At 38.3% G+C, this 288,358-nt stretch overlaps 1 protein-coding gene and 1 long non-coding RNA gene across 14 annotated transcripts; one reads left to right on the top strand and one right to left on the bottom strand.

The window, feature by feature from the left end:
• Positions 1-20,476: 20,476 nt before the first annotated feature.
• Positions 20,477-185,202, bottom strand: Mef2c (myocyte enhancer factor 2C). 13 transcript variants are annotated; one of them, XM_041663529.1, is made up of 12 exons: positions 184,902-185,202; positions 168,713-168,809; positions 113,518-113,710; positions 97,320-97,523; positions 63,028-63,171; positions 54,581-54,767; positions 52,387-52,434; positions 33,967-34,139; positions 32,459-32,482; positions 31,440-31,569; positions 30,724-30,859; positions 20,477-24,496 (listed from the first exon to the last, which is right to left on the bottom strand). In XM_041663529.1, the coding sequence occupies exons 3-12, from the start codon at positions 113,569-113,571 to the stop codon at positions 24,175-24,177; spliced, it is 1,422 nt and encodes a 473-aa protein (XP_041519463.1). In that variant the 5' UTR covers positions 113,572-113,710; positions 168,713-168,809; positions 184,902-185,202; the 3' UTR covers positions 20,477-24,174. The 13 variants fall into 13 exon arrangements, with proteins under 13 accessions (XP_041519463.1, XP_041519462.1, XP_041519461.1 ...); XM_041663528.1 differs by lacking the exon at positions 184,902-185,202 and adding an exon at positions 170,265-170,318; XM_041663527.1 differs by lacking the exons at positions 168,713-168,809; positions 184,902-185,202 and adding exons at positions 123,614-123,744; positions 164,032-164,249.
• LOC121455826 lies at positions 88,423-128,535 on the top strand. The gene is made up of 3 exons (XR_005975549.1): positions 88,423-88,488; positions 88,646-88,706; positions 128,513-128,535. It is a non-coding gene; the product is annotated as an uncharacterized LOC121455826 (long non-coding RNA).
• Positions 185,203-288,358: the final 103,156 nt, after the last annotated feature.

A 288,358-nucleotide genomic window follows, 5' to 3' on the forward strand; every position in this document is an offset into this window, starting at 1 on the left:
TGTTGCATTGCTACCTGATATTTATTTGGATGCTTGGGGGTCTGAGTTTAAGTCCTTATCATGTACAGAAAGCACTTTACTCACTGAGCCATCTCTCTGCAACCATGCCATTTTTTTTTTATTGTATGGGTGTTTTGCCTGCATGTTTGTCTGGGCATCAATTCATGCCTGGTGGCCACTAAAGCCAGAAAGAAAGGGGTCAGATGGCCTGGAATTGGAGTTATAGACAGTTGTGGACCCTTTGTGTTTACTGGGAATTGAACCTAGGTTCTTTGGAAGAGCAGCCAGTTCTTACTGCTGAGGTAGCTCTCGAGCCCCTCTGGCAATCACCTTTAATCCAAGCAAAACACAATCTAATAATATGCAATCGACAATGACATACAATTATAAAGCACACACAAAGAAAATATAATGTAATTTTAAACAGGAACATACAACTGTTTTGTTATCTCATATTCTATTGTAGTATGGCAACATCTATTTCTATGTGAAAATACACCAGAAAGACTATTTAAGATGGTCACACTTAGGCTGGGCATGGTGGTACATGCCTTTAATCTCAGCACTTAGGAGACAAAGGCAGGTAGATCTACCAGTTTGAGGCCAGCCTGGTCTACATAGTGAGTTCCAGGACAGTCAGGTTATGTATAGAGACTACATTTCAAACAAACAAACAATGAAAGGTGGTCAGACACTTAGGAATAAAAGTAAAATTAGCTTATAAATTAGTGGGGTTTCAAAAAGCTTCCTTACACACCTTTAGTTACGGTTAACAAAGTCCTACCTCTCCTTCCCCACATTCCACTGATTTCCATTTCTGCTTAAACCTTTAGTTCCTAGCATCCCTACCCCTTCTTTCTTATCACATGTGTTCTACTGTCTCCTCTTCTTTCACCTTTGTACTTAGATCACAAGATCATATGTCACTCTAGCTCCTTCATACACACTTCATTTTGGTTAACCCTTCCCTAGCCCCTTTGTATTCCCATCCCTACTACTCCATTACCTATTTGAATCTTTCTGCCCCCAATATTCTCCCTCTTCACCTTTTCCTGTATTCTTGTCATCTCTTCTCCCTAGTGCCTCCTTCCAATGACCTCTTTCTAGTTTCCTGGCTTCCACACTCCATATTAAGCACACAAAAGTTTCACGCAGTGTGTGCATCTATAGACTTGTGCTGCTTCATTAATAGTGAGGGAAACTTCTTATTGTATGGGTAGAGGTTAATAGAGAGACTCTTAACTGTTCAAATTGCTGAAAATAAGCAACTGTGAGCTCTTTGCCCTACATGGGACATCTATATCAAACACACCTCCCAAGGCTCAGAGATTGTCAAAAAATAATTTAAAATCTTCTGCATTTAGGGAAAATTAACTGTAGAACATTTAGTCCTTTCTATGTTTCCGTCCGTCCATCCATCCATCCATCCATCCATCCGTCTCTCTATTTTTATCTCTTTTTTTCTTTTCTCTATTTTTTTTTGTTGTTGTTTTGTTTTTAAGACAGGGTTTCTTTGTAGCTTTGGAGCCTCTCCCGAAGCTCACTCTGTAGATCAGACAGGCATTGAATTTACAGAGATCTGTCTCCCTGTTCCCCAAGTGGGATTAAAAGTGTGTGCCACCACCACCCAGCTTCTCTATTTCTTTTAACTTTCTTCTCATTTCTTAAGCCTTCTTGTGTCTGGGTTTTCTTGATTCTTCAGTATTGTGAAGAAAAGTATATGACCTGGCAGAGACTATGGCTTAGTGGTGAGGTACATCTTTAGCATGGAAAAAACCCTGTATTCAACCCTCAATACTCAGTGTTTATTTGACATAGCATCAAACTAAAGATAAAAGATTTATTTTGTCTGTTTTCTAGAGAAATTTGCCAAATGGTCAAGCAAAGGGAAGGTTTCCTATTGTATTGCCAGACCAAATAGAGAAGATGAAATTACTTTTGAAGTCACCCAGAGAGACGGCTCAGAGGTGAAGAGTACTTCACGCCCTTGCAGAGGGCCCACGCTCAGGTCCAGCGTGGCAGTTCACAACCTCTGTAACTCTAGTTCTAATAATCTGACCTCTTCTGACCTCTCTAAGCTACTGTACACGTGAACTGCATATATATATATATATATATATATATATATATATATACACACACTCAGGCAAAAACACATACATTAAATTTAAACTTAAATCATTATTATTTCTGAAGTCAATGTTCCTTTAATCACATTGTCTAAGTACTGCTTAATTTGCTCATTTATTTCACAAACTTTAAGGAGTTAACAATAAGCAACTAAAAGGATTTTATTTTTTTATTTTTTTTATTTTTTATTGCTTTATAAATAATACCATTCAAAATTTCTACTTCCTCCCTTCCTCCCATTTCCCTCCCACTCACATTCCTCTCTCCTCCCCCTCCAGTCCTAAGAGAGAGCAGCATACCCTGCCCTGTGGGAAGTCTAAGGCCCTTAGTCCTCCATCCAGGTCTAGGAAGGTCAGCATCCAAACAGACTAGGATCTCAAAAAGCCAGTACATACAGTAGAGACAAATCCCAGTGCCATTATTATTGGCTTCTCAGTCAGCCCCCACTTTCAACCACATTTAGAAAATCTGATTTGATCACATGCTTATTCAGTCCTAGTCCAGCTGGGTTTGGTGAGCTTCCATTAGCTCAGGTACACTGTCTCAGTGGGTGGACCAACCTTTCGGGATCCTGACTTGCTTGCTCATCTTCTCCCTCCTTCTGCTCTTCAACTGGACCTTGGGAGCTCAGTCCAGTGCTCCAATGTGGGTTTCGCCGGACAAAGGTTCTATGGTGATATTCAAGATATTCATCAGTGTGACTATAGGACAAGGCCAGTTCAGGCACCCTCTCCTCTACTGCCCAAGGACCTATCTGGGGACATCCCCATGGACATCTGGGAACCCTTCTAGAGCCAATAAAAGGATTTTCTTTATGTTCTAATTAGTGAGACTCCTTAGCCACTTCTAAAATTGAGTAAAAATTTCTTTAGGACATTCAACATCTGGAGAGGGGCCACTTTCTCACCTGTCGATCTCTCTTATTTTTTTTCCCCCCTTTCACATCCCTTTCTTCTTATCCTGATCCTCCTCCTTTTACTTGTTCATTCTTACAGTTTCTTGTGTTGCTGGAAATCAAGCAGCTATCAAGAAGTGCAAGCATAAGGAAGAGAAGGAAAGCTGGTTTCAGGTCTCAGTATGACACTGAAGAAATAGCTTGTAGGGGACAGATCAGTTTGGAGTCTGTCCAGTTGCTAATCTTTCTCTTTATTCTTACTTGAGAAATAGTGACAACAGGGTTGGCCCAAAGGTTGTGAATTTGAATTATTCATTAGTCACTAGAACTAAATTATCATTCATAGGCAAGTGACACACATGTTTTCTTGAACAATTATTATCACTAATCATCATTTTCTGCAGTAATTTGTGTGCTCTCATTATTAACCATTGATTTCCATATAGAATCTTTTCATAAAACTGCCACAAGATGGGAGTTTTGAAAATTGAATCCCTTTACCTCTTGCTGTGTTTCTTGGCATTTTGGGGCTCTTCATCTGGCACTTGATGGTTAGGTTTTCAGATTAGACTGACTGTGGCATGCCCACACGGAATATCCTCTCACCAAGCACATTGTATTTGCAGGAGAGGTTGTCACTTTCTCCCACCTTCTGCCATATTGAATCCATATTTTTATATCAATTGTCCAAACCTTGACTCTCACACTTTCCTTTTTTTAATTTTTGTCAAAATACTATTGAACTATGACACTTTGGTCAGGAACTGTAATGATAGTTGTCCCAAGTCTTCAATAAGCAAGAAAAGCAGGTTCAGGATTAATCTTTATCAAGACAATAAGAAAAGGACTCATCTGTTTCTGTGTCATCATTTGTGCCAATGTGCACATACAATGACTTCAGAAAGAATAGTAGAGAAAAAATACAGGGCATCATTCTACATTGTTATGAACTCCAGAAACCACAAGCCAAGGAATTTGCTATTGGGTCACTAGAGAGCGAGTGCCAGTAGACACCTCCCTCTCTTCCTTTTGACATTTTTCCTTGAAAGAAGGAAACCCTGGTATTTACTTTGAGCAGAAAGAATACAGCAGGTGTCCCTAGTGGTTCCAGACTGCAAGCTGCATTTTAAATAACCTTTAGATCTCCACTTGGTAAATTCCTGTTGTCAGGTTAAGTGTGATAGTGTAGGCCCTAAATCCCAGCACTGGGAGGCAGAGGCAGAGGAAGGCAGGTCTCTGAGTTCAAAGCCAATCTGGTCTACATAGCAAGCTCCAGGACAACCAGGGTAACATGGAGAGACCCTGTCTCAAAGAAACAACAACAAAAAAGTTCCCAGGGTAAACACCGCATTCCATTTCAGGAATATATTGCTTTATTAATGTCTAAGTCAATACTGCTGCAATTTAAAATGCATTTATTAATGCTAAATTAAAAAGAAACCAATTAAATGAGAATCTAAACATAAAATCTAAAATGTAAAAAACCAACAATCACATAGCCATTAGCAAATAGTAGGTAATATTTCCTTGGACTTATATCATTTTCTCAAAAAACCACTCCACATTTAATTGTGATAAGCAACATGGTCTTTAGAAGTTTATATAAAATCCCTCAGTTCTTCTGGCTTTGATCTGTTTTTTTCGTTTTTGGTAGTATATTTCTTTTTTAAAAAGCATACCACTTTTATGGTATTATTTATGACAATATTGCTAATATTGTCACCACACTGATTGCTGGGTTCAGATAGCAGAAGATTGGAGTGGGCCAGCAGTGATGTCTGGTTGAATTTGTACTATGGGAACTGGCAACTTGGTTATTTACCACACCAGATGGTATTTGTATGTCTTCATGACATTTTAATTTGAAAATGCCTTGACAACAATGGCTACACTTTAGAAAAAATTATTTTATTTTCTAAAGCACAAAATATACTGTTGTGCTTTTAGGGCTTAAAAAGTATCTGTTTAGTACAGAGACACAGGCTGTGCCAGCTAGCCTTCAGTCATGGCTTTTGGTCCCAGTGACTGAAAACACCATTTTCTACAGTTCAGTTATCATCTTCTTCAGTGAAGAAACACATACAATCAAAGTATAAAGACATTTACATACCCAGTTACCTGAAAAAGTTGCAAAAGCTTTCTTGACATTTTGCATTAGTTTGGCCCTCTATCTTGAATAAATACATTTTGTGGTGAAAAATAAGAAACTTATTAGACCATTATTTAAAATCCTTGAAATTCTCCATTGGAGGATATTGATCTAGAAATAGAAAACTACAAATAAACACACAAGGAAACACATTTACAGTTTCCTGTTCTTAGTCCTTAGATGTATGTTCATAGCCAGCTAGTACCTGGCCTTCCATTTCAGACACTTGAACATGTTAGCTATTTTTAAAAGCCAACTTAAGAACTCTGGCTGCATTTTGCTTGTATATGTGAGTTCTTACAGCCATGGTAGACAAGCATTATTAGAACAGCCAAGACTCCCTCAGAGAAGTCACAGAGGGAACTAGATGAAATAAGATGTATACAAGAACTTGGATTGGCAAATAAATTAGAATCCCTGATACCTAAATCATTTGAGTTATGTGCAAAGCAGTAGAGAAGGATCATGGCTGTGGAAGATTTAATTTATTGTGCCAAGAGTAAGAGATAGAGACCTGGGGAGATGTCTCAGCAGCTCAGAGCACTTGTTCCTGCAGAAGACCTAGGTACACTTCCCAGCACCCACAGTGTCTCACAACCATCTATAGCTGCAGTTTCTGGATCGTCATTCTCTTCTGGCCTCCAATGGTAGCAGCATTCATACACTCCGTGCATGTACATGCCACCCAAAGATAAATAAATCTAAACATAAATAAAAAAATCCCTGAAATGTAAGTAAATCCTTATGTAGGTTAACCATCAGTACATTTGTATATATAAGATTATTTAGAAATATTATACAGATTAATAGAGGTGGGCCATTATTTGCCTGTCAAAGAATAGAGATGAGAAATTCTAACCTTATATCCTGTTGCTTGCAGTACAACTAGAAGAATAGCAAAATTTGATCATTTCAATTTCATTTTATTTCAGCACATATAAACATGAATACTATAACATTTGAAATGACTGAACTTGAATATAAATGAAAGCATAATACTAGTCTGTTAATTAGGCAGATCTGAAGTTTTAGTTTCCAGTAAAAGTCAAGGAGCTTGTTCAAATCCAGATGATATTTCCATAATTTAAAATTAGTTTTCAGTTTTGCATATAAAACTTTAAATTATGCAAGGAAGTAAAGAAAATAACAGAAATCTTTACAACCACCATTCATATTCAAAATATATTACTTGCTTCTCTTTTGGAAATAAAATTGTTAAAAATTATCTCTCTTTTTAGAAGTTATAACCTTTCAAAGGTATAGAGCTGTTTATTTTGGAACTATTTTACTATATTGTGGAGGCCCAAAAATGTGAGCCTATTTTCACCTTGTCTGATGCTCAGAGAGTTTGAGCTTGCTCAAAATTGTTGACAACAACCAGAACTACACATCTTGATCGAGGATGTGATGACTTGATTTTCTTGACATTAAGATGGCCCGAAGAGGTAGATCCACTCAACCCTGAGGGATGATCAGGATATGCAAGCATACTTCTGCTCCTTCTTTTGTAATTGGAAGTTTAATCTGGGCAGTGGTTGCCTGCAGAAGACTTGGTCTAGGGTGGCTTTACTGCCTAAACAACAGAATGCTAATGACTTGATGTCTCAGTATTGAAGCAATTAACTCTTCGAGTTGTTCTTTGTATCATGTTAAAGAAGTCTTTTGTTGCCTTCTCCCCTTTGTATTGGGGTGTAAAAGTGTATAGAAAATTAAATATGGAATTTTCAATATTCACTGGAACTCCCTCCCAATACTACCCTATGTTTCTATTTTATTATTTTTATTTGTGTCTTCTTATTCTTTACTACATTTCTGATCCCCATGCCCCTACCCTGGTAAGTGGTATTTTTGTCGAAACTAATCTCCAACACTATATTTTTACGAATTTACAGCATATATATTTATCTAGGTACTTTCACTTGATATATTTGTTTACTATTTAGAATTAAAATTTATTCATTTGTGTGAGGAAAAAAGAGAGAGGAGTGAGAGGCAGGCAGAGGGGAGAGTGAGGGAATGAATTGGGCTTGCTTGTGCAGATCCTTGTGTCTGTGCAGAGGTCAACTCCAGGCATTGTTTCTTGTCTTCCCCTTGTTTCTGGGTTGTGTTGCCTCTAGGATACTTGAACTATGTATGTGCTTCTAGTGGATTTGCCTGGCTTTGCCTTCCAACTTATTGTGGATGTGCTCTCCATGAAGATTCTTGCTCCTTTGTTTGTTTTTCAAAATAGGGTTTCTCTATGTAGCCTGGCTGTCCTGGAGTTCATTCTGTAAACAAAGCTGGACTCAGATTCACAGAGATCCACCTCCCTCTGCCTTCTGAGTGCTGGGATTAAAGATGTGTGGCACCACCATGAGGGAATTTTTCCATGCTGTCACATAAAAAGTGACAATCGTTGCAGATGAAATGAAAGCATATTTGCTTCTTTGAGGAGTCATCTCAGGTATTAATGTAAATGAATAGATGGAAGCACAGAAGCATATTTTAAAACCATTCAACGGCTACAGTGCATTCTAGTTCACTCCTGTCGCTGGCTGACTAATTGAAGGCATTACTTGGTGAAAATTTATTCTGTTCCATTCTAGCAGTGTTGGATGCAGCAGGAAACAAAACAGAGAAAGCTTGGTTTTGGGTAGTTTCTCTGGGGCCTGCGCCCATGAGGGCAGGGCATAGGTGTTGTTAACTCAAGGAATGGAGAGCCTTACTCAGGAGAGGGGGCAGATTCTGAAGTTATAGAATAGGCATGTATGATCTCTCATCTGTTCTTTATCACTAACCAAGATGACAGGGACCAACTTTTGTCAGTAACTATGGCATCAGCATCAATCCTGCGTTACCCCAGTACATGCTGGTGGGTGTGGTCCCCTCCCAGGTACCATCTCTCTGCAGGTGTGGACTATCTTACCAGTAATCAATTTCTTTTTTCTTTTTCAGTTTGCTGTCCCCAAATAGTACTATCTTTATTCTTGACAGCCTGTTGTTGAGAAGGCCAGATGCTTAGGCTATTGACTTAAAATGAAGAATCAGTAAAAACACATCTCACCTGGTCTTTAGAACTGTGGACTGAAGGAAGGACAATGCCTTCCAGCACAGATCATGGTGGTGATGGGTCCTAAACAGGCTCTGCCAGTCTTTCATTGACTGTAAACAGCTGCTACTTCCCAGTGTGTGTATTACAACTGTGAAGATGGCTATCTCACCAGCGAGCTCGGTCCATACATTTAGGAGAGGCTGTGTGAAGAAGGTTCTGTTGACTTATTAATTTTGCTTTGTGTAGCAGAATCCAAGATAGCAAGCTGTCCAAAACGTGGTTGTTACATTTCTCATGTGAAGTCAAAAGAGACTTTATTCTTTGAAAGTTTAATACATTTATGTAATGTTTAATGATCATGTTCATCTACCAATACGTCCCTCTTCGTAGTGCTCCTGTCCCATTTCCTCATCAACTTCCTCTTTATTTTATTTTATTTTTTTTGACGTAGGATCTCACTATGTGGCTCTTACTAGCCTGAGACTTATTTTGTACACCAGGTTGGCCTTGAAATAATAGAAATCCACCTGCCTCTGTATCCTAAGTGATAGGATTAAGTTTTTTGTTTGTTTGTTTGTTTTTGTTTTTTTTCGAGACAGGGTTTCTCTGTAGTTTTGGAGCCTGTCCTTGAACTAGCTCTCGTAGCCCAGGCTGGTCTCGAACTCACAGAGATCCGCCTGTCTCTGCCTCCCGAGTGCTGGGATTAAAGGTGTGCGCCACCACTACCCGGCTTCACATCCTCTTTTAAAGAACTTTTTATTAATAACACCAAGTCCAGTTAATGATGTGGGCATGAGTGACCTGTTGCCATGTTCCAAAGGAGAGTGACCCCTTCCCCATGCTCTAGTGACCCACAGCTCCTTGTAGACTCATTCTGGAGTTTGGACTGGTTTTATCTTGTTCAGGTAAGAAGCATGTCATGTCCAGTTCTCTTCTCCTTTGCTGACTCTCATGTTCCTTCTGTTCCTCTTTTCACATGTGAGGCATGTATTCTCCTAACTGAGTAATATCCCCAGTACACAGATTTCAAATGCTAATCTTTTGATGGTATTGCATTTTTATTTTACTATTGTTCACATCTTGTAAATGACAGTATAAAAATTTAAGACATTTTTCTAAAATATTTATTTATTTGTTTATTATGTATAAAATATTCTGTCTGTGTGCATACCTGCAGACTGGAAGAGGGCACCAGACCCTATTACAGAAGGTTGTGAGCCACCATGTGGTTGCTGGGAATTGAACTCAGGACCTTTGGAAGAGCAGGCAATGCTCTTAACCTCTGAGCCATCTCTCCAGCCCAAGACATTTCTTTTAAAAAAGACCTGGATAGAGGTGGGCAGTCCTTGGGCTTCCCACAGGTCAGGGAACCCTGATTGCTCTTCGAGCAGATGAGGGGGGGGGACTTGATCGGGGGAGGGGGAGGGAAATGGGAAACGGTTGTGGGGACGAGGCAGAAATCCTTAATAAATAAATAAATTTAAAAAATAAAAAAAAATAAAAATAATTTCTTATTCATTGAATCTGGTATTGGGCAACTTCCCACGTGTATGTAATGGTGACAGACCACTCCTTCTCCCTACTTTTCTAGCTCCTTCCTACTTTTATCTAATGCCCCTCCTCCCTACAATTTCCTTTCCCTCACTCTTGTCTGTTTGTTTTGTTTGTGACTCACTGAGTTTAAGTGGGGTTATCTAAGTAACCATTGGTTCAGAGTTATCTGTTGGTGTGTGGTGAGATGAGGAGAGGGTATATAACTGGATCAAGATTCCCCTGCTTGCAGAAATCATCAATAAGCAATAGTTATCAATAAGGAGTAATGCTCTGTGACCCTCTGTCCCTTCCAAAGCTAGATGTTGCCAGTGATCTGCCCAGAGCAGATAACCACAATCGTTGTAGTTCATGGTTGCAATGATGGTTATCCAGTTAAGCCATTTTCTTTTCTTTTTTTCCCTTCTCTCTTTTTTTTTCCCTTCTCTTTTTTGAGACAGGGTCTCTTTACATAACCCTGGCTGTCCAGGAGCTTGTCATGCAGACCATGCTGGCCTCACACTCAGATTTTGCTTTCCTCTGCCTACTGAGTGCTGGGATTAAAGTCTTGCACCACTATGCCTGGCAAGTTAAGATCTTCTTAATGAACAATTAAGAATCATTACTTACTAAGGATTTGAGACCTTGCTACAGGATACAAGCAGAAGCACAAGACTAGAGACTACTGTAATCTATATAACACTTTGGAATAAAGTGAATAGGCTGTCTCTTTCTGTGTGTGCTAGAAATAGAGGCAGGAGAGAGAGGGGGGTATTCCAGGGGGTAGAAGTGGGCTAGTGAGCTGTGAGAAGGTAGCCTGAATAAAAAGATCTTTATGAGACCCGTTGCATGCCTTTCCTACACACACACACACACACACACACACACACACACACACACACCTTTTCCCTCTCTTTTAAGCATTAAAAAGCACTGGGAGCCATATGAGTCATTTTTTGATGCTGCTAAAAAATAAAATATTAATCTGAGGATCTTATAATTTAGGCTCCAATACTTATTTGCAGAATGAAGATTTCTTCAGATCTTCTGTCTGGCGTCACATACTACTAGCTTGCTTGGGTATACAGAGCCACGAGGTGGTGATAGACTGCAGAGGAGCGAAATTCAAGGTAGGAAATCTTTTGCTCATAGTTTGCTTTCTGAGACAGGGAAACCCGTTGACCTAAACCAATGGATCTTTCCTACTGTTTCTGTATCATTCTGACTCATGAACATGAGATACACATATTATGTGTGTGTGAACACTTAGTATTAGTTAGCACTCACTATGCATGCACTTATTTAAATGCTTAAGAAGACAGATGTAGATAGTTTCTAAAAATACTGCATGTCATAATTACCAAATTATTTAAAATATTTAAATGTTGACTTTTCTTTAACTCGAGAATATTAGTCTCAATTGATCGTGTGTACTTGCCCCCTAAGATTTATACCTTCGTGAAACTCTACTGGAGTTCAGAGTACTTAAGCAGAGAACTCTTGTATCTAATTTCACTAAGTGAAATTTTACTCACTACGCACCTGAGCCCTTTAGTTTTATTTGTGCTGTCCTACATTTAACCATCATGGAGAGATGGATGGATGGCCAATTTTGTAAGAAAGTGTACCTGTCTGCAATAATTGTCACTTTTGGTATTGCATAATTTGAAGCTTTACTTAATTTCCCCAGGAAGAAAAATAAGATATTTATTTATTTGGGAATCTATAGGCAAAAGATAAGAATTCTCATTTTCTCATTCTCTTTTATATTTTGAAGTAAAACATAATGTTGCATAGAATTATAAGAATGTGGTCTAAGAGCTTCAATTGTACAATATTCAAAACTCATTGAGTGTCCTGGAGTAATAATCGTCCTTGAAATTGTTGATTTATTTCATGTACGTCATTATATGACACCATCAGTTTCAATGTAATTGTATTAATTTACCTGTACTGTTTTAGTGTTTCTGATAATTTGACTGGGAATGAACTGAAATACTTTTCATTTATGGAAAAAAATAAATAAAAAGAACACAATGTATTATGGGAGTATTTCCAAAGCATTTAAGAGAACTCATGCTTTTACAAGAATCTTCTCTTTATTGATGCATGGGAATTGTGTAAAGAGTTTCATTACATTTCTATACATTTATATAATGTATTATGATCACAAGCATCTTGTTTATTACTCTTTCTTATATTCCTCTTTCTATGCTCTTTGTAATTTCCCCTTTAATATTTCATCATTCTTCTTTCTTTCTGCTTACCTTAAAGACATGCTGGAGAACATGTGTTGCTTGGGGTGGGGAGGAGGCTTGGGTGGATTATTTGGGGGTGTGGAGGAGGCTTAAGTGGATTATTTGGGGGTGTGGAGGAGGCTTGGGTGGATTATATGGGGGTGTGGAGGAGGCTTGGATGGATTATTTGGGGGGTGTGGAGGAGGCTTGGGTCGATTATTTGGGGGTGTGGAGGAGGCTGAAGTGGATTATTTGGGGGTGTGGAGGAGGCTTGGGTGGATTATATGGGGGTGTGGAGGAGGCTTGGATGGATTATTTGTTGGGTGTGCAGGAGGCTTAAGTGGATTATTTGGGGGTGTGGAGGAGGCTTGGATGGATTATTCGAGGGGTGTGGAGGAAGCTTGGGTGGATTATATGGGGGTGTGGAGGAGGCTTGGATGGATTATTTGAGGGATGTGGAGGAGGCTTGGGTGATTTATTTGGGGGTGTGAAGGATGCTTGGATGGATTATTTGAGGGGTGTGGAGGAGGCTTGGGTGGATTATTTGGGGGTGTGGAGGATGCTTGGATGGATTATTTGGGGGTGTGGAGGAGGCTTGGGTGGATTATTTGGGGGTGTGGAGGATGCTTGGATGGATTATTTGAGGGGTGTGGAGGAGGCTTGGGTGGATTATTTGGGGGTGTGGAGGAGGCTTGGGTGGATTATTTGGGGGTGTGGAGGATGCTTGGATGGATTATTTGAGGGGTGTGGAGGAGGCTTGGGTGGATTATTTGGGGGTGTGGAGGAGGCTTGGGTGATTTATTCTACTTTGCATGTTAGTCTCCATTTATCCATTTGCTACCAAGTTGTATAATTCCTAATTTTAATTTTATGAGCGTTATTATTAAAAACTTGCAAATAAACAGAACCTTCACACATCCAAATTAACCAAACTCAAAGTTGATACAACTCAGTAAACTTCCATACAGTTCTAGAATTGGTGCTAGAAATGAATGCTGTAGAGTCTCACAGTAAGATTTATATCTTCAGTATTGAACATGTTTTATGCACGTATCCATTACTTCTTCATATATGATTTAAAATTATTTTCTAAATTTTGTTCTTTATGTGAATGGGTATTTTGTCAGCATGTATATCTCTCACCATATGTGTGGCTGGTGCCCACAGAGGCCAGAAGAAGCAAAGCCTCCTCTTTCAATCATAGAGTTACATGATTGCAAGTCATCATGTGGGTGCTGGGACTCAAACCCAGGTCCTCTGAAAAAAGCAGCCAGTGCTCTTAACTACTGAGTCATCTATCCAGCCTGTGTGTGTGTGTGTGTGTGTGTGTGTGTGTGTGTGTGTGTGTGTTTGGCTCTTTGAGACAGGGTTTCTGTGTAACCACCTGGCTGTCCTGGAACTCGCCCTTGTAGACCAGGCTGCCTCGAACTCACAGAGATCATCCTGTCTCTGTTTCCCAAGTGCTGAGATTAAAGGCTTGTGCTACCTCCACCTAGCTCATATGTTATTAACTACAAAAAAATCATAGAGACAAATGTAGAGATCTTAAATGCTCAATTAAGTTAATAGGAAATTTTTTTTGTGCTTCTTCTGCTAGATCCCCACTCCACAGGCATCCATGCTCTGATGTCTGTGAATATAGACTAGTTTTGTGTGTTCTTGAGTTCATACACATTGAACCATGAAGTAGATTCTCATAGTATCTGACTCCCATTCACTAACTCAGCATAGCTCTTATGTGAACTAAGTGGGTGGGTGACTTAATAATTATAATCACAATTAGCACCCTAGTAGTTACATTTTGACATATGCAACTAGTCACATATAGATTTTAAATTCTAGATTCTATTTTTGCATATAAAGTTATAATTTTGTGAAATGATAAAGCTGAAACACAATAAAACATGTCTCTCATCTTTTAAATCTACGTTTCACAGTAACAACTTCTTTTACGTGTGCATAAAATGTGTTACTGAAGACAAGAAAAATCTGGGTTTTATTAAATTAGATGAAGTCTCAGGTTTGTTGCGTATATCAAAGTAGACCCTGTAGAGGACATACTATTAAAAAGATGAAATCATTTTCATGAGTCATTTGTTAATGATCACACTCAAAGCAAATGCCATCACCAGTTGATGATTTCAGGGAAGGGAAGGCAGATATATTGTTTATTTTTTGCCGAATTCTGATGAAAATAAAATATCTTTTGATTTGGTCAAGTAAGTTCATTAATGTGTTTTAAAGGTCAAAATTTGGGGCTGGAGAGATGGCTCAGAGGTTAAGAGCACTGGCTGTTCTTCCAGAGGTCCTGAGTTCAATTCCAAGCAACCACATGGTGGCTCACAACCATCTGTAATGAGATCTGGTGCCCTCGTCTGGCCTGCAGGTGCACATGCAGACAGAACACTGTATATATAATAAATGAATAAATAATTAAATAAATAATTTTTAAAAAAAGGTCAAAATTTGTACACACAAAGTGCAAAATCCAGAATGGACCATGTGGAGGACGGGACAGTGAGTAAGAATGAAACACAACTTTGAGCCTTCTAAACTTTGGAAACGTGAAGGGTGAACCGAGAAGTGTCAGACAGCAACATCATCTCCCTATTATTTTAGCCAATGATAGAGATACAGAAGTTGGAGAAGATGATATGTTTTTTTTTTTTTAGATGATAAGTTTTTAATGTTCAATTAGGAAAGCTGAATCCGTTGCCGACAGGAACAAGTTGCAGTGGTAATAAAAATGGCAGCTGTAAGTTCCAAGAGACTTAACTCAGGCCTTATGTTTTAAATTCTTAATATTATGTATCTAGATAGGATGAATAGATTCTTGTGTAGTCGGAGTAATTAAACCTCACAAGATAAGTTCTGAATCCAGGTTTTAAAACTGCAGATAGGTAATTGGGAAATGTCAGAGAAAACATTTGTGCATTAACCAGGAGGCAGATTAGCAGAGGTTCTTGAGCCAGTTAGTATAGTTAGTAAAGAGTCAAACTCCCAGTCTTGAGGGCGGGATGCCGTCCACCTCAGATGACAGCTGAAGACTTCTGAGATTTCAGAAGGCAAACAAGCTACCACTAGAGAGCTTTGCTGAAAGCAAGGCAATTAATAAAAACCCTTTCCGGTGTGAGGGCTTTTACTGGATTGGGTAGTTTGTGGATTTGGGGATGGTTTTTTTCTTTTTTCTCACTCAAAATAAGTAGTTAAAAAAATAAAAGCTATACTTAACAGTATACATCATCAATCTTACTCCCCAATCAATCTTTCCCCCACCCCACCCTTCCACTTTGGTAAATACTATATGGTTTTGTGTGTGTGTGTGTGTGTGTGTGTGTGTAGCTTTTTTTCTTCTTTATTCAGTAGCTTCCTCTTTCCCTTCTTGTCTAAAATGCAGCATACTCTATATGCTGTTTCATTGTTGAAAAAAAAAAATAAAACCTGCCAGGCATGGCGGCATGCTACTTTAATTCCACCACTCAAGAGGCAGAAGAGAGAGAATCTCTGAGTTTGAGGTCAGTCTGATCCACAAGGCAAATTCCAGGACAAAAAGAAAAACAAAAGAAAAAAGATCTAGTAAAATGTTTGGTAATTTTGCATATCAACAACTAGAGGTTTTATCTCCCTGCCTCAAACTGCAGATTACTCCATCATATAGCTATATCACAATTTACTTCAACATCCTTTACAGACGGGCCCCTTCCCTATACTCTAAACAAAATTAGTACATATTCAAACTTTAAGAAACAAAGTAGTTTGTATATGAAGCAGAAATTTTATTCATAAACAGAGAAACTCAGAATACTTCTAGGAATGATTGTGTGTGTAATGCATTTAGAACCATCCACAGGGAGCTTTGACACCTATACAACATGACTTTCTCCATGAGCAGAAGAATTAGGTTTTGAACATCAATATAGCAGGGGCATACCGAATGATTTTTGGAGAATAAATGCAGTATCCCCAAGGAAATAAAAAAGAGCAGACTGTAGTCACTGTAGGAAAAGTCGGGCTACTTTCACCAGTGTTCTATCGGGTGGGATGAGTGGTGTATGAGAAGAGTAGAGCTCCTGATCTTTTTAGTGATTAGCTCCCAAAATGCTATTACTTGAGCTTCAGAGTTATTTATGGGAGTCAATGACAGACCCCCGTGAGTCACAGAAAACCAGGATAAAGAGAAGAAGTAACTTAAAGTATTACTACCCCCAGCATCTCTTCTGTTTTCCCAGGCTGCCCCTGCCACTGCAACTCCAGGGATGAACTTGATTTCCTTTTGTGAAAGGGAGGGCCAGACATGGGATCTGATGATGGCCCTGTGCTTTGTAGTGCGTGAGCAAGGGCTCTCCTAGTCACCCTCTGTTTAGCTTGGGATTGTCCCACTGCTCCTCAGTGTTACCCAACTTTCAGTCTGGTATTTGCAGTAACGGTTATTATCATTTCTATCTGGCCAAGAAAAAAAGTCATCTACCAGGAATGGGCCATATCAGGGCTGTGGATTCTTCTCTAGTCTGCTAGTCAAGGGCGGGGTGATGCTGACCTGGCATCAAGGCTGCATCAAACCCAGAAACTGCACGTGAGGGCCCCAAATTATGAACCTCACGCATTTTCTTATATGCTTTCTTAGCCCTTGCTTCTTAATCAAAAATGCCTAAGAAGAGCCTGGAATGGGAAGGTTAAAGAGTAGACCCAATTTTGGGGAGGAAGATATTTACTTCAGGAAGTAGAGACAATTAGAAGTCTGTGGGAGATACAGAATAAGGAAGGGAAGTTGCCTTCCTTCTTTTATCACTGCACCTTGATTAGAAGTCAGTCTGTAAGGGTAACCATAAGAAAATGACAGAGTAATATTCAAGTGAAATTGGAAAAAGGATGTTTTAAATTTTAAAAAATAAAGATTCAGATATTCTGTGCCAGATAGGTTTCCACGGCCAATACAAGTAATGATATTTAACCAAGGTACCCCAAAATCATTGGCATAGAGAAACTACATCCTGTTTGGGCTTTGGGGGCACACAGTACTTTAGTTTCTAGCCATTGGTAAAGATGGCTCCTGTGTCCTCTCTCTTCTGTCTTCTGTCCTGTACATTACGTAGACATCTGCTGTGCTAAAGGCCTACCTTTGGTCTTTGACTTTGCTAGCCACTCGACCTATCTTTTCTTTTTCTTTGCTTTTGAGATAGGGTTTCACTATGCAATAGTGACCTGGAATTTGTTATATAGACCAGGTCGGTATGGAACTCACATAGACCCACCTGCTTCTGTCTTGTGAGTGCTGGGATTAAATGTGTGTGCAGTCATGTCTGGCATTCAAGCTAGCTTTTATTTTAGTTACCAAAACTTTTTGAGTTTAGTTCATATTTGCTGCCTGAAATTTGGTAATACCTACCAGCTAATCCCTTTTGGCCTCTATTGCCTCCCACAACAGCTTGTAGAAAAGGCAGTCTAAGTTATTTCTCACAGCAAGCAAGATGTTTTTTTCTGTCCTCTTGCTCAGTGACCCTAGTGCAGTCCTTGACATAGCTGTGTGTGTATTATTACTTGGATCCTCTCTGACCATGACAGCTTCAGTTTCCATTTTGTCTGACTGCTCATTCTTGAGTTCTTCACTGTTGATTTTCATTTCTGCAGGTCTCCTCTCTGCTACTTCCTCTTCTAAGCTACTCCATTCTTCTCCATTCTCCTCAAGAAGCTTACTTACTGGTGTGGCTTCACTTTATCTCTTCTGGAACAACCCAAATTCTCTTTTGCACTAACTGATACCCTGAGGTTAAGCTCATATTTATAATATTCTCATGGATATAAGTCTAACTCAACCTATTGAACACTACTGTGCCACAGAGAGATGGCTCCTCTGTTTGTGATTATCAGGATCTTAATAATTTAAGTTCAATAAGTAAACTTTTATGATTCTTAGTGCAATGTTGAGCCAACCATTAATCTAACATTTTTTTTGAATTCTGATAACTCTCTTTTATATATTAATCAACTTTTTTATTTTCTTTTTAGAGACATGGTCTTACTATGTATCCCTGACTGGTCTGGAAATAACCAAGTAGAACAGGCTAACCTCAGACTGACAGTGATCTCGTCTTGCTTCTGCCCCTTGGAGTGCTGAAATTTAGAGGCACAGGGATCTACATCCATAGTTAACTTTTTTTTGAGACAGGGATTCTCTGTGCAGCCCTGGCTGTCTTGGAAGTCACTATGTAGACCAGGCTGGTCTCAAGATTCACCTGCCTTTCTCTTCCTCCTAAGTGCTGGGATCAAACGCATGTGCCACTATCACCCAGTGTTAATTGAGTCCTTAAACCCAGACATGATCCAATCAAGCCCTTAGCTAATTCTCCCCCTCTTATTTCTCGTTCTTTTTTTCTTTTTTACTCATGGTTTCCGTTAGTCGAAATAGAAAGGTCTACAATTCTTGTGCAGCTGTACTCTGCTCCCTCAGCTGAGTGTTTTCTCATTTACTGCTCCTTTGTTGAACATCCTTACCTGGGGCTGGAATCAGGCTGTGAACCCAGAGGGAAGTGACAAAGTGGGGTTCCTTGTCACAGAAGCAGGAAATGCTATCTTCTGTTAAAGGGATCAGTGCGAAGCCTTTCCCCTTTTCCTGTGTGTGTCTTCAGTTTACACACACAGTCTACTGTCCCACTGTACTTTGCCTACAGAACACAAGTTCACAGGTAACATTAGTATATTCCAAGATAGTGAGAAGAGAGCACTACTGTCAACACAGGGCAGGATCATGGGCCATGAAGTCAGCCTGCTTGATCTTTCTGAGCCTTTCTTAATCCTGCCCACCTTTCAAAAGGAAAGGCAAGGCTTTGCTAGCTAACCAGATTTTAAAGCTTCTACACTCTGGGCCTGTCTCTGCCTTCCTAGATGGTCAAAGCTTTCCTCTCCAAGGCTCCTCTGAAAACACTTTCTGTCTCCCATTAGTTTCTGAAAGCAGGGAACCCATCTTCCTGCATCATGGAAGCTACCACAAGAGCCACAGACGATTATTGCTGAATAAATGTTTGCTGAAATCAATTAAAGAGAGCAATGCTCATTTTGAAGTCATGTGCAGAATGTCCACGAGGCATCTTTCTTTCATTTTTCAGATCAAGAATCACTGTTAATGCAAAAGTCCAAAGTGTCTAATTGCTGGCAGCGAGCCCCTTTCCCCCTTTCAGTTGCTACATGGACTCATATTGATCTTCTAAGAACACTCATATTAGAATTATGATTGGATTATGGTAATGCATATAATTTGTGGTTTCAAGAAGATATGATTTCACTGGTTTACTCAAATACTTAGATATAAGCTTATATTTCCAACTTTTAGAAAAGCTCTTTTGATTAAAAAAGGAAGGCTTCTGAAAAATACTTTCTATACATTTTAGTTAAAATGATAATTTATTTCCTGGTAATGCCTTTCATAAGGACCCTGGGAAATCCTGTCACCAGACAAATCAAGATCTCTTTGGAGCCGCTTGGAGAAAGAAGTTGCCCCAGTCAGTAAAAAGCTTCGACTTCCCACACTGACTGAATACTCCCTTATCTTAAGAGCTGTTACCCAGTTCACACCTTCCCACACATATCCATCTTTTCATATATTTTGAGCTCAAAACTGAGAAAGCTCATTTGTGCTTGGGGATAAGTTGCTTTAAAAAAACATAATAAAGTGGAATAAATTTGAACAGCAAAACATTAATTAAAAGAACGCACCACAGAGACTTCATCACTAAGAAAGCCAGTAACTTTACTGAATTGTCTGCAAAATACAAATTATACCTTATTTCCAGCAGGAGAAACTTTTGAAAATTCCCCACTTTAATTCACTACAGACAGCTGAATTTAAGTCCTTTGAGATACACAGATGTGGTTGAACTCGGTATAACATCTTGTCATCTAGTGGCGACAAAGTCCAGCTTATGCCGCTGTGAGCCTCTATTTGGATACTTGTTGCAAATGCTTGTACGCCCTCACTTACAAGCCATTGTAATTACTCTCGTTGAATGGAAACAAGTCCTCAGAAAAGGAAAAAGAAAGAAACTGATACAGCAAACCATCTGAAGCAATCCAAGTCCTGTGCCTACCGTGACCCGGGTCTGTCTGCTCCGAGTCGGCTGCTGCATGCAAACCACAGCAGGATCTATCCCTTAGCCAACCTCCTTGGATTAAACTGAGGTATGAATCAATTTGAGGTATGAACAGAGAAGGCAAAATGCAATACCCGATTATGAAAATAACCAAAATGGACAAATTTAATGGCGAAGATATGTGGCTTGGATCGCTCCACATCTTTGGTTAAAACATAGTGAGAAAAGCCTTTAATTACATCTGTAGTCTGGAGCATTCTAACAAACACCAGTAGTCAAGCAATCTTCAAAGATCTGTAGTGGCAGGAAATTAACGCCATACAAGTGACGACAGCAGAGCAGATGGCACAAATGAGGACAGATGAAGTGTGCCATGCTTAGGCAACAGCCTTTATTAAGGCTCAAGTGGCTTCTTCTTCAAAAAAAAAAAAAATTAAAAAAAAAAGAAATACAAAGCATTTACTCTCTGGGGAGAAAACAAGCGAAGGGGATCGAGGGAGCAAATGGTATCTCTAAGATAAAGAGTATGTGTGTCAAAAAACAGAGGTGAGAGAGGGCAGACATGCTTTTCAAAAGTGTATTGGGATTTGTTTTGCAATTCTCACTTTAGTTAACCTTTAAATGATCTAAAGATGACAGGCATTTTTATATTCATCATTACAAAACGTTAAACTCCACCTTTGGGAAAAAATAAGCCATCTTACTAAAAAACACAATTTTAAAAAAGGTTGAAACAAACAGCCTCCACACGTCAGTGCGAACAGTCTACAGGTGCGCAGCTTGCATGCGCTGCGACACCGCTACCGGTTTTCAGCTTACTGTTACCAAAATTCTTTTCAAATAGGATTAGGTATAACAATACTTGCAGCCATGTAAAATGCCACTTACAGTTCTCCTACTTGCAAGGATGAATGTTGTCTAAAATGCCACTCTAGGCCAGGTAATGTAAAATAATAGACCCTCAGAGCTCTGCCCCGGACTCCTGGATACAAAGGACTTTCTGTGATTAAAAACCATACTTGGTTTTCCAATACAGCAAGCTGTGAGTTACAGAAGAGCAGGAGGGTAAAGACAGACAGGTGTGACTGTTCAGAGAATGTTACCGGTCACAATAAAGATTGTGCTTCTCATAAAATCATCTTTAAGAATCCTTAGATTATCCCTTCGCTATCTGCTACTGCTTTGAATTCAGTAGTGGGAAGTAGGTGACTGGAGTCCGTTTTCAAGTGAGTCTGTTCTTGAGTTTGTAAAAACCTATTGTCAGAGCTGCTATAAATAGCAGATGCCCCTGCTGGTGCATTAGCTTATTCTATCTTTAGCATTAGAAACTCAAGTTTGCTTTGTTGCGGAGGCAAATGGCAGGTAAAAATTTAATATGGCTATTTCTTCGTATTTTTATATGACCCTTTCCCACCCACTGGCAAGATTCTATTGATACTGATAAACAAATGCATTTTGAAATGACAGAGAATATTTGTGATATGCTTGCATATTTAATACATATTAAGTTATAAACATGAATCGTCAGGATGGAATTAAGTCTAGTGTGAAATAATGGACTGATTTTCTTTTTCACTTCAACTGCATGTTTGTGTACATACGCGAACATGCAAACAGGTGTATAGATAACGGTATTTGTAGGGGTTAATTTCCTGTTTTTCTTCTGCATAAATACTAGTCTTCATGTTCCATGGATACCTTTAGTAGTGGGATATATATGAAATGATTGATATCTTTATTTTGTTTTTAATATATAAAACATTAGTACAAGGCAGGCTAGCATCCTATATAGATACAACCAAAGGTGCATCGTGGTCTAATTATGGATTGCAGATCAAGTTAAGAAAAATATAGCCTCGTTAAAGGTCTTTTGGCTTCTGCCACCCAGCGGCAGCCTTTTACAGTGAGAAACACATAGTAACTATGCAGGTAAAAGGAAATAAAAAACTGGATGAACATGTTCTACATATGATCTAGCAGACTGAGATCACCGTATTCTTGGCTCCTCATGTCAGGACTGGTGACTGGAGATGAACTAATCGTCTGCCCTTTCCAGAGAAGGAAACCATTTCCTAGCCTGAAATATCACTTCAACACTATATACTGATTCTTAATGGCCCTCACTTTTAAAGGGTCTAATAATTAATCCCTTACACATGAATATTAGACAAGATTTAAATTATTTAAAATAAAAAAGGGACATAGAGAAAGTATTTTTTTAAATGGGATTTCTTGAAATGGCTATTAAATCTCTTTATTGAAGGAAAAATAGATGACATACATGCTTTATGCAGAAGTGACATTGGGGGTACTGTAGACCAGGTTGTCCAACAGTCCTACACTGCTGACAAGATTGTTACGAGTCAGTTAAAATCATGAGGGTGGACGACAAGCAACTGTTCTTCCACCGTTACGCTCCTTTCTAGCACCCACTCTTCCACATTTTTTCTTCTACAGAGATCTGTAACTTATCCACCAAAAAAAAAAAACAAAAAACAAAAAACAAAAAACAAAACAAAAAAAGCAAAACAAAAACAAAAAAACAAAACAAAACAAAAGCCCTCACGTCTCTTATTCCTAGGGCCCAACTTGCAGGACATGTAACCCCACACAGCTTCTTACTCTGGGAATACGTCTAAGAAACATCAAATTCAAGGCTGAACATGAACTATGTAAATTTAAAATATGGGCAAGTTAGGATATGAACTTACTGAATTCCAAGATGCGTGGTGAAATGGAGAGATCTTAAAGGGGCCCTGCTTTTGATAAAATGCAAAGAAACAAAACAAGATAGTTTGAAAGAAACCAATTAGTATATACAATGGATGTCAGTTGACCCAATAATTTGTTGATGTTTTAAAAATGATTTAGGATGTTGCAATGTATTATGTTCTAACCCCACAGGTTATCCTTTTGACAGCTGACCTTGAACTTATAAAATGTATGCAGAGTAAAAGAAATCAGAAAGAAAATAGTTACTCAAGTGTGCAACTGCACAAATATACCCCCCTCCCGCTATTAAGAAAACAAAACTTCTGCCATTACCATAATATTATATATATTAGAAAGCTATACACAAGCATGTTAATTTCACAGATTTTTAAAAGATTCTTAATATTTTATATAATTAGAAATACACATTTCAAAAACAAAACTTCTACAAAGAGAAAACAGTTATCTTGGTTAGCAAAGCATGGAGTTCCTCATGGCTTAAGGTAGTGCTTTCTATACAAAAAGTCCTCTGTGGGTTTTTACAGGACTGTTTAAAATATTAGCGAAGCTATTGAGGGGAAAAAACACATTTTGGCTTAAGTAAACTACAAAAAGCCACAAATGCTTTGCAAACTCTTTCTTACCTTTTATATGAAAATAAGCAAAATGTAATGTACATATTTTTATATTTTTTTATTTAATAAGAGATGCAGACCCAGATTTATTTATTTAATTAAATACGTTAGCTCTCAAACGCCACACTTTTTTGTTTTTATTATTTTTTTTTCTGTTTTTGCTTTTTTTTCTTTTCTTTTCTTTTAAAGTAGGTATGGTCCTCTTTGAATGGTTTCTGATCCTTTTGAATGAGTGCCATACGCCAATGATTTGCCTGCAGGTTTGTGAGCGTGCTCGGGACATTAGGTGACCGGGCATGTTCCTAACATTTACCAATGGCCACCCCTTTCCGGGTCTGTCCAAACTTCTATACATTTTTCTATATGTTGCATAACAGCTGCTCTCTTTCAGTAAAGATCTGCCGCTTTTGGCAAATGTTTCCTTTTGTCTATTTACATGTAAATAACGTTGAACCTGCAACATGACACTATCTATTGTAACATACATTTTGCAAAGGAGCACAACAGTGAAGAGAAGTTAGCCTTAAAATCTATTTTGTACAAGTGTTCTGTTGTACAACTCGAGTGCTAAGCTTATCTCAGCATTTCTGTTTATCTTTATACTGTATCACTGAGGCAATTTAAAAGTACTTTTACAAAACAGAGTACCTGACGGTTTTTTTTTTTTCCACACACGGCACATATAATGCATATCGACCCCCCTTCCCCATTAAGGTATAGCACACACACACACACACTGCAAGAAAAAAAAACTATTAAGTAATAATGTGATCATGTTGCCCATCCTTCAGAGAGTCGCATGCGCTTGACTGAGGGACTTTCCCTTTCGTCCGGCGAAGGTCTGGTGAGTCCAATGGGGGAGTGGAATTCGTTCCGGTGATCCTCTCGGTCGCTCCCATCGTAGGAACTGCTACAGCTGCTCAAGCTATCAACAGGAGACCTCCCCGCCTCGTGGCGCGTGTGTTGTGGGTATCTCGAAGGGGTGGTGGTACGGTCTCTAGGAGGAGAAACAGGTTCTGACTTGATGTTGAGGCTTTGAGTAGAAGGCAGGGAGAGATTTGAACTCTGAGATAAATGAGTGCTAGTGCAAGCTCTGTAGGAGGAAAGGAAACCCAGTTACAGATGGAGGAGGCCTGCAGGCCCCAGGAACTCACATTACAAACATATCAGCGTAACGACTTGCATAGACTCTAGTGCACGCCCAGAGAGAAGCGCATCTCAGCACCGAGGGGTGTCGCTGCCTAGTGAGGTTGGTTGAGAATACCTCTGCCTGGTGGGAAACGCTCTACTGAACAGGCCCAGGATTCCTGGATGATCTATAGGCCCCAAGAGACTCCAAAACCATATTGATTACCTTTTCATAAAGGTTTAAGACATGATACAAAAGTCATTCTATGTTCACGGAATTTTCCCTGTACGATTCCAATCTTTCATTTTCTAAACCTTGGGGAATGGTGTTTGGATTTGGGCCAGCCTCTCTTGGTTTACTAATTCCTGCACTGAAAATTATTTTAAGCTTTCTCTCCTTTCATTTCATATGCCCATACAAGTAGAGTTAGTGAATAAGGGGAAGTGAACAGTTTGAATTTCAAATGAACAGAACATTTCAAGTGTATATATATATATATGTATATATATATACATATATATATATATATCTCCGATGCAAAGCTTGGGAGGGGAAGGAGGGGAAGAGGACTTAACAGTGTCTGCAGAAAATTTAAATATCGATTTAAAAACATCTCACTAAAACTGATGCATAACTGAACATTATCTTCTGTAGGTGTGTGGGGTGAAAGCCTTATCTGCAGTTCCTGATTCTGCTAGCCACACTCTGGCTAAGCAGTAGTGATGACAGGGGACTTAGGACCACAGTCCTCTTTTAATAGAGTTATAAATTAACTCATATTATTTGGTGAATCTAGTGATTCCTAAGAAAATGACGTGGCAAAGAACGAGGGAGTATTCTATTACTATACTTCTAATCCTCACTGATTTCAAGAGTGTGTTCTGGGAGACTTTAGACATGATATTCTGGAGAGAGAGACACATTAAGTCTTCAAGTGTAGCTTGGCAATCAGTGACTTTGAGCAGGGCAAACTGTGGTCACCTTGCATCAACTTTAAGACATTTTTGTTGTTGTTCCTGTATTCTGATTGCATTGACATCCACCTCCAGAGCCTAGCTGACCCAACTACACTGTCAAGAAAGTACAGGAGTCGCTTTAACTGAGGGATTCTCACAGAAAATAATCATCTATACAGACACACGAATTTAACCACAAGTTAGCCTACCTATTCATGTGTGTAAGCTTGCTGCTTCCTAATGGGGAGAACCACATGTGCCTTTCTAAGCAGGGAAACAATATGAGTATATTTCAGAGAAAACTGGACTAACTTGGGGCTGGCCTTTTGGGAGATGTGGTAGAGGAGTAGGGTGCACAGAGATATAAAATTAGTCGGGAATGAGTTTATCTTTGAGTAATGTTTTATACAAAAGCACCACCTACTGGCAAGGAATTACTTTCCTTTTATTAATAGATGAGCTAACATGGAGGACAATATAAAGGGAATTCTTTGCTCCTTTAATGAGCCCTTCATTCTTTGGCAGTCTGAGCACGCAGACAATCCCAGTGCACACAGGTTTTATCTCTGTTTATTTGTGCAACTATTTTACCTGAAACTTGTTATTTTAGTTTATTTAGTTCTCTAATTTCCTAAGACATTTAGTTATTTTAAATCATGAATATATTGAGGTAGGGGCAGGAAAACACCTGAATTTCAAAGGCACCATAATGGTGGATTATTTTATACTGGTTCGAAGTTACTTAATGATTCATTTTGATGTTCGAGGAAATCCTCTTTTGATTTCTGGAAGAAAGAGTTTTCCTGGCTCTGGGTAAGAAAAATCTTTTCACTAACATTTAATTAAATGCTTCTGCTGTGAATCATACAAGTGCTTAATAAGGAATGTCAATTAGGAGCCTAGAAATGACACAGCACATCAATAGATACCTTTCTTCACTCATTGACATTTAACTTGCTTTTCTCTAAGCATAGTAGATTGGGAAATTTCTAAAAAAAATTGGTAAGCTGGTCACATAGTTTATATATATATATATATACACATATACATACACATATATGTGTGTATATATAAATTAAGAGAAGTATGAGCAAAATGATGTTTTCTAATGACATCTGAAAGCTGAACTACCCTTTTATTTGCTTCAGTTCCCATTATAAATGGCTGTGTGGACATCAAGCTGCATCTTGCAGGTAAAGTAACTTTTGGCAATTCTTTTCTTTAACTAGAACCATTTATCCGGTAGTGGGATTTCATTTGCCACTAAACATATATACAAGTTTATTCTGAGCTGTGTCATTGTGAGGACTAAATCTACAGTAAAGAGATATCAATGGTCTCTTCATCTCCACATCATTTCCCTGTAGTGCAGGATGCAGCATAGAGTGGCTAACCTCTGCTGTCAAAGAAGTACTTTCTCAACAAGAAAACGCAGTATCCACCTCATTTAAGTGTATATAGACTAGTCTTTTCTTGAGAGCAAAATATAGCCATAGACAGCTGTGAGTGCTACAGGTGTAAGAGGGTAAAGAAAGAGGTAGGAGGAGGGGTGGGCGGGGACCAGGTGTGTAGGGTACCTTGTGAGGTCCTCTGCACTAGTTCCGACTTTAAGCAAAGCAAACTTCCCTTCCTCCAAATCATTCAGAAATAAAATATGGATTTTTTTCGTAAGTTCATCTCACTCTACCACCTAGAGAAAATTAGGTTTACCTAATACATTTATCTTTTCCCCCTCTCCATGAGACAGTCTCATTGGAGGCTGGCCTGAAACTTCTAGTCCTCCTGTCTCGGTCTCCTAGGTGCTGGGACTATCGGTGTGCACATCAGACTCAGCTGAGCCTAGTTGTTTTTAAAGATTGATTTATTTTTATTTATGTATGTATGTGTATGTCTCTGTGTGAGTCTGTGCATATGTGTGCAGGTATGGAGAAGCCAGAGGAGGATGTTGGATAATGTCTGGAGCTAGACTTACAGGTAGCTGTAAATCACATGCCATGGGTGTCCTGGGTCTTCTGCAAGACCAGTAAAAGCTATCAGCTCCCGAACCACCATCTCTCCACTCCCCGAGCCTCAGTTTTTCATTTTCTTTGCTTTTTTCTCTTTCTTTTTTTTTGGGGGGGGGGGCTGGGTTTCACTATGTAGCCCTGATTGACAGGGACTTACTATGTAGACCAGACCAAGACTAGAACCACGCGGCCATAAAGCCTAACTTTTAAAAGTAATCTCTATTCACTCTCCCTTTCTCCCTCTCTCAGTATGTACTGAGTATTCTCATAACAAAGACATTGAGTGGACCGACTTCCAGAAAACAGGTTGTCATTTTCTAGACAGCAATCAAAAGAGTACCTAAAAGTCAAGGGTCGGGCTCTAAAGTGGTGAATCCCCTCACCAGGAATGTCTCTTCCTACATAAAATTGGTGCATGCTTTTTGTCTAACTTCATTATATAAAATAGATACTACTCAGTTTCTCAAGCCTAGCCTTGCGGACAATGCTGTAAAGGACAAAGCAGACATTTTTGTTTTCTTGGACAAATAGGGAGAATTCTATTATACTTGGCAATTTTGTCAGAGAATTACAGTAGCCATTTTAGGATTCACTTTGTTGCAGCTAAAATCTGTTCCAATCTTTGCTTAAAATACAGTACCCACCTAAAAAGGGAGCCCTAAGCACAAATCTGTGAGACCCTTTCATTTGAAAACATATCAGTCCTTTTAGCTGTTTCATTTGCTAAGGCTGTGATTTTCAACCCTCCTGCTGCTGACTCTTTAATACAGTTCCTCATGATGTGGTGACCCCCAACCATAAAATATTTTTGTTGTTATTTTATAATTGCAATTTTTCTCCTGTTATGAATCATAATATAACTATCTGATATACAGGATGTCTGACACATGACCCCACAAAGGAGTTTTGACCCACAGGTTGAGAGTCGCTGCTCTAACAAATTATATACCTTATTTTACATAAGCAATAAAAGTTGGGGTTTTCTACAAAACAGTGTGTAAGAGTGAGTCAGCTTATCTGAAGATAGCTTATGAATAACTACTATGAAATAGGATGAGCGAGAAGGTATATGGTGATGGAGGAGGAGGAGAGAGGCGGGAGGTGGTGCTGACTAGAAAGTTGTAATGATTGGTTGTTCTCCCAGTTTGAGGTAGAAGGGCAGCAATTAAGGGCAACTGTACCTCATAGACAAAATTCAAATTATGCACAAGAAGACTTATTTTTGAAAGAAAAGGGGGATGGACCGTTGGTTGCTGGAACTGAGTTTTCCTTTAGTCTTGGGGTAACACTAATTCCCTTCTCACTTAAACGTAGTAGAGAATTATGTTTTCCCATGTAATAGGTTTTCCAATTCTGTGTATGGTCAAAGTAACAAATATGTGTATGCCCTCATAATTAATAATGATCTGGTATTATCCACAATCAAAGAAAAGTGGCATTCAAATGAAATGGCATGGCTTCAAACTGTATTCTGTACTTACTCTGTGACTGTGGGTGCATCTACACCTTGGTTCTCTTTCCACCTGTGGGTCCCAGTAATCAAAGTCAGGTTGTCAAGGTTGTTAACGAGCCTTTGTCACAAGGACCTTTAGGCACTGAGCCATCTGGCTGATCATTACAAGGCTTTTTGACATGAATAATATATTGTGTGTGGGGGGTTGAATTTGGTGCCATGATGGATGACTTTTGTGAAAAATCAGAAACGAATAGTTCCCCTTATTGAGAAGTAGGTCAGTGCAATGCTGTGCAGATATACGCAAAAGTGTCTGGATAGTATTCTGTACTTAGTGATGATTTCTAGAAAAAAATCATTGTAATTAGAATCTACTTGCATAATTAGCACTGGACTGAAAATTTAAATATCTGAAAAAGAACATTGTTGATCAACATTTCATACATCTTCAATGGCAGCGCTCTTTGAAGAAAGCACAGCTAATGCCATGGTAATTTGCTTTATTGTGCACATGGAAGGCTAGATTTCCAACGAGAGTGATTTCTCAGTGGAGTAGCCATAGCAAAAGACTCTTGAATGGTGTATTAGAACCCTGACCTATGTTACATCAGTACCCAATGAATGGTGTGTTAGAACCCTGACCTATGTTACATCAGTACCCATTGAATGGTGTGTTAGAACTCTGGTCTATGTTACATCGGTACCCATTGAAGGGTGTGTTAGAACTCTGGTCTATGTTACATCAGTACCCATTGAGGGGTGTGTTAGAACTCTGACCTATGTTACATCAGTACCCATTGAAGTTCAGTGGGGGAGTGGAGAGGAGAAGGCAAGAACAATGAAGCTATAGTACCAATTAGCGACTTTCACTTGAATCAATAGACTTTCCTAGGCACAAAACTTGTTAACTAATATTACTATCTTGTAACTAAAATGGCTCAATAGAAAACTGAAAGAGGGGTGGGGATGTAGGATGTTTCTAAAATCATCTTTAAGTAGTTGTGTCCTATTTGTTTTTTAAGATTAACTGAATTCTGCAATTATTATTTCAGATTAAAGTGAGGTGTCTGATTTAGTTATTATAAGATAGAGTGTGAATTGTAGATTCAGGGCATTTTATAGTTCGGGTTTCTTCATAGACATAAGGCATTTCCATGACAAAGATGCATCTCAAAGCAACCACAAGGGGGCAGAAAGATACATACTTTGACCAGAGAACAACAAAAGTTATTTTATACTCAAATTCAGTAATTAGTATTGCATGTGTAATTGGTATTTGTGCATATATTTTAATACAATGGATATAACTAGGCAACTATACTATGAATGAATACTATACATATTTAAAGTCTGTATAGAAATTCAACAGTTGATTTTATAAGCATTAGGTTCATATTAGAGGAAATTACGTAGTTTGTGTTAAGTGAGAACCTCAGCTCAAAAATGTAAAGAATAATAACTATAAATACTTTCAAAGTGTTCAAAAAAGTAACCTTAAAGAAATCTAACCCGAAGCTTCATCCCTGGCAACATTAGAAGGAAAGAGAGTCTCTCACATTGAGGAAAGACTGTACCTATTAGTGCTCCCCATTCACATAAAAAACACACGAGAGAAGTTGAAACTAAACTGCTTGAAACGTGTGATCTGAAAGTGTCTTTCACAGAAATCAGATTTTATGTCCTTTCATGGATATGAAAGCACAAAGTTAAGGACAGGCCTTTATCATTTAAAAACACAGTCTCCGGTTACGATTGGAAGACATAAATATTGCTTACCCCAATTGACTGAGGGCAGATGGTGGCATGTTATGGAGGTGCTGCTGTTGCCAGCCAGTGACTGAGCCAAGGTGAAGCGCACTGGCAGTGTTGAAGCCAGACAGAGATGACAGGTCAGCGCTACTCAGAGAGTACTCTAGAGGAAGAAATGAGGGTAGCAGCAAGGAAAACACTTAATTTGGAAACTGTCAAATAGTAAACAAAATTAAACAGTTTCAATTTCTAAAACATGCTTGAGTCAAAGGTTTTGATTTGAGAAGAGAAGAAAATAAAACACCAGGGATAATTTTAATTTAGAAAGAAAAATATTATTCACCCAAGTAAGGATTTCACAAACGATTAAAAGGAATAGATCCTGCAATTATAGCTTATTATACTCACTTTGTTTAAAGTATAAAGTATGCACATGTTTTATGGTTTAGAATTTTTTTTTCATTTAAAAATCTCCATAAAGTGAGCTTTCTATTACACTAAAAAAAATAGTAGCTCAGTTTCCTTGACATTTGAATTCACTTTGGGCGAATAAAACTTCCAGAGACTTAAAGAAAGAGTACGTCTAGACAATCACTTTGCCTTAGCAGAGCCTACGTAATGGTGCAGTGCACTGTGGACACGGGCACCACATGAGCTCCCTACAGGGTAGAGAAAACAACTTTTAAAATCTGCTTTTTAAAGAAGTGTTTACTGTAATATTTGCACATAGCAAAGCTACTCACCAGTACCATATGTTGTTGAAATGGCTGATGGATATCCTCCCATTCCTTGTCCTGGTAAAGTAGGTGTTGCTACGGAAACCACTGGGGTAGCCAATGACTGAGCCGACTGGGAGTTATTTATCCTTTGATTCTTTTAAAGTAAATAAAAGGACATTATTGATGGCAAATTTTAAAAAGTTAAAAATATTAGGTCTCAGTATTAGTTTTTCACATAAAGAAATAAGTTGGTACAATGCTCATGAAATTAATCATTTAACATGTGTCTCTATGAACTCTGCCAACCCTATCATTTACAATCCTTCAAGAGACCAGCTGTTGCCATAGTAACCCATTACATCAGTATCTCCTAGGCAACTGAACTAGTAACAAGTACCAAAGCTTTATTACGGGTAAAAACAGACTATGTTGAGAACTGATGAAATATGTATACTGTACTGCTATTGTTTCAGTTTTTATTCAAATGCAAATTAAAAAATTAAAATCAACCGTGATGGGTTTTATGATCAGTTAGTTCTATATACAGCTGAGCTGACAGATATGGGTTCATGCTATATTCTGACCAGCAGGTGGTGCTCTGACCACTTTCTTCAGCTTCTAAACTTCCTTGTATAGATGGCAAAGTAGCTAATGCCTGTAATTAACTCCTTAGAACAAGGAGGTAAAAGATGCATTTGCTTAGAATAATGGTATTTTAAATCTTGAAAAGTAAGCATTTTACGCTTTAATACCTAAAGAAATAATTTTTGTGTTTGGATTTTAGAGAAAGTTCAGTCTTAAAATACTGAGAATATGGCCTCTAGTTAAAAGGTGGGGACATGGGAAAAGACCCACAAAAATCAGGTGTTCTTTTCCACCTGTCAGTGACCCTAAAAACTCAGGATGCTTAAGCTAATCATTATCCTCATTCAGCAAGGTCAGTTTTAAAGTCTTTCCATTTGATCACAGCTAGCACCTTACACTAAATTAGTTTTTCTTTCTTCCTGAACATGCCCTCCAAGAGAAACATTCTTACCACTTACCAACAGCAGGTCCACATCCTCAGACTGAGAGCATGGGGAAGGAGTTTATTAATTAGTGTCTGTAAATATTTATCACTGTGAAAATCTTTTCAGCAAAAGGAGAAGCACCCCCTGATAGACACAACAATTTAAGCAGTTTTATACAGCAGATTCCAAAGGCAACCCTTAACAAAGGCATCCTTTGTTTCCCTAGCGAGGTGCTGGTTCCGAATGCGAAGGCAGTATTTCTTTATAGCTGGGTTTCAGCACACATCGGTGTCTCCATGGTCATTATTTCATCACCATATTTTGATAAAAAAAATATAAGGATTGTATCTTAAACCCTACTTGCTAGGGGAAGAGGGTGTCACACCTGACAACCAGAGAGAGACACGGCCTGCCACTTGCAGAATCCATGGGATTGCATCAGTTTTAAGGGATGTGGAATAAATTTACTGAGAGTCACTGTTTGCCATGCCTGGCCCACACCGACTGCATCACCGTGGGAGGTTTTATTTATTAGACCCAGTCTTTTCTAAAGGTAATGTCACATATTATTTGATTTTGCCTAGATACTCAAAATGAATATAATAATAAACCAATTGGTTCACAGGACTATTTTACTCCTAAGCATGCCACAGAGTAGAGAATTCTAAAGAACAGAAAGAAAGAAATATTTGTAGAATAATTTAAATCTGCCTACTAAATCTTTGCTATAAATTTCTCATTGGTAAGTGCTGCTGAGTTGAAGAACACTTTATTTAATCTCTCTCTCTCTTTCTATCATCTTTGTCTTGAGCTTGATAGCACAATATTTTTTACATCTTAAGCATGAATCTTATGAACAAGAAAATGATACAACATGAGAATTTTATGTATGTTTAAGACTATATTTTATAATTCTATATTTTCTCTTAAAATTATGTCACAACCTTTTTGATATAAAATGTAATGTTGACTCTCAAATGTTTGTGGTTTAATACAGTTTGCTTTTGAGAGTTAGTAATTTTCATAAGGAACGTATTGTCAAAGATGAACTGAGGCCATGCAAAGCATATGGTCTATTAGATATTAAAGAAGTGATATATAAGAAAGGAATTTCCAATTAATATAAGAAATTTCATTTAGGAATCAGGGAAAGTATTTTTCCCTGTCAGCATTCTGAGAATATAAATAGCTCGACAATGTGAAGATACTTTTATGAAGCACTTCGTAATTACTCATCCTATGGGATATGATTTGATCGGTGGTAGAACTGTTTTTCTAACTATAAATGGAGAGCCTTAGGAAGAATGGTTTTTCTTCTTCCAGAAAAATAATCCTGAAAAAGAGTTTATTATGATTCTTTTAATATAGAACATGAAAATGCAAAATCACTTACTACAGTCCCATCAATAGTAATAAAAAATTAGTCAACAGAGTTAATTTTCTGGGACGACATAAATTCATATGTAGAAAAATACTAAAATAGAAAAACACATCTGGATAAGCTATCATCAACACGTATTAAAGACAGAGTTGAGCATTACCACTGATGGCATCGTGTTCTTGCTGCCTGGTGGAATAAGAACTCGGAGATCTGGTTTACGGTTGTTCATCCCTAGATTCATAGGGGGAGGAGATTTGGCTTGAATGTTCTTGTTCAAGTTACCAGGTGAGACCAGCAGACCTGGTGAGTTTCGGGGGTTGCCATATCCGTTCCCTGTTAATACAAAGCAGTGACAGAACTCAGGGAGAAATCTAGAATTGAGCACAGCCTGTAGGAGAATAAAAGGGAAAGTTTAACTGTGAGACATCTCTATACGAACATATAAGAGCTCAAAGGCTGACTGACTTAACCTCTGCATGAAAGGCAGCAACCCAGTTAATTGTTTCATATATCTCTGAAGGAATATTAAAAACTTTTTCTGTGAGAAGAGAACGAATCTTTGTTAGCTTGATCAGAAATCTGCATATCGTATGCTTTTTTTTTTCTTTTAAGTTCCCACCTCCCACCCCCGGAAGAAAGTCAGACAGCCAGTTCAGGATCTAAGAAAAGCACAGAATTGGTCCTGCACTTTAATTGATGAGTTTGGCGGAGGCGGGGCCGGAGTGACTCACTCTTTCGGTTGGTTTGGGTTTTCTTCTGTGTGACTGTGTATCCTTCGATGAAGAAGGGACAAGGCTGCAAGCTGTAATTTCTAGGGCAGGCGGGAGGAGGGGAAGCTGCATACACATCTTGCTGTTCACTCTCCCTCAGCTCTAAGGGAAAGCTCTCCATAGCCTTTCTTGCATCTGGTTTACCCTTCTCCCCAAGTTCAGCACACAGCCTGAAGCCTCGCACTCTTTCCTGCTCAGGAAAATCTTCAAAAGTGACATTCCTCAGGCACTGAAGCTATGATGCCTGAGTGCTGAGTCATCCAGACACAGGAAAAGACACTAATTGTGAAGACATTGGGTTCATTTAGGACCTGATATTTCGCTTCCTACTAACAAAGTGGGCATTTCAAAGCTTCTTTTTCCCTCAGTTAAAACACACTACCCGTGATAGAAACAGCTAAGGACATGGGTGGAAAGGCAGCCTGAAGTGAAGTAAGAGCTAACTCAAACAGCTATTTGCAGCTTTCTTGATGGAGAAGAGAATCCCACTGCCGGATTCAACAATACGCTCTAGAAAACCAGTCGTTTTCTGAGGGTGGCTTTCAGGAGGCAGTTAAACTTTGGTTATTGTCATCTTCACAAAAGACAAGTATCTATTACACTTCGAAGGAGGAGACCAAGTGTTACTCTGTGAGAATGCAAAGACAAGGCTACAGCCTTGGAAGGCTCTGAAATTCCTTTCTAGTAAAGCAATCCACACTTGTGTACTAACAAAACTACCTAGGGCAAGATGCCTGGAGAATAATATAAGAATAATATAGATTATACTTTAGTCAACTTTGTTTTTTTTTTTTTTTTGCCTAATGTAGATTCAGAGACTAATTTGCTTTTCAACAAAAGAGAAGAAGTAGTTAAGTCTGTGTCTTTGCGTGACTGGGTAGGGGGAGGGCTGAGAATGGATTTTACCATCCTTAGGAAAACTCAGAGGAATCTGCTTACAAAGGAGCCAATGAAAAGGGAATGTTCCATGGAGGATCTGGAAGTTGGTCTGTGGTAGTCTCAAACTCTGTTAATGTGGTAGAAATGGAGACCACCCAAGTTTGAGTACAGAGATAAAACTGGCCCCTGAGTGGTCAGAGTCCAGGCACTGTAAAGCCTGGACATGGGAAAGCCCTGGTGTGTGGATCTTTCTTGACACTGCTGTAATGGATTCAGGGAGAGACAAGACGTTGCAAAGGGAAAGACAGGACTATTTCAAGAAGAGACAAAGACCCACACATGAGCACTGGACTGAACTCCCAAGGTCCCAATGAGGAGCAGAAGGAGGGAGAACATGAGCAAAGAAGTCGGGACCACGAGGCGTGCACCCACCCACTGAGACAGTGGAGCTGATCTACTGGGAGCTCACCAAGGCCAGCTGGACTGTGACCGAAAAACCATGGGATAAAACCGGACTCTCTGAACATGGCGAACAATGAGGGCTGATGAGACGCCAAGGACAATGGCACGGGGTTTTGATCCTACTTCATGTGCTGGCTTTGTGGAAGCCTAGCCAGTTTGGATGTTCACCTTCCTAGATATGGACGGAGGGGGGAGGACCTAGGACTTACCACAGGGCAGGGAACCCGGACTGCTCTGTGGACTGGAGAGGGAGGGGGAGAGGAGTGGGGGGAGGGGGAGAAGGGTGGGAGGAGGGGGAGAAGGGTGGGAGGAGGGGGAGGGAAATGGGAGGCTGGGAGGAGGTGGAAACTTGCTTTTTGTTTATGTTTTTTTTTCTTCTTTTCTTAATAAAAAAAAGAAGACTCTTACGAGAACTTTCACTAAGTGAATATTAATTGTACAAAGTAATGGTTTCATTTGACATGCTCAAACATGTATACAATATACCTTGATATATTCACTGTCTCTTGTCCCTTCCACCCCATATTGGCTCCTTTCTTCTCAAATTATCCCCCTGGCAATACTTTCTGGATAAAAATCTAGTTGGAACATATGATCCAAAAATACATTTGTTCTTGATATACAATTCATTTACCTGTTTTGTTTCATGAATAAATGAAAAGGCTGAATATATGAAAACTTCAAGATTAAATATTGCAATTGGATTATGGATAAAAATTAACAAATTACTTGAGGCAAAACTAAAATAAAACAAATGAAACACCCCCAGCGCATTTGCCAACTACCAAGCAGTTCCTTAAGTAATTTGCACTGAATCTGAATATAGATTAATCTTCTATAATAAAACATCAAGAAAAGTTGCTAAATTATAGCTGGTTAAAAATATCAAAACCCAATTATCTGTATGGTTAATTTTGACAGCATTTGGTAGTAAAATTTCTTATATGAAATAATACATTTACCTTTTCTCACTAGGAGAAAAATAAACAAATTATATTCCTAAGAAAAAATATGCATAAGTGAGGATACTCGGAGAAATTTTGTATTTAATGTGTCTCCTGAATCATTATTCTGTATAGGGCCTTAGATGGAACTGTACAATCTCCTGGATTATTCTGCATAGGGCTTTAGACTGAACTGTACAATCTCCTGGATCATTATTCTCTATAGGGTCTTAGACTGAACTGTACAAGGGATGAAAAGAAAATGTGAAAACCAAGACATTTCAGCATGCATTCCCATTCACTGAAGTTGAGACAGAAACACCGAGTTACATGTGCCACGTCCATGCTAACCCTGAGTGAGATCTGCTTTAAATAAACAAGCAAATGGAAAATTAGCCTAGTAATTTCAAAAGAAGAAGAAGAACTGTCAGTTAAGCAGTGCAGCGAAGCCTGAACAGATGAGAAGAAACTAAAACCCTGCCTGGGTAGAAGGCGATGCTGGTTTGCATGGAGGAGTAATTCTGCTAAAAGGAAGTAAAACCGCCTCGCGCAATGTGCTGTCCTGAGATACAACAAACACGGGGCTGTGTGAGAAAATGGAGCGGCTTCACAGAGGCCCCAAAACGTCTCTTCAGAAACATTTCCTATGGTGAACTCAGAGACATTCCAAAAAAACCTACGTCTCTCTGCCCACATTTTAAAACAGCAACTTGAGGTAGCAGTGGGGAGGGAAGAAGAGAACACACATCCATGGGTCTTCACTCAGTAAACACCTCAGAAGTCAAACACTGAATTGAAAAGTGCTCTACGTCTCTCTCTTGAAATGTCTCCTGTTATTTGGAAATTACACCACTTTAGAAGATTAGTTACATATTCTTTAAGGTGTTTACACACGGAATGCAAAATATTTTCGGCTATGATGACATTTTTTACATTTATATTTTTAGGGCATTAAGTTATTTTTATGAACAAATAAATTCTATTTTTTTATGAGTGAGTTTCTGCTATTTTTAGCATATTGTGCCAGCTAGCATTTTGGAGCCGTATAATAACCATTTCTGTTTCCAGCCACCAAATTGTTATTCTTTTGGCATAATATAGATTCAGGAATGTGAGACTGTGGACCCTAGACCAGTGATACTGAAACCTATCATTTGGAAATCAATGATGAATACATGTGTGTGGTTTATGGCTAGGAAGAGCCTGCATTTAAGTTGGCTGGGAAACCACAGCCTCCTCCTCACTCAGAATGCTTTAGCCTGTGTGGAAGCTGTTGTCCCACCTTAAGAGAAATTCCCCAGAGAGCATGGTCACATTTAAATTCAGGGGCCCAGGAGGTGGGAAACACCACCTCTCAACAACCTTCTAATATACAGATTCAACTTTCTTGATGCTATGTTTTAAAATTATACTCCGCTCGAACGATTATCAATTTAGACGTGACTGTATGCAGATGTCACATTCTTCTGACCACTTAAAAGGACAAAAATTATAAAGTATGGCAAATGGATTTCCTGATTATAGATTAGAGGAAAATGAGGTACAGACCAACTTTAGAGTCCAGTGAAGTTTTTATAGTTTCATTTGATGAAAATATTGTTTCTTATAAAACAATTTAAGTTTTCATGATGTAACTTAAGTTAAGAATAACAGATCTCCCTCCATTGCTGCAAGTATATAAATAAATCAAGATTTGAAATACGGTGTTAAGTTTTCCCCACAGTTAACTTAAAAACATTGTTCTGCGTTTTCTACTTCCTTTCTTTTTACTTGCTCCTATTTTAGGAAGTTGTAAATTCAGAGGGCACACTCCTAGCTGGACAGTTATGAGGCAGGCACTTGGCCATGCGCACAGAGCCCAACTGAGCATGCACTCTTGGAGTCCACAGCTCCACAACTTTCTTTTATTTGGACATTTAGGTATTACGAGTCTCTCATTTGTTTTTTCTTTAATCTTTCATTTATAAATAAAAGCACATAACATTAAGCACAAAGCTGAAATCCATTGTAGGATCTGGGGCTAATTATTGTAAGACAGTCTTATCTTCCAAATTTTCAACTTTGACCTTTTGGTCCCTCTATCTCTATCTCTATTTTATACAAGAAACCAAATTGTTTCCAATTTTCTCAAAAAAAATTGCCTATATGCATTTGTTTATTGCCATCATTCTTATACAGGCTTCAATTCCCATTTGACTTAGTCTTCAAAATCCTCCACGTATTCTTTTACTCTCTAGCTGAAGGATTCCTCTCCATGTCCTAAATTGAGTTTCAGAAAGGTTTGGGCTGTATGCAAACTTCTGTGTAAATGTGTGATGTTGGCCAGCACACCTGGGGACATCATTCGGAGCTGCCCTTTCTGTCCTATTCTTTTTTCCCATATACTGTTTAACACAGTTGGGTCCATGCCCTGCCTGTCTCCCAGGACTGTGTAGAGTTGACCCCCCCACTGTTTAACCTAATCCCAATGGCCACAGAAGGCTCACATGCTCTGAATATGCCTGAGTCCTTGCTCTGTTAGTTCAGTAACTGCCGGTGTTCATTCTTCTCTTTAATTCTAATTTGTCTTTTAAGAATCAGCTACAGTGGTGACTCTTTCATGACGCCTTTCAGATGACTTCTGTCCATACTGAACTGACTCTTCTCAAAATTGTCACTGCAATTAGGGGCAGCAACACTCCGTGACTGCTCGCTCGTATCGTGCTTCACACATTAAAAAAAACAGAGTAAGCCAGAGGACTAGGAATTAGTCAGAAATGGCACTACGAGACGAGTTGCTGGGGAACACGAGGTGATGACTGAAAATGGAAGGGATAACTTGAAATAACACCAAGAGTCTCTCCTCTTTATACTACCTACAAAGCTCTTATATTTGGTTCAACATTATATTTTGAAGGCCAAGTATACCAATAAAATAAATTGTATCAGCCCAGAAACCATGTAGCTGCCCATCTATTAAATTTGTTTATAGGAGTTAACGGAACCCACTTTTTAGCTTCTCTTACCTGTCAAGCATTTTACAGCACATAGCAATGTGCTACTCTTGAGAGGATCAAATAGGTGGACATATCCCCCAGTGAGACAAAACTCCAGTACTCTCATACTGACAAATGTTTATTGTCAGGGGGTCTGTTAATGTAACTCTCAAAAATGTACTTAAGTGAAATTTAATTTAAAAAAAAATGGTGGGCAGTGCCCACTAAGGTTTTTTCTGAAGGTTAAGAAAGACTTTTCAGAGACAGGGAGTACAAAACAGTGAGGTTTAATGAACCCTGACTATTTGAGAACGAAAGTGTTCCATGAAGGTAAAATACTGACTGTTTTATAATATGTAGCATTCAGTATTTGGAAAAGTAGAATTAGCTAACACATAGGGAAGCTCTTGAGTGGTTAGCACTGTTAACCTGGTTTGTCATGAAACAAATACTTGGACTGCTACAATGGAAGCTAGTAAAGGTGCATTCACCACACAGAACATTCTAAATGAGGTCTAGATGACACAGGAGAGATTACACTGGCAGTCAGGAGGTGGGCATAAAGGAGGCCAAAGCAGGTCAATTTAGGTTCTAATGGTGCATTTATCAAAGTTCCTTCACTGGGTAAAGCTGTTGCCTTCTCAGCATAAAACAACAGCACATACCTTGCAGCATTATCTGCCAATCAGGGGACACCAAACACGCACATTTTCTCTGTCTCCGCCTCCCCCCAGCCTCCACAGCAGTGTCAGGTAGGTGATATCGAACATGGACAGAAAAGACATTTAGTCCTCACAAGAATAACCCTGTGAGATACTAAAAGTATCTCATTATGTTGCATGATAACAGGAAAATAACAGGGAGGCCTAGTAACTTGCTTCACATCAAAAAAGCCATCACTTGTAGAGACATAATGTGAACTCAAGCAGCGTGTCCAGGTCCCAAGCGCATGCTGCATTCTTCTCTGAAAACTGTGTTCTAGATTCGAAAGGCCTTAACACACTGTCGCATCCCAAAATCAAAGAGTGTGAAGGCAGAAAACTGTGAGAGTAAAGACAGGCGACTCCCAGCTTCTCTCGAGCTAAAGGTGATGTGGAAATCTGAAGATCACATTACTGGGCATCACAAATAGCAAGAATGACGCTGGGCAGTGTGGCCTAGTTATAGAGCTCTCGCCTGGAACTGGAGAAGCCCTGGGTCCAATCATTTCCACCTCAAACTAAATTAATCAAAATTAAATTAATTAAAATTAAGTAAACTAAAATTAGGCAAAATCAAAATAAGGCAAAGCAAAATTAGGTATACTGAGACTAGTTTGGATGACAGTTTATGTAAGAAGGTACAGAATGGTGGTGTGTCAAGCATATTACTCGTCTCCCGGACAGTGTTTCTGATGACGAGGATATGATGGGTTTAGATGCACGAGGAGCTGGAACAGCCACTGTGGTGCACTATTTAGGGTAAGCGATTAGACGTACTTTAAGATACGATTTTGTAAAATTTAAATCAAGGGTAAAGTTGTTTACTTGTTTACCATCAATTAAAAAGACAAGCTTCTATGAGAGCCCCCCCCCTTTTTTTTTAACACAACAGAAGAGTTTCTAGTATTTTATGGTATCTATTAGTTGTTTGGAAAACAATTTCTATCTTAGAGGTGTATGAGAATTGCTTTGTGTGGGGATTTGTCAGTGTCATCTGATCCTGGACAGTTTGGGGCACATTGCCACAGGAAAACATTAAGATGAAGACCCAGCTAAACGTTTCATGTATTGATTTGTTGCTTTTACTTCAGCTAAGTGTTTTTCCCACTTAGACTTCTTGTAATTTTAATTTTTTTATGCTGATGATTGAACCCAAGATCTTCCAGATGCTAAGCACATGCTTTTCCACTGAGCTATGCCCATAGCTCCTTAATTTTTTCTTTTATTAGAACCGTTTTGAAAATACTTTCCATACATTGCTTTGTTAAATAGGAGCTGCCATATTTATGTAAACACTGTCACCCTCATCAACTAATTTTACATTTGACTTTTAAAAAGTTTTAAGACCGCAAGTTAGTTCTTTAAGCAAAGGTATTATTTCGTGTCTCAAACCTGCATACACCTTTCTAGATTATGTTCTGACTTCCTAGATTGCAGTCTTACATAACCCTGCATCGCATGCCTGAAACACAGTTAAAAATTTAAAAAAAAAAAAAGTGCTTTTTTTTTTTTTTTAATGGATGGCTCTAAGAGAAGAGGCAACCATGTGACATTTTGGTCAGAAGTCTGGCAATGATGACATTTTCAGCATGCCTATTGTAGATGGATTAAATCAGATCTCTGGTTCTTGTTTTACTGGAGACTCCAGATTACAGATTCCTATCCTCAGAATCCAGGGCATCTCAGTGGATGTATAAATCACGCATAACCCTAGACTGTGAGGAAACCCCAGTGAGGCCTTGTTCCCTCTGTAATGTTAGGAGACTAGTCTGGGATGTATCCCCTTGTGGGCAGCGAATATTCCTAACAGACTTGTCTCTGCTTCATTGCATCCACAGATAGGCAGAATCTCAGGTTTCACATCTAGTTGGCTTGATTTTGATGTTTGCCAACTGTTACTTGTTTTCAGGTGTGTGTGGAGAGGGCAGCGGTTGCCTTCCGGTTTCTGTCCTTGTTTCTGTTTGAACCTGTAGGTCACCAGGAATGTCCAGGGATCCTCCCATCTCTGTTTCCCAAACAAACACTGGGGTTACAGGCATGCACTACCAAGCCTGACCTTTACATAGGTTCTGGGGTTCTACCTCAGCTACTCATGAGTGGGTGACAAACATTATTGACTGAGCCTTGTCCCTAGCATGGGACTGTGGGCTACACACCTGTAAAGGTATGGCTTATGAGTCAAGCAGTTACTGGCTTTCAGAAAGCGTGTGCTGTTCACTCCACCGTGAAGCAGAAGCAGAGGGCTTCCACTTATAAAAAGCAGCTTCCCCAAGGCAAGGGCGTCCATGTTGAAGCAGCCTTTGCTCTCTCCTTTGTCCTCATCATCACGGGAGCCACACTTTGTCACCCAATGTTTCAGGAATGAGGAAACTGAAGCTAAGGAGGGCTTCTGCAATCACTCGCGCAGCAAATGTGAGAGCTTTGATACACATCCAAAGACAGGCCTCCATTACATGGCTACAAAGACCAGATGTTTGAAATTTAGCGTGCCTTATGCTCTCCCCCATCTCTGAAAAAGTCCTCATTCACAAGGAAGGAAGAGGAGGACAATCTGACAATCTGATTTTTCCACACACATAGGCTCTTAGAATGTCTGCATGCTTTAGGTACTGACTTACTTAAAGGATAGCTTTTAATGGCACCATAAAAATGGCATCAAACCTTACTATCTTAAAAAAAAAAACTCCATTTAACCGTGAATGATAGATTTATGACTCACTTAATTGTTCACTTCTTGAGACTTTTGGGGCTGTCTCTTTGATAAAAATGAGGGGGTGTCTTCATTATTGACACACTCGCTCATTCTTTCAGTCATTTTTCTAAACAAAAATATTGAGACAGTATAAATTAGGGAGAACGTGACAGAAGAGAAGGAATAATGACTTGTGGTTTTAACATTTACACAACGGCTTTGAACACATACGAAGTTCATAATGTTCAAAGTGAGATGCGTGGCGCGGTGCTTGCTGTGCTCACATGAGGCCGGCGCTTGCTGTGCTCACAGGCTGCCTCAGATTTATGAACACACTTGCCTCCCTCACAGTCTGCAGGGCAGCCCAGATCCGATGTCTGCGAGGACCACCACGTCGCTAGAGCTGTGGAGCGCAGTTAGTTAATAGTACCAGAGCAAAATCAAGCCACACTTTTCTTTTGGTTAGAAAACCAAAGATATAATAACTGCAACACTGACAAAAACTACCATTCATTAAGAAGCACTTACTCTCTAGGGTGCAACTGTGCTAGGTGATCTGTGCCGGCTCTGTCATGCGATTCCTACGCCAATCCTGTACAACAAAACTTCACACCTTTTAAAGACAAGGATGGCAACTCTAAAGGAGCTTGTGTATCAGATGTTTTCTGGGTTATTTTGTTATTTTCAATGCATGTCAATGGCATATTTTGTCAAAGCAAGTAATTCCAAAGGTAAAAACTTTGCTCTATGACTTTATTGCTTTCACTAGACTTAATTCTAGTCTAACAAGAAATTGTTATTTCATGTTTGCTATGTAAATTAGTACTATCATGTTTGAATATGTAAATTAGGCATAGACAGATTCACTTCTATTGCTGTAATAGCTGTGCTAGTCCAGGTTCTCCTTCTCCTAGATCAGAAAAACCAGAATCTGTTCTTTGGCATGATGTGGGTGAGAAACTGTAAAGGAAGGACACGGTGTTGAGGAAGACAGTCAAACACTTCAGTACAGAGTTCAAACAATCGAAGTGGTGCCGTAATAAATAAAGCTTGTGAATCCTTAGCGCTCACGGACACTTCTCTACACAAACTGAAACTCCTGCTCAACATGTTAGTATCCCCAGTCCTTAGTCTTTAAAATAACTACTGTCGGGGGCTAGAGAGATAGCTTAGTGGTTAAGAGTATTGGCTGCTCTTCCAAAGGTCACGAGTTCAATTCCCAGAAACCACATGGTGGCTCACAACCATCTGTAATGAGGCTTGGTGCTCTGTTCTGGCACAGACAGAATATTGTATACATAATAAATAAGTAAATATTAAAAAAATAACTACTGTCTTCCAAACAGGAACTGATACGATAACACACTCACTGAATTGGAATTCAATGAAAATATATTATGTAAGTCTAATTCCAAAATTTAAGTTATTGGCAAAAATTATCTAAAAGTAGAAAAGCACGTTCTTGGCCAGAAGCCCCACAGTCTCAAACGGGAAGGTTCATGGGAGGTAAGCAGTTGATTCAAGGGGGTCCTCCTTCAGCAACTGCTGTCTGCTTATGTGTCACTTCATGTTCCTCATGGTCATCCATTTTTTCCCTGTGCTATCTACAAATAAAGTCTTAAGTGACGGGCTGGTGAGACGGTGTGGAGGATAAAGGTGCCTGCTGCTAAGCTTGCCCACTTAAGTTCAGTCTCTGGGACTGACACTGGGGAAGAAGAGACTCAATGGCTTCACATTGTCCTCTATCACTCAGTCAAGTGTCATGGCATACCCCTAATGCACACAGTAAATAAATAATTGCAGTAAAATTTACAAAAACTAAAGCCAGGGGCTGGAGAGATGACTGCTCTTCCAGAGGACCTGGGTTCAATTCCCAGTATCCACATGGCAGCTCACAACTGTCCGAAAATGCAATTCCACAAGGTCTGACACCTTCATATCAATGCACATAAAATGAAGTTAAATAAATGTTAAAAAATTATTTAAAAAAAAAAACTAAAGACAGGCTATGGCGAGGAAAGAGTTTTAAAAATCTTATGATGATGTCAAAACCAGATGTCCAAGAGAACCAGGGGAAGGGGGTAGGGGTGCAGCAGGAAACTAAAAGGCCCTTAGGACCAATGTGTGTGTGGGGGAGACATATTAACTGTTAAAACTTAAAATTCAAAATTCCCAAGTTTTATTAGCAGTCCCCATTCTTATAGCAAGTTTATAGGATATGAATGAAGATAAAATTTTCACATGGCTTTACTACACATGATTGCTATGCAGTGACTAAAGAAGCGTGAAAGCCCAGTGCAGTGGGACATCCACGCCTGCAGCCCCAGCTACTCAAAAAACACGAAAGCCCAGTGCAGTGGGAGATGTACGCCTGTAGCCCCAGCTACTCAGAAAACACGAAAGCCCAGTGCAGTGGGACATCCACGCCTGCAGCCCCAGCTACTCAGAAAACACGAAAGCCCAGTGCAGTGGGAGATGTACGCCTGTAGCCCCAGCTACTCAGAAAACACGAAAGCCCAGTGCAGTGGGAGATCTACACCCGTAGCCCCAGCTACTCAGAAAACATGAAAGCCCAGTGCAGTGGGACATCCACGCCTGTAGCCCCAGCTACTCAGAAAACATGAAAGCCCAGTGCAGTGGGAGATGTACGCCTGTAGCCCCAGCTACTCAGAAAACACGAAAGCCCAGTGCAGTGGGAGATGTACGCCTGTAGCCCCAGCTACTCAGAAAACACGAAAGCCCAGTGCAGTGGGAGATCTACACCCGTAGCCCCAGCTACTCAGAAAACATGAAAGCCCAGTGCAGTGGGACATCCACGCCTGTAGCCCCAGCTACTCAGAAAACATGAAAGCCCAGTGCAGTGGGAGATGTACGCCTGTAGCCCCAGCTACTCAGAAAACACGAAAGCCCAATGCAGTGGGAGATGTACGCCTGTAGCCCCAGCTACTCAGAAAACACGAAAGCCCAGTGCAGTGGGAGATCTACACCCGTAGCCCCAGCTACTCAGAAAACATGAAAGCCCAGTGCAGTGGGAGATGTACGCCTGTAGCCCCAGCTACTCAGAAAAAAGACCAGCAGTGGCAAACACTTGAGTGCATAGGTTCTAGTCTTTCATGGGCAGCAGTAAAACCATCACAAACAAATAAACAAACACAATTTGAGGAGTCAGAACTAGTGATTAAAGAAAGGCTCCACCAGCGGCTTGAAGACTCTTTAGGACAGCGGTTCTCAACCTGTGGGCTGCAACCCTTCTGGGCGGCAAACAACCCTTTCACAGGGGTTGCCTAAGACCATCTACATGTCAGATATTTACATTATAATCCACAACAGTAGCAAAATTACAGTGATGAAGTAGGAACAAATATAATTTTATGGTTGGGAGTCATCACAACATGAAGAACTCTATTTAAAGGTTGCAGAGATAGAAAGGTTGAGAATCACTGCTCCAGGAAGTTATGCCCTGAGATTTTCCTTTTTTCTCTCTGGAAATCAAAGTCCTTAGGAGTTAAGGCAAAGCCCAGACGCTCAAGGTGGGTCTAGCTTGTGGCATGTCGGCTTAAGTCTTACTTTAGAGCTGCCTTCCCCAGACTACCGTCATCCCCTAGAGAAGTGGGGTGGGGCTCTGCCTTGTCTGTAATCTGCCAGATTTTGTACATGGAAAGGGAAACTGCTTTTTGTGATAGTGATTGTGTACCATGTACTCTACAAGATCCAATTAAAAGACTATCTTTTCCCCCCTTAATAAATCCCGGTAACCTCGGTTTAAGTTAAAAATATCACTGTTGTTTGGTTTCCTAGAAAATAATAAAACAAGGCTACAGGATCTTTATTATGCTTTGGGAACTTCTAAGATAAAACTGAAAATGAATTAGAGTTTCTTTCTCTTCCTTTTTTCTTTCTTTCTTCTGAACAATACTAGACTAATAGAATTATACTTTGATAGCCGGATCCAAGAATTAGCATAGTTGTCCTCATATCTTACTTAATAATGTTTTTAACATAAAAATCTGCCTGGGGACTGAGGTACATCCACCTCAACCATCAAAACAAAGTGACATGCAAATTTTATTTTTCTACTAAAATTAGTTTACTTATTTGAAAGCAATCAACTGGTAATATTTTCTTTCTAAAATGCTGCAATTTGAACTTTTTAAAAGCAAAATGCTAAAATACTAAGTCATCTTCATAAATTGAAACTTTAGTCACTTCACCAATATTTTTTTTTAATTATTGAATAAGAGATGTACAAGCGTTTAAGCAGTGCATTCCTTGCCTCTTCTGACTTGGTTCTGTAGTATGCTGTTTTTCTTTTCACTGCTACTTGAATTTTAAAAAGTGTAGAGTTTTGTGATGATGTGATCACAAAACATTTCCTGCAAATGGATTGTGATGCTAATTGTATCTTATCTGGAGCACAAGGACTCAGCTGAAGGTGCTGAGTCGTGAGCGAAGGTTTGGCGAAGTCTGTCTACGCCTGGAAAGCAAGTCCTCTTATTTGTCTGTTGTGTGCATCCTTGGTAGTACAGAGTGAACCACACGGCTCCACCTATTTAGCTGATGTAAATTAAGCATTCCAGAAGTGGCAATGCTTAACAACCAAATGCATAAAATAGTAAACAATTGACAATCAAAATAAAGAAACAGCTGTTAGCTTCTTTTTATATAAAATGGTATGTAATTTACAATGAATGCCAATTAAAATTATTAACCAATATGCATAAATCCTCCTCTCAAATATGTCTTATACTCAAATAGCTATGCAGATTGTCAAATTTCCTTAATTTTTCAAAATGATTTCTAAAGTTCTCCCCCTTACTGTGATTAAATCTTAACCATGAATCAGTTAAAAAGTGTGCCTTCTGCTCTGTAAAGGTAAGTATATTAACAACAACAACAACAACAACAACAACAACAACAACAACAAAAACCCAGAAGTTAATCTTTTGATAGTGCCTGATCCAGCAGCACAAGGTATTGCTGTGCTAATGGTTATTTCCATTAGATGTAATAATTACAAGAAAACTAAATTGAACTTGATCTTACAATCACCAATAACCATGTAGATTAAGATGTTAAAAGTATTAATGCACAGAGACATGACAAAATGTAATTTTAAAAGCAGTGACGTTTCATTTTGGTTGTGGATGAGAACTGGCTAGAACTGTCACCGTTACTAACGCATTCTAATGACTTGTTGTGTATATCCCCCACAGCAAGCGCCCAAGCCCATTTCATCACTTCTTCCGTACGACTTGCCTTCTTCTTGGTAATCATTTCAATCTAAGTGATGATAAGGGGTTCATTGTTTTAGGCAGGGATTTGTGATGGTGTGAGATACCAGTTCTCATTTTCACTTTCTGCAGTTTAGTTTTTCATAAACTGTATTAAAGAATGTAGTAAAACCCTGCTTTATCAGTCATCAGTACTCAACCATTTTTATCAACTAGACATTTACTCTATACAGTCTGAAATGAATACATTTTCTTTGAAAAGTGCAGAACAAGGGTTTTTGTATTTAAAATTACAGTTTTTAAATATTCTCACTTTCTAGTTTATTAAGGCTTTATTATTACTATTAAAGGCCTCCTATCTCAGAGATGGGTGTTTTATTTGGAGAACAAACACTTACTGAACGTCTGCTGTGTGCTAACTTTTATGTACTGAGCTGAGACACAAACTATGTCTGGTTTGCTCCAAATGGCAGTGTCCAGAAGAGATGTGCCCAGAGACTGTAATCATTGTGCAAAGGGACATTTAATGTCCGTGCAGGCTGTCCTGGGAGCACAGAGGGAAGGTGCAGGACTCTACATGGCTGAACTGGATTCTGAACAAAGACAGACTGCTCCAGAGCAGAAAACGGGTGAGAAAGAAGGGCCAGGAATCTACAGGCAGAAGGAGAGGAGGCCTAGACACTGCCCTAAAAGGGACAGTATAGCGAGACAGTTAGAAGAACAGACTCTGGAGACAGACTTCTTGGGTTCTACTTTAGTTCATTAAATAACTTCTCCATGCCTCAGTTTACCCATATGTAGAGATGGCACAATGGGAGCATTTACTTTCAAAGACAGGTATAAGGTTGGTTGAGTTACCTTTTTTATTTTGTAGAAGATGCCTATTGTAAGCTATCCGAGCGTTTGTTATTGCTAAAGTTGAAGCCCAGGATGCTTTTGAGGGCAATGGCAGGAAGAGTGGAAGCCTAGAGCGCAGGATCGGCCACAGATGAGAGGCTCGTGGTTAACTGGGAAAGAGCTTGGGACTTATTATTGAGTCTTATGTAAATGATGGCATGTAATTAGTGTGAGGCTTGGAGAAAGACTATCAGGGAATGTGATGTGGAACAGAAAGATGGGCAAGGAAGCTCTGGAAACAGTCTGGGGAAAAGCCGTGAGTCTGATTCAAGCTGCTAGGATAGCTGTGGAGGGAGAGAGGTTAGCCTAGGAAGTACCGTGGAGATAGAGCTAGGATAGTTATGGAGGAAGAAAAGTTACCCTAGGAAGTACCGTGGAGGTGGAGACAGAGTCAGTAGGACTAAGTGCTCACCAGATGACCACATGATAGTTCTCGCGCTAGTTGGGAAACCAAGCTGAACTGAGAAAGAGAATGCTTTTCTATTTGATTCTATTTTTAAGTCACACAGTAAGTTACAATAAATGTTACTGCCTCGCCTAGTGAAACTATGTTTTTGCTGTCTTTTTTGTTCTTTTGTTTGTTTGTTTGGTGTGTGTAACTAGCTTGATTTTGAAAAGCAAAGAACAAAGGCTTCAACTATTTAATTTGGGTGCCACCTTGGCATTTGGTGTTAAAGGATCTAATTCTGAGACCCTGAGTTTCAAATGACAATGTTAACTATTTGGAAGATATCTTTTGGTAAGTTTGCTTTAGTTTTCCTCATTGAGAATGCAGAGACTTTCTGGCTGGCCTTGCTTCCCCTTTGGTGCTATGTGACTCTCTGACATCAGCACAGATATATTCAGCCTTGACATGTGATACCAGCTGGCATGAAAAAGAAGGCTAAGATGAGTGAGCTTACAAGCAGTACATGGCTGTGCTCAAGACTAAATGGCATTTACAACAGGTGTTCCTTGGGACCAGGGTCAGAAAGGGCTGCTTCTCTATTTAAAAATAAGGCTAAGCAACTTTAATACAAGTGTAGAAATTATAAAAATTATAGTGTGTGATTCTGACATACATAGAAATTATATTTAGTAATAAGGTACCGCGATAGTTTTCCCTTTTGTTCCTTCTCTTTCCATCTCTGTGTTAGTGTAATGTATATACGTATGGATGCTTAGGCATGGGGTCAGTACCACACTCAATGTGGGGGGAACATCCTGGAGAACTGGGCTGTGCCTTCCACATGTTTGAAACAGGGTTTTCTGCTATTTGCTGTGAATGCTGGGCTAACTGGTCCAGGAGCATTAGGATGATGCTCTCTGTCTGCTTCAGATCCTCCACAGGAACACAGCATGATCACAGAGCCTCCATGCTCAGACTGCTAGGAACCAATGGCAAGCACTTACTCTCTGAGCTGAGTCCCCAGCCTGACAAACACTTGCCCACTGCACCATATTGCCAGCCTAATATCTTCTATTTCTAGATAAAAGGCGTCATGTGCCTGTGGCATACGTTCTGAGGTAGTAGGATGAGTTGGTTTAACTCCTAAGATTTTTTTTTAATGGTTCTATACTCTGTATATGGCAACCTTTTATATTTAGAAGACTGAATATCTCCTTTATTCTTGGAGAATGATTAAATTTAGCAGGCTGTCAGGCAATTAACAATAACAGCAGAACTGAATAATCAAACACTTCTTATTGTCAACATTGGATTCTAAAGCGTCACTGCTATTAAATAGTGGCAAGAGACCATTTGCATCAAAGTTTAGTAACCCAAGGATTTCCCCCCCCACCCACACACATTTACAAAACAAAAACAAAAACGCATTTTTCTTAATATTTACTTCTATGACTGACTGTTTCTTTAATAGTAATCAAGGTGGCGTAGTGAAATACTGGCTAAGTCATAGCATCTGTACTCCTTTCCTTAGGTTATGATTTGGTCCTTGTGACTATCCTATCAGCCCACCACTGACTCTAACCAGTGTGTGATCTTCGATCTAGGAAATACCTGTCTGGACTTTTTCTGGTTTTTGAATTTTGATGTTACTAATTACAAAGTATTTTCTGCAGAAAAAAAAAAACAAGTATGACAAATTCATTTTCTAAAAAAAATACTACTGAATCTACTTACTAGTTTGCCTCCACCTAACCTTTGAAAATTTTAAGGTAGGGAGCTACAGTTATCCCTCCTTTCTATCTACTGTCCATGTGATTCTGATATTTCTGCATCACTCACTGAAGTAATAAAAACTCAGTACCCAGAAGAGACACCACCTCCAATTGATGTATGTATAAAAATGTTTTTGTATGCCAATTTTCCTTATCTTCTTTCTTATAATTAGCAGGCTATTATATTTGACCTGAGCAAACTGTTTTAATTAGGCTGTCCATGCATATTTCAATAAAACTTGATTTTTTTGACACTTCAAATATAACCTTGTGTCATTCATGCCTGCCTCCTATTTTAAATTGATAGCATGTTCCAGCTGTAGAAATTACCAAGGCTACTTTTTACACTGATAGTAAACTAGAGTTGGCACTTAAAAGTTCTGTGCTATATTATTTATCTTCATTGAAAAGTAAAGCAACATCTTCATAATCCCAATATTATAAATTAATTTAGGAACCCGAATAAATGTGATTATGAGACAACTAGTCACTGTTGAGGATATTCTTAAGAGATGAAATATATTTAAAGGTTTTCCATGGCAACATAGTCTATTGATGTCTAAGAGTGGTATCAGGGACTGAGGTGACTGGATCAGCATCTACAGTTGTCTGCAGACCGGATGAAGTTATTTTATTTTTTTTTCTTAGTCTTCCCTAACTGCAGAAATGATATAAGTACATTGTTTTCATTAACAAAGAACACGGCAGTTCAGGTTGATGACTGCTTCGCCTTGGCTAAAGCTGTACCAACGAAGACTGCGGTTAGTCCATAGTTCCTTTGTATAGCGTTCAACCACCCCTCCTTCAAAACCACCCACAGACTGTGGCCAATGCCACATGCTTGCTCCAGAGCTGCTGTCTGTGCTTACCTGCGCTGGTGCCTGCACCGGATGTGAGGTCTCCACCCATTAGACCACCTATGGAGTAAAGAGGAAGATGAAAAGGAGAAAGGCTAAGGGGAAATGGAACCGAGCACAGTGCCTTCAGTACTCAGCCATTGTCCTCTCCTGAGAGACAATCTTAAATAGTTCTACCTATGTTGGAGGGCTGACATTTGTTTTATTGTGACATGCTGTGCTCAAATGTTAAAAATACATTCACTCACTGACATTTCGCAGATTTTTTTCTCTAGGAATGATTACATTAGAAAACTGTTGTCTGTGAATAGTCTCTGCATTATTATTTTCAAGTCTAGTTTTCCCCTAAAGAGGCACCTTACAGTAAATAAAAAGAAAACCCCACTTTATTTCCACTCTCTGCCTTGATATCCATCTGTCTGACGTCTAGTTTCTTCCTAAATATATTTTATAAAATTAGTGTAACACTTATTGACGAGAAATATTATTTTCTCAGAAGTTGACGAATATTTCTAGTTGAATTTTACTTAATGACATGATAAATAAGTTTTCTTTGCCACAGGTTTAAAAACATGCTAATTTGTTGTTAATTTAAGAGACAATATAAAACCTTGGGCTGGCAAGATGGTTCAGTAGGTATGGTAGTTCCTTCACCAAGCATGGTGGCCTGTGTTCCATCTCCTGGACCCACACAATGGAAGAGAATGAATTCCTGCACACTATCATCCTGTGGCCACAGATGGGCAGTGACACTTGCATGCCTCCATCAAAATTAGCAAATAAATGAATGACTATGTTTCTTAATGACAGTTGTGGACTTTCAGTAAGACTGAATATAACGATTCTTTTAAAAATTTTAAAATACAGGATCTAGAAAAATAGTGGCAATAACATTTTATTGAGATTTCTTAGTTGTTCCTTAGTGGTACTTTATTGTAATTACTTGGTTCCAGGTTTCAGAATCAGGAAAGATGTTTACTATATTTTAGAAAATTGTTATTTCCCACCAAGTATAATTTTGACGACAGTGTCAAATTTGAAATAATAAATGAATATGAGTTATCAAATAGGTCATTCAAATACATCTAAATATGATTTGAAAGGAATTTATATGGCTATTAAAATTTATATAAAATTTCAACCATATTCTAAAAGAGAGAATGGCACAGTGAAGTCTTTTGTATACACTTCCCTGGCTCATGATTTATAAAATCTTCTTGAAGAAAAGTTCTTCCATAAATAAGCTCACCTAAGCACAGCTAAATGTGCCTTAGTTATTGAAAGTACCCTGTGGAGTGCTTCCTGAAAACCAGAATAGAAGTACACAATACACTGTTGCACGAGATTAGAAATAAAATTATTTTTGATGCTGCTTCTGGAACTATGAAGGAATGGCTTAGTTATATCAGTACACACTGACTTAGCTCCCACTGTGAGCTTGGGAAATCAAATGGGCATTTTCTTCCTTTCAAGATGCTTCAAGTCCAGTGGAGAAAAGGACACATTCAATACAGTACATCATAACATATTTAGCCTGATTCACATACTAAGAATGGCTCTTTTTTTTTCCTGAGCAGTAATTTCATGTCTCTAGGACATTGTGAATTGAGGATCTTTTATAACACCGAGGCACATCTGTGGTGAGTGTCTGTGAGCATGTGACGTGCTTTTGATGGAATTTCTGACTCAGCTGAGTTCTTATTTCACACCCCTCACAGGTTGTGCCAGTGGACCACACAGTTCTTTCCTACCTTATATTCATTCTGGGATAATTTGTTTCAAAAACCACTTGATCCAGACAATTACATATATGGGCAGATGCAATTGGAGGGCAGAGAATGGTTTCACGTAAGAGGTGACTTTTCCGTAAGCAGAAGAGAGAAGATGATACTTTATGCAGATGAGAGAGGGAACAAAAGTATGCAGACTAGATATTTGACACACTGTTTGAGAAAGAATGTGGTTAAAATATAGCCACTGGAGGAGATACTTGACAGTCAAAAAAATGAAGTATGGGTTACGAAATATTTTGAACGATACTCTGAAGAGCTTAGACTGTGTCACACAGTGAGCCTGGTAAAAGGTGGCTGTTAAGCGATAAAAAGATCTAAATGGGAGACCAAAGTGCATCGCCTAGGTGAGAAAGCTCTGGCTAGAAGAGGGCCCTTCCAACAACTTGTTACATTTTGTCCTGTGAAGGACATACCTGTGTTACCTGCACTTGGAGGTCTATGTGTTACACCAGGAGACATACTATTCCTCTGCAGAGAAGGGTGGGCCAGTGGCAGAAGGTTGGGGTTTCCCAGCGAGCTGACCGGGTTACTGTATACCAAACTGTTATGGCTCGACACTGGGATGGAAACCGGCATTTCAAAGTTGGGAGGTGGAACAGCCTGTGGAGCAGAAACAAGGGAAAAGCCGTGTAAGTACGATGGAAAGGTACTAACAGGGCATTCAAGTAGCAAACAACATTAATTTCTCCAAGAAAAACGTCAGATTCCAAACTGTACAATCTGTAGATTACCATCAAGAAGGGATCTCAGGATGTACAATCATAAATGGATTTCTGCACCGTGCTTAGAACTCTTTCTTTGCGACTCTTAGAAAATATTTCACTTCTGTGCGAAACAAAGCCCCATTTCATTAGACTCCATTGTCTTTGAATTCCATTCTATGAAGCAATAATTATTCATTTGTGATATCTGAATCTGGTGCCAGAAATGACTGTAAGATCAAAGGTACATGACTGTGATGACTTCCCAGAGAAAAGGGGGGATTAAAATGCAAACCAGATCCTTTGGTTTAATTGCTTATTGAAGCATATTTATGCAGAAGTTTAATGATATAAAATCATCTTCAGGCCTGTGAATAGCACATATAGTTTAATTATTATTTTTAAAAGTCTGCCTTTTATTAGCACTCAAAAGATAATAGGCGTTTTAAGGTACAGGTTTCAGAAAAGTGTGTATCATTCACTAGCTCGCATTTTAAAGGGATAGCTCAGAAAATATGGAAACTTTCACATTTTCCTGTATAGGTACTGCCCTTGCCACATGGCAAGATCTATATCTCAAATGAGAGAGTTGGCAAATATTTAGGGAGCTGAAGCTGTGTGGTTGTCTAATTAGAGTGATCTAGGTTCCAATTATTGATTTTTTGCTATTATTTTGGCAATTTAAGCAAAATTCTGTTTCTGTTTCTGCTTGCAGGAACTCATCGTAGTTGTAAACACTCTTGTCTTTCTCCTTTTGTCAGCATTACAAATGAAAATACTGTCCAAATACATGCCAGAGGACTCCTGGTACCAAGGCACACAACATTTAGAATGAAATATTGCTCGTGTGTGTATACACACAAGGATACCTACAAGCCCTCTAAGGTTATCAGTAAGAAGTTGTCCAAGTTTGCACGCATGTTTATTCCTGGCTCAGCTGGTTTGCTGTTATTGCTTTCAGTTTTATTAGTTTTTTTTTCTTTAGAGTTAACATCAACTATCTGTGATTGCTTGACTGGCTGGCCTGCATCTGCTTATGTTGTTGACACCTATAGTGAGTTCTCTGTTGATGTTTATGCTCTCATAGTTTTACAAATACTGATAAAAGCAAAGATTTCACAACTTTCTTTCAAATGATTTTTTTTTTACTGTTTTTAAGGGAAATAAAAATGCTCAAGTGACATCCTAATATATCTGTGTTTTAGGTCATTTGTGGGTTGTACACAAGCTAACAGAAAATGACTTTCGGACAAACTCTATGACAATGGAATATAATGCATGATAACATACCAAAGCATGAACATATACCTAAATATCCAAAGCCCTGTTAAACAAGAAAAAATATTAATGTACTTGTAAGGCATAAGTGTCCGTAGAGTGGTAAACATATCCCTTTCCTGAAATGCCAAATGAAAACAGAAGTCACCTGTGAAGACAGTACAATAATAGTGCTAAGCAGCCACGATCATTCAATCTTTTTCTCTCTGCCCTGGGCTCCAGATAAGTCAACCAGGCTTTTTGGCCACTGGTGTAGGCAGTGGCAGCAGCAACAGCCCAGCGTGGAGTAGAGAGGCCAGTGCATGTTTTGAAGCAGCATCCTTCTCGCTAGGCCGCAGCTGTATTGCAGGGCTGCTTTCATCCACAGGATGACATACCTTTGAGTGGCTCTCTTGCCCTGCTGTCGTCATTTCTTGCTCCACTTCCATTAGGCCTGCAGGTAACAGCTTGTAGGTTCCAAATCCTAACATACCTCAGTTCTCTCTCATGCTTCCTTTAATTCTGTCTGTCTATCTATCTATCTATCTATCTATCTATCTATCTATCTATCTATCTTCAGCTATACTCTTGAGTTTGGTACTTGTTTCTGGCTTTGACCTTAGATCATGATATTAGTTCTACAGATTTGGGGTGAGCACAATTTGGAATTCTGGGTAGACGTGCGAACTCCCTCATTCCCAGCACCACTATGGTGATTCCTGTAGTTGCTTCTTGACATATCTAACGGTGCTGGGCCTCATCTTCCTGCTTTTTACTATTAACACAAAACCATCAGGATTTTGACCCTTTGAAGCACACCTTATATGAAAGCATCCCTCTGCTTGCCCCCAGTATCCCCCTGCTCGCCCCCAGCATCCCTCTGCTTGTCCCCAGGATCCCTCTGCTCAGCCCCCAGAATCCCCTGCTCACCCCCAGCATCTCTCTGCTCACCCCCAGCATCCCTCTGCTCTCTCCCAGCATCCCTCTACTCGCCCCCAGCATCCCTCTGCTCGCCCAGCATCCCCCTGCTCATCTCCAGCATCCCCCTGCTCATCCCCAGCATCCCTCTGCTCAGCCCCAGCACCCCCCTGCTCACCCCTAGCATCCCCCTGTTCGCCTCAGCATCTCTCTGCTCGCTCCCAGGATCCCTCTACTTGCCCCCAGCATCCCTCTGCTCGCCCAAGCATCCTCCTGCTCGCCCAAGCATCCTCCTGCTTGCCCCCAGTATCCTTTTGCTCACCCCCAGCATCCCTCTGCTCACCCATAGCATCCATCCCTTTGCTCGCTCCCAGCATCCCTCTACTCGCCCCCAGCATCCCTCTGTTCGCCCCAGCATCCCCTTGTTCACACCCAGCATCCGCCTGCTTGCCCCCAGCATCTCTCTGCTCGCTCCCAGCATCCCTCTGCTCGCCCCCAGTATCCCCTGCTCGCCCCCAGTATCCCTCTGTTCTCCCCCAGTATCCCCTGCTCGCCCCCAGAATCCCTCTGCTCTATCCCAGCATCCCTCTACTCATCCCCAGCATCCCTCTTCTGGCCCCCAGCATCTCCTGCTTACCCCCAGCATCCCCTGCTCGCCCTCAGCATCCCTCTGCTCGCCCCCAGCATCCCTCTGCTCACCCCCAGCATCCCTCTGCTCGCTCCCAGCATCCCTCTGCTTGCCCCCAGTATCCCTTTGCTTGCCCCCAGCATCCCTTTGCTTCTCCCCAGCATCCTTCTGCTCACCCCCACCAGTGTGCCCATTCTACTTAAAGTAAAAGTTCCACTTCCTCCAAAGGCCTAGATATCCTCCAAATTTGGGCATTTACTAACCTCCACTATCCCATGCTTGTCAGCCCACCCTTGCCCAAATTTCTCATTCTTGACCAAATACCACGATTAATTCCAGTACCACACATAAATTTCTTCTCAAAGACCTGCAATCTCTAAGAAGTCCACCTTAACTATTCTATTTCATCTGTCACCTTGCTTACTCCTTACGCCCATCTTAGATGTATTTCTCGTCTCTTACAATTTAAAAAGATTTTGATGTTGGTTAGAAATGGTCCAGTTCACCAAAGTACTCAAGGTCTGTTACTCTAAGCAATTCAAAATGTACTCTTCTTATTATATGTTTGAATATTTCTCTGCAAAGGAGATTTTTGAATATACTGTATTAATATTAAAAGCATAAGATTTCCAGTTCCTACATATATTCTGTTGATAGGCACTAGGGTGTGTAATTTCCATACTTGATGCAATTTAACCCTGTCATTATTCCTTCATTGTGCATAATGTCTTTCTTTTTCAAAACAGTAAGATTGAGAAAATGGCCCAATGCCATTGAACTAGTGATTGATTCTGGTTTTGATCCTAGATCACTATGCAGTACAGATTAGTATTTTGGAGCAAATAAAATTTTGTAGTCAGAGATCATATTATTTACACATATTGGGTATTAGTAAACTACCATCTGTGGGCCACATGATTAACAAACTTATACAATTGAAGCCTTGGGAAAATGAATTTTAAAGACTCCCTTCTTCAATATTACTCAAAAGTCCATACTTTTAAAACTGCTATTGATTTCAAATCTTTTAATATGTGCTTATTGTTCCTATTTATAAATATTCCATTTTCACTAGGTCCCTAAGCATCACTACAGAGCTCAGTCTCCCCTCATATTGAATAGAATATTGACTTTGACTCACTAGAGGGCCAAGTTTATCTCTCTTCCCCTAAGAGATAGGTACATTCACAATACAGGAGGTAGGCAATGAACTGAGGTATCCTACCAACCAGTTCAGTGAAAGTCACCAAACTCCTTTTCTCTTCTAAGCATCACCCTGAAGAATCACTGAGTTTCTAGCACACTGGACCATAACAACTTGAAGAGGATCACTATACAACCATTTAGGATTGGCTAAGCAGAAGCAGACACATCCCAGTATCAGAGCATACCTAAACAGCTTTGAACTCACAATAGACACCAACATCACTGGTGGACTCTGTTGTTTGTTTCATTGCTTCAAGCCATGTCAGGAACTATCAACAGTAATTTGAAAGTAGATTATAAGCTTAACATGACCACACTGATATGATGTCTTAGCAAATCAAGATTAGCCTTTTCCAAAGACATCTCAGCTGCAGCCCACTTGGATAATGAGTTGCCAACTAACCAGGGAGCCATTTAGTACTCCTTGGCCCTGATTTCCTTATCCGTGTGACGAGATGATTGCACAGATAAAGATAATGAGCATTTCTGAATACTTGGGAAGTAATGTAGAGGGTAATGTAACCCAAATGTTTGGAAGAAATCTGCCTTATTCTTTTCCTTTTTGATTTTCAAAATTAGGAACCTTTAAGAGATTTATATTAAAACTTGTGGGTTCAAAAACAGAAGTCCCCTAAAGGTAATTATATCATTTTAGCAGCCTCTAAAAGTTTAGAATACTCAGTTCTGGAAAGCGGAATTTGGGCGATCAAAGTGCTGTGGATAGGCTTGTCTTTCTAACCCAGAAACTCGAAGAAGAGGGAGCTGAGCTGCTGCTTTAAGAATGTGAAGGACTTAAGAGTGGCAGCAAGCAGGTTGTCCTTGTCCTAGTGATGCAGAGAGGGTGGCTGCTTAGCTTGAGGCTACTGTCTCTGAAGAGTAGACAGGGCTCTTCATGTGTGATATCCCAGGAAAAAGGGCATCTGAACTCTTAATATCCTCAAAAGCTCCACCCAAAAAATTCTGATAAAAATCACATAGTAATCTTTGGTAAGATATTTCTTTTAGTTAATGGACCTTCTTTTATTCATGTGAACAGCTGAACTGAATCCTCTGTTTTGTTGTTGCTTTGCTACTAATTGAATTCTTATTGCCAAGCTTCAGATCTCCTAGTAGAGAAAATAATGTAATTCAAGTCTAATGACCAGTGACTACCAACTGCCCGTATCCCAATTTTTTCATGACTTCCTAGTAGGTACAGCATACACCTGTTCATTCCCTGTATATACTCAGTGTGCAGACTTTCATCACTATCTGAGTATCTGCCCTCACTTGCCCTGGATTCAATTAAGTACGGGTGATACCCGGTCACCCCACCTAACTTCTCTCTATTCACTTCAACCCTGCTATGACTTCATCATCTCTGTTAGTTTTCCATCCTCTTCCTTGAACTTTACCATGCTGTCCCCATCAGACCTATGTGTTCAATCTTTTCCTTTTTTTTTTTTTTTTAAGTATTTTTACTTTGCATGTAAATCATTTCAACCGATTTGCACATTAATTCTGTTGTTGATTCTAGGTACAACATCAAGTCTCTCTCATCAAAGTACATCATTTGGAAGAAAATATGGACATTTCTTTTTATTTTCTCTTTTCTCATTTCCTCTAAAACAAGTTTGCTTCTACATCTCATTCTTTCAGCCATTTTGCTAATCCCCAGGTCCTCTACTGAAGCTGTTTTGCTTGTCATGACTCCCAGCATGAGCTGTAGCAAACCCAGCGGGAGGAAATGCTGGTCGACAAGATTCCAAATCACCCATGAATTATTTTGTGTAATTGAGGGATATGGGCATAAATTATATTACTCCAACAGGTGACTTCAGTATTAAATTTTCTGTTTTAAAAGGGAAATGCTACCCACTGGTTCTTTGAAATAGGGAAACAGTCTTGTAATGTTTTTAAGAGTCCAAGACACTCTACACACAAAGGGCAGAGTGTCCTTGCCTTGCTGTAGATATTTTAGCAGCTGTGAAAATGTTCAACGGTATGGACTTCCAGCCACTGAGAGCAATGTGTGAAAACTGGGCTTTTCATCGCAGAAGCTGAGCCACTCGGTAAGACATGAAGACCATAGCCCAGCTAGAGGCCTGTGGCTTCTCTTTAGTGCTCTGCCCATAGACTCTCATGTGTTTTTTACCTTCTGCAACACATTCTTGTACCTATTAACAAGTTATGTATCTTGATTTTGGGGCTTTTCACATGACAGGGTGAAAGATCTTGGGGAATCTAGGTATTGCATCTTCTTTCCCTTTAAATATAGGGAAACTGATCCCTGAATACCCTCCCTCTAAAACTTTGGGGGTTCATTTTTTCTCCATATTTAGGTTTAGCTTTGCTGAAGATTATCAGCAGTCTGGAAGGTATTTGCCTTTTTCTGATCTATGCAGATGATTCTTTTGACCTCATTACTGAAGGCACTGCCTATAGTCCTACATTTAAACCTTTGTGCACAGAGCATTAAACCAGTCTTTTCTATATATAGCCAAAGAAACTCAGGCTCGAAGAACTGGATGTTGATCCAAAGAAGCTGCTTATTTCACTTTTCTGGGTAAAATAAATTTGGATGGACATTTTATCATTTGAGAATTTTGCATACACTTATCAAGCATATATGGATTTTTTTGATGGGTAAAATACTGTGAACATGTGTGGAGTACTGGAACGAAGCAAGACCTTTAAGACTAGGAGGGCATATGGGAGGCTTTTGAGGAAGAAAAGGGACAGGGGAAATGACATAATTACATTATGATCTCAAACGTAAAGCTTAAAAAACAGCTGTATTGCTGATAATATTTCATTTAGTAAAAGGAAAAGTAAGGCGTCATGAAGACAGAGTTTCTACTAAGCACAATTTTGCAAATAAATTTTAAAGGGTTCATTTAAACCAGCAAAGGCTGTGTCTGTGCTGACTGTGGCAATGAATCAGTTAGTTTGTGAGTATAGTCTGGATATGTTTACAGCTTTTCACCTCAAATATCTGTATGTTATTTAACAAAGCCCACTTTCACTGCAGATCGGTTTTTAATACTCAGGTTTGAGCTGCTTTGCTAACTTACCAGAAATACACTTTTCTGAAAAAAAAATTAATTATGTACTGAGAAGCCTGTATACAAATTAGGATTCAGGTACTAACATTAGTCATATCATGAGAGCCTTGAGTATATCCCTTTTATGCTACAGAATTAATAGTGCTTGATTGATAACCAAATCTAACAATAGTCATTTTCCCCTATACATCTGAACAAACAAAATTATACATGCACAGCTATTTTTCTTAACTATCTGGCAAGGCATTGATTGTTAGAAAATTTCTGAATCGGTTAAGACAAAATTTAGCCAAAAGTTAAAGCATGGAAAACGCTGGTGTGGGCAAAGCAGATATCATTCTAACAAAAGCTTTAAAATCACACAGATGTTGAAGTCTTACCGTTAGGTTTCATGCACTCTGCCTCCTGCAGCTCATTAGCTTTAGCCCTTCAGTGCTGTTGTTGGATTTCATGTGCATGGGGAGGGGCTGATGTGTCACTCAGAAACCAGCCTTTACTAAGGTCAGGACTCTCTGTACATGACGGAAAGAGTTCCACTCATGTATCTGGTCTCTGCATACAAAACTTGTGTGGAAGGCAATTCTTGTGTTGTTTTCCTGTACTGTGATCTGTGTGAGAACTTCTTGCATGTTGCAAAGGCCGTGTAAATTCAGGGCATGTCACATAGATTTCTCTCTTTCTCTTGTGAACTCTTCTACCTCGGAGTGAACTTCTCCATGGCAACTCTTTGAGATAATGTAATTTTAGTATCCCATAGGGGTTGCTTTCTAAACGCATTGCCTGTGGGATGAGATGGCCATTTTATCTGTCTGACTTTGCAGTGCTTCTTAGAGCAAGCCATCACTGAGAGGGTTAAGGTATGTTACTGTAGCGGTTACCAGCACATCAGCCATCTACCTTTGGTACTTACAGGAATTTTATGACTCTTGATCATATTATCAAATTCTTCATTAATTTTTTTGTATTTTTCTTCAGTGCGTGGGGTGAGGGCATAAGAGGAGTCAGGATCGGGGCTTTCAGAGCCTTTGTTTTCCTTCTTGTTCAATGCCTGCCAGGTTCAGAGAAATCAAGAGTAAACAAAAATGAAGGGTGCTTTGAGTACTTACACACAATCTTTGCCTGCTGATCATTAGATCAATATCTTCGTTAATTTTCCTGTACTTGTCCTCAGACTCAGGGCTGTGACCTACTGAATCGTCCGCATCGGGATCTGGGCTGTCACAGCCATTAAGGCCCTTCTTTCTCAAAGTCTGAAATACATAATGTGGAAAGTTCAAACCTCGACAAAGGCTGTAAGAGACATTTAGGGATATTATATAAAGTCAATCTGTCTAGCATTTAAGATTATTATATATGTTATACAATATTTATGAAAAGAAATCACAAGGAGAGATTGAATCATTTCAACAGAGTGTTCATTAATAGTTTAAAAAAGGAACAAGAAACCATCTTGTTTGTGGCTAAATTCAGTTAATGAACAAAGAAGGTGAAATCTGTTGATACGGAGTTAAGACAGACATATATAATGAAAAACAATTACAACCCAATACAATGTGCGAGGTGCAATGCACTACAATAATCTTTTCCCACAGAAATATAAGCAGTCAGGATGTTGCACAGTGAATTCAGATTTTGAGATGAAAAAAGCAGAAAGGTTGCAAACACTGTTTCTGGATTTAGCGTTGTGGTTGACATCATTTTTCCTTTCCACCCCTGGCACTCTACAGCAAAAGGGCATAAGGAAAGCCAGCTAATCATGAAGCACTTACAAGGAAGAAGCTCATTTGGAAGAATTATTTTTGCTTGTTAGAGTTCTGTGTAAGTGTGAGATTCTGTATTGAAATTTCTAATATTGAGAAATTATCTTTCCAAACAGGAGCTAGAAGCAACATTTGGATGGCTGAGCAACTTAGGACTTCATTATCCTGGGCTGAGTAAGGAAGACAGGATTATATAGGCAACCAAGTCTAGTTATCAAACAGCAAAGACGTCTGGTTTCAGCTGACTAGGGATCAGCCTGAGAGTCTTCCGACACGTGAGAGTGAAGCTAGTGGCTTAGTGCCAGCCTCCTGTCTCCTGATGTCGTCTGCTCTAGTTTCAGCTGTCACTAAGGAATAAATACTAATAAAACAGCAGAACCATTTGGAAAAGTATGAGTCAGGAGTTCTGAATTTTATTCTTTTTTAAAAAAACATGGTTTTCCATGAAACTATGTACAATCCTGTAGACAGAAATATTATTGTGGTTTTGAAGATCACAAAACTTTTGATTAATCACATACCCTGACATGTTAATAATTAAGAATATTACACATGCTATTTCTTATTTTTCTTGGTAATACAAGGGTTGGTTACAAAGAGATGCACAGTTATCTGTCTTTCACTAATGGGAAGTTCTGCAGCACTGATCCGTGTTAAATACAGAACTCAGATATAAAAAAAGCAAAAACTGAAGCACCTAGTCAAAGGTCTGAAAACCAAGATAATAATCCTTCTCTAATTGATGCATTTGGGGAAAATAAATGATGCCATTTTCCAAGGGAATGTCCAGCTTAAAAATTCAAATGCATTGATTTTGATCAGTGTTCAACAATGTTACTTAAAATTAATTCTTGAGGCATCGAAGGCTTGTACTTAAAATGGAACTGAGAGCTATCATGTCTCATACATCTAGGGTATAATGCATATCTGTAAATATTTATTAATGTTATAGTGGTATAATATAACAAACATATGGTTACAGTTTATTATGTGGTAAGATGTTTGAATATTAAAATGAATACTTTGACATAAGATGGTAAAATATACATTTTAATCTTGGGGAATTTTTAATTGGTGGGGCCACCTGCCCCCCTCTCATGAGTTTATAACCATAGATTTTGGTCTAGAACAAGAACTCATCAAGAATTCCCACAATAACACTAGAGAGAATATCATAAAACACGGGGATGAAAATTCATTTACTAACTTCTTACATTTAAAACTCTTTTGTTAGTATTATATTAACCAAACAAACACTCTACTTGTGGTATGAATTATTGTGTGTTTTTGCTTTGACCTCTATGGATTCTTGAGCTCTTAAGGAAACAGAGTGTCCTGCATTACATTCTGTGTGTGTGTGTGTGTGTGTGTGTTGTTGTTGTTGTTGTTGTTGTTGTTGTTCATAATTCACTTACAGGATTGGAGAAATATCTCATTGCCACATAAGCAGGAGGACAAAGTTGTTCTAAGCCAAACTAATGTAAAAGAGCTGGGCTTGATGGTGTGTACCCACAAATCCTCACCCTGAGACAGAGGGTGGAGAAGGCAGATCCCTGGAGCAAATTGGCCAGTTAATCTATCTTGAATAAGTAAGCTTCAGCTTCAGTGAGAGGCCATGCCTCCATTATTAAAGGTGGGGTGTTGTCCAGAAAGGAGATCAGACCTGTGGCTTTCACGTGCTCATGTACACACATTCATCCACGCCCACATGTACACCTTCACATACCCACACTTACAATCATTTAACATTAGACACACATAGAACATACACAACAACTCACATATACAGTTTTAAAAAATAATTCACATTATGGAGAAAAGTAGATAAGATCAAGAAAATATTTAGTAGCTTTCAAAAGCTAATTATTTATATTGTATTAGGCATGTTAAGATATTCTTATGAAAACCTTTAGCTTAAAGCCTCGTGTGATGTTAATTTAGAGTCTTAATAGACAGTAGATTTTTTCAATGTGTGGTTTATACAATAAATCTTATTCTAAAAAATATCGTTGTTTTGATATGCAGATTTCTGACAACAGAACGCAAGGGTTAGAAGAGGCCTATCAACTGTCATTACAATCCATCTGGCACATACGTGTGTGCTAAATATTCTCCCAAAGCTTGGGGTGGGTAGATACTGTGGTTTATAAAAATTCAAACATTGCTTATATTTTAGCAAAATACCTCTACAAATATTAACTCATTCTGTCTCACAAGTGCTTCATGACGAACTTAGGAAACATATGACAGATCTCAAACTAGTACTGCCAACCATAGTAGCTAAAGTTTTGGTCACTGCTTGGGGACAAAGAGGAGTGACTGACTTCTCCCTGTTGAAGTTTTCTGCTTTTAAGAAATGAGAAACATGACCTTCTCTGTTTGACTCAAGTTCAACTTCAGCAGTTCACTCAACACTCGTAAATATTAGGTTGAAAATTTAATGAATTATGTTTGGGGAAAAATTTAAGGATGACAACAATTCCTAGACATCATTTTTTTTTTCAGACGAGGTTTTAAGTAGTCCGGGCTGACATTGAAATTGCTCTATAGCTGAAATGACCTTGGACTTCTGATTCTTCTGCCTCTACCTTCCAGGTGCTAGGATTACAGGCATGTGTTATCATTTTTGGTCTATATTGCGTTGTGGATAAAACCCAGACCTCTTTCCTTGGGAGGCAAGACCTCTACCAACTAAGCTATGCTATCAACTTTTAGTCAAGAGCTGAAGTGTCTGATGGTCAACCAAACACTTAATTTATGGATTAAGGAACCAAAAGAATCCCTAGTCACTTCCTACCTGAAGCATGATGTGAATTAGTAAGGCAGACAAAGTTTGCAGCATGGAAATGCAATGAACAGGGGGAAACCAGCAGCTGATTTTCTCCCAATAAATTCTTCTTGCAATAAACATGACTGGTATGGAAGTAATGATTTAAGCTAAATTGTGTGATTTTCAAAAAAAGAGCTTTTTGAGACCTAGAAACACAAAATCTGAGAGTAAATTAATATCGAGCTCTAAATGCCCATAATCACATAACCAGAACACTGGAAAAATTGTTCAAAAATATTATCCTCAGCTGAGTGCTTGCATAACATATTTCTGCCAAGAACAAATGATTATGGTGGAATTATAAAGCTTGGAAAATGGAAGTGGTGGCACAAACTTGAATACCATAGTGTGAATGCAGAACTAGAGGAACGGTTTTATCTTTATTATATTAAAATCTACAGCTGTTTAATGATGACAAAGGAGCTACTGTTAGCCCCAGCCAAGTCTGTCTATTCACAGTAATGAATAGTCAATATGAACGAAAGGGCTTACTAAATGGATTCAAAGCGTATTCCTATAGGACTTTTCCAGCAAAATCAAACTCCCTACTGTTGGCCTCGAGAGTGTCTCTGATCTTTTTATAAGTGTCTCTGGTCAGGTAATGTAGGCATTCCGACAGCCATTCTTTAACAGAGATAGAAGCCATAGATGGGACTTGTATTATGTATGGTGTTCTTCAAATAATATTATGAAGAAATCTTTCCCTGTGTGCCAAGAGAAGGCAAGGTATCTAGTCAAACCACCAACTCCAACTCCTTACTGCATCTAAAGAGACTCTGCCCCCTCCCCCCGAGAGACTCTGCAAGTCTTCAGGGAGCCTGTATACCGAAGCCAGCTTGCCACAAAAGAGTGACACTTTTGGGCTAGATGAATTGACTGCAGAGGCTTCTGGGGTGTATTCACAAAGTCGTGATTGTCACACAGTGAGCAGAGAGCAGCCGCTTCTAGAGAAGTAATTAGACTGACAGAAGGTGACATCCCCAAACAATACATGGGAGAAGTCCAGGCAGGTAATCCAACAATTATGTGGTATCTCTACGCCCAGATATGTGGACATATGGACCTGCATCATTGCATGTGTTCACCAGGAAAACCTGAAATATGTATAAACCGATGATAGCTGACAGGTGCTTCAAAAATTCTAATGAAATAGATGTAGGGTAACAGATTCTATTTCATTACTGAAAGGAATATAAATGAAAAAGAAAGCCACATGGAGCCTTATTTCTTGTCTTATGCATTATGTTATCAACGTGACAATCTCTTCCCTATGCAATGATTTAAACTGACTTTTCCTTTTTAGCTATGCATTGTTTTAAATTCTTAGTTTTCTTTTAAAAAAAATCTCTTTTTAGTACAAAAGAGGTACCTAAATTATTGGCCCTTTTCAATTGTATGAAGCTATAGATCTCATCTTAAGGCTATTTAAGTAGGATTCAACATTTCTTTCAAATAACTACTATCTCATAGAAAGAGCTCAATCCAGCCAACTTCCTCCCTGTCTGCAGTTTCAGTTCTGAATAACGTATGTTTGCATTGTCTTCTAATTTTTATCTGCTCCTAACTATACAGCTGAAATTTAAAACCCTTTTGTGAAAACCCCCAAATTACTCTCATTAACCTTTGTTAAAATCCAAGTAATCATGCTTACTTCCATAATGGTTGCTTCCCCGACTTTAGGGTGTTCATGTATCAGGAACACATGCAGGCAATATTACTGATAGTTGCATGGATATCGCGTTCACACAAAAGCAAGGAAGAAAACCCATTGACTTAGGAAAGGCAGAATTCTTCTGATTTTAAGGCTTCTGGGCCTGGTGAGGACAAGCTCAGCAGGCTTACGCACAGGAAGTCATGTAGTTGTAAATGAAATGAAGGCTGGGTGAAGGGACTCCAGGCTCAGGACACGTTGCCGTCTGGAAGGGGCCACCCTAAGATGCTCCTTGAAACCTGGAGTTAGGTCTATAAAGTCAAAGTAACAATGTCCAAATGGGGACACACTAATATGCAACATATAATTATGTTATGATTTCTAACAGAGCTCTTGGGCAGGGGATGACTAAGTGCCAAGAAATTTCTCTACAAGTTTTAATAATCAAAACTGTAAGCATCGTCTGTGTCACATTTATGTATTCCACAATTCTCTTTTGTTCTTACTCCAGGAATAAAAGACACGTCAATATACTGTGAATTTAGTATAATCAGCACTTCAGTCTTAATCAGAGGAGTGAACCAAATACATGAAAAATTAAATCATAACAAATTATTTGTGACGAAAATCTGAAAAAGTTGAAAATATAAAACTATCACACTGTTTATCTCTAGATTAATATTAATTCTAAACATATCTTTTCTTCTTCTGATGAAAGGTGTGTGTGTGTGTGTGTGTGTGTGTGTGCGCGCGCGCGCATGTGCAAGGGACTACAAATTACAGTGTTTTTTGTTTGTTTTGTTTTAAGATTTTATTTTTTCTGTTATTTTAATTTTTAAGTAAATTTTTAATTAAAACAGAGGTACACTTTCCCCTTTTTTCCTTCTTCTGTGCTCTTCCTCCCACCCTTCCCATGTATCCTTCTCGAATTGATAGCTTTTTTTCTTTGATTATTTTTACACACACACACACACACACACACACACACACACCTCAAAGGAAGTTATGCCCTTTGGGCTGACAATGCTTCTCATAACAGTCATAGGCTAACAAAAACCCCAGTACCGTATGTGAAAAACTTCCTTTCATATGGTTGGTCAAGGTTGTCCATTATAGACTACTGATGTAGCCCTTGGTTGCCTCCCATAGACTGAAAGCAAGCCGCTATTACTAAAGACAGCACACACTTAGAACAAAGCACTCGGTAATTCAAGGCAGACCTAACCTAAAAGCCTGTTTTCTAGGATTTAACTTCTGTGGTTTCAGAAAATACTGAGCAAACTGCCAAGGGAGGAAGCACTCTAGTCCTCTACAGCTGTAACGTCCACGAAGCATGACAGAGACCATCATGGTAAGACGTGAATAAAGGTGCAATAAGTGGCACTTACATGTTTGTGGCAACCAGAACTGTCTCTTAAGGTCCGCTTAATAGCAGGGAAGTCATACCTGGTAATAGAAACCTAAATTCCGGGGGCTAGTGACCTTGGTAAAGAATCTACTAACAACACTTTGCTAGATAGCCTAATTCCTTACTCCGTTCTAAATCTTACCCTTATACCTTCAGGTAAGTGCAGCTACCGCCCCTCATTAAAGATATCTCTCTTAATAAAAATGCAGAGTTGTGGGGTTCAGTACCACTGGATAATTTACAAAACAACCCCTTCACCTAAGTCTCAGGAAACATTTGAGAAAATGGGACCTAAAGATGATAAGGTCCAGAGGATCAAGGAATTTTCTAGGCAATTGTGACTCCTAGAAATGTCAGAAGTTATACCTATAAAGTCTCACCAACATGAGCTGATAAGGGCACAAACAAGAGACCTGTCAGAGTGGATGGGCAAATGTCCATGGGGCCTCAACGCTACACTAAGAAACACAGGCAACTAAAGACCGGGAGAGGGAGGAAGAGCCTTCCACAGGGAAGAGCTCACCAAGTGGTCATCCAATACCAAATGGTCAGCTCTGAAAACACACATACAAGCAACAGTACACAGAGCAAACAACTTATATTTAGAAAAGCATAGTACATTTATATACATAGATACGCAGTGATGACATTAGAAAAATAAGGAGGGGCTTAGAAGGAGGAAAGGAAAGAGGGAAAGGATGCATTACAATCTCAAAAATAAAGAAAAACAATAAAAACAGCTTATTTTTTATAACAAAAGGAGACCATTGTGGATTTTATTTTTGATTATGTTGACAGCTATATTTCTGTATGTGGGTCTGAGTATGGGGATGCAGTGCCCACAGAGTCAGAAGAGGATGTTGGCTCTCTGGGAGCTGAACTTAGACATATTAAGGGACCAAACTTTCTTTAACAGGTTGATTAGAAGGACTAGAGAGATGACTCAGAAGGCAGGAATGTATACAGCTTTTCCATAGGACCTGGGTTTGGTTCTCAGCACCAGAGTTGGGTGACTTACAACCTTCTATAACTCTAGATCCCCAGGATCTGAGCCACTGGCCTCTGCTAAAACATGCACTCAAATGCTTGTCTCTCCTGTCTCCTAATACATACAAATAAATAAAGTAAAGCTTAAAAAATAGTGTAGTTGAAGGATTTTTCCAGTAAATTGTTTTGTAGTAATGTAGAAGATATTATTTAAGGATTTGAATAGTTTTTAATTTACCAAATATCATCCCATGCTTTCTAACGGTCACAGAAAGCATTTAGATATGACATTTCATGCAAGCATTTAGATATGACAACTCCTGAAGTCACTTGGACTGCAGTGAGCATGAGCCCAGGGTCTTGTGGCTCGCCTCCTCTCTCCCAGAAGGTAAAGAATCATAGTGCACAAGCATGGCAGAGCCGCTCCTCCAGCTGGGCCCTAGGAGTAAATCAAGCAGTCACTAGTCCTCCTCTGAAGTGAGCTGCCATGCCACCATGTCATCGTTGAACTGCTCGCATCACACCGACTTCACACATTTTCTCTTATAGCCTCAGTCACCCATTATTCGTCATTTGTGTGTCTGCCCCCTTGGATGCATTACGAGGCCCTTTAACAAAAGCTTTCCCTGTATTTTCTTTGGAATTCTGCATGCAACAGTCTGACATCCTTTAGGTGCTCAACTCAGCAAATGCTGTGGAGATGAAAGGGACACACATTTCCTCTTCCGTGGTAACGTTTGCTGAGCTTTCCCAACTGGACTGAAGCTGCCAGCTATGAGGCGGAGACAGCAGTGGGATCCAGACCACTTAATGTACACTTGCCAACTGCTACTCTGTCTTGGGTGTTGCCTCTGGTCCTCCAGATGTGAATCGGTTTTCTGACTATATGGTTCAAATTACTACATGTTTCTTGCTGCTCTTGGGAGCCTCTTATAGCACAGGGCTGTTTACTTGTCATGCTGGATTGCCAGGACGTAGCATGAAACCTGGGACGTGGCAAGAGCTTATTAGACGTTTGGAGCATAAAGAACAGACTTAAATGGAAAAAAAAAAAACAGAGCAGAAAAGAACATCCAAGTGACAGGAGGAAGAAAATCAGCCTCAGTGCAATGGTTTCTTTATGGGAATTTCCCTATTTTTACTCTTTTATTTACTGTTTCATATTATTTTTAACACTTAGCATCTCATTATTTTAAAGTAATCATTACAAATTTACTATTTTTGAAGTGTATAGTTTTTAAGGCAGAAAACAATACAAAATTGTTCAAAATTCATAATTTATACTTTCTTGCAACTCAGGCATTTCATCCTTTATCCCATTGCTTAAAAATTAGTGGTTTGATTGACATTTAAACCTCAGGAGAGGTGACGATGCTTGGAAGACTGTGGAAGAAGTTGTGAGGCGCTAGTTTCTCTTAAGGCAGAAGGAAAAGGAAAATGAAATTCATTGTAGAAAAGGGGGAAAGGGAGAGGCACTTAAAGCAGAATGTAAATCGTAAACAAAGCTAAACAAACACATCATAGGAAAGAGCATGGGAGAAGGTCTGTGAATGCGTGAATGCACACATGCTCAGTTAGCATGCTTCTGCAGTCCTGGGCACAGCTCGCCTTTGCTTCCCCAGAAGTGTTGGGAGCTGTTCTGCACCACCCCACTCTTCTAGGCTCAGGAGAAGCACCTCAACCTGGGGGAGAATTTGCAAATGTGAGTGAATCCAGAATCAATAAGACAATACAGACTTCCTTAGGGCAGGGGAGCAGCTTAGAGTCCTCAAGGGTCTTCTGGTGTCCAGGTATCACTGGCTTGGTGTAGAATAGCACTGAGCTGGGAAGTCTGACACACTTCAGCCATGAAACACTCCCTGACATCCTGACTCGAGGATCAACCTAAAGCTGAATATTTAACAGCAAGTATGATGTGGGCCTGATATGTTCATAAAGTCAGTCAAATTCAAGATGAATCTGAAAAATAGCTGATGTTGATGATTTCTCGAAAAGGGAAGAAAAAAAAAAGCAAGCCAGCATGAATTCAACAACACCGAGAAAGAGAGGAAAGGAATAAATTAACAAAGATCAGGAAGCAGGTTTTGTGAGCGCATGAAACGTGAATGTGACTCCATATCTGAATCTTCTCGACTGTGGCACTTCCGCTGCAAATCTGTTACAGGGGAAAGTCTGAATCCAGAGGCACTGGAGCTTTAAAAATAATTCCTCAGTGCGTCGTCTCTTATAAACCTATTAACAAAAGTCGCTGCATATGCTCGCTTCAGTAATCACACTAAGGAAGAAATGTGACTTTTGTTTCCGTGTAGTTTCTTGTCTACTCTTTCATTCATAAGCATGGTCAACGCATGACATCATTTGAAAGGAGAGTGGCCTGTCTCCCACACTCTCTTCCGTGGCACTGCAAAGCTGTCACCGTCACGATGTGCCCCAATTTCTACAGGGGTCAGAAGGATCTCTGTTTATTTCTATTCTCATTTTGTTCCTTGATTCCAGTTTACCCCTTATTCTAGCCCTCTGTCAGAAAATATTGTAACTTATTGTAGCCAGAAGCCCAGCAATCATCCTCATTTTCATCCCCTCCTTCCAGCTGTCCTCCACTTTGCTCTTCTGCCTCCAGTTCTCAGTCTCTAAGGTTTCTGAGCCCACTTTCGACACCAGCCTCCTTTATGCATCTGGCAGGGTTGAATTAAAATGAAAATCTAATTGCATCATTGTTCTCTTTACTAACCATGTTGGCTGCCAACAGTCATGTCACACACAAGCTTGTAGAGCAGATTCTCCACCTGCTTTTCTGGCCTGTTTCCCCTTCTCTTCCAGAGTACCGTGCTTTGACCAAGGGGAAGTCTTCCTGTAATTTCCCAAGTCTGTAGCAAGTTGTCAGACAGTCTTGACCTGTGCTATTCATCCCTGTCTGGGATGTCCTTGATTTCCCTCTCTGCTTTGGAGACCATAGCCATCCATCTCAGAAGTGCTACCCTTAGTGCTTGTATCTTTCTTGTTCCTGAGATTTTGGGGGCTACTGCTACCTGGAATTACAACAAGGAGAACAAAAATATTTTTGAAGAACCAAAGTATTGCAACAGGTATCTTTGTGTCCTTATTTTAGGTTTCCCCGGGAACAAAGTGCTGTCCTTGATGTATATAGGAAGCACTCCGTTGGTTGGATCTCTACTCTACCACTGGCTTTTCAAAAGGTAGAGGATACACAGTTTTATTTATTTATTTTTTTTTTATGAAGCAACAACAACAAAGATTTGAGGCTAGCAATGGATTGGATTCACTTGTTACTACATCAGAAGGAGACTTATAAAACTCTATTTCTAAGGCAATCAGAGACTCCCAAAATTTAGAAGCTCCATTATATCATTGCCAAAAATGCTCTTCCACTGGGCCCTCTGAAGGCTAAAGAGAATTAAGAAGCCCTAATGGACTTGACCTTGGCACATTTTTCCTACCAATGGGAAATTCCTCTCTTTGCCCTTCATCCAAAATATAGTTTTATGTCTCCAGTTACAGGCCCAACATGAGCCAGTAACTGAAACAGAAATGACTTATTCCCCAAGTTCTTTCCCATTTTTTGAGTTCTTAACTGGCAGACACAGAGGAGTCTAAGGCCAACTCTAGATTCTGAAGACAGACTTCACTTACGGTGTCTTCACCCTCTTCCTCCTACCACTTGATCACTTCCACTTCATAAACCAGCCCATTGCCATCCACTGGTCACAATCCAGTCTCTACTAAATTTTGTTTTCTGTTTGGTTATTCTGCAGTGATTTGATGGCAAAGGTGGAAAATGGCCTCTTATGCACCACCTCTCCAGTGAGTACAGCCTGAAAACTCTCTACGTCCTAATTCTGAGTCTGAATTATAGCATCCCCGAGACTAGTATTAACAACTCTAAGCACAGACTAGCAGTGCTCACCACCCTTTTTCCTGACATGTTAGAAAGGAACATGTAGTCTGAGGAATAGAATATGTAGTATCACAAGGATGGTGTCAGGATAGCCTGTGAGCTAGTTTCTATGGATACCCAAGGAAGGAAGTCAACATGTGTGAGAACAAGTCACAGTATCTGTGCAATGTGATTGTGTCCAATACATGGATACCATTCAGCAAATAGTGTTAATGAAAGAATAATGGGATCTAAGGCTTCAGTAACAATGGTACTTATTTAAAGTGAGTTACGATGGGACCTGAAAACACACAGAGAAACTTATTAGATTTGAATGCAGGCTATTTATTCCTTTTACCTCTAGCAATGGCCACCTCATAACTCCAGGATCTCCTATTTATTCTCATGCCAAATTTAAAATTTAGAAAGGGAAAAGGAAGAACAGAGTAGCCTGGAGTTAATGGAGGGCAAGGAATAGAGCTTGATTAGCTTTAGAAATACCCTGGAAAAATAGTTAATATTTTTTATGTTTCTCTACAGTTGTATAATTAACATTTATTTCATATCTGTATGCTATCTCCATTATTGCTCTTACTTACTTTTTGTGTTGTTTTTAGATTGTAAGATTAATGCAGACAGGAAGTCTCTAGAGGGCTGTCTGTTCTTGGCAATTAGCTGAGGATCTGACAGTAGGATGTTGCAAGAGATCGGCTAACTCTTCTGGACAGGCGTTCTATAGACAAAAACTGCTAATGACAGCCTGACAACATACAGCGAGGAGTCTCAGACAGGCTAAGAAGAAGCTGGTGGCTAGAAGCCCAGCGTTGTTCCTCAATACAACAAAGAACTTTCCTTTCAGAGGAGGTCATGCTATGTGTCAAAAGTCAGCAGACTCAATCTTCTGCCTTATCACCACCATTACCACCACCATCATCACTATCATCATTATTTTCAACATAAGACATCTCCTAGGACTCTGTTAATATAGCATTAGCTTGCTCATCATATTGCCTAGTGCACTCTCTAACTTTTTGTAACAGCCGCTGCTGGTTGGTTAGCCCGGCCGTTAATTAGGTAGACAGAGCATGTTGGACTCCAGCAGACTGGTCTATGAGCTGGAAACCACAGCAATGTTTCTCCGTGATCAAAAACAAAAACAACAAAAAACAAAACAACAACCAAAAAAACCTGGAGAGGCTAGTTAGAACTCAGATCTGAGGAAAAGGCCATTCACAGATTTAGGCTCAGAGTATTGACCTGGAAATAGTGACCTAGGTTTCTAGGGTTGTTGTCAGTAGGTGAATGAACAGAACTCCATTTATCCACTCCCATATTAGGCAACAGGGATTTCCACCGCAGGCCTCTGAAAATCAAGCAGGAGAGATAGAACGCCCCTTCTTTCTTTTCTGCATAAGTTAGACTGGCTTCCACCTTGTGTCTGTCTAAGCACATTGTAAACCACAGGATCTGAACTCAGGAAACTCAGAGTCAAGCCTGCACCCTACGGCTTTATCTCATTACCACAAATCTATTATGTGGATCAAGAATAAGTGCTGGATTTTATGTTCAGTGGTCTCGAGTAGGTCTCTAGTAGAAGGACACATTATAGGGCTCTATTATTTAGTGATCAAGGGGCATCGAGTACATAAAAGGTGCTTAAAAATGAATATGCTCCAAATCCCCAGACAGAGGCTCAAGTCTCAGCCTCCCTCTTAGAGCGTGAGCTGTGCTTACTAAGTGCATCGGCACTGTCGCCCTCATTGCCTCCACCTTCTCCCTGTGACACTACCACGGCTTTTCCACCCGGACTGCCAGCAAACTCCTGCCTCAGTTTACATTCCAAACCCAGCTTCCCGAGGGCACAGCTGCACCTTTTCACTGAGTATTCCTAGTATCTGGGAAAGACTTGGTCCCTTAGATTTTTATGAATTAATGCAGATTTTAAGAGTTCATTAATAAAGGTCACTACTTGCTTTCATAACAACACAATGACTTCCATCTGGTATGAGTTAAATAGCTGTGCAGTGCTTCTAGGGCCAGCATCAAAAGCGCCAGCAGCATTTCTCAGTTAGGACCCTCAGCGCAGATTCCCACAGGGACTAGCCCTGAGGTTGGCTGGCTCATTTGTTATTTGGTGGCTCCTGTCTCTAAGATTCATTCTCTAGTTCCTGTTATTTTAACAGTATTAATGTAGAGAGCCAGGTTTTATTAGCACAGACAATTGTAAATTGCGTATAAGGATTAGCATAAATATGATGAAATTATAGAACAAAAGAGTCTGAAAACATCTAATGCATTTCTTGTAGAAACTGGAAACTTCTCTTTTAGATGAAATACTTACAAATAGAAACACATTTTATTAAAAGGTGTTTTACAAAGCCTGGTGGTATTACTAATATATCCTGAACAAGACCTAAATAGACTAATGACTGCTATTAATTAGTGAACAAGTTTAAATTTTAAATTTTTATAACATTTTATTTTCAAATTAATTAGTTAATAATTGAAATAAAATTATTTCAATTTATTTACTTTAGCTAAAGATTATTCTCTCTCTCTTTCTCTCTCTCTCTCTCTCTCTATATATATATATATATATATATATATATATATATATCATCTCCAAAGGTTTCAAAATTTTAGACAAGTCACAGTTCACAAAGTTGTACTTCCATAATTCATACTTTCACACAGACAGTAAAACTAAGTTTCCATTCAGTTACCTTCATCTTAAAACAATGCTACAAAATTTAGAAAGAATGCTGGGGAATTTATAGGAGAAAGGTACAGAGAGACAACTCTGAAAAAGTGAAATAGCAACAATGGAGATTACAGAGAAGATGACAGTTGATGCACAGTAGACAGATACTGGGGTGGAGAAGAGAAAAGAATGGATGATCGTGCCGAGGGAGAAGTTTAAGCAAGCCCACTAAGTGCTGCTTAGTCTGTCAGCTGGCTTGTGTGGGGTTGGCTTTGCGCTGTCCAATCTACCACAGCTCTGTCACAAGCCATCCAGTGCCGCTCGTCCTGACCTTCACTCGCATCTGTTCTCTAACTCAGAGCAAGAAAAGTGGGCTGTGAGCCCCACGGAGCTCCACAGAGCCCCATGGAGCACTCTGTTCTCTGGCCCTAGAAGGGCCTTCTCTGACAAGTCTCTGAGAATCAGGTTTCTGTCCCTGCAGGCTTTGATTGTCTGTTTTAGACACGATGGCTTTGGGAATCTTAGGCATCATCCATGGAAATACTCTGCAATCTGACTTTTAAGATGGACATTACAATTTTCATAACTTATGAAATTTTAGTGACTTTTATAAGTTTATTGGTGAATCTAGACATTTTCATTTGCATAATCATTTCTTCCACTTACTTTACCAGGTAATTATAAAACTATATCTGCTTCTATGGCATAAAGAGGACATTAAACCAGTCTTCCTTCACTATCAAAATATTAATTTTCTTAATATTTTATCTAAATATTATCAATAAAACATACCATTTATGGAGCATGTATCTGTGTCAAGACTAAACCTTGAATGGATTTTTTTTTAAATCTATACAACCATACATCTATTATGATTGCTATGCCATGGATGCCAATAAAGAGGCACAGTTTGGTTGAGGAAATCCCTCAAATTTTGGATTGGTTAGCACATAATCAAGCTTATGAACTACATGTGAGCTACACTAGAATTGAGTGGTTATTATTATTAAATTTCAGAACTCTGCTGTTTATGCGAGCTTGTCTGATAATAAAGATTACCTAGGGGCTGGGAATGGAGCTCAAAGGTAGAGTGTAACTCTTTGAAGTGCAAGGACCTAGATTGAATCCGTCCACCAAACACACAAAAAATGTGAATTTTCTGTGTATATACCTTTTGACCAATTTGTCTGATAATTTTTTCCACAGAGGGAAATGTCTATAATGAAATTTATTTTCTGACAATTACTCGTACGTAGGATACTTCCTGTCAATACTACCATGACCAGTGGATATATGACAGCCTCTTCTATTGCATCTCTGTAACATGGTTCTCATTAAAATGAAGTGGGAAAGGAAGGGAAAGAAAGACAGTTGCATTTCTCTCACCTCCAAAGGCTGGTGGGATTCTGTTTTATGACACAGGCTGAACCTCTGGGTACATCCAAGCGCAGGTCTACTGTAATAATTATGACACTCCTAGGAAGAACCCCAAGTCTCAGTTGCCAAGAAAAACAGGTTTTAATGATTTATTTTGGGAGAAAGTGTACTGAACTGATTAATCTAACTGCTTAGTTCTCTGCTTCAGTTGGCCTGGACAGGTGATTTTAAATTTGCCCCTTTTCTAGGTTTGAGAGAATTGGTGGAGAGAAGAGAAAATTGTATACTTTTATGAACAAACAATTATTGATCTCTGTGCTGTGCTGTGTGTCTCGGAGAAATCTTGCATGCATCCTAACAGTTCATTTCCTAGTCATAGTGACATAAGCTGTTCCTTTTCCTCATTTTCACACAAATGCAGATAATACTGCTTTACCTTCTAGGCCGGGTGATAGGAAAAGTAAAGGAATTCGGTGGAAAACTTCTCAGTTTTCTTTTAACAGTTAAGAGGAAGAGAGGACAAAAAAAAAAAAATACACGATCTTAAGTCAAAATTTCCCAAAGTTGCTAGGGAAAGGGGAAAATTACAGAAGAGCTTCAAGAAGCACAGACAGACTTGGGCTTTTGCATCTTGTCAGAGAATCTGCACTGTTGGTAAAGCCTGGGGACCTGACTCAGCAGAGAAATGCCACCCACAGTCACCGACTGTCTCACAGTTGTGAGCTCCCCTCTTTTCTCTGGAGGCCTCCACAGCAAGGAATACTCAAGCCTCTCCGACGGGAAACCGGATTTTGTGAAAACTGAAAGGAAGCCGTGCTGTATAATAGTTAAAGGAGTTTAAAGTGAGCATGCTTGGAGTTCTGCACGGGTTTAACAGCACTATTCTGGTGGATAAATAATATTAACCACTTAACGGTTTCGAAATGCCTCAGCCTGCCATCGCTGTTGCTTTGAATAGCATCTCACTTCTTTTTAAAGATCACTGCTGAAAGATGAGGGGAAACAGCACCATTAAAAGAGGAAGTAGAACAGGGTTCAAAGCCCGTTTCCATGAGGTAATGCGCATTATTGACTAATCATCAAAGAGGTCCTGTCTATACTGAAAGGCGGCATGAGGTTACGGCAGGTGGCTGGGGGCAGTCAGAAACCTTTCTCCAGCCTTGCATTATTTTATTGCTGAAGCCAAAGGGTTAGACAAAGATCAATGCAAGTTTGTTGATCTGATGCAGGAACTCGTGCTTAGTGAAATGGAAGCTGTGTACCTGAGTTCAATTGCTTAGAGCTGCAGGTTTCATCCATTTATGAAAGCAGCAGAAGCTGTGTGTGTGTGTGTGTGTGTGTGTGTGTATGTGTGTCTGTGTGTGTGTCTCTGTGTGTGTGTGTGTGTATGTGTGTCTGTGTGTGTGTCTCTGTGTGTGTGTCTCTGTGTGCCTGTGTGTGTTTGTGCCTGTGTGTGTGCACGGGCGTTTAGGTGCACACATGTATGGATGCAGCAGGAAGATAAAACTTAATAATCTCCTAAATGATTTCTCTGTAGATGTATTTCCTATGCCCCCAGAGTGCTGGGATTAAAGGCATGCACCACCATCACCCGGCGTATCTCCATATAGCTATTATTGCCCTTTTTTCCTCTAAAAGGAAATAGTTCAATTTAGTAATTAGAACCCCAGGAAAGCCAGGTTGTTTCATGTTAGGTTGTTTGCAAACTGAATGGTGGATTCTAATGACACACAGATTTCTTCCCCTAATCACAACCTACCGATTTATTATCAGACAATTTACTACTGTTTTTTCTAATATAAGGAGAATTTCTCCTATTTGCAGGAACTCGGTTATGGAAAGTGTTGAACTGTTTCTTTGGGTTTCAAGAATTTGTTTTCTGATGATTGAATAACCAATGCCTGGATCTGGGAGCCAGTGGTCAAGTGTAGACTTCAGAACTGCTTGTTTGCTGCACCTCCAGTCAGAGAAAGGCCCTTCCCCCACCGCCATCTATCTATGCTGTCCGTATGGCACAAGATAGGCTTGGTTCAGAACTAACATCAGTGATTTAAAAAAACTACTTTTCCTCTAGTGGTAATATATATTGTGAGTGTGTGACTGGAATATTTAAGACACCTGCTGTCCTGGAACTGAGCCAAATGTATAATACATTAGCACATGCTTGGTTCATTTCCAGCAGTATGTATCATACTTCCATCAAAATATGGAGGGAGCTGGCATAGAGATACTTGAAAGTTTCACCAGAAGCAATCAGGGTACACATGTATTTTTATCACTAGCAGGATCACCACACTAAGCACCATTGCCTGGATAGGATTTGAATGAGATTAATTATTTTTGAAACAGAAAAGAATCGACAGCATAGGAGGGGTACTATGTCTCAGCTTTGCCGATTACTTTCAGTCTTTTTGCCTTCCACCCCCTCTTTCTCACTCCAGTATGACTCTTCCTTGGATGCACATAATTAGAAAGGCAAAGCAGGGCTTGGATGGTAACTTTAACAAAGTTTCCTAACAGAAACTGGTTTAGGTATTCTGTTTGTGAGAGTTCTACTTACTTCTTTTTCAACATTTTGATGGTCTTTAACAGAATTAGCTTTTCTTTTGTATGTATTATCCCAGTTTAAATGTCAGTAAACTATCTGCCTGAGGGATTTTATTACATAACATTTATTCATCTATAGTACTTCTCAAAATGACTTCATTTCCTATGCCGAGAATTCAGCTCAGGTCCTGAACACAGTAGGGTGGGTAGGCTACCACTGAACTACATTCGTTCACAAGAGGACAACTTTAGGATATAAAAACAAAATATACTGTAGATTTCAGTGCGTGTGTGTGTGTGTGTGAGAGAGAGAGAGAGGGAGAGAGAGAGAGAGAGGGAGAGAGAGAGAGAGGGGGGGGGGAGGGAGAGAGAGAGAGAGAGAGAGAGGGAGAGAGAGAGAGAGAGAGAGAGATTTTAAAAGTTGCCTAAGTTGACATGACTAAGGAGGAGCAGCAGGAAAAGAAACGGTACACATGTCTGACGATCATGGACCTGCATATGCTAATGACCATGTATATTACTTGCTAATTACACAGAAAGACCGAATATGAGGTGATGAGTTAGAAAGCAGAATATCCGTGGAGAATTTGAAACATGCCAAGGTCACAGTTTATGCAAGTAGAGAAGCACGGTTTGTGTGACTCGCCTCTCATCTTACACCAACCAGTGTAGTAGTGAGAACACTGGGCTTTCACACTGCAGATTTCCCATAATTCAGAAAGCTTAAGGCTTCTCATTTCTGACAGGATGTATGGGGTCCGGATCTGTTTGTGTTGTCATTAAAAGTGCACAGCCTTTCCTAGGAAATTCCAATATCTCCAATTTAATGTATGGTGCTTAAAGAACTTAAAAATATATGACCTGTAGTCTCTATAATTTTTCTCTACTAAATGTGATAAATAGACTTCAGAGAAATGCATTGTACATTATCATTGTAAATTGAAGTCATGTGCATTAAATGTATTATGTACAGTCATAGATCTTTACAGGGTGACTGAAATAGCTTGCAATATACATATACAGGAAAAGGCCTTAGATTTTCTAACATGCCTACACATATTATTTATACAGATTAAACTAGTTTAGCATTTTTAAAAATAATTCTACCATTTCTATTTTTAAGATAGTTGATTTTAGTCAAACCTTCCTTAAGTTTTTTTTTTTTTATGCTATTCTCTTGTTTGAGTCCACAGTGTCTTTTCCAGACCTGTTTGCATCACTTCTAACTCCACATGAAACACTTTGTGTTCCTTGTGTCTGACTGCTCTCCCTTACAACCATTTTTCGGTCTCTTCCTCTATGTGAATACTGCACGCATTGCATGCTAAACCTTTGTCTGACTTCCCCCCTTCCCATGATGCACTAGACCACCCATCTTTTGAAAAGTCTTCCTTACAACTTCCTCATCAGCTCATAGCTCCTTTCTGAATTCTACTTTTCTTGGGCTTACAATTAAAATCCATGACATTTTTAGGTCTGAATATTCTGCTTCCTACTAGATACTGGTTTATCACATATATCATCGACATTACTGTCATCTCTATTATAAACTTTACTATGAGCCAGACACCTGTTCCAAGTACTAAAAATGCTCATCACAATAGTCATCGCGTGAATTGTCATTATGAATCCCATTTGCAAACAATGACTTTGGGACACAGGACTTTACCAGTCTTCTCAGGGACAAACAGCAGCAGAGAGAAGCTAAGAACAAAGGCTGGTTTCAGAACTTGTGCTCTCACGCAGGCTATGCTGCCCTCCCAATATTCCACAGCTCTTTCTCTAGTGTTTGTCCATTGATTCCTGTGTATATTTTCAGTATTAGCAAGATGGTTTTGTGGAGTCACGGACTAGGCTGCATAAATGTCTCTCTCCTTGTGTTGCTGATTTCTGAGCTTGCTCTGTGTCTAATAATTACTGCTTGAATAAAAACATCTACAGTCAAAAGTAAAAATTTAAACATATACACCAAAAGGTCATTTTTAGATTAGATAGTAAAATGTAATTAAAATTACCAATACATTAATTATCCACAAAATAAACCAAATTTAATGATTATCCCTAATAAAAATGGTCATATTGCTTTATTTATTACTGTAGTTAACAGTACTCTATTGTCTTTATAAGTATCTGCACACAAAAGTGGAATTTCTGTTGTGTAAACCAACCTGCTTGCTTTATTTTAACTTCTGTTATAAATATAGTTCTAAAGTTGTTTCAAGTCCCTACAGATTAGGAGGCAGTCAAATCAATAACACCTACATAATACATAAAGGATGGATGCAAATTTTATAGCAAAGAAATTAATAATTAATTCAAATCTGTTTACTGTAACAAAAATTTGTTGTCAGCTCTTTCTGGTTTAACAATGCTTGAGTCAAGATTGATAAATTATATATGAAAATACGACTGTTTAAGGGCAAAATGCAGCTAACAATTATATTTTATGATGTCTATGAATGTCACATAAGCTACTGTGCATAGAAGCTCAGGCACTCTAGTGTAGTGAATACAGCTAATATCATTATAGTATCTAGCAATATTAAAGCTTTTATGCCAACAATTAAAAAGAGAATATTTTCCACATTGCAAAGACTTTGTCGAATAATGAAAAAAATGAATACTATAATGTCAAAGATAATCACTGCTAAAGCTGAGTTTGCCCTGCGTAGCACAATGACTAACAATGACAATTTTGTTTTAAAGTATCTGTGGAAAAGCTTTGTCCCTAGGATACAGCTCTGAGTGGCTCACTATCTAGGTTGAAAACGGCTGTGCAGGATTGTATGTCCTATTTTTCCATGCCTGCAGTAAAGATACAATATGGGAATTCAGCTTGGTAATTACTAATACACCACACAGACACAATTACACCCTGTATGCTGCATAAAGGAATCACTTGTGGTCTGCATCCATTACAAAGAGCGGTAGGGGGCCAACATGCAAAACGGCAAAATGCTCTACGAGACGGAAGGAGACCAGAAGAGTGGATGTACACAGATACAAGGACCCTGGTTCTTCTAGCAGTGACTTAAGCCTCATCCCATCAGTTGGCGTCGGGTGTCTCAGGAGTCTTAGCAGCATTACAGGAACAGAAAACAACAATGCTCGGAGCCACAGCACCCCTGACCTGTGCTGACATTTCCACACCCTGTTGCTATGTTTGCCCTGGTTATTCAGATTACTTAAGCAAAAGAAAATGGTGTGTGTGTGTGTGTGTGTGTGTGTGTGTGTGTGTGTGTAGGCACCACCATAGCAAAAACAGTCTGTATATTTGTTTTAAAAAACAGCTTACTCAGAATGCCGTTCACTTAAGGCAGAAAGCCATCCTCTAAAGATGTTATTTATTTATTTATTTTTTTAGGTGGTTCTATTCCATTTTAAAAACGAAAAGAAAAAGAAATCTGCTTGGGTTAAGCTAACTCTAAGAAAGTGATTAAATAGGCTCTGTCGGGGGATATGGTCCTCCAAGAGTGTCCTACACCAGGGGCTAAAGCAAAGTGCATGAGCTGCTCTCCAGCTCCAGTGAATCACAGAAGCAATTGCTTTCCGTGAAACTTTTCAAGTTTGGAGTTTAATTGCAAGCCGTAAGTAGGGTTTTTATTATAACAGAGTTTCCTGTTAATTATTACATGATGTACATTATTTTACAACATTTTCCTTTAAGAATCATTTTTCTTTTTAAAAAACTTACAATTATGAATTTTTTAAGACCTTAAAAAAGTTACTTCTGGCAGCTTGTCAGGTTCTGTGAAACAAAGCCTTGTCTTTTAGAAAATGTTTACAATCTATGAAGGGGGAAAAAAAGTATCCCCGGGCTAAACTGTTTACTGGCACCTCAGAGTCCGAAGAGAGAGCTGGCCTGTGGTTTCTGGAGGGCACTTTAGCATGGCCTGTGTTCCCAAAGGTTGCTCTGAATGAATAGAACTGGATTACTCAGCCTTCTATTCCACGCCTATTCCTCTCCATTTTCTTTGGCACGACAGAGAGCCAGGCTATTTTTAGTTAAGCAGTTTTCTATTTTTAGGCAACTGGCAGTTAGAAGACATTTGTTAGGGAAAAAAATTTAAACACACACACAGACACACACACACACACAGACACACACACAGACACACAGACACACACACACACACACACACACACACACGGAGGAGGGAACGGAGCCTCACCCCACATATTGTGAAGCAGCCTTCAACCTGCAACTCTAGGCATTTCAGCTGCTTTCAATCTGGGAAAATAAAGAGAAATTCAGAGTTCAGGGTTTTAAAAATAAACCTACCCTCTGGCTAACAGACCATAATACAACAAGCTGTTACTATGTGGAGCAGTGACTATAGAAACAAAGAACATTCTCCAATGATTAAACTAAGAGAAAAAGTTGAGGAGCGATTAAGGTATAGGAATGCTACACAAGTCTGCAACAGTTTTCCAGCCCCTCGGCCAAAGCATCCTATTTTAAAATTAGGGGTGGCGACTCCTCTGTCAAGTTAAAACAAGGGTGTGGGATACAATATAAAGCTGAACTTCTTAATCCGACTTAAGACAGATACACACTGCAGTTTGCTAATGTACTCTATGATACTTTTCTAAAATGGTAACCACCTGTTTACAGAGAAATTCCATATTGAAATTGCTAACCAAAATGGGAAATCAGACCCTTATATATCCATACCATGGATTAACGTGATGTACAAATACATTTTATGCCTCTGTGTCATAGCATTTATGTATTCACTTAATAGTTAAACATGTATCTAATGTCTGTAAATTATTAGTCGCATGTTTACTTTAAATGGGAATAAATGACTTACAGCCGTGTTTAGCACATCAACTTATCATTCTACTTATCACTCAAGGTCCCACTTTCATCTAAAATCTACCGCGAGGGGCTGGAAAGATAGCTCAACCAGCAGTTAAGCTGCTGCTTTGCGGGGACTCATGTTTGGTTTCCAGCAGCCACATCTGGTGGCTCAGAACATCCTGTAACTCCAGTTCCAGGGAATTCATCACACACACACATCACCACTCCAGAAACACACAATTGAAAAACAAAAACCTCTATCATTCACTTTTTAAAAGCATAAACTTTTAATAATATCCACTCTAACACACTTTCAGGTGCTCACAGTCGTAATTTCTTCGCCCTCAGCTAGCCCACCCTGTTTGTAGTAATGCTTCCCTAAGCTCAGGTCACTGGGCTTCACCGTAGTCACAATTGCATCTCCAGTAGCCAGCCACATGCTTGGCAAGTAGACTTCAGCTTCACTATTACCTGCTGAGTGAAACAGCAAGCACTTGTGTGTGTTTTGTTCAACTAGGCTATCAGTTCTGGGTGGGACAGCGAACATGTCACAATCACTTTATTTCCCACAATCATTTTATTGCACCATGTCTTGCATATTTATTTTTAAATATTTGCAAAAAATAAACAATACGTTGAGTTCTGTTTAAATGTCTGATTTTTTTATGAAATAGCTCTTTATGCTAGATGTATTATTAGCATAAAATATTATGTTTCTTCAAGCTAAGAACTTGTTTATTATTGTTTTTTTTATTCCCTAAACTTTCTCCTTGACTCTCAAAGAACAACCAAGTTTTATAACTGAACAGTTTACAATGTGCTCTGACATTTTTTACAACCCACAATCCAACTGACAGGCACAGGGAGAACACAGTGGGACGAATACTAACTCAAGGGAGGTGCCTGCAGCCTAGAGGTTACATTATTTGTCTCCAGTCAGACAATGAGTGTGTTAGCTTTCTCTAACAGTGTTTTTGGGTGCTGGGGATCAAACCCACTACCTCATCACCTCATCCATGGTAGACATATAGTCTAACACTGAACTACATCCCCTTGAAATTAGTTTTAAACTTTTATCTTTATTCCCAATTTGTCGGGCTTTAGAATTTCTACTTCTGAAAATTAAAATCAAAAGATGCAATTTTTAAAAATGCTCCAGAATAAAAAAGTGACCATCCAGCTTCTGTTTTTTTATATGACATGAACTCAGAGCAACCATAATTAAGGAGAAGCCTCTGGTGTCTTTGTGTCCTGTCACCATAATCCCAGCTATCTCAATGGACAAGTGCTAGCCCACTAGTACACTTCCTACTGTCCATAGGAAGTCTTGATGATGCATGGCTATGTATGAGGTCACTAATTACATTTGATTTGTGAGTACTTGGAAATACATCCAGACAATGAGATAGAAGATCTGAGCTTTTATTTAATGTCAATGTATATAAGTATATAAGGTTAGTGGCTTCATTTAATATTGATTGCTGACCTATTTCAGCTTATCTAAAATCTGGTTCTATCTAGGACAATTCACATTAATGACAGAAATGACTTCATTTATCATCATATCATAGATGCTAAATGCAGAGTTTATTTAAAAGTGTATACATTAGAACAAAGGTTGTAACTCAATTAGAGAGTGAAAATGAATGAAAATTTTGCCTTGGTAATGCAGAAGCATGCATGGGCAGCTCGTATATGGCAACTCAGTTGAACTTGTCCATATTGCGTCTCATCACCTTTAAGTTGATGAAGACAACTGACCAGGTCTCTTCCTCAAGAGGGCACCAGATCTCATTACAGATAATGGTGAACCACCATGTTGTTTCTGGGAATTGAACTCAGGACCTTTGGAAGAGCAGGCAGTGTTCTTTGCCACTGAGCCATCTCTCCAGGCCCATCTGCCTCCAGTAGGAGGGTACTTTACCAGAAAGAACAAGATTCTGGAATTGGACTCTTTCATCATCATCATCATCATCAACAACAACAACACACACACACACACACACACACACACAAAACAAAAAAACAAAAACCACATATAACAAGTTTGAGAAACATTGTGTTTCAGAAACTAAAAGAATAACATGGATTGGTTTTCAGTTAGTAGCTATTCCTAGGGTCACTATAACCTCAGTTTTCCTCTCCATGAAATGGTCTTCTTGCTATTATAGACATGACATTTGTTTCCAAATAAGGGGAGATTTGCACATTGTTTTGACAAATATGGCACATAATTCAGAAACTGAGGAGTTACCATTATTAACTCATATAGCCAGTCTTTGGTAGTAATTTTTTTATGAGAATAAACAAACACTCATTTATAGTTACTGTTTATAATGCTTCCTCCCTTAGAGCAGTAGCCCCAAGTAGTCACCAAGTCTATTTACTAAAACATAAAGATAAGAGATTTAATTGATATGAAGAGGCTTTCAGAATCTAATTAACCTCCCAGTTAGTCATTAACTCTATGACCTTTAGAGATAATTGACAGAAAGTTTCTTTTCCTTCTTCAGTCCCTCTGAAGTGGCTGAATTTCAGTGTAACATGAAACATGCTGGGAACACCAGTGAGGTGTAACTGAAAAATGTGGCAAATAGGAAGCTACTGGTAAGATACAGTGTTTCTGATAGCATAGGCTGCCCATCTCTCTGTGGTGTGTGCATGCGCCACCAATGTAATTACGGTTCTTTTTTAACATGATTTTTATTGATTCTTTGGGAAAACTACAGTTCTTTTAATGATTGGGTTTCATTATCTTTTCCAGACTGTCCTAAGGATTCTTACAACCACGAGGACCATGAAAGCAGTGGGAGAGGTGGAGAGATGTAACCTGCACTCCTAAAACACCCCAACCAGTCACATTACATTTCCCCAACTAGTTTGAGCTTGGACCAAGGAACCTCTTCATCTGCTCTAAGAAGCCACAACCAAATGACTACTCAGTGAGGAAGGGGACATAGGGCAATACCTAAATGCCTTGCTTGTCCTAAGTGTGGTTTTTCTGCTGAGGCATAATGGGCGTCTACAATGGCACTGCCTAGAAAAGTCAACTCTCTTGCTTGAAGAATTAGTTTTGTTGACTATCAGTTTAAAGAAATATTACTGACACTCTGCTGAGATTCTTTGGTATAGCATGACCCTGACCACTCAAACTACAAAGAAGAAATGATGCACAGTTAAAATTCAGAAGCCAGTGTTCACAAAGATCAGCATCAACGGGAAGCATGTTAAAAATACACAGTCCAGTGTCACACGCAGACCTATTCCAAACACTGAAACCAACATTTTTGAAAGGCACTGCCAGTTATGCAAGACTGAGCCAGAGGCAAATTGAACCATTGATCCTTCTTGCTAAAGCCAGATAAAGTCCCTGAAATTTATTCTTCTCTAGTAATCAGTGGACCTGGGCCTAGAGGCCATTTTGGTTTTCTTGCCAGAGCTAGAAACAGTATTTCTCCCAGGTCTTCTATATCTTTTAAGTATCAGTATGCATCTAAGTGGATGTATGTTTTGTCATTGTCTGTGTGTAGGGCACACATGCACAATGTACATGTGAAGAATACAAATAAAATTTGACTGCTATTTCCCAAGTTTCAGCTTGTTTTGGGAAGAAGGTTTTACGCTGAGATTTGGGTTTGTTCGCAAGGAAGCTCTAGGGATCCTCTCCTAAGTGGGTGCTAGAAATCGAACTCAGGTATGCGTTCTTGCACAACAAACATTCTGGGGTCATCTTCCCAGCCCACATTTGGTTCTCTGATGGAACAACAACTTTTATTCTCTCTAGCTCACTTGAAGAAGTCACTTTTATTATTAGAGCAGGTCAAATACAAACAGAAAGTCTTTATACACTTTAATTATACTACAATGATCATCAGAAGTTGATGTACACAGAACTCCTATGGTGTGCTATTGTCATAACCCTCAGTCAGAGGAAATCTAGTTGTAATTTTAAAAAACAAATAAAAACAAAACACCAAAACACTCCAGTGACATAATCCATGTATTAGAATAACAAACTTTTCCGTTATGAGAGGAGCCATTGTCTTTTTTCCTGATTTTAGTCAGAATGAGAATTATTTCAAATACTTCACTTTTGATTGGGTAACAAATTTGTTCCACCTTTTGTTATTTTATTTGACACTTTTATAACTTATAAAGTAATGAGCATTATTTGCCTGTTACCAACAGCTAGCACACTCTCCTTGATTCAAAGAGGTCACAACTATCAGATCCTACATGCTATAAACTGTGAATATCACCAAAAATGGGTGATCCTGATCTAGGCTAAGTGTCCACCCACCTTGATTATAGATATTAAGAGAAAAAAAAAGATATTAGGGTTTTGCTTTGTCACAGTTTAAGGAAGTTCAGTTGAAAGAGTCCCAATGACAAAATAGTACTGATTAATACTGATGAAGTTCGTCTTGGCAAAGGCTGTGCTTTCAAACGCACCATGCTTTCTGCGCTGACTATTCTTGATTCTCTGATGGCTGCCAGTACTGAGGCTGTAAAGCCAGCAGAGCTGTGAAGTAAGAGAGCAGAGGAAACTCAGTCTTGCTGCTTCGTGCACAGAAGTGAAACAATCTAGCATGCACACTTCTGTTCAAAAATTATTTTCTTAATAAATGAGATGCAAAGCAGATTTTTATGTTCATAAAACATATGCAAATGAAACAAAAGCAATGTTTTCGAAAAGGAGTGGCTTTTCAGAAAAAAATCATTGTAGTCAGCCATGGGATGGCGGTGCACACCTTTAATCCCAGCACTCGGGAGGAAGAGACAGGAGGATCTCTGTCCGTTTAAAGCCAGCCTGGTCTACAGAGTGAGTTCTAGGAGAGCCAGGGATACATAGAGAAACCCTGTCTTGAAAAACCAACCAACCAACCAACCAACCAGCCAGCCAGCCAGCCAGCCAACCAACCAACCAACCAACCAACTGGCTAACTAACCAACTAACAAGCCAACCAACCAACCAGCCAAACAAACAAACAGAAACCATTGTAGTATACTTATGAGAAATGAGAGTCCATCTGAAATTGTAGTCTCTCTTATTAGGTAGGACAAACACAGATATAATTTTCAGGTCTTAGTAAAGTCTTTAAAGATACACACACACAAGTTAAAATACAATAAAAATTCTTAAAAAATTCAGTTTACCTCTGTGTCCTTGGGAAGTTCAACATAAAATGTTTAAATATTTATGGGATATGCTAATATTTTGTTAATTCAAGTAATCTATTGAAAACAAGTCTACACTTGATTTTCCACACTGCAGCAGAGGTTTCTTGAGTCATTAGCTACGTGAACTATTTCAAATATATTTTGTCATAAATCTAGGAAATATTTGTAATGTAAATAAAGAATAGTTCTTTGTATTTATTCATAAAGAGGACTTATTCGATGGAAATTGCTAAGTACAAAGTTAAGCAGTAGTCAAATGTTGCTTGAAGCAAATTTAAAATGGTAACATAAAATATCTCCCACCTCCCCATTAAGCATCTTCAAGCTAAAGCTAAAGAATAACCCCGCACCACAACCCCAACCACATGGTTGGCGCTCCCCTACAGTCTAGACCACTCTCGGGTATTTCCTAATCAAACTAATCAGTGAGGTTACTGATTGACTGTGGTTACTGGCCTGAGGTAAGATGTGTGTCTAGTATTACCAAGTACTGAGCTCCAGACCGGTGTCTTGTAGAAGAATGCTTGCACTCTGCATTCTAAAGCTATAACGCTGGGACTTGACATCACTTGCACTCCTGAAATGCACCCCTCACGCTTCATGTTGAAGGATAAGATTATGAGAAACTGAAGAATCCATCCTGGTGTTAGTTTGAGGGTACAGCAAGTTAAAAGAGTCCATCTTTATATTTCACTACAGACCAGTGTGGTCTCACGGACCTTTTGTGATAACCAATGGGTCAGGATCTTCCCTGTCAATGCAGTAGCCACTGGCCCACAGATGGCCACAGAGCACAGAGATGTGGCTACTGCTGTTGAGGAAATGAATCATAAAATTCAGTGAGCTTTGTTTCACTTAACGTGAAGAGCCCCATGTGGCTAGTGGTCGACAGAGTGGGGTGACGGAGCTAGATAGTGGTTTTTTAAAAAAGACTTAGAAATATTTGAGTATTGTATGTATATTATTCTTTTCCTCCCCCCAACTCATCCTATGTCACTCCCCTTATAAAATTTATGGCATCTCTTCCTTCAATTATTGTCACATACACATACACACATATATGAATAAACACAGAAATACAGCCTACTGAGCTCATCTCTTGTGACTTGTATGTATACATTTTTAGAGTTGACCATTTCATATTGAATAACACACTTGAGGGCTAATTCTTCAGGAGGACCGATTCTCCCTCTTTCAAAAGTCATTAATTGTGGATTGCTCTTCACCTACGGGCTGAGCTTTGTGCCATTTCCCTCATTTCTTTTGACATGTCAATCACTGACACTCTTCAGGTCTTATTTAAGCAACTGTAGTATTGCGATTTCATGGGGTCAGCTTCCCTGTCACATATAGAGGACAGAAGCTCATAGGAGATGTCTTGGTCTTCTGACTCTAACCATCTTCGTCTTCTGTGATGTCCCCTAAGGGGTTGGTTTTATTGTAGATGTTATCAGTTGGGGCTTGGTACTCTATGGTCAGTTGTTCCCTGCATTTGTGACTAATTGTGACTAATTCTCTCTGTCTTAAGCCATTTCACTGGGATATGAAAATATTGTTTTTAAAATTTAAGTGAGTAATATTATTCTCTGGCAATGACTGGGTAATGTGTGTTTATTTCCTGTCTGCTTATTCCATTAAACGCATTCTGAGCACCTACTGCTCTTCAAACCTTATGAACGCTGGTGCTGATGCTCAGTCCCTGTCCCTCAACAAGTTTCAAATCTAGTGTGTAAGCATTAAGTAGGTAATCATCCCAATAGCTCTCTGAGGTGGAGGTGGAAGACAGAGCACAAGATGACTAGGCTATGAGGAAAGCACTTAATACAAGGGTAACCTCTAATGGCTCACAATTTGGGACTTTACTTAATGTAAGGATAAGTAAAAGTCAAAGACCTAGTACTAAACCATGATGAAGAAGCAAATAAGAGTATAGAGAGGTTGTGTGGGGGGAATATGTGTTGTGTGTCTGAAGCACAGGATGCAACGTGTCAGGACAAGGTCAGCTGGGCGACAAGCAAAGGCAAAAGGGCAATGGCAGGGCCACATGGCTTTGTGAGCTACTTTAAGAATGAGTTCTCAAGTTGCTTTGGTTATATTTGCACTTCAAGCATTCCCTGGCATGTGGTACACAGCAGGAATTTGGCAAATCTTTGCTGGGTAAATGATTGAAGAAATGGTAATCCAGAAACTACCGAACAAGTCCGTGAGTGTGCTTTCTGCTAAGTGTTCGTGTGTAATATAAGTTAGGGTACATGGAAGCTAATAGATCTATATTCTGTAATTATGAATTATATTGGTTTGGCTATAGTAGAGGGTCAAGTAAACAGGTAGTTTTCATATCTTGCACCCAACTTCCAATTCTGTAATACTGATCTGTAAAGAGTTTCAGTTCTACCTTTTCCTACAATTGTTCTTCAACAGAAATTGAACTCAGCAATATCTAGCCAACTCTGCAAGAGCAGTTAAAGACTGGGTATAACCTTCCAGCAGTACTGAGAGGCAGCAAAGGTTAAAAGCTATTTTAAGGCCTTGTAAGTCCTAATTTAGGCCTTAGCCATTACTGCACTTAGTGGGCAAAGAAAGACTTTAATGCAACAATGTCTTTAAAGCCAAGCAGGACTCAGGTGACAGAAAATAAACCTTTAGCTAAGTTCTCCTCCCTACTTCCATCTGTCTGTCTGTCTCTGTCTGTCTGTCTGTCTGTCTGTCTCTCTCTCACACACACATACACACACACACACACACACACACACACAGAGAGAGAGAGAGAGAGAGAGAGAGAGAGAGAGAGAGAGAAGGGGAGACTCATTGATCAGTCTTGCAACTAAAAATAAAAGCCAATATCTTCTACTGACACAGCTGTGGTACTAGGGTTTCTTATCTAATAGGTGTTGTATTCATTTCTGTATTTCCAAGGGAACAGTGAAGGACCTTGCATTTTTCTCCTCTTTAAACATAACAGTTGGGCATTTGACCCAGACAGGATCACCCTTCCACAGAATAGCAGAATGACAGGAGGTCCTTTGTTGGCTAACTACAGGGGCTAACTACACTCACATTTGGGCTTCATGTTATGTTTAGTAGTCCTGAAATGGGTATGGCGGTTCCCATTAGTCCAATTACCACTTGCAATATTCCTGCAGGATGCATGTGCTGTCATGTAGTGCTGTTGTACTGTGAGTACACACTTTCCTTTCAGCAGTTTATGTGGTATTTCTGGGGCATTGCTCCTTTGCCTTCTAATTGTTCCCAAGGCAGTTTCTGCATATAGGTTTTCCATCTTTAACAAGAACGCCTACTTGATTCTGTTCAGAATGCAGACATCACCTTGCTGGGCACTAATCCTGTAGGATCTGTATTCTTCAGGTCATTCTCAGGTATTTAACAAATACTTCTTCAGGAATGCAGCCCGAGAGAAACTTCCAGAGTCTCTTCTATCAGGGGACCAGTGATGACGGGCAGTTGTTCTTCACACTACCTGAACTTTAGAGCCTCGTAAGCCAGCACTTGGGCAAATATTTAGTTTTTGTATTCCAGAGCCAAATAAAATGGACTTTCTTCAAAGGAAGTATTTTAAATACAATAGCTGTTTTTGTTTCCTTTTTAAACAATGGATTACAATTTTTAACACATTTACTAAATCTGGCATATTTATATAGTTTATCTAAACAGATATTCAAGCTGCATTATGATACAATGGGGAAAAAACTATCTCAGTCTATCTGCTAAGCCTTTGTGTGTCTCTGTGCCATTGTAACAGTGGTGCTAATTATCAAGCAAAGACATGGTAATTACACAGAGCTTTTTGCTAAAAGGAGAAATCTCTTTTCAACACCCACGCACTGCACACTTTCCTGTGACCCTCTAACCAACCCTGCTCGAGCGTGGCCCAGGAATCTGCACTTAGGTCCCCATGTTAGACACCGTTCTATTCTCTCTCTCTCTCCAACCTTTCCTGCTTGGGAGTAACTGTTTGTAGAGGGTTAAGGGCGAGAGGCAATGGTCCAAATGGGAAATGCAAAACTAATGACCCTTCATGGAACATATTATTCTCCTCATTAGACTTACCCAGTTAAATGTATTCCATTAAATTAAAATAAATAGGATTCAAAATTTCACCCAGGAGTAGTAAGCTATCTTCACTGTAAACTTTGTGTTAGACCTGTTCTAAGTGTGACTTCTGACGGCAGAGTCTTAGTCTGCAAGACCTGTTCTAAACTTCTTCCGACTGCACTCTAAGTGATGGCTACTACAAAAGTTTGAAATCTGGCATACCTAATTATTTGAGGGGACACGTTATATACACTTTCCACTTGAATGTCTTCTCTCAACTGTTCTGATTTCAAGGCTCTATGTTGTGAAAAGTGGCATATGTGATAATGATATAAAACTTTATCAGTTAGAGACTCTGCCTTAAAATCCTCTCCCTCACCAGTCATTTCTAAAATCCAGGAAGGTCAAATCATGAAGAATGAATGTTATTGAGATAACCCATCAGGATACGCTTATAATGTGTTAGATTTATATTTTGTATTCACCCAAAATACTGAGCCTCGGACTCTTGATTTTGCTGGAGAGTTAGAAGCTTAGAGCAATTCAGAGCTTTATTCTGCTTATATCTCATACAAGGCCATGAAATGAGAGCTTTACTACGGTCTTGAATGGTTCTTTCAGAAATTATATTGTTGCAAAGGATTTTCAAACTATTTCTGGAGCACTGGAAATAAGACCCAGAGTTTCCCATATTCAGGAGATGCTCTACCATTGAATTGAAATCCTTAGCCCCCTTCGTTTTTGTTTTTTTGTTTTTTTTTTTGAGATGAGAAACCTTCAGCAGGAGAAAGAGCCAACTTGCCACATAACGTGATCCTGCAAATCTCAGACTCTTGGCCCAGTGTTCATATCACAGCCTTTATAGAAATCTAACTCTCAGATGTCCCTCCGTACAGCACTATGAAAATATCATATGGGGTGCCAAACTGCAAGTCACCCAAGTCATGCGGCACACTCCTCCGCAAAACTCAGTATATGAATCTTCTAAATTATAAACTCACAAAAGCAGAATTTAAAAGTCAACATATTTTCTCATCTATCCAGTAAAGTTCTATTGCTCCACATTATATGAAGAGCTGTCTAGTCCAAGGACATCAAGTCCATTGTCATATTTTAACTCAGTTTGCTATCTTGGAATATATCATGTTAGAGTTTTGGTATGAGACAGCCTTTTGTGTGTGAAGTTCACATACACAGAAGCCCTTGGAGCTTCACAACTAACCAGTTCTTTTATGTTTGGTTTTCATTTTTCAGTTTATATATAGGTATAAAAAGAACTCTTCTAAAGGGAGGAAATTTTCAGTACCAATCTTAAATCTGAGGATTCAGGAAAGTGTATGGCTCAAATCACTAGTCAATGAAAAGCGACAAGGAGAGAGTATCTTCACATACCAAACATAGGTTTCACTGAACTTTTTCCACTGAAATTGCGTTTGTTATTATCGGGTCAATTTACCAAGTGAAAATAAAACCAATATTTTCAATGCTTTTGAAAACTTCAAATAAAAGCAAAGAAATATTTACAGTTTTCAGTGCTATAATGATATCATTTTGAGGGAAATCTTTTTAGGGGGATTAGAGACAGGATTTTTCTGTGTAAAAATCCTGGTAGTCCTGGAACTCGCTTTGTAGACCAGGCTGGCTTCTAACTCACAGAGATCCACCTGCCTCTGTCTCCCCAGGGCCACCAGACCCAAGGAAAAACAACCTTTTTCTAATAGTTGTTTTTCACTTTCTCAGTGAGAGAGCCTTTAAAAGAGAGAGTTAGAAAGAAGTGACGCGTGGAAAGATTATACGGTTGGAACGCATTCACTTGAAAAAAATACTTTGATTCTGTAGGGAAACTATTACATACTTAAAGTAAATTGTTAGTATGCAAGAGTTTACCATTTGGATGACATATCATCTGATCACAGTTCCCAACTCTGGTGTTCAGACACACCGGTGGAGGATACTGCCTGCTCATGAAACGAGCAGCCCACTCATGTGACCCTGGAACTTGATTTCTAGATCCTACATGGCTCACTCCTCAAGCTGTCACTTTAACTTCATTTTGGGAGGCGTTAACCAGGGTGGTGCAGTCATAGCTGGGAGAAAAATTCTGAGACTCTGTACAGGAGTAGGAAGATAGGAAAAGAAGCTCCTGGGCCAGGCCCACACCACGAGGCTCTGCTGAATCGCAGGCTCACGGCGTGCATGCTCACCTCCACAATGTCTGAGTTCGTCCGGCTCTCGTGCGGCTCGTTGTACTCCGTGTACTTGAGCAGCACCTTGTCCATGTCGGTGCTGGCGTACTGGAACAGCTTGTTGGTGCTGTTGAAGATGATCAGCGCGATCTCACAGTCACACAGCACGCTCAGCTCGTAAGCCTTCTTCATCAGTCCAAATTTCCTCTTTGTAAATGTCACCTGGAAGAAGAAAGTATTTTTTAAAAGCAAAACACTTATGCATGTGTGCTGTATGTTTTCACACCACTTTTTTTTTCTTTTTTAAAACAATGGTGTGGAATTGCCAGATCCTTGGGTGCTAACCACGTTCCAAGACAAAGCAAATAATCTAAAAGTAATTTCTGCCTAGAATTCAAAAAGCTGTGATCTCTAGCTAGTGGGAGAACGGTAAACTGTAGATACAAGATTTAACTCAGGGCGTTGAAATGAAGATGATGGGAGAAACAATTGTGTTTCTTTGAGTATCTTAAGATTGTAATGTCAGCATGGTTAACAATTTTCCCAATTATAAATCAAGAAGTTGATTTGTTTTTTAATCATTTGAAAACTGTGCGTGACATTATAAACTTGGAATTTTAGATTTATGTGAAAACAACACACACATAAAATTGTTTAGTCTTGTGCCACTTAATTGAGAGCACTTGGAGGCTGGTGGGTGTGACTTCTAGGCAGAAGCCTCACTCTCCAGCACCTCAGCCGGCCAGGGGAATACACAGAGTATCAGTGTCATTCCTTCTTCTGCTTCCTAGTTTTTTCTCTCAAGTCGGTAGCTTTGCCTTTGACCTTGTCTTCTTCTAGTCTAATCTATGAACAAGTCCATAATTCCTTCCCTACAAATGTTTGTCAAGTTAAGGCTTGCCTGTTTCCCAGACGGCTCTATCACTCACGTTCTCATCACGTCACCTGGTGGCTTCCTGCCCTGCTGATGTGTCCCCATTTAAAATCACTGCCTCCTCAATTCATCCCATTCTGCAGAACCTCACCGACACTCCTTTCCCTCGGGAACTGTTTCCAACAGCTCCTGTTTCCAGTTGTCTATGTTATTTTACTTGCCAATCCCATCGGATCTGAAAGCATGTATTTCACTCTGACATTTCAGTGTTCTTTAAACTTCAGCTTGTCCTGCCTACTAACCCACCCAAAGGCATAAATATCATATATCATAAACCCATATATGGTCCAGTGTTTCCAAGCAAGTGTATACCATATCATTCCCAGAAAAGACTTCCAAGAAAAGCTGTACAGTTTGAGGTGAAAGCAGGTAGGGTAGAGTATCAAAGACCGAGGAAACTTTAAGCAACAAGTTACTTCCAGTTCTATGGCCGACAGTGCCATGTGCTCGTTTTCTTATTTATTTATTTGACAAGCAGATATTATTTTTTGGAACTAGGTTTTTCATACTTTGGGAGTCTCTGACAGTTTATTTGGCTTTTCTTTTCTTAATGCAATGGGTCTTGCACAAGTCAGTTCACTTTTGATTTCCATTTGTTCGCAACTCCCAAATCTAGGTTCCAATCCCTACTTTGATGCTATCTACATTTTAACTTGGGCAAGTTTGCTCCACAGTAACTATCAATGCCTTACCATCTATTTCTTTGTTTTATCATTTTTCTAATGTGCATCTTATAGAATAACCTAGCATTCTATTTTCATATCTGATTGTTTTATTATGGTTTTTTTTGTTGTTGTTTTTTCAAGACAAGATTTCTCTGTAGTTTTGGTGCCTGTCTTGAAATGAGCTCTTGTAGACCAGGCTAACCTCGAACTCAGAAATCTGTCTGCTCTGCCTCCTGAGTGCTGGCATTGAAAGCGTGTGTCACCACTGCCCAGCATGATTATTATATTACTTAAGGAAATTTTATTCTGGTTCATTTGGATGAGTTATGACTGACATTAGGATGGGCAGGAGACTTTTCCACTGAAATTGATAAGTAAGTATAATCATTAATTATAGTGATCTATTAAAATATATTTTAACATTTATTTGAGATGCAATTTTAGGCATGGATTTAACTCCATATTTGTGTTTTATTCAATGAAATAGGCTAAAATGTATTAAATATAGAAGCATGATATAAAACAGTTTCACATATATGGAACCGCTTTTATTGATCACTCAGTATAGGTAGAATGTCTCAACATGGTATGGTTTCTGTTGTACTCAAATCTCAGAATTTGGCATATTATAAAAATCATCACCATAGTATATTCAGGACAGAATATCATTAAAACTACTATTTGTGTTTACTCTCAGATGCTTCTCAACTTTTGTGTAGCAAAATAGGTGCTGGATAATGCATACTAATTTAATAATACCTGTCAAAAAAAGTTAGTGCATGCAGCTTCTTTTCATTGAAAGTGCAATTTGAAATGATGACTGTATTAAAGTAGTTAAGAAAACATCTTCAAAATCTACTCTTAGTTGCTCTAAATTTAATTCTGTATTATGTTCATATTCTTCATGCATACTCAAAATGTATTTTATAATGCCTTTCCCCATTGTTCATAGCTAGATAAAATTGTTTTTAAGCATTAAGCTTTCCAAAGAGATCTGAGATATTACTCTTCATTTAAAATATGCCACTCAATGACAAAGATTGCAATTCAGAGCTTTTATACTTAAATATAATAATGCATTGTAATGATTACATTTTTCATAACCTGACAATAGTTTGTAATGGGGACAAGTCCATATTTCTATTTCAATAGCATATTTTGACCTTAGGTGATACAGAATGCTGATTTTACAGCAGTTAAGAAAAGATGCTCTTTCCAAGTGTTTCCATCATTCAGGATGCATCGGAAAGAATAAAGGCAATATTATCTAAGTGGGCACGGTCATTCAACATCTAGTTTTCAGAATTAAGGAGATTTAATAAATACATTTGCATGACAAGAAGAACTACACTGTAAGCTTTGGCAATTTTATTTTCCCATTGAATCTTTCAATAGCCCCACATTCAATGATCATGATTTATGAAGATATTTCAACACTAGATTTTATAATAACCCTAAGTTTTAAGTCCTAGCATATGTATAGATGTCACTTTTTTTTTTTATTTTCAAGACAGGGTTTCTCTGTAGCTTTTGGTTCCTGTTCTGGAACTAGCTCTTGTAGACCAGGCTGGCCTCGAACTCACAGAGATCCGCCTGACTCTTCCTCCCTAGTGCTGGGATTAAAGGCGTGCGCCACCACTGCCTGGCAGATATCATATATTTTAAGTCAACTTTATTAAGGGGAAATGAGAATTTGAAATTGGAATCTGAAATAAAGCAGTAATATATACTGCAGTATATATATTGTAATATATCTGCAATATATTGCCGCTTTATATAATCCACTTGTAAAGAAATTTTGAAAATTTTGTCAGAGACAGTTTTTGCTGAGAACTTTTCTACATGTCCAATTTATGAGGTACAATAACTATTGAATATTAGTTATTCTTCTTCATGTCATACATTTGTGCTGGATCTTATAATTTCTATTACAGAAAACAGTATTCTTTTAGTTCATGCCATTTCTATGGCTGGAGGAGAAAATCACCAAATGCTTCAATGTTTAAGGGAATTTTTTTTTTCCTTAAGAACAACATACATCATTTGGACAATAAATTTCTATTTCTTCTCATGCCTGATGATTTGGAGTAGCATTATTATCTAGCTGTTTACCTTTAGCTTTTGTTTTTAGGCCAAATTTCTCCAGAGTGAAAAAGCAAACTGACAGATATTAAACCAATTGAGATAATTACAAAATAAGGTTTACTCTCCTGAAATTATTTCTCATGTTGTAATTGGTTAAAACTGCTAGCGGTGCTGTGACATCTCCCTTTGCTTATGGCCACTGGCAGCCTCCGAGCACACTGCAAAGTTTAGCTGAAATCATCATGTCTAAGCTGCTTTCAATGCCATATTCAGATAAAAAAATCTTTCTTTCCTCAGTTGAGTTTTCCAGTGTTATATGATTTATCAGTTGATTGATGAGGCATGGTCTCTCTGTGTTGGCACTGGCCCTTCTTATTCCAGCCTTCCAATTTTTGTGATTACTCCAATAATGCATACGAGTTTTTGTTTTCCAAAGCATTCTAACATCATAGAGCTGATTGCTTATGGGTTTGTCCTTCTTGCTGGCTTTTCTGCTCCCAAGACCCTGAGCTGCCTCCACACAACTAACTTGTGGCTACCGTGTGTGGTTGCTGAATAATAAATTACAGAATAGAAATACCCTATTTTAAATAGTGTTGACTGCCTCAGTATAATTTTCCGTTAAAAGTAGATACTTCCTTTACTTGGCTTTTGGCAATTTAACCTCTTAGAGATAAGATGATTCTGGACTTATAAATATGTAAATATTCTAACAAGTTACTGTCACGAATCTTGAGAGAAAGCAATTATGACTTTTTTTCCATTTTGAAATTTATATTATGGAAAGCAGAGAATTCCCATAACAGAATACATATGCATAGATTCTCCATACTTTAAGAAAAGTTCAATGAAAAGTGTTTTTGACTCTGTGCCTTGATGATGCATCATGAAGGGTAAAAAATGTATGAAGATAGATGTTTATATTTATGGTCATAGACACAGAAAAAAAATGATTGAAAGATGGGGAAAGATGACTCAGTCCATAAACTGCCCATTGAGCAAATGTAAGGACCCAAGTGTGGGTTCCCAGCACCCACATAAGGGCAGATGTGGTACTCATTTGTGGCCAGGGATAGGGGTGTAGAGTCAGGTGGGTTCCTGGAGCTTACTGGTCAGAGAGCCTAACCAATCAGTGAGCTTACTGGCCAGAGAGCCTAAACAATCAGTGAGCTACAGGTTCAGTGGGAAACTTGGTATTAAGAAATGTGGTGGGGAGGACTAAGGAAGACACAGAAAACAGACTTAGAGCCTTCCCATGCGTGAGCATGTGCCCACACATACATGCATACACAGAAATATTTATTTCCTCCTATCCACACATGCAGAGAAAGATCTAGGGTTTTGAGCGACTATATTTGTCAAGCAAACATTCATTGCACCTTCTGATGAGTTCTGGCTTTTAATAAATATGTATTTGTGCATTTGAGAATTGCTGTCTAGCTGAAGAATTTTACTGAAAAGATTAATTAAATAATGAACAGTAAGCATGAAGGAGTCACTAGAAAGAGTTGTGGAATTCAGTCACTTTCTTATCCTAGGAACCATGTTTAATAAGGCTTTAAGTGAAAATTGAAGACGTGATTATTAGATCTGCATGTAACATAGATGCAGAAGGCAGAGATAACTCTATACATGGCAGAGCTTCTACAGACTTTAAGAAGTTGAGTTACAAATGAACTGAATCAAACAGGTGATTCTGAAATTTTCATTCATAGATTTTTTTTTTAAATGATCACTTTGAGAAACATGATAGATGGGTTTTGGGAAAGGATCTAAGTTTATAACTTCCCACAGTGGGAATAAATTATCTTTACTGACCTGTTAGAGTAATCTTTGGTGACTATATCATGTGCTATAAGTTATACTTTAGCAGATGTTGACAAAAATCAGGCCATTGATAGAATGAGGAAAAGGTTGATGTGAGGGCCTGCAACTAATTCTGGGGGAAAAGCCATTGAAGATTTTTGCTACAGATATTTCAGAATGCCAGAAGCCAAATACTGAACATTTTCCCAGGCCAGAAGTTCCGTGCCCAGATGATGAAGCAGGTGCATCTTGTCTGGTTCTAGGAAGGAAAGTACTGCTGGATATCACCCACTCAAGAGAATGAGAAGTAATGAGAGAGAAAGTGGCACTCAACTTAATGCCTTCATTCTTGGTCTTGTTCTAGTACAGCTTGATGTTGATGTTCAAACAACGTGTTTCCAGGCTGACCAAGAACCTGGTCTACAACCCTTCTGCAGATTTCACGCCTAAGAGGTGCCGAATTTTGTGTAGAGAACAATATGAGTGATTTGTAATAATGTTCAAAACAAGTTCCCTCTGTTGTAGTTTCACCTCTGTAGCACTTACGCTTTAGAAACTTAAGCTTATCAGTTCATCACAATCATCACTTATAACTTCCATATACCAAGAAGTAAAATGTCATTGGGATTTTGTCGTTAGGATCCATCCACTTTTGCTACCTCTATTCACTTTTGTTTAGAGTGTCTCAACTATTTCATGGTTTCCTTGAAAGATGGAGACATCTTCCATTCATCATTGTAATTTAAAGAACAAAAATAATAACTAAGGGCTGGAGAGATAGCTCAGGGGTTAAGAGCATTGCCTGCTCTTCCAAAGGTCCTGAGTTCAATTCCCGGCAACCACATGGTGGCTCACAACCATCTGTAATGAGGTCTGGTGTCCTCTTCTGGCCTGCAAACATACACACAGACAGAATATTGTATGCATAATAAATAAATAAATAAATATTTTTTTAAAAAAATAATAACTAATATTTATTGGATGAATGGCAAGATGCATGGGAACTGTTCATGTATTCTTTATAAGATGGAGTTTTTAAAATTAACTTTCATATACACTCAGAGTAAATGAAAAGTAAGCTTACCACCAACAGGGGACACGTTCACATAGTTCTATGCTTTTGTCATTCTAACTTACAGTAAAAATATACATTCCCTGAAATTGAGCCAAATAGAAAACCCGAATGGCGTCATATTCTGTTTCAGTTTGTTGATGAAATCGGAGCATATTCTATAACATGTAATTGTTTTAGACAAGAACATTGGTATTGCTGAATTTTTTTAAAAAATGGTCAAAGGCTGTTTGACAACATTAAATAGCATCTCCAGTAGGCTGTAGTAGGCAGCTTATTACCTCCCTTTCTCAGGTGGATTCTGTACATACAGTGGCCTTATGTAAAGCGATACACCTAAGTCCCCGGATAAGCTAGCAATGATGCCTTTCCATACACAGTGTGTGTTTCTCATCATCTTTCCCTCTTCTAGGCAGGAGCTCCCATGGCCTAGACTCAGCTGAGTGTCAGCAGAATGTGTAAACGCACAATTTTTATTGTCTTTAATGATCGTCAGACACTCTCCTGAGAACTCTCACAAAGAGCATATGCATATAAAGGTAGTTTCCTAAGTTAAATAAAACAATGCTACCAATATTAAACTGAAAATCAGTGGCTTCTGGTTCCGCCAATAAACCAGATATGCCTTTGTGTGGTCCTGTAGCCATGGCTGCTCTTAGACACTCAAGCCATTCCCACGAAAGCTGGTGAGAACCACATACAAGCATGAGTAGGCACATACTATTTCTATATTTATAGATGTTTCAGTTTCCCAAAATGGGAAGTACTTTGGCTGGCAGCAAATATATCTCTGCTCACAGCTAAAATAAAAATAATGGAACTCTGGTTTCCACATAGACATTGCTACACAGGCAGTTTAAATACCAAGTTTTAAAAGCAGAGGACTGGTCTATGTATTTTCCCCCATGGCAGGGAAATGAGCTTGGTAGATGGTACCTTGGAAAGCATACCGTGTGATCTTTGCCTTCCATGCACTTGTCCCTCTTCCCTTCACATTCTGAGACATCTCCGAAGAACTCAGCTCTGTGTTAACAAAGGGAATCCTTGTACCTTATTGGAAAAAGTTCTGAAGGAATGAAGGAGACAGAACTTTGCAAACAATAACTACCACACACCTAAGAATTTTGGAGGCCCAAACCTTGAGTTTAAGACTATCTCAAAGGGATGCAACACTAACGTACAGATTCTGAAATCACAGTACCTGAAGCCTAATCCTGATGAAACTATTTTTTATTCAATGAATGAAGTCAATTTTAACCCATCCACCCTCCTTCCCACCCACCCTCCTCCATTCCTTCCCTCTCCCAAACTTTTTTTCACCCCTCCATTCTTTCTTTCCTTCTTTCCTTCCTTTCTTCCATTCTTTTTTCTTCTTTTCTCCCTTCCTCCTCTCTTCCCTCCTTCCCTCCTCCCTCCCTCCCTTCCTTCCTTCCTTCCTTCTTTCTTTCCTCCCTTCCTTTCTTCCTGCCTTCCTTCCTTCCTTCTTTCTTTCCTCCATTCCTTCCTGCCTTCTTTTTCCCCGTGCTTGTATCAAAACGAGAGCTTTCTTTAAATGGGTAAGCATTCTACCACTGCACAAATCAATCCTGCAATCAGATTTTTAACTCATAAAGTAATAAAGTAATTGTTTATTTTAGAATACATTAGGAAATACCCGATTAACTCTATTTTTAATGTTTTTACATTTTCCCATATTCCAAATTATTAATATAACTTCTTTATATGGAAGTATATCATCCCTCGTCTGTACCAAGATAGTCTCCACTTTCCTAAGTTGAGGGAGATGAATGAGTAATGAGTGACAAGAGGAGCAGTTCATAGAGACAATGTAGTCTGTAATAATCCATGAGCCACTGGGTCTTCCCATGTGTTTAACGGGTTAGGGATGGAGTCGAGAGTCTGTAACGACAATCTCTAATTGAAAAAAGGGAAACGGCCTTCTAAATGCTCCATTTTGCCCTCCCTTGCTCCTGTCAGTAAGTAATGGCACAACTGTTCTGAGTATTCCTCTTTAGTTTTATTTTGTTTAATTCAGTCTGTCATTAGAAGGGCTCCGAGCTCTAGGCCTGATGATTACTCTCAGTGGGAGGAAGCAATGCCATAGCAGACTTGTGCTCTAGACAAGCGCTCCTTTATACAATGCCCGGGCCTGCCATCCTAATGAAAGGCTCTTTAAAGAGCAGCGAGGGCTTCTTTTAAGCAGACTGCTACCATGTGCTTCCAACCCTCCAGCACCACTTGCAATGATGAGACAGCAGTGTGTTCTGTTGCAAAGGAGACCATTGTCCTCCTTAGCCTCCAGCAAACTGAGCCTGTTTCAGTGAAAGACACCAGCATTTCCACAGGATTTTTAGCAGTGGTCCCTAACCTCCCCAACACAATAAACCAATTAAAATACAGGGCTCAGTGTACAGAATAGAGGACTCTACCAGCTCCTTATCCTAAGTCAACACCCACGATCTCAAGATAAAAATTTAAATCGTTTGCATTGGTATTTTGTGGGTGGATAATAAATAGGAGTTTATATCACAAATAACCATGTGCCCATTGAAGACCGTAGGCTTTAAAAGTTGTTTCTGTGGCCTTCTGATACATTTGTTTATTTAAGGAAAGGGAAGGCAGTATCAATCATTCAATTTGTCAGGGCTTAAAAGAGTGGCCAATTGCAAGGTATAGCAATGTTCTACATTGTAGAAAAGAATACTATCATTCAATACTTTAGACATGTGCTGTCCAGGTCCGAACATTTCTTAAAGAGCTGACCTTTAGTAAGTACCTCTCCAGCAGCAGTTACAGGCTTTCGTCTTTCGAAGAGACATAATTTGAAGTGGAGAAGAATCAAATAATCCCGATTAATATTGGGGGAAGGAGCACAAAAGCATGTTTACTAGTTCTACAGAGCCAAAATGTGCGTAAGTTAAAGGTCACAGACTCCTTCATTCCCTGCTGAGCAAACTCAGGAAGCACATTTGTCTATGCTTTCCTGTCATAACAGGAAGAGAGTAACTTCTTCCTTCCCACAATGGCTTCAGTTTTACCTCCCAAGTCCAATATTTTCTCCCTGAGGGCCTTCCAAACCAATCCCTGCAACACAGAAGGCAGGAGGCTGCCTCAGCTCTAGTTTCCAAACACTTACAGTTGTTGAAATGTTATTTAAATGTTAGTGATTTCTTATGCTAAAGTGTTCCAAATTAAAATTAAAAGTTGAATTTCCAAACATCTAAATTGGTTTCTCTTATTCTCATTAGATGGTCTAACATATTTCAAGAGCAACACAAATACACACTACAAATGGGGAATTTTTAATCTTCCGTTTAATTTTGTTATTTATTTTATTTTTTGCTGTAGCCATTACTTTTGGAAAAAAACAATAGCTTATAAATATTTTTCAAAAAGTACAATGGGTTATAAACTTTAGAATAATGCTCTTACCAAAAGGCTGAAAGAATTGCATTTTAAATGAATAAATTATGCAGCTAAACCGAGTTTTGTCTGCAAAGGACATGGCTTTTAAAATTTTTACCAATGTTTCTTTGTAATTCACAGGTCAGAAGAGCTTCCTTAGTTTATGGGGTCTATTTGCAATGTCCGTTTTTTTTAGTGTTAGTTTCTCAGTAAAACTATGTCGCATTTGGTGTGTGCATGCGCAAAGCACGGGGTGACTTGAAAAAGAAACTGTGTGAGCACGTGTTCGCAGAGACCAACAGGCCACTCATTGCCGCTTTCTACAAAAACCTTGGAATATCTGAGGTGCACTAAATTAGCCTTACAACTTTTAAGATGTTTCCCTCTGAAGAGAAATGATGTCAGATACAGAAACTAGAAATGAGACAATGAACAAGGAACAACCCTGGCAGGTAGAGAAAGCACTTATTTCTCACATGGAGATCATTTTCCAGTTGAGAATTTAGCCTCTCTTGGATTTTCTACAAAATTTAAGAAAGATGGAAAACAGTTGGGACAATCTAATAGAAGATTTGTTTCCTTCATTATTCTGAGATTAACTAGCGAAAGAATAAGGATGTATAGGGGAATTATCCCGTAGATAATTCCAGTCTGCCTCAGTGTAGCCTAAACTCAGATCTGATCAATACCTTTCTTACCATAGCCATGATGTGCCCTCATTTCTTTTACACAGAGTGACCTCATCATAATTTTTATACAAGTTCAGGGAAGATTATGATCTGCTAAAATATTTTATAAGGAAAAAAGGAAAATAATCATTTTTATGAGACATATACAAACTTACTCGGCCTGAGACAGAAAAAAAATCAAGTTTTTCTTTTCATTGACCCTCCTATTCACAAGCTCTGAGCAGGGTGAGGAGTCCTCATTGAAGAAGAGGATCTCAGTTGCGCAGTCTCAGCTAACACTGGCAAGGATGAAAATGCTGTTTCTGGTGACATGGGAGGAAATGGGTTTCCAACAGGACTCTACTCTCCAAGACAGACTAGAGAAGTCACTAAGAAACTTTGCCAAAGCAATCAGTTTACATTTCTCAACTATGTGTTTCTCTACATTTGAAAAGTGAATCTATCACGATTTCAGCAAGCTTTATTTAGGAAAATAAATCTAATCTCCAAATTTCGAATTGTAGCCAGCCCTTTTTCTTTTTCTTTTTTGTTGTTGTTCATATTCTGAATACCATCTCAAAGTGAAGTCACACTAAAAGTTCCTGTGAAACTTGAGCTAAATTTTTAAGAACAGAAAATAGGTAAAGGCGAATTTTATCTTTTTTGTTTTATTTTCTTTCTTCCTTCTTTCCTTTTTTATCACCTGAGGGAATTGTTATAATTTTTATTGCTCAGTTCAGTGCAAAATATACCAAATTCAGCTGGAAAAATTAAAAAAAAGTCATTTTGTACACATGACCAGAGGCAGTATCCACACTGAGTACACTTCTGCAGGCCTTCCCCAACTCACTGCATGTAGCATGGGTCAGGAAAGAAACAGCTAGAAGTCCAAAAAAGGGATGCTAGAAAATTTAAGAACCCCGAGCCATTTTACTTTGTAGGATTCTCCTTTCTTATTAAAGGGGAATGATACTAACTGTCTTTACCATGGATTCAAGTTGTTGCACTGATAATTATGTGGAATGTTCTTCGGTGACAAAAAACAGAGCACCAGATCCAAAGGAAGCATTTGAAAGTTGAGGCATTTAAATATATATACAGACTTATTATTTTAGGCCCTAGATGTGCTATATGCAAATATTTCCCTCTTGTAGTTATTCATGTATTTAGATGTCTTTTAATAACAAGTTGCATAAAAATATTGGAATTTATTTATTTTAACCCTTTCAAAGTAGGAAATCTAAAAAATTCAGTACAAAAATATGAACAAATGCTTACTTAGCATTCAGCATTTCTATACATGGTTCTTCCTGATGGGACAGATTTCTAAGTATATTTTTTGTAAAAGTGAGTCATATAAAAACTAATTAAAATTCCAATTGTTTCAAGCACTAAATTCAAAATGTGTAACATATGAAAAAGACCAAGACTATATGGCTGCCTAATCAGTGAGAATCAAAGGCTCAAAAGAGGAAAAACGAAGAGGGAGAGACTGAAAACGAGGTTACCATAAGCTTGAAGGAAGAAGTGATAAAAATGGTGAAAAGTGTTTTAAAAACTATTCAGCCAGCAGCATACACTTGAAAATTGTGTTATCACATGCACAGGGGTTAGGAAACGACTTCCACCCACCCTGGTCATAAGACCTGAATTGTACGCGGCTTGTGTGCTCTTCCTTCCCTGCCCACAGAGCATACTGTCTGCAGCCACATTGCTCTGGATGGCTGGCTAGCAGCTCTCAGCAGGGGAGCCCATTCTTTTATGGTGGAGCTCCCTTGGAGTGACGACCCAGCAACTTTTCTTTCATACGACAGGAGCTCTTTACATGGGAATCACGATGGCTGTGAGAAAGAGAGGCTTAGAGGACATGAGTCCTAATGGGAAGAGCAAACGTGTGCATTTACTGATCACTTTGTATCCTAGGACCCTCAGATACATTGCTTCATATCTTAGCACCGGGACATGCTGGCTACCATTAGTTCATCCTCGCTCTGCTCATTAAGTTCAGAGAGGCTGCATAATCTGCCCAGGAGTTATCCTATTGTAGTGTGTGTAATATACTATCATATCTATTAAGCTACTGGAACTGGAAAGTAATATTACTAAGTGTAAGGCTGCGACTAGAAACAGGTTTGTATATTGCTAAACGTTGGGCTCCTGTCTATTATATGTTATAGGATGCAATATGATATGACTACAAAAAGACATGAAGTAAAGTCTTGCTCTTTTAACAATTTAGTTATGATAGATATTTAGTTTCCTAATATCATTGAACGATGTATGTTTTGTTTTGAATATGAGGAATTTGAGACTGGATCTTGTGCATTTTCTGCTCTTTACTGTAGAATCTTGGCCAGTTATCCTGAACTGAAGAGGATTCTCTAAGCTGTTCGGGATGTCCTACAGTGTGGAGCCCCTCATGACTATAAAGTCACACACCAGGCTCAGGTCCTGCTAACTGTGTTCTAAATCCTCAGCCAAGTCTTTTCATATCTCAAGCCTTAGAAATTCTGGTCTTTCTAGAATGGTATAGCTCCCACCTGTTTGGAGAAGCCATATTCCAAGCCTGAGAGGTAAATAAAGTACCCGAGCTGCTCTTTCATAATACCCTGCTGCGTTCATTCTCAGCCCATAAGTGACATGTGCGTTTTATATTTCCATAGTTCATGTCCATTTTAGTCTACCAAAGAAGAGCGCCAAGGCTGAATCAGAGATGGCATAGGCTCATAACACAAACAACCAGGTAGTATTTGCAGCCTGGTTGTTTACAGTACATGTTGCCCATCCCTGGATGAGACTGCTATTCTCAAGTGAATATTTTCTTTTGGGAAGGGTGCAGTTCAATAAAACTTGTTGACTTAATAAATAAATAAATAACATCCAGCTATAAAATAGGATTACTAAGGACTAAATGGAATAATTTACATTCCATCCTTGGAAACTAATTGGTTATGACTTTCACCAAGCTGTCTGAATGTATCTGTAAGATCAATTGGCAACTCATGAGTTTGTTGTACGTATTAACTTGAGAAACTTAAGAAATTGACTTTATAAAATTAGAAACTGAAAAATGTAAAGTACAAAAAGATTTTGAATTTTTGTCCTTTTTCAATTTCTAGCCTTATTACACTATTTTATGTTTCTAAGTTGGGTTTGGAGTTTTAGTCTTTGTCTACTTGTAAAGGAGACAGGAAAGGCAGAACTCAGTGTAAATGGCCTCTGTCTTAAGACAGCTTCATCTTTCTGAAGCACAGTGTACTAATAAGTTCTGTGGTATTTCAGGGCTCACGTTGGGTTAGCATTTCTTTTCCTGCAGAAGCCCACACTATTCTGTATGTGGTCAAATACACAAACGCAAAGGCAGAAAGAACAGTGCTCACTGCTTTCAAGAAGAAACAGCAGTGAGCCTCCGTGCGAGGTCCTACCAGGCCACCTCAGTGGGGCAGCTTCAGAAAGAGCAAAGCTGCTGACATTTTTCTTTTCAACATGTGAACACACAATTTAAAGAGAGCACAGGTTAGGGGTCCCTCCGCACATTTGCTGGTTTTCATTATCAGAAGTGACCTACATACTTTATGCCCTTTTCCAAGTCGCTCTTTTGACCACTCTCACAAAAATGAGAGATGAGCAGGACCAACATTACCATGAATGACAGCTCTTTAACACCATCAATAGTCATCTTACGCAACCACTGAGACATAGCTTAGAACACAGCAATGTCATTTTTATTAATTTATTTCAACAGTGTTGAATTAAAAGGTCTGTTGTACACACAGATTGAGGAAAATAATATGTCGACTCCAAATTTTACAGAAGAAAATGAGGAAATCAATCCGCAATACTTTCTAAAAAAAATCAAACTAAGCTGAATTTAAATACTTTTTCCCTTTCTAAAAATATTATGACTTCTATTATAGGTAAGAGTATCTATAAGTATAGATCAGTGCAACTCTATGGAAATATTTAAACTTGTTCTCTCAGGAATAGAATGTGATAATTCTTGTATCTCTATGGATGTTTTTTCCCTTAAGAAGAATAGTAAAAGCCCACACAAGTAAACCCCACAGTTGTTCTTCTTTGTATGTAAAAAGAAGATAGAATGAAGCTCACAAAGCTAAAAAATAGGTCATTTTCTTAATAAACTACAAATACTAATTCATGGATTTTTTTTTTCCTCTAACCAAAACAGATTGTAGTCCAAATGACAAGGCCCTCACTGTCAATGGTATGAGATGTTCAATACTGCAGCTTTAATTTCAGTTTCAAGCTATAAACAAATACAAAATTGGGGTTTAATTCTAACATGGATATTGCTTTTTGTCTTGGCCTACAACAATAGACAATCTATATGAAAACATTGATAGATTCCTTCGTGAATTGTATATTTTTCATCATTTAATTCAATGTTAAGTTCAAAGCGATTCAAGTCCTGTGAACCTTAGAAGACAGAATTCTAGTTTAGGAAAAAGTATAATTTAAAAAAAATAGAAAAATCTTCCTAGTTCTTGGAAGCCCATTGGCTTTTTTATAAAGAGGCCATCTATACAGATGACATAATAAAAAATAATAATTTCTATTCATTATAATCTGTAAGTGCGTGCAATATTGTGTTTTAAAATTGAATTTACTCTCGTGTTACAGGAGGTAACAGGGACCTAACAGAAAGTGAGTGTCATTATTCGGTAGCATGTTGAACCTATTCCGGACCATAAACAGGCAGCATGGGAGTGGGGTGTGTGTGTTGAGGGACTGATCTCTCCTCTCTTAAGGCCATGGAATAGGTTCCATTGTGTGAATGCTACTGTGGGTGCCAGGACCACTATAATTCCTCTCAAGGACTGTCACCTGATTGTCAACAAAGCATTGTGTCCAAACTGGCTGGCTACCCTCCCAAAGCCCCAGCCCACTTTCCAGCATAAGGAAAAAGTCAGACTGCAGGCACTCATGATGCACATATAGGAAGTCTTTAGAACAGACTGTGCCTTACAGACATTATCACTGGAGTTGTAGGAAAAAACGAGAGTACCATGTTATAAAATTCGGAATTTAGAGAAAATACGAGTTAACAAGATGTTCTTGTCTATATGCTTTGTGCAGCTAATATCTCATGTAGGTGTTTTTTGTTGTTGTTGTCAGAAGTGTCTGGAAATGTTTGAAGTTGACTTCAGTCTCTCCTTTGTGATGAACAGAAAGCAAGCCACTTTGCAGAGAGGATATTTAGGTAATACTACGAACTGTAAAGCAGATGATCACAAAAGGACTAGTTCCCATGAGTGTAAGAATATCTTTGTTTGATGACGTGTGCAGTGTAGCAATTCTACACTTATTAAGCTGTTCTTGTCATACAATTACAACTTTCATTTACATCTTGAGGCAGTGCAAAGTGAACAATCACAAATCTATACTTCTAATGGTTAATGTGATTTTTCTTTTCTCTGCTGTTGGCAAGAGATGAAAATCTCAACACTTAAACTGGATTCATTGAGCTCACAGAGCTTCTGTTGATGGATGTTGATAAGTTCAAGATCTTTCTAGCACCTTGAACACTAGGAAAGGACACAAAGGGCCGCCTCTCACTCACCTGTCTGTTACGCTCATCCATAATCCTCGTGATCTGAATCTTTTTTCTCCCCATAGTCCCCGTGTTTCTTCTCTCTCTCGTCCCTGAAATTATGTATTTTTTCCTTCCTTTTCTTTCTCTTTCCTGTTTCCTTCAAACACGTTTCCTTCTTCAGCACGTGCACAGCTCAGTTCCCAAATCCTTGCATTCGTTCCTGCTGAACAAAATGAAAGCCAGTAAACAGTAGTTCCACGCAAGCCACTAAACAGTAGTTCCACGCAAGCCACTGAACAGAAGTTCCACGCAAGCCACTGAACAGTAGTTCCACGCAAGCCACTAAACAGTAGTTCAGCACAAACCACTGAACAGAAGTTCCACGCAAGCCACTAAACAGTAGTTCGGCACAAGCCACTGAACAGAAGTTCCACGCAAGCCACTAAACAGTAGTTCCACGCAGCCTACTCAACAGTAGTTCCGCGCAGGCCACTAAACAGTTCCACAGCAAGTCAGTGTCATAAGAACTAACATGGTCTTCCAACTTCAGCAAGGAAATAGGCTGCAATGAAGCAAAGCAATAAAAGAAATGAAAAATAACTGTTTGTTAAAAGCATATGGCACATCACATACAGGAGCATATACACAGGGGTGAATTGCTTTTATAATTAAAACAAGCTCATAAGTAATTTAAGAAGTCATTTAAATGATGAAAACCGTGTTTTAAAACCCAACACTTGAAATGAACTGTATTTTTTGTAAAGAGCTTCTTAATATTTTTAATGAAATTAGGTGACAATTTTCACCCCTCTGTTATGAAAAATTACCTAAATCAGAGAGTTAATGAACCTTTATATACCTGTGTATGCTAAGTAGGGCATCTAATTCATTTCTGAATGGAAAACAATCTCGTGTTTTGACAGCAGAGGTGATAACGTCCCTAGTTATGCAAATAGGATGGACAATTATGAAAGTGCTCTTTGATATATGTAAATGTCAACTAATTTAAAACTAAATCCTTTAATCTTATTTTACAAAGATCACTACAGAGAACACAGGAAAAGTAATATGGGATGTTTCGTCTTATGTTCAAGCATCGCTTAGCAGTGAGAGCATTTCCTCTGGGAAACCTTTACACTGTCCATTAAAACAATACTCAAAAATGATGGTTACTGATAAAAAAAATAAGTGGTGCAAAAATTAAGATTATTATTTCATTTGTAACTATATACTTTTTAATAATAGACCATCAGCCCTCTAAATTTAAATGTTTAAAAGAGACATATCATATCTCCTTAGGGAGTCAGACAAAAATTACAGAAGCTTGATATTATATACCAGAGAGCTCTAGGTCATGAATTAAAATTAAAATAATGATTATCAATTACATGGCAAACCCAAAGAGCACAGAATATTAAAAGTCTATATTTTACTCTGTTTAAAATGACGTCTAAAAATATTTGCACATAATGAAAGTGAATTGCTCTGAAATGGAAGTTGACTAGGGAGCATCCCACAATGCCTCCTTCATTTGCAAGCGGCAGCTTCAGTTATTTTGTCTCCTCTCATGGCAGTGGCTACAACTACTTTACACACTGCTCTGAACTTCTCTGTTGACGCTGGTTAGTCTGTGACAGCGGACCTGAAAAAAATCCCACATGTATTATGTAACGCTAAACCACTGTCCTGGCTACTTATTAGGTTATTTGGCTTGAGTTCAAGGTTCTTGGGACAGAAAAGGCTGTTAGATACTTGGTCTGATTCTTAGCTGCCTTTAAATTTCTTTATTCCTCGTCACCTTAAGTACATTTTTTAAAAATATAAGTTTAGGTAATTATCTAATTGCGGAGGCTATTATGATATAATTAGTTCTGCTGGATTAAGCACTGCTTAATCACTGAGACTACCCACTCTCCTTTGCCCAGTGTCTTTGTACTGAACGGCAGGCAGCTCACTTCAGCCTCTTGGCATACACATGTGAGCAGCTCCACGATCAGCCTGTGCTTCTCACAGATGATAACTCCAGCCAGTTTTCAACGTCAGCAGCAGTTCTAAAGTTTTGAACTTCATATAAACACATACTGACTGTATGAAACGCTCACAACCTGAAGACACTGCTGTAAGACACCAAGATCACATCCACGAAGAACCTACAGAGCACAATACATCAGACTTTCAACAGCGCTGAACAGTCTACCCATTTAGTCCTAGAAATGGCCCTAAAGATCACACAGCTGGGAACCTTTTCTGCATTCCCTATTGTCTTACCCAAGAAGAAGGCAGCAGTCCAAAATGCTATTTCCCATGCATGTGCAAGACACCAAAGAGACAATCAGGCTTTCTCCATCACAGAAAAAAACTATCCATCAACCCCAGTTAAAGCCCTATGGGCACATCCCCCTTCCCTTCTCTTAGCAGAGGCCAGTGTTGCTATCGGCTTACTGGGCTGTGCCTGCCTAAGCGCTTACTCACATTAGGTGGAAGGTCAGGGCAAACAGATTAGAGTGCAGAGGCGCGGGGGAGAGGAGGTCAGCGGCTACAGACCTTGATTCAAAACACTTATAACCAAGCATGTGGGGAGACACTCCTGACAAAGACTCTCCTTAGAGCCAGGCTGTGTTCCTGACCACCAAATGCAAAAACCACCCCTCCACATCACCACCCAGCATTTTTACTTAGAAGACACTGTTTAGAAGGAGCCAAGTGACATGTTGGTTTGTTTGTTTGCTTTTATTCTTAAAACACAATGGGGAATATTCTTTTAGAAATACATCTATAAATGTACTAACATGCTTACATGTGCATGCTTACACACATATATGAAATGATTGGGGAACATGCCACTGAAAATAGGCCCCTTGTTGAAATATGCCTGGTATGGAGAAAGATGGAAATTTAAAGCTAACTCAACTTTTATTTTGCTTGCTGTAAAGGGCAATATTCAACTTACTAACTGCAGTGTTGCTTTCTGAGCATTCTTAAAATGTAGCACTGTATAAAGTCCACATGCAGAATAGCAAGACAGCGATGCTGTAGCACTCTGTGGAAGACGTCTCCACATTTCCAGGCTATCAGTTAGAATCCAAAGAACTAGGAAGGTCAGCACCAGCACACAACTTTTGTAATTTTTATTCTTTAGCATAACTATTTATTAACCTGATTTTTACATAAAAAACACACTGCATGGTTGTTTCTAGTATTAATTTTAGGAGGGCTAGAGAAAAAAAGATGATTATTACCACAGTAACCTGTTTGGTTGTCTCACAGAAATGTGAAAAAAAAATATTAATAATTTAACTACATATAGCAGCATTTCAGTCTCAGCAAGAACTTTCACTATATATTATCAATCTCAGGCTTATTCTGGACACTACAGTTTTCATATGAAGGAACCGCTCTTGGAAAATGATAGTTACGGAGAAACAGTCAAAACTTTGAACAAGAAGGAAAGAAAAAGAACCCTCTATGGAGTTACAGGTTGTACTTTCTCCTCTTTTGCCAGCTTAAATAAAAAGGTAAAATCCATCTGCTTACTAAAAAGGGGAACTTCGGTTCGGCAGGCTTCTGCTCAATTGGAGATTGCCATAAGCAGACAGATGAAGGCAGAGTGGTTTGAGACCCTCGCAGAGAGTACTTCTCTTGCAGGCCCCCTCATTTTCAAACAAGCCGGCTTGATTGACATGCACCTCCCCCTTCTTCCTTCTCCCACTCTGTCTTGCCCTCTTCCCTTCCTCCCTCCTTCCCTTCAGCAAATCCCTCCCAGTAACAGAAGAATCTTGACAGAATGGCAGGAAACACGCACAGACTGGGCAGGGAAGGATGTGATGTCAGCGACCGCAAACAATAAAAGGTGCAAAGGTGCTTCCTTCCCTAAACTGCTCCTCAAGTGTAAAATGGGAACCAAAACTCTCCACTTCCTTCTCCGAGCAGAGCAGGCTGGTATGCAGCACACCCCACATTCGGGCTTTGGGGTGGCTCAGATAAAGGACAGCAGGGAAAGGCAGAGCAGAGGTACAAAGTGTCTAATTTCTGTCTTTCCAACACCTGAGAAAAAGGCATTCCAGTTCTAGGTCAATGTTTTGTTGTGACTGACTTAAGAAATCAATATGAGAAAATAAATAGACTAAGTCGACATGGGGAAAGCAGATACACACCCAGTGCCATCGACCACATCTTACCCAAATCACATTAGCTAGTAAATGTCGCCACAGACTTTGAATTTACACTTTGAAGCAAATGAAGATTTCTACACAAGGAAAAAAACAAAACACAAGAATTACGACTTTGGGGAACTAAATGAATCAGGATGGCAGTAAACAATGTTTGTTGGTAATACGCATTGATAATTTATTTAGGCCCACACCTAAAAAGAAAGATCAGGGTGTAAGAAAATAGTTCCTGTTACTGAGACTCAGGGTACCTTAAAAAAGATCCAATTAGCAATCAAAGAAACTAACACGAACTTTCAGTCTATGGTGAAACTATTTTAATCTCATCACTGCTTGGCTCCTTCTAACATAGAAATGGCAGTCTACCCTAAAGTTTCTGTAGGAAGAAAACCACATAGCAACTGGATCTGAGTCATCATCAAATTTCAATCGCCTTCCCACAACACTTTGATTTAGAAATTAAACATAACCTTCAGTTACGTGTTTTGATCATAGAGTGAGGCTCCCATGCCACATTAAAATATGTGGGAAGAAATTAATTCTCTGCTGCTAAAATTACCTTTGCAAAGCATGTATTTTTGTTCCAATAAGTACAGTGCACTCACTTAACCAAAACAGCCTATGGACAAGGCTAAAACATTAGAATATGCAAGGTCAATCTGCAAGGAAAGAATTCTGGATTTCTTTTATTCAGATTGGCAAGTACCATTTCCACTGACTCACATTTGCCTCTCCATCTGAAGACCTTGTTTTGTAAAACTTAAGGCTGTAAATTAGGCATGCTGTGTTATACAAGAAATAGCATTGTTAAGTCAACGAAAGGCCCATGTACAGCAAGAGGCGAGAGTAATGCATGCCCTGTCTCTGCAAGCCTGTGTTTGTAACTGACTCAAGTGATTCAGTGATCCACTACCATTTCAAGTGGGAAGCTTCGCTCATTCCTTGCGTTTAGATACATTAAACTTTCTACTTTATGATTTGTTTGAAAGACATATGAGGCGTGCAATTATACTTTGGTTAAAAAGAACTAGCAGAACGTACCTATTTTCCCTTAAGAGCTTCAAATGAAATAACCCAATTATTATTCTTAGCAATGCTTGACTGTGTGATGAGAAGTATTTCTTTGGTCCTGAAAATTACTCTATTTTTCTCTAAGTTCCCCATATATTTTAAAGAACAGAGTGCAGTTAATTTTAAAGCCACATAGCTGAAGCACATCTTCCTGAGAGTATAGAAGGGCTGTTTTTTTTTTCTCTAGATAAATACCACTGTGCCAGACATTCATTTCTCACCTGATCGAATTTAGTATCAATATGATAAATTCTGAATCGTCTTCAAGAGTCACTGTCAGTATTACACATGTAAATAGCAAATACAGTTGGCTTAAAACAAAACAAGTTCTTACTTCTCTGTCCTTCCTACCACAGGGTATTTGCAATTCCTTCTGTCTGGAATGCTCCCTCCCTTCCGTGTATACTCAACTCTTCTTCTGTCTCAGGTCTCAGTTCCAGCATCCTAAGTGTTTCCTTTGGATAAACTCTCAAAGCACCAAGTCACTCTCCTTGCCATTAGGGGAAGGAGGGAGGAATCAAATGTTAATTTTGTAGTCCCAGGCTCTATCTTAGCATCAGGTAAACATTAGGAACTAATCATTACCACTTACTTAACTGAACTCTCTTTATCAACATCTGTACTCTCATCTGAGGTATTTACTAGCTATTTTTAATAACTAGTACTGAGAACTTTTTCCTCTTATTTTGCATATGTATAAAAAACAACTGGCAACCCTGGTTAAACCTTGGTAACCTTCATCATGCTGTACAGTATCTCATAGATAGAATAAGAATACATTACACAACAGTGAAAGCTGAATTAATCTGTGAGTTAGGAAACTGGGGGCACTTAGACACCAGGTAACTGCGGCATGATGATCAAATCCTGCACCTAAGAGTTTTCATGTCCTACCTCAAACTGGGAAAACACGTTTTTATTTGCAAAATGGTTTTAGCCACATTAAATACGACACTCTAAAAGTGTAGGGTGTGTAGTGGTGCCAGGAACGTGGATCGCCTACACTTGTAAATTGGTTTTCATGCACATGTTTGGATTAAGGTTAGTAGAGATGTCATCTCCATACACACGGCATGGAGATCTCACTTCCCATTTACATTGCTAACAGCAAGTGTTCAATGAAGGAAAATAAACATACAGTGTCGTGCAGACCTGAGACGTTCTCTTAAGGATCTGCCCTGGAAGAGCTTCAGGCTGCAAGTGTAGAACTAACTAGGGAAATACATCAATTTCCCAGTGACCACAGCGGCTGGAGACTCCATGTGAGAGCTTCTAGTCCTACTTCAGTATCTATCCCCAAGGACGAAAGGAGATGAAATGTATGTCAGAAATATAATAAGGCTAAAACGGAGCTCGCTTTGAAAACCCCTGCAATTAATTTAATATGGGGGGCCTAACCTGCTGTTCGCCCTTACGCAAATCAGCATATTTACACAACGTCAGAATCTAGGAGCAACATACCTCCAGACAACTGCACAGCGTTACAAACAATTTAACAAACATAAGGAAACACAGCTTCCCTGTCACAATTATCCATGCCATATTCTGCCTTGGACATTTTCCCCTACTGTAGTTAAAATGGCATCCTGCATTCTCCAAGCCAAAATAAATTCCGAATGGTCTAAATATGTCAAAAACCTCATACTCTTCAACGACGTGACAGCTTTTAGTATTTCCATATCAGACAGATTATGTAATTAACGCAGCAGGCTTCTACCATGTCTTTGTTTTCCTAAACTCCGAAAGCCACTTAGGGCTCTGGCAAGGTTTTGCAGGAAGGTAGAGCTGTGTGAGCTACCATGCAGCATCACACACTGGGGTCTCTGCTCCAGCGCTACCCAGCACATGCAGCTGGATAGCTTTGCTGGTGTTACTGAACAAAGCAAGAGAAGCACCATCCTCCACCAGCAGTGAAACTAAGTTGTCCGTCTCCAAAGTCAGTTCTGCCTGAAGTGCTACATGTCGCTAACATACATTTCCATCTTATTAGGGTAAAATTCAAATTCCAAAGCATCTTATGTTCTCTTAGGAAAAAATGTTATTTTTCTCAATCTTTATTGTATTGTATTTAATGATTAAAATGGAAATATGCTATAAATGTTTTCCTCTTGGAAGCTTGTATGTGTTGAGCACATTTTTCAGAATTATTAGTGTGTATGTGTGTGCACACATGCATGCACAGTATGTGGAAGAACACAAGTTAGAATTTTAAAAACAGATAAAACAGTGTGTTTTAAGATACCTGAGTAATCTTGCCAGTAAAAAACCAGCAATTGTAACATGAATGAAACATGACAGTCTAAGTGAAGATCGTGGTCCACTCCTTAGCCACATATTACATTAAATAATCAAAATTGTGTCCTTGAAAAATAAGTTGCTACTGCTATTACTTTCTCAAACAATTCAACTCTTAAAGATGCCTTTACAATGGGAAGATATATTACTCTCCAGATGACGTTCATCTTGAATTTTAAGTAAAAAATACTTAATAAATCATCTGGTATTTAAACTGATTGTCTCCTATTTTTAATTTGTAATTAAACTCTAGATAATTATTAAAATTTACAGGTGAATATGTGTGGTTTTCAAACTGCCATAAAGGTCCCTTAAAATATAGATGATACTTGTGACAATATTATATATGGCTCAATATGGAATTCAGTGATTCATCAATTTTTCTCTGTCGCTTCATGTCCTTTACAGCATCCTAATCAACCTAATTAAGGTTTTGTTCATCTGAAACGCCTGATGACAATTTGTTTAACTCTACCCCACTGTGGTCTTCTATTACATCTGATCTTCTGACAGCAATCATTAAATGATCCCAACTGGCCCCAATTAAGCCACATGGCTCGCGGGCTTCCTTACAGCCAAGTGCCAAGCTCTCTGTTTCATTTACACATTGTTCTTTACCTTGGCTTATTTTCTTAAAGCCAATTAAGTATGTGTCTTATCAAGTGGAACTAAATTTCCTTGTGTAAGCTGGCTCAAGACAGAGTGTGTAGACTGACTTCACAGTCCCACTGTAGGACTACACAGGGCTCGCGAAGCCAACCTCTCTAGATGTGATAGATAGCACAGGCCACAGCGACACTTTGAGATTACTTACTTGTGCTGTAGATGACTCCCAATGCCCACTCTCAAAGTAACACACACCCTTATACAGGTCTGGCTAACATTAGCCAATAGTAGCTTTTTATTTGTATCTGTATTTGCAAGTAGGGGCTGACTCTCTATTTTTAAACATTTAAAATTATCTTTTTTATTTCTGTCCTTTTTTTTTAAGCAACAGTGAAGTAACATTTACGAAGTTAACCTTTCTTACCCTTAATTTCTGCTCTAATTTTTTCACATATGCTCAGTTGTAAGCCCTGTAATGATGTTCCCAGTCCTTCCTGTGAACGCAGGTAGCCTCAGGATTTAGAGCTCATTGGCTGTGCATTACCCCAGGGAAATAGCTGATTAAAAACAGCCTCCCAAGGAGAAAAGAGCAGTGCCTACTCACATCTGGCTCTGTTAACATCTGGCTCATCTTATCTAAACTCCTATATGGCTAATATGGAAATCGACCTCTGGCTTTGGGTTTGGAGAACTGCAGTTTCTCGAGAGCTCTTTATGTGAGATGTTGAGGCCGAAACAGTTAAATTAATCCCATCAGTGGTTGATGTTTGACGCAGGCACCGAAGACCTTAATCAATTACCTTGACTAATTTCAAGACAAAGGCACTGCATTTTTGTATCTGTTCTAATTATAGCTATCACTGATCATCTGTTGGTATTTGATACAAGCTATCTGTCACAGTTCTCCGAGCAGATGGATGAGAACAGTTCTGCCCATCCAAATCGTACATTCAACGTTGACAGTAGGAAAGAGAACTGTTATGGCTGTTATACATCTCATAGGACGTTAACCTTGATGAATATGTCATTTTTATTACTTCACCCATAGAAATTATGCTGAAGAAAAAAGGAAAGCTAACAAACAACACAATTTTCAACATTTCAGTATAGTTATCAACACCGAGAAGGGCACATAAGCACAATTTCTTCATAAACAGCCAAATAGCTATCTCATCGTCCCTTATATAACTTACTTTCCTCAAAAGAGGAACATCCAAAATGTCTGTTACAAAATGCTGATGATGTAGAAAATACCAGTCACATTTACAACTGTCTGACTTAAAACGTGTAATAAACGTTCTGAAATTTCAGTGAAGCAAAACAGACTCTGGAGAGCAGTACTATGAAATATTCCTCACTCTATTACAGTAATCTCCAATAAGATTTGATGTTAATTTTAGAGCATGTGTCTGCTAAAAAGGGCAAACCCTGCAACAGATTTAGTACAAAGAAGCTGAAAATATCCTGTGGAAAAAAAAAAAAATCTGTAGCAAAATCAGCCAGCCTCAATCCTGCCATTACTCAGCAAGGCAGTGACGCGCGGATGTTTGTAGTGGTTTGAGGAGCCAGCAGGGGTGGGAACTTGACGTACTCGACTCCAACATGATTGCAATTGAACCTCATCAAAGTAAGAGCTCATAATTTGTCACAGAAAACAGCCAATTAACATATGTTAGAAAAAGGCTTCATAAAGATAATATATGATTAAAGACCCAGTGCAGCTGTTGAAAATCAAAACTATGCATTTAAAAAAGAAATCTCAGCCCAAGCTTCCGTATGGTTAAACTGATAATGGCTACTATGATTTTTTTTTCAAAGTAGAGAAATATAATTACAGTACTTCTTCTAAGTTTGGGGTTATGGCGAGGGAGAGCTGGGTACCCTGGCAGTATTTACCACGCCTTACTCAGTTCTATAAATAGTTGGAGCTCTTGCCAAAACTCTGTAGTTACTTTGTTATAGAGCTATTTTAAAACACAGACCTTCATTGTGAGCTCAATGGCCTTCAGGATGTACTTTGTAGTTACTGCATTCCTCACAGAGCTGTATCCTTCCTTTATCTGTGCAAAGCTCCAGGACGACCAGATTCTCGGCACTGCAGAACACGGCGGGGCTGTGTAACACACACATTTAACACTTCAGAGCTTTTGTCAGGTTTGGTGGTCCGCAAGGGCATCAGCAGACTTTAGGAGTGAGCTTAAGGAGCAGCAGGCAGTAGAAACCTTACAGGAAGATGCAGTTCCAGCCCTCAGCCAGAGATCTGGAGAAGGCTGACTGCCGTAACACATTTGGTCCATTCTGATAGCACATTGTAAACTAGACTTTTAGCTTGGACCGCATGAAAAAATTAAATTCTAGTTTAATTGTTATTATGCATGGGATAGATGGGTCAAAATCATAGTGCTTAAGAATACATGCAAATGTCTGGTTGTTAGTCACAGAGTGTTGGAGACCAGCTTTGACAAGGATACCACTTGCCAGAGTAAGGGCTTGGGGACTAGAAAAACAAGTAAAGAGAATGAAGACGCGAGTATCAGGATAGTATCAGTAGAGAGTTCCTGTGAATACTGAAATCATCCATGTTTAATTTCCATTTGCTTAAAATACTCCAAACCCAAAGGTAGGAGTAAGATACAAACTGCATTAACACGACACAAGGAAATAAGCAGACTAACACAAGGACTGACTGCAGGCTACATTCGTAGTTAAACATTCTGTTGCCAGAACAAGACAAGTAATGCTCACACCCTAGACCAAAACATTCTGTAGGCAAACCACTCCCTGGGTGAAATCCATTGTTATCTCCCAAAGGGAGTAGGAATTTAGTTGGGTCCTTAGACTCCTGTTTGAGGTAGAAACAGATCTACTTCTTAATACCTGAAATACCAGGTCTGGATATTAGCCACACCTGTTGACAATAACCTTGAGCAAGCAAAACTCTGTAACCTAAATCAAAGTAGGACCTTCCTTTGAGGTAGAAACAGACAATAACCTTGAAGGAACAAACTAAGGTCCAGCTCTCTGACCTTAGTCAAGATAGAATGGACCCATACCTGTGGGCCCTGTCAACAGAGACCAATAGGCATAAATCATGATAGCTCAATGCCTGGGATATCACTGGGAATACAGCAAAGAGCTTATGGGCTCCTTGAGGCTTATACTTACATCTACAGGTGCAAGCATCAATGCACAAACCCAACAATCATGATGACTTAGGTAGAGAGCTCCTCTGGAGGAAGTATTAGTACAGTACAGTACCATACAGTAGGCTGGGGTGAGTTGCTGCAGAGGCTGCTAGGACGCTGTTACTTTAGAAGACGCAGGAAGATGTGCACCACTTGGAGTGAGGTGTACGTGACGAGGATCACACCCGTCCTTTCCTGTCACAGGTGTTGCAAACTCTATCAAATTAGTCTCCTGAACTTTGGTATCTCATCTAAATGGTGGAAACAATAATTTATTCATTCTATCACATAAAATAGAGCCATACTCACTTATAAAATTCATTTTAATGAAATTAAGTAGAATAACTTCTTTGTGTAAACTTTTTTATGACTGTGAAATGTCATTTTAAGAAACATATACTACTTTAAAGCAACAAGAAAACTGTGAAGTCATGGACTCTAAATTGATATCAGTGACTTCAAAGACACTTCTTTTTCCTCAGTATGCAGTTGTTTTACGAGAACACTGCCAACTGGTTGAAACCGTTCCGGGGAACATCCCGTTATTTTCTAGTGGTAAGTATGGAAAGCACCATGAACAGTATGACAATATGCTCCAGGTTTCTGCAAATGCATATCACAGCACTGAATAAAATTGTTTCCTTTGTGAGTAAACAGGCTTAAAAATTACCTGTATAACTTAGTCATTTGCTGAGTTGATTCATTTTTCTTTCAAAAGACCTACCATGGATGCAATCAGCAGAGTTTTGATTAAGTTCTCAGTAATATCTTAAAATCCTAGAGTCTCCTGCACTGAAAATACTCATGTAGCTTTGGGTCGCCCCTCTAATGAGAGATGTTATATAGCCTAAAGCCAAACAGATTAATTTCCAACTACAAATGAAAAGACAAATTGAATTTCCACTACTTTTTAAATCAAAGCATTTTAATGGGAAGGAAAAAGAACAAATTAAAGGATTATGACTAGCTTGGTAAGTATGGAGTTAGAGTGAAGGGAAATGATTCCCTTTCATGAAAGAACAGTGACACAGAGATGCCCAAGAAAGAACTACATTATTGTAGCAGATGAATACAAATTTTTCCTGTGTACTGTGACTTTACTGCCCTCCACCTCAATTTTTGGAGGTAGTTGCACAAACTTGATGCTTTATTGAAGACCACTTTCTTATCTCAAGAACATGATGAGTTTCAATCAAAGTTATACACCTTGCCATAGAGCCTAAATTAACACTCATTGTAAGGTCAAGGGCCTAAGAAGAATCACAAACTTAGAGAAGTTCTTAAGTAACAAAAACTGTATTTTTTTTCTCCCCCATCATAAAATAATGTTTTTTTTATAGGAAAAACTTAAAACATTTAACTTTATGCTTAATGCTAAGCACTATTTATACTGCGTTTTTCTCTTCTCCTCCCTGTCTACTAAAATGACCTTTGCTGTACATTTACAGTGTGCTCAAAACCCGCTCACAACTTCATACAAAACAGGCATGCAAAAGAGTTTTGTCTCGGACTTGATGCACTCCCGCTCCAGGTTTCCATTTCATCACCTTTCGTTATCTCCTTTTCCACATGTTTAGAACTGAGGGGATGCGGCCAGTGAAACTGTCAAAGAGCTAGGAATAGAGGTGTCCTCAGACAAGCAAAATGCTTCCTGTATAATACGCAGGCAGGGATAGTGCAAGCACACTGGGAAGGAAGGGCGCCTGGGCCAGAACTGAGAGGAGACAGCCCCTGGAGTCCAAGGCCTGGCAGGAGGCTCCTTATCTCTGCATGTCTACACATTCTGTCCCAGGCTGTTTTCAAGGATAGCTCAAGCCATCCTTGGCAGATAACAGTAACTGGAAAGTATTACAGTACTTCTCCTGAAGAAAAAAAATCTGTTAGTAGATATCAGAAATTACTAAATTGAGCCGTTATTTCAGCCTGATGATTCTTTTTAACTTGGAATTCAGAATAAAATACTCACAGGTATAGGCAAGTTCATGACTCTCCCTAGAGATCTCAACAAATTTACACACTCTTCCTAAAATGAACTCCTAAGACAACTGTCCAGTCGCTCTATGCCCTGCCTAATTTCTCTGTCTTGAATCTCAGAATATGGAGCATTTCCCAGTTTGTTTGGGTGAGCTTCTGGTAACACTGTCTCTACATAAAGGCAAGCTTCCTCCCTCTGAAGGAGAGTAGCTCACACTGAAAAATGATACTGAGCTGGAGGCCAGCATAGGAGTCTTCATCATAATGAAGAAATGCAAAAAGAATGGAGAATCATTCTTCTAGGTTTTTTTTTAAAGCACATTTTTGAGATACATACAGGAAATAGCTGATTATTTAAACCAAATATATAAATGGATATTGAGCAATCAAAGATTGTAATTAGTTTCTAAACCCTGACGAACTCAACACAAAGCTGCAGTTTTTTTGGGGAAGGAAAGGCTATGTAGCATTCACTAGGCTTCTACTACCCACTAGCGTCATGCCTCTTCTGCCGGCGGCAACTTCAAGTATCATTTTCTACAGGCACACAAGACAACAAGCTCAATTTCTAAGATGCCTTTCAAGTTCCCAAATGGCACAAATTAAAAAAACAGTGTAAGACATGAGGCTGGGATGACCTCTTAAAAGGGCAGAAAACAATAGATTGCCAGTAAGGTTAATTTCTGGACAAATCTCTATTTTCTTACTTTTTTTTTCTACTAAATGTTCGTACACTTCTGTCGCAAGTATCAATAGTAGTTCAGACCAAGGTTGCAGCCTGCACTTGAGGCAACTAATCACCCTTTAAAGTTTTAATAAGTAGGCAACAGCTGAGGAACTTCCAAATGCTAAGGCACTAAGGCTTACCTGAACTCTGATGCTCACAGCGGCCTACAGAGTAGGCACTATTTGCATTCTACAGTCAAAAAGCAGGAGGGCAGAGAGGCTGAGCATTTTGTAGATTTCCACACAGCATTTGAAGTTTAATTTCAGCTTATATATAAAATCTAGTCTCGGAGTCAATGCTTGAGCGACACTCCACTTCATCATGTTGCAAAAGCAATTTTCTTTCTTTTGAATTTTTTTTAATTTTTATTATTTTTTTTTGTAAAAAAAAATACCAATCCAAATTCCCACTCCCTCCTCTCCTCCCATTCCCTACACACACCCTCCCACCCCACGCCCCTCCAATCCTAAGAGAGGGTAAGGCACTTTGCTTTGTGGAAGGTCCAAGGCCCTCCCTATTATCTAGGCTGAGCAAGGTATCTATCCAAAGAGAATAGGATCCCCAAAAGCCAATACATGCAGTAGAGACAAATCCTAGTGCCACTGCCAGTGGCCCCTCAGTCAGCCCCAGCCAAACAACTGTCAACCATATTCAGAGGGATTAGTTTGGTCCTATGCTTATTCCTTCCCAGTCCAGCTGGCAAAGCAATTTTCAAGGTAGTTATGGATGAACTGAAACTCTCTATGTGGACCAGACTGGCCTCCATCTCATAGAGACCCACCTGCATCTGCCTCTCAAATGCTGGGATTAAAGACACATGCTTCCATGCCCAGTGGTCAAGAGTATTTATAAAGTTAAAGTCAGCACAGACGGTGTGATGTTCTTAAATTCAACTAATATTCTTTTTTTCTTGATAAAAAAAAAAATGAGGTTACTCACTATACCAGCAGGGAAACAGAATGACATTTGAGTTCGATATTTTCTTTCATTATTAGGAATCACAAGGTCAGCAGCATTGGATGTTTCCACTTTGGCAAATGAAGGAGGTTGCTCACCACGAAAGACAAGTAAAGATACGCAAATGAGCAAGCATTTGGCACAGAAGAAAATCTAGAATGATGAGACATACTGACAATGGAATGATAGAGTTTTTTGACTTCTGATGATGACGAGAATTCCAAGGATTATGAGAAACATCATGTCTCCAAGGCTTGAGCAGGTATCTGGTTCTCTTATAGAGCACCTTGAGTGGACTTCTAAACCAGATCTGATTTAATCAACTCTCACATTCCTCCGCCTCACGCCTGACCCCTTAATGCTTATCTCGCTTTTCCCTCAGCTGTCTCTGTGTTTCCTTTGTCTTTATCTCTTCCAATCACTGCTAAAATACTCCTCCTCTTTGCATTGGAGTTACTACCTCAGAATTTATACATTCGTCCATTTCTTCAATTCTACGGGTTTGAGAACTCTGAATCTAGTTAGGTATTTCTAGCACATTTACAATAATGTTATTTTAGATGTAATTTTACAGCTCTCAGCTTTATGCTACACATACTTGTTATAAAAATTAACTGACACCAGTTGGTATATTTGGCACTCTGATCTTACATTATTGTAAACTCACACTTTGGTGAGTTACAAGTGTGCTTCCTATAGTATATTATGCAGTCTTGTGTTTTCAATGTGAAGCAAGAGTCTTTATATTTTCAGCATGTGTCAGCCTTTTCGCTATTTTAACAGGTAGGTGATAGGACGACTTTTTATTTTTCCATTCATATATTTACATGTGTTATTGTAAAAATTAAAGGCAACAATGTGTCAAGGCCATTGGAAAACTCTATAGGTGATACTAGTATATTACATCCAAGGCTGAACTTAATGTAGCTGTTAACTTAAAGATCAAAATGGTGGCTCTTTATTCCGTGTGATTTAGGAGAACTTTCAGTAAACAAGATATCTTTATATTTCTAGGTCCAGCTGGCAGACATTGCCTTTCAAAGTGAAGGAAACCCTGTAATAATTTTACATCAACGCCCTGGCCTATGGGGACATCTAAGTAACAGAAGTGTTTCAGAAGGGGAAACACTGACAAGTGTTAATTACCTTAGACATGAGGAAAATGTACATTATCATTAAGTAACTAGTTGACATAATCGCTAATTGTCTACATCCTTGAGGATTCTAAAATTCAAGATTATATAAAGGGGTTATCTTTTTTGTGTCATAAACTAGAGAAACAACAAATATTGTAACACTTATCAATTCCTTTGTAAAATTAGTTGATAATAATATTCCCTAAATTACCAGGGAGAATTTGAAGACAGGCTCTAGTTTTTCTCTTTTCTTAAAATGGATCTTTACAAAAAAGAAAAATTTGCCTAGCAAGACAAAGAATTAGGGAAGGGTGTCTTTTCTTCCTAGTGGAAATACAATTATATATTTGTGCTTCCTAGCCAAGGTGAGAGACATACACACTGGGTATTAAAATTGACTGCTGCCGGACTCAGTCAGATCATCTTCCCCGCCTTCAGATGATGCCATACAGCAATTATTTCACAAAGATTCTACCTCTCCTATTTTTAAGACTTTCCGGAAAAGGAGCAACACAACCTTCCTTAGCAAACTATTTTGATATTTCACAGCTCTGACCCAGGAAATTCTTCCCCTCAGTTAATCCCTCAAAGAATACTTGGCCTTCGTTCCTCTTTTCTATCCCCCTGTGCAGAGAACAATATCTGGCAGACATGTCCTTCTTTCCTACACTTGAAGACTGGAATAAATTTCACCTATTCTCTTAATCCTTTCCTTACTTCGCTTTCTTTTCCCCCATTGTCAAAGTTCTTCCTTTCAAATTATGTACTTGCCTTTAGTCTGAGAATCCAAAAATATACATAGTCATAAAAGAAAGATGTTCAGGCTGGGTGTGGTGGTGCATGCCTGTAATTCCAGCATGTCAGGGGGTGGAGGCATGAAGTCTCAGGCCAGCTGAGGCTACACAGCAAGGCACTGCCTCAAAACCCTTCCCCGACTACTTAAGCACTATTGATTATCTCACCCATTTTAATTTTGTCTTGCTACCCTTGCCAGGCTTGTCTTCAGCCAACTTCTCCCTTCCCTCTTTCAAGACACTCTAATTGCATAGGATTCTTTAGCCATTTAAAGTTATCCCTTAAAGTACTGATTTCACTATTTCTGTAACTCCCGCTAAAATTTGGGTGTTTGGGACGTCTTTTCCCCACTGATGAATGAGGTTGTCATCCAGAACAAAATCTTGAAAAACTGAGATTATATCTATTACTTTTCCTCTATATTATTAATAAAGAAAATCTTCCCACCTAGCAATTATTATTATCAAATGATTCTGTATTCATTTTGTGCTCATGCTCTGAGTTCTTAGGATGGAAATCACAAACTGGATTTAGTTTTAGAAAGAAGAGACCTACTGACTGGGTCATCTTTTATTTTATTGAAAAAAAAAGATACGATACGCTATGATAGTTAATTACTAAACTTCTTTAGCCGGTAGCTTGTAGACTTGCAATAGCTGTAATAGCAAAAATTTCAGCAACTAGATAACCTTAACCTAAGCTGCCCAGGAGGAATTCCATGAGCTCATCATTTCTTAGTGCCACTAGCTTCTCAATACTGGTCACACATTAGATTTCATGTCACCACGAACACAAGTTCGTGTTACTGAGGAATAAAGGTTAAAAAAAAATCAAAGCAACACTTTATTCATTCCATAATTCAGTGATATATTTAGAGTAATTATTGTTCTTTATGATGCATGAACGATTGAACGGGCAGAGGTTTATGCTCTCATGGAATTCACAGTTCTTGTGCTCCCTATGCTTATTTCCCGTCCATGATAAAGAGGAAAACACTTTACGTTGTTGGTGCGTTGGGTAAAACTAAGTACATTTATAAAAAGTATTTTCATTTTCCCGTTTCTACCTGAATTCAAGCCTTTACTATGTCTTAGAATATGCACCTCCCGCATGTTAATTCTTCCCTTTCTCGCAATTCTATTTTATTTCCGCTTCCATTCAGTTCTAACCCCAGAAACCCAACAGCTCCTTTCTTTGCAAATTCTGATCTAATCTATAGTTTCCTCAGGCCTCTCTGACAGTTTTTACTCTCCGCACTAAGTTTTCTAAGGGCATCCTGTAATACACTGAAATCCCGAAGTCTATTCTCTTAAAGTGCATCTTTTGTGCAGCCCGGGTCTTCACAGCTCTAACTGTGCCTGGACTCGGAACCTAGAATATTGGGAAACCTTGGCTAACCACCAGGTTTGATGAAAACTTATTAATGCAAACTATTTGTCTCAGCTTCATTGAGAGGGAGACAGAAAGAGAGAGAGAGGGAGAGAGAGAGAGATACATGAAGAAGGACTATGTGACTTCATGTTTCCTGATGTTGTGTAACTGAGTGATCTGTGACAATAATATTTAAATATTTCTATTATATTCAGATGAGAGCTAGTGATCAATCACTATCATATAATAAGAGATAGTGGATTGCAATTGAGTGCAATTTCAGACATCAATCACATAAAAATAAGGTAAAAGATACACAATGAGAAAAATCCTTTCTGAGAATTTATGAATACAGAATAAGCTGTGAAATTACAGTAAATAAAGAAGTGGGAAATACAGTGATGATTTCTTTGTCAGAATTTTAGTTTTTATTAAATGTGTTGGGAAAACTCTCAGGAGGATGAAACAGTGAGATAAAACAGAAAATATCTGTGGAGCTGGGTGTTTATCAGAGTGTCATGTGTCTAGATAAAGTTTTCATATTGTATATGGGAGTCTAAATAATAATAATCGTTTTAGAAAAAAGTGATATTCCAAGTTACAATCTCCATTGAATCTAATAAGTCAAGTTTACTTGACTTTCTTTTCACCTTTTAAGGCAGTGAAATGACCTCATACTATGGCTACATCATGGCACAGTATAATTGTGTGAACTGCATGGAATTATGGGACAAAATGCCTTGAATTTTTAAAGAGAATAGCATGAAAATAAGTGAAAAAAATTCCCGCATTATTAGAGATTCTTTTCCCAGAAGTACTGAAATTACTGGTGTGTAGAATTCTGACAGTGAGGCATCTGGACTGGACTGTACACATGACGATGCTCACTGTGGCCAATGTTCAAAGCAAATGATGTCCTTCACTTGCCCTACCTAGGAGAGGGCATTATGGAGATAGAGCATATACCAGTATTTCACAAGCTCCCAATTCATGTGGTGTTAAGACATCGATCTCAGCTTATTAAAATTTAGACCCTTTATTTTGCAAAAGCTCTCCAGTGTGTTTTCCGTGTGTGTGTGTGTGTGTGTGTGTGTGTGTGTGTGTGTCTTAACAATAAGAAAGGAGTCTCATTTGAATTTCTTGTTTTATCAGCCCTTTGCCATTTCCTAAGCCTCTAAGTCTACTCTTTGCTCACACACCTAAACAGAAACAGGTTCACTATCCCCTAAAAATACGGCAAATGCATATACTATTTAACTTTAAAAACCTTCCCCCCCCGTGAAACCCTATATTTTAGAATTTACCTAAAAAAGAAAGCAAATTCTATTTCTTGAATTCTATTGACACATTCCAAGAGAATCAATTATCTATTAGACAGAAAACTGGTATTCAATTATACTAAAGTTGTGATTTCCTTAATTCCAAAATTCAGTTTGAGAATTTAATGCTTTTCTAGCACTCAATCTCTTTATTATAAGTTGCACGATATTAACTAGGTAATATACAGGTTTCTAAGTAAAGATATCATGATTTATGATCTGTTGCCAAATATCCATGTCTTTCTGCACTAGACTGTTATGTTAAGAAATCCAAGTTCAGATTAAAAGCACAAGCAGGAAAGAAGAATAGGATTTGTCCATTTTTGTCCTAATTTGTGCTTGATGATTTATTTCTCTGAAACAATTCTTCTTCATCCTTGCTGTAGTGTTCACACTGAATGATCATATCCCCAGGACACTTTCTATTATTATAATTAGATATGATATCTGGGTAAATTCGTATGGCCACTTCATACTATTTAGCATTTTCTGTTGAAGAACAAGAAGCATGGAGACAGTATACAACCTGTCCGCCTTTTCACCCCAGAGATACTAAAATCTGGCTCCTGAGGTGAGGAAGCCTAATGAGTTCATGGTTCTTTTTTTCTGCTATGCTGCTCCAAGTCAGGATGTGTGTTCTGATGTTGTACTTAAAATCTACGTGTCAAAGGTCTCAGTCAGTTAAAAGTGACGGATATCAAATTCAAGTGAACCTGTAATCTGTGCTTCTGTCTGAGAGGAAAACTCAAAGCTTGGTTCTCAGTAGATCAGGGGGGTTTTCTATTTAGTTTTAGGTTTCTTTTTAAACATGGTTTTGAAATTGGATTCAGCTCCTGTTTTATTTGTATTTTAAACAGAACATACCAAAATATCCAAGTAAATTCAGCTTTTTCTATGGTTTAAATGGAATTCCTGAATACAATACAGCCTATTCAAGTCAACTCTTTTTTCCTGTGGTACATGGTTTTAAAGTGTTATAGGGAGTGGTGTCTCCTTCCAGGCATCCATTTAAAGGCAGGGTCATGCCTTGTAGTTCAGGCTAGCCTCAAAATCAGTGTGCAAACCAAGCTGGCCTTCTCTTGCTTTCGTCTCCTGGGATTACAGTCATGCATCATCACTCTAGCCATAGGGTTATAGTTATAAGCTATATAGTCATCTTCATTTACTTGGAATTCATATCCAGGGATAAAATATCTCCAACCTTCTATTCAGCGTGTATCGTAGCAATTGAAGCATAGTAAGACTGTTCAGCCTATCTTCACAGAGGACTTTAAACAAGAGCTGTAAGATGCTGAGTCGATCTACTTCTGTCTCTCTCTTAACAAATAATTCTCGAGGGTACTCTGTTAAAATAATTCACATGGTGCACCTGAAATGACCCACTAATTGCAAAACTCACTCTGATACATAAAATACTAAAATATGTCAGTGACCAGTGACTTTGCTTTAATTGTACCAATTGATTAATTTGAAAGCATGCCAAAATTTGGAATGAACAATTATCTTACTCTCCAATGTAGTGGCACCTGTAAATGTTATGTCAACACCTGGCTCAAAATACTAAACAACCCCCATGACTCAGGAAGGAGTAGATTTTAAATGGAACCACACTGGTGGGACAATTCCCCCTTTATAGTCACTGATCATTTCCTGTAATAGAAATAGGACATACAAACAACAGTAAGAAGCCATAAGTTGCTCAGTCTTTTTACTTAAACCATCATTTATGATGCAGGTCTTTCAGCACTGACCTATTACTAACTTGTGTGTTGTGGTATATTTAAAAAGATGACATTATTGTCCGAGTCTTTTGTGCATCACAATGCTAGGCCTATGCGATATATTCATCTGAAACAGAAAATGTATTTAGACATTTTACTGCAAACATCTCAAAAGTTTGAGAAAACATATGTTACATAACTTAAATCCTGGAGTGATAAATTATCAAGATGTGTGTGAGTGTGCATGCATGCGTTATACTCAGAAAAATACGCCCCCCCCCACTTTTCAGAGATGATCTCTACTGGCCTACCTCCCCCCATTAAACTAGTCTGGCTGATCAGCAGGCTCCAGGCTCTGCCTATTTGTGCTTCCCAGTGCTGGGATTACATGCCTGAGTTAGTTTCCATGTGGCCCGTGGCTCAAACTCAGGTTGTCAGGCTTGGGAAGCAAGAACTTCACTGACTGAACCATCTTCCCAGCCCTCAGTGTTAAGAATTTTTATCAGGTAAACGTTAAGCTTATAACAGTAATTGTTTTATTATATTAAATTATTTGTCTATGTCTTTCCCATGTGTGCTCTCTAATCTTTGGAACTTTGATTATGAAGGGCACAAAAATATTTGGTTGTAGATCTATAACTCTCCTCTTTGGAAAGTGTCACCAAATACAAATGACACTTCCCCACAAGACAGAAAAACGAGAGCAGCGGTGTACTCCAGGAAGCTGTCAGACGAGGCAACAAGGAGAGAAGAAAATCAGTATGGGGATAACTTTATAAATGTTTGCGATAGAACTAAAGAAAATTAATCAGTAAAGTTCTAAGAAGACTCCAACATGGGAGAAATATTACAGTTTATTCCTGCAAGGAGACTGCTTGTGCTGCCTCCAAGGTCACTGCCAACTTGTATTAATGGCCACGTTTGGTGTGTGTCAGTCACGTGAGTTAGAGCTGCCTTCCTGTCTTTTCTGCATAATGACCAGCTTCGTAATGCGCACTGACAATCAAGGTGAATGAAGGTGTTTTTTAAAAGTGTGGATGGAAGAATTCCTTACCATTGCTCTTCTATTTTGATTGTAACAAGCATGTGGACTGTATGTAGTCTGGCAGGAAAGAAAATCTTAAATAATGCATTTTAAACATTGAACTATTTTTGAAAAAGGGGTTTTGATTCCTAAGGGGAATTATAAGTGGCTGCATTGTGAACTTTTCCTCAATTTCATATTTGCTTACATTGCTGCAAAGACACAAAATATTTTAAAATATGGGAGTAACTCTTTTTTTAAATCTAGAAAATGTCATTGCAACACGGAGTTAGTAACAGAATGATTCAGTATTCAATAGTTAGGCTCTATTGCAGATTTGTAATTTTCATTTATCAATATTATTCGTCATTTACAGAAGAAATTTGAGCATGTAGGCATATTGGCTTCTGAATTCATTTACTGACTAGAGTATAACAGACATATTTATGTTCTTAGAGGGAAAATAGATGAACACATCTCCTTTTCAGGGCTTATATTTGAATGGAATAAATCGTTCCATCAAAGAATAACTGATATTCTAGTACGTTATAATACGACATGATAGAAAGAGACATCGCTATTAAAAATTCACTGCCCCAGCCCTAAAATACCAGTTTAGTCCTGGCTTGAGATTAGCACTATGTTAAAAAATATTTGGGGGACTGGCAACTTTAACTCCTGATTTGCTATTGGAATACCGTTGCTTGGTACCACACACATTCATTGAAACTGTGGCTGAAATGACTGGGAAGGAAAGGCCCCTGCTGACATCAGCTGGCCTGGACAGCATTTTAAAGCTATATTTAGAAAAAGATCAAAAGCGCGGAGTGCAGCAATAATTCTCCATGCCAACTTCCTCTGTTACTGTTTTTCTTCTTCTCATTTGGCAACTCATTTCTAAAACAAATGTGTTTCAAAAAGAATCTCAGGACCTCTCGTTAGAACTTGAGCAGGCTCTGGAGAAATCTAGTTAGTTAGAAGACGTGATCAGGTGGCATCCGTACCTCACTTCAGATCACTACTTCCGCTCTGCTGGTAAGCTACACTTATACTTTGTTTTGATAATGTTAGCTCGCACAAGCACTCCAAAAGAGTTTCTCAAATCTGGTTTCAATATAAACAAAGGTTGTCTAAATTACAAAAATTTGATTCAAATAAATTGCATACACAACATATATGGTTAAGAACTAATCCTACAAATAAATCCCATTTCATAAATTAAAGCTATTGATTTGTATGAGTCAGAGAGTGAGGCAACTGAAGTCAACCTTGGATTCTTTATGTAAGATTTTTATTCCTTTATTATCAAAACTTTTACAAAGACAGAATAATTTGCCATTAATAAGACATTTTCAAAGAGGTGATTGACATGATCTGTCTGATTTAAAGCTAATGACCTGTGTTTGGAGGCCAAACTTCTGCTTTTAAAGGCAGGATAGAGAAATGTTGCTCAGGCAGGCCACAACCTCATGACTCCCTTCTTTGCCCTCCAGAGAGTACCAAATCTGCCACTCCCTTGTATCATATTGAAAATACTGAGTGTGCCCAGCAAAGACTGTAACAACCCTCCTCAAGATCCAGTAATACCACTTTTGGGAATATATATTTATCAATTGTGCCACAAGGACATGTGCTCAACTATGTTCATAGAAGCATTGTTTGTCATGGCCAGAACCTGGAAACAACCTAAATGTCCCTCAACCAAAGAATGGATAAGGAATATGTGGTACCTTTACACAAAGGAGTACTACACAGCACAAAAAAAATGACATCTTGAATTTTGCAGGTAAATGAATGGAGCTAGAAAACATTATTTTGAGTGAGGTAACTCCAGTTTCGGAGTATCTGATACCTCTTCTCTCTCCCTCCCTCTCTCCCTCCCTCCCTCTCTCCCTCCCTCTCTCTCTCCCTCCCTCTCTCTCTCCCTCCCTCCCTCTTTCTCTCCCTCCCTCTCTTTCTCCCTCCCTCTCTCTCTCTCTCCCTCCCTCTCTCTCTCCCTCTCTCCCTCCCTCCCTCTCTCCCTCCCTCTCTCTCTTTGCTATGAAGTGCCATGGCTTTATTTTATCATCTACTGATGTCCATCGGCTTCATTCGGTACTCCCATAACTTCCCTCTGTGGAACAGCCTATGCTGGATTTTACAGATTCAGTGAATTTTCTTGGTGTAAACATCCATCTCCAGAATTGGTTGAAATTTTCTATTTGTGAACTCTACCTGTTAATCATTATTGTTTAAAAATATGAAGCATTTCTATGAGCCATTATTTTCAAAAACATTTCCATTTAAAGCTGGCAACTTTAAAGCATAAAACATCAATATTTAGAAACATAAACGTTTATATTTCATACATTAAAAAAATTCGAGATATTTACATTATGTGAATAGAATATAATATTTGCCACAAGTACTTGATATTATGAAATCTATTTTAAGTATCTCAAATAGACTAAAGTTTTTATTACGCCCAAATGTACTGAGATGATTATTAATTGAAGCTCTATAATGCAATCAATATAATCAGACACAATCCATAAATGCTTTAAGTATTTTTAATAAAAGCAAGTTATCCAAATACATTTACAGTTTAAGTTGTAACATTCCATAATGACAAGTAGGAATTAAATCACTGAAAGTGAAATATGGGCATTAATATATATGGAATGTTCTACATTCTGAGCATTAAAATATTAAAGATAAAAATAGCTTACATTGTTATCATCTTAGATAGAAAATTATGACTAAAGCAATTTTAGATCTGTATATTAAAGTGTATGTTCAATACTGGTTAACAGTTAAAACTCATGTCCTTTAACCTTATACTTTAATTCTTTTCTATACAGAAGAGTAATTTTAAATCTACTTCTATTAAAAAATACAAGAAAAACACAGGTCTAAAGTATCAGTAGCAGAGATGGAAGTTGACATACAGAACATGAACAGGCTGGTTAAAGAAAGTACTATCCTGCTTTAATGTCTTTTTCTGCACAAGATAGTTTGAGAGAATGTTCAGCTTATGTGAGCACTGGATTTTGGCTGTTATCCATTATCTGAAATAAGTATACTATACAACAAGAAAAAATTTTAAACAAAGACTTTAATCTAATCATTGAATTTCCCAAGTGATAATAAGAGTATGTACGCTGTTCTCAAGTAGCTGACAGCAGTATCTGCTGATAATGTTTCTGAGTTGGACTTGTTCCTGGTGAACAAGAGACACGTACTGAACTCACTTTCATTGATGTGGTAACTAACTTATCTCCCATCAGAACTAATAAGAAGAAATATTCTGTTAGTTACATAATACCTAGATACACAATGCAACACTTTCAAAACAATAGTAAGTTAGTATATAAATGAGAGCAGGTAACTGGAAACTGCCTGAATAAATGAAATTTATGAAAATTACAAGTGATGATAATTTTAGGGAACAACATCTTTAAAACAAATGTGCCATAAAGATTTCTAGTGAAGAGTAAGACTTCAAGATTTAATTATCATTTTGAGCTTTCTTCTCACCATCTGCAGATGCTAACAGTGGAATACACAGAGGGCATGATTTACAAGAGACACAAGCCCTCCTTCTTTGTACTGGAATTCCTTAATTTTGATAATCAACACAAAACATAAAAAGCAACTTACATTAAAAGATTTGACAAAGTTTAAACTCCTGGGGGGGGGGCAACATGTTTTTAAATGACTCTATCTATCTATCTATCTATCTATCTATCTATCTATCATGTATCTATCATCTATAATCTCATGACTTTTATTAGCGACATAAACAAAAGTCATGTTTTTAAGCAGAGGAAATTCTGAGGAAAAAAATGCAAAATCATTATTCAAGATACGTGTAGAAGCAATATCTACCATGTGATTACAAGTGATTTAGCAGCTTTTTGTAATCAGAAAAGAACCACATTTTGTTGTAGTCTATGAGCGATTTTTAAGGGTATGTCATGGTCTTCATTGCTACAAGTTCTCAGAGCAGTTGCGATAAAAATTGTTCAGCCTGCCAGGTGTTTAGAGCTGGTGCAAAAGATAGTTTATTAGCGGAGAGATTATTAACCTACCAGTTTGTATAACCTGAATAAGAAAATGAATATAACCCAACCTCTGTGCTCCAAAGAGCTGATAAAGGCACTTTAAAAACTAATTTTAATACTAGTTATAAGTCAGTAAGCACCATATAATAGGTGTACACAAAATCTTGCCAAAGTTAGATGTGGGAAATCCAACTCCACGGGGAAAAGGCTCATAACAGAAGGATTTCAATTGCTCTTCCAGGCCTCTCTCTTTTGAATTAGGACATTTATTATCCTTCATTCATTTGCTTCAACTTAACTTAACAATTACAGAACAACTATTATGTATAACAGGCTCATTTAGATGGGAGAGAAAACAAAGATGAATAAGGTGTAATCCCCAAGCTGAAAGAGCTGGCAATACAATAGGGGTTAAGAACAATGTTCATTAAACTGCCTTTTCCTTTTGTCGTGCTACAGTATATAGACCATTTCACGCAATCCTTAAGTATCATGGTTACTGAAGCTCCAGAACGTGACATTATTTCTCCTGTGATATGAAAAGGGAGCACAATGAATCACAACTGTCTTCAGGGCTTTGCTTTTGTGCTATAGAAAACTGAGATTGATTCTAATTTTAGTATCCATGTGAACGGACTGAGGCATTCTAGAATAGCTTATGAACCACTCCCCCAAGTGGCTCAAGGAGCAGGAAGGAACTGAGAAGGGTGGGAGGCTCCTGGGGAGAACTGTGGCCTGGCCTTGTCATTGCTGAGGAACCCTGAAGACCACACAAAGTCAAACAAAACCTTTGAACAAACCCTTCCTCAGACTTAGGATCCCATTTTTAACTAATGTTTGAAAATACAATATAGAAGACTTTAAAAGAATTTAAAATATTTCCAGTCTTCAAGTTTAGTAATTGGAAAATATTTTATTTCCTTCAGAAATTACTTCATGTTTCAGATAAACATCATCGCCATTATTAAGGAAGTGGCAGCAGTTATAAAAATTATATATTTCTTTTTATTAATTTTTGGTTTTTCTATTAGCTGTTCATGGATGATTTTTCAATACAAAAGAATAAAATATTTTGGGGTGATGAGTAACTTAAAAGCCAGTAAATAAAAAGGCACTTCCCATCATATGGATTTTTATTCCTTTCTTTCAGATTTCCTGTGAAGTGGTTGAGAGCATGTTCAAATGGTTCAAGCAATATAGTGCAAAGAAAAAAGTCTTAAAGATCCATTAAAAATAAGTTAATCAAACACTAATAAGAGCGTTTTGGTTAAGCTCACGAAGTGCTGCTTTTAGACTCATAACCTATTCAACAAAATACTGTTTTCCTATTTGCTCAATTTCAGCAAATGGAGACATTTCCTGATAATAAAATCCAACACGTGAGCACCGAATATTCAAGTCAACTTAACATTCACATATCGGTCCCTGCAAGTCATGATCTCAGTCTTCCATCCATGGCTCTACTTAAGCAAATCACTCCATCCATACACAAATCACTTTCTAACCCCCTGCAAGCATTTCTAAATCAAAGTTCCTCTTAAGCCTGTTTTTATCTCGTTCAGTTCATTTCACAGTGATATGCCCATGCAGCCACATCACCTTCCTAAAGTGTTCTGGAGACCAGTACGAATAAAAATCCACAGAGCTTAGAAAGAGGGCATTGCAACTTATTTGCTCACTCATTGATTGTGTATCTACCATGTGCATGGCAGAGTTTAAATTTGTGGCCTATGGGCAATGAATCTCAAAATCTACCTGGGACATTTTGGAGGACTGGGTCAGGAAATTATTTGGCACAGATAAGGCAGCAGACTACGGTAGAGAAGGATGCTGAAGTTACCTGAGAGCAGGTAAGTTCCACCCTTCTCAGGCACATGCTCATCCCATCACTGGTCCCCTTTCTTTTCATCATGTGTCTGACAAGTCAACTAAGGATAACCAGTAAACCTTTAGAGTAACGACCACTGTACGTCTGCTCTAAGAAACACAAAAAGCATTATCAACCAAGAGGACTCGAATCCCTTAGCAGCCATAGTCAGACTCCCGGAGGCATTACCTGCGCACCAGGCAGAACGCTCTGGTGGGAATGTCATATTAAGAGATTAGTGCTCCGAAGGAGGAGGAGCTCTCTGAGTTTGGGGTCCACACAGTGCACTTTGGAAATCTAGAAACTGTCCTCTTTCCAGCCACTCACTTGTGTCCGAGATCTCTGACTAAAAGCATCAACGAAAGCAAATCTGAATAATATATTCAGCTATTTATATTAATGAACTAGAATGGCCCCTGTTGTGTTTTGAGCTTTTATTTGAGGTGTACATGAGGTTTCTAGGGTGCACATATAAAATCATATCATCCATTTAAAAATTGTTTCCAAGAAAAATAAATTCCACATATACCACATTAATTATAAAATATTGTATGACACAATGTATTTATCATTTGGGCTGTGACTGTATTGCTTGGTACACAGTGGTCCAGTCCAGTCCATACTTCACACTATTGACATTAAAATGACAACATAAGTCACACAAAGAATCCTAAGACCTGGCTTGGATATGCACTCCTGGGTCCTCATTCAGTACACAACAGGCTTTTAAATTTCTGATTTTCAAGAATTTAGAACTGGCATATAAGAAAACCAGAGGATAACACTGTTTGCACATCCTGTGCTAAGTAACGACAACTTCAGTTTTCTCTCTCGCAAAGTTGCTGCTTACTCTCTTAAGTCCCAGCAAGCAGCAGGTAGATGTTATGCAACCACAGACACCTTATTTCATGAAAAGCCAATAATGGAAACTTTACTGATAATCAGTCATATACATGGGAGAGATGTTCTCTTGAGAGATATGCCGCAGATATGTTAGCTAATGGGTATTTATAAACAAGACCCTAAGCTGTAAAGGAATTTGTTTCTTTAGGAATAAGTCCAATAATAATGTTCTGAAAGGCAATGTTATGATAAAGTTTTTTTAAAAACCATATAGGTCTTAACGTTTTGTTAAATTCCTTCTGCAAGTAGGAAAAAAATAAGAATTTCCTTTATGTAACAGCAATGCACTATGGCCACTGCAAAACTATAACGACGACAAAAATACCAGTGAATGTGTTCTGTAGGTAGGAAACAGGGAAACAGCTTCTTTACATAAATGAGAAACCATGCTTTTTACAGTGGACCCAACATTCTGAGGCTGTGAAGTTCCTCCTGTCTTCCCTATTCTTATAGCTGCAGAAAGAAGCACCCCATCTGATCACATGGCAGGTGAGTACATGACTGAACTGAGTCCCTAGGTGTCTCTGTTTCTTCCTTTGGGGAGAGGAGATGGGTTTTCGCTAGCCTTGCTCTAGAAAGCAATGCTGCCTGTTCATCATTGTGCTACCCGATCTGTTCCCCAGATCCTTTAAAGTGACACCAGCATCAGAACGCAAAGTGAAATGTGCTTTGTTGTTTTGTTCTTAGAAACTGCCAAAACACAGGAAGTTTTGTTTGTATTTTTCACATGCCTTGGTCTACAGCATACCTTCCAGACACAGCCCCGGGCTATGTCTGTGCAGCCAGGCTGGACAGTCAGATGCAGACAGCAGAAGAGGTCTGCACAACAGAGCCAGCAGCCACGGTCTGGAGATGTGAGTCTCACCATGTGCGTGACATCAAGATGATCCAGGGCAACCCTGCACGACTACAATGGAAGTGGACTTTCCAATCTGCTGTGGTAGGGATGATCAAATTTTGGCTCTAAAGGTATAGTTTTTTTTACCCCACCCCGACCCTGCTTCTCAGTTTCACTGACTATTCAATGGAGAGAGAGAGAGAAAAAAATGTTTTTAAAGGGATTCTTACTCTCTTTCTTAAGGAAATTTAGAGAATTTAACAACTGTTGGCCTCTGGCTAATCCCCAAGCTAAAGTCTTTTTCCAGCTTCGCCTACATCTTGACCCCTCATGGCAAATATTTTAGGCAGTCTATTTATAAAGTTCATCACTTCCCCTGTTACTTCATCTTTAGAAATGCCAATAATTTAGAATCTAGATTGGTGCAGCTGGTCTCATAAACTTGGGAAGGGAAAATTCTATGGAACGGCTAATTCTCCTGTTATAAATTAAGAAGTCATTTTATTTTCTTCCAAATTCCACAGTTAAAGGGAAGTAATACTACTGTCCCAAACGTATTTCATTTTATGGTTCAAAGATGCTTCAACATTTTAGAGATCTTGAAAGATCTATTAACAAAGTACTTAACTCTGCCTTTGTATTCTAATTTGTCACTTTAAAAAAAAATAATGATTCATAGACTTATCTGAGATCAATGCATTCAGAATTGTAGTTCCTGATAGTGCTTTATCCTTTTAATGCACACTGGTGTTTAGCCTTCAGGAATGTCTGTATAAGAGAATGAGATCCACTGAACTTGAGTTACAGCCATGTAACTGCCATGCAGGTGCTGGGAATCAAACCTGGGTACTCTGGAAAATTAGCCAGTGCTCTTAACAGCTGAGCTATCTCTCCAGCCCTGGATCTGAAGATTCGTAAGAGCTTTCCCAGGTAGCCAGACATGAAGCTGGCTCTGAAATCTTTAGTATTACCTTGCTTAGGAAGACAGCAGCTGACGGCTGGCATGGTTTTGCAGTATCTCCCCAGAACGGAGAAAGTCATTAGTCTATTCATTTGTGAGCTGATGCACCTGGAAGAGTTTTTCAGCTTTTGTATGTGATGAGAGATACAGTCCACTTGGAGAGTGTCACGGATTCTGAATGGACTTGTAAGTGACAAGGATGGAGAGCCCTGACTTTCTCCGTAGAGTCCTAATGAGTATGCCCCTTGCCGCACAGCCAGCCACAGGACCTTGTCAGTTGCTTCAGAATGAATTGTTTTCAGTTGGATCATATTGAATCTTTGGGGGATTTCCAACAATATTAAAAAATAAATCTTATCTTAGGATATTTACCAACCTGTAAATCGCTAATAATACGGTAATTTGATTTCAGGCTGTATACTTAATTTGTTCAAGGAGATGACTTCCTGATTACATATATGATATTAGTGTATCATCTACCTGAGACCAAATTCACTACCTTTTATGTTCTCCAAAAAAGACATAACATTTTCTCAGTCTTTTAAAAGTAGTTTGATTCTCTACTACAGTCTCAGAAAAATGCAACCATCAGGGGGTGCTACTGAACTCCTCACTTCTCTCCCAGTCGTAAATGGATTTATATAATGGGTATCTTGTATCTTGTGTGTGGTGATGATATTTTGCTCCTCTGTATATGGCAACCAGCCTGTCTTAACTCCAAACAGGTCTGTTTTGTGGTAATATTATAACACAATAAAACATTTCTGTGTAAACTTGTTGTGAAGTATTTTCATTTGACCTACACAACATTATTGTGTTTGTATGTTACATGTATGTGCTTATATACTTTGAATTTATATTTGGTTATATGTATTAAGCAAGTCCAGTTCATCAGATTCGTTGTATATTTTAAGGCCCACAGTTTGCTGTTAAAGATTTATTCCCACCCATGAAGTCTCCTCATTATCCCTGCATAAACCTGTTCTGAACAGGAATGACATCATAGACACGCTAACATTTTAGGGAGAAGCCCACAAGGCCTCAACCCTCTGCAAAGGACCTGAGGCAACTAAGGAATGCTGAGAGCAAGAGAAAAGATCTTCCCTAGGGAGGAGCACACCAACTGATTATCCAATGCCAATGTGCACAGAGTGAGCACAGTGTATTTATATATCTAGGAATATGTAGCAGACTAATAGCAAATATATAATACATCTCAATAGAGAAAGAAAAAGAGGCTAAGAATTTGAAAGATAGCTAGAACATGTACATGAGAGGTTTCAGAGGGAGAAAAGGAAAGGGGAATTAAAAAAATTATACTATAATCTCAAAAAATTAAAAAGAATATCTAACATCAATAAATTGAATTAACTTAAAAAAAAGGACATACTCCCTTCCATCAGCATATTTTCAATAGCTTTCTATTAAATTACACAAGATTCCTTTCCCCAAAGATATCCTTCAAGTACTTTATTTATTTCTTTAGAACAGGAAAGAAAAAGGAAAATGTTGGCTGAAGTTTTTTTTTTTTTAAATTACTTTTGTATGAGATAAAAGTTGCGTTTCTTTCTATAAAGAATCCTTGGGGCATCTCTCTGTTGGTGCTCCTCTCTCTTATTCATAACCTGTTCTATATCCTTTGACGACGCAGGGATTGCAGAGGAGGACCAGGCTCGGCATCCTTCCTTTCAGCTGTGTCTAGGAAATAGGGCATGAGTGGGAGGCGAGGAGCCAGTCCTCCAAGTTAGCTCCAGATCCCCAACAGGGAGGTTTTGTGGCATACCAGAGAATGGAAAGGGATTAGCCTAGCTTGTCCTACTTCTGGTCCTTCTTCACAGTTTCATTAGTTCCCTGAAATTTCAAATGCCCGAGCAGTTTTTTCAAAATGGAAAATCATAATTGAGAATATGGCCTACCATGAAAACCACGAGAAATCCTTTGCTTTCTCAGAGGGCACTAGCTGCCCACACTCCCTTTTCCAGTAAACCGCCAGGGCTTGGTTTCATCTTTTAAATCTGACATTAGGTGTCTCTTTCTCTACGGAAGACTACCCTGAGAGAAAGCATCGAACACTTCATCACATCAGCACTGACTTCACTTTTCATGTAACCTGCACTACAGTGTTGAGCACATCGAATTTATAACTTCACTTGGCATTTTCATTTGCTCATGAGATTGACTTTCTCGGGGGCAGAGTTGTCCTCGGCCACATCTGTATCTCTAATACCCCACTCACCTCTGAATGCACAGACTGACCAAGACGTTCAAAGTTGGCATTTATGAGCAAGTGCTGAAGAATACAATTTTAAGGGCAGAGACCAAATGACCATGTTTATTTTTTTATGTAAATCTCAGGATGGAAAGCGTTGCATGCCTATGCTTAAAATCCACATTTATCCTTTAACTAGGAATTCTTAAGCCAGTCTTTACATGAAAAGCACCCAAGCAGCTTTCCAAACCCACAATGCCCAGATGGCAGCTCAGCTTAATCCAAATCTGGAGGTGGGATCTGAGTATCACATGTTTGAAAAGCTTCTCCTCTAGTCAAGGTTGAAACCCTATTACTTAAATGAACTACACAAGGAAAACTCAATGTTCTGCCTTTGTTACTTAACATACATCCAAGACTAACTCTGTCACACAGATTTTGAATGACTCTGTTTGTGAGAAATTGTTGGTTTTACTCCCTGAATGATTAAACGTTATGAAAATACTTTTAAAAGGTCTTTATTAATGCATATCTCAGTCTGCTTCTGGAAGTATTACTAATAACATAAATTTCTTTTATAAACTTTTCCAACATCATGGCTATCTCCTCAAGGTTTAAATAATGTAAGACATTTATGATAAATACCTATTTTCTATATATTTAGAATTCAAATAAATTATAAAATAGGTTTGATGCTCTATGGCCCCGTAAGAGTGTCTATTATAGTTGGGAAGTTCTAAAAAAGATGAAGTCAAATCCTATACGCCAAATTGTGTTAGGAAACAGAGGCAACTACAGGCCTTATTGGTTTTGCTGTAAAGAGTGAGTGCTGACCAGAGAGGCAGTACCACACAGAAGGCTGAATTCCTCTTGTCAGCAGGCATCGGAGTGATGGAGGAGGCTATTTATTACTGTAGCAAGTTAATCCCAAATAATACACAATAGCCAAAAGACATTTTTAATAAAAGCATCCTAAAATACAAAGGACATAGGTTATTTGGTTATTTAGTGTAATCCAAACAAGCACTTCTTTCTCTTCAATACAGAAACAAAGGAGAATAAAATCTAGTTGCTAATGGGGGATGTGGGAATCTGGCAGGCAACACATGGCATTAAAAGTATGGTAGCTATTAATTATGAGTCCCAAGCTCATACATTTGGTAGTTTCAAGATTTCTGAGTGCCACTTGACCTCTACCAGGCTCTGTCCCCGCTTCCATTCAAAATTATGACAATACTTTGCAAAGAAACTCTGTGAGAGGAAAGAAAATTAATACTGTTCGCTAACAATGAAAAACAAAACAAAACAAAATCTAAACAGGCTCCTTTTCCATTTTTAAAGCTTTTTTATTGAGCCCAGAAATACTTAATTTAAAATCTAAAAGCCACATTTGATGAATAAAGTATATGCATTAGCTTTTATATATTGCAGCGCCTATCTTAAGCCATCACTTTGTCTCACTGGTTTCAGGATTTGAGCTACAAAGAAAAACTTAGAAGGTATGCTTGAACTTTCCAGAATATGCCCCGCAGTAATTAAATTAACTAAATGATTCCTGAAGTTCATTTAAAATCCAGTAAAACTTTGTTTATTAACTCAAATCCCTTAATAAAAACTATATAGATGACAGTAATTCATACAAATGAAGGTTAAAAGGGAAACAGCTCAATGGATGAAAACCAAAATAGAAATCAGCAGACAATGATGAAAAACTGCCTGCTCACACCTTAGTTAGCTTCACACTATGACCGGAAAGTGCACTTTACAAACAGTAATAAGATACTACTTGCCTATCAAATATTCAGTAATTTTCTCCCTTTAGATTACCAATATAGAATGATACATCCAACTAATGCTCGTCTCTGTTCTGTTCAGAAAGAACACAAACATATGTATTATGTTATTCTCAAATTACCAAATACTTTTCCATAACCACGCATGGAAAATTCAGAAGGAATAGTTGAGTCCTTCCTTGTTACCTAACAGATATGGTGTGTGTAAGGTTTTAGCTCAGTGTGGAAGAGAATAGGCTCTGGAGAACATATGGGGTGGAGTTTCATGAGTAGCCCTTATTGGGAAATTTTAGGTAAGTTACTTAAAATGGTTTCGTCCCTATTTCTTCACCTAAGTATGATAAATGTACAATATAATAGAATGTATTAAGTTTTGAGGAATAAATAAACTAATAAACTTACAACGTTTTAAGATCTTATTACAGTTCCTAAGAGTAAGGTCTCCAAAATTGTCAGCGACTATATTTACTACCAACAACAACTGCAATACATGGTTCTCATAAATTAACAATGCAAACTGTTGACACATATCCTGAATGTTATATGAGTTATTAGAGATATGTTGGGTAGGGACAGTGGAGAAAAGTAGAGGCAGAATTCCTAAGTCACAGTTGAAAGTATCAGTTATATTTATAGATCAGTCCTACTTCATACAACCAAGCCAACAAGTATTGAAAACCAACTGGGCAACATATGTCAGTGCAGATGGAAAAAAAATGCAACTGTCTTGACGTTCTTGAAAGAGAGCTGAGTGGAAAGCCTTCTGGTCACTGCTGTCCAGTGCACCATTATCCATGCAGCAAGAGTCTTTGATGCATGTATGCAATGGGAGAGACTTTGATAACTTTCTTACTCTATGAATAATACATATTTTGGGGGCAGTTTCATAAAATGATCTATCTTTGCTCTAAAAAGACACATGACTAAGCAAATGCAAATAAAGAATCACATCCTAACCACAAAGAAAGGTATCCCTATCCCCATTGGGAAGACCATCTTCACATCTTTTTAAAAGGTTGAGGACTCATCCTTGTTGGAACTTGAAGCAACTCACAAAACTCTAAGTGTTTTTAAGATGAAATGCTTCCAAAGCTCATCTCCCCAGTAACCAGAAAGAAATTTACATTGGAAAGTATATTTGCTTTAGTTTTTAAAAATCAAGTAAGATTAGAAATCGGATTACTTCTTTATAAGGAAGGCATTAATTTTTCAAAGGAAGGCTTATCTCTTTTGGAAAATCCAGTATTTCACAAGGCGAAAACTATTTGTGAGTATTCAACTTCTGTGAATCGTGTTAAAAGCAGTAAACTTTTTCTCCTTAATGACATTTAAGATTGTTTCTATGCAGTGAGTGATGTGTAGAAGATTTTAGGATTAACAATTCTGGATGACTTAATTTGCAAATGGAGTTTGGTCTTGAAATAATTTTGTTTTTCAGACTGAACCAAGATGAAAGATTGTGGTTAGCCTGTGTCCACACAACCCCTTCCTTAACACCAACAGTAGGTTGTCAAGCTAGTCTACCCTCAGGTCTCCATCCCACTGTCAACAGGTGTGGAGAAAGGCAGTAGGACTCAGTGCAAGTCGTCTCATCAGCTTCCTGTGATTCTCAGCTCTCTGTGCCAACACAAATACCAGGGCAACCAAAACCCCCCAAACGCAAGTGCCCACAAATTAATTAGAGATTATGTGGTATGTACAACTATGGATAAATTAAAATGTTAGAAGGGAAAAACAAATGACTCACGTGACAGGGTCTTGCTCTGTAGCCCAGGCTGATCTTGAAATTGAGATCCTTTGCCTCACCTCTGAATAGCATGCATGTGTCCCTGTGCCTGGCTTTTATGATTCAGCTCAAATCTATGTGCTTGCTCACCAAAAACATTATACAATCAATTTAGGATAGACTTGTATACATCATCATTTTAAAAATCTTATCCTAGGATTCCTTTTACTTTAAGAATTGAGAAAACGTAACAGTTGTGTAGTTTAATTCTACAGAGATAATTTAGCAATTAATTTATATGCTGCACCAGCAGTGCCAATGAGTTCCAACTATAAGTTATTTTCTTGTTAAAATGTGCAAAACTGTTTTAAAACATTGTAGTTTATACCTCATGAGTTATCTATGGAATGGAATCAGTTTTGTCATACACAAGACTTCTGACACAGTACACCTGAAGTGTACTTTCTAAAATTTCCTGTGCAAGAGACCTAGAGAAAGCTTTTCTAAATATGTATTTTATCAACACATGTCTATATTATCATTCCTTTATACAGTTTTAATCTGTATGTTTAGGTCATGTAAATTTTAAAGTTTGATTTCCCTAAGATTTGAGTTGTTACTCAAGTCAAAAATTATTTTAATAACTTAAAGTTAGCATTCAAGCTACACTGAGTGTTTAATTATGAAATATACTTAGTATCATAAAATCTTTAAAAATGTAAATATGTCTAGAATTATTTGCATATGAATGTATATGTAGCATACACACATAAAACTTAAAGTCCTATTATATAATTAAGTTCATTAATTTAGGAATGTACGCAATGCCCATTACTCAAGTTTTAAGAATTTATATGAAAGTAGAGAAATTATTTTCGGTAAAGACTACATAAACCTGATTTTTTTTTATAAAGGATGAAGGTAAAAATCCTTAATGAACAAGAGTTGTTCTCAGAAAAAGATTGCTTATTATATATTTAAAATGTGAGTGTATATAAAACAAAATATCACAATGGTCTTTGCAAGATGAGTCTCTTTAAAGTTGGGGATTTATTTGATAGTTTAACTACTTGAGATTAATTTAATGATGTTATCTGTTAGATCAAACAGTTGGTATTTATTACTGTCTCTTTATTATTTTATCAAAGAATAATTTAAACAAAGCTATTACTTATTAGAATTGTAGACCCAAGGCTAGTATGTCAGTAGATTTGTATTTAAGTATGCAGGAAATAACATAATTGGAAATTTGATAATTCTGCCAAAATCATCTTTGGTTTATTTGAAACATTCCTATTAATATCTCCTCTTACATTTAATCATTAAAGATATTTGTGGACTTCTAAGATTTTCTTTTTAATAGAAAGTAAATATTTGGTTAAAAAATGTCTGAAAGAAAGCCTTTAGTCTAGTCTAAAAGTTTCTTAGAAATCTTAAGGGATGAGTACAATAAAACTAGGGCAATGCATATATTCTCAGTTACTCTTTAAAAAACCCTGCAAAAGTGACTCTAGTGGCATGTTCTGACACATTCTTCTCATAAAGCGAGCCCTGTGTGTGACAGCGGGACAGATTGTGTGCATCTGCTGGGAGCCAGCCAGATGACAGTGGAAAAACGCACATGGATACCTTGGCACAGCAAATAAAAAATGGAGAAAAAAAGACCTGGAAGAGAAAGTGCTCAACTTTAATTGAAACATTCTTTCCAACATGATGAACATCGTCCAACCACTTCTTGTAGCCTGTCAATTTTACATGTACAAATGTGCTTTAAAAAGGATCCTTTATAAATTAGGGCTATTTTGTCCTTTCGTAGTACTAAATATTGACTCTGGCATTGGATTACTTATTAAAATTATGTTAAATGTAATAAGCACAAGGGTTGCAAAAGACACAGAGTGGTTCGTTACAGGAACATTGAGCTTCAAAAAGCCTTTCAGGTTCAAGTGAAAATTTTAATATCTGAGTTAAGTTTTTAAATTGTGTGCGTATTATACTGTCAAGTGCCAAGTATGCCTGCACTCAAATATTCAGTAAAAGTGACTATTGTAAGTGGTACGGTAATATTCCATCTTACGCTGATCAACCCCAGTATTGTTTGAACAGTTGGCTCAATGGCAGAAGAGAACTCCATACACACAAACAAACGCATCGCTAGCAATAAATCATATCTGGAAGTTCTCTTGGATGCTCTGATTACAATGAAAATTTATTCTATACAGTATACAATGCAAATTTTAAACTGGAGACAAAGTTGTTTAATAGATTAGGAGTCTGACTGAAGCAGCTGCAGTCAAAAAAAAATTCTGGTGATTAACAGCCATTTTCCAGTAATCATAACCCTGGAAAGGGCTACTAAGCAGGGGGAGGGGGTTGCAGATGGGAATAATTCTCTAAGCCCATATGCCTTAGAGGGCTCCATCATCTTCATGCAGACTTATTATTATTATTATTATTTTTAAATTAAAGCTTTTAGAAGCGTCCTTGATTGCAGTGTTGGGAGCTGTCCATGCTGTTTTACCACAGGGAAGTCCACTCTGCAAGCCTTCCTTGCGCTGAGCACTCTTTTATCCAGGCATTAAAACAAGGTTAGGAAAGAAAGCTGAAATGCAAGGTGCACACCAGAGGGTCATTATTCAAAAGCGGGAGAACTGCTTCAAGCAGACGTAACTCCCCTGGCTGTATATATTGGGAAGTCTTTGTCAACAGTACCTACTATCAAATATGATTTTTTTGAGCAAATAAGTGAATACTAAAACAACAAAAGAGAGCAAGCAGTTTCTTGCACCAGAAATATTCAGAGATTTATCAAAATTTCCTAAATGTGTCTTTTATATGTCAAATGCTAAAGTCCTTGGTAAAATTCTGCATTTTCTTGTGCTTTATATCTCTTCTTACATGAGTGAAAATACCTAAATTAAGTTCATTTGTTCATTGCCTTAAAGTAGGTAAGCTGTATTCAGAATTAATAGTCACTCAAGGAAATAATAATATAGAAATGTATTTACTTATCTTTAACTAGTCAAATAAAAGTACATTTCATCTTTATGAGTAAACATTTATTCACCCGGTTCTGTATGATACATACTATATGTAAGCATGCTTGTGAAAGAACATAAAGATGACTTCAATACCACTCGTTTATTCTTCGTAAAGAATTCTATTACCACACACAGCCAAATTATAAAGGAAGGTAAACAAATGCTGATAGAGCCCTAAAGGCAAGTGCTGGCTTAAACAAACGGAAAACTACAAAATTCTTAGAGCACCTTCAACTCTGTGCATCAGCCACTTTTTCTGGATTGAAATCCTTTTGAAACCAGTACTGTTAAGCAATAATCTATCTAAAGTCAAAACTTGCAATAAATGCCTTATAACAGTCAAGGATGGAGTTACTTTTATTCCTGTAGTCCCATTTTACGTTCTGAAAATAATATCTGATATGTGAAGATTCTGGTTTTCCTGGAGGAAGAGGTATATTTTATTTAGTAGTCATTAAATTTGACCCAACATAGAGTCCAGACAAAACATTTGACCTGACAGTAACTCAATGATCTAAAGATATTGCAGGGGGAAAAAAGTAAAAAACAAACAACAACAACAACAACAAAAAAAAACAAACACTATTCGTCCAAACATTTCTGAGAGATTCTCATTAGTCGGATATAAAATTGTTAAAATAGAGTGGTACTGAAGCAATTTAATAATTACTGGGCATTCATTATATGTTTGCATAATGTTTCTATGCACAGGGCCTTCAAAGACCCTTCATGAGCTGTGTGTAATCACTCCCATTTTACAGATGCTGGCCTGGGGTTTTCTGGAGGTGAGATAACCTGCTTTAAACTACAGCCAGTGAACTGTCAGACAGATTTGGAACCCAGTTGGGGCTGTTGCTCTACATCATCATGCTCCACAGTTTATAGGCACACAATGTATGTAATGGCGCGTGTGTAATTACGGAACAGCAAATAAGCATTGCTGTTCTTTAAACGCTTTGTGTTCGCTTAAATAATTTTCTCTTTCTTTCAGATTCATCACCATTCCTCTCATGCTTCGTGCCTCTGATTTAATCTGCTCTCATTCACCTCCACTTTCTACTTCATAAACACATGTGTGCACACATGCACACACACCTGAGATCTGACCAAAGGCTTCATCGAGTCTCACAGAAGCAGTTAAATTGTTTTAGCTCATACATAAATGTAGCCTCTTCTGAGAGCTCAAGAACGTGTTCATTGTTGTTGTGAACGTGCCATCCACTGACTTTAAAACCACAGTAGTTTCTGACAGAGATCCTATCCTGTAGTCCTTACTTTTTCAAGTTCAGTACGTGGAGCTCTTTTGTAACATCATATTGTCCTGTGTTGAACCCACCAGTGTATGAACCACACCAGTGCTTCAAGTGTAAGGAAATAAGTTAACACCTGAACCTATTTTACAGTCACACATGGGTAGTCAAAGCAAGTTCAAAGTGCACGAGCTTCCACAATACCAAAAGATTGATTTTTTTGATAAGGATGATCAGACAAGGTCCAAAAATAATAAATATGTAAAAAGGGGAAAAAAGGGTCAAGCAAGGAATTCTTAAGACTGTTTAAGTTTGTAGATGAAAGAAAAGAAGGAGATGGCTCACAGTGCTCTCTCTTACTCTGGCCAAATCAAGAGACATTGTCCGTCTGTTTGGACCAATGAGCCACAAGCAACCAGCTCTGGGAACTGAGAAACTCAGGCAGGCCCTTGGAAATCGATGCACATCTCTGTGGAAATTGTTCTTAGTTCACAAAAAGAGAGAAAAGTATAAGTGTGAGAGAAAAATGTAGGTAACTATTTCCTTAACCACTAACCTATACAAACTTATTGGGCTTCCAATAAATCCGGTAAGTCAAATCCTGGACACTTTGGCTTTTTCAAACAGCCAGACTTGCTACTTTCGCTTAGGGAAAGAAGATAATCCAGATGAATTTATACATTTCAATTTAGCAAATGTAAGAATTGTAACAAAGGTAACAATTGTAAGAACTGTAGATTGTTTCAGGTGTTAACTTATTTCCTTTGTTAACTTAAACAGTTAACAAAGAAGGGGAGAGGATTACAATGTAGATTGTGTGTCCTTGATCACAGAAACCTTTACAAAAAGACCACCGGCTTAGGAAGTCTCCTCAAATATGGATGGAAATCAGGCACCTTGAAGAAGTTCTTGGTTAATATAACTTAAAATCCCTAAAATGCTTGACCAGACTACTTGATAGAAGCAACTCTAAAGAGGTTCAGGCGTTAAAATCAAGAATAGTTTGCAAAATAGTATACTTTAAAATCTCCATATGTGAAACTTGACAGTGGGTGGACAATGTTTATCAGGGAAGGTGATTTAAACTTTCATACCATTTTGGACTATCCTAAGAAAACAAAGAAATCTATTATATTTTAACTTAAATCGAAGTGAAAGGTTCACACAATTTTCAATGGGATGTCTAATTCTTAACACAATAAATATCATTTTTACTCCTGTTTATAGTCATAATATATGCATCAAAGTTCAACCTATTTTCTCTTTTGTTAGAGGGCTTAGCCCACAAATATTTTCATCAGATTTTTCTTGGTTTTCTGAAAAGATCTATTACATAAATCTTTTAACACTTTGTTTAAAACGTGTGTGTATTGATATTGACAGAAAAACAGTTGCTCTTGATATTTAACTAAAATGAAAATAATCTGATTTATCTATTTTTAAAGGAACATAAAGTTATAGTTCCTTATTGGAATGTTCAGTCAATGTTATTTAGAAAATTAATAATTGGTTTAGTTTGTTACTGACTAAATTAAGATTTATACCCTGTTAGAACATTGTGAAAGCAATAATTTAGTTTAAAAATAAAAGTGGAACAAATATCTATTATGTAGCACCAATTTCTCCTGAAGGGTCCCATTTAATATTTCCAAAGGTGAAGGCTTGTTTTAGAAAGGTGTGCTGGCAATAATCAGACCCCACCTCTCACAAATGAGAATTCACTACTCTGGCAGCTAGAAATTATTTTTAATAGGATTTAAAGAAAAGAAGCCCATTGGTAAGTGTTCAAAGTGTAACTGGCAATTAAAAGCTACTTTTAAACATTTGTTACTTGATGTGCCAAAGAGAAGTAGACGTTTCAGACCAGTTTCAAGGGCAAGGATTAGAAACACAGATATTTAGAAATCCACTTACTTCACATGAGATTAGTAAAATTACCTACACATATGTTCCCTCTTGTACTCTGTATTTTGATCTAATCATTATTTAAAATGTTAATGTTTATCAATAAAAATCACAGCAGCATCACATATTGTGGTGGAGCATTGCTATTTCCTGACATGAGCAGAAATAAAGTCTTTGATCTTAGTTTGAATCACAAAATGATCTGGCCTATCAGTAATCTCAGGCATAAGCTTCACTGAAAAGAAACATTATATTTTTCCTTGTACAACAACAAAAACTCCCACAGGTATCTGATCAGGCCAGCAAACACTACGTAAGCAGGGAGTAAGGAGGCAGTCCCATTTTCTAATGCACACTTATTGTTTTATGCATTCTAAACTGCTAGATGCAAACAAAAAGGAATCATACTGAATCCACATTGCAGTTCACATTGTAGTGATTTTAAGAGGCAGAGTTTGCAAGTTGAAGAAGGGAAAACTTGTGCGTGTCCGCTCCAGAGCCACTGCTCAGGAAGGAGGCCCTCTGCCGTCAGCCTACGCTGGAGGAAAAGGACATGGCTTAGGGCTGAAATCACTCTGAGACAGAGGAGGGGAGCATGTGGTGTGGCGCTGTGCACTGTATCTGGTCCTGCACCCAGAAACTTCTCATTTCTTAGCCTGGTTGCCAGTACCTGCCCTGCGCACACAAGAACAAAAATATACCAGCTCTACCTCAGGAACTGTGTGGATGTTAAAAAGAACTAAAAGAGAGTTTATTTCCCTTTCTTTATCCTGAGTGTAATTACTGTTTTTAAAAAAGAAAGAGCTGAAACTATAGTAACTGGAGGCTTCCATTTTTTTTTCTTTTTAAACTCCTCAAACTACCTTCCCACAAAGGCATTTAAGTCAAATTGTACATTTACAGACTCACCTACACGATGGATATAACTTAAAACATCTGCTCAGACACATATGTTTTGTTCTGATATAAAAAGTGTGGCAATTTAAAGAAATATAGGGCCATTATATTCTGAAAATATGCGTTCTTCTGTGTGTGTTCATTCATTAAAGAGATCTTTGACTGCAATTAGGTAGTCGGTCCTATAAAGCCTTCCTTGTGTGACCATGATTTCTAAAAATAAAATGTTCCACTGAATATTTCAGCTAAATAACCACACCTTTAAAATTATTATTAAGAAATCCCAATCCATCTTGTTGCATTAAAAAAATAACATCTGCTTTCGAGAATAGAAATAGATTGTTATATACCTTACACAAGGTCAACAATTAATTAGGAGATAAGAAATGGAAGTCAAGTTTATTACCTACCAGGAAAATTTCCTTATTTTCTCCTAGTTACTTATATTAACAAATATATTGTCTAATTTCATAAAAACTAAGCATATTTAAGGTAAAGGTACCAATATTTAGGGTTTGAGGAATGGATGCTTTCTATTGTTTCCATTTTAACTTGCTGAAAATACTACAGACACATTTTTTAAAAATGTAGTTTTAGGCTTATTTCTTTTAAGCACTTCACATCCTCTAACAAAGGGCCATGCCTAACACTTAAAATTCAACATGCTAGAAGCCCACAATATACTAAAACAAAGTGCAACGTCTTCGTATGTATGTTATCTATCACAGGATGCAGGAAGACAATCCGTGATGCTCAGGATGCAATCTGGGGAAAGAAGGCTCTCACTAGGGACTGCTTCAAAGGTTGCTTCCTTCAGTCACTAAAACAAGTTAAAGGGACTTTATTTAAATCATCACTGGAGACTCGCACTGTCATTCAGTAGGCAGGATAAACACCACTGCTTCATTCATTTCAAATTTTCTGCATTAAGAATTAATCAAGTCTCTCAAATGTGTACATTATTAAAGAGTACTTATTCCTACAGCTTTTCTTTAAAATAAGTTTATTGCATTTATTTCTTGTCATATCGCTGACTTGCTGTACAATGTGGCCTCAGAAAATTATATTCATGTGTACTCTGAATTTTGTTTACAATGGTTGCATTTTAAAAATAAAATAAAGCCTGAGGTTGGATTTCTGGAATTAAACAGCAATGTATAGCAGATATATAACAGTGACAGCAAATGTCACTTGTTTTGCCAATGAATCTAAACTGTAGATTTATATATCCGGGAGCATAAATTCCTTCCTCACTATGAATGTGCCCTTTTTGCGCAGTGAGAGCAAGTAAGTGTAAAATAATATTATGTCATATTATCTTTCAATTTTCTTACATTTTACTATGGTATTATTTGTCATTAACATTATGTTTCTTAACAGACAGAAAGAATATGGGCACACTGGTGCTATCTATATACTCTCCCAGTGGGGCTCGGGAATATCTGTCTCAGCACCCTTTATCTTTATATCTTCGTACTGCGCACAATATGATAGTTGTCAAAATTATCTAAGTATACTTCAGAGTTGTGAGCATGAACACTGGAAATGTCAGTTTTTTTGTTTCATGGTCCTCTACGCTGAAGCACTGGACATTAAACCAGCAACAGGAGCTGGTTTTCAGGGGAGAAGAATCTTGATGGTTTCCTTTGCTCACTAACTAGAACAAATCATTCCATTTCTCACGTGCCATTCTCTTACATACCGCATGTTCACTTAAATTCTCCAGGGGAAGCAATACGGCTCCTGTGGGAAAGGCCCACCCCTTCCTAGATGTTTGCTTCCCTAAATGAAAGGAGCACACCCCCTTACATTCTTTGAACATTTTCCAACAAGCAAAGAATTGGAATAACACTGTATCACTAACTAAAACAAAATAATCCATAAGCAAAATTTGCTAATATTCTGTGTATTTTTAAAGCAGAACTCCCCCTCCCTTTCCCACCTCCCCCTTCTCTCTCTCTCTCTCTCTCTCTCTCTCTTTCTCTCTCTCGTGTGTGTGTGTGTGTGTGTGTGTGTGTGTGTGTGTGTAACAGAATTAACTAATCTCAGATCTAGCATTTACCCTTTGGTCCTCCGAACAGTGAGTATTAGTGAATATGGTGTGTACACATGCACTGTGACAGCTAAGGAGCAGGCCCATAGATGCTACAAGCTTTTGAACTTGAATTTAGAACTGTAAGGGGAATGTCCCCTTTCTTAATCGTATTAAAGGAAAAAAATATCACAAATTCAAATACCAATTGTCTTAGGTAGAATCAGAGCTGCCAGAAGGCACAGTTATGCAAGAGTATCGCTAGTCTTTGCTCTGATTCTAAGGATGGAAAACTTGCTCTGAAGTTGCTGTCCACTGCTGTCTGTCTCATGAAAGCACTTTGTGAGCCATGAGAAATTATGTCCTAATTAGCCTCCCTTCTATCACACAGAGCCATTTATTCCCTGATCAAGTTTTCCTATTGCTATTTTAAGAGAAATAATACTCCACATTTGTGGAAGTTTGTGTACTAATCTTTACTCTTATTTTTAAAAATCTTTCTGATGCATCATTCACAATAAAAATTCACATGTGAATACATGGAGTTCACAAAAGTTAAGATCTCTTGAGGGAGTTTTTGCTTAAATGAAATGATGAATTCTTTTACCATCCTTTTATCAGCTTTTTGATGATGAACTCAGCTATATAATTTTCAGGTCCACAAAATGGGAGACCTACTATTTTTTCATGTGCAATAATAGTGAATATAAGAAAAGGTTACATGACTTGTAACTGAAGGTATAAACTTACTACACTTAGCAGAATGTTGTTAAAGTCAAAGTAAACCAATATGTGTCACAAGTCCACAGATGAAACATCTCATTCACTACAGCATCCGATCTTATTATAGTAATGCACAGAAAATTAAACACATAAATATTGATTTTATGTATCACAGAATATGTAGGCAATGAAAACACAATGTTTACACTTATGGATGACTCATTAGTGTTTTATTGTGTGAAACACTAGGAGGCATCAGAAGGGTAAAAGGACTTCAATTTTAAAAGAAAGAAGAAATTACTGAAGTGTTGGATGTGTGTGAAGTTTGAGTTCTAAAAATGCTACAGGTAAAACAAAACTATATGCTAACAAAGTCTTAAACCATTATATTTTGTCATAAAGAATGATGTTTATATAACATTTATAAAATAGACATATATAACATATAGATTATTTCACCAATAAACACCCATAGAGATACATTTTGGATGTATTGGTTCATAACTACATAACTATTCATTTTGATTAAGAATATACTTGGTAACAGAACAACAAACATATTGGATATTGGCAATTATGCATTTTCTGATCAATTGTTCAGTAGCATGAGGGTGTTTTATTTCTAGCCAATTCCGCTTTACCTTCTGCACAACTCTTCTGAAATCGCTTAATGCATTTAAGCTTTATGGTAACCTTCACACAACCAAGACGACTTGATGCCTGTTCATAGAGAACTGATGGAAATTAAAATTTAAGCAACAAGAAAGCACGCAAAGGAACGTACTTTCTTTTCCTGCACTATTGAAAGCCTATTACTTAAAAACCGAATTTTCCACTGCTGGAATTGCTCTTTATAACGACGAAGCAACAGGGCTGTGGCATACTTATCTAGCAATAACTTGGAATCAGAGGGTCTCGCCGTTCCTCAGCAGTCGGCTTTTATCTCTGCCCTATGAGAATAGCACGTGAACTGTGTAATCTGCCTTTTGTAAGGTGTACCCTGTTGATGCTTCGGTTTTGTGACTCGCCTCTGTAATCTGATTGGATTTCTCGAAGGTAACAGATCTCAGCGACGAGTTAAGCTTCCCTGAATGAGTCCATGGGATCTAGGGACAGTACTGACAATGAGGTCAGAGTCAGCTCTTCTTCTCCATGTAGCATACTGGCTAAGCACCAGAGACAGGAACGAAAGCCTCTCATTCGGTTCAAACCATTACTCTACGTGTGTAAAAGAAATACGCATGCTGTTCTAAGCTAAACATTCATTAGACAAGCATTTTCTTAAAAGAAGCTATTTAAAAAGTTAAAAATTAATTAGTAATCCTTTTGCAGTCCACTTTGCAAACCTTAACTGCACATTAAATTTCTCCACGTTGCTTTGAATCATGCCGTGAAAACCTTGGTTCTCTGCTTAATAACTATTTTTTGTTATGTAGTACAGTTATTACTGTAAAGCTGTTTCCCCATTTCTGTCACTTTCTGAGATTTCATAGGCTAAAATATATTGCTTAAAGTTGGGAAATAAAAACCACAAAATACACAGAAATAAACAAAAGAAAGTTTTAAAAGATAATGCTAACCTTTACCAAAGAGTGATATAGTATAGTTTTCTATTAAAGAAATGTATATACATGAATAATTTATTAAAAATACATAATTGTATGCCATTCAGCTTATTCACTGAGTAAGGTGAAGGCCAAGGAGAAAACTGAAAAGGTATTTGAAATCTATAGAATATACTGTTTTTCAGGAATCAATTTTCAGGAATCATTGGTTACTTTCTTATAGGGATGAATAAATTTCCCAAAATTTTGTAAAATAAGCCTGAAAAAATGAGACAAGTTACAACAAGCCTTTGTGAGTGAAGTTTCCTCTGGTTATTTAGTATCTGTGTCCCGGAAAGTTAAGGCCCATGATTAACCTTAAAGGGAGGAAAGTTGTTTCTTATTATGATATGGCCATTTGTTAAATCAACAAATATGAAAAAACATTAGGATGAAATAAATGGCATATCTTAGCATTATCCTCCGATACATTCACATGCACCACAACCAGGATGGAAATAGCGTAATTAATGAATGAAGTAAAATACAGTTTTTAATAAAGCATATGAGAACTGCACAACACATTCCAAAGCGATGTAAACCATATTAGTAAGAACAGCAATTTTTTAAAAAAATAAAGTTCAGCACAGCTTGGAGCAAAGATAACTTCCAGCTATTGGCCCTTTTACTTGACTGGGAAATCAAATTTTAAACAAAAAATTATGTGTAAAGTATGTTTTGATGGATAATTTTAGAATCAAGATTGGAATCTGATTCAGGATTAAAGTAGTACAAAGCTCATTGACTTAAGGAATTGTTTCCTAAGACAGGACATAGGGACATCTCATTTTACCAACCATGCACTTGCTTTGGGACTACTTCTAAACTTAATGATTAATTTCATCCTTATACTAGAGGATGATAATGAGGTTTGTTGCTGCATTTTCTATAATTGAATCAATAGGGCACAAAACTCCACTTGTGCCATACTGATACATAGTGAACTGCTTTTTAAGACTAGCCCAAGCTGACATTATTTTAAAAATTAAATGAGATAGTTTAGCCGTAAACTGAAAATTGCTGAGCCACTTCAGGCTAAAATTGGTATGTCTACAAGGTTAAGCTTGGCTCACAGGGGGCCACGTTTCATGTTCTAGCAAGTCTCCAGGGAGGGGAATTATTAATCCCCACATAAATATCTTTACTTTGTAACCACAATTTCATTGCAAGGTGCCACTGACAGAGAGCCTGTTCACTCTTCTGGACTGGCATGGAACGGCAACTGGAGTTTTCTTTACAGCGTGAAGAAAACGTGTGCAGTCATCAAGTATTTCCTTAGAACAGTTACTGTTAGAGTTACTATCAGGTTAGCAATAGTAAAACACACTTTGTGTCAAAGCAATGAATTCTCCACCGAGGACCAGTTACAGAACCGGCAGAGAGCCTGATTCTACTTACAGGGTCAGCATTTACATACAAAGTATTTTTTATAGGACATCCGCTTCAAAAATGTGAGGAAAAGCCTTTCCCCAAAGAATGACTGTAGCATCTAGAATAGTACAAAATGGTTCAGGTATGAAATTTCCCTTAAGAATTAGTGGCCTTGCTCTGGAGAGGAAACAACATTAGCATTGAACTCAAACACTTGCATAATACATAATCATACAATAAACAATGTGCCTGTCTCTACAGACTTCCTTTATGGCTAACTTTGTCACTTAGTTTGGTAACTTTCATCCGAAGTCCAAACAGAAGGCAGGCTAAGGAACTTAGTCCTGTTTGTTTTTAAATAGCTTAATATTTCCCTTGATCTAAACAACAGAGCACATGCTGAAATACAAACACAAACTGTGAAATGCATAGACTACCATGGCCAGGGCACTGCTTCTGGTCCCCACCAATTAAGCTTTCTCAAGCCAGCACTTTGGTAGGCAAGAGGATGCAAAAAGGTGGCCTCTGGCAGACAGCCCTGCTGGAGCTGAAAGCCATCCCGAGAACTAGTGGCTCAGAATCCCAACTCAGAAAAAAATCAATCTTGGGGGCAACTCACAGGACCATCTTTCCACAGAGAACTAACTGCTAAATTTTAAGACATCTACTTCAAGGTCACAGAACAGTCTGTGAAATTCTAAAATCCACCAGGCTCCACGTTCTCCACCCTATCGAGCATACTAATGACGTGAACTAACTTCATGAAACTTTAAACAAACTGATTTGACAGGAACGAGTCAGATGTGATTTCAATAACGGATGGCAAACAGATACTACTATCTAAAAAGTTATTTTCAGCCACACAAGGAAATCATAGAATCTAAAGAAAAGAATGCACAACAAGCCTCAACTTAAGCCTTCCAAAACGGAGTTGGGATAGACCCACTGCCTGGAGGAGGCTGGTGCAGATTTTAGAGACAATACCCCGGCTATTTCTATTCTTTTCGAGAAATGTCAGAGGTACTTACATGAAGGAAGACTCGACCAGATTAGTCCTTGGAATATTTTCCTTTCTTAAAAGAGGAAGAGAGAAAGAGAAAAAAAAATAACGATAATCTTTACTTCATCCAGCCTTGCAGTGCTTCTCCACCTGATTCAAAGCTGCAGGCACGGCGACCCACACAGAACCTTCAAAGTCAATCCAATAGCAGCCCGAAGATGTCTGGGTGTACGCGTGTGCTCAAGTGTCTGTGACTGCGAGCCGAGCGAGCAGAGAGCTGGAGACGAAGTGTGCGTGTATGCGCGCGGAGCGGGGGGGGGGGGGGGCGAGGGGGAGGCGCGCACGGGATCGCGCATTCGCGCGCGCACTGAAGCCGCTGGAAGAGAAGGAGGAGAAAGAGGAGGAGGAAGGTGGAGGAAGCGAAGAAGGAGGAGGAGGAGAAAGTGGCTCTCTGTGGCCGGTGGGATTAAAAGTAGCCAGACTCGTCCAGAAAACTGCATCCAGGAAGGAAGTGACAGAAGACGAATGGAAAAAGGAGAGCAGCACACAGGCTTAGAAACGTCGCGTAAAAGAGCTGGCGGGGGGTGGGTGGAGAGGGAGTGGGGGGGATGTAAGGATACTGGGAGGGGACGCGGGGGTGGCAAGCAACACCGAGCACACGGGGCTGGGGTTCTAAGCAGCACGTACGCGGCAGTGCGCACCCCCCCCCCCATTTCATTTTATTCTTGCCTTTGCCTGCGCTGCCTTTTCCTTTCCGTTTCTCTATCCCTACGAGCCCAAACCGTTGCCTCTCCTCGCGAGCTGGGGAAATCATCAGTTTCACTCTTGCAAAAGGGGGGCGGGACTAGATCTCGCAGCATTTTAATAAAACAAACATACTGCAGCTCCCTCCTCACCCCTCCAGTCTCAACTAGATTGATAAATTACTCCACTACACTACTTTAATTATGTATATGGTATGCAGAATAAATCACTGAACATCAGTACCTCAATCAAGCACTTTTAAATGATAATTGCATCTTGGTGAATCAATCTTTCCATTCCTGACATTTTGCTAATTTTAGTTTTACGGTGGGGTAATGGCACATGCCATACGCAAACCTAATGACAATTCTTTATTGCATGAAAGGGAAGACAACACGGGGAGCGGCGGCTCCCTGCCTCTGTCCCCGACGCTGCGGAGGACGCTTGGAGGGGACGCTCGACTGCCGCGCGCTTGTTCCCCCAGGAGACTGCGAGCCAGCCAGCAGGAAAGTCCTTCTGAAGTCGGGATCTTCCCTCTGACCAATAGGAGCTCGACCCTAAGAGCTGCTCTGGTGACTCCCCCCTCCCCGCTTTGGATTCGCGGTAGCCACTTCATTCTTGCTCCGGTCCGCGCGCGCCTCCGTTACTCACGCGTAAAAGCCACGATCCAGGATGTCTGCTAGTCTTGATCCCAGTGTGCGCTTCCTGCCCTCCCAGAATGTACAAAGCTTTTGGTCTTGAGACCCGGAGAGGTAGGCTAGAAAGTTAGCCGAAAGGATTCTCCGATATTAGTAATAAAATAATTACAAGTATTTAAAATCTCGACTTTATCGCAGGGCCATGAACTTTCGAATCAGTCTGAACATATTTATCGAGGGGGACAGATTCCTCGGACAACCCCCTCCACTTCCCTCAAGCGTCTCCTCCACACCTTACTGGACTTTATCCAGGTCATTAACATGTAAACCAAACCAACTTCCCAAATGCATTAGGCTACCCTGGCTGATAGCGGATGACTTCACTTATCCTGAAGAGTTTCAGCTGCACAGGAAGTAGCAACAGAGACTGATAAGAATACTTGTGTTAAGGGTTAAGGCTGCTCGATATTTTTCCATAGCGAAAACATAGGTTAACAAACAACTGATACTTAGGAAAAAAGGAATTGGGTTCGTCCCTACCCTAGTCAACTACAGCACACTCAAAAAGCTAAAGATGAAATGTATCCTGGTATCACACACACACACACACACACACACACACACACACACGCACACACACACACACACCAAAGCAAACAAACAAGACAAGATTGCATGCCGGGGTAGGGTCGATTTTTTTAAACGTTCAAAACAAATTATTTTTTTTTAATATTATGACTGGAGGAAGAGAAAGCTCACAGAGGACCATAACACAGAAAATACAAGATATACAACGGTAGCACGGTGAAATAGCTAGCTAACTAAAGGTATTTTCTCAAAAAAAAAAAAAACACAAAACAAAAAACAAAAAAACCAACCCAAAACAAAATGAACAACCAAAAACCCTCCTCTCAAAAAACCATCCTTTCAACACTGTGTGTTTAACCCTAGGAGGCTGCATTTCCTGGTAAGTTCTTCAGCAGGCCTACAGAGGACTGTTTTAACTGCAGGAGGACAATGTGGGCTCAAAAGGGCTCCGGTCTCACTGTGCAGGCTGTTTGAAGCCCCTGGTTTCTCTACAAGAGTGGGCTCCAACATCTAGACACCCCCAAAGGCTACACTTGAAAGTTAAGCTACATCTGAACTCTCTTCAAGTGTATGGCTCCTTAGAGTGTGACTATTAATTAGTAGAGCTACTTTTATCCCAGGAAAGCATGACAAACTGTCACAAAGTGGAACATAGTGGCTTTTTGTTTGTTTGTTGTTTTTGCAAATTAGTACCTATACTCTACTGTGCTGGCCATTCATATAGCAAGTGTGTGACTATCGTGAGTATGGCAAAGCCTCTTTAAAGGTACAGCCTCTGATGTTTAAGGATGCTCAATACTGAGGCGGATCTAGACAGGGTGATGTAAATGAAATTTAGATCATTTCTGAGGTTTCCAAAGATGCTCACTGAACAAACCTTGTGAAGGACCATGGGAATGTACTGCCATAGTACTTTAAATTAATGTAATGAACTGAAATGGCCTATGTTACAGGACAAAGCAGATACAGTCAATACATGAATTTCAATTATGATATTATAGTTCATTATAGAGGATATTTCTATTTATCACAGTCTATTTCAGTTTTAGATTTATTTTCCTTCAAAATGAAACTTTTATTTGACCCTTTTACATGCCAATGAGTTATTTAGTAATAAATATTATAACAAATTCATGTTTATCAACAATAGGATAAACATTCAAAAAATGCTAAGCTAAAGTGAGGATGATTTGAAACTTTAGGGCTGGAAGGTATTAAAATAGAAGATTTCCCCTCTCAGTATATTTAGCTTCTTAATTATGTGTGACTTATGTTAATACTAGCATTAGTTACCTTCACATAAGCCTGTGTAACTCAAGGGGAAGGGAAAAAGTTGCATGAAAATAACCAGTAGATGGTTACCTGAGCTTTAAACTTAATGGTAATCCATGAGGTGGTTGATCCAGAGTGCATTTTGTATTTGTCTTTAAATCACCTCAGACTTACACTATTTATTTACATAAATTTTCTCGAACTGGGCTTTCCTGTTTCCGAATGGGACTTGGGGAGGATCAGAATATTTTCTTGAATAGGAAGTAGGTTGGTCTAGGTACTGGGAGACTCACAATTCTCTAATCCAATTTCAAAATTTGTGTAGGTGCTGTGTCTCAGTGGCAGGACACTAACACCCCCAGCACGCACCAGTTCTTTGCTTATGGTTTGATATCCAACAAGAAAATACAAAAACTGTCTTACTAAAAGATAAATCCTTTCTAGACTTCTGTCTGTGTGGTTATACGTGCTCTCCAATTTAGTTCTGTGCTTGAAAAACAAAAGAAAAATATTATATCATTTATATCAGGATGAACATAGGGATTTGTCTAGTTAATAAAAGGCAACTTTCCTTTAGGAAAGAAGAGTGACATGATGGCTGGAATTGGTGTGCTGTTGAATCCCCTCCTCTCTCTTTCCTCTCTCTCTCTCTCTCTCTCTCTCTCTCTCTCTCTCTCTCTCTCTGTGTGTGTGTGTATAATCACCAATTTTCCTTACATTAATTATTATAAGTGCTTTATATTAAATATAAATACACATTAGCTACCTCTCCAAGGACTTATTTAACAATATATTTAAACAACTAAAGTTACATAGAGCATGGCGATTGTTTCAGCTCTAGAAAAAGCTAACATTCCAATTCCTGGTTTGTGCCATCTTACTCCACCCTCTTTTCTTCTGCTTCCCTACATTAAAGCAGCACTCACTCTAGGAGAGCCCTGTGCACTGGGTCTGCCTGCTTTTAAGCCTGGCCCACGCTGGGTGTAGCTCTTGAAGTGAGCTTTAAAAAATTATTTTAAAGTGAGCTGGGGCGGTTGCCACAGCAACCTACCCTGAGATGAAGAAAGGATATAGATTAATCTACCCCTTAAGATCATTCAAGTGTACAGTATTTGTTCTTCAGCCAGAATACTTTCAACACAAATATAATTGAACATGAAAGTTTAGAAAAATCAGAGAAGCATGGTAAGATTTAAATTCTACAACACAAAACATATTTTAACCTCTTTGTAGTTGTCCTGCGATGGTGTGTGTCACTGCCAGGAGGCAGACTAGCTGCGGTAGAGACTTGCAAAGGTGGGCCTCGGATGCTGACGTGCCTTAGGCAGCATGCTGATGCTCCGAGGACAAGAATGGCCTACTGCACCACTGCCACGTGCGCCAAGATTTTAAATACTTTAACATACAGAAACTGGTGCTTTTACTTTTATGGGAAGTGTGTGGTAAAAGATAAACGTGACCACTCACCACCTACACCTTCTTTACTGCCACAGCCATTTGCCGTCCATGCTCCGCTTCATCTCCTCAGAGGTTACTTCACAGTTTTCAGCTCTTTTTTTGGCACCTTAAAAACGTGTAAGTGTAGAAAAAAAAGTTATTTTCTTTAAAGTTGACAATAAAGTAGATTCAGGTAGGTATGGTTTAAAAACTTTTAAAGGAAGGAAACTTATTATTTTAAACTCAAATAATTTGCATTAGCTAGAAAAGACTTTAAATGATCCACTGTGATAGTGCCCATAATTTTTTTTTAAAAATAAAATGATGGCACACCTCTAAATTTTACAAATTCACTAGGACAGCTTTACCCAAGCAGACCATACAGCATGTGCACTGAGTGTCACATAGGATCTGGTTTACCAAACAAGGGTTTGTTATATGCCTCTTCTCATAGACAGTGAGCCTATATTTATCTTCACGTCTGTATCTTTGATTTTATATCTGATGAAGAATCACAAGAACAAAAGTAAAATAAAAACCCACCATTTCTGATGATAACAAAATCTGTCAAATTCGGAGATACTTGTAACAACATCTAAATTGGTGAAAAGGCTCATTCTAGGTATTGCTTCAAGGGCCATGTCAAATGCTTTGAGATTACTGATGTGGGTTCAGGCCTGTGCATGGATTCTACAGCAACACCTTATTCTTCCAAGCTGTGTTTAGCTACATGGTACTCTGTCTCAGACTAGCTTTCCATCACTGTGGTACGCCAATGATTCTTTCCTTGGCTTCAGAACAGGAGCAGTCCCCCCAAAGGACCAACTATGACAAAGCAGATCACAAGGGCCTTTTCCCATGTATCTGAGCGCACAGTGAGGAGTCATTTAGAAAACTATTCTTCTGGGTTGCCATCACATGGTTTATTTTGATCATATCGTGTCGGAGTCAGCCAGAGAAATGAAGAATTCGGACAGGATTTGTTTGAGGGCTGTGCTCATCGAATTTGCGGCCTTCAAACCCAGGCCCACTATGCCTAAATCTCAACTCGTCCGGTTCTCAGACAGTGCCAAGTTCTCTGGCTAGTGGCTCTCTCTCAGCTCTGCTCCACTGTAATGTATATTAAGTGGGGGTCATGATGCACATATCTCCCAGGACCTCGCCACTCTACACTTCATGAAACAAAATCTGAAAGATACGCAGACAAACAAACAAAACACCCGAACTCTCTCTACAAAGTGAGATACATTTCTTTTATCAGTAAGTCCAAATAAGGCTTGCTAGGTAATTTGCTTCTAAGTGTGTGGCTCATCCGAAAGAATCCACAGAGACAGCTAAATTTAATGGGACTTTACGTTTACTCTCGCCATTGTTAGATGCTTATTGAAACACTGGTTCTACTCCATTTCTTGAAATATCACAAGAGACTTGAAATTTAAGGAGTGGGTATACACACTTCCCCTTTTAACTGTTTCTTCTAGAGTTTTCACTAGGTCTGTGCTCTTTCATTTTACGAGATCCTTAATAGGGGATGCGGTGAAAGTTTGGGGTTAAAAATTTCACCCGGCATTTTGGTACCCACTTCTTTGTTTGGGAAGCAGAGGGCTGGGATTCAGTCTGCCGCAGGGCCCCTTAAAGAGCAGACGAGGGACGCCTCTGGTTTCAGCAGCTCACTCGGCCGAGTTATTGATTGCAGGGAGCAGCAATCCCTCTGGCTGATTTGTGTTGAAAGCGGACCCGCTGGCTGGGCGGACTGGAGAGGCGCAACAGCCGCAACGCCACCCAGTTACTGCTTGGTCCTCCCCTCCGACAAGGCTTTCGATCCTATCCGCTCTTTCTCCGCGGGTCGCTATTTCCTCCCACCCACTTTTCTCGTGGTCGATGGAGCTGAGGGGGTGGGGACTCTTTGCCCCGCGAGTTTTCAGAGCAGCCAGGCTGCTAGTGTGTGTGTGTTGGGGGGGTGGGGTGCTCGAGTGTGCCACGTGAGTGCGCCACGGACTGGCCGTAGGAGGCCGGGCCCTCCGACGGACCTGCTGGGCCTGGCTGCACAGGGGGTTGGGCTTACTATCTGTGCCCGGGACAGGAAGGGGTGTGCCGGCCTGCGTTCGGCTGAGAGGAGTTGTCTCGGCTAGGAGGAAAGAGACCGGTGGCTTGCTGATAAAGATGGGGTTTGATGGGTTCCAAGGAATGGAGGAGGGCGCCAAGACAGTGGGTGCGCTTTGGAAACGTGCGGTGGCGGCGCTGGTGGAGTTTCTCTGCTGGTCTGGATTTTAGGATCCCAAGAATATTTCTTCCAAGGAGCTGGAGATGAGCTCTATCCGATCTCCACAGTCACTGGGGTTCAGCAAAAGGAGCCCACCACCCACAAAGAACACAAAGTGCTGGCACGAGGTCGGCGTTTCTGGTTACTCGATGCGCATCTAGCATTTTGCAATCCTGGGAGAGAAATAGGGGCTTTGGGCAGGTCCGGCCTCCCTGTCCTATAGCGTCCCGGATTTTTTTTTTTTTTAAACAAATCTAATAGACCAATAAGAAAGGATCAGGGTCCAGAATTGGATTTAAACCCTAAGCACTCAGGATCTACAGAAGTATAAAAAAACAAAACAAAAACTAAAAGCCAACCACTAACTTCAGCGGTTAAGCTACCTCTGTCTTGGCATAGTAAAGCTCACCAAGTAGAGAGAGAAGTGGGATGCTAAAGAAAATGAACAGTAAACCCAAACAAGAAAACTTCCTTCTCCTTGCACAACTTTCATGTGTTACCACTTGGAATCAGTGTTGGATGTTCTGCAAAAACAGCCGTTGGGAAATGGAGATTCTGGTGATGTTCTTTGTCTGTCTAGGGTGCTGTAAGTGTGGTAGGAAGTGTGGTAAATGTGGTAGGAAGAGCACATCAAAAACTTTGTAGCTCACTGTCTGTATACCTCTAAAGTGTAAACGTGTATGTCCTCTTCTCGAGGACTGCTTTGAATAGGGTAGCTGCTAGACACATGTGGCTTTTCAAGTTAATGAAAACTCAACCTTATCCATATTTTAACTGCTTGATCACCAAGGCCCACGTGCTCAGTGGAAACTTTGAGGTAGGGATATATTTATATTCACCACTACTACATGGAGTCATACTGAGAGTACGGCAGTAAAGTTTTTAACTAGACTACAGGCTTTAAAAAACCTTCTGTTTGCTGGACGGTGGTAGTGCATGCATTTAATCCCCGCACCTGGGAGGCAGAGGCAAGCAAATCTCTGAGCTCGAGGCCAACGGGGTTTACGGAGGGAGTTCCAGAACAGCTAGGGCCACACAGAGAAATCCTGTCTCAAAAACAAATAAACAAAACAAAATATTTTGTGCTTGATACTAGCCAAATTTTAAGACATTCTGCATTTCTGTTACATAGTTGTTGTGCAAAATAGTTTTCAAGTCTGAATTTTAATGTCTTTTATGTTGAGAAAGATTCTGGGAAACACCTAACGTATACGTCGTTTTGTTGTTTTTCAGTAAGGAAGGCAAGTCAACAACAGAGAAGCTAACCAAGTGATCCATATCTGTAAATTTAGAAAGAAGCTTAAGCCTCTGATAGAGCCCAGGATCCTTGCTACTGGCTAGTACACCGTGTCTGGTTTGGTCCGGCAAACTGACTATGTACAAAGGTGTCTTGACAGATTTTAAGCAGAATTATCCTTTTACAAGAGAGAATGCTTCTGAGGATTCATCCCTAAGAAAATTCCATTTAATACAGAATGAGCTGCATGAGGAATAATACTGTCTCCCAAACTTAAACTGTATTACTGATATTATCAAACAAGCACATGATGCTTTTCAAAGAGAGCTATTGGGATTTAATACTCTGCCTACTTGTACTTAAAACTTATGCAGAACTAGCATTATACTTTTAGAATAAGAGATAAGAAGGAATATTGAAGTCCAAGAAAAAGATGTTCTCTGAGGTGAGACTTGCTAACAAAGTATAATCTTCCTCAAATTTGATAAGAAATTGAATTCACTGATTTCACAAGATAGGATTTGCTCAGAAATGTTAATGCCATAAACAGAATGAAATCACAAGTATTGCTACGTAGGGTGAGAAAATGAGCAGCAGGTGCTACGGCATTTTAGGCTGAGCATCACTTGGTGCTTTGGTAAGTAGTGAGGTGATTTATTTTGATGCACTTGCTCCCTACATTTTTTGCTGTTAGTTGAGATTAGTTTTGATATTAATCCTGCCCATTAATGGTAATTAACCTTAATAAAAGTGTTTTTTTGTTTGCATCAGCATATTCACAAATGGGAACTAATTTTAAAATAATAATTTTGAATGTTGGATTGATCCACCATTGAGTCATCATCTGTTTCTCTTGTCTATTTACCATTTGCTCATGTTTGAAAGAATTCTTCTCATGTGACTCGAAATCCAAGGCCCTACAAGAAATATCTCAGTTCATTGTAGACGGAGCAGAAGGCCTCAGCCTCCCTGTATATGGTGAGATCCCGAGGAGAGTGCAGCCCCAAGCCAACTGCCAGTACCATAGGGGAACTGATCACATTTTGAGCTTCCTTATACATAAAATGTTGAGTTTAATGTGATATTCTCCATGTATTCCTGCTAGGAATGAGAATCCTCCATGCAATAAGCACCAGGAATGAGAAACAAATTGTGCAATTCTGTGTGAAAAATTCCTTCTTCCCCAGGATTAAGTTCCCTATTCACCCCCACTGTGGCTGTCATAGAGAAAGAAGTAGGTCATCAGAGACAAGAGGATTGATTCAGGATAAGAACAGGTCTTGAATTTTACCTCTGAAGAAGTGGAAATCTCTTTAGACATAAAATTCTGTTTTACTGGGTCATGTTGACTTTTTCACAGGTGTGTGGTCTCTAGGCTACTTTTAGCCCTCATGTGGACTGCTTTCTGCTTAGTCGCTGCCTGGCTGCTGAAAAGGCACTGGACACTCCAAGTCCATCCTCTCGTCACCTCAGCTGACCTTTGGAATGCAGTTGTCGGCCAAGAAGACATTGATATCCCAGTCTCCTGCTAGCAGAATTCTTTAGGGCAGTGCCTGCTCAGATTGTCTCCTGATGTCATTCCAAATGTCTGATGGCCATCTATGGCAACTGGGCTGGGCTCAGGCCTCCAGGGAAAGGGGAACTCATGGAATGTTTGATCGAGCATTCTGTTCAAGAGGGACCTAGAGTCAGTGTTCTGTTGCATGTGTGGTAGATGTTACTACTGCATTATGGGGCAGGCAATGGAACATGAAAAACAGAAAGATAGTCACTTTGGACTTTTAGTAAAAGCTGGAATAGACTATATTTTTTAGTAATATATATAAAAATTGGCTTTGTATGTGGTGTTCATCATAACATTAGTTATTAAGATCACACAAAGATGTCTAGAGAGGAGGGAATAGTGGTGATAAAATATAGCGTACTCTGTCTTTCTATGTAATTTTCAATCATTGTTGTTCTATTTAAAGGAAAGCTTACATTATTTTAAAATACTTTATTTATAGTCTAAAAATTTAAGTTAAGCAGATTAAAATTATTTGTTAAGTTGGAAAGAAATACACAAAAATATGTTTTCAATATATAATAATTCTATAAAGATTTAAAATAAGTACATCCATAATTATGCTAATATTCTTACTTTCCAAAAAGAAAGAAAATTCACCTTGTGTGGGGTGACAATTTTCTAAATTATTTTGAATAGGGTGAGAATGAAAACTAAAATAGCAACAAAAGGAGGAAAATAAAACTTGAACCAGTGATTAAAAGTAGTCTGCTTGTTGGGTTATTCATTGAGCCAAAGACCCAAACCAATGAACATGATTGCATATTACTTTGCTAAATTTATGTTTGACTCTTTAAAATCAATTGTATTTATAATCTAAGTGTAATACTTGTGATATATGCAAAATATCGGTATTCTTAGAATATATATACAAATAAGCATGTTCAAAGTAGTTCATATTTCTTCGTCACTTGATATTTCAAAACTGATTAGTTTATGAACATTATTCCTTTTATCCAAGCAACAACTTCTTATAGGGCTTTTGTTATTATCTCCATTTTATAGATATTAAAAACGAAAGCTCAGATGAATTTGTCTGTCCAGATAGCCCACAAACATCAAAGGACACAACATCAGACTTAATTCATTCCTAAAACTCTGTTCTTAGCTTTGATACACCTTTATAGTTGGACTCAGCAGGGAGTGATAAAATCATACAACTGGAATAAATTTCAGAGAATTAAGTTTACTTGCCGGTTACCTACTTCACAGAGGTTATGCCAGGGCACTAGCCCCTCACAGATGTTTTTGCTCGAAGTTATTAGATGTTGCCTTGGATATTTGCTTAGTAATTCTAAGAAGCATCTTGGTGTTGGAGAGTCTTTATTGTTAAGTCTGAACATTTTTTGTTAAAGGTAAATCCAAAGAAAACCCACAGAATCAAATAACCCGGGGTTAATTGGGGCTCACAGAGACTGAACTGACAACCAGAGAGCCTGCAGGGCCATGACCTAGCCACGTATGTTACAGTTGTGTGGGGGGCTTCTATCAATGAGAAGAGGGGCTGTCTCTGTCTCTGTTACCTGCAATTGCGACTCTTTCCTCCTACCTGATTGCCTCATCCAGCCTTGATAGGAGACGATATGCCTAGATTTACTGTGACTTGATATGACATGATGAGTTGATATCCACGGGCAGCCTACCCTTTTCTGAAGAGAAACAGAGGAGGAGTGGATGGGGGAGGAAGAAGGGAGGTGGGGGGGGGGACTAGGAAGAGAGGTAGGAAGGGAAACTACGGTTGGGATGTAAAAGTAAACAAACACAGAAAAATATAAAATAGTAGTAAATCCAAACCACAGGTAGTAAACAAGGTGGAAACTAAAATTTGATTATTAAACCTGAAATATTTGATATTTGGACAATAAACAGACATTAACTACAGTCAGAAAATTATAGCTTCATGCACATTCCTGATAGAAATACACAGGCCTTGAAGACAAAGCTTTGATGTGGGGCACCGGCACTGAAAATGTTTACAGGTCGGTGCTGCTGCTTAATGATTGCATATTATGGGAGGTGTGCCAAAGGCAGAGAAAGGTGAGTGGACTGTGGATTAGATCACAGGGTCCCGAGAAGAGGGCCGGACTCCCAACAGGCAGTTTGCTGAGAGAAGGATATGAAGTTATAGTTCTACCTATCCTATAGGAAATCCTCAAGAAAGTACATACTTTTATTATTTCAGTTTCAAGTGTTCCTGTTCCACAAGTCCCTGAAAAGCACATTGCTATCAGTTACTTAATGATATTTTAAAGCAGGTATTCTTTTCTCTCATTTCATACTTCAAAAAAGTTATTTTATAATTAAATATGTGAAGTAAAACATATCCATGCTACTATGTTGAGGAAAATCAACATGTATTATACCAAGATACTTTATACTTTCTGGGTGGTAACATATTTGTCAATGTTCTGGAGAAATTAATTTTCACAGAGAGTTTTCATTTGTATTCATACTGGATTTTTTTAGATATTTGGAAGTGATGGTATTTGTCTAGAGTAAGGATCCATGATTATATACTTTGGTTATCTCAGAAATCTTGTAAATTGCTTATTAACATTTAAACTTATGTGTCTGAGCCTAAGTGCATAGGATGAGTGACTGTTCGTCCGTCAGTCTATGCTTTGGTCTCCCTAGGAGTCAGGGATCACACTTGTGTGCAGGCAGCTTTGTGATGTCACTGAGACTTGTCTTCCCCTAACGTCCTTCCCTTCACCCACCTTCAACTTGCCCTTCTTTCACCTTGGCTCCCCAGCAGCAATTTGAAAATCAATAACAGCTCCTTCGTGAGTGCCTCTATTTCCTCTTGGCCTTCTACTGAAGGGACTTACAAGGTCCTTTCATCCTGCAGCATCCCCTTAAGCCCCAGAATTCTCACAGATTGCCTTTTATGAGAGTCTGCTGCTTCCCCGCCTTATCCACAACATCCCCTCGATGTATGCTACCTCTTTAAGTGAATATTTTTAAACTTTTAAGAGGAAAAAAAATGTTTCGTTCTTTTTTTTTCTTTTTAATGTAAAAGAGTCTCTAGCAGAGTCCATAAGTTTCCTGCTGTGTTTCTAGAGGTGTTTTTAGGGCAAGCTTTGTGTGTGCCTCAAGTCCCACCCACTCCCAGCCACTTAATTGTACACACAGAAGTAAGGGAAAGTGCATGGGAAGGCTGGCTCTGACTTGAAGAAATTTTATTGCTTCTGAAAATGTTGGGTTGGAAGACGAGTTCGTTGTCAGTTCTTTGAAAATTCATGGGTTTCCCCCCAGATTCTGCAAATTCCCCTACCTGTTGCTTTGGCCTCATTTTATTTTTGTGTGTGAGTTTGACACCAACTGAACAAATATTCGTGCCTCTTGGGCCTTAGTGTCTATGTTGCCATTCAGCTTTCTTCATGTGCATTCCCTTATATTAAAAGCCACCAGAAGTAAAATTACAATTTGCTCAGTAATATCTTGGAGGGATTTTAAGAACTCCCTTTAAGATAGTATGTATTTCTTCTTGAATGAAGGACATGGCATTTGGGAGTGTTTTCGGATTAGAGGACAAAGTTTGTGCTACCTTTTCTCTATCTCCTCTATAAAAATCACAGATAACTTTCTATATCAGAAGAGGAAGCAAGAACATATACTTTGCAACCTTGTATGCTCACACACCTGTAACTAAACAGAGTTATGTCATATGAATGGGTTTTGTAACAATAGCAATATTCATCTTTCTGAAGAATTTCAGAAAGGCAAGGGGGATGTTTGAAGAAAAAGTTTCTGAGCACTACATGAGAAACTTTTTGCAACTTTCTTGTTCCTTTTAATGTCTTTAGCAATAGATGATCAACTGATAATTTCCCTATTTTCTACCTTTTCTTCTCTTTCCACCCTCTCCCACTTCATCCCTTTGATCCTTGTTACTGCATCCTTCATTTTCTGTTGTAGATTCCTTTTCAGTTGTCTATACAATAAAGCTGCTTTCAGGTTAACAGTTAATCATTTTTTTTTTCTGTGTAAAATCAGATGTTTCTCTTAGAACTGTGGGATACTACTACTAGCAATTTTTTTCATTATTTCAAAAATCACCACAGAATTAATTGCCACTACAAAGAACTTATACGTTATACATAAAAATTTTATACATAAATCATATACATTATATGATTATCTTTGTTATTCATAAGTATACTGATGATTCACAATGAACAAAAACCATGCTTGTGAAATAATTGTCTGCGAAAGATTTATATTCACCATCCATACACTCCTAACTCAACTTCACATAGCTGTGAGAGTCTGGTCTGTGTAGCCTAGGGCTATTAAATAGCTCACTCAGAGGAGAATTAAGCCTGTAGTTTCTCCAGATCAGCAATGATTAACTGAATTTGCTTATGGTTAGTGGATGCGTACTTAGAGTAATCACTGTCTATCCTATTTTCCCAAAATAACTTTCTTGAAGAATCAGCAGAAGTCACTTGGTCATACTTAATTCTCTATTATTTAGGATCTTGAGTAAGACCAAGGCTTTGCTAACTTGGGGGACAGTTATCATTTGCCAATTCAAATAAAAAGGTGAGTCAACTACTTAAGCACTATATGCTTAACTTATTAGACAATGATTAAAAACAAAAGTTATGTTTGTAGCTATAGCCATATGTTCCTATTGGCCTCTAAGTATATGGGATCACCATGTATGATTTTCTTGCTGCTTTGGAACATGAGAACTAACATTGCACTAGAGAAGGCTAAGAGGATAATGACCAGCTAAGATCACAGTTTTGTTCAAGGGCCTCAGAATCAGCAAGGGTTGAAACTTGACTGTCTGAACCAATCCTGGTCCATGAGTCCACTCTCTCAGGAAACTGCCTTTTAGCATTTACTTAATCTTTCTTTGTTCCTTCTTTCCTTCCTTCCTTCCTTCCTTCCTTCCTCCTTCCTTCCTTTCTTCCTTTTAAAAGCACAAAACTTGAGACAGTCTCATTATGTATTCCTGGCTGGGTTAGAACTTGCTGTAGAACAAATTGCCCTCATACACTGACAGAGGTCTGTCTCAGCCTCCAGGGTGCTGGGTTTGTAACTGGGAACTGTTGTGCCCAGTGTAGGAATCTTCATTTTAAAAGTCTCAAAAATCAGGTATGATGGGATTTGCCTATTATCCAAGCATTTTGAAGGCTGAGGCAAGAGTATTACTTGGAGTTTGAGGCCAGTCAGGACTGCTTAGCAAGAGCCTGCCTCAAAACACCCAGTTTGGTTCAAACTGTAAACAAGCAAAAGACATCCTACACATACAATGCTCATTGTAAACTGCTCACTAAGAAGCCAATTAAGCAGCACCGGAACTTCATTTTTTTTCTTTCTATCTATGTATCTACAAATGTGTGTATCTATGTATCTAGTTGCTATTTTCTGAAACATAATCACTTCATTTCCCCTCTTCTTTTTCTTCCACCAGCCTTCCCATGGATCCCTTTCTTATATTCATAGCCTCTTTTTATTTAATTATTGCTGCATGCATATATGTACACACACATGTGCAGCATGCACACATGAACACACACACATTCATGTGCACATATACACACACGCACAGCATCTTTCTAAATATCACCTGTCTCAGTCTGTATGATGTGACTTGTATGCATGTTTTCAAGGCTGACCTCTTGGTAGCAAATGGGGATCCAATTTACTTAGGGTTCATTCTATTTTTTAGTATATCCGACTGAAAACCCTAATCTTTTCTTGAATGGAAAATGGGGCACTCAAAAAATGTGAAGTGGGCATCTAATTTAGGGATATTTAACATTACTGATGAGCCGCACACAGGTGTGCATGCTTTGGCTACTGCCAGTTTTTTTTTTTTTCCTGAAAATAAGACGAACACTTGTCTCCAGTGACTTGAGTACACAGAGTCTCTCAGTAAAACGACTTTCAGATGCTCGTATGGCTTTGGTAATTAACTCTGCCTGTCCAGAAACCACAAAAGACCTTCAGAACATCACCAACTTCTGCAACAGGTTGGTCATCAATCTTCCTCCCTACGTAACTGCTGCTATTAATCTCTCCAACCTCCCTTCATATCTAACTGTGCCATTAGTTTCTCTTAAGTTCAGACATCTGTAGTACATCAGAATGGGAGTTCTTTGATGTCCCTGTTTCTTGCTGCAATGTCTTTTTCTTTGTTTTTGTCTTACAAAATGAGCATTATGTTCACTTACAGCATTTATGTATCATAAATATTTTTTAATTTAAATTGTTCCTTCCATTTCATGAAACTGAAAATATTAAATATCCATTGGATTTCCATCCAACTTAGCTGTGGGCATACACACTGAAGTTCAGAGCTCCATGTAGTAATGTGATGTTGAGGATGTGAACTGTCATGTTATGTAAAAAGGGCACCCTCGTAGGTGCTTTACTCAGTAATATGCTCTGCAGAATTGTTTCATTTTGCCCTTTAACTTCGCAGCTCAGTGCTGGTCTGGGATTTCCTTTATTAGGAGTACTTTCATGGAGAAGACAGGACATGCCATTGTAGCTAAGATTTCCACAATGGCCCATAGTCCTTTTGGGACACCTCCCGTGAAGCTGAGAGAATACTCTCCTGGTTAGCTGTAAGTTCTTTCCTTAGGGTTTGTGTGTAACTAACCCAAAAGCCCTAATCCATTTAGTTGTGTCACAGAGATTAAGTGACTTCTTTTCAGTCACAAAAGTACATAGCAGTGAAACAGAGCCGAGGACTCTGATCTTCCACTTCCGTCCTGGTGTTCTTTGAACCATATTCATCAGCTCTAGAGAGAAATACTTGTTATCCTTTCGAAGCAGACAAGGGACAATTCACTTCCGTAAAAACTTCTTTAAGATGCAAGATACAATTTTGTGTATTTTCTTTCGATACCCCGGTTTTCAACAGTAGCTTCAAATGGATGTTGTATGCAGAATAATATTTTTGCAATTGATTTGTATGCTGTTATTGCATATTGTCAAATGATCTGTTGATTAACATAATAAAACAAGCAAATAACATTTATAAATTATAAATATATAAAATTTAGTTTAAATGGCCCCATTATTGATTACTCTAAAACAATCTTTTGAAGAGAAATAGTAGCCACCATTTTTATCCATATCTTATATCTATATTTTGTTTCCCCCCAATTTTGTTTTTGTAATTTATCTGTCTATATGTCAAAGCTCTACTTCCTACCTGTGAATACTGGTTTAAAGTTCAAGGGAGGGGGAATTGATTGGGGGAGGGGGAGGGAAATGGGAAGTGGTGGTGGGGAAGAGACATAAATCTTTAATAAATAAACAGGGAACCCTGATTGCTCTTCGAGCAGATGAGGGAGGGGGAGGGAAATGGGAAGCGGTTGTGGGGACGAGGCAGAAATCCTTAATAAATAAATAAAGTTAAAAAAATAAAAAAAGACTATGAAACATCAAAAAAAATAAATTTAAAAAAATGAAGTTCAAGGATAAGATACATTCCTTAAAATCAGAAAGTATTGTTTAATTGAAATGATTTCCTTTCTAGAGGGCAGAAAATGAATATTTGTTTGAATATTTAGATTTTTAAATCTTGGGCCAGTTTCTTGTATGGGATTATCAAAAAATATATCAATAGTAGTTGATATAATCAATACTATTGGACTTGATGTCAAATACTTACATTAATAAGATGTTATTGAATAGTATGACCTCTGAGACTGCGATGATGCAGCCATTGATCTACACTATGGTTTGTTAGTTAGCACTCTCACACATATGTTAGTTAACTGTTGAGTCAGTTTTTTAGTATGCTGCATTGTGTACTATATGTATGCTTATATTATGGTATATTTAGTATTTTTAATTCTTCTCCAATCTTTCAGAAAGACCAGACTAAACTTTTGATTTCTATGTTATTTTTCTAAAGCCTATGATTGTGCTTTAAAAAATTCTGTTATTTCAAATACATTGGTATTTCTAGTTTGCAAATCCACTTGAATGATGAAAAGATTCTAAAGGAGCTCAAAATGGGCATGTTTCAATGTGTTAATGTTCTTAATGCTTTACAGCATATTGTACCATACTTTGGTAAACTATATATATACATTCCTGTATAGATATTTCTACTTACTGAAAAAGGCTTAGAAAGTAGCTATACTCACGCAACTTTCCCATGTGATTCTTTTTGTTTGGTATGTGATTGTCCACATTTTTGAAGTCAAAGAAAACTGAACTTGGAACTGAGAGACAAGTCCAAATTTGTGTTCACTTACTCACACTGAGACTGAGTTAGTTTCAATTCTATTTTTTTATGGAATTTCTTTAAAATGAGAAATTGGAGCTTCAAAGTCTTCCTCTTGTGACTTTTATGAACTTAATTCTTGAGCTCAAAAGGAATGTGATTCAAGGAGAGACACCTATCTTTGATAGAGGGATAGCATTGCCTGCGTGCTTAGTGTTTTGATTGGTGTGTACATACCTCTGAAAGTTCCTTTAAGGAAATTAACTCTCTCCACATGTGAAGCATGTATAGACATGTAGAGAAATTGGGCAAGTAAGAAGGAATTGAAAATAAACCTGTGATGGAAGCAGCCTGCTAGGCAGAGGGGTGATCCTCTTTTATTTGTCCTGTCTGTAGTCCAGGTATTTGGATTTGCAAACTTCCTGGCACCAGGTATTATCAACAGGGATGAGTAATATGCCATTTTTATCTTTATTGAGTTACATCTGGCCCATGGACAGATGACAGCTGTCGGTCAGGTGTCTGGTCAATGAGGATATACGTATAAAGCTGCCAACATATTTTTTGTTTCTTTAAATTATTACAAGTAAACTCTTTTACTTAAATAGATGGTCAGGCACCATGCAGTTTACTAATTATTGTTAATTACTGGAAGAATCAGTATCCTTCTTATAAATACAGAAAATGAACAAAAAGCCTTTTGAGTAGCCACTCAAACAGGTGAATGATGAATTTTCCACCACTGAAAGAATTATCTTTATAATTATGAAGATGTATTTCAAGGAATCCCTTAAATGCATAGGGCAGGTATGAGTCACTGCCATTTTAATCCAAAATTTGTCGCTAAGGTTTGCTAAAGGAACCAATTCAGACAGATGAAAAGAGTTAGCATGGGTTTCTTGTGACCTAGTGTTGAAGATTTGTTAGGAAGGACACACATATTACTGCATGGTAATAGGAACGTATGGCTCCTAATAATTCAAAGAAAACATGAAATTTTCAAAGCTTTAATTCCTGGCCCAATGCAAATGATAAGTTTTAGACTGTTTGGATAGTCAGACTCTATCTAACATTTTTTTAAATAGCTTGAACTCTCCATAGAAAGTTATAAACAGTAGTTTGGCAGAAGTTTTTGTTTCTTTATTCCTGTTTGAGTGTTTGTTAACGACAATGGGGTAAATTTTTCCAATTGTAATGTACACGAAAACTTATTAAGTGTAATTCTGAAGCATACCTACATGGCTTATGAGTTGTAATAGTTTTCATTTTCAAAATCAAGTGCTTTGGTTCTTTAAGGACATAGCATTTAACAAACCAGGAAAATGACCTCTTTTCACATGTCTCCTTTAAGAGGCTGGGAAGATTTTTAAAAATTTAATGGATTTGGTAAGTCCTGTGTCAGAATCAACAACAAACTATGACAAAGCCCCTGTGGCAGCAGCTCACAAAACACTCTCCACCTAAATAAAAATATGCTCTGATAACCAGAAGAACAGTCCATATGCAATACTTGATAGTTAAAGTAAACCTGAGTTTTAATTTCTAAAAAATATGTATTCAAAAATGTTTTTAGGTGAGTCTGTTTTTTTAAGTATTTGGCTTTTGGTTACATAGACCATTTTTGGTAATTTAAAACAATTTTTCATATTTTTAAAGGGAAATCATGCCTGCTTAAAAAGTATTTATAAATTTATATCATGTCCAACCACATTTGATTTAAAAATGTTTTAGATAAGATAATCATTAACAAAAGCCAGATTTTATATTTTTCCCACTTTACAAATATGTATTAAACATGTAGATTGAAAATTATTTATGGCACCATCAGAATAAAACATTTACTTCATAGTCTTAGTAATTTATATTTGTAGAAGCTTTTCTCTTCTTAAGTACCAATCCTACCCCCCACAGCCCAGAAAATTGATTTTAATGCATAATAATTTATAGCATTCTTGATCAATGTATGCTGTTGTGTCTTTTACATTCATTAGCCCATGTTGCTTGTGAATATGGAATTTACTTATTAAAATGGTTTCATATGTTTGCTATGTATAGTCCCTAGCTTTGAGCTCCTTCCTTGCTTAAATAAATGTTTTCAATTTGCTATAATACAACAATTTGTAGAGAAATGCTGTGAAGCATAGTTAAAAGAATGAGTCCTTGAAATAGAATCACTTTTTAAAAATATGTCCTAACATGTGGTCTCATTTTTCCTTCTTTTGCATTAATTAAAATCCTGTTCTGAAAAAATATTTTTACCCAACTTTTGAATTCACAAAATAAAAAATACCAAAATATATAAATGTTCTAATTTTGGAAATAAATGATGTAAAACTCTCTTTATTATTCTCTTGATCATTTATCCTAAAGATTTTATTCTTATAAAAAGCCTGCTAAAATAATGAAAAATGTTGTTCCTTTTAATTATTAATTTTTCTGTTCACTTAGTTGATTTTACTGCATATTAAATAAAACTAGCTCTATATTCCAATCATATTCCTATGATATGCACACATTTAAATAATAACACATGGGAGTTTTTGAGAAGAACGTGTACCATTTCACAATTTGATTATGGAAAATTTTTTGAAAACTTACATTTTACTCAAAGAAGATTATGAGAAGTAGATTCAAGCGAAACTAAAGTGCTATGATGTAGCCTCACATAGCATGTGTGATACACTCTCTGTCTTCACACATCCAGAGTAGTAATCAGAGAGAAATATTGAAACCATAAATTATTCTTTTTACAAATTATCATTGTATAATTTCAAAAATCATCAAATGTTAAAAGCTGTTTATGTGCACCAAGCAAACCTACAGTTGGGTAGTTGGGTCTGATTGCACAGCCCTCATCAGCTTTGTGAACATAGGTACCTTAGCAGTGTCTCCTCTAAGATAACAGAACCAACTTTTAGAGATTAAAAAAATTATATTTTGGCAATCAAAACTCACCAGTGCCGTTCTGCTTCCCCAGGAAGTTGTGCCCTTCAGCACCTGCTGAGGGCTTTGTTGTCCAAACTCTGGCAGGTAAAAAAATTCCTGTAGAATAAAGCCAGACCAGCTGGCTTTGAAGAGAAACCCCCCAGTTTGGGCTGTGTTTGCCTCCTCTCCTTTTCTATGAAGACGGAGGCTTTGCCCCCTTGATCGTCAAGCGGTGAGATGCGTGATCCCTCTGCACAAGTGTCTGGCAGGCCCAAGTGCACCTGCTCATGTCACTCTGGGGTAAATTTAGCTGTAAAGGTATCATTGACAACCAGACCCTTGTCAGTGCTGGCAAAAGAACACAGAACTGCGCTCCCCCCACCACAACCTTCTACACTGTTAGTTCCAGTGGAAAATATTCAATCGGAAGTCTATCCAAAATCATTCCTAAAAAAATGAAATTGCTTTCATATGGTATAAAAAAGTTAACTTTCCTCATTTCACACAGGCTTTAAAATTACATTTCCAAGAATAATCTTGGAACAAGACAAGGTTTTGTTCAATTAATTGTGGCTGGAAAGTTTTTTAATGGAAACATAGCACACGCTTACTTCATTTCAGGTTATTAAGCTGTGTTAAGCACTATAGTTGCCGTTCTTTACCACAGGTCATTTTCTCTCTTCAGTCCAAAGAAATATTAGAAGGTTAGAACTTATCACATAGGCAGGATTAGTCACCCTCCCAAGTTAGAAAGCATGAGGCTCCAGGAACCTTGGAGTCAAGCTAGGTGGTCATGGCAGTTAAAAAGCACTTCGAATGGAAACGCATGCCTGTAGACACCCTTCCTGTGTGAAGCTCACTATGGCTGTAGTTCTTTCCTGATTAGTTAAGGTAAGGACATTTATCGTTTGTTGGAAGATAAATTTCTAGACTCATTTCTGCTTCAGGGCTTAGAGTAAATCCCGCTGTAAGGAAAAGACAGGCAGTGCTCACAGATTTATTTGGCACAAACATAACAGTCCAGCTGTAGGAAGCACGCTAAGGAGGAGCATGTTTGGACAAACCCTTCGGACCTTCCACTTTGACAATCATGACTTCTTTAGTGCCCTTAATGGGAGTTGGGCAATGTACCTGTTCTACCATTATTGCTGTTTACAAGGCTTGGGTGTGATGATAAAAAAAAAAAAATCTGGGTCAAAATAAAAAATGCTTTGTAAAATAAACAAGGTTCCTATTTACTTACTATGTATAAACAGTCACTCAACAAGCCTCATTTCTCTGCAGGGCACCACTTTCAGATAAAACATAGACCTGAATGGCATCATCCAGTATCCAAGGAAACCATCTAAGTACCTCTCTCACTGTGTACTTCTCTTATTCAGAGTTTAAAAGCTAGCTGAGTACTGAATAAGTGAGTGTTTTTATTTAATAATTATACGGGTGGGACTTTTTAGGAGCTTGCTAAAAAGAAACAGGTCCTTGATTGTTATGTGCGTCATAACAAACCCCTTATGTTTCCTCATATTTCATAAAATTATGTGTTTAGCCCCAACCTCTCCATCAGTTCTCATTCCGACGCACAACACAGCTCCTCAGAATCTTAATGAATCTGCATTTCAAAGTTCTCCATGACCCATTAGCGTTTATTAAGCCATGTTTCAAAGGCCTTGTGTCAGGAGCAGTTACCAAAGTGGAGTGAAACATTCTTAAAGTTTCAAAATGAAGAAAGTTTGCAGCAATGTTTTGCTGGTGAATTCTAACGGCTGTTTATTTGGCTTCAGCCTTGGTTGAGAAATGAGCAAGTGAACAAAATGAGGTTATATATTTAACTCCACCAGAGAATCTTGAAAGTAAGCGCAATTTCTAAGAAATAACTACCTATTTGGAGAAATGTTGGGAAGTTAGTATGTCTCTATTTCCGTTCTCTGCCCTCCCTCCCTCCTTCCCTCCTCCTTGCCTCTCTCCTTCCTTTTCCTCCAGTGCCCCCACCTTCCTCTCTTTCTTTGCAAATATGTCTGTAGATAATGTAGTGTGCTAATTTCTTAAGAGCTGTGAAATCTAATGGGGAAATTTATTTCCCCAATAATAAGCACATTGTTAGTCTGAAGAAAGAGTCATTACTAAAATACTTGAAGAGAAGATGAAACTTCTACTAACCATTTCTTTGTATGGGTTTCAGTATCTTAAAAATTGTGGGTATCTATATTTAAAATAAGCACCAAAATTAAAACAAGTACTATCTGTTTTTAAAATAATATTGTTTTTAATGTGACATAACTATACAACTATACTCTGATATTTTAGTTATATTTATGTATATATAATTATATATAATATTATACATTACAATTTTCATGAAAATACTTAAAATTTAAAATAAAATGTAATTATAGAATCTGTTATCTTATAGATCTAACTATATGACTTATGTAATTCTTTAAATACAGATATGCTATTTTTTATTCAAGGCTTTCAGGAGTTCCATTTAAACGTACCCATTTTAGCCCTTATGGTTGAGTTTTCCACACTGTTTTTATAGTGGTGTTCAGTTTATTATAAAATTATATCAAAATATACTCTTTATACATTTTTATATTATCTTTTAAAATGTAACAAAATTCACCTTTCTGAATTAAGAAATGGAAACAGTTATGTTAGCATAAAGAAGTTGCTGGAATTTTGAAGAAACCTAAATAATTTTGAACCTATGAAACAACTTTGATGTTAGTTTTTTGTTCTAGTGAAAAAATTTACAAGTACAAAGTCTGAGGTCAGTGATCTTGATGTCTGAAACAGAAATTCTAGCTTCAGAATAAGCTTACATAAAGTGTGAGGCAGAAAAAGTTAGCCTAGATCATTGTGTTGAACAAACCATTGAAGACTGGCTGAGGAGAGGGAATATTTCATTTTCTAGAAAAGAAGGAATGTTTTTAGATACATTCACAGACAGAAGAGAAAAGGCCCTGACACTAAGATGCTATGCATGCAGTTTTAATGTATGTGTTCCTAGACTTCTATATTAACATCAAAGAAACTTAGAGAAAGCCCACATTTCACAGTTTCTGTTCATCAGTAGTGATCTCACTAATGTGAACTAATGCTGTTCAACAGAAATTTCAGCAATGCTTCAAATCCTTTGTATCTTCACTTTGTAATAAGGTGGCCATTGGTGACTTCTGGCTATGGAACAGAGGAAGCAAATTTTGCATGTATTTTATTGTACTTGCAGAGTCCACATGACGAGCAGCTATAATATTGGACAGTACAGTTCTAGTTCATGTCATATAAAATGCATTGCCAACTACCAGGAACCATGACAAAAACCATTAATGAGTAACAGAGAAATGTACGCTGATATTTATTTAGTTGAATTTTAAGAAATATTATCAGGCGATTGATTAAAGAAATACCCCTTTGTAAAGATTTTTAAATCTTTGGTAGTCTGTCGTATAACACTATTTCTTCAATTTACTTAAGTATTTAGATCAGCATTATAGTTAAATTTCTTTATAACATTTACCACAGATGAATGTTTTTAATATTGTTGATGGAAAGACATTGTAATAATCCTTTATAAGCCTGGGTAGCAGATTTTAAAGTGACCATTATGAGCACTATTATACCAGAAAGATACTCTAATAAACATTCTAGCTATGGTGATAAATATTTGGCGAAGTTCAGATACAATTTCTGCAATACATCCTGTGTAAAGAATTTCATATATGTAACCAGTCTACAAAGATGCTGACCGCCTAGCTCCTCCATAGCTGATTCTGCTCTCAAACCACGCATCAAGGTTTAAATCTCCATGGACCTTTGAGTATTTACTGTAAGTAATACAATATATGATATCATGTGATATACAATGTGATATTGTAAGTAATACAATATATAATATGTGTGCATGTTTGTGGAGGTCCAAAGCCTTGACTTTGTCTTCCTTGACTTTTTCCACTTCACTTCCTGAGGCTGGACAATTGGCAAATGAAGATGATCAGTTATGACAAGTCTGGGTCAACAGTGTGCCAGGAATCCTACCTCTGCCTCTAGATGACAGCGGGGCTGTCTTGAATCCTTGCATTTAAGTATGTTCCAGGTATCCAAACTTTGGACCTCATTTTTGTTTCACAAGCAATTTATCCATTAAGTCACTTCCCCTACCCTAAAACATTTGTGAATATTTCCAAAGATCTGTCTGTCTAGGCTCAATACTCAAACTAAAGTGTGTGAGTTGAAAGTGAAGGTAATACCAAAAAACTATCAAGAATGGAAAATTGAATTATACAAATATTTCAAGGAGACTGTTTAATAGCATGCATATTCTCTATTAGATTTCTCATAAATCGGGCCTTGTAGAAAATAAAGACACCTAGCAACCATATTTGTAGACACAATTTTTTTTTTCGAGACAGGGTTTCTCTGTAGCTTTGGTGCCTGTCCCGGAACTAGCTCTTGTAGACCAGGCTGGCCTCGAACTCCCAGAGATCCGCCTGCTTCTGCCTCCCGAGTGCTGGGATTAAAGGCATGTGCCACCACTGCCCAGCTGTAGACACAATTTTTAAAATTATCTTTTTACATGTCTGTGTCTTTTATTGGCCCCACCTACTTTACTGATTAATCTGTTTTCTCACAAGAAGGCCTAATCTTACCCACCAGTCGTTCTGTGTGGAGAAAGGGTGGCTTCATTTAAGGGAATCCATATTCAATATTTAGTAAAATTTTTTATAAAAATGTCTGAAAGAACTGTTTCATTCAGAAAAATATGCACTTATGACTTCTGATTCCTCAAAGGCCTTCTCAATTTATCATGTATTGATTTACACAGGAATAACTTTATCCTTTTGCTACAACAATCCCAAGAACACTAGCAATTAGAGGTATTGGTGTAACGACCTTGAGTAAGATACATCATCTATCTTCATCAACTACCAGCTCACATTTTGCTTCATTATTCTCTGTTTAGTAGTCACCGTAAGCTGTTTGGAAGCTGATCTCAAATATAATATATTTTCATCTGTTAATAATTTGGTAGGCAACTTTTTAACGATTAGTACCTTTTAACTATAAAATTAACCATATCTAAAATGTTGGTTATATCTAAAGTCATTATGTCTTTGTTATTCTCAAATATGTTACACTACATTTCACATTTACTTTTGTTATGATTTTTTAAAAAATATTTTCTACCTCTTAAAACAAAACTCAAATATGGTCTATATCTTATAATTGGCTGGTTTACCTCTTTTACTTTAGTCTACAGGTATATATTTATCTTTTTATTTGCTGAGAAAAAGAGCATTGTTTGATGCTGTTGAGAATTTCACGCTGATGTATTTCTGTGACGTTGTTGAAGAAGCTCCTTTGTTTTCTGCTATATCTTTCAGTGGTAATTAAGATGCTGAAAACTCGATCATATTAATTTGGGGCAGAGTAGGAAAGATATATATTCCTTTTTGTAATTTCTATTAGCACTTATTAATTTTACAAATTGGTTTTAATCATGATATTTTCATACATACATCTAATATGACTTTGTGATGTCAGATGTTAATAGTCACTACTTCTGTACACGTATCCCTTAAGGTTTGCAAAATACTGATATAATTCTTTCTGTTTCTTCTTAGTTTATTAGAAGGAATTTTTCCAGGAAGATAAAAAGGCTTTTCTTGAAGATTTAATTTCTAGAAAAAAAGTGAATATTTATTTTGTTCCCCTGCCTTTAAAAAGCTTGTTCTGTGTATAATGAACTACTCTCGATGTCCTCTGATGGTGGCCAGTGTCTCAAAATGTCCTTCTGGACAGTCAGTCCATTGGGGATAGAGGTTACAGTTGTCTCATCTTTGGTTTTGTCTGAGTTCTCTTGTTTGTGTCTTTGAAGGAAAAAGTTTTTGAAAGCTCCTATGTTACCCCAAATGATAAAATTTGACATGGTTACGTTGAACATTCCCTCTTACCAAACCCATAATCAGTTAACAATCCACGAAGTTGTAATTATTTGTCTTGGAAATGGCCCCTCAAAATGATATTCTTGAAGTGATGGGGAGCCTTTTGTAGTTGGCATGGCACTTAGTTTAGGTATTTTTAAGGGAAATAGCTGGAATTCATGTGCTTTTACAGTTTTATCTTTGCAATGTTCAGATGAAACCTGGGTCCTCACAAATGTCTGGCAAGCTTAATACCCCTGAACCACACCTCTAACCCTTCTTATTAATCATTGATATAAATACATCAAAAATTTACAGTATTACTTCAACTTAATATGTATTCAAGCTAACATGTTTTAATGTAGTACAATGATTGTGGAGTAACATACTTATAGGGATGGAGAACATTAGTGGTCATTTGGAAGAAGGGAGGTAATGGGGTAGAATTGGTGGTAGATAGAGTTAGGAAATTTGAAGTAATGATTCAGTTAAGTGTTTGGATTAGGCCAGCTGTTGCTCGGAACTAGGCATGTGATCAAATTACACAGAGCTCCGCATATATACGCCAGTACAAATAGGAGGATGCCCAACTGGAGAAGGCTGAGTTTGCTTATTGGCTTAAACCAGTTTCAAGTTCTGGTCTGAATATTTGCAAGATACTAATTTTGGAAAACCAGACTAGGGTACACATTTATTTTGTGTTCTAAAAATTTTAATTGTATGGAATAATCATCTATCAAAAATTATAATTTTTGACAGAACTGCACTGACAATCACGATGCTCCCCAATAATAGCTAAGAAGTAGTGAATAGAATACGTGTAAAGACTACTGTCTTTGTTTTGTGTTGCTATAACAAAATACCTACTGCTACGGACCTTATAATGATGCTTATCAGGGGCATGACTTTGGTGGGCAAAGGATTATGACAGTGAACCTCTGGCATCTTGGCAATGGGACAAAGAGGTAGAAATAAAACCATTACATGAAGAAGTGTAGGTATGGAGGCAGGAGGCCAGAAAGCAGTGAGAAATTGGCTCACTCTTTCATAGCAACGCTCTCTTGGGTATTAACTGATAACTGACCTCAGCTGCTCCCTAACAAAACATATTAATCCACATAGAATGTTGTAGTCCTTGTGATCTTAGAGTGTCCCAGGCCTATATTTTTAAAGTTCTTTCAAAATTATCACACTAGAGATAAAGCTTCCCAAACAGGAACCTCCAGGAAATAGCACATACCCAAGTTTGAACAAATATCCTATTTCCATGTAGATTCTATCTCTGCCCTTTTTAATTATAAAGTTGTTTCTTTTGTTTTTCAGATTATAATATAATCACATCATTCCTCCCTTCCCTTTACTTTCTCCAAACCCTCCCATTTACCCGTTCTTGCTCTTTTTCAAATTCATGGCCTCTTTTCCATGAACTGACACACAAGCACACACAGACATACATACACATGCATGCACTCACGCACACACACACTCACACACACATGCATACACAAATGCTCACACATGCACATGTGCTTGCACACACATAGACACACACACGTGGGTGCATACGCATGGGCACACACATGCGTGCACACATGCACATGTGCACATACCCACACACACAGGCGCACACACACATTCATACGCATACACACACACATACATTTCCAAGTACATAAGCACTTTTGTCACTTCAAACTTCCCACTAGGCTGTGCTTCTGACTAAGAGAGCTGTAGTCTCAGCACCAGACTACATTGACTACACCGACTCTACTCTCCCAACACAAGTGACAAGCCCTAATTCTCCATGCCCAGAATACTTCAGCCTCCCAAGGCACATGAAGTCATAAGAAGGTGCATGGAAAGCTAACTGGAGGCTTGTGTTCTCACAACATGATCAAATGCAAGTACAAAGATCCAGTCCAGTTTCATATATCAGTAAGTCAGGGGTTACACACAGAAGTCTTGCTCATTTAGGTCCTATTCTACCCCTAGTATGAACCAGCCAAAGCTTTGCTCTCTCCTGCTTAGCAATGGCCTTTGTGCGCAGAGATGAACACATCCATGCCATGGACATATGTTGTCATGTGTACTGCAGCTGATTTAATTGGCTGACAGAATGTCACATATAAGTTTTCCTTAGTTACAAGTTTTTCTTTTCAGGAACTCAATAAAAATCATATTATTTCTGACTGTTGTAGGAGATTTTGATTTGGGTTTTGTTGGTGTTAGTGGCAAGCAATGGAAAAGAGCAATATGAATTCATGCTCTTCTCACACCGTAACAACTCAGTTTGTTGCCTCTGAGTTTTATTAGGCTCTTTCTAAGTTTCACAAAACCACGTATACTTGTGCTTGTAATTTGCACGCTGGCAACTTTAAAATTTATTTTCTTTCTGAACTCATCCTCCCTTCTCCACGTTACAGCTACTATGGGTTGAGAATTAACGGTGTGGGAGCCTGTTCTTCTGTGTGGTTGATCAGCTAACTGAGAAGATCTTTTTGGAGCATTTAGCCTGGCAGGAATCTCCCAGATAGGAGATTATAACACATGCATAGGTGTTTTTGCCTGTGAGCTTCATTCTCACCAGTTTTAGTAACCAATTCAAAATGATTTAAATCTGCATTGTGAAAGTTGTTACTTAATTCACTATTCAGATAGAGGAGGCCTCTGATGAGCTAGAAGGATCTGGAAGAAGTTTTAAAAGGTTGTTAAAATATTTAACATTTAATAGGAACTGGAAACATTCCTTTATTTTTTAACATGATGACCTATTGTACACAAGTTTACCTTTTAAAATTTTATTAATTTGTACTTTATGAAGTAAGAGCTGATTGCTTGTATTCTTTATCCATTAAAACACAGTTCTAGCCAGGGGGTGGTGGTGCACATCTTTAATTCCAGCACTTGGAAGTGAGCAAATCTCTTCGAGTTCAAGGCCAGCATGGTCTACAGATGACTCATTAGTTGAATCATGAAAAAGTCTAACTAATCTTTTCACTCACTAACTTATAGTTCACCAGTCCCTTTAGCTTTACAATTTAAACAATAGAACTATTAAAACAGAGAGACAAATCAAGTGATGAAAATAAGATAAAATTGAATCAGGAAGCCAAGACCCTCCACAAAGCCTAGCAGTTAAGTTGAGCTGAATTGTCTGAACCTTAGGATGACAGTTTATTCCAGTCAGAAGAAAGGTGATGTAGGCAGTGATGCCTCTTATAGACCAGTGTGTGCTAACAGATCCCAGTTGCCCAAGAGCTGTGTTTCAGCTTTTCCTGACTTTGGAGCATCATAAACCAATTGGCTTATAACATAAAATTGTTTATCATAGAGTGATATTAAAACATCAGCATTCTTTCTGAATATTATCATTACTTCCTACAAGGATATACTAAAATATTATTCTTCTTAATAGTGCCTTGAGGTTATCATTGTCTAATAGAAATACAGTGTGAGCCACAACTCTAATTAAAAAATTCTAATATCTGCAGTGTAATGGAAAAAAGACATGGGTAAAATAATTTAGTGTGTTTTCCATCCAATACATGAAAATATTATTAGATTAAAAAGTAAAATAAATTTTTTAACATTTTAACAAGTATTTCAGTAAGAATTTGAAGCCCTTTCTTGTATTTTACATTTGCAGCAGAACTAGTGTTCAATGTTCAGCAGACACAGGTGGTCTAGGCTGACTATATGGCAGGATGGGGTGGTCTTGGACAGTGTGGCGGATGGTGGAGAGGGGAGTAGGCAACTCCCGTTTGATGTAACATCCTTAGGATACTTTCAGTCATGACAATCTTTAACTATTATTGCTACCATTAGCTATGAGAACAACCATTTTCCTTGTTCCTTATACTGCTGGCCATTAATTTACATTTTTTAATACTCAAAGGTAATTTGATGAAAACAAATAATCATTTTCCAGAAAACAAGCAACTTATTCTAGAAACTTTTGAACCCTCACCATTAGTGAATGCACCAAAATATGTTATCTGTGAGATTCCTGAAGGGTTTTAATGACACTCGTCTTCCTCATGACCTTGGCAACTTTCCCCTTGAGGTTCCAGTGGAAGAGGTTTGTGAGCTTCCATGATAGTCATGACTGGCTGCTTGACTACAAGCACTTGTTACTTTTAGGTCCTTGCTGAGGGCCAGGACCTCTTGGCCATCCTTACCTTTCAGAGGGATTGGAGTAGACTATAGTCAGTAATGTGTTCATTAAATCAAGATGGCTCTGTCTTTGCCTCTGGTTTAGATCTGGAAATCAAGAACATGTGTTTTTCTTTTGTCATTTTTTAAAATGCCAACATAGTGTGTGATATCCAGTTGGTGTTTATGAATTCTTATTGACTAGTTCTGAGAAGACTTAATATCAGACTCTCTGATTTCAATCCCAAACTTTACCTAACAAACTGTTAAAACATGAAAAAATCATAATCTTCTGGAGGAACACATGAAAACATATCTACAAATATGTATTGCTTAGTCTCAATTGACTCTAGAATTGATGAGTGCTACCATTTTTGTTTAATACCAAGAAAGCATGTTTAGTTAGTTTACCATAAATGTGTGACTGGTGCTATTGGTGCTAAAATCCATCACAAGGAGTCCAGTTGCACATGGATGTTTGAATTATTTGACTTTCCTCATTCAGCACACTGAGCATGCCTGAGAATTAAGTCATGGTATTGGGCACAGGTTATAAAAAGAAGTGTGACTCCCAAGTTAGAAAGGCCCATCCAAACACGTGAAGACCAATGAAAAACATTCATAATCTTATTTTAGAGGAAAAGACTTAGTAACAACTAATTCTTAAGTTGCTTTTCTTTTATAATGATGACTGGTAGTATATTTAGAGTAAATGTGTAGGTAGTAGTTTGCTGTTTTGTAGAAGTTACGTTATTTGGCATTTGTAACATTTTATTTATTTCCTTGATTGATTAATTGTAGTTATATTACCTTAGCATGCTAGAACAGATTTTGACATAAGATTAAACAGCATATAGCATAACTAATGTGCTTCCGTGGCATGCTCTGTATTAAAGCATACAATTTAAATACACGATTCTTCAGGAATTTTTGCAGCTACAGTGATTTAGAAAGATTTAAATATTGAAGGTACATCCATCTCCTGCGTTGGGGGGCAGGAGTTTTATAATTGAGATTATTACTGTAGAATGTGCTGACATAACTGATTGACTTTAGTGATCTGCCTTGAAAGTTCAAATTCAAGGTGTGCACTTATTTCAGTCAGCTTCTTCTGAATGTTTAAATAAGAAATACTATTTCTGGGTATTCTGAATAACTCGTTGTACGTTTATTCCTAATAGTGAGCATTTGGACTAATGATGGATTACTAATGAGCATGTAAATGTATCACCTGATTACATTAATATATGATCTTCCATGACGAGGTCTGAAAGGAACATTCCTAATATGTATCGCTTCTCCCCAAAAGCCAATGTGGTGTATACGGAGCAGGACTGAGGCAAGGGCGTTATTAAGAGCCACTGATTTAGTCAATTATCAAAAATCACATTATAATAAATGCTGTTCTAAGGATTTTGATTAACCTTTAAATAAATGTTACTTTGCAAAAAAAATCTGCCAAATGTGTTAATGATAAATTGTAAAGTGGTAGTAATTGCAAGTATGGTTTCATAGATAATATAGCTAATTGATACCACCCTCTCAAATATAGATAGCACATCAGCTTCTGTGTGAGAGTAATGGTGTTGTGGCAGTTTTGATGCATTGAGGATGACATGAGTCAAATGGAAGCTTAGAGTGCCTTGCCAGGGTCATTCTCTCATGGACATTTGATGCCCATGGTCAAGTAAATTTTTAATGGCACATAGTCACTACACACCTTTCAGCCTTCAGGAGAGGTAAGTGTACATTGATCTGTCCTAATTAGCCTTACAGAGCACTTCAGACATCCCTTCAGGAACACAATTATTTAATAAAATGGGAGCTGTTTTGTTTCATTTTTTTTCACAAGTTCAGCACTTGATCCTTGGATGACTACATTATTTTTTTTCCTACTATTTTTTTTTCTTTACTCAGGTCTCATGTCTCGTGTTCACTTTTGTCTTTGTCTGACAATGTAGTATTAATGAAGCTACATAAAAGTAAGCAAAATTAAGAAATGGTCTGATTATGATGTTCATTCTATTATAAGAAGCTCATAGTGCATACATCCGTTCTTCCGTAATGTATATGGTGCTGACTCTGTACAACCACTTGGAAAGGTATTAAGGACACACAAGCAACTCTGTTGAGGTGTGCAATGGAATGCATTTCTGTTTGGCAATAAAGGCGACTCTGGAAAACCTTATTTGCAAAACCAGGTAATCAAAACAGCTTTCAATTGCTTGAAATGGGAACATTCATGGAGAGAAACATTTTTTATTTGTTTATAGAGTTTAGTTTTTTTCCGTGTTTAAGGTAGAGGATGAAGAATCCAGGTTTTTTTTTTTTTTCAACTTTGTGATAAACCAAGTATTAATTGTAACACATACTGATGAACTTTGGAAGTAGAGGCATTTTTAAATACAGATGCTTACTGTAATTGTGGTGTTACTCCAAGTTGGATGCAAAACATCATCTTAAATTCTAAGTCATTGATAAGCTCTGTAGCTAGGACTCTTCGGAGGTACAAATGTGCCTTGACAGAAACGGTCCACAAATTACTGATATATTTGTTTCTAGGAAAATTATATAAAAGCAGCTTGATGCCATGCTGTTGGTCTGGGCATGGATGGCAATATCTGGAGTTTCCCTGGTGTACAGAGGAATCAGGCTATTAGACCCACAGATGTCTATTTTATCTGCAATTGATGCTCAATGTTGAGAAAACAGAAATAAATTTCTCAAATAATGTTACATGTAAGATGTATGGTCTTAAATCCTACCCTACTGATCAACTCTATAGAACTTATGCATGACGATTTGTAAATACACACTTTGTAAATACTGTTTTTAAATACCTTTCAAAATTCTTGATTAAAAACTGAATTCACTTTCAGTTTTGCACAGGTATAAAGTTGATGCTTTTGTTGCTAAATATTTTTTGAATTGTGATGTTCATTTATTCATGAAACATTTTTAACAACTACTGTATGCTATATAGTGTGTTGGAGTGGCAGAAAAAAGACACAGAGTTTCTATGCATAATGTTTTAATAGTCACTGTGTTCTCATCTACAATTAGCAGAAAACACAAGATCAGAAGGTTCTGGCTAGAAGGAAGTGTGCTAGCTCACTCCATTGAGAGTACAGGTAAGAGGGAAGTCAAGGTTGAAGTGTGGCTTAGTTTTCCTCCCATTGCTTGTTCTTGTGGCTCAACTTCATTGATGGTTAGAAGGGAAGTAGCACTTGAGTGAAAAATGCATGTCTCAAAGTTTCCTTGAAGAGGCAGAGTACTTTCCCAGAAGCTTCATAAAATCTTTGAGGGCTTTAGTAGCCAAAGAGAACAAGATACTTCAGGAGATAGGAGATGGATCATGCATGCATTTATGAGTTTGGTAGTAGTGCAGGGAGGAAAAGAAAGTTATTGTAGGGAGTGAGTGTCTTGTTCAGAAACATGGAACAAGAGTGCACTCGCATAAAAGCCCTGCCTGACTCATTTCCAGGTCACAGCTTACCCATCTCCCCTTGGAGACGTAATAGATCCTTTCTCTGTTTGCATTCTTCTCTTCACTTTGACATCTCTACTCTCATCTCTCTTGATTCTTGTTAATTCTATTTCACATCAGTATCCCGCAGACCCTGTGAGAGCCCATGTCTCTTTAATTCTCTTTTATTTTGGAACATAATTAGATAGTTAATATAAGTTAATCAAATTTATAAATGCATGAGTGACTGATTATTTTAATAGTTATCCATATTTAGGCCTGGTTTAAAGGAATGAATATAAGTCCACGACTCTGATTATACTTCTTATAAATAGTCACTAAAAGGAGGTCCATGAAACAGTCTTAAGGGATCTTTAACTCTCATATCAGAATTTTTGACTCAGATCTGATCAACTATTTTGAATATAATTTTTCAAGAATAATTATGTGTTTTCATGTACTATGCAAGCCCCAGAGCATGAAGAGACATTGAATATCACCAATACTTCTTATTAGATGACTATGTTTGTATGTGTTGGGAAGGACTTAATCTTTGCTGTCCATGTTCTTTAGAGGATCAATATCATACTCAGGAAGCTTCAATTAATGTTATATTCTAATATCTCTTTGGGTTGAATGATCTTTGAAAATTTTAATTGACTAGCCAGTAGTTGGTTGATGTGGGAGTGATTTCTTATTAATAAAGAAACTGCCTAGACCCATTTGATAGGCCAACCCTTAGGTAGGCGGAGTAAACAGAACGGAATGCTGGGAAAAAGAAGCTGAGTCAATGAGTCGCCATGATTCTCCCACTCCAGACAGACGCAGGTTAAGATCATTCCTGGTAAGCCAGCTCGTGGGCTACACAGATTATTAGAAATGGGTTAGATCAATATGTAAAAGCTAGCCAATAAGAAACTGAAACTAATGGGTCAGGCAGTGTTTAAAAGAATACAGTTTCCGTGTAATTATTTTGGGTAAAGCTAGCCGGGTGGCGGGACACAGCCCGCCGATCCGTATTTCAACAGAGTGGCACCCAACGTGCTAATGAACTCCACGTAAAACCTGAGAGAGCTTAATTTTTATCACAGAAAAAAACAGAGTTTAACACAGCTTTTGGCTGTTTGTTGGTGGCTTGCTGTAGAGAGAGTTCCTGATTCAGCAACAGCAGCAGAAAAAAAGCTGCGTCATTTTAAAATGCCGGCTTTCTGGGCTGTGCCGCCATTGCGATCTCTGTCTGGCTCCTGTGGGAGACAGAGCTTTTGAATGGAGCATTTGGAGTAAAGCTCTACGGCTTGCTTGATGGCAATGTGGACTGCTGTGTGCCTGGAACTCTGTGTTGCTCAGGGTCACCAAATGGTTCTGAGGCAGGAGCGGCTTGGCTCAGCTCTGCCATGCTGAACTGTGCTGGTCTCAGGCAGAAACTACCGTAATTACCATAAAAACAGCACATTTAAGGTTTCAACTGGGCAGGACACAGGCAGTACCATATTACCTGTACATGGTGCAACTTAAGTTTTTAAGAACTGCTTAACATTTTAAGAAATGCTCCTGGATAGTAAAAACATGTTAGAGATTCACAATAAAACAGATTCAGACATAAAATACCACACTGTTGGATGAATGTACGTAGGCTTGAGAGAGAGAAAAAAAGAATATAGAGAATAAAGTTAATGGTTTAAAAAAAAAAGATAAAGTCTTTAAAGAGACAGAGTACAGATAGTTAAGAGATTAAAAGAAATAAAGAAAAATAAGCCACGTAAAAATGGAAAATTCACAGAGAGTCTGGATTATGTACATTCTGTTTTCTTTAAAATTTTTGACTGTGAAGGAGCTAAGTACAGAGAGACATTTCATTCTATGGGCTGCCAAATGGAACCAAAATGGATATCATGAGGGTATGACTTCAGAATTTGGGCCTAAGGATATGATGCTTTGGAAAGGGTCTTCTTTTGTTTTCACAGAAGACCAGACCCTGTGGATTGCATCTATCCCAATATGGTATGATAGACCACGACCTCCTGAAAAGTTCCTGTGAACACCATCAAAAAATTACTTTACTCAACTGGCAACTGAGATAAACCTGACACACAGGTTACACCCTAAATGATCTGATTAACAGCGCCCCCATTCAGCAGGAAGCAGTTTGGAGAGAAAAAACTGCGCCCATGTTCCCAAAATATTGTTTGTAAATGTTCTTTTACATTTAAAGGGGGAAATGATATAGGTATGAGTAATTTGCATTGGTGTGGATTTTACAGTCAATTTTGTTATATGTATATGTATTTCTGATCTTGATTAAGGTATTGTGATTGTGTAGTTCATTTAAAAATGTAATGTATAATTAAGAAATATAGGTTAATGGTTAATCATCAATAATAGTCAAGCTTGTAGTCATGTTAGTTAGATTTTCTAGATATATAGAGATACATTTCAGTTAGATAGACATTCTTCATATCTTTCAAAGACTGCAGAATATGGCATTTAATGTTTTAATAACTTAGGACTTTTCATGACAATGAGACATATCTGCTCCTGGTGGCACCAATCTACTTCGAGAGGAAGATGGGCATCAAAGAGGATCCTTATGGAGTTGGATAGCCATTTGGGCAAGAAACTGCTCTTGCCTGGACTGTTGCATAAAATGGACACTGAGAACCCACAGAGAGAGGACTGCTGAACTTGCCTAAAGGTGAGACGGTCTTTTGGGGTTCATGACTCATGAAAGAGTCTGCGAGACATTCTGCAGGACACAGCAGATAGTGACTGAACTGTCTTTGAAATTTCCTGCTTCATGGAAATGTCTGCTGGATACTATGAGCCTGAAGGCTGAAGATGGATGCCCCAACCATACAAAAGAACTTTGGGTGACTGTCCAGGCAGCAAGATGTCTCTGTCATTTCTAGAGTTTTCTTATTTCTTATTTACTTAGGTAGTATTATATCCTTCTGGAGTCTTTGATGGAGTTGAAGAATGAATAGATAGTTGTAGTTTTCCTTAGTTATGATAAAAGATAAAATAGATATAAATATAGTAACTGTAATTCTTGCTTGATAACTGTTTTGCTATATGTAATTTTACTATGTTAAAGTTAAAGCCTTTCTTTTTTGTTTAAACAGAAAAAGGGGAAATGATGTGGGAGTGATTTCTTGTTAATAAAGAAACTGCCTAGACCCATTTGATAGGCCAACCCTTAGGTAGGCGGAGTAAACAGAACGGAATGCTGGGAAAAAGAAGCTGAGTCAATGAGTCGCCATGATTCTCCCACTCCAGACAGACGCAGGTTAAGATCATTCCTGGTAAGCCAGCTCGTGGGCTACACAGATTATTAGAAATGGGTTAGATCAATATGTAAAAGCTAGCCAATAAGAAACTGAAACTAATGGGTCAGGCAGTGTTTAAAAGAATACAGTTTCCGTGTAATTATTTTGGGTAAAGCTAGCCGGGTGGCAGGACACAGCCCGCCGCTCCGTATTTCAACAGTTGGTTTTACCAATATTAGTAATAAAAGAAAAATAATTAAAACACATTTTTGGAGAACATCGTATATAGTACCCAATGTTCACTACTGTCAATGTTACAAATATGACATTTGGAGAATATTGGGAATTTGAAACATTTACTTAGAGAAGCAATATAATAATGTGAGAAAATATATTGATATCTTAAGATGCAATTTAATCTCCAGTTCTGTGACTTTGAGTTCCTTCCTGGTACAAAACAGTTGTCCAGTGTGCCTTGAAAACTCTCTAACACCTGTGCAGATGTTTCTCTAAGAATCTTCCTTGTGTTGTCTTTAAACATTTTTAGAATTTATTTACCACTACAAAGATGATATCTATTAATTTAATGTAGTCTTTGTAGCAGTATCTAAACATAATGGTTTTAGTAAGATTTAATTTTTAGCATATCCAACTTTGATGAAGTTGTAAAAATCAGTTTCATGTTAAGAATCATCTCATTGGGCACCCTCTTGACTATTGCCTAGGGTCTTATCTGAGGTTATCCTTGTGGATTCCTGGGGATCTCTCTAGTATCAAGTTTCTTGCTGAACCCATAATGGCTCCCTCAATCAAAATTTCTTTTTCCTTGCTCTCCCTCTCTACTATCCTGTTCCCTCAAGTTCTCCTCCCCCATGACCTTCTCCACCTCTTTTCTACTTCCATCCTACCTTCTCCCTCACCCCCATGCTCTGAATTTTGTCAGGAGATCTTGTCTATTTTGCCTTCCCAGGTGGATCTATATATGTTTTTCTTAGGTTCTCTAGGGTCTTGGACAAGGGGCTTGTTATCATTTGTTTTACAGCTAGTATCCACTTATGAGTGAGTGCATACCATGTTCATCTTTCTGGGTCTGGGTTATCTCACTCAGGATGTTTTTTTTTTTTTGTTCCATCCATTTGCATGCAAATTTCAAGCTCTCATTGTGTTTTTACCATTGTGTAAATGTACCACATTTCTTTCTCCATTCTTTGATTGAGGGGCATCTAGGTTGTTTTGAGGTTCTGGCTATTACAATTAGTGTGGCTATGAACATAGTTGAACAAATGTCCATGTAGTAGGATTGAACATTCTTTGGGTATATGCCCAAGAGTGGTATTGCTGGGTCCTAAGGTAAGTTGAGTCCCAATTTTCTGAGAAACCACCATACTGATTTCCAGAGTGGTTGAACAAGTTTGCATTCCCACCAGCAATGGAGGGGTGTTCCTCTTACTCCTCATCCTCTCCAGCATATGCTGTCATTGGTGTTTTAGATCTTAGCCATTCTTATTGGTATAAGATGGTATCTCAGAATTGTTTTGATTTGCATTTCCCTGATGTCTAAGGATGTTGAACATTTCCTTAAGTGTCTTTTGGCCATTTGAGATTCTTCTGTTGAGAGTTCTCTGTTTCATTGTGTACCCCATTTTTAATGTGACCATGTAACCTTCATCTAACAACTGATGGAAACAGAGACAGAGACATGCAGTGGAGCACTGGGCTGAGCTCCCAAAGTCCAATTGAAGAGTGGAAGGAGTGAGAATATGAGCAAAGAGGTCAAGACCATGATGGGGACACCCACTGATACAGTCTGCCTGAGATAATGGGATCTCACCAGCTCCAGCTGGACAGGGAAGGAACCAGCAGAGGACCAAACTGTGCCCTATGAATGTGGTGACAGTTGTATTGTTGTGGAAGCCTCCTGGGCCACTGGCAGCAGCACCAGGATTTGTTCCTACTGCTTGTACTGGAACCTATTTTCTTTGGATGGATACCTTGCTCAGCCTAGCTACAGTAGGCCAGGTTTTGGACCTTCCCCAAAGCAATGTGGCTTACACTTTCTGAGGAGTGGATGTGGGGGGTGGAGGGAATGGGAGGAGAGAAGGGAGTGGGAACTGGGATTGGTGTGTAAAATGAAAAAAGATAATTTGTTTTCATTTTTTAAATAAAAAAGAAAATCTTTTTATAACTATTTTTATGGCTCTTTTAAAACACTACCTGTAGTAAGACTGAAACACTTCCTAATGAAAGATATTTTTGAGTGATTCATTCAACATCACAAAGATAACCTTTTGCTTTCTACTTCTTTAGGAGAAATTATGGGATAATGCAGACATTGTGCTACTAATAAGAATTGCAAACGATGATGCCATTTCAATTTCAACGCATTGTCATCACCAAGGGAAGCAGTTCCCTCCTTGATTTCCTTTCTAAAAAATTATTTATTTTTATTTTATGTGCATCGGTGTTTTGACTACATGTATGTCTGTGTGAGGTGTAAGACCTTGGAGTTACAGACATTTATGAGCTTCCATGTGGGTGCTGGGAAATGAACCTGTGTCCTTTAGGGGAGGAGCCAGTGCTCTTAATCATTGAGCATTCTCTCTAGCCCTGCAGTTTCTTTCTTTCTTTCTTTCTTTCTTTCTTTCCCTTTTCCCTTCCTTCCTTCCTTCTTTCTTGTTTTTTTTTTTTTTCCAGAGAGGGTTTCTCTGTAGCTTTGGAGTCTGTCCTGAAACTAGCTCTTGTAGACCAGGTTGACCTCAAACTCACAGAAATCTGCCTGTGTCTGCCTTCTGAGTGCTGGGATTAAAGACACCACCCTTACCGCCTGGAAGTTCCCTTTTTCTAAGAGGTTGTATTCTGGACTGGCAAGATGGCTCGGCATGTAGAAGCATTTATTCAACAACTGTGATAATATAATGCTTCCATGGTCTACAGCTGAAGGAGATAATTGATGCTCAAAAGTTTTCTTTTGACACATGCCATAGAATCTACATATCCATAAATATACATACACATATTCACACAATAATAAGTATTTTTAAGATGTCCTATTAGTATAACAAGTTGTTTGTTGTGATTACAGCTAGCTTTTAAGTTGTGATGATGATTCAGGTTTTGTTTTTTGTTTTTTTGTTTTTTTTTTTTTTTTGGCAAGGAGTGGAACGATCTTCACAATAATTTGAAAGTCAAGGAATTTTATGGTTCTAGTGAAATATAGAGATAGCCAGAAGGTGTGTGTGCATGCAAGCACATACACACACACACACACACACACACACACACACACACACACACACATTCAATTTACGGGAACAAGGTAGATTGGTGATTTGAACCAGTGCAAAGCATGCTCATTTGAGATGTGTGCCGTTTTTAAAGTCCTGTGAAGAAGCAAATAACGTGCATGGAGAAGAAGTACTTCAGAGAGTCTATTGTTTGCAGGCAAACAGCTGGGCTTGGAACAAATCTTAAGAAAGTATCTGGTCTCTATTTATCAAAAAGGGGACTTGAGCTTTGTGAAGTTTAGGAACCTTCTGGATTCATGCATGATTAATAAGTACACAGAGAAGTGGGGCTGCTACTTGGGCCTGTGTTGAATTTGTTTGACATTGTTTTAGGGTTTCAAATGCTGCAATGAAACACCATGACCAAATAGTAAGTTTAGAAGAAAAGGGTTTATTTGGCTTACACTTCTGGATTGTACTCCACCATTGAAGGAAGCCAGAACAAGAATTCAACAGGAATCTTGAGCCAGGAGCTGATGCAGAGGTCATGTAGAAGTGCTGCTTACTGGCTTGCCCCTCATGGTTTGTTCAGCCTGCTTTCTTATAGTACCCAGAACTGCCAACCCAGGGATGGTACTTCCTACCATGGGCCTTCCCCCATCAATCATTAATTAAGAAAATGCCCTACAACCAGATTTTATGAAGGCATTTTCACAATTGGGGTTTCTTCTTTTCAGATGACTCTAGCTTGTATCAAGTTGACATAAACCTATCCAGTACAGGCACAATATTATGTTACTCCCTGGAAGCCTTCAGCCTTTAATGAATCTTAAACTGATGTGAGAAGAAATTTTCTTTGCATGGATTTATTGTTAAAAATATTATTACACTGTTCTTACAGTTCTTTAGGGTGGAAATTGATTGACTTAAGAAAGATCAAGGAGTTAGTTAAATTCTCAAAATACTAGGCTGTACTTGTAATTTAAAGAAACAAGCAGGCTTGTTTAGGACCCTTTCCCTAGCAGAGTTCACCAGAATCCCAGGCAGCTCTCTTTAAGAAAGCAGGTTGAGGCTGCTCCATAAGGCTGTGCGTGGTGTTTTTCTTCTCGGTAAACTCAGGAGATTGGCATTACTCTGCAGTAGTGTCACAGCCCGCGCTCATTTAATGCCTCTTCTTGTGAGGCCAGGATTCCACGCCCAAGTGCATTTAGTAGGTCAGTACAGTAATTTTAAATGTCTTTCTTTCAATCTTTTGCCATCTTCAATTATACCTTTCCACCCTACTATTTGTGTAATTTTCTTCTGTCTGAAGTCTCTTTACTGTTGTTCTCTATTGCACAGCATGACAAATTACCCATCAAGCCGTATCTTTTCAGCCCAGAAATGCGCAATAACACGGAGTCATGGCATTATCGCATGTTGTGCACTTTATTTCCTCACAGTTCATTCAAGTGTGTCACTTTATTTTCCTGGCTTCCTTTTGTCATCATGGAGATTAACCATTTTATCCTTCCTAAACTTTCGAAACAATTAGAATTTCATTAGAGTGGGAGCTGAGGGCGAATGCTTGCTCAGTCATATACGGAGTATACTTTCATATTATCAGTGGCAAAATTAAAGCCATGAATCCTGCACCCCTTCTGAAGGAGAGACTTTAGAGGTTATTATACAGCTGAGTAACCCTGGCTCTGGACATGAGAATTATTTGAGACTGTGGCCACCAAACACATTAAGTGTAAGAAACCATTTAATCTGACATTGAGTACCTGATTCCTATGTTCTCCTGGGAATGAGGAAACTCTCAGGCACTCATGTGTTCTGTACACAAAGTCTCTTTTGCTCTTAGCTTTGGCTAAATACCAATAGTGTACAGTGAGCAATGAGATACAATAGACATTACAAGTGCGAGTTAGAAAATCAATTGGTATTGATGTTCTAATCAGCTACTCTGCAGCTGGGATGTAGACATACCACTGGAAATGGTGATTAAGATTGTATTCAAAAGCATTTTAAAAACCCCATGACATTTCGGATTCTTTTCAAATAGATTGCTGTTTTGCAAAGATAGTGATTTGGGCACATCTAGATTCTGTTGGATTAATTTGCGAGATACTTTATGGCAATATATTTTGCATGCATTTTATCTTTTCTTTTAAATTATGTCAGTATTCATTATATGCAAAGTGTAAATTGTGTAAGTGTCAGGTATATAGAAGAGTTGTTTTGCCACAATCACTGACAGCCATACAGTGACTACAAGGAGAATATGGGAGAAAAGGCAGGCAGATGGAAGGAGGAGGCAGATGAGCTTAGGTTGAAAGCGTCTTTGGTTAAGAGGTGGAGGGGGCAAGAGCAAGGACGAGATGGAAAGAAAAGGGGCGGCTAAGAATAATCGAAAAGAAAATAAGGCAGTAAAAATCATTGTATGGAAAAGAGGATTTCCAGTTTGAAGAAACATGCTCGTAGAGTTAGAATTTCCTACCCATTAGTAAGTAATTTGCTGAAAGTATTAGCAAAAAATTCATTTTAGGAAAAATTGGGGATGAAAAGAGGCTTAGGCACTTGTGTTCACAAGATTATTTTCCAGTTGAGATCCACCTACCCACATGAGCACATTTAAAATTGTGCTGAAAATATACCTTCTGAAAGTTAGACCATATACATGTGTTATCAGCTTTGGCTATTTTTATAAATAAGCCAAATGTTTAAATCAGGGTACAGAGAGCTTGCTTTTTCATTTCTATGTATCCTTTAAACACAAGTATACATTAGTCTTGCGCCAGTCAACTACAGAAACTGAGTTTCTTCAGAAACAGACTAGCAAAGAAAAGGCAAGCTGTTGATATCCTGCGTAGAATTTATGAAGGTAAATTGCCATGCAGAAAAAGAAAAGACTGTAAGCACTCCACAGCTTTTAAAAGGGTTTCTCTGTGCATCCCTGGCTTAACACGAACTCACCGTTTGAGCAGGCCAGCCTTGAACTCAGAGATCCATCTGCCTCTGCCTCCGGAGTACTGGGGTTAAACATGGGCATCAACCACCTGACTTTATAATAGTCTTTAAAGTCATTAAATACATCATGCTTTGCTATACATAGTTCTAACAAGCTTTGAAGACTTTAATCTTTTTTTTTAATTTATTTATTTATTAAGGATTTCTGCCTCGTCCCCACAACCGCTTCCCATTTCCCTCCCCCTCCCCCGATCAAGTCCCCCCCCCCCCCTCAACTGCTAGAAGAGCAATCAGGGTTCCCTGACCTGTGGGAAGCCCAAGGACTGCCCACCTCTATCCAGGTCTCGTAAGGTGAGCATTCAAACTGCCTAGGCTCCCACAAAGCCAGTACGTGCAGTAGGATCAAAAACCCACTGCAATTGTTCTTGAATTCTCAGTATTCCTCATTGTCCGCTATGTTCAGCTAGTCCGGATTTATCCCATGCTTTTTCAGACCTAGGCCAGCTGGCCTTGGTGAGATCCCAATAGAACATCCCCATTGTCTTAGTGTGTGGGTGCACCCCTTTAATCTTTTAAGACACATGTAAAGTATAGGAATTTTGGAGAAGGGGAACTAGGAACGAAAAGTTTAAACTTCAGAGAACATCCTGCTTCAAACAAATTCTAAATGTGTTTTTCCATGTGATACAAGCTGCAGTTTCAAAGGGACAGAAACTGTTTAAATGCTCGTACTACGGAAAACAAGTCTTCCATGTAGACAAAGTGTCTTGGAGTTATGATTCCTAGTACTCTAATGTTCAGTCTGTCAGAAACGGGTCCACACTGGGCTATTGAGTGCTGGAAATGTTCCTAGTCATATTTGAGATGTGCTGTAAGTGTGAAAACTACACCAGTTTTCAAAGATAAAATGTAAATAAAAAGGGATGCAAAATATGTCATTACTAAATTTTAATACTAATTACATTATGGATACGTTGGGTTAAATAAAATACTTTGCTGAAATTAATTTCATCTGCTTGCATTTGCTGTTTAACATGGTTAACAGGAAAATTAAAATGACTTTCGTGTTTTGCATTTAGAGTTTGCATTTTATTTCTGTAGCTACACTGAGCATGTCAGTCATTATTTCCCAGAAAACAAATACATAAAAAGAACAAAGGGAGATCTGGGTACTACAAAGTTTGAAGCAAAGTGTTTGAACTTCCGTTATAAGGGGTCTCTATCAATTTTATCTCTCATGTCCAATCCCCACCAAATAATAATAATAGTATTTATGAAGGCGGTTCTATGTGTTATATGGAACTGAGGATTGAAGTCCATAGCCAGAGTTCTCTCACTAGATATGCATGAGGAGAAGCATGAAGACAGAAGTCTTCTCATTTGACTTTGGCAAATCTGCCCGAGGAACCACAGTTAGTGTGGATGAGAACCTGAGATTTTCTTGGTTGAGTTCCTGTCTAGTGTCAAGCATTCAAAGACATTATGTCATAAGCACAGAGGGGCACTATTTGTGGTCCGCAATACAAACATGTCCAAGATGACTCCACCCATAAAGGGAAGACCTTGGCTGAGGACTTAGGGCAGAGCACATTAAAGAACAGTTGTGTGAGAGAAGTAAGGACACAATGAAAAAGCCATGGTCAAGAATATCTGTGTTTCCCTTTGAAAGAAACATTGCTCAATAACATTGCCCATGTGCAGTAGCTTAGGTATAGCTTACTAAAGCCAATTTTCACGAGCTTTCTGGAAATGCAAGCTGATTCTTGAGGAAATGATTGAACCTGCTACTGCCATCAAGAACCCCACTCATTACTACTACAGATTCATCTCTGGAAATATTAATATTTCTATAGTAACGGCTTTGAAATTTAAAAAGCAACAAAGGAAAATTGAAAGATGAGTGTAATTTTTCAAGCTCTGAGCCAAAAGTTGGGGGCACACACTTGCGTGGTGTATGAAATGAATTTTCGCTTGAAAAAAAAAATCTAGTTCTGGTTGAAATGTGTCAGTTTGAAATTAATAACTGTTTCCCTTCAGTGCAGCCTGTGAAAAGAAGCCACTCTACTTCTGAACAGACTCCCTTCCTTCCCAGATACATGGAAATTCACTACTGTTGCAGACAAACAAAATGCCACAAGATTTGTCATACAAATCACATCATAAGAGCTTCCAAAATCTTGACAACGTTGACAGTTGTTTTCAGCAAATGGCTGCTTTCCTCTGTACTGTCAATGTTGATGTCCTTCTGCACATGTAAAAGAGCAATGTGATTAAGGCAAGCTTGTCCACGCTCTATCTGAGCCAAGTTTCCCGTCTCCGCACGGCACTGAGAGATTGCTCAGCTGTTGTAGATAAGGCAGGAATAGCTAGCAGATTTCTGCCATTTAAAAAAAAAAAAAAACATTCTCTGGGCATGCATTTCTGTAGGAATTCACCAACATCTGCTGCTGACCTAAAGTTTCCTATAGAAGCAGCATATTTAATTTGTGTAAGTAATTCACAATGCTATTAGTCAAAACTCACTTCCTTATGAAAAGGACGAAATCTGCTCACCAAGAGGAGATAGGTTGAAGCTGAACAACTATATTTTTGAAGTTGTCGCAGGAGCTCTGGGTCTCATACTTTTTGGCCCACCCTAAATTTATTTCCTGCTCACTCTCTAAATTATATTTCACAAGAGAAACTTTTTAGAAAGAAGAATAAAGAGCTAAGAGATCTTGGTGATTCCACAGAAGGCCTACATTTCACACTTATCTTTTTTTATAGGCTCTCTGAAAATGTTTGATTTTTGGAAGCTAATTTATTCTGGAAGAATTTTATAGTTGAATTTTAGTGTGATTTAAAATTGTCAAATGTGCTATCCTCAAAAGAACATGCAGGGTTTAGGTATTTCTTGTTGTCAAGGTAACTTTGATAATCTCTAATTTCTTTGAATTTGGACAGTGGCGTGTCTACCATTTTATTTGCCGCTGCTTATTTAGAAAATTTATTCTCTGTCTGTATTCTACTATGTTTCTTTTGAAATATGAGCACTGTTCAGATAAAAATAAAGAAGTCAAGTTACTCCCAAGAAGCTGAACCTGCCTCATGGTAAAGCATTTGTAATTTGATGCGTCTCTTCTCACTCTTGGTCACCTTCTAGTACAGCTGCATGCATTAACTGTCTGGCTTCTCTTTGAAAATCTTAAGCCACATTCTTGAGAACAGTTGCTTCATGTTGGTTGAAATTCTCGTGGCACTTTTTTCCATTCACGGGAGCCAACAGCCTCCAAAGCAGACACATAGTTTCCAAGAACTCAGGCATAGTTCATGATTCCTGAATTTCAAATATTTCTCATAGGAATTGGAATACCATGTACAATGTCTGAAGCCTTTGTTACTGCGAATTATAATAAAAAGTGCACATTTATACTGTCAAGTCAGCATACCTAATTTTAAATATTTTCACTCTAATACCTAGCAGAGGGACACAGTTTGAAAACCCACTCATGAAAAATTAATCCAATGGCTGTGAGCAAGCAATTATTTAAAGACATTAGCTTTGGAATCATCAGAATGAAAGAAGTTGTGAATGGAATTATTTCGTGCTCTCACGGAACAGCTCTGTGTTGTCTAATCCATATTCGCAATTTCCTGTGCACACCTTACGGTTGTACTAAAAATATAGCAATTGAAAGCTCAAATTTTAGGTCCCAAATTACTGCCTTTCAGATCCATTGAGACATCTAAAAATGGGTCAAGGTAACAATGCGTAATTGGTAAGATAACAAAAAGAAGCTAATGGAAATAAAGTGAGAGTCAACATAATTGTGATAACCTTTAGCATCTGTCTGTTCCCACTGTCAACCATCCCTTTAGGAAGCAAAAATCCTTGTGGAATATTCACAACAGCTAGCATTTTTATTTTTCTATATTAGACAAGAAGAAAGGAGAGTTTTCACATGCAGTGTCCAGGTCTTCTGATTAAGCAACTGGTTTTAAAAAATGAATAGCTTCTAAAAAGAAAGACTTAAAGTAAACTTGAAAAGCAAAATGTACATTGGTAGGACAATCCACAGGCAGGAATAACACAGCTGAACTCCATTTTTTTTTTGCTACTAATTTTATTTCAGTAAGTTCTTTAAATTTTCATTTGGTGACATGTCATTAAGGCCATATAGACAAGCCTTTTATACTGGAAAAATATTGAACATTAGATGATTATCGATAATACACAAAATTTATGAACTTTGGCCCTAATATTTTTCTTGATATTGGCTTTGTTTTCAATTCCTGAAGTACAATGTCAGATCCTCTCTCAGTATCTCCAGTCCTTATTTCATAATTTATGTCACTGATATACAAAAGTGTAAGAAAAACAAACCATTATTCATATATTTAAATTTAGAGAACTTCCTGTCTCTCAGTGTATGCGCACAACAACTAAATTCTTCAATAAACATTTTGAATTTATTCCCTGACACAGTTACTGTTTAGAAATAAGGATACTTCAGGTGTCCTTCATGGAGTTATTTTGAATAACAGAAATATTATCTTGGAAATAGTTCAAAAAATAGTTTTTCCTATTGTGCCATATCCTTCATCGCCAGAATACTCCACTTTGCTAGTGAATAGATTTACTGGAGGGTATAAAGTCTTCTCATTTGCTTTTGGAGTTTCCCACAATACTGAGACTTTCATGAGACAAAGGGGATGTTATCAGTTAAATGTAAATTCTTACATGAAAGCGTTCTTTTTTTTTTCTGAGATGAGGAAAATGAAATTCTTTTTAGTTAATATTTTTAGAGAATCGAGAACTATTTCACTAGTTGTCTGGTTTTTATGTTGTTTGTGGGTTCTGTCAGGTTTGGGAATAAAACTGGATATGTGTCCATATGAATACATGGGCATACTTATCTACAGTACCCAATCCCCCTTTGATTTCAGGTTCATTGCCACTCTGACCATGTTTCTTGAGATGTTACTATATAGGTGCTTGGAGGAGAAGTGAGAATAATAAATAGCTTAAAACCCCTAAAATTTGTATATTTTAATATTTCTACCAGGTTGCCAGGAATAATTCATAGTAGCATGATGTCCCTAAAAGATGTGGTCTAGTTTCTTTATGTAACACAAACTTTACACAGTATCTCTTTGCTTCCTACTGTGCTTTGCACGGTATATATTTCATACTCTTTGTCACAGCTACTTTCAGAACCCAGCAATGATGAATAATCAGCTCTTAACCATACTTTGCTCATAGCTGGAATGTTCTGTGTCAGGAAAGCATTTCAGGGTTATGTCCCCCAGTAACAAGTACTTACTCTTACCCATAGACATCCACCTGGCATCTTCTAAGATAGCCCCCAGAAGTCAAATGAAGTTGCTCTGAGCCTGGGTATTTATATACATGCTATCACACAATATAGTACTTGAGAATAAGTTTGCTTCCCAACCAGGATCAAGGGACCATATAGAGATTCTATCTTAGTCATTTCGGATTCCTTGGACTTTGTATGTGTCTGGCTTATGATAGATACTACATAAATATTTGCTGAAGGAGATGAGTCTATTTGTAATAACTCTGACCTAGGTTTGGCTTGCTTAGCAAGAGTCTAATTTTCAGCCGACTCTCATGCTAGGTATGCTAAAGAATATGTCTGTAATCAAAATACTTTCCGTTTATATGATTGACATTCAAGAGTCCTTACAAGCTTCATTTACTTTACATAGCGTGTTTGCTTTTATGTTAAGTTCAGTTTGGGAGCCATCATCATTGCTTAGTACATCACACTTCATAAAGGAGGGCTAATTCAAGTGTATCACAACTCACAAAGAAGTAAAATGCCACATGTCACCGTTTTATTTAAAAATTGAAGATGGAAGGGGAATGAAGAATACGTTAGGAAATACTGAACCCTCCCATGGCAAATAGCCACTGTCTCAAACATTGAGGCCATATGTGGAAGCCAAGAAAGAACCCAAACTACCATGAAATGTAGACGGTGAATGCGCATCGTGTCAATAATGGTAAGTAGACCCTTCTTTCTTGGGTGCAGGCTCAACTCCTTTTTTGTTTTACATATAGTTACAGCAAAAATTTATTTATTTACTTACTACCTGAAGATTAAAAATTACTCAAATTTATAGTTACAGGACTTGTAGAAAATTATATAAAAGAAAGAAAATAGTTAATGATTCTAGAATTCTAGAAAAAGAACTTTGTTTTAAGTAAGGATTAACTTGTTTATGGTATTTTTAAATTTGGTTCTAGCTAATTTAACTGTACCTTTGATGTAAGTACCAGTCCTACCAGGTCTGTGGAATCTCCACAATATCAATAGCTTTTGAAGTTCAGGAGGGTATCCAGAACTGTCACAAAAGTTACAAAATTTTTATGAACTACATGGACAAACTTTCCCCATCTGACAAATGGCTTTCTCTTTAAGAAACGCTGTGCTGTGACTTCCATGATTTGTCTCGGATTGTCATAATCTTCGACAAGCAGACGTCTTCAGTGTGAAATGCATGCTTCCATATCGGCTCTGCCACCCCAGTGAGAATGATTCCGGAGGCTGTAGCTGGTGTGGTATAGTTTTGATGACTACGGATTTTAAAGCACTATTATTACTACTCCCCTTTAGTGATAGCTTACTATTCTAATCCATGTTTTTGTTTTAGGTCAAGCTCTTACAGTACAGTTTAGGCACTTTTATGGGCATTCCTTCCTGCTTAGATAAAATCACAGCACACTGCTTAATTAGTAAAATGCTTATGTTCATTGGGGAAGGCACACTTTCCACCTTCTCTTCCCCCTTTCCCAGAAAGTTGCATCGTAAATGTTGCTTTGGAAAGTAATGGCGCCTTTCTCTAAGTATTATTTATTATCATTTAACAACTCTATGATGTAGGCAATTAAAGACTGATCCATCCTAATGGAACTCTGTTGTTCTTTTTAGATCCAATGGCCATCTTGACTGCTGACAGGGCAGTCACAAGAATCCTGGCCAGAGCGCTACATTTGAAACTCTGTGGAAGCTAAATATTACTCTTATTATTATTTGTGAACTATCTGACATTCTTATAGCTGTTGTTTAGGGTTTTTTTTTGTTCCCCCCCCCCCTTGTTTAGGGTTTTAGGTGCCTTATGTTTTCAATGATACTGTATGACTTTCTTGAGGAAGTGTGAACACATATTTATTCACTCTGGTTGGGTCTTGGTTACAGGCCAAAATTTGTTTGTAAGAGCCAGGTGACTCTAAGGCATTTTTATCACTGGAAAATTTGCCTCAACATGGTGATGACTGACAGAACCTCAGTCCTGAGGATCCCTGTACAAGTTGCAGGAAGTTTAGCTAGTGAGGGAATATCTTTCTTCCCAGTTAATGTTCATTGTGTTCATAGGCTTAGGGAAGGATGTAGCAAATCTTGCAATTTTCTGAACCTTAAAACTGTAGTGAGTTCCCTGGGCCTTGAATTTTCTAGTGCTTCCTAAGTCTTATGAATCTCCCTCCAGGAAGAAGTGCTTTAATTTGAGGGGAATAATTGCACAACATCCCACCCTTTCTTCCAACTCATATTCTTCCAGTATCCTGAAATTTTTCTGGAGCCTTGAAGGGGGTGGTACAGGAGTTTAATTATTTTCTTCCTTCTGTGACTGAGTATCTAAGCATTGAACCACTATGCCACAGCAACAATCACTTCTTATTGTATGAATATCTGTGATAATACTTCCTGTTGAAAAAAGAAGTATGCTTTTAAGACTGGCCAAGACTAACAACAGAGAAATGCATGGTCATAAAAAAATGTTTAGAAGATAGTGTGATGTTCACATCATACAAACCCATTTGACAAAATAGCATAGGTGGCCTGTCCACTGGGCTGTGTGACCTTGATCTGACTCATAGTATTAGATAAGAGTTAACTCCTGTGTAGTTTGCTCTAAAGTCAGCTAAAAAATAGTTGGATGCACCCAAGCACCCATGATGCAATTGTGAACATATTTTGCCCATCGTGTTTGCATCATAATACACAGTTCCATATATGAGCAGGACTGATGGAGAAAATATCCTTTAGCAGCCTTCATGGTAACGTCTGGCATCACAAAAGTAGGGAGGAAGGCCCAGTTTGATTTCTTCATGTTCTGTAACCAAAGAACATTGTTTCTCCAGCAAATGGGACTTTACTGTCTACCCCAGGCATGCCACCAACAGTAATAACAATAGCCTGATTGTTGGACGACCTCAGTGTTCTTACTGTTTAACAAGTCATACTTGGAGAGCTCACCTCTGCTATTGGGATTTTCAACCAACCACCTTATGGTTCCTAGGAGTGCCCTTGCATATGCACAGAGTGCCTTCCTTTAAACCTAATTTTTCTTCCATATGCTCTAAAACACTCAACGGACAGCATTGTATAAAGAAACCTTTTGACAGAGAGTGGCAGGATCTGTAGAAGTTCATTACTTTCCTCTGCCAGCAAGTGTCTGTTGGTCTTGGATGGCTGAAGGGATACTGCAAGAGGAAATAACAAGGTCCAATACAGCATGAAAAGATCCTATAATTTGTTTGAACTGTTTCATCAAGAGTAATTCTGGGCTTGTCAACATGGATGGGAGATGTTGTAATAGGTAGTCTTTCATAATCCATGTTCATTTTTTGGGGAATCATCCAACGTTAGCCTGGGTTGCTGCTGCTCTCAGGTTGATGGAGCTTGTGTTGGTTGGCCTGGGTTGGCCTCAGGGGAGGAAGACCCTGTTCTAGCATATTGTAGCCATTGATAGTTCTGACAGGCTCTGGTCAACACTATAGCTCTTGTCTTTCTGGAAGTCATTTTTGACTACTTACAGGCCTTTAGTCAATGTGTACAACCTCTACCTCAAATATAGTTTCTTGCAGGAGAGAACTGGAGAGCACATTCTCGAGGGAATGACTGTGCTCTCAGATGAAGCTTAGGTTTCTTCACCTGTACTGTTTATCATTCATGTTTTCCATGACGATTGTTCAGACACTTCTAGAGTCTTCTAGAAACTTACTAGCATAGCAGATGACTTCCCCTACGACCTTTAGCCCAACACAAGTCTTACCACATTGCTTTGCAGTGACTCAGACAGATTCTGTTTTCTGTTCTGTCATCTTCTCTGGATGTTTTTTGCCCTTTATGAACATACATTGTATGCCATTCAAAATTATTCAGCTGTGACAGAGCCTTTCCTATTTCACATAGATCATGCTCACCAGGGGTTCATTAAAGTCACTAAGACATGACACCCATCTCATGGTTCCTGTTCAATCAACCTCTTAGTCTCTTGTGAAGATAGTTTTTTTATTACTTTATAAATAATAGGAATCAAAATTTCCACTTCCTTCCCTCCTCCCACTTCCCTTCTGCTCCCCCACTCCCCTCCCCCTCCAGTCCTAACAGAGGACTGGGTACCCTGCCCTGTGGGAAGTCCAAGGTCCTCCCCCCTCCATCCAGGCTTAGGAAGGTATGCATCCAAATAGAATAGGATATCTACTCCAGAAAACTAGGGATTTCATACCACCTCTCATGCTCAGTCTCTCCAAATAAAGCCTCTCCTTCTCTGTTGTCTTCTTGTCCCTGATATTCATGGGAAACTCAGCTGGTGAGGATTATGCATTCTTAGTGGCTCATATGAGCCAGTACATCAGAGACTGGTTTCCCTTGTATCATAGATTTTATCTCAAGAAAGAATGAGCAATTCTGTGATTAGTCTCTCTTTTTTCACAGAACCCAGACTGATCTCAAAGACTCCCAGGTCCCAGTCCACATCACAAGCTAGTCTGTGAGATGTCTTTTCATTACCTGTTTAAAACATGTCCTCAATTCAAGCACTTTGGATACAGATTATCTACTCACTGTTATCAGTTTTTGTATTCTTAGCCATTACTAAGGCTCCTATCTACATGACGAGTCACAGAATCTCCTTTACTCTGCACTGAGGCTGGACCTGTCTATCATGTCTATCTCCTTCTTTCCCCTTTCCCATGGGTTCCAGACTTTTGTATCCTAGGAAGGACCTACTAGTGTAGCTGTAATTTGCACTCTTTCCTTACATCCTGTCAACAGTAAGAAAGCAAGACTCCACCTCCATCTCATGCTCATCTTTCCTGACTGTTCCTGTGAAGGGCTATGACAGTAGATAGTACCTTCATGCTTTCTTTTTGTCTTTGTTATTCTTCCATAAATGGGTCCATTATTTCTGGAAAAATGGTTAAGCCTCAGTTGCATCTCTCATTGACCTCAACAAAGGTATGCAGCTGATGCCAAGCCTTACTTACAGTCCTGTCACAGATGCACTTTCTTCAGAGATTGCAACAAATTCTCTAGTTCTTCTGTAGTTTTGGAGACATTTCTGTATGTTATGGTTGACTGTATTTGCCTAGGAGGTATGTCACCCTAGGCAAAGTAGAAGAAGATGGATGACTTGGATTCCACTAAAGACCAATTATTCTCAGAAGACTTGGAGATGGTTGTATGCCATCTGATTCATTATAAGGATCATTCATCCACACTGCATCAAGCAGACATAGGGAAAGGTCACCACACAAATATTGGCATTTGATGCTGATCAGCCCCAGTTCCTTGTCTTAGCATCCATTGCTTGGGTCTTACAACCACTCCTCCACAGCCCATCATTAGTTCTGTCTGTGCTTGTTCAGGTAGCAATTGTGCTCTGTGACTTCATGGGAAGGCACAAGCAAATGTCTACTCACTTCAGGAAGGGATATTGATGACTAAGGAAATTACTCCACTAAGTCAAATGTAATGATCCATTGAGTTTACTAGGGTTACTTACTGGAGCAGAGGTGAGGGGCTACTGACAGGAGCATAGATGACTCAAAGGCAGTTAAGCCATGGAAAGCTCAGCCTAGCATAAGTGATGGTTTATAAGACGGGCATCCCCCGATGCTCCCTGAACTAGCTGAAGGCGGCTCAGCTATTCAGAAAGGCTCATTTCCTTGATCATCGTTTACTACTTTTGCAACCTTGGTCGGGAGTGTCCTATAATCTTATAACTTGCTCCACGAGACTTGTAGCATTATTTATGTTTTGATTCGTATGAGCTTCTTTACTTCCCCCATGAAGAAATTGTTTACACTGGAAGAAACGGCTGCACAACACATGGAAGCACCTGCTTCAGAGATAGCATGCTACACTGCTACAGTGAGAGCTTTAAATACGGCCAAGCAGGCTCGATAAAGCAAGGTGTGAAGGTATTGATTAGAAATGGCAGCAAAATGTAGGAAACATAACTTCAAAAGCCAGCACTTGACGCTCTAAAGTTCATTATCAAAATTACAAGAATGTCTAAAACCCAATTTTATGATTAATTTGTTTTTGAGTAGAGAGAATTTAAATTTTAAAGTGATAAAAAGATCAACAATTTTGTTTATAATCATAAAAAGTATCATTCCCATCAAGACAGCGTCCAGACCATGTGGATTTATTGCAGTGTTACACTTGATGTCGACGGTGTAACTGATACCAACTCTTCTTAAACAGTTTGAAAAACTTGAAATCTTCATCTCGAAAAATCTTCGACAGCAACACAACCAAAAACTAACTCAGAAAAATCAAATGCACAAAAGCAGTGTGTTTCAGAAATGGGACGTTATACATGGAGGAACGGCAGTCGCTCAGGAGGGGTGAGGACATAGCAGTGGGTTTCAGGACATGGAACATTATACATGAAGGAACGGCAGTCATTCAGGAGGGGTGAGGACATAGCAGTGGGTTTCAGGACATGAAACGTTATACATGAAGGAACGACAGTCGTTCAGGAGGGGTGAGAACATAGATTTTTGAATCCTGTGGTCACACAGCACACAGCAACAACAACTAACTGAAGGGAGACGAAGTCCTTAAGCTGAGGGGATAGAAGATGAAATGCGTGGAAGAATGTAGTGGTCACATTTTGCTGAACACCCAAGAAGACAAGGCAATGCACAGAGATGGTCCCTGAGATCTACAGGTCACTCAGAAATTTAGCAGCACTAACTTGGGCCAGTGTTTGAGGGAAGCACAAGGTTGGGAAAGGAGCATTTGAAGGGATTTTGGAGAGATGGTGCCTGGGTCTGTTATAAACTTAGAGATAACTCTCTACTTGTCAATCAGAATGGATTTTTGTTCTATCTTACATGCAGTGTAGCTGAAAATAATTTAGTCTAGATTCTATGTTACTCTGATCATACCTAACATTATTGCTCATTTGTTTTCTTGTAGAGTTTTTGTTATTTTTTTGAGACAAGGTCTCACAGTAAAGTTGATGCTGACCCAGAAATTGTGATGTAGGATGAAGGGTGAAATCATCACCCTCCTTCTTTGTGCTATCATGCCCATATTCTTCTAACTAGAATTTTAATCCCTGTAATCCAGATTTAAAAAAGACAAAGGTATCTAATGCAGTCTATGATATTTACAAAATCCTAATATCAAAGCAAAGGTATAGCAGAAAAGGGAATCATTGTCAATATCACTGATAAACATAGAAGCAAAAGCCTTCAACAAAATGTTAACAAACTAAATGCAACATTTGAGAAGTGCAAGGTGAAAGTTGTCTATAATGAGAGATATTATACATAAAAAAAACTTACAACGTAGAATGAGAACTAAAAAGGTGACTCAGTGGTTAAAGGATTTTTTTTTTTTTTTGTGGGAGGCCTAAGTTGGTTCCCAAATCTATGCTGGATGGTTCACAACCAATGGGTTGGACATCTTCTTTTGACCTCCATGAGAACTTGTATGCATGTTCACCCCCTACACATTTTAATTTAAAATGTCTTTAAAATAAAATTTGCAATTGTCTCTGTGTTCTTGAATTGCAAGAATCAATATTATTAGAATGTCTAAACTACTCAAATTAATCTACAAATTCAGTGCGATCTCTGTTAAAATACCAGTGACATTATTCAGAGACATAAAAACTTAAAATTTGTATAGATCAAAGCAAAAAATCCCTAACAGCCAAAGTAGTCTTGAACAATAACAACAACAATGAACATGCAAGTGGCATTATACTTGATTTCACTTAACACTATAAAACTGTAATCAAGAAACATGAAACCTGATGTAAAAATAGACACACATAGCAATGGGAATCAGAGAAAGCCTAAAACTGGACCCATATAGACCACTGATTTTTTACAAAGATGCTAAGAACATAGTAGAGAAAGGATAGCCTTCATTAATTGTTTCTGGGAAAACAGAAAAGGAACTTGCAGGAGAATGAAATCAGCAATTATACACATACACAATGAAATACTGTTCTGTCGCATACCAAATGATAGAAGCAGAGATTGAAACTATCATATAAGTGATAAGACAGGCTCAGGAATACAAATATGGCATGATCTCACTCACCCATCAGATTAAAAATATTGTTTGTATGGAAGTTACAGCGGTGGTTACCAGAGAGTGTGGTAGAGGAGAGAGATAGATGAGAATAGTGTGAGGTTGTTCAAAGGGTTCTAGATTATTCCTAGAGGGATTAAGAATTTCTAATGTTGCCATACAGTAGGATGACCAGAGATTCCAATGCACTGTTCACTCACTCAAAGAACTAGGAGAAAGAGTGCTGTGTGTTTTCAGGGTAAGAGATGAACAATGTTTAACAAAATAAATGCATCTAACCTGACTGAAGCATTATATAAAGCATATATGTATCAAATCACACAGGGCTACCAATAAATATGATACATTTATTTTACTGTGTATCAGTTAAAATAATTACTTAAAAATTTTAAAGATACACTGATACTTGCAAGATGATTCTATGGATAAAGGTCTTAGTCCCCAAGCCTGACAGGCTGAGTTCTCTCTCTGGACCTGCAGGATGAAGAGTCAGGACCCTCAAGTTCCCCTCTGACTTCCACTTGTTTGCCATGTCGCCCCCCAGGCCGCCAAATACATAAATGTACTAAATTTGATACCATAGGTTTCTAATTCCTTTATTCCTCAAAAGTAGGTAACTTCATCACCAGTGTTTTTTCATGCTGCTTTCGGCCCTAAATCCTTCAGCTGCTATCTGCATTTCTTTCTTAGGAACTGTCTTGGGACTTCGGCTGCTGTGTCTCATTAGAATGGTGGTACTGAAGTGACAGCTTATCTTTGAGGCTGATGGTGTGGTTGCCTCAATCAGAGGTGTCGATCCCACCCAGATAACCTTGTAGCACACTGCTTTCTCATTGTGGCAGGAGTTAAGATTTAATTAAATATATTTGTCTCAGCATGTGGCATCATATGTAAATTCTCTTGCCTTTGCCTCTATTGTATTTATAAAATTTTAAAGATGATTATATTCATTTCTTAAATTCTTCCAAAAATATACTTCCTAGAACTAAGTAGACCAGAGTCTTGATTTTAAATAGCAGTATATGTACCTCAATGTTCTTTCTTTGCTTTCATGGAAGAGTCACTTTCTTTTTCTAATAACTGTGAAATCGCTAAAAACATTGAGAACATTAGAATCTCAATAAAGAAAAGTGTAAAATTTATAACCAAATAAATTAATTTTATAATTATAGTAAATTTCACTGATATAAAGTATATATTTAAAAGTGGATTTTTTGCTATGTTTTTATAATAGGAAAGATTCAGTTTAAGAAATTAACTATTGAACTTGAGTACTTTGCTTGTAGAGATCTTAGAATCCTCAACCTTGTAGTTCTTAACAATTTAGTAACTGCAATAGAATATAGAAAATAAAGTGCTAAGCAAGTAATTATGTATAAATCAGCTAATAAAACAGATTCTAATCAATAACATTTTTATTTATGAAAATTCATTATGAAATAAATCTGTAACAAAGAATAATTGCTAAGCAGTTAAAGAGTTGGCTCAGTCAGTGTGACTTCTTAATAATAAAGGGCCACTGTAGGCGACATAGAATTCAAACACAGCATTGTTTGTAATAGCCAGAACCTGGAAACAACCTAGATGCCCTTCAACGGAAGAATGGATGAAGAAAGTATGGAATATATACATATTAGAGTATTACTCAGCAGTAAAAAACAAGGACTTCTTGAATTTTGCATACAAATGGATGGAAATAGAAAACACTATCCTGAGTGAGGTAAGCCAGACCCAAAAAGAGGAACATGGGATGTACTCACTCATATTTGGTTTCTAGCCATAAATAAAGGACATTGAGCCTATAATTCATGTTCCTAGAGAAGCTAAATAAGGTGAATCCAAAGACAAACACATAGGCATCCTCAGGAATATTAACCTTCATCAGGCGATGAAAGGAGACAGAGACAGAGACCCACACGGGAGCACCGGACAGAAATCTCAAGGTCCAAATCAGGAGCAGAAGGAGACGGAGCACGAGCAAGGAACTCAGGACCACGAGGGGTGCACCCACACACTAAGACAATGGGGATGTTCTATTGGGATCTCACCAAGGCCAGCTGGCCTAGGTCTGAAAAAGCATGGGATAAATCCAGACTAGCTGAACATAGCGGACAATGAGGAATACTGAGAACTCAAGAACAATTGCAGTGGGTTTTTGATCCTACTGCACGTACTGGCTTTGTGGGAGCCTAGGCAGTTTGAATGCTCACCTTAGGAGACCTGGATAGAGGTGGGCAGTCCTTGGGCTTCCCACAGGTCAGGGAACCCTGATTGCTCTTCGAGCAGATGAGGGGGGGGGGGGACTTGATCGGGGGAGGGGGAGGGAAATGGGAAGCGGTTGTGGGGACGAGGCAGAAATTCTTAATAAATAAATAAATTAAAATAAAAAAAAAAAAAAAAAAAAAAAAAAAAAGAATTCAAACACAATATTTTGGAATATATGCTTTGAATAAGTCATAGGAATCAGATTTTCTATTTTGCACAAATGAAATAAAAAAACAAACAACCAAAAACTAAAAGCTCGTGGAACTCGTAAGTGAGATTACAAATGTTTCGAACAATTTTTCTCCCCATGGCTCTATCAATAGGTCTAACTTCACAGGCAACTGAATTACATCCAAGCATTTACATTAAACAGAACTTCTTTGGACCTTGTCTCGTGCATGACACAAAGTCCTGCTCTGTGCTCTCCATCAGATGTCAGGGAGGTGGTTCCCTCGATGGAAGGCATCATGTTTTCAAAGAAGGCAGCCTTTGCTGCAGTGGCTGGCATGACTCACTCATGTTGCAGGGCATCATTTCCCTGCAAGCATTGAGAGTTTTGCTATTTTCCTTACGGGAGAAAGAGGGGTTTATTTTAGGTCCTAGGCAAAGGGATCATTAGTGGGAATTTGGCACGAAAACTACCCAAGATGTGACCTGGACAGGAATCATCCATATTCTTTAGATGCTACTTCAAAATATAATTACCCTTGAAATCTTAGAGCTCCTTTACTCTTCTCTTTTCTTTCTTTCTTTGCGGGTGAAGGAAACACTTAAAATAATGACTAGGGACAGCGGTATTTATAGGCTGGATTGTCTGGCGGTCCTTCTTTTCATCTTAAAATAAACAGATGACCATATGTAAAGTCACCATTGAAATGCTCAGAACAGTTTAGCTCTTTTATGTTTAGAATGCTCCTACCGTCATCCAAAAACCCAGTGCTATCACCCGCAAGCTCCTCATGAGTCCATGAAAGGTACCCGAAAAACCTAGGTTGCATCATGTATTAATTCCTGTTTTCCAGGCAAGAAACTTACCTCTGAGTGTGTCCACAGGGAGCTACAGGCTGTTTGATGCCAAGATTGCACATAAACTGCTTGCCATCATTTCGACCTCAACTGGCATCTCCGAACATTCCTAGGTTTACAGCCCCCTCAATAGCTCTGACCTGTTGTTGAGAGTCAGGCTCCATATCAAAAAGGAGTCTCGGTTTTACAGGTCTGTTATGTCTCCTTTCCTACAAGCACATTTTAGCCTGGGGTTTGCACTCTCACACTGATGCACTTGCAGCTGGCTAGGGCACCGCTTTATTGCCCATTGTGGAATGCATGCCGAATACAAACCATCATGACTTGAAATAGGCAATCCTGTATGTGTTTTAGGCGACTCAGATGTTGAAACACGCATAACCAGGCATCAATATAGGAAATTCTCCTTGAAGCTGGTAGCCTATTACAGTTTGTGACTTTTCAACTCAGAGAACGATCCTTATTTCTCTCTCTGTCCCATTCAGAGTGACTTCTCCTTTATTGCATTTAGAATGGTGTTACTGAAAGGCAATAAGGAAAGGCAATATCATAGAGTGGTTCACATTACACTGAGTTTTATTGTAGTCTGACATTGGGAGTGAACCTTCGGAATCTTTGAAAGCAGCATAAAGGCAAAGCCTGCTTTTTAACGGACTGGAGAAAAATATTCGGACATAGTGATAAGTGAGGCGACTTTGAGAAATCATGACTTGGAAACACTTACGGAACAAGTGTTATTTCTGTTGTCCCAATTCGCAGAGTGATATTAAAACACCCTGCCATGGGCCAGAGCTCCTAAATCCCACCTCCCAAGGACAGGGATTCATTTTACAAGAAATGCTGGGATCTGTAACTTCACCGAATTCCAGACAAAAACACTTGTCTTCCATTTCCCTCCAGTTCTCCCAAACAGTTATCTCAATGCTATTACCAATTCAGTGCTGCTACAATACTCGCTTTAATCTGTTTGATTCCCCACTGTAAAATAAACACACAAATGGCTTTATAATCTGTAATTTATCTTTATTTTCACAAACAGCGTATCTCCTTAAGTTATGCATAATTTTCTGCCTTAGATATGCTTATAGAGTTCTATGTTCTTTAAAAAAAACACTTAGAAAAATGGATGTACATGCATTTTTAAGCTCCTATGAGGATTCCAGTTTGAATAATGTCCCTCAGATTATTATGGGTTAAATTAGAAAGGAGCATATTTAATATGAATGAGCACTCTTGTTAAATTAATACAAAACAAAGTGTTCTCCCCTCTTTCCTGTCTTCTTGGCTTCTTCTGTGGCCTCTTCTACTTGTTTCCCCAGCTAACCTCTTCTGTTGTCATGCCTGGCACACAGTAGGTCCAAGTCAATATTTGTGTAGTGAACGAATGAAGGAAAGACTCTCAGGCTATAAGGGCTTCTTGGTTCACTTAAGTCCCCTGGCTCCTAGCAGCTTTCAGTGTATAAACTGGATGTGTTGTTGACAACTTTCTTCCCTCTTTGTGTGCATAAGCTAAGAATAAACAGCACTGAAAGGAAGGAGTGCTTCACTGGCTGGGTGAGCTACACCACCATAGTCACCAGAGTCTACCACACAGAGCCAGTGATCACAGAAGGCCGGCAGCCCAGGCCCTGTCATTAAATATAGAAGCCTGTCTTCACTGTTTTTGACCAAACAGACTCTATGTATTTTGGAAATTTCCACCACTCTTCCTTCTGAGTTGCTCCTTTACTTAAGATACTAAGACGAGTGTTTCACGGGAGTGAGCATGCTCAGGAAGCCAGTGAACTGATGCCTGTACATTTCCTCATCTGAGGACTACGTAGGGCTAATGTTTCTCTGTCACATCTATATGTCCCTCCTTAACCTTTGTGGGTTTTTGTTTGAAACCTTTAGGGTGTTTCTGTTATGAAAGGCTGTCTATCCTGGGTGAAAGTACCAAGGACAAGAGCCTGCTCAGGTCTTCATAACAGCTGGGACAAGATTGCAACTCTCTCTCTCTCTCTCTCTCTCTCTCTCTCTCTTTTTGTTTTTTTTTTTTTGTTTTTTTAGAATTGAGGTCAACAGCAACTAGAGATTCATACTGTGGATTATTTGAAATGCTTCACACTCAAATCCCTGTTACTTTTATTGGTGGATCACCATGTATGCATGTGAGTGGGCACTTTTTTTAGATTATTTAATGTATGAGACAATGTATATAGTACTGAAAATTTTTTATTATTTTTATATTTTAACATTCAGTAAGTTGATGTTGAAGCCATGACAAAGGCAGAAACATTCTGAGATGCAATAGGAAAAGCTGTTTTTGTCATAATTTGGTAGTCCAAACAATCCCCCATTCTTTGAGTAATATTTAATGTTTAGGGAGTTTGATGTAAGGCTGATGTTGTTTCTGATTCCCCTATAATAGTGTATAATAAATTATACTAGAAGAAATAAACTTTTGTTCATTGTTACCTAAAGGAGCTAAGTGTATTTTGGTAATAAAGGAGAAACGAAAAATAGCAAGTCTACGTGGAAGTTATTTGAGCTTTGTAAAATAACGTTTAATGATGCACAGATCCACAGCAAAGCACTGGGCTGACAAGAGGGAGGAGCGATAATATGAGCAAAGGGGCGAAGACCATGATGGGGATACTCACGGAAACAGTTGACCTGAGCTAGTGGGGGCTTACTAACTCTGGACTGACAGTGGGAGGAACCAGTATAGGACCAAACTAAGCCCTCTAAATGTGGGTGACAGTATGGCTGAGGCAGTCTGTGAGGCCATCGGCAGTGGGGCCAGGATTTATCCTTAGTGCTTGAACTGACGTTTTGGAGCACATTCTCTTTGGAGGGATACCTTGCTCAGCCTAGAAAAAGTGGATTGGTCCTGCTGGTCTTGCTTCAAAGTGATGTGACAGACTTTGTTGACTCCACATGGGAAGCCATACCCTCTCTGAGGAATGGACACGGAGTGGGGGAGGGGGAAGGTAGGAGTAGTAGGAAGAAAAAGGAGAGGATGTAGTGGGAACTGGGATTGGTATGCAAAATGAGAAAAGACTGATTTTTTTTAAATAAATAAATTTAAAAAGATTACATTTTAGATGCTGAAGATAAAAACTAGTGTCTAAATGGAAATGTTTTCAAGGGAAGTTCATTTGGTGGTCAGCTTGAATTTCTGTTTCAATACATATCTTTTGGCTTTTTGAAATAGTGTAGAGGTGGTGAGGCCTTGTACTTTGTACTAACCCCCTTACTTGCCTGAGCACTAAAGTTTCTGAATTGAATTCTCTGGCAGAAAATGTAGTGGGGGACATAAATAACTGTTTCCAGCCAGAATCGTATCGATTGCTGTTAACATAAACTCTTTACAGACTTAGATCTCCTTTTCTATCTAAGAGCAGATTGAAAGAAAAAATGTGAAATACCAGTAGACACTGGCATAGCAATAGCAAATCTCAGCTGAGAACCCAGCCTAGAAAGAGAATGCACGCAGACGAGGTGCAGACATGTGACATGGAGTGGATATCCACAGTAATGTCATGGTATACAGACATGAGACATGGAGTGGATATCCACAGTAATGCCATGGTATCCAGACAAGAGACAGCAGTGGATATCCACAGTAATGTCATGTTATACAGACATGAGACAGCAGTGGATATCCACAGTAATGTCATGGTATAGAGACAACAGTGGATATCCACAGTAATGTCATGTTATACAGACATGAGACAGCAGTGGATATCCACAGTAATGTCATGGTATACAGACATGAGACAGCAGTGGATATCCACAGTAATGTCATGGTATACAGACACAAGACAACAGTGGATATCTACAGTAATGTCATGGTATAGAGACAACAGTGGATATCCACAGTAATGTCATGTTATACAGACATGAGACAGCAGTGGATATCCACAGTATTGCCATGGTATACAGACAGCAGACAACAGTGGATATCCACAGTAATGTCATGGTATACAGACATGAGACATGGAGTGGATATCTACAGTAATGTCATGGCATACAGACATGAGACAGCAGTGGATATCCACAGTAATGTCATGGTATACAGACATGTGACATGGCAGTGGATGTCCACAGTAATGTCGTGTTATACAGACAGGAGACAGCAGTGGATATCCACAGTAATGTCATGGTATATAGACAACAGTGGATATCCACAGTAATGCCATGGTATACAGACACGAGACAACAGTGGATATCCACAGTAATGTCATGTTATACAGACATGAGACAGCAGTGGATATCCACAGTAATGTCATGGTATAGAGACATGAGACAGCAGTGGATATCCACAGTAATGTCATGGTATAGAGACATGAGACAGCAGTGGATATCCACAGTAATGTCATGGCATACAGACATGAGACAGCAGTGGATATCCACAGTAATGTCATGGTATAGAGACATGAGACAGCAGTGGATTTCCACAGCAATGTCATGGTATAGAGACATGAGACAGCAGTGGATATCCACAGTAATGTCAAGATATACAGACACAAGACAGCAGTGGATATCCACAGTAATGTCATGATATACAGACATGAGACAGCAGTGGATATCCACAGTAATGCCATGGTATACAGACAGCAGTGGATATCCACAGTAATGCCATGGTATACAGACATGAGACAGCAGTGGATATCCACAGTAATGTCATGGTATAGAGACATGAGACAGCAGTGGATATCCACAGTAATGTCATGGTATACAGACATGAGACAGCAGTGGATATCCACAGTAATGTCATGGTATAGAGACATGAGACAGCAGTGGATATCCACAGTAATGTCATGGTATACAGACATGAGACAGCAGTGGATATCCACAGTAATGTCAAGATATACAGACACAAGACAGCAGTGAATATCCACAGTAATGTCATGATATACAGACATGAGACAGCAGTGGATATCCACAGTAATGCCATGGTATACAGACATGAGACAGCAGTGAATATCCACAGTAATGTCATGATATATAGACATGAGACAGCAGTGAATATTCACAGGAATGTCATGGTAGAAAAGGTTGATTTACATTCTAAAATTCATCTTTATAGAGATAAGAACAGACACATCTTAGGAACTAGCAGAATTGCTTAAACTAAATCTCTTTATTAGTTTATGTATCCAACAAATACTGCCAGGGTTCGAAGCCCCAACATAAAAACTACTTTTCCATAACTGGACCAATATGGAGGTGCGGGAAATAGTGAGACACAGTTCACACAGCAATATCAGAAGGGCATTTCAGCATTCATTCATTCCTGAAGATCACCTGAGTTTATTACCAAACACCTTTTATTCCCGCAGGTAAACCAAGGTGAAAACTCATTAATATTCTCTTTCCTGGGGACAAGGGAGTACTTTCACACCTGCAACTCAGGCACTAGCTTGGAATCCACACCTCTTCCCAGGCAATATAAATAATAACAAAGAGAAGGAGCAGTCCCTCCTGATCCTTTGTTAGGTAGCCACAGGTGGTCTGGCAGGTAGCAGCTGCCCTTGGAAACCAAGCCTGGCCAGAGAACCTGGCCTGAAATATGGGCCTATAAAATACTTATTTTGAAAATTCATGTCTGAGTATAGATCACTAAAACAGTGGTTCTGTGTTTAGAATTCATGGCTGTGTTTAGCCATTGTTTTAAAAGATGACCTTCTTTATTTCTTTATGCCATAGGGTCTATGGCCTTTCTAGACTTAATCCTAAGAGGTTTTTAATATATAAACAAAAATTATTGTTGGTAGTTTGCAATATATTAAAACACCAACTGCACAAGGATTTACATATGGGACAATACATAAAAAGTAGACAATAAGCACAAAATTAAACACACATTGCTATTATAGTCACTATGATAATGATAACATAATATAGGTAAAATTCTATTAAAATAATTAAACATGAAAACATAGCTTCTAAAGAGAGAGTTTAGGGGATTTTTAGATAGAGTTAAAATCAGGATTTTGATGTTTCATTGATAGAAGTTACTATATAAATAATGTTATGATATATGGTTCATTTTATTCTTTTCACATGACAACTGTCCTCTATTAAGAGGCTTACAGACCAATCTCACTCTTGAACATTGATGCAAAAATAATAAAAATACTGGCAAACTGAATTCAAGAACACATCAGAAAAATCATCCATCATGATCAAGTTGGCTTCATCCTAGAGATGCAGAGATGGCTCAAGATACAAAAATCTGTCACTGTAATACACCATATAAACAAACTGGAAAACAAAAAGCTATATGATCATCTCATTAGATGCTGAAAAATCTTTTGACAAAAAACAACATCCCTTCATGTTAAAGGTCTTGGAGAGAGCAGGGATACAAGGAACATACATAAACATAATAAGGGCAATATATAGCAAGCCAACAGCCTATATCAAACTAAATGAAGAGTAACTTAAGCAATCCCACTGAAATCAGGAACAAGACAAGGTTGTCCAATCTCTCCATATCTATTCAATACATAGTTCTTGAGGTTCTAGCTAGAGCGATAAGACACCAAAAGGAGATCAATGGGATACAAATCAGAAAAGAAGTCAAACTCTCATTATTTGCTGATAATATGATAGTTTACATAAGTGACCTCCAAAATTCTACCCAAGAACATCTACAACTCATAAACGCCTTCAATAATGTAGCAGGATACAAGATTAATTAAAAAAAAAAAACAGTACCTCTTCTTTATACAGATGATAAATGGGCTGAGAAAAAAATCAGATAACTATAACCCTTCACAATAGCCATAAATAACATAAAATATCATGGAGTAAATCAGTGGAAGACCTGTATTAAAAGAGCTTTATATCTTTGAAAAAAATTGAAAAAAAAAACAGAATATGGGAAGCTCTTTCATGAACTTGGGTAGTTAGAAATAAATTAGTAAAAATGACAATCTTACCAAAAGCAATCTACAGATTCAATGCAATGCCCATCAAAATCCCAGCAAAATTCTTCACAGATTTCGAAAGAACAATACTCAACTTCATATGGAAAAGCAGAAAATCCAGGATAGCCAAAACAATCCTGTACAATGAAGAAACTTCTAGAGGCATCACAATTCCTGACATCAAACTCTATTACAGAGCTACAGGACTGAAACAGCCTGGTATTGGCATAAAAACAGACAGAAGGTAGAATCGAACCAAATCGAAGACCCGGATATTAATTCACACACCTACCTATGATTACCTGATTTTTGACAAAGAAATAAAAAATATAAAATGGAAAAAAGGAAGTATCTTCAACAAATAGTGCTGGCATAACTGGTTATCAACATGTAGAATGAAAATAGATTCATATCTGCTGCCATGCACAAAATTCAAGTCCAAGTGGATCAAAGACCTCAACATAAACCCAACCACACTGCACCTCATAGAAGAGAAAGTCAGAAATACTCTTGAACACATTGGCACAGGAGATCACTTCCTAAATATAACCTGAGTAGCACAGATACTGAAAGAAACAATTAATAAATGGAAGCCCCTAAAACTGAAAAGCTTCTGTAAAGCAAAGGACTCCATCAACAAGACAAAACAGCGCTTACAGAATGGGTAATTATCTTCATCAACCTCATATCAGAGAGAGCACTGATCTCCAGAATATACAAAGAACTCAAGAAATTGGTCATCAAGAGAACAAATAATCCAGTAAAAAATTGGAGTACAGACCTAAGCAGAGAACAGAGAACTCTCAGCAGATGAATCTAAAATGGGTGAAAGACATTTAAGGAAATGCTCAACATGCTTAGCCATCAGAGAAATGCAAATCAAAACAACTCTGAGATTCTATCTTATACCTGTAAGAATGGCAAAGATAAAAAAACACCGATGACAACTTATCATGGAGAGGAAGTGGGGTAAAAGGAACACTCCTGCATTGCTGGTGGAAGTGCAAGCTGGTACAGCACTTTTGGGTATCAGTATGGCGATTTCTCAGAAAATTAGAAAACAACCTACCTGAAGACCCAGGAATACCACTTTTGGATATATACCCAAAGAATGCTCAATCATACCATAAGGACATGTGCTCAACTCTCTATGTTCATAGCAGCATTATTAGCCATAGCAAGAACCTGGAAACAACCTAAATGTTCCTCGACTGAAGAATGGATCAGGAAAATGTGGTACACTTACACAGTGGGAAAAATAAAGACATCTTAAAATTTGAGGGCAAATGGGTGAATCTAGAAAACATCAATGACTGAGGTAACCCAGACCCAGAGAGACAAATATCATAGGTACTCACTCATAATTGGCTTTTAGACATAGAGCAAAGAAAAACCAGCCTACAGTTCAGAATCCTAGAGAACCTAGACAGAAAAGAGGACCCTAAGAGAGACATACATGGATCTAATCTACATGGGAAGTAGAAAAGGACAAGATCTCCTGAGTAAATTTTGAACATGGGGATCATGGCAGAGGGTAGAAGGGGAGGGGCGAGGAAGCAAGGGGAGCAGAGAAAAATATATAGCTCAATGAAAACAATTAACAAAAAGAAAGTGAGAAAGGAACTAGAACTGATCTAAGCAGAGCTTCAGTGGCTCGTGATTCTACAGTTTGATTGTCTGACATCTTTAGTTTTCTTTCAAACCTTTGCATTTGGAAAAATTGCAAAGTGCTTCTGCAAACAAAATACTGGAACCTGTTTCCAGGGCCAGTGGAGAACAAAGAGTAAGCTATGAGAATTATGTGCACAAGGCTGCCTTCATGCCCTTTCCTCAGATCTGAGCATATGTTGTCACTGTTTAAAGGGTTATAAAAGATAAAACAATAGATTTGAGCTATTTTATTTCTGCTTCTTGACAGATAATTTGAATAGTAAAATGACTTGTATATAGAAAAAATTGGGTAACCTGTAAAGGGTATCATGAGAACGTACCAGTAATTCTAAAAATACTGATCATTGCACATGAATCATCAATTTGGTCATCTTTATGGGTGTTTCATAGTGTCATAACACTAATCTGATGGACTGTACAGGAACTGACCATCAAGATGTTTTCCTAGAGCAAACCGATGTTCCCATTCCATATTATCCAGTTAGTGCTTGAATTCAATGTTGAAAATCATGTCATTTTTATGGTTTTGAAAAGCCAACTGAGTATTAAACTACTCTCGCAGATTGACCCCTTCTATAGGTTTTTATTGCCTGAACTGGCACCAAAGAAACTTCTTGAAAATAACATACTCCTTGTCCATTCAGTGGTTAATGATGCTTAAAAAAAATCACAGTTTGTGACTGTGACCTAAATTATGCCAGAAGCTATAAAGTCATGGTTTTCTTTAAGTTCAAGTATGACCCACATGGTTTACACTACTACACTGACCCTGTAATATTGTTAATGAGTACAAATGCACACACACACACACACACACACACACACACTCATTCACTCACTCACAAGTGCGGGATATTAAATGGCTTGATAAAAAGAAATGGTATTTTTCAGACTTCCACATTAAAGAAAAGGCTCATGAAAGCAATGTAAGTGAACTTTAAGCCAAACATTTGTTTGGCTTTGCTGCAGCAGGCTGCAGGAATGTAAACTTTTTTTTTTTCAATGACTTCAGCTCCTAATTTGAAAGCTAGGATTTTTAGGAGTGAGCAAGAGACTATATTTGGCCAAAAAATTCTGCTGGCTTCACTTAGCCAATCTGCACATTCAAAACAATACTTCTTTATCAAAAAAACAATAGTCTGTTTTATTCACAGCACATGTAGAAGTTGGAACATCGAGCAAATTCCACTTTCTTCCCTTGCAGTGTGTCTGTGACCAGCTAATGAGCTGCAACAGAGCCTGGCCTTCATTTTCAGCAAATTAAGTTCATCCCCACAGGAATTGTGGTCTGGCCGTGGCACCAGTCCTAGGTATGGGTGGGATTTGTTTCTTCTACCAGTTGTAGGTTAGCCACATGGGTACGTGCTGTCGCACCACGCAACACAATTTTCTCTATAATAACCAGTCTAAGTAGCCCTCTACCCCACAAAAGCAGATCCCTTTTAATTTACTTTGTGTTTATAGCACTCCCTCTCAAACCGCATCCTTGGCACAGTCTGATATTTATACAACTTTTTATTTTAAACTATTTATTTAGAGTCAAGTCCTCAGTAGCAACCCCTGTTAGACCCACTGAGCATGCTCAGCTTCAGAATTCTGAATGCGAGTTGGGAAGAGTGATGTGCGTCTTCGGGATTTTCTTCTCTGGGGCACATAGACTGACTACATAGTGGTTAAAGGGGCAAAGGGAGCCTCACCTGTGTAGTAGAACTTGCAAGGCAAACTGCTGCGAGAAATCTAACACTCATGATGGCAAACACTGTCTGCTTGTTGTGACTCCATATGCTTTAACAAAAAGATTTTAAAATCAGTTTTGAAACAATGAAACTTAAATTCTGAGCTGGAAGAAGTGTTGCTGGGGGACCCTTTCACACACAATGGTCACTCAATTGTTGTAATGGAAGTTTGTACACAAATAGGCGCTTGCTAAAGTATAATAGAAGAGTATTTGTCATTTTGTACCTGACTTTTGCTTTGGGACTATGTTTTCCTTAATCATTCAATGTCCTTAACTTTAAACATGAGAGAAATAATATGGAATTTAAATAGGTCCTCTGCGTATACTTTATGACTGTTAGCTTGGTGTTTTGTGGGACTCCTAAGAGTAGTAGCCGGTGTATTTCTTGACACATTTTATCTGATATTGAGATACTTCTCCTCCTATTGATTTGCCTTGTCCACCCTCAATATGAGGACTTTTTGTCTTGTCCCCTTGTATATATCTTCTTTCTGCTTGGCCGTTCACTCTTGGGGGTCTTATTTTCTGAAGAAGAACAGAGGAGGAGTGGATCTGATTGAGTTGGGAAGTGGGAGGAGAGCTGGGAGGGATGGAGGGAGAGGAAATTGTGATCAGGATTTATTGCATGAGAGGGGAATCTACTTTCAATAAAAAAGTCTTATATCTATATAAATAGAACATCATTTAGTTTGTCTACCTGTGGGCACATCATCACATAAATGGCATTGAACCTTCACATTCTGTGACATTCTATGCTGTTGTATTGTTTTATGCTACCTTGATATGAAAGGCTGCTAAGTTAATGTTTTATAGCAAAGCCTCTCTCAGACCTTTGAACCCCTTTTACTGTCTTATTTTGATGAACATTTACCCGCTTTCAAGATTGGGCTCATATGATAACTATTTAAGGAGATTTTCTTCCATTTCCAAAGATGAACACAGCTTACACAGTGAAGTGGTCTCTGGAAACATGAACTGATGTTTTTGTGCCTCTGTTTCCCATAACCACTGCTCTTTCTCTGTATTCAGAAAGCTGGACCAATTCAAGGCACGCAACAAAGAAGACAACAACAGGAAATAGATGACTACTTTTTGACAACTCAAGACCCGAAGTTTGAAAACGGTTTTGAAAAAATTAAAGTGGTGCTTCCATCTTACCCTCCTCAATCTAGGTATGATAAAATGTCATTAGTCCAGCAAATGCTAAATGGCCAGGAAAGAAGATAATACAGATGCTGGCAGCTGCTCAACCCTGAGTCCAAGTGATGCCAGGAATGGTGAGACAGAGGAGAAGAGTGAGATGCTGAAACCAGACATGGGAGCACAGGACTCGGAGAATCCCACTTCACAGCCAAGAAGGACCTATGGGGATGAGCAAACAAGGGGTGCAGGGTGCTGGCAGGATATTAATGAAGAGGCCAGAGTTCCTTCTCCGCCCACCTAGTCCAGTTCCCTGGTACTTTAAATCCTTGGAAGTTATAGGCAACCTATTGGAAAGTAGGCTAAAAGGAGGCCTTATTTCTGCTATTATGTGAATGGGGACTTCAAATAAACACACTGTGATGTAGAAAAATGTTTAGTTATCTATATTTTGGACATCTGTGTCTGATGGCATTGGTTTTGTGTGTGTGTGTGTGTGTGTGTGTGTGTGTGTGTGTGTGTGTGCATCAAGGACAGAATTATACCTTCTTCTTTGGATTCCAGCGTCAGAATATGACACATAGTAGGTATGCACCAAGCTGTTCACAGAATAAATCAATATTGTAGAACAGGCGTTTCATGCTAACTCCTTCAGATCTTTGATCTGGTTTTTCTGTTAGGTCACATTAAAAACGTCCTGCCTTTCTGTTGCCTGCTGCATGCCAGCTTGATCTGTTTACCCCTGTGGTTTCCCACATTCCCAAACAGTGCGGCATTGCTTGAAATCATGCTTCAGCATTTTCTGGAGTGTTTCTTCTGCCCACCCTTCTTGCAGTGACTCCAGTTCAGTTCCCTGTATGCCAGCTGCTGCAATAGCTTGCTGTCACTAAGCCTCGACATGCGTCCACCCCAGAGGAGTTAAGTGAGACCACATCAATGCTGGGGAACTGGCTGTCTTCCAGAACTGCACTGTGGGCCTTTCTATCTTGTGCTTTGGTGAAGTCTATTTTTCCCATTGCCTTTCAGTGGAGAAGGGGGGCTAAGATGGGGTACAGGATACAAAACAGAAACAGAAAGTCCAATGTGTGGGTAGAAAACTCCCCCTTTCCTCTTGAGCACAGGAGACCTGTTCAGAGCATGTTCCACTTACAGATTCCCTTCTGGACTGATTTCTTCGCCCAGTTTTCTGGTGCTGACACCTGTAAAGCAGATGGACTAGCCACTGTCACACTAAGATGTATAGGACAAGAGGGTGGGTGATTGTGTCTCCTCCAACCATTGAAAAGCCATCTACTATTGTGTGTGACTGAGACCTCAGAATCTACTCCTTGCAGGTTGGATTTGGTATTTCTGAGATCCAAAAGGTCTCATGTATTTTTACGCTTAAACAATTTAAATGCCAACACCATTTCAATGACTTTGCACTACTACTGAAACATGTAAGTGTAAACGGCTCCTGCTCTTGCTTTTGAGTGCTCCCATATATCAGTTCATTATTTGGCTTGCAAATAAGAGAAAATATAATCACAAGCTGGCTTAGCAGATGTGGCAATGCCTCTTGAGTGGCAGGTGGTAAGTGCACAGGTAGCTTACGTCAGAAATGCATGCTTGATTCGTGTTCTCTCCTTCCTCCACCTTTCAGAGCTTCCATCAACGTCACAAAATGGTGGCCAACAACCCACACCTGTTTGCTATGGATTTTGTCCATGTTTTGCAGATACATGGTAGCCCTTAAGGATCTTTTATACCCCAAAAGTCCTGAGCAATCTGCTCAAACTTTTCTCTTAGAAAAAAATCTTAACTCAGAAATACATATAATTCATGTGTACTACCTAACCCCTTTCTTCCTTTATCACTTCCTCTGTCTATTTGCTTATAGTAGATAAAGAGGACAATATAATATATCAACATGGGTCTCATGATACTGAAGGGAAGAACATACTTTGGTGACACAGGCTGAAGCTGCTTGTAATTAATTACTTTCAGTTAGTCAATCAATTGAATCTAATTAGAGCCGTGATGAGAGACAGGAGAAACTGCGTCTGAGCTCTGCCATTGCTGTTTGTTAGATATGTAATCCACGACTATTTAATTAACCTCACAGAAACTTAGTTTTCTTCTTAGAGCTCAGGATGCCCGGCAATCTGATTATTGTTTTACATAAGATGAGATCAATCTTCCTTATTGGAATCACTTTCAGGTCTACAGTTAGAGGCTTTGCCCTATGTCAGGGTCTTTCTTTAATTAAAAATAATGTTTGTGACATTCTTAGGACTGGGGTGTGATTTGATGATATAGTGCTTGCTTGGTATATACAGAGTCCTGGGGTCCATCCACAGCATCGCACACACACACACACACACACACACACACACACACAACCATCCTAAAAAAGAGTAGAAAAGGCAATGGAAGAGATGAACATGAGAAAAGTACAATAATATATATGTATAAAATGTCATTAGGAAACCCACTATTTGTGTGTTAATAACAGCATGACATTATAATTCTACTTCATACATTATGGAAAAGCAAAAAAAAAAAAAGTTGACCGTTTGGTCTGTTAGTTAGCATAGTCATCACATACAGAGAAGATGGATCACAAAAGCTCCTCCTATTTGTAGCCAAATGCCATGCAGTGGTCTTGTAGGTGAGTAAGATATACTTGGGAGGTGGGCATTTTCACTGCAGAAACTTCTTTCATTGTGTTGGTTACAGAACATTGATTTCATGAACACAACAACTTGGATGTCCCTGGAAAACAGTTCGATTATTTTGTCTATAACTATTCTGGTTCTCTTATAAATTTAAAGTCTTGTGCATTTTCAAATTCATTCCAATCCAATAATTAAAGCCTTCCTTTTAGGTAATGCTGTCTGTTTAGGAAAACATGCTTAGTCTCCCAGATTTTTCAGCCTTCTGTCCACTTCTGGGCTCTCCTTCAAGTTAGTGTCTGGTGCTTTTACAGCCTTAAGAGTGGTAGGGAAGAGCTGGCATTATTGGGTCCTGGGTTTTACGGATCCTCTCAGTTTCATGATGAGGTCCCTTGTCTCTTGGGCTTGCAGGTACTACAGATGATGTGGGGACTGCTTATCTTGACTTGGTCTGCTCGCCAGCAAATTGGCTTGACTTGGGTTTACAAGAGCTCGTTCTCTGTTTTATTTCACTGTAACTTCTTGGAGGAAGCCCAGATTGGGTCTCTCCTACAGAGGCCTTTCCTTTGCCAAGTCTCAACACTGCTGCCTCCTCAGCTATCCTTGGGTTTGAGAGTGGGGTGCTATGGGAACTCCTTGTTGATACCTGTGCACATTGAAACCAAGAGGAGTCTAGGAGAGCCACTGTTACTAGATGAGTACTCTTGAGCTTGCTGTATAGCTAGCTCTGGCCAATTTCCTTCTGGACTCAGGTGTCAAAGTTGAATTTGCCTTTCTTTTGAGCCTTTCTTCACTCAATAACCAAGCAGAGTGAAAACTGCAAGGGAAACTGAGATGCGGTCTCACAGTGGCAAGGCTCTCCTGTCTCTGTACACAGCCCTCCCTCTCATCCTGATACAACAATCACAAGGCCTAGGGAGCTCATAGGTAGAAGGAACTCGACTTTCATAATGAGGGACGTATAGTGAAGTTTCCAGGTTAAATTTCTATAACATCATGCAGGTTCTAGCAGCATTTAACAAATTTGTATACTTTCCCAAATGCCTTGCATTTGAGTCAAATGCTTATCTTTTCCTCATCTGTAGCAGTGAGATTTCTGGGTCACCCTTTAAAGAAATGTGATTTAGGGGATGTTTTGAGATACATTGTCTTAGTATCCACAAAATCCATTTCCTGTATTGGTCAAAGCCTGCAAATGTGTGGCTGAAGGAACTGTATCTCCTCGTGAAGTTAATATGAGAATCACTTCTAATGCACTTTGTCTAGCGAGTAGCAAAGGTGGAGGTAGGGTTTGCTGTGAACTAAAAATGAATACAAACTAGTAGAATATATTTAGTATAAAGACTCTAAAAAGGGAAAAATAATTACAGACAAAAATCATAAAACACTTCTTTTGTCAATACATGATGAACAAGGGTGACGTCTACAGCGCAGTGTTCCTCCACAGTTTAAAATGTCATTTTTTAAAAAAACAAAAAACAATGTCACCGAAATGTGTTGTCAAAGAAAAAAAAAAGGATCAGTAAATTTTATTTTATGAATGCTATGGTGTTCCTGTTTTATGTGTTAGCAAAATGAAATTTCCTCCTTTATATTTCTTTTCCAATTAGATTTCAGAATCTGTAACAGGCCTTTTCAAATAGAAATGAAATCAAACTATCATAAAATGGGAAACACGTGTAGAAAATAATGCGAAATTTGAAAAACCTCTGTATTTTTAATGTGTGAAAGAGTATTGCGTTCATGGTGCAAATGGATAATTGGAAGTACTGAGTTAGACCTCGGTTTAAAGCGGATCGCTCACTCAAACATTGTAGTATCATCTCCAGCTCTCACAAAGTCTTGCCGTTCTTTTTAAATTTTGAGCTGACATTTTTCCCAAATCTAAAATTCATGATAAAAAGGAGTGCACATAATGACCACACTCCCTAAAATAGTCTCTGAAATCATGGGCACATGTCATCATGCTAGTGAAAAGTGCATGTTCTGGTTTCGAGGCTGGAGCAATGACTGCTTTCCGAACTGTTCCATTAAGGACAATTTGTAGGACACAGAGAACAACCACCCCCTTGCTCTCAGTGTCACACACCACGCTCACAAACCTTTCTCTTTAGAAAGTACTCTCGAATTTTACATACGCAAGAATTGATTATAAACTTGAAGGCAATGTATAGAAAACAGCAAGCCTCCTTGGTCCCCATCTTCAGTATTTACATTGTATCACTCATTCATAGAAAATTAAGGGGTGATTAAGTTATGTTTTGTGAAAGTTAAAAATTTCTCTTTCTGCTTAAAAATTCAGATGTGATAAAATATGAAAAGCTATTGTAGATGTTTTCTGTTTTTTTTTTCTTAATCACAGAAAACACGAAATGAAGTGAAAATTGAAATAGAATTTTAAAACTTCCTTCTTCCTGCAGACTCTGAGACAATGCTTCTGGAAAGTAGACCTGAACTGAGGAACTGGACATCATTTTGAACAGTGGACAGAGGTATATTTAAATTATATTCAATGTGAGGGAGTAATTTTAATTTTAGAAATATACTTTGTAATAATTTCTGAAACTTTTTACTACTCTTACTTTTGGCAAATAGAATTTTGTTGATTTGTGCATACTAAAATATTAATGTTTTCAATAAAAAATAGAGTTTAGACTGAGATTTCTAATCATCATATCAGGATATCAATGATGCCCTCTGTCTTTCTCTGTCTCTGAGACAGAATAAACAACTTAGTGCCCAACCATAAATACATATTATGACAACATTTTTCTTAGTACATAAAAGTATAGCCTCCAACAGCCATGCTTTCATCGTTAATATTCCTGCATGAAACCATCACTAAAGGGAAAAATGAAGGTCTCCATTCTTAGGCACTGTCCTTCAAAGGCGAGGCTAGACTTAGGTAGCATGATTTCTAATTTGTCTCGAGGACGGTGGAAAGAAACTGGCTTGGTAAAATGTACACATTTGAACACCATGCAGGAATAAATATCCCCCTCTCGGAATTTAAATTGTATCTAGTAATGCTATTTTTATGCCTCTTACTAGGAAACGAAATACCTCTAAATTTAGTGCTTTGGAATTTTGTTTCCACTAGAATTTTCTTCAGATATGTGAGCACCATAGTAACAGTACTGTGAGCTGATTCTTCATTACAATTTCCCGATAAGAGCTCCACTCAAGACAGCTCCTTTGGGATGACTGAAACTAAAAATTGATTCTTTTAACATTAGAACGAATTTAAAGACAAAAAAGAAAGAAAACATTAGGGAAAGTGTGAGTGCTACGGACAAACATGACTTCCCTTTCCGCAAGCTTTTGCTTTGTTATTTTGTTTTAGATTAAAGGCGGAATGCATTTCTCGGTTTTTAAAATTTCTGTGTTATTTCATAGATTGATAGGATTTCCCTCTAAAAAAATTAATCTTTTGTAAGAAATGTGAAAATTTTAGTTGAATTTATTTAGGGCCTACATAAAGATGTTAGTATCCTTTATAATGACAGCATTGAACAGTGTAATGCTAAGTAATATGAGTGTGGAAAATAAGTTCACAGAAGTAATTTTAATGAAAAGGCAATAATAAATAAATTATTTTCAAGGAAGTAATTGCATTCAAAGTAAAACAAAACAATGTAGTCCACAAACTGAGCTCTATCATCTGAGAGAGAAGCTGTCAGAATAAATCAGGTTGATAACTGATTAGCAAAGACTGTAGTCTGTCATTTTTAAATATGTGCCCAATTTCTTCACATAAATCTTACCTTTAAAATCTTCAAAGGGAAAATTTATTTTGGGCACATTGGCCATGAGTATCAGTTGACATTTATACAGTGCACAGAATTTATACTGCGGGTTAGGATGTTGGCCATAATTCCAGGCTGATAGTTTGTAAAGGGAAGATTCCATTTTGTACTGTTTATAAAATGTTGCTCTGCAGTTCCATGCTCCAAGACTAACAACGTCTATCCAAGTATACTCAAGCACTGCAGTTTAACTTACTGCATTCATTAAACTCGGCTAAGATTGTCCTAATTATATGTTATCAACAATTAAGAAATGGATCACATGCCACAGACCGGCTAAAACATTCTGTATCCTTGGCTGGTTGCCAACGGAGGTGTCACGTTCCATTCTACCTTGTCATCAGCCGCATGCCTGCTTCTGCAGAACAAGTAGCAGCTGTGCTGGACAAAATAACCTGAGTTCTCACATGTGCTTTCCTTTAGGAAAGAACGCCATGCGCTGCACTTATGCTGTGAATAGTACTACACCTGAGTAAGTTTGCGCTGAGAATATATTTTATTCAAATAGATTTTTTTCACTGATATAATCTTTCATGACTTTCAAATGCATTTGTCCCATCAAAATAATGGTATTAATTTTCATGCTGAAATTATTACCAAATGGATTCTGTGGGCAGCTAAGCCCTCTTTGCTTGTTCAGCAATGATTTTCCTATACCTCAAATTATATAACTTTATAGGTGCTCTGTTTCAAAGGAAAACAATTTTTATTGATCCAAGCAGTCAGAATTAATTGTGAATCTCTGATCTCAAAATTCCTGGCAAAGTCCTTTATTCAGAACACCCATATGCCAGAGACTGAGCACTTCACAAATCCTTGTGGGAATGATGGCTTTTTAGAACACCCTGATTGTTCAATCTTTTGCGGCTTCTGAAAGTGAAGGTTCAACAAGGAGTGTGCTTGAACAGAAACAGGCTCAGCCAACTTTATGAAAAGCTGGATTTGACCTGACTTTTGCTTCAGTTGTCATCTTTGTTCCTGATAAAGTAAAAATGAGTTTTAGAAGTTGCTCTCCTTTTCCTGCGTTTGACCAAGAGACCCGGGAGCAGCAGGTGTTTGGTGATGCTGTCAGGTGACAGCACTGGGTCAATAAAGCCCGGCAGCCAGAGGCTATTTGTTCTTCAAATAGTTTCTGCAATAGATGGTCATGGAAAACTAGTTCTCATCGGAAGAAACGACTTTCAACTTCTCCGCGGAGTTTGGATACACATGTTTTCAGTTATCAGTTGACTTGGATCTTGAAAGTTTTACTGTCTCCTGGACAAACCAAGATGGAGGTTGCACAGGCTCCTTAATTAGGGGATAATAAAGAGATTTGAGAGACAAAAACAAAATCTCTAGCATGCATGTAAACCCTTCTAGGCCATTGTGTACTGAGACGTTTTAGGGGATGCAGTAGCTTCTCAAATCTTGCTTCATAGGTTACCCTTGCTGCTGTCACAGAAATATTACAAAATATTCCTTTCTCTCAAACAAATCTTTTGGAATGACTATGACCACTGATTTTGTGAGGAAACCCTGTGGATTTCTCTTCTTAATAAACATCTTTAGAGATTCTGGCAAATACTATGTAGGGACTATCTCCTCTGTAGTAGATAGCCATATCAACACCGCAGCTGAAGAACCAGCCATGGGGTGCACTGTCTCTCATATATTTTGTCCTCTTCCCCTGATGTTCCCTCTCCTTTCCCCCTGTCTTCTTCCACCTTTTTCCCCTTCTGGTCTTACACTCTATCTTCCTTTCTGCTTTTGGTTTAAACCAGCACACCAGTTACTGGAAAGTACTCAATTCTAGATTATCAGTTCCTCTGGCCGTAAGTCCACCTAGTCATTGTGCAGCGATGCATTCGTGATGAGTTTGCCAGTCTGAGTCACTACTTTTGCTGAAATTGGATCAGCATCTGCCCCTAATAGATTCTTGGTGATGAAGGACATTTATTTGGCTTTTTTTCACATAACCTGATTATTAAAGAGTAAAAGATATGTCTTTTACTTTTTTTAACATCCAGAATACTTTTCAAAAATATATTCAACAGGGTTTGATTTTTACCATTTTTTCTTTATTAATTTTGTCTAATATTGTTCTTATTAAAAATAACTCCTCACCTGCAGCTGATTTTCGTATATCTTTTCTCTCTTGAGAATAGCTGTTTCTTTTCCTTGCTAGCTTTGCTTTCTCTTTTTGTATTATTTTATATTACAACTTAAGTTCAGTCTAAGTTGCTGAGACAGCTGGTTTTTTTTTTTTTTTTTTTTGCCTCCTCTCCACTTTGCTGACCATATCTCTGACTGCCCAGGGTCATTCAAGAGACTTCACTGCAGTGGAAACACTGGAATACCATTGCTGCTCTGTAATTTGTGATCAGAAATAAGAGGACTCTAGAGAGTTTAAAGAGTTGGAGGCACTTTCATCATATCATTGAAATCTGTTAAAATTCTCAACCTTGAAATCAATATATCCCATATTAAGACTAAATGCAAATATGTGATTCTAACAGCGGTTATCTTCTGTTTGTTTCAAAATACACGGGACCAGTACCAAAGCAGAATCCATTAGTGCTGGAAACACATGTAAATCTGACTCAAGAACCCAATACATCCATTTTCCCACTTGTATCCATCTCCATTTCATTAGCAACTTTCTCCTGCTACTCCACAGTAGAACTATTTACAGGTAGTGTCTACTGCTTCCATGGGACATGCCTGACAGCTTAGAGTAAGTGTATGGGAACTAGGGAGGCCCCTTTACACTCTGTAGCCAGTAGGACAAATCACTGAAATCCTCTTAGATATTAAAGGGGAATGTCCTGAGCTATTCTGAAATCTCAAAAGGACTAACAAAGTTCATTCCATTTGTCATTGAAATTTGACAGTGATGTAGAACAAAACCTTTCCGCAGTGGGGACTGGCTGCACCGAAATCCTTTTGCAACAAGGAAATTAGGTCAGCAGAAATTTAGGTCAACACCTTACAGAGATGTCCTCATGCCTGAAAGAAGCCAAGAGAATGCAAAATGTAACATACAAAAAGATTATTGTTTTGTATTTAACTCAAAAGGTGGTACATTCCAAAATGTAGTGTGGTATAAATTTAGTTATGATTCAGCAAAGACAATAGTGTTTTGGATCACTAGCATTGCTCCTGATAAATCTAAAACACTGAAGTACTTCTAGCTGAGGCTGACTGACCCAGTTTAGTCATGCAATTCAAGAAGTATTTATCAAGCCTGCATTATGTGCAATGAACCTATTAGATAATGAAATGTTATGAAGATTAATAAGCATTCGCCTTCCACCCATCCCTTTGATGACTAAGAAATTTATCTGCACAGGACCAGGAGGAGACTGGGGGTAAATAAAAGTGCAGTATCACCCAAAGTCACTGATCACACAATGAATGAACTCCTACCATGTGCAACAGATAAAGAGAATTGATATATAAGTTATAAATCAATGTGACTGTTGCATGGAGAGGAGAAAGAGATCAGGTCAGTTTGGGGTGGGCAAGAAGGAAACTTTTCTCGAGAGGGGTAGGTTAAATGAATTTAAAATGAATTTCACCAGATGGTGATCTATAACAGGTCCCTGAGTGGAAGTGGTGGGAAGAAAGACACAGTTGCTACCTAGAGGCAGGAAGCAAGTAGAAGCAGCTCTGCTCCAGAACTTTAGGGTGAGAAAGTTACATATGCAAAGACAAAAAAGGCAGGCAAGATTGTATTGTGTTTGGAGATGAGTACATGATCCATCTGACAATAAATATTAAGTCTAGAGACAGAAGTTGAAGTATTGATATTCCTTGATTTAAAATGGAATTATGTCCCAATACAGTGGTTGGTATGTTTTGTTAGTTGACAATTAGTTGAGAATGTATTTACTACACTAACCCGCTGAACATCCTACCCTACTCAGTAACAGTGCTTTGTAGAGTAGAGGCTCTTTGCACCCATGAGCACATGCTGACTAAGAGGACAGTTTTGCTGCTGCCGCCTGGAATCTTCGAGGAGTATCGTACCTCATACCTCACAGCCTGAAGGAGAAAGCTAAGGCTCAAAAGAAACTTCCATGGCGAAGCTGGGAAATTGTAAATGCAACAATTTACAATTTGGAACCATCTGTAGTTAGAACATTCAGAATTTTATTTAGATATTCCATGAATGCTGGATTTAGGGCTGTGTTAGGCCTTGCGGAAGGGACACTGGTGATTTTGGAATGCTCCCTCAGAAGAAATGAATAAAGCATAGAAATGTGAAGTGTTAAACCGTATCTGTTGCTCCAGAATGCCTCTAGATGGAAAGGGATTTGACTGACATCTATATATTTGCAATGTCTTTTCTAAAAGGAACACGAAATTTTACTACATATTCTTTTTAAAGAAGTCTAACTGAAGTTTAACTTGATGTTTGGCCTTTGTAGACAAAAACTTGAATGAGAAATAGAAAAAAAATTAAGTATTTTCTTCATTCATTGGTTATGAGACCACCTTCTCACTACATACATCAGCTAGCAGAGTCTGCTTTCAGCAGTGGAAATTTCATTATCACATCTAATTCTGGTTTGGTAGCACATTAAACTTTCAAGCAGTTAATGACTCTGGTTTTCTTTCTGTTCTGCTTTACCCTTCATAAAAGCACCGGCAAGTGGAAAGAAATGACAGTAAGACTGAATTATGAACTTTAAAAAGTTGAGAACAAGTAACTACTTGTACTGTGAAAGCTGGTCTCTCTGCTCTTGATTAACTGTCTACAATAGGTCATTGGTGAATACTGTGTACCCTGGCGACGATTATTGTAACAGACAGGCAGAGTAAATCACCAAGGGTGGCTGGGGAACTCATAGGGAGAAATTCCTCTTGGGCTTCTATTAAATACATAGATTACCCAAATTGCCTTTGTAAAATGATTCAGTTCCTAGATATATTTTCATTATATTTTGTGTATGATAATGGTGACAAAAAGCAAAGTAGCATTTTCTGTGAAAAACAGGTGAGTTTCCTAACCCTTCTCACATAGAAGTGCTTTGGAAATTTTAATAGAGACTTTCTGAATGAGGTATCCGTACTAGAAAAATAAAAAGAAAACAGGTGTGTGTGTGTGTGTGTGTGTGTGTGTGTGCTTGTTGGAGAAAACTTGTGCATATATTTGCATTATATACATACACACACATATATGCATGCTTTTATGTTTGTACTAGAACATCAACACAGAATTCATGCATTGACAGAAATAGTACTAAGAGTCGAACATTGCATGATTGACCCTTTATTCAGCTAGGTATATGCTTATATTCCCCCCTTTTAGATGAAATTGAGGCTCAGAGAGGTTAAGTTATTCATAGGACAGACATATCCAAAGTGAATTTTTTTTCCAAAGTGAGATTTTAAAAAGCTAGGAACTAATAAAATCTTAGGATAGATCTCACTGTGCTCTGTTCTAATTTGCCTTTTGGTACTGTGATAAACATAATGACCCACAAAACTTAGGAAGCAAAGAATTTGTTTCGTCTTTCAACTCTCAGGTCAATTCATTATTGAGGGACGTCAGAGTAAGAATCTTGGAAAGGAACTATGGAGAAACGCTGCATTCGAATGTGTTTTTGCTCAACCACCTTATTAAACAATCCAAATCAAGCAGTCCACAAGTGACACCACCCACAGTGGGCCGCCACATCAATTGGCAATCAAGACAATTCCCCACAGACATGGCCACAGGCTAATTTGACCTGAATAATTGCTCAATTTAGATTTCTGCTTCCCAGCAACTCTTCATAGTATCAAGTGGACAGTAAAGACTAATAAGTGCATCTTCCAAGGTCCAGGGCACAGGGTTGACTTGGTCTTTCTTCTTCACACCTATAGTCTACTCTTCCACCAACTTGTCTGTCATAGTCAAATGTTTCACACAAGAAACACAACAAAACTGTAGTAAGGAGGCCTGATTGTTTGTTTCCCAGCGGCTTGGAACTCAGTTCTGAAATAACCACACAGAAACTATATTATTTAAATCACTTCCTGGCTCATTAGCTCTACCTTCTTATTGGTTAACTCTTACATCTTAATTTAACCCATTTTTAGTTATCTGTGTATCGCCATGTGGCTGTGGTTTACCAGGTAAAGTTCTGTGCGGTTTTGGTGGCTTCTCCTCTGACTCTGCCTTCCTTCTCCCAGCATTCAGTTTAATTTTCCCCACCTAGCTCTGTTCTACCTCATCAGGCCAAGCCAGTTTTCTTTATTCATTAATGGCAACCACAACATATAGAGGGGAATCCTACATCACAAAAGGAACAAAAATGATTTTGGCATATTTATAAAGATACCACATAGTCAGAATGAAGACCAAGGTAAGTAGAAATATAAGGCTAGAGGTGAATTTAATAACAATGTTGAATAATTTCTTAGCAGCAATGCTAAGAAAAGACAGTTGGCAAGCCAGAAATCTAAGAATTATGCCCAAAGAAGAATACTGAAGTTTCATGCAGTGTGTTTCATAAGACAGCCTTTGTGAGCACGTGTAGTGCTGTTTTCTGAAGGTCTGCCTTAATTTCTAAATATTTTTTCTAAGTGTTTAACTTCTAAAGTGGCTTTGCTATTTTACTTTATGTATAAGTCTCTGGGGTATGTATATGCGGACACCTCAGAAATGAACATAACATTGAAGATCAGAATGAATATTTACTCTTTCTGGAGAGGTGTTTTTTTTTTATCTCTGACTCAATGCTGTCATCTGAGGGGTCTGATCTAACTGCTCTACTGAGAAAGTTTGCACTGGAATTATGTCATGGGCACATATGCATTGTGCCAAGACGCCCCTGCATATGAGTGTCTTATAGAAACTTGTTTTCTGTGTTTAGGTTTGGCCATCATCAATTTTTTAAAATTATTCCCACCATTGTCCATGAAAATATTCTGAATACCTGTAAATTGTAACCACTTTACAATTCATAATTGCTTCCACTCAGACATTTATATATCCTACAAATGGGATTTATGCAACTGGGACACTTTTTATGACACATGAGTGCTATGTCATGTCTTGGTTACTTGAGGTGACTCACAGTGACTGGTCTTTAGGGAAGAGTTTGCAATCAAAGTTTACTATAGGAAAAAGAAAATCAGGGTACAAATCCCTTCATGCACTATCTAAAAGAGCTCAGACTTGCTCTGGTCTGCACAGTAACTTCTGCTTCATTTGCTTCAATTGGGTGCAGTAGCAGTGTAGTGGAACTTAAGACAGCTTTTGCTCCTGTCTTCGATGATATAAATACTCTATAGGAAATCATAATTATAGGAAAACCTGCTTTTCTTCTTTATTAAAGCTAATTTAATATATACTTGCTGTTAAGAAAACCATTTCCACAATGAGTTTGGCTAGTTTGATTTGTTTTTAAAGAAATATTGTTAATTTAGCAAAAGAGAGAAGGTATCAACATAGTCTTGCATCCATTCTAAATCTAACATTCCCCTGTAAGTTAGAGAATCAGGCTCCATAAGAACTCCAAGAAAACTAGGTCAGAGATAACAAGGTGGAAATTAAAATGGCTGTATCAATTATTTCCTTAAGTTATTTTCTAATATTTCACACTGTAGGATCTTTTATATAAGACCTCAAATTTATGTTATTATGCAAAGAAAACTGTATTTTAGCATAAAAACTATTTATAGAACCCTTTAAAAGATGATGAATGGAAAAGAAGTCATTTAGAAGAAGTAGGGGAAATATTAGAAATCTCTCATTTAGAATTATCTAAAACTAAAATTGCCAAATGGTAGTTGATCTTGTAAAGAACATTAGTATGCTAAAAAATACCAATGAGGCATTGGGGCTTTCTATCTCTCTGTTCTGGGCAATCTTACAATGGTTTGTTTCCGGTGGTTGCATCACCACTGTTTCCGTTGTTATACCCTCTTTCCTTAATCATAGATTAACCTATTAATTTCAAAATCCATATCTAGTGCAACATGCCAGGAAATCAATCCTAAGCAACCAGAGATTTGTATAAATGATATGATCCAGGTCACTCTGCCCTTATGTGCTCCTTAGACCTGAAAATTTGTGCCATTTGAAATGGTAAAATTATGTCCTTTGAATCTTCTACTGCACCTTAAAATGGGTTATTTATTTTTTTTCTAGGGTTCACAACTCTTTTCATTGCTTTTGGATCTAGTTGGCCCAAGATTATGAAAATCTGCTTGACAAAATCAGTAGGAGGATGTTGGGGACCCTCCTTGAGTCAATGGCCTCTGAGAGGCTGGACCAGGTTGGGCATGGCCTTGGATACCAAAAAAGTGTGCACCTGGCGGGTTGTTCTCTTTCTTCGTTCTCACACCTGGATGTTGGATTCCGTTCCTGTTCCCCGTTTGTGCTGAGGGTTGTGATCTGTGAGTTTCCCTAAATAAGGAACCCCTTCATTATACTCAATTCTGAGCTAGTGTGAGATTACTTTAATCACATTTGACTTCAGGAAGAGGGTTCAAAATACAGTAGAGAACTAACTAAAATCCCAGACTCAAGTTCTGTCCATGGTCCACTAAGTTTCGTTGGTGTATAGGTTCTGAGCAGTAAGTATCAGACAAGTATATTTTCCAAGTTCTCGCATTGCACAGTGACTCTTGCCCTTGTCTGGACTATTATTCAGGGTTCTCTAGTCATAGAAATTGTGGAATGACTCTCTCTATGTATAAATTAAAAGGAAATTTATTGGTATGACTTTCAGGTTTTAGTTCAACTAATCCAACAATGGCTACCTGTGAACAGAAAGCCCAAGAGTGTGGTAGCTGCTTAGTCCCACAAGGCTGGGTGTATCAGAATTTCTTCAGTATATGCTGGAATCCCTAAGAAGTAGGCTCCAGTGCCAGGAAAGGAAGAGATGTGCTAGCAAGGTGAGGGTTAGCAGACAAATAATGAAATCCTCCTTCTTCCATCTCCTTATATAGGCCTCCAACAGAAAGTTTAGCACAAATTGAAGGTGTGTCTTCCCACTTCAAGATCTGCATTAAAGGCACGAGTTATCCTGCCTCAAGATCCAGAACTTGTGTGTCTTCTTGCCTCAAAGGTCCAGACTAAAAGTGGATTCACCCTCCACTTCTGGATTGTAGTTCATTCTTGATAAGAGTCCCTTTGACAATCACAAACTGCCATCATATCTAGTTTAAGAGTGAAGGGCTGGTTCATACAGTGTGGATACAGGGAAGGAGAGCAGGTCCTCACTGTGCCAAGGATGGGCATGCTGAGAGCAAGGTCAAGCCAGGGCAGCTTTCTGGATGAGTCTGTAGCTGAGTCTTGGCTCATACCTCTCAGGTTTGGTAGGTTAAATGGGGGAGAAGGAATGTATCCTAGACAAGGTTGTCTTGAGGTAAGTATAAAGGGAGAAGCCAAGCAAATGCTACAAAGCCTGTTCTTCTCTCCTCTATGAAGCTGTATAGTTTCGGAAGGAATCCTGAACCCTCTTAACTCCTCCTGTTTTTTCTTTGTCAGTCCTATTGTAACAGGAGATCCTGGGCTAGAGGATCATCAAGGTTTGCTCAGTGCTCTGATTGCATATGATTTATATATTTAATTAACATGAAAGAACAAAATTTTATAGTGTTTGCTATTAAAATAGATGCTATCTTTAGAAAAATAAATTGTTTTCTTTCAGACTTAACTTATAATCAGAACTGTGGAGTACTACACTATTTCCACTTTGTGTAAAGTGACTGAAACTTATATTACAAAGATTTTTTTCAAACAGGAATTTCCAACACATGTACTTTTAACGAACCAAGCAGAAGCATTGGTTCTATGGTCACACCCAGAATTTGGGATCTTTTTTCAATCACGAGTCGACCATTCAAATTTACAACTGGTGAATCATAAATTCTCCTTTGCACATTGTCTGTTGTTCTACTTATGAACTATGGGGGAAATTAATGGATCATTCCCTACGTGATGGACTAAATCCACTTAAAAACTTGAGAAGGCTTAAAAATAAGGGAGAAAGAATTTAATACAGATTTTTGCTGTTTGTTGTTGGCGTGCTGTAGAGAGATTTCCTGATTCGGCAACAGCAACAGAAAAAAAGCTGCGTCATTTTAAATTGCGGCTTCTTGGGACTGTGCTGCCACTGCAAACTCTGGCTTTAAAGCATTTCAATGGATTTTATGGGACTGGATGTTTGTGTTCCTGCTTGGGATCGGAAGGAGAGTGCTCTCAGGGCTCCCCGCCTGCACCTGGGCAGACTGCAGAATCAGGCTTAGGCAGGCGGAAAAGCATGGCGGAAGAGACGTGTTTTCAGACTGCGCAGTGCTCTGTGTGTCAGATTTGGTTGTAACTTGGATAAAAAGAGTTTCTGTGCTGCACACTCAGTCTCAAAATTAAACTGCTGAGTGTGACTCCAATGTGGACTTGCTGTGTGCCTGGAACTGTGCTCAGCTCAGGGGCACCAATGGATCTGAGGCAGGAGCAGCTGCTCCATGCTGAACTGTGCTGACCTCAGGCAGGAACTGCCGTAATTACCATAATAATAGCGCAGTTAAGGTTTAGACTCAGCAGGAAACAGGCGGTACCATATTACCCCTATGTGGCACAACTTAAGTTTTTAAGAAGTGCTTAACATTTTAAGAAATGCTCCTGGATAGTAAAAAAATTACAGATTCACAATACGACAGATTCAGACATAAAAGAACACACTGTTGGATGAATGTACGTAGGCTTGAGAGAGAGAAGAAAAAGAATATAGAGAATAAAGTTAATGGTTTAAAAAAAAAGGTAAAGTCTTTAAAGAGACAGAGTACAGATAGTTAAGAGATTATAAGAAATAAAGAAAAATAAGCCACGTAAAAATGGAAAATTCACAGAGAGTCTGGATTATGTACATTGTGTTTTCTTTAAAATTTTTGACTGTGAAGGAGCTAAGTACAGAGAGACATTTCATTACATGGGCTGCCAAGCTAAACCAGAATGGATATAAGGGTATTACGATTTCAAAATTTGGGTCTAAGGATATGATGCTTTGGAGAGGGTCTTCCTTTGTTTTCACAGAGGACCAGACCCTGTGGATTTCTTCTATTCCGATTTGGTATGATAGACCACGCCCTCCTGAAAGGTTGTTGTGAACATCTTCAGAAAATTGCTTCGCTCAACTGCCAACTAAGATTACCTTGGCACACAGGTTATACCATGAAAGACCTAATTAACAACGCCCCCATTCAGCAGGAAGCAGTTTGGAGTGAAAAAACTGCGCCCATATTCCCAAAATATTGTTTATAAATGTTCTTTTACATTTAAAGGGGGAAATGATATAGGTATGAATAATTTGCATTGGTGTGGATTTTAAGGTCAATTTTGTTATATGTATATGTATTTCTGATCTTGATTAAGGTATTGTGATTGTGTAGTTCATTTAAAATGTAATGTATAATTAGGAAATATAGGTTGTTGATGGATAATCATAAATAATAGTCAAGCTTGTAGTCATGTTAGTTAGATTTTCTAGATAATAGAGATATATTTCAGTTAAATAGGCATTCTTCATATCTTTCAAAAACTGCAGAATATGGCATTTTAAATGTTTTAATAACTTAGGGCTTTTCATGACAATGAGACACTCTGCTCCTGGCAGCAGCAATCTACTTCGAGAGGAAGATGGGCATCGAAGAGGATCCTTATGGAGTCTGATAGCCATTTGGGCAAGAAACTGTTCTTGCCTGGACTGCTGCATTAACTGGACAAAGAGAACCCGCAGAGAGAGGACTGCTGAACTTGCCTAAAGGTGAGACGGTCTTTTGGGGTTCATGACTCATGAAAGAGTCTGCGAGACATTCTGCAGGACACAGCAGATAGTGACTGAACTGTCTTTGGAATTTCCTGCTTGATGAAAATGTCTGCTGGATACTATGTGCCTGAAGGCTGAAGATGGATGCCCCAACGGTACAAGAGAACTTTGGGTGACTGTCCAGGCAGCGAGATGTCTTTGTCATTTCTAGAGTTTTCTTATTTCTTGTTTACTTAGGTAGTATTATATCCTTCTGGTGTCTTTGATGGAGTTGAAGAATGAATAGATTGTTATAATTTTACTTAGTTATGACAAAAGATAAAATAGATATAAATATTGTAACTGTAATTCTTGCTTGATAACTGTTTTGCTATATTTAATTTTACTATGTTAAAATTAAAGCCTTCCTTTTTTTTGTTTAAACAGAAAAAGGGGAAGTGATGTGGGAGTGTCATATATCAATCTGTTGATTTCATTGATTAAGCAATAAAGAAACTGCTAGGCCCATTTGATAGGTCAACCCTTAGGTAGCGGAGTAAACAGAACGGAATTCTGGGAGAAAGAAGCTGAGTGGAGGAGTCACCATGATTCTTCCACTCCAGGCAGATGCAGGTTAAGATCATTCCTGGTAAGCCAGATCTTGGGCTACATAGATTATAAGAAATGGGCTAGTCCAGGTGCCAGAGTTAGCCGAGAAAAGGCTAGATATAATGGGCCAAGCAGTGTTTAAAAGAATACAGTTTCCGTATAATTATTTCAGGTAAAGCTAGCTGTGCGGACGGCCGGGTGTTGGGGACGCAGCCCGCGGCTCCTAATTCAACAATTAGCTGTTTGCTTCAGTATCAAAGTATTTCAGGAAGGGTTGCAACTAGAATCCACCAAGCAAGGAAAGCATGATGATCTAGGCTGGAATGATATTTACTAAATGCCACTCTGTGCCTCAGGGTCTTCTCTATTTCTGCTCACAGTAACGGGTGGAATTCTGAGTAAATCATGTCCAAAGTAGGCAGAACAAATAAGGAGAAGGAAGTGACCAATGTACATGCTAGATGCCCCTATGCAACCACGGCTGCTTACATTTCATTGGTAGACTGCAGTCATTGGCTGATCACGTTTCAGGGAGGCTGAGAAACAGTTTTAAGTCCAACACATTGAAACTCTATTCTAAGTTGGTTTCTGCTGGCAAGGCAGAAAGAGTAAACGAAAAATCATGGAGGCAAGGAACCATCTCTGCTACAAGTCTTATAGCAAATAAATCCTTCTCAGAGTTTCAAATAAAACAGCTAAAGCCCATGCCCAAAAGACAATGCCTTGCTTTACGTGCTGTGATGGCCCCTTACCTATTTATTGGCTAACTACATCTGAACTAGTATGAGGTAGCCAATTAAAATCCAGAACTGGTTAGGAGGAGGTTCTACTCTCAAACCTGCTGTTATGATCTGTAGTAAATTTATCTGCATTTCATACTGACTCTACTAGTAACTTGTAATCACCCCAACCCCCCACCAAGTTGTGAGGCAGTTTGTTCAAGGAAATGGTACTGTATGCTACTCAACACTGATGGACTAAAAACTGTCGCAAGTGAATGTGGCAATGGTTGCTCTGAAGGCTTGATGCAGTCAAAGACATTCTGAGAGTCTCCCTGACTGTGATGGTTCATGCGTCATCATTACAGCCAAGACAGAACCCTAATTGTTCTGAGAAACCATGTGGTGTCACTTATACTTCTAGTCTCTGCTGTAGCTATATATGAAGCAGACTTTCAAAACTTTGTTCTTTTTTGATTTACTATTCCTTTATTATTGTTTATTTGCCCAAGTCTTTGTTTTGTTTCTTACATTCTTTTCAAAATACAAAAATGGTGTGAGGCTCTTGCAAAATTCTCAGAAACTTATAATTTTAATTTTTGCATTTTTCTTATAATGTTTTTGGCTTATGATGTGGATGTATTGCTTTTTAAAAAACCTACCTAATGCTTAAATCATTTTTGTAATGCTACACATAGGACATATGAGTAGTAATAATGTTTGTTTCAAAGATCATAATAACAGGATATCAGTGAAATATTAAACATGACTTGAACAACACCATATAATGTATATAAAATGGAGAAAACATTGAAAATAAAAGCTTATTTTTCTTAGCTAATTCTTAATATTCTGAGAAGTTAGGTTTACAAAATTTTCTCACTTCAAATTTACTAGATAAATCAAAGCTTAATGAAATATTTCCTTTTTCTGAAATTACAAGCTTTGGAGTTCATCATATTTTAAATGTTTTAAAGTTTTCAAATTTATTGCAATTTTATGCCCATTTAAATAAATAGGTATATTAAAGAAGTTTGGATTTTCATCATTGAATAAAAGCCCAGTATGCTTGCTTAATTATTTAGTCCCTTATTTTGTTTTTTTTTTTGCTACTCTATGTTTATTTATTTTTTTTAATTTATTTATTTATTAAGGATTTCTGCCTCCTCCCCACCACTGCCTCCCATTTCCCTCCCCCTCCCCCGATCAAGTCCCTCTCCCTCATCAGCTCGAAGAGCAATCAGGGTTCCCTGACCTGTGGGAAATCCAAGGACCTCCCACCACCATCCAGGTTTAGTAAGGTGAGCATCCAAACTGCCTAGGCTCCCCTAAAGCCAGTACGTGCAGTAGGATCAAAAACCCATTGCCATTGTTCTTGAGTTCTCAGTAGTCCTCATTGTCCGCTATGTTCAGCAAGTCCGATTTTATCCCATGCTTTTTCAGACCCAGGCCAGCTGGCCTTGGTGAGTTCCTGATAGAACATCCCCATTGTCTCAGTGTGTGGGTGCACCCCTCACTGTTCTGAGTTCCTTGCTCGTGCTCCCTCTCCTTCTGCTCCTGATTTGGACCTTGAGATTTCTGTCCGGTGCTCCAATGTGGGTCTCTGTCTCCTTTCATCGCCTGATGAAGGTTAATATTCAGGAGGATGCCTATGTGTTTGTCTTTGGATTCACCTTCTTATTTAGCTTCTCTAGGATCGTGAATTCTAAGCTCAATGTCCTTTATTTATACCCAGCAATACCACTCTTGGGAATATACCCAGGAGAGGTCCTATCATATAACAAAAGTATATGCTCAACTATGTTCATAGCAGCATTGTTTGTAATAGCCAGAACATGGAAACAACCTAGATGCCCTTCAATGGAAGAATGGATGAAGAAAGTATGAAATATATACATATTAGTGTATTACTCAGCAGTAAAAAACAAGGACTTCTTGAATTTTGCATACAAATGGATGGAAATAGAAAACACTATCCTGAGTGAGGTAAGCCAGACCCCAAAAGAGGAACATGGGATGTACTCACTCATATTTAGTCCCTTATTTTGAATGTCTGGCACTTATATCAATTTGTGTATTTTAGCTATCCAATTTTTGAGATTTTATTTATTATTCCTTTATGCATGCGAGTGTCTGCCTCAATGTATGTCTGGGCACCATGTGCATGCATTGCCTATACATACTAGAAGAGGGCACCAGATCTCTGTGATTAGAATTGCAGGCAGTTTCAGCCACTATGCAGGTGCTAGGAATTGAACCAGGGTCCTCTGGAAGAGCAGTCAGTGCTTTTAACCACTGAGACATCTTTCAAGCTTCTGGTCATTCATTTCTGAAATAGAGAAAGAAGGAGCTGGGAAGCTGGACAGTTGGAAAAAATAGCTTGCAAATATTTGTTAAATATCCAGTACTCACAACAAGGCCAGGAATGGCAATATCTGTCTGTAGTCACAGTGTTCCTGAAAGAGGAAGAAGGATCCCAGGGCCCAGGTGCTTGTTGTCTAGGTAGTCTCACTGAGTTAGTGAGCTCCAGATTCACTGGCAGACCCTGTTCCCCTCCCCCCTCAAAATAGGGAGAACACTGGACATTGACCTTTGGCCTCTACATATTTATACATATATGGTCACACATATGTACATGGTACATAGATATACAACATTTAAATGTGACATTTCTTTAACATGTGTGAAGAGAAAAGATATTTCTTACTGTGTTGTTTGAGTTATAGTAAAGCAGTTCTGTTAATAGCTTGGATCTTCCTTTCAGTTTGAAGAAACATGAAGTGTAATGCTGTGACATATTACTAATAGGATAAGTGCTTAAAACATAAAAGTATTTTTTTTTCTCTAAGAGAGAATGACAAAGGACTTTATAACATCATTTTCAAAACCAGTAGTTACCTGTGAATTTTCCTAAGATTAGCAGACCATAAAAACATCATGGACCATAATGAGTCTCAGGGCACTCATCATAGCAGATTAGCTCCTGTTGCTCTTGTCCTACCTTCTTGTGCTCTGAGGGATGCTGGCCAATGAACACACAGTCTTCTGCTCCAAATTTCCCAGTAAGCAAACAATTGGAGTATTTGTTGAAAAGTTTTGTTTTCCTCTAATTTATTGCTTTGCTTTTTAAAAAAATTATTTTTATTGTTTGAGATTTTTTAACTATGCATTTTGAATGTATTTCTCCTATTTCATCCTCTTTCCTATCCACCAAAGTCTGTGTCCAATTTTAAAAATTCCATCATGTAGTTTATGTTGTCTATTCTTTGGGATGCATGGATTTCACTGGAGAGTGGTCTACCCAACAGGGGCCACACTTTTAAAAGCTAGACTCTGTCTTTCCCAGCAGTAATCCTCTGCTCCTTAGTTATGGGTGGACTTCATGCTCACACCCCTTCTGCAATTCAGGCTGGTCTTGTGCATCCTGTCACAACCACAGTGAACACACTGTGCAACTGCCTAGCTGTGTCCAGAACACAGTTTCCTTGCAGTCATCACAAGCTATGGCTAGTACAGCTTCTGCCCCCTAGTTCACCATGATTCCTGAGTCATAGGTGGTGAGGAATGATATAGATGTCTCATACAGATGAGCATTCTGAGGTCTCTTGGTTTCTGTATCCTTATCAATTACATGTTTCTGTGTTAGTCACTATCTACTGAAATAAAAGGCTTTTTTTCTGATGAAAGTTGACACATGTGTGTGTTTGTATGCATAGATATACATACATATGTGCATATTTTGTAAAGGTTCTACATTAGTATATTTCCGCTTTTTGTAACTCAAGGCTAAATCAAAAGCAAATGAAATTTTAAAAGCAAATTTTACTCTGTGGATAGTTCATGCATAGAACCAGCTCTATCAGCCAGGTTTATAATGAAAAGCTACACAGACTCTGGAGTTAGGAATAGCTTAGCTTACTGCTGGTTATTTACTATTTCTGTGACCATACGGTGAGAATATGCAATTTAAAGAAAAAAAATGTAGTTGGTTTTCCAAGGCCTAGGAGGAAAAGATTTATAAGAAGTGTGTTTTCATCAATTTTTCAGAGCGATTTCAACTTGGCCCAAACTGACCCCATCATTTCCTTTCCCAAACAGATTCATTTCCATGGTTCTTTATCTCACCTTTAACTACAACGGCCCATTAGCTGCTTCTCCCAACTCCTTTGAACTGTAGCCTAAACGATTTTTCTGAAACATCAATCTGATCAAGACTCTCAGTTCCTAAAATTTCTGAAGTTCTTCCTCATTACCTCCAGGGTGAAAATTTAAACCGTGTATGTGCGGCTGTAGACCATCAAGGCCTCGTACGCACTTAGGCCTCAGCTACCTCACACTTGGTGTTTTAACGCACTTTGTATTTCAGGCTTCAGCGATTGTGGTTCTTGTGGATGGTGTTGCAGAAAAAGTGACTTAAGTGTTTCCTATTACATCTTATTCAAGGGAAATAAAAAATATGAGAAAATCTAAGTCTTCATTCTTTTAAAAATGATTGAATGAGAAATAAAAAAAAAATACAGGTAATCTTTTTGGGAATTGACCGAAAATTCTTACTTAATAATTTTTTTTTTTACTTTTTAATATTATAATTACATCATTTTCCTTTCCATTTCCTTCATTCAGATACTCTTATATCATTTATATCATAACCTCTTTTTTCATGAGAATATGAACTCAGGTCATGATGCTTGTGTTGCAGGCACTTTCTCAACTGTTGTGGGATGTTTGTACACTGTGTGAAGATAATATTGCTGTGATTAGTATAATAAAAAGCTGAATGGCCAATAGCTAGGCAGTAGGTATAGGTGGGACATCTGGGAGAGGGAGGAAGCAGGAGGCACAGGGGAGATTCCAGGATACAAGGAGAAGAAACATGAGTTGTAAGATGGAAGGGAGGTACTGCCACAGGATAGAACATAATATAAATGGGTTAATGCTGTGGGACAATGGTCTTGTACTCTGTAAAGATTTGTTACTTGTACTGGTTTAATAAAATGCTAATTGGCCAGTAGCTAGGCAGGAAGTATAGGTGGGGTGACTATAAGTATAGGAAGAATAGGAAAATTCTGGGAAGATGAAAAGCTCAGTTTGTAGTTGTCACTGAGAGGGAAAGGAAGCAAGATGAGAATGCTTTACTGACAAAAGGTACCAAACCACATGGCTAACACAGACAAGAATTATGGATTATTTAAAGATGTAAGAGTTAGGTAATAAGAAGTCTAATAGGCCAAGCAGTGTTGTAGTTAATATACTTTCTGTGTCATTATTTGGGTCTGGGAGGCTGGGGAATGAGTAAGTAGCCTCTGCCTAGAGGCTATATTTCAAGTTATAAGAGCTAGTTAGAAACAAGCTAAATCAAAGGCCAAGTTTTTATAATTAGTAACAAGTCCTTGTGTCTGTTTTGTGAGCTGGTGGCCCACAGAAAAATTTGACTACAACAATCTGGCTGAGTCATCTCCCCAGACTGTTCCAGTAACCTTTGGTGAAGAAGGAGAGCAGAAAGAGCGGAAGGTGGGCTTGTGACATGTGCTAGCTTGTGTGCATAGATCAGACAAATGAGTCACTTCTGGACCTCCATTTGAGATTCTCTCATCAGAGCCACCATTCTCCCTTCTGAGGGTTTGTTGTGGTGGAGTTCTTCAGCTTCTTTAGCACAGTCTATATTGTCTCGGTGCTCAGGTAACCATTCCCCTAAAGCAGATAAAAAAGTCATTTACAAAGGACCCTAGAGCGAGCCCCTTTGTAATAGGTTCCCATTAGGTCTATGAACACATAAGCTTCTGTTGGATTGTCAGTGGGAGTAAAGCTCCCAAGAAGGAGACTTATGTTCATCTCTCCTCCATAATTATAGAATAATAATCAAACCTCATGAGAAATGATTTTAAAGCCTCTCTTAAAGATGAGGGAGATGACAACGTCATCTAAATGTCCCATTTTCGAATATGGGATAATTTCACACATTAAAAATCAAGGGTCAGTTAGGCATAGTGACATACACCTTTAACCCCAGCACTCAAGGGACAGAGGTAGGTGGATCTCTGTGTGTTTGAGGCCAACCTGGTCTACAAAGAGAGTTCCAGGACAGCCTGAGATAATAAACAACTCAGACCTGCTTAGAGACATAAAGTTGTGGGTTGTGAAAGAAAAGTCAGTTTTAGAAGAACACCTCCCTTAGCATTAGTTCTAACTACTGCCCTGGAAAAGGAAACCGGTGTGGTTTGAAATGACGATTGAACTGTCCTTCAAATAATAATAATTCAGAGTATCACCAATCACTATAAATTATAACACAATTAATAAAAACCCAAAGACAGATATTGGGGTTCAACCTGAAGGTCAGAAAAGCAAAACAGCCAGCTACTATCTCTTACTTCTACCTCAGTCTGATATGGTGATCCTGCCTCCAGGAATCTTCTGAATGAGACTGAGAGCTGTCTCCTCCCATCTTACATTCGTCTCTATGACTGGGATTCAAGTGCATACCACTACCACCCCATTTCTATGACAAACTAGGTGGCTACTGTGGTTAAAGGTGTGTATCACCACTGCTTGGTCTGTAAAGCTGACCAATGGGGCTGTTTTACTCTCTGATGTTCAGGTCAGCTTTATGTATTAAAATACAAATGAAATATTACTACAATAAATGTTTTGGAAAAATACTTCATCTATATGAAGATTTCTCACATTCTGTTATTCTTTTTATTTTGCTGCAAAGTGTCCTGATGTTAGTTCAACTTGTTTTGAAATACAAAATTGGCTAAGTTATAAGTTTAGTGTGGAGTTCTTGCCTACCTTGTCTTTTTCCAGAAGTATAATAATCTTCCCTTAGGTTTTTCAGTATAGGTAATGAGTACTCTAGTTTTTACTCATATTGCAACTAATGCAAATAGTATCCTTTTCCATTTGAGTAGTCTTAGTACAGTACAGTGTACATTTTCACAAATTTTCTGTATTTGTAAATGTCTTGTCAATATCTAAGTTGGGTGAATATTTCTTTAAAATACTCTTGGCTTTTTAAAAATTTTCAACCTTCATGTAATGGTAAATTTTCTAAATTCTAAAATTTCAATAATTCTTTAAATTAATTATAAAGTGAAATTTAACAAAAACAAAATATATCTTCCATTGTTAAAACTAACAGTAAATAAAATACATTGGAAAGCTGAAAACAACCTAGATACCCCTCACTGAAGAATAGATAAAGAAAATGTGGTACATTTATACAATGGAATATTATACAGCTGCTAAAAACAATGGCGTCAGGAATTTTGAAGGCCAATGGATGGAACTAGAAAATAATCTTCCTGAGAGAGGTAACCCAGACCCAGGAAGACAAACAGGGTATATACTCACTCATAACTGGATATTAGCTGTAAAGAAAAGAATAATCAGGCTACAATCCACAGCCCCAGTGAGGATACATAACAAGGAGGGTTCATGGACTTTCCTGGGAAGAGGAAACAGAAGAGAACTCCTGGGTAGACTAGGGGCAGGTGAGGGATCAGGTTGAGGGGAGGATGGAAAGGGGAATAATGAAAGAGATGACATGATGGGGGACTTTTGGGGTCAGGTAGTATCCTAATGAAAGGGAAACCCCAAGGAATCCACAAGGATGACCCCAGCTAAGACTCCTAGCAATAGTTAACAGGCAACTTGAACTGGCTATCTCTTGTACTCAGATTGATAACTACTCCAATTGTTATTGGAGAGCATTTGCCCAGTAACTGATGAAAACAGAAGCAGAGATTCACAGCCTAGCACTGGGCTGAGCTGGGGGAATCCCATTGAGAAAAGGGAGGAGGGATTTTATGAGCCAGGGGACTCCAGGTCATTACAAGGGAACCCACAGAAACAACTGGCCTGTTCATGCAAGGTCACAGACTTGGACCAAAGGCTAGGGAGATTTCATGGGACCAACCTAGGCCCACTGTATATGTCTGATGGCTGTCTGTCTTAGTCTACTTCTGGGACTCCTGGGACTGGGAGCGGGACCCGTTCGTAATGCTTTGACTAGCTTTTGCAAATTTGTTCCTAATGCTGGACTGCCTTGCCCAAACTTAATACAAGGAGAGGATCTTAGTCCTCCCTCAGCTTGTTATGCCATGTTTTGTTGCACCAATGGAAGACCTGCACTTTTCTAAACAAAGGTGGACGAAGGGTGGAAAGAGGGCAGAGGGGAGGTGAGGGAAGTAAAGGGGAGGAGGGGGTAAAGAAAGCTGTTATTGGAATGTAAAATAATTGAAATAATTTAATTAATAAATTAAAAAATTGTACAAAAAGGCCTTTCTTCTTTCCCTCTTTCTTTCTCCTTTCCCCCTCCCTCCCTACCTTCCTCCACCCTTCCTTTAGAAAAGAAGGTTAGATGCCTATCCAATGAGGTGTGAACTATGGACAAGCCAGAAAGAAAGCCTTCATCTAGAACCAAATCCAGGTAATGACCTGGTAGGTGGCTTTTCTAGTTTTCAGAACTATAAAATGATAATAAAAATTAACAAATGTCTGTTATTCAGCCCACCCAGTCTATGCTGTTATTAAGTAGTACAAAGTAAATCAACTAGAAAGTAGAATGCCTTTATCCTAGAATGCATCCTTTTTCTACCAGGAGTTTAACTACACATTACCAATTCATTCCTCTAAATGGCTCTTTCTGTACTAAGGATGCTTACTGTTTGATACTGCTTTCATCAAAAAGAGGTATAAAATGGGATTCCATTATTGTTTAAATTTTCTTTCTTGATTGTGGTTCGATATACAAATATATAATATCTAAAATATAAAATCTTGACTTGGATTAATAAAATATGATAAAGCAAGAATTGGAATTCACCAGAGAATGAATCTACAATGTTGGCATTTCTTTCCAAAACATTAAAAATATTTCAGTGTGCTAGATAACGTATGATGAATTGAAGTCGTCTAGTCAAGATTTATTAGAGATCATATATTTCAGATGACAAGGTAGTGAGAAAAACGTGTATTTAAGGCAAATGATTATTTTGGTATGAAATAAGAAAATTATAATCAATTTGAAAAGCAAATGAGAGAAGGTAAAATATGGGTCTCAAGTGGTGACTGAGTACATCCACATGAAGTACATCACATGAAAAACTACAACGGAGTGCAGAAAATACACATTACATTAGGGAAAGAACATCCACAATTGTGTCACCTCACATCTAAGCAGGATTCTTGGAAGGGAGGAAACAGGTGCAATCTGAACTGGCATTTGAACAGCCCTTTAAATAATAATTAAGTTCATCTTAAATGAAACTTGTGTTTTAAGAAGGAAATATGCTCTAATGAAACAAAAAGAACCTGGAAAAAATAATAATTCAAGGGTGGCCATATAAAATAATATATTGCTGGAACTCTAAGCTGGATCTTGTTTTCTTTCTTGTTTCCATGAAAACTGCAGGGTGTTTTTTTTATTATTTCCAAAAATAGAATACTTCTTTCATTTATTGTTGCATGGTAGAGAGTCTAGTGATTTTTGGTTGACTTTATACTTTAGAAAATCTTCATGACACAAAAAGAAAAAAGGAAAGCTAGAAGACAAAAGGAAGGAAGTGTGCTATTTTAACACTGGAATGAATGATTTCAGACTGTGATCACAGCATTAATTTCTTTCATTAAATTTCTTAAGTAGCATGATTTTTGTTGCATGTATTTGGGAAATATTAGCCAACACAAAATGAATTTAATGCTATTTTGTAGATTTTTGATTTCTTTTTTTTATTGTATTTGCTTTTTTGCATATTTTTATTTCTATTTTTGTGAGATATGTATGTATATGTTCTTTGTTTTCTTTCTTTTTAAAAATTCATTTGTTTGTCTTTCAGAAAGAGAGAGAAATGGCAGTGTGGCCACCGCACCTCTCTTTGCAACATAGTAGAGCGGCCCCTGTGTTGGCTTCTTTGAGCCTCCGATTGCCAAGCTTCTTGATCCTCTCTATTCACCTAGTAGTTGCTAGGCCTCCTTATTCCCCAGGGAAAGGTAAGTTCGCTATCTGCCCAATCCACAGCCCCATGAAGCAAGACAATCAGACGAGATAGGGAATCAAGTCAAGCAGGAACTCAGTTTATTACTGTGAACATCAGCTTATATAAGTTAAGTGACATGCTGTGATGTGGGGGTACCTCCATCCAATGAGAGGCAGCCAAACCCTCTGGCTGGAAGGGCATCTACCTAATTTCTGTGTCTTATTCTCACTCAAACTCGAGCCAGGCTTTTTTCTGTCCTACAGGCCTTGAAGTACTTGAGCCAGGCTTTTTTCTGTCCTATAGGCCTCAAAGTACAGGCCCTGAGATAATTTTGGCCCAACAATCCTGGTGGTGTAGGTGCGGGTGATCAGGCCTTCTGAAAGCAGGAGAACTGGCCTGCCCTTTGCCTCTTGCTGTATAGGGTGAACAAGCCTGAAAGTGCTGGAGAGCTCACCTTGGTGTTGAGGATAAGGGAGAGCTGGCAGGTTGACTAATCCAGCTACCACCCAGGCCCAGGTCCTGGGTATGCATTGGCCCACCCCAACATCCACCTCATCTGTAAACTGTTGGAAGATATTAAGGAGTTGATCCTATAGATTCAAAGTTTCAGGATCTTTATAACACAGGACACCAACTGAATATCCAAGAGGAGTCCCAGTGAGGGCCAAGTATTGATTGTATATCAGAAAACAGATGCTTTAAACCAGACAAAACCTCATTTCAATGAACATTTACAAGTAAAGATGTATAGGAAGCATATACTGTGTGACTCGCATGGCACACTATTACTTCCCCAATGAGAAATTTGTGTTTTTACTTTTCTCTTAACTCTTGTTTCCTTTTGTCTTGTGCAATGGTTGAAAGGGCAGAGGGCAGATGAGAACGGACAGAAGGATGAGTGAGATTGAAAGGCATGATGTGAAATCCACAAAGAATAAAAAAAAATTAAGTTAGGAAAAAAGAGACACAAGAGATAAAAAATGAAGTTGGGTTGGTATGGAGATGGGGGGGATCTGTGACAAGTTGGGGGAGGGAAAGCAATCAAAATGCATTTTATAAAAAAATTATTTTTCCATTGAAAAAGGAGAAGCTAGAGAAAGGAAGATTAAGTTGGAGGAATCTATGGGATCAAGTTTTTTTTTTAAATATTGATAGATATTAAAGCACTATTGTATGACAATGGGAATAATTTGATGATATGACAGGTGGTATAGGCATTAGAGGGGGAAATCGTGCCTTAACTAGGCATGATTCTTATAATATAGTTGAGAAAGAACAATACAGTATAAAAGTGGCTTCATCAATGGACTGAGCTCCCAAGGTCCAGTTGAAGAGCAGAAGGAGGGAGAAGATGAGTAAGGAAGTCTGGACGGCGAGGGGTTGGTCCACCCACTGAGACAGTGTGCCTGTTCTAATGGGAGCTCACCAAATCCAGCTAGACTGGGACTGAGTGAGCATGTGATCAAACCAGACTCTCTGATTGTGGCTGACAATGGGGGCTGACTGAGAAGCCATTGATAAAGACACTGGGACTTGTTTCTACTGCATGTCTGGCTTTTTGGGACCCAGGTCTGTTTGGGTGCTCACCTTCCTATGCCTGGATGTAGAGGGAGGGCCTTGGATTTCCCACAGGGCAGGGTTCCCTGCCCTCTCTTAAGGAGGGAGGAGGAGGGAGGAGGGTGAGTGGGGGAGTGGGAGGAGAATGGGAGGAGGGGAGGGAAAAAAAAGTACCTTCAAAAAAAAAATTAAAAGTGGCTTCATTGGCGTTAGGTGGGAATTCATACTGATAGGAAGACAGGGTGTAACAATACAGGAAGGTGAAGAGATGTAGTTTAGTCCAAGGAAGCATCCGTTTATTCATATAACAGATATCTATTAAGTGTTAATATTCTTGGCACTTTTTCTAAGTATTAATGAGTAATTAGAACCAGCACAGTACTTGACTGATTTCTGTATTTTGTTTCTACTGAGAGGTGCGAGTGAAGAGAGAAACATAACTTATACATTATGACATATTATGATTGAAGTGAATACAATCTGCATTTAAAATTTTATAAATAATTTGTAGATGTATATTTCACTGTAAGTTCTATAATTTTTAGATCATCAAATTATTTGCAGAAAAAATTGTGGTAAGTATATGTCATTCAACACATTTCCTAGACTACATTAGAGGACCCAAGAGTTGTACTTACGGAGAGCATTCATCATCCTGTACTTACTCCAAGGTACTCCTGCAGTCCTAGAGATGAACAGGAGGCAAATCTCTTCAGCTCAGAAATGAAATGTAAGAAGAATTGGAGAAAAGTAGAAACAATTTGGGAGAACTAGGGACAAAGTTTCAAAATAACAGATTTAAGGTATATTTGACCTGACGAGATGTTTGACATATTTTTCCTCTTCACATGCCTGGATTAAATAAAGATATGTTTGGGTTAAAAATGAAAATAACTCTTTGCATTAGTAAGGTTAGAATTCTCAACAAAAAAAGCATGTTGACAATTCTGAATATTGGAATAGAAATAGCTGGCCGTCGGAAGCCAGAGGTCATGGAGTCTATGATTCTGTTATAGTTCTGTTTAAGATAGCACTAGTATCCCAAGTTCATCGAGTGTTGATTTCCTTCCTTGCAGAATATGGCTAAAATATATGCATTCTCTAGCTCAAAAAGCTATTAACTTGAACCCCAAGGATTAATATGCCATAGACAAGGGAAAACTGATGAGCAGTTTTAATCAGACAGTTTATCGAAGAGTTTATAAGACACAACGTTAGGCCAAGTCTGAACCCAGGCCTCTCTCATTCTAAAGCCCTAACAATTAATACACTTTTCAAAGAAGAGTGGGTAAGGGCTCTCAGCTATGACGAAGGAGAGGAAACTGCCTGGGAAGCAACTTTCTCTCAAGTCATCTTCAGCTTCAGCATATGCCCTAACCCTGTTTTCAGAGGAGAGCTGGAAAAAAAAATCTTCAAGCAATGTAAGCATAGGATGTACAGTTTAGTCTCTTCTGAAATTTGTCTTGCTTGAATTGCTTCATATGCCTTCTTTACAGGTCACATACAACAAGGACAAACATCCTAGTGGCTGATCGCCAATTTCGGGTAAGGGAAACCGGAGAAGCTGAGTACTGAGACCCCCTCTTCACTAATATTTAAAGATCTGCTTTCAGAAGGGTGTAAGCTGGAGCATGGCAGTGCACTTAAGCTTACAAATGTGCATTTACAAACGAACTTGCTGACAAAACTGCTTATATTTGTAAAATATCTAATGCTTCTCTGTTCAGCACCTATATTATGGATGAACTTGAAATACAGAACAAGTACTTTAGTGCTGATACGCCACATAATGTCTTTGCTAAACAAGCAGCCTTTCAGTAGTATGGATGTTTGTAATGACATAATTTAGAGGCATCCACAGTGATGGAAACCTTTTGAGCTGCATTAGATAAATGACAGAGCATCCACAATGTTATATCTACAGCAATGCATTATAATGGGGAAAATGCCTGAGCAGCAGGGAGCCTTTAATAGAGAACGCCACAGGCCACTTAAATAGTGTAATCTGAGTTTCAAGTGGAGCATTCTACAGAAACTGTATGAACCTTGCTTTGGGGCTTCAGAGAATTGCCATGATACCGAGGACAGGGCTCTCCTCGGGGTCCACCGGCACTGAAGCGCTCACACAGATCTTCTACAAAGCCAGGTGGGATCATTTTTCTAGGAAACATCAATTACCTCTGCTTTGGCTCAGAAATGCTACAGATATTTTTAGATGTATTTTCCACCGGTCTACAAAATATTACAATTGCCATAACATATTGGATAGTGTCATAATGGGACAAGAATGCCAGAGCAAAATAAGCTCTCCCTATGATTCTGCCATATGCATGTTTGCAAACCAAGAGAGTTAAAGGCCATATAACTTTTAATACAGTTACCTGCATTAGTACCAGTGGGGAATGAGTTACTTTGATTTCTGTAGATTTAAAATATAATTAAATTCAGGAGGTCCCAATCTCCCCTGAGGTCAGCATTAGCTTCTGGTGTTTAAGTTTTGAAGCAGTCTTAACTGAATATAATGAGTCAGGTTCTTCTAGGTACTAACCAACTCACCGATAGGGAGTCACCTTTGGAAGTTGCATTAATGCAGCAAAAGCTTAATAAATTATACTCTACTGATTGACTTCAACTGGTACTTAATTTACATTTGGAAATGATACTGATGAATCAGGAATCTAGCTTGTCACAATCTGGATACTTGATCTGATACATTACATATGTTTAGTCAGTACATTTGAAATAGTGTGCTTTTAATATATATAAACAACTAAAATTTTGTAAAAATAAAGCCTTTTATTTTGATTTATAGTAGTGGAGATAGAACCTAAGGTCTTATGAATGCAAGGTAAGTGATCCACACCCCCAGTTTGCTTTAACCTTATTATCTTTTGATTTTGTGACAGGCTACCATTATGTTCATTAAGTTGCCCAGGCTAGGTCTGTTTTCCTGCTGCAGTTATTATCATAGAAATTTTTCTTAAAGAATTGTCACAATGTGTAGGACACTAAGACATATATATATATATATATATGTATATATATATACACACACGCCTACATACATACATATATACACACACACGTATATATGAAACAACATATGCTTAAGAATAAAGGAAAAACTCCTTCATTGCTGGTGGGAGTGCAAACTAGTAGAGCTCCTTTGGATGACAGTGTGGTGATTTCTCAGATAATTAGGAAACAACTTTCCTCAAGACCCAGGAATACCTCTTTTGGGTATATATCCAAAGGATGCTAAATCATACCAGAAGGACATGTGCTTAGTTATGTTCATAGCAGCATTGTTTGTCATAGCCAGAACCTAGAAACAACTTAATGCCCCCCCCCCAGCGAAAAATGGATAAATAAAATGTGGTACATTTACACAATGGAGTACTACACAGCAGAAAAAAATAATGACATCTTGAAATTTGTGGGCAAATGGATGGAACTAAAAAACATCATACTGAGTGAGGTAACCCAGATCAAGAAAGACAAATATCACATGTACTCACTCATAAGTGACTTTTAGACATAAAGCAAAGAAAAATCAGCCTACAGTTCACAATTCCAGAGAACCTACACAACAATGAGGACACTAAGAGAGACTTACATGGATCTAATCTACATGGGAAGTAGGAAAAGACAATATCTCTTGAGTAAATTGTGAGCATGGGGACCGTGGGAGAAAATAGAAGGAGAGGGAGGAGGAAGAGAGGGGAGCAGAGAAAATATATAGCTTAATACAAACAATAAAATACTTAAAAAGTTTTTTAATATTTTGAGATTATAATATAGTTGTATTATGTTCCCTCTCTTTTCTCCCATATACCCTACTTCCTCTTTTTCAAATTCATGACTTCTTTTTCATTAACAGTTGTTACACACACACACACACACATACACATATATATGTTCATACATATGTATTTATAAATCCATAAGTAAACCTGCTCAGCCCGTACGTTACTTGTTTTCGGACTAATTTTAGTGTTGGATACCCAGTTGTTATGCTCTTCCCTGAGGAAAGCTGCTTCTCCCACTCTCAGCACTCCTTAGAGGCCCATAGTTCCTCGTGGACCTTCTCCCTTTCAGTTTGAAATGCCTATTGATTTGTTCAGCTTATCTTTGGGAATAAGGACACATACTTAGAGTATCGTTGGGGATTATGTTGGTTTAGTAAAGAGCTGGTTGTGAGTTCTCCAAGGACTTCACTAGTCCTGGGGATTTGATTGCCAGATCCCCAAATATCTAGTACCAAGCTTGATTTTCTTGTTGAGTGGGTCTGAAGTTCTATGCTAACTTTATTTTTTAAAATCTTTTTCAAAGCTAACTTTTAAAAATCTCTTTAAGTCTCATGCTCATATCAATGTTAACACAGAAAGTGTATTTTTATGTAATAACTTGAGGAAAATATCTTCAGTTGTTCTTTCCGGTATTGTCCTTCATCGACTGAGCCATCTTCTCAGCCTAGAGTTTCCATGTTTAGGAGGAAAATCTACTGTAAGAGATGAAAATTTTAATTCTAATTCTCCAAGCAAGTTGAGATAATTAAATGTGTGTATATAACTATCTCAGTTAGGGCTTTTAATTGCTGTGAAGAGACATCATGACCATGACAATTCTTATAAAATAAAATTTTTAATTGAGGAGGCACTCAGAGTTTCAGAGGTTCAGTTTGTTTATCCTCATGGTGGGAAGCTTGGCAGCAAGCAGGGAGATTCAGTGCTGGAGGAAGAGCTGAGTGCCCTACATCTTGCAGGCAACAGGAAGTTGATGAGTGTCACACTGAGCAAGGCAAGAGGCCTCAAAGCCCACCCCCACTGTGACACATTTCTTCCAAAAGAGCCACACCTAAAGCATCAGTCCCTTTCGGGGGCATTTTCTTTCAAACCACCACAATAACTTATCAAATAAATGCGCTTAGCTTAATTCACTCGGCAGCAGATTTTAAAGTATTTTTATTTTGTCTAAGTACATGAGGACACTTCAGTTAAAGGTCTGAATCTATTATTTTAAGACTGTGTTTTTTTTTTTCCCTTAACTCCTGCGGATTGCATATGTTTACAAGTGGGTCTGGCATAGACCCTTCAAGAAATGTTCATTACCATTGTAAGGATTTGAAATATTTCAGGTCTCAGGTTACAGAGTAACATTTGACTATTGTTTTCTCATACAAAAGATAAAATGAAAAAAGTGATTTTATCTCTCCTACCTGTGAGATGTGATAATTTTAATGTATCTTTGATAATTCTGTTCTCATACTCTTGTACCAAATTTTAGTATGTCAGAGACTCTTACATTCTTTCAATATAGCGTTTTACTTGGGGGGTGGCAAACTTTGTAATTTGATTATCATTTAATCAGATACTGTAATAGCTAATATATCATGTATTCTTGACAGGTCTAGAATCCAGCACACAAACCTTTGTGTATGTCTATGAGGACTGTCCCTGTGTGTGTCTGAGAGAGACCCGTGGACAATTTTAGTTGAGGTGGTGAGACTGTGTTCACTTGAGTGGTATCATAGGCTTCCTATTCTGGACTGAAATCAAAGGAGAAAATAAGCTATGTATCAGAAAGCACCACTTGCTTCCTGACTGTGGCAGCAACGTGTTCATTTGACTCAAGGTCCTGCTACCACAGTTTTTTCACCATGACAGGATACTTCTTGGAGCTGTCAGACAAAGCAAACCATCTCTCTCCTAAGCTATTCCTTGTCCGGTATTTTCTTTCACCAATTAGAAAAGCACTAATATGAATACTAAATGAGAGTCATGGAAGTATCTGTATGTTTTAAAATAAATGCAATTACACAAAAGGGCAAAGGTGGCAAGGCAGCTGGTGGAGTGTGGGCAGTGGCACTCCTGTCTCATTTGTAGTTTTTGTGTCAGTGTGTGTAAGATTCTAGGACATCCTTCTGGAATCCAAATAGTTTTCCCAAGGATTAATTCCTTAAACATTTTATGTCAACAATTGGAACTTAAGGATGCTGATCTTTTATCTGCTGACTTTCAAACCCTGGTATTTTTGACTTTGTTAACTCTTAAATAATAATGAAGACTTATATTTTTGGAAGGTTTATGAAATACTTATATATAATTTTTGAAAAATTGGGCTGTTAAGAAAGCATGCTTATTTGCATGCTTTCCTGCTTGAAGGCTAGCCCCTAAACTGCTGTTCCTTCTAAGAGCAAGGATTTACGTTTTTTTTTTCTTTTCTTTTTTTTGAAACCTGGAACATACTTTTCTTTTAAGTAGAGAGCATTTAAAGTAACAGGGAGCACAAGTATATGAAAGTGAATTTGTGTCAGAGTCCTCAGGGACACAGATGTCATGCACACTGTATGTCCCTCAGTCCTCTGAAAGTCAGCATCATTGTTCCTTCCATCTGTTTCCTGAGTAAATGAAACAATGGGAAATATACACAATTCTTTCTACATTTGTGTTTAAGAAAATTACCACTGAAGAACTTCAGAGTTTGCATTTCCTAAATCAAGAGCTAAAGAGCTTAAAATTAGAAAAACCAGATTTGGAAATATGTATATTCTCTTGGGTTATTCCATATTTTCTCACTAACTTTCACGATCTATGATAAAAGTTCATCAATCCCTTCAGTGAGATTATTCATTTAATGCATTTAAGATAATATACTTAATGCCAAAGATCAGAAATAATAAAATTTCTGTTTTTTTAGTATGAGCTATTATTTGCCATGATTTTGAGAAAGTGTCCCACTTACAGCACACAGGGACTTGGAACTAACTGTGTAGACCAAGCTGGACTTGTATTGCAGATTGTTTTTTGTCGCCTCATGCTCCAAAGTGCTGGAATTATAGGCATAAACCACTGTATGGCCGATTTGCCATATTTTAAGACTTCATAGCATTAAATTTCTATCAATAAAAAGCCTGAATTGGAGAAAAATCATTCATAATGGATTAATAAAAAGTATATGACTGTAGTTGTATACTGCGTATGTTCATGCATGGGAAATAACACCGAAAGGTAGGTTTTAAGTTCTTTAGCTTTATCTCAGTTATTGCAAACCTGTGCTTTGTAGTCACATGTTTGTGCAGGTTAAAGCCGGTAAGAACTAAAACTGGAAGAGAAATGTGAGTCACCTCTCCATCAGAACAGGGATTTAGTACTAGCTTTTGCATCCTGAAACTGTTGTGCACATGGGCAGGTTCGTGTGTGAAGAAGCCGAACTGTAGCTATCTCTCACTGTAGTGTGTTCTTTCATCCACTGCTGGTGGAGGCTCACCTCCTGGATGCTTTCTGTGCAGTTCCTCTGCCAGTCCTGCCTGCTACTGAGCCTGGGCTCCCTCAAACAGCTCTGTCCCTCTTGCAAATAAACAGCAGCTCCCTCTTAAAACATACCATTTGAATTCCATCTACCGTTAGGCTAATTTTCTAGCCTTGTTTTACCGGATCCTAACAGACATATTTTTCATATGAGCCCACCTTTGAGATCTCAGCTTGCTTGTAGCACAGATACCACAGGTATGACAAAACCCACAGTGAACAGAACACCTTACATACATTTCTTAGTAATTTTTAAACTAGGAGAGTTTGGATCATTATTCCCTATTTAAGCCATTGTTCTACCTGTCAAAGTGCTGACGAGAAAGCCATAATTTTACTTCACTATATGAGCACCAACAGGATTAGAAAGGGATTTTTCCACAAATAGAAAAGAAAGAAAGCAAATAGCAAGTATTTCAGGATACCACATCTCTAATTGAAACAGAGGCCATTTTAACAAGTTTTTGCTTCATTCTTCTATCAAGGTAAGTAAGGAGTTATCCGAAATACTTAGAATAGTGTATCTTTTATATTTCTCTTATCTGGACGAAGACCAACGAAATAGATATTTTCCAATATTGACCTGCTTATATTATAGCAGATATTTTCCGTTATTGACCTGCTTATATTATAGCAAAAGCACCCATTTTAGGCTGGCAATAATACTTCATCCTTACAAATGTTCTAGTTCAGTATATATATGCAAGAATGACTCATCTGAGTGTTATAAAGTCGCTGTCTCTTCAGTTTGGGGGTAACCAACATATTTATTTTAATGGAGACACACCTCTTTCACTGTAGGTGTTATGATATTATATGCAAAAATGAAAACAAATGTTATACAATGATAAAAACAGAAAATGCTTCTATAACCTTCTTAGGTGGGTCTTTAAAAAATTAACGTGGTAGGGTTGGTTATTCAGCAGCAAGCACATATCTAACAGCCATGGAGCCCTTGGATTGGAGCATAACACTACAAAACAGAAAATAAAAATAAAAACACACACTAAGTTGGTGCTTGTTTGAGGGATAACACTTTCACATCTGTGAAATTCAATTATCATTTGGAAATAAAGCTGTAAGATAATCATTACTTTAATTTTGGTTTATGTATTTGGCATCACTAATAAATATTGGATAATTCTGCAGTTATTTCAATGAGCACAGTCAATAACGGTTGTGCAAGTTTTTGCAAGATTTTAGAAATTTATCAATGACCTGGAAGAATGGAAGTATGTGCCTATTAAAACAATTGCTTTACTAAATAGAAGAAGAAAATAGAATCAGGCACATAGGTACCCAGAGACTAATTTTTTATAATTTGAATGTTGACCTTAGCTTAAAACATCCCATAATATTTATGCTTTCTTCATCTTTTTACCTTTCACCAGGGTTTAACATTGGAACTTTCTTGTAACTTTGTATTTGTGTTTCCCTGTGTTGGAGTCTGATTATTTATTGTGGAGAGATGCAGTTTATGGATTGTCCTAGTATTTCAGTGGTTTTCAGTTCTTACCAATGACTCATGAGTTTCACATTTCATTATCCCGTCTTTAAATTCTGCCGCTCTTTATGGGGATGATGCTAGAGAGTAGGGTACAGAATGTAACATGTGACTCACTATCATGTCTTTTTTCTCCTGGTATGACTGGTCTTCATGTATCACGAGGGATGAGAGAGGAAACATTAATTTAGTGAAAGTAGTGGACTGCTTTCATTCTCCTGATTGCCCACATCCCAACTCCTATCCCCAACCACCAAAGAGGAACAGGGGTAAACAAAGCAGAGATGAATCTGGGAAACGTACCTTCATGTTGCCTAGTTACTCCCTTGGTTTGTATGAACCCTTAGTCTACTCCATTTTCTATACAACTTTACAGAGAAGTGATATTTAGTTTTACTTTTTTCATTGTCAACTTTACTTTTCTCGATTCTCCCCTGAAGGTCACCCTGCATATACAGGACAATGGAACTTCCCTATGTTGTCTTTGTTGTTGCTGCATTTTCACATGGTGACCTTGAAGGATGGCCTAGTTTGCCCGAGGAGAGCTTGTTGAGAGGCACTTGTGTGGAGTGGGCACCGGCATAGAGATGGGCAGGCACTGGCTCAAAGCCCGCTCCCTGTGTGCATTATTTTCTGTTGATGCTCAAATGCAATAACCTTTCCCACCTGGGCCATATCTGTAGAACAGACAGACTCTTATTCCTATAGAAGAGAGTGGGATAGGAGTGTTTAAAATGGCAGGAGGTAAATAAAAGCATGACATTTTTACACATAAGTGCTTGGAATGCCACCATTCTCTCCTTATAAGTCTTGATTCTCTTCAGTCCTTCAGTTAGCAAGTGTAGTAAGGGGAGATGCTTTCCAATTTCAGCAGGAGTATATTTTGCCTTTGGCTTTAGGCAATGTAAGTTATACTGTATCTTAGAAGTAAGAAGATAAAGAGTTTCTCTTAAAAAGTAGAACAATGCTTGTCTCTAAAGTTAGGGTGTGACTAAATACAGCCAGTGAATTCACTGCGTCATTTGATGGCTGTTGTCTATTGCTTGTTATTTAAGAGAGCTTTAGACAATTACAGGACTGAGTTTTATGTAAGTGTAAAGGAAATACTGCTATTGCGATTCATATTCCAATTTTTAAGCATTTGCCACCCTCTAAATAAGGCAGAAGACACAATATCAGTGAACACAGCAACGCTCCTATACTTCCTCAGTTAGGTTTTAGTTGAGAGCCATTCAAAGCAAGAAAAAGATTAGATGACAAAGGACAGCAGACAGAGTAAGATTTTGGTGCGCTAGTATGGCTGCAATGCAAGAAATCTTCAGCTTGAGTTTTGATTTGTTGTATGTATTGCCACTTTAACTTAATGTGCCAAACCCTTGCTATATTTTTATTAGTTTAGGTTTATTTTGTTATTGCTTAATAAATACATTTACTTTGAATTCTTATTCTCCACACAGAATTCTGTGTTTTTTATTAGTGTGGGTGTATACTTGGAAAAGGTTTTGTGGTTCGCTATTTAGGAGAGGTTTCTTTCCAGACTACTGGCTGAATACCCAAGAAATATTCACCAATGTTGATATCCAAGCAAAATACACACTGTTGGGTCTCATTGCTTAAATATTCCCACTTCTAAAATTACCACTACACCATTGGGGGTGAATGAATACACGATTACAATTTCAATTTGACAGTTTTAAAGGAAATGGCATGGGGATTTAATTAGACCCTCTCCACGTGCTTCATTGATTCTCAGATGGGTTTTCATTCTAGCATAAGCAGATGTGGATTTTAACATGGGGCTTAGGTTCTTCTACCTCGGCTGGCATATTTAAAAGAGTACAACAGATAATGCCTGGGTAGCCCACTCCTGAAGAAAACTGGTGTGGGGTTGCTACAAAGTACTTCCAATCTTAATCTGTCTCCTTTGTGAGGTTTGAAATTATTAAGAAAATAAGGATTTTTTTGGATCATAGCTGTTAATGATATAGAATGAAAGGGAAACTAAGTTGTAGTCAAATATTTTCATTTGGAGCTGTAGCAGAATCTTTCTAAATTTACTGAAAAAGAAATAGTACAATTCTATTTTTTTGGATACTAGATAAATTTCCCACGTGGCATTGATAGGAAGCTTTTACTAAAATAAGTTACTGAAACTGGGTATGCCTTCAATGCCAGCACTTGGGAAGGAGAAGCATGTAGATCGTGAGTTCAAGGCCAGTTTGGTCTACATAGAGAGGTGTAGGTTAGTCAGAGCCACACAGCAAGACTGTCTCAAACAATGAAACAAAACAACAAAAACAAATTACTGAAGATGTTAAAAGTGAAATGTATTATCAACTTTTGAAGATTTTCATTTGAAATATATTTTCTCTCTAAGTGTAATATATTCCCACTTTAAAAGTCTTGAAGTACAACTCTTTCTCCTAATGAGTAAGTGCTTATGTTTTCTAAGAAGGAAATTTTGAGATAAATTATTAACAATAACTGACTGAAACTGACCACAGATATCTGAGGGCAAGCACCACCAACTATTCCACTGGTCAAGCAGTTGAGATTGACACCACACACTGCATGCATATACGGTATATTCTGAAGAAATAGGATGTAACAATGGCTAACTTAAGTCATCAGGTCCTTCACAGTAGGGCCTGTGCAAAGGATCCTTTATAATTTTATTGTACTGGGCTGGCTCCATGATCTCAGCATCCTTATTTCCACCTCTCTCCTCTTTGTCCCTCTCTTGTTCTCTTCTAATTGCATTTCTTTTCATGTGGACATTATGTTGTCTATCTATCTATCTATCTATCTATCTATCTATCTATCTATCTATCCATCCATCCATCCATTTATCTATCATCTATCATCTATCTGTCTATCTATCCATCATCTATCTATCTATCTATCTATCTATCTATCTATCTATCATCTATCTATCTTTCATCTATCTATATCTACCTCTGCATCCATCCGTCTATCTATTTACCTATCTACCTATTTACTATTCTTTGCAATAATGGGTATTCAATCCAAGTCCTCACAGATGTTTGACTAAGTTAATATGAGACTACATGCATGATGCACATTCTATTTCCAACATACTTCCACATATCCCTCAATTTGAAGTGTTTTAAGAAAAGTACTTCTCAGTGTGGCCTTGGGTCTTTATGGACTACCTCTGAACAATGCAGGTGTGACCATGTAATTCAATCCAGAAGCAGCCTTCACAGTTTTGCAACTAAACTGATGGGACTAATACTTAATATAAGCAAATGGTATGCTATAGAGGATGATAATTAAGTAAAAATTGCAAAATTAGTCTTTCCTAATAGTATATTTTGATAGAGCCAAAATGGAGGACAGTGAAAGGGGTGAAGATAAAGAAATTGATGCCTATGACGACAGATCTCACTAATGCCATTATCTTATTTCAAATGTTTCTCATAGGCACACTGTCCTAAGTAACTTCACTTTTCTATTGCCTAGATATAATTTACGATGATACTCCTAATGTCATGAAATAGCAGTAAACAGGAAATATCCGTGCTCCGGTCTTTACCAGGTGATAATTGGCATTGAATGGCTCATTTTACCGTCTTAGAGACTCTTTCTCCTCTCCAAAATTGGGGAATGAAATGAAATGATCTGGATATTTCTGACTATAAATCTGAGATTAAATTCTATTTTATGAAGACCACCTTCAAGTCTGAGCATGTGGTGTATGCTTATAATTACAATGTTCAAGATGCCATAGCAGGAGGATTGTCTTGAGTACCAGGCTAGCCTGGAAGACATAGGAAGATACTGTCTCAGAGCAAACACATAAAACCAAAACCACGTTCCTTGACTATTTAAAATTTGAATATTTAATGCACATACTCTCAGATTTGTTGTGGAAAGTTTGTAATATATATACAACTTGTAAATATATATTACAAGTATATATAAATATATATATATATATATATACTTGTAATATATATATATATACTTGATGATGAGAGAACCGCCAAGAACAAGCAGATATATTGTAGTAAAACTGAGTCCTGATTTCTCAAAGATTCATTGTTTAGGTTCTAGTAAGCGTTCTTAGAACTGCAGTATTTTATTCATATTTCAAGAAATGACCAATCTTCTGTCTTATGAAAGGAATGTTACACTGGACAAAAGAAGTACTGGGATGACTCAGAATTCTGTCACTAATTAATGTGTAACTTGGGCAAGGCATATGATTCCCTTTTTTGGATTTCATTCCCCCTGGCTATACAATGAGTCAGATGTTCTAGATAATCTTGAAGTTTCCTTTAGTGCCAAAATAGTCAATTTTAGCCCTAGTTAGAACCATTTGACTTAATCATGTTAGGAAAGAAGTTGAGCTTGGAAGCTCCCTGATTATGAGGCAAAGTGGGTCACACAGAGCCTTCTAGTGGAAAGTATTTCTTCTCCCGTCACCATTTAATCACATGTAATAATTCATACTTAGTAAAAACATTGGTTGTCATATTATGAATATGATCTTAAGGTTTCTAAAGAACTCTGAATTACTTGGAAGCTGTATATATTTATGCACATGTATAAACACATGCAAGTGTTATTATAAATAACAAATAAAATCTCTCCCACTTAGAGATATCAAATTTAACCTAGAGAAGCATCCTGCATGCTCTCAATCATAGGGTCTAATGTCCAATAGCTAAGCTCACTAACAGTATGTAGTGATATTTTGTTTTTGTTTTAACAAATCAAGCTTGCTTGAAGATCAGAGTGCAGAGCTAAGCCATTAGAGGCCAGGGAGCGGTGGCACACCACTTTAATCCTAGGACTCAGGAGACAGAGGGATCTCTGTTAGTTCAAGGCCACCCTGGACTACACAATACTGAGTCTTTCTAAAAGAGAAACAGAGTGCACACAAAGGTGATACTAGCACTTGGGTTCCCATGCCTTTAATCCCAACACTACTGCGGCGGAGACAGGAATAATATGGCTGGGAAGAGAGTGAACGACAAGGCAGGAGACAGGAACTCAGTACAGTCTGAGGTTTGGTGGAGAGAGCTGCAGTCTGAGGACAAAGTCTGAGGAGACAGTCTGAGGACAGGATCGACCCTTCTGTCTGAGCATTAATAGAGGTAAAGGTCTTTCTAGTGGCTGGCTGCACTGTTTCTCTGATACTTCAGCTTTCATCCTGTAACATCTGACTCTGGGCTTGTATTGTTAAGACCAATTAGAATTCATGCTACAACAGTACATTTTTTTTTCTGTTTATTCTCATATGTTATGGTAAAGAAGGCCTTGAAGGTATATGAACCAATATTAAGGATCAACTTCAAAATTAGTTTATTGTGCTATTGTAGGGTTTTATATTTGTCAGTGGACCACATTATATATTTTATCATTACTGAAAGGTTTCTTGCTTGAGACTCACCATTTATTAAATAATATTCTAAAAAGAAAAAATAGGCCTTGTTCAAGAGTTGTTGACTGATCCAGGATCCATAATTGTGAAAATGGGTATCATGAATATCAGGGAAATTTGGATAAATCACTACAGACGGGAGCTGTTGTATTTAAATGATGATTTCGAAGTCCTGGATTTTTTCAGGAAGCTCTTGTGGTAGCACTTCCCTTTGCATTTGGGGACACTCTGAGAAGCAAATGGCAGGCCTGCCTTACAGAAAGCTCCCAGCACTCCTTTATCGACTTTCTTATTTTCAGTCCCTCTGATTAAATGCAGTTGAATAATCCAGCCCTCTGAAAACTGAAGGAGAAAATACTGAAAAACTGCCCCATTTTCAGGGTTACAAATTCTGGGCTCTTGGTGTTTTGTATAAACATCTACTTTCTTCCTGTAGGACCCCGAAAACGAAGCTTCTAGAAACAGCTGTGTTGAAAACTACTGAGAAGCAGGTGAGACAAGAGATAAAAATTAATTAGAGAAATTAATATTTCATAAATTATCTGGTGGGAACCAATGTTGGGAAGATTTGAATGTTCATATTGTAATTGTAGAGTTGAACTGTGGCATCTACATGAGTTTGAATAAAGTGGAAAGTATGCAAAATTAAAATACTGTTCTTCCACAAGCACCTTACCCTAGCTTTACTCTCACGCTCTGACAATTTTGGAAGTGACAGTCAATGGGCAAAAGTGAATGAAATAAATGGTTGTTGAAGTTTCTAACTGACAACTTTGCTTCCCATCATACGTCTGTTTTTCTGTAGATCTAAGATACTACTGGAAAAGTCTCCTTAGTCCCTTTAATAAAAAAATAAAGTTATTCGTAAGACACTCAGATATTTGGGCATGTCAGTGGCACAACAAGCATGTAGAAGAAGGATTGGTTTCCTCATCAAGAATTCAGGTTAAGTTATATTTTTTGTATAACCTTGTAGGCTCTCAGTGTTGCAAGTCATATCTACAAAAACATTTCTCTACAAGGTTTCAAAACAGCACACTGTGCAGAAAAGAAAGCAGGGTGAAATACTGTTATTTGATGTAATTGATCTAGTAAATCAATGTGATACTAAAGCATAAGCTAGTCAATTTTGTGCTGACCAGTTACGCAAATAATTTCTAAATTATAAACAAGAGGTTCATCAGTGATAGTTTTGGAAGTGTGAAAATTTTCTCTTAAAAATAAACTCATCATTTATCTGATTAAAGATTTATTGAAGAGGAAGTACTTGGAGAAATGGCTCCCGTGCATCAAGTGAGCTGATTGTTTCAACTGTTACTCTAAAGAGGTGAATAGTGTCCTAGCTACTGCTACTGTAAGGAGGAAAATACTACTGTTGCTCAGTGGTTCTTCTCTATATCACAAAATATTGTACTATAATTTGTAGGACATAAAATAAGCAACTGCTCTCTAAATTGCCGGCGCCTCACTCATCAGCATCCAAACAGCCAATGAGACAGCAGAACTAGCTAGTTTTAGTTTTTATTCATTTTTTAAAAGGACCCAGGAAATCACTGATTTTATTGATTGGGATGTTTGTTTGATGGTAAAATTAAATTTGAATTCTTATGGGTGGTTTTCTTCTCCAGACCTAAATATTTCTTATATCCTTAGGAAGAGTATTAAAATGTCATATGAAATAAGATCCTTGGCAGAGAAGGAAACAAACTGAGAAGAAGCCCCAGACAACTCTTCAGAGCTTTTCTTTGCACTGTGAGAACTGAACCTTCCTTGCAACTGTGAGGGTAAAGGCTCAAAGATTTTCCTAAATCAACAGGCTTATGGGTGTCTTACTGAGAATAATAGCACTTTCATTGCCTTTATTTTCTTTAGTCCTTTTACATTTTGTGGGAAATTTTGACTTCTTGGTAAAAGGTATTTTCATTGGAATAAAAAGTAGGACTCTCAGATGCCTGTCATTTTTCTAAAATGCTTTGAAGTTTGAGTTTTCTATATATACCAAGAGTTAAGACCCTCTGAATAGCATGTACTAACAATAAATTTAAGATTTCAAAAATCAATTTACATTACTGCTACAAAAACTCTGCCTGTTATTGACATCACACAGTTGGCTTTTGTGCAAGTTTCATTTGTGACAAGTATTTATTATACTTATCAAGTGACAGGAAAATGGCCCCTACACTGACACTTTAAAAATACTGCCAGGCATTGCATGTAGATAACACTGGACCAATCAGATCATATATAAGACAGCACCAAGAGGTCAAAACATTTGTAGAAATTGAAAGGCAGTTAGGAAAGTGAGTCTATTCAGTCTCTTGTTTTCAGAGGAACCCAATGTCTTAGTGGAAACCTGAGGAAAGCAGCTACAGGAGGTAGAATCCTGGGAGAGCTGCAAGATTCCCATCCTCTGTGTATCATCACCTCTCTTTGACTGGGGATAGGAATAGTGAGTATGATGGTGGAAACTATTGTAATGTGTGTTGCACTTTGCAAGTCTCTAATTGCCTCACACTGATGTGATGGAGAGGGAGGTATATGTGAATGAATCCACCCTAGTTGGGTGGGCTCCCAACATAGGTAGAGATATGGGAAGCAATAGGAATAATTCTCTTGATAGCCTGATTGCCTGGAACAAGCAAACTGCTGTGTGATGAGAATGTGTATGGTAAGGACCACAGGACAAGGCCTAGATGATAATTTTTGGAAGCTGAATATGCTTCTAAGGGTCTCCTTATAAAACCACAGGAATTAGACTTTACTGTCAACTAGTGAGTTAAAAGGGACTCCTAGAACAGGGAATGTGCTTTGTAGCCCTTGTTAGTACTCAAGGTAAGAGCTGGGTACTGTGAAATAAGCTTTGTACACTGTAAATATGGATTACTATCATTGGTGAAAAAGTGCTGAGTGACCTATAGCTGGAAGGAAGAGACTGGGTGGAAAAACTGGACCAGAAAAATGTTGGGAAGAAGGGTAGAATCTCAGGAGTTGTCAGCCACAGTCTGGACACAAAGGAAGCAGCACAGTTCAAAATGAGGTAACAAGCCAGGAGCCACAGGCAGCAAGTAAAGGGATAGAAAGAGGTTAATTTAAAATGCAAGAGCTAGTTAATAAGCCTAAGCTATTGACCAAGCATTCATAAGGAATAGTAAGTCTTTGTGTGGTTATTGGGGAGCTGGCTGGTATAACAAAAAGTCTGCCTATATACCTGGGACAGACTAACTTGGGTTCGAACCCCAGAGAAAGGCATTTGCTAGATAGTAAATTGTGTTGTTGCAAGATACTTAGCTTTTGGCATTAAAATCTGCAACGATTATTGTTTGCCTATGGACAGAGAAGTTGTAAAGTCAAAGAAAAAACATAGTCTAGGGAGCCTCAGTTGGTAAAGTATTGTGTTTTTCGTAGCTAGTGTTGAAAAAAAGTGGGTGTGGAGCATGCTTGTGTTCCCAGCACTGGGGGAGTGGAGATGGGACGATCCTTTTGTGGCTCACTGGCACGCAACTTCTTTGGAGAGCTCCAGGTAAGAATTTTGAATAACAAGTACACATCATAGAGAATCAGCAAAGTCAAAAGTAGCAGTTGACTGGTTGTAAAAATGAGGCCTTATGTGAAGCTAATGGGGAAAATATTAGACAAAATGTTCTTATTCTGTTATGCATGCATGTGTACACATACACACACAAATACAAGTGCTTCATCTGTTATTTATCCAGAAGGCAAGTGAATTACTGTCTTTCCTCCAAGCTTTCCTTCATCTCATCTGATTTTTATGTGTATGAAATAACATAAGAATTTCTCAGTAGGTACCATGGTTTTGATAATCAGTGCTATAAATTTCATCTATAGTTCTTTATCTTTGTATCCTTATTTTCATCACAGATAGAGATGGTGTAGTTGTCTTGGATCTTTCTATTAAATTACAACAGTCTTGAGAAGAGAAATAATTGCACAGAACATCTCTGTGAACCAAAACTTGCATTGAATTGTATGGGACCAACTCTCATGCACACCTTATCACTCATAGACCATTTCCTCCAAAATAAGATCAATCATGTTCATAGAAAACTAATCAGGAATAAAAATCTAATTAGTAAGTGAAGAATCAACTGAGTGGATATCAAGTTTTTTCAATTAGCATTGAAAAGACTTTTGACTCTTTTCATACGATAATGAAAAACTGCAAACTTGAACTTTGTTGAAAAGATACATTTCACCTGGGGAGACTGGTGTTCTCCAGTGCCAATATGTAACATGTTCTTGACAAAAGTGACTTGATATTCGATAGCCATTACTTGGATATGTGGATAAATAGCAGCACATTATATTTTTAAAGTCTATAGCTAAAATTTAACATATAAAGATTTTATGCAAAAAATGTGTTTTGCAACATTTAGATTTACTTTCAAATATAAAACTTAAATCACATTGATTTAGTATACTAGTACAAAATTTCAGTGACATGGTATAAATATATTTAAACATATTTAACAGCAAGTCATATGTAGTGATACATAATATAGTTAAGGGAAAAGACTTATGCAGAATCGTGTCTTTGTGTGATTTAAATATCACAAGATACAAATAAAACACTAAATCCTGGATGGGAATGTATAACTGTTTATAGTGATTGTGCTTGCACTACAGGGTTATGGTGATTTATTTTACTTTTTTTCTTCTCCATTTTCGATATTCTAAAAATATATATAACTTTAAGAATAATTTTTAGAAAGCAAAAAAAAAAACAGTGTTCAGAAACTTTTCCTAAAGGAAACCATGTTTAAGAACTTTCGCCCTTAAAGATTAAATCCATGGTACTTTTAAAATAGATCTAACAGAAGTTGTTGGATGGTTGAAATACGGTAAAATATAACTATGAATTTTAGTTGTTAAATTTGCTACAGAAATAATATCAGACTAATAGTACAGGTCATTTACAACTGTAGCTATGTTTTGTATTGTTTTAAGAAAATTTAAAACAATCATTCAAAAAGAAGAAAATTCACACAAACCCAACTTTGCCATCTTGTTTATTCATTTGAGATATGCCTTATAAAGTCGATGTTCTTTGATGGCACCATGGTTGGGTGGGAACGTCGTGTGGGTGTGGCACACATCTTTAACACAGACCCCTTGCTCCCTGGGACTGGCCTGACACTGTACAGATTGATGTTTGTGCTGTCCTGTTATTTTTCTACTGGGAAAGCCTTTTTTTTTTGTTGTTGTTATTATTTTCTCCGTCAATGGTAGAAAATAAAAGATGGAGCTCAAAGGGTTCTTCATCTCTCAAGCCCAGTGTGTTTTTTCTTCATCATCTTGACATCTTAAAATAGGAAAGAAAAAAAAAACTATTAGAAACACATTGTTTAACCTGGGCTAGATGCTTAACAGATGCTATTTTGTAGCAGAACATTTAGAAACAGACAAAAAGTGGCTACAACATTCCCAGAGATTTTCAGTGGAACACAACAGCATATTGAAATCAAGCAGGAAAGGCTGAGTTGCATATCTAGTGAAACGGAGTGTAAAGAGAGAAGCTGCTGTTCTAGCCTTGTAGCTAACTCCAGTTTTCTCCTTCCGTCTCCATTGAGATCAATGGGATATCTCTGCAGGTCAGGAGGGAGAAAAGCTTCTCCTACCACAGTGCTGGGTTTTGGTGGTCTTCATGTTCCTGGCCTCTGGGTGAGGTTAATTTTGAAAAAGCCACAATTTCTGAATATCTCGATGCTTCCTTGCTAAATCACATTCAAGACACTAATTTCGTTTCTTTGTGGGCTCTATATAGGTGAACTAGCAAATGCCACTTCTATATTGTTTTCCAGTTTTCAAGTGAAGCCTAATTAAAGAAATATATAGTTTTTATTGAGCTGCACGGAAAAAGGACATGGGGCACAATTAAATTTGCATCAATAATTAATGACATAAAATTATTAATGTAGCAAATATTACACATTAATAAGAAATATATTTTGTCACCAACTGCTGCATAAAATATTCCATAATCTATAATCCAAAAGGAAAAATGGGAAAGGAAAATTAAAAATCCATTATATTTCCGCTTGAGCTTATTGGTGTTAGAAATGATATGTTTTCACATTTCAGTACTGAAATATCTAAGGGGGAATTGTTCTGAACCAGGTTTTAGAAGGTGAGTGATACAAGTATATTAATGATAAAAATTTATTTTCTGTAACATGATTTTTACTAGAGGGCTATAACACTTATTAATCTGTTTAATAGTTTTCTCTGATAGATGACTGCAAATTCAAGAAAAAGACAGGCCAGAGGCTTCATTATGCCTTGTCAGGCAGAGCTTGAATTAGTTTGTTCTTGCTTTTAGGAGAGAGGGATTTGACACCAAAACCAGCTTTGTGTTTCATGGATCCTTACTCAAAAAGTTTTCTTAGTCACTAAAAGACCCTTGTAAAATTTAAAAAGGAGTATGTATGTCCCTGGCCCTCAGTCCCTAGTACTCTCTAGCCTGGATTTTTTTTTCTTCATCTTCTTTTTTTTATTTTTTAATCACAAACCCACAACTGACTAGTTCAATTGGCTAATTCATAGTGTACACTATGTGATACATCTTAGGCACTGATAAACAAGAATAAATAACAAAAAGGTTTTTAACACAGTGGTACCAGTGCTCGTTTAAGGTGGGAGGTTGAAAGAAATTCTGAGCCAGGGTTCCATAGTCAAACCGAAAGGAACCCTATTGAGGATTTCTATAAACCAGGAACCCCAGAAGGCTCACTACCTGAAGATCATGGCCTCCGTGAACACAAAGGGTGATCAGTTACTGTGGGTCGAGGGCTAATAGGGGGAGAGGGACATCAAATGAAAAAACTAAGGGGCAGGCACTGAAGCAGAGTTTATCATGTATCTGCATGATTCCCAGAACATGTGACACATGCTTTTTCAGCAATCGAGAGTTTAGTATCACCTTTAGAATGCACTGTCAGAAACAGGAAATGCTGTTACTAGCAGATTGACATCTTTCAATCTAGTTTCCATGAGATCCGGGCTGTTGGCCACTTTTGCAGAACTGTAAATACTTTACACGTCAGTTTGAACTAGATGAAGGGGAATGACCCATGCCTCCCATTTTAATGCTTTGTTGAGCTT

Source organism: Microtus oregoni, unplaced genomic scaffold (genome assembly GCF_018167655.1).
Source record: "Microtus oregoni isolate MIOR12 unplaced genomic scaffold, Mior012 000014F_ref0000157, whole genome shotgun sequence".
Taxonomy (NCBI): Eukaryota; Metazoa; Chordata; class Mammalia; order Rodentia; family Cricetidae; genus Microtus; species Microtus oregoni.

What these genes read in the sequence shown, in the direction of transcription:
- Mef2c (XM_041663529.1), bottom strand. Translation starts at nt 113,571, where the DNA reads ATGGGGAGAAAAAAGATTCAGATCACGAGGATTATGGATGAGCGTAAC. An exon ending in CGAACTCAGACATTGTGGAG is followed by an intron (nt 63,172 to 97,319) that starts GTGAGCATGCAC and finishes TATGTATTTCAG; the next exon opens with ACTTTGAGAAAGAAGGGCCT. An exon ending in AGGATGTGGACCTGCTGTTG is followed by an intron (nt 31,570 to 32,458) that starts GTAAGTGGTAAG and finishes TTACTTTAAAAG; the next exon opens with AATCAAAGGATAAATAACTC.